General features: G+C 37.3%; 1 protein-coding gene and 3 long non-coding RNA genes across 6 annotated transcripts; all 4 read left to right on the top strand.

Annotated features, from left to right (window-relative positions):
* The first annotated feature begins 5,497 nt into the window (after positions 1–5,497).
* Positions 5,498–143,662, top strand: NXPH1 (neurexophilin 1). 3 transcript variants are annotated; one of them, XM_064411132.1, is made up of 3 exons: positions 5,498–6,013; positions 6,727–6,888; positions 140,125–143,662. In XM_064411132.1, exons 2-3 carry the CDS (start codon positions 6,835–6,837, stop codon positions 140,884–140,886), a joined length of 816 nt encoding a protein of 271 aa, XP_064267202.1. In that variant the 5' UTR covers positions 5,498–6,013; positions 6,727–6,834; the 3' UTR covers positions 140,887–143,662. The 3 variants fall into 3 exon arrangements, with proteins under 3 accessions (XP_064267202.1, XP_064267209.1, XP_064267215.1); XM_064411139.1 differs by having other exon boundaries at positions 5,498–5,760; XM_064411145.1 differs by lacking the exon at positions 5,498–6,013 and adding an exon at positions 6,053–6,195.
* On the top strand, positions 30,331–37,694 carry LOC135295066 (uncharacterized). The gene is made up of 2 exons (XR_010357130.1): positions 30,331–33,276; positions 35,245–37,694. It is a non-coding gene; the product is annotated as an uncharacterized LOC135295066 (long non-coding RNA).
* Positions 132,834–137,387, top strand: LOC135295090 (uncharacterized). Its single transcript, XR_010357152.1, has 3 exons — positions 132,834–132,957; positions 133,917–134,018; positions 136,512–137,387. It is a non-coding gene; the product is annotated as an uncharacterized LOC135295090 (long non-coding RNA).
* Positions 143,663–250,250: 106,588 nt separating the features above from the next.
* On the top strand, positions 250,251–261,822 carry LOC135287295 (uncharacterized). The gene is made up of 4 exons (XR_010351052.1): positions 250,251–250,424; positions 256,119–256,297; positions 256,853–256,954; positions 261,710–261,822. It is a non-coding gene; the product is annotated as an uncharacterized LOC135287295 (long non-coding RNA).
* The last annotated feature ends 26,536 nt before the right edge of the window (positions 261,823–288,358 follow it).

The raw sequence follows: 288,358 nt of genomic DNA on the forward strand, positions 1-288,358 counted from the left end.
AAAAGAGAATAAGGTTCCTTTTGGACACAGCCATTCCAGTAATTTACCACCTGTACTTCCCTTCCTGAGGTCAACAGAGATTTTTACTGCAGCGTGTAAAAGCTGTAGCCCCAGCCTGGCTCTGTGAGCAGGTCAGTGTAGAGCAGCAGACCCAGCTCGCCCTGCCTGGCAGCCTGGCACCAATGTGCCTGCCACAAGCCCCAAGAGGAAGAGGAGTGGGTGGAAAGAGCTGCCCCCAGAGCCTTCAGTGTGATGGCTCCAGCATCAAGAAGAGCCCGACTGGGCGTGCAGCCTGATGTCCTGCCCTGCCTGGCTGCAGCTGCAGCCACTCCATAGAGTGACAAGTAAATTCTGGCTTCAGGACAGCGCTGCTGTTGGGTTTACGCAGTCAATACAGGATGAAGGAATAAAAAAAGAGGCAGAGGGAAAGATACTAAAGAGATATGCCTTCAGTGAACTTAACACTGCATCAGATTTTATTCCTGCTTATAATACAGTGAATGGAAAATAGTTGATTGCTGCTTTACAAGGTGTGGCTTCACAGTGTTGTTTTGGCACATAAAATATAGAGCCAAGATGTCCTACCCTGGCAGGCTTTTGGGGTGAAATTTTGCCATTCTTCCTCATTCTCTGTCAAGTGTCCTTCTGCGCTGAATGCTCAAGGTTTATGCAGCTCTCTGACTCAACCCTTGAAAAGCAAACTGTTCCCAGGAGCCAAGGGCAGCTGCTTTGACCATGCCCTGGGCTGCAAGCATTTCTCCTTCCTTCAGCTCAGCCAGCAGCCCAAGAAGCCTTCAGAGACTTCCCTGCTCTCTCCCTCACCATCACTGAAAGGAAGAAAGCTGGTTTTGCAGACTCTCCCTTTCATCAGTTTCTTCTTCAAGACATTTTAACTCTCATATTTTAGCTCTCTTTTATAAAGCCTTCCCAGCTGACATGATATACATTGTGTTATTTTGCAATTAAAACCCATACTCATAGACATAGAAATTTTAATAAAACTTTTGTTATCAAGTTTTATTATTCCAACAAGTGTTGCTGTCAGCTTATAATCCCTAGAGTAGTAATCATGAAATATTCTAATAATTGGATTTTAATTAAGCAATTCACTTAGTCCTACATTATTTTTGAAATCTAATTATGTCTTCTGGAAACTCACCCAAGTTGTGGTATTTTCTGGACCTAATATACAGAGTTAGTACAGATTTCTTTCTTACTTTAAGTTCTTTTTCTCCACTTCTTACAGCTATTATTGAAACTCTTCTATTTCCTGTATTCCCACTGCAGAAAATTACTTAGATCTAATAGATAAAATAAAAGTGGAATGCAAATAAAAATATCTAATTATGTAATTATAGCTATATATGTAATTATAAATATTATGTTAGAAAAGAAGCTCCCTATGCAATGGAAGTTTGAAAGATTTTTACTTATTAAATTCATGATTTCCCCTCCTCCTTGAATTTAAAGACATTACTAATGAGAAATCCCATAGATAAACTTGGCTGTTTTATTCATATAGATTATAATTTATGTTTTACCTCATCTCAAGTATTTTTTGTGCACACTGAGTGTCACCTGCAATAAGTCTTATGAAGCCTGTAGGGTTACTCATGTTTATATCACAGAAGCACTCTGAGTGGTCCAGACACAGCTGTTTCTACATTACCTTTTAGTCTTTGATGCTGAACATCACATCTCACTCCAGCATGGTGTGAATCCTCATGGTATGCTGTCAGGAGAAATAGTTAAGAACACCATGAATACAAGGCACTTCTCTTGAAGGGATTGGAGTATTCCTGTATTTTTCCATATGGGATACAGAGAAATATCACTTTGTGGTGTGCTTTTGACTGTAAGTAGGCAGAAATCAATGTAATAAAAATAAAAGTATCACAGAGATATTTTTATATTTAGAAATAGCAATAGTACATACAGTCATATTCTGACCTTGAAAAATGGAAATAAAATGTGACAAGGGACTCTGTTTGTAGTATTTATACCAACCATAAAAATGCTCTCTTCAAACATGAAGATTTCCTTGAAACAAAAGAAATCTATTTAAAATGTGAAGAGGGGAAGGGATAAGAAGAGAAGGTCTGATGAGTTAATGGTTGGTAATATGAAGAACATTTCAATAAGATTATTTACATGAGTGATATGAGGCATCTGGCCCACACACTGTATGGTACAAATATAGAAAAGCTGTGGAGGCCATAATCTGTCATTGTAGTGCATATGCAACTCCAGCTGAATGCAGTAGTACTTCAGCTTGCATATAGATAAGATAGTGGAGTTGCACATGCCCTACATATGTACTGTGCAGTTTACAGGCTGGACACTTCATAGCACTCATTAAATAATCTTACTGAAATATTCTTCATATTGCCAAACACTGATTCATCAGACTTTCTCTTCTTGTTCCTTTGCTTCTTCACATTTTAAATAGATTTCATTGTTCTGTGGCCCACCTTTGCCTTCTTTGCTTTGCTTTGCTTTTTTCACAATTGGTTTATTTCCAAAACAAGAGATGTGGCCTTTATGAATAGGATTCCATGGGATTCAGTTCTATTTACTGTTTCATAAATAATTGTCCATGTTTAGACAGGTTAGCTACATTGTGCAGTAAGTTTAGCACAATCATTTGATATTTATCATTACGGCATTGTATTTTCTTCTAGTGCCTCAAGCAATTAAACCATGTGCCCATCTTCCATTGGAACCTGTAACAGTTATTAATCACTTGCCATTGTCTCTGGATTTTCTGCTTGCGACCCTTTCAGTTCTTCAAGCCAGGACGCTATCTTTGCAGAAAGAGGGAAGATATCTAAAGACTAGAATGTAATTCCAAGCTTTAAAAATAGTCCAATTACATTCTAAAGTCTAACTGGTCTTTTTAAAAGTCCGTTACTAAGCCGAAAACTTCTTTAAAACCTCACTAGCTGATACTGCTTTGATGAGGACTTTATTGTTAAAATTGCAAACAGCATCCAAATGGCTGAAATTAAAATTCACTAATTCACTGTAAAAATCTAATATTCCTCCTAAGCTGCTGCACCAATATTACAGGATCAGATGAAAGTCAAATGACTGTATCCAAAAATCTTAAATGTCAGATTTTTATATGCATTTTATAATTTTATTCCCTTTGAAAAAGTATCACATGTTCACAGGTAGAATACTTTGGAGTTTGCATTTTTTTTTCTTTAATAATAAAAATGCTTAATCCAGACTCCTATATACTCCTTACTCCCTCCTTCTGGAATGGCAGTGGAGAGAAGGAGCAATCCAAACAGCATTTCTGAAGGAAATCTCAGTTCTCTTGTAGTTAGAAAGTTTGTCCCAGTGGCCTCTGGCTAAGGAGGTCAGCTGAAGGGCAAAGAAAGAAGCCCTCAGTTAAGACAATGAGACCCTGGAATGGTCTGAACCTGCAGTAAACAGATTAATCCATCCTTAAGAACTTTGCCTCAAGAGTCTTCCCAACAATTCAAATAGATGCCACACAGACCAGGCTGTTTATAGGAGACCTTGCTGGATTCACAGGGTGAGGACATTTCAATGGGATGAAGTAAAGATGAGGCATGCCTGTGATTCCAGTGGAGCCAGGAACTCCTCCACAATGCTCCTCTAGAGTGGGTATAAGGATCTGGATAAGAAAGACTAGGAGGACCTTCTTCTATTTGACCAGCCGAAGGAATGATTGTTCTCCTAGGACTACTGCCACTCTAATATGAAGGCAGTGGTCAGAACTTGGGTAAACTGAATCAAGTTATACATAGAGTTGAATTGCTCCTTCCTGAAGAAATTATGTCTTCTCCAGGAACATGATCTACTGAAACCTGGTAGACTTTGCTTTTTCTGCTCCATACTAACCTGGCAATTTCGTATCTCAAATAGGAGTAACTGTGCTGTGTTAAACAGCAAGTTATTGCAATGGTCAGCAGTGTGCTCCACATAGTCTATGGCAAGTTTGTTCTATGCAAACAGAGCAGTACCTGTCTAGCCATATCCTCTCTCACTCTGTCTCTTTCTCATCTCTCATCTCTCTAGATCATTTACTAGGTGTGGTTCTAGCCCCAGACTCACGGAGAAGTGAGAGTGGGAGAGATAGGAAGGAGGCAGTTGCAAGGGAAAAGTCGGCTGCAATTTTTTGTTATCCTTTTGAAACAAGAAGTCCCTAGGCAGCTTTAGCCTGCACTGCAACGCAGAGGCTGTCTGGAGGGGCAGGATGACAGTATGATTCCTCGCAGGCTGCACACTTCTTTTCAAAGCAGTGACATGAGCATTCTGCATGTCTAGCAGAGTGATGGTGCTGGAAGCATATGGAGGTGTCCATCTTCCAGGTGTTTGGAGCAGAAATGGCTGTGGGGGAGGGCTCTGGTGCAGCTCTTTCAAATAGTACTCATTACCTTCCCCATTCTTTCCCTGCTCCCCTTTTATTATAGTGTTCCAAACTCAGACCCCAAAATTAAAGCAGTATTTTACAGCTTGATACTGAAGCCTCAGATCACAGATATTAGTTACTCCTATGTGCTCTGAGAGAAGGATTTGACAGGACAACTGAAATCTTCCTTTTCTTCCTCATTTCCCTCTCTGTACAGATTACTGGCATGCTTCTTGCTTTGGCTTTGGGAAGTCATAAATCTGAGGTTTGCTATTGAGTTAGGGTATCTGGTAAGGCTGCTCTGTGTTGCTGGTATCCTCCCCTTCACCCTGTCCCAATGTCACATTAGTAATGATACCGTTTAGGGGCTTGAAGAGTGTATGAAAAACATCCACAACATTTTTTTGTAAAGTAGAAGCAAAAACAGGTCGGTGAGACCTTTCCATTTGTATGACAGCTGGCAGAATAAGCCACAGCGCCCGACAGGGGTGAGTTTTCCAGCTTCACTCCGAGGGGCTGTCCAGCTACAGGTTCCTGCTAGCGTGGGAGAAGCAACCCTTCCATCCTGGAGCCTGGCTCCCGCAGCCGTCACCCATCTGGGCTCCGCGATCCTGCCACCTGCGTGCCCGGCTGGCAGGACTTCCCCGGAGGAGCAGCTCTGTCGGTGCACGGGACACCGCAGAGGGAGGTGGAAAAACTGAAATGAAAGGGAAGAAAGAGGAAGAAGGTGCTCTGCCATGCTCCTTTACGGCGGACAGCCGGCTCCCGCGGGCAGGCAGAGAGGGAAAGGGCTGTGCCCAGGCAGCAGAGCGGGCAGCAGGGAGGGCAGGGAGGGCAGCGCCCGCTCCCGGGCAGAGGCAGGCAGCAGGGCAGATAGGACAGGCAGCACGGGCTGGGCAGGACACACGGCAGGCAGCAGGGACAGGGCAGGCAGCAGGGACAGGGCAGGACACACGGCAGGCAGCAGCGCGGGCAGGGTGGGCAGGGCGGGCGGCGTAAGGCAGGGAGGGCTCTAATTCATCACCCCGTTCAGCGGAGAGGATGGGACGCCGCTAAACTCCCCTTCCTCCCTCCTCCCTTCCCCCCTCGCCAAGCAAGCCCCCCCCCTCCTCCCCCCTCCGCTGCTCTTTCTCTTTCCCCAAGCAGTGAGCCTCGGACAGTGCTCGGCTCCAGCGCTTTATTTTAAGATGATCGGCCAAGGTCTTTGCAGATAGATTTTATCTGAAGTTAAATAGCAGGCGCTCGCCGCTCACTCGCCAATAAGTCATTTTTAATAGAGACAAATCGCTCTGGACGCCCCGGAGCGCCGGTGCCGCCGCTCCTGCCCGCGCCCCCCGCCGAAGGCGAGCGGGCAGCCCGGGCAGCTGCCGCCTCCCGTAAGTGTCCTGCTCGGCGGATCCAGAGCGCGGCCGTGTGCGGAGAAGGGGAGGCAAGGGGGGGAGAGCCTGCCAGCCGCCCCGCCGCCCTGACAGTGCCTGCGCTGGATGCACAGCGGCCGCGGGACACCTCGGCGCGGAGCGCGGCGAGGAGATGCGCAGGGGTGGTGGGCTGCGCCGCGGCACTCAGCCCCTCTAGGCTCGCCCATGGAGCGTCCCGCGGAGCCCCGTCCGCCGTCGGATCCCCCACGCCGTACGTATCCCCAGCGCGGCCCCCCCGCGGCGGCGGGGCTGTCCGCGGGCCGCGGGGGCGGAGAAGGGCTGGGGCCGGGATGGGGGTCCTCGCCCGTCGGGGCGCCCCGGGGCGCGGTCCCGGCCCGGGGCAAGGCACGGCGCGCCTTTAGGAGCGGCAGAGGGAGGTGGGCGCTTGCAGGGGTAAGCAGATCCTGCTCGGGCGTCCCGAAGGCAAAGCTCTCTGCCTCGGCTTTAAGCGCCCAGAAGCATCCGGAGCCACGACCCCAGCGTCTGCTGTCGCCTTCTCCCCGCTCCGGCGCCGCTCCGCTCCCTAGCTCGCTGCCGGGGTTCCGCAGCCAACTGGCGGGCGGCTGCCGCCCGGTCCCCGCCGAGGGCACACGGACAGGCAGGGCTGGCAGTGGCACCCCCGGGCCGTCCCAGCCTACACCACGGGGCTCTCCCGCCCAGTGAAGGGACTGAGCGCCGGGGAGCGCTGCCTATGGGCGGTCTGCCGCCACCTCGGACCGTGCGATCACTTTGCTTTGACGATGGATTAACTCGATTTTAATCGTTTTTTGTTTCGCCCACCCCCATTCACACACCCCATCTCCTCCTTCCCTCCCGCCGCCGCCCCCCCGCGCCCCCCCTTTCCCTACACACCTCTCTTCCCCCCTTGTGCTGAGCCTAACCTTGTCTTGTGGTCATGGGATCTATAATTTCGTTTTTGTCTAGGCTGGTGAGAGCTCTGCTTGTTCTGTAAAGTGGATGTCAGGTGGATCTATGTTCTGGAAGGAACAAAGAGGCAGCGAAAGCAGCGCGGGGGAAGTTTGAGCGGCGAGGATGCAGGCTGTGTACTGGTACGCGGTCCTTCTGCTGCAGCCCACTCTCTACCTGGTGAGTGTCCCCGGCCCCTCTCACGGGCCGGGCATGGGGAAGCTCGTCGGGGAGGAGGGCGCCAGCCTGGCGGAGAACGAACAAACTCACGGCGACTACTTGCACCCGCAGCCGGCCCTGCCCCGTCCTCCCGGGACGGGAAATCCCGGCGGGGCGCGAGGAGTGGGGGCGCAGACCTGTAACTTCTCCGCGGGGAAGGGGCGCTCCGATGGGCCAGAGCAGGGTCGGGGGTCTCCTGGCCGCGTCCTGGGCCGGGAGGTGCTGCCTCCCGGACCGGTGCCTGGGTGCCTGCGTGGGCACCAGCGCACCGCCGCGGGGGCGCCCGGCCGGGCTGCGGGATGGAGGCAACTTCCTGCCCTCTGCTCCCTCCTGGGGGTGGGAGCCCCTCGGGAGGGAAGCCCCGCGGTGTGCCACTACGGGCGGCGCGGCACAGGCAGGCACTCGGCGCCGAGCACAGCTGGTATTTTCCGCGAGAGGTGTCATTGACTTTGGTAGCAAATCTCCTTTAAGATTACCGCGGGAGCACGAGTAGACGTCGGCGTTATCTCCTTTCACACACACACACACACACACACGCACACTTTATTCCCGCTACGATTGCAAGGAACAAAAACCAGGCAGACTGTCCCTTTGCAGCCCGCATCCTCTCTCGCTCGTGATGCGTTAAGCAGGCAAACGCTTGGCGGCAGCTCATCCCCGTGGCTACGGGGGAGGGAAAAGGTCTTTTTCCAGGAGCGTTGCCGAGAGAAGCACACCGGCGCCCGTGCTGGGGGTGGTGGCGGCGACGGCCCGGCTCCGGCTCTCGGGCTCTGGCTGCGGCTGCGGCTCCCGGGCTCCGGGCTCCGGGCTCCGTGCTCCGGGCTCCGTGCTCCGTGCTCCGGGCTCCGGGCTCCGGGCTCCGTGCTCCGGGCTGTGTCCGCGCCGCCGCTCCCTGCGCCGTGCCGGCCGCGCCACCCGGGGGCGCTGCGGGGCAGCGCGCGCGGCCCCGCGCGGGGCAGCCAATCGGGCGCGGGCCCGGCGCGGGGGGGCGGGGGGGGGGGGGCAGGCGGGGCCGCGCGCGCTCCCCCCGCGCCCCCTCAGCGCCCGGCCCGGCCTGTCCCGGCACAATCCCGGCCCATCCCGGCCTGTCCCGGCACAATCCCGGCACAATCCCGGCCTGTCCCGGCACAATCCCGGCCCATCCCGGCCTATCCCGGCCCACCCCGGCCCTTCCCGTGCCCGCCCGACGTGTCTCCCTCATCGGGGGTCCTGCCCTCGCCGGGCGGTGCCACGTCTGCCGCGGGCGTCTCTCCTCCCTGCGAATTTTATAGCTGGGGTGGGGGTGGAGGGGTGGGGGGAAATGGGGAGAAAAGTGCGTGGCAAATAATCCATCAAAAAGCCGGAGCGAGATCGATACGTCGTGTTAAATTTTAAATGTGTTTGCTGGCAGTTAAACTGCTCTCGACTCATTACAACAACAGTGCTGGATTTATTCTAATGCGCTGCAGTCTGAACAACAAGCGCATTAATTCTCCTTTAATTGTAAACTGGGAGCATTTGAAAACCATTCAGTGTGCAAATTATGCTGATTCAATTACCGTTTAGTTACAGACTTCATTACCTGAATACTTTTTTTTTTTTTTCCGAGGACTTGGCATTGCAGAGTGAAGGAGACGATTTTCAAGTTTCCCTCGAAACAATGCGAAATATGATACAGAAAAAAAAAAAAAGGGGGGAATAAAAGACAAGCTAGGGGGAGGGAATGCGCCCTTCAGCTGGTCTGTGTCTTCTGCCAAAACACTCGGGGAGGATCCAAAGGATTTCCCTAGCACCAGTCTTCTTTCTAACTCGATTCTTCCACGTTTATGCCAATCTCCCCCTATTCTCCGTATTTCAGGAGCGACTCTGAAAGTTTGCATTAGGCCATCACATGATAACAAACTGCTTATTAGCACCGGAGCATGAAGTTTTGATTAAAGCTTTAATGCGGCGCCACAAAGCAGCAAGGTGCAGCACTTTGTTGTGCCTATTCCTATGTGCACGTCGCTCCGCGTGGACAAAATCAGTTTCAATTAGGAATTAAATTTTCAATGCTCAGACTGTTCGGAAGGGTAAATGAAATGGCAGCACAAACAGCTTCCTATCGAGTTTGTTTAAAAAAAAAAAAACAAACAAAAAACAACCTTTTTGAGAGGGGTTAATAATATAGGTGAGAGGGAAAATAGTCTGTTTTCCCTTCGCCTGAATTAGGAGGTGTTCATGGAGAGTGAACAGCTGCAGTGAGGCTGGACTGCCTTGAAGTCACTCATTTACAGGCACTGTCTGCCTTGTAATTTCTCTTCACTCAGCAAACCACTGCTCTTTTTCTTTCTTTTTTTAATTTTTAAAAAATTTATTCCTCTTTTCCCCTTTCCCTGTTAAACCTCTTTGCAAGAAATCTTAAGGAAAAAAAATAGTGCTTCTACCTTTCTTCCCCTTTTAATGGAGCCGTATGCTATTCAGCCTTATTGCCTGAAATTTATAGAGATCATAGCAGATTTAAATGAGTAGGAATTTTGCTGGGGTAGAGATGGTTCACCATATTATGTTTATTGAAAGAACATTAGTTGTGCATTGCGAGGTGCATTTTCTCCTTTTTTTGAGCTGTGCAGTGTATTGAAAATGTTATATTTGATTTGCAGTGGTAGTGCATTTCCTTTGGCCTAAATGGGTAGCTTAGTACTTATTTGGCAGAATTAGGAGTTAACCTTTAAAGTCTTGCAGTTGTTTTCTTTCTCTACTTTTAGAAAGCTGCAGAAAGTATTCTGCACCTACCCTAGGTCTCATTTACCACGACAGTCCGCATCACTGCTGTTCTTTCAAAAGCATCTTAGTCTGATTCTAATGGGTGATGTTTCCTTAACTAACAGTGCTGTGCTGAGCTCAAAATCGTCAGTGAGGAAGAACGTAAAGAATAAAGAAAAAAACCGAAATAACATCCGGAGATCGCAGACTCATAGAATTCAGTTCTGTTTATAAGGACGCTGGAATTTTGCACCATTCCTTTAAGGGAAACCTTCTCGTTGTACCTCCTGCCTAGTTGCCGGTGAACTTCCAGTCCGACACCACAGGACAATAAAAGACCAGGCTGTTTCTTTTAATTTCTTCCTTATTTTTCCCCCCTGTATGGAAGCAACAAGCTGTAGAAGTGGCTACACAACGCGCGGGCTGTTAGGAAGGACGGCGAGGATCCTGAGTATTATTTCTCAGAGGGACAGGTCAAGCAGGGCCCCGAAGAGGGAGGCAGATCTTTTCCGTGCCGGCAGCTGCGGAGCCGCTCCGTGCGGCGGGGCCCGGCGGGCTGTGACCGGCAGCTCCCGGCGGCGACGGGCGCTCGGCCCGTCCCGTCCCGTCCCGTCCCGTCCCGTCCCGTCCCGTCCCGTCCCGTCCCGTCCCGCCCCGGCCGCGGGGCTCCGGGCGGCAGAGGGCTCGCACAGGCGGGATTCCACCCCCGTCTCGGTCACAGGCTCCGCTCCCGCCCGCTCTGGGGAGACACGGAGTGGGTACAAGCACCTCTTTTGCCGGGATCATCCCGGCTCGAGGAGAGCTCGCTCCTACAGCGGAGCAGCGGGCACGGACCTAAAATCAGTCGGAATTTTGCGTGGCATGCTGCTAGGGCAAGGATCCCTCCCCCACTTCATCCCCCGCCCGGCTTGTCTTCTTCTCCCAGCAAAGTGTTTGTTCACCGGTGGGTTTAATTAGGATACGCACCGGAGCCGGGCAGCAGAGTGCTTCAGCTCTGTGCAGAACTTAAGCAGCAAGAGCAAAGGGAGGGGTGGTTTTGCGCCCCGCGGTGAAGGCTGTTCCGCGGGGGGAGCTTTCCTGCGCGGCGCTTTGCCAGAGGAGTGGAACTGCGAGGCTCACGGGGCACCTTGTTAAACACGGCCATGGCTTTGGCAGAGGGGCTTTGGAAACAGCCTGCTAACCTTCCCCCCGTGCCGGGCTGGGATTTTAAGGTCTGTTTCACACCGTCACTGTAGCTTGGAGGCCTTCTGACAGCCGAGAGGAGCTTCCCTGCAAAATTGTTGTGAATAACAGAGGTTCAAAATTGTCCTCAGCGATGGCACACTTGGTACAGTATTTGCTGAGGGGGTAAACAGGGGGTTAGCGGCTCCAGAGTTTGTGTACATTTAATTTCGCTGCGTGTCGCACTGTTTGCGGTCATTTCACCCCGCTTAATGAAAGCTGTGGTGAACGTGAGGAAATATCACGTGCCAGCGAAGATAAGTTGATTTTTTTTCCTTCTTTCTTTTTAAAGATTGTTGCTGACTGTGTCCTACTTTGTCATGTAAGAAAAAAAAGCCCAACAAACAAACCCACACCTCTATAGGCAGAAAACAAAAGAGACAGGAGGCATTGTCCTATCGTAATCACCACCCACAGTATTTTCTCAGAGGCATTTGGTGGTGAATGCATTCGAGTATTGCTTTTTTTCCCCCAAACAAGCGATTTCTTTCAATTTTCGAATTGACGTCGAAGGCAGGGAGGGCGGGGGAGAGCGCCTGGCGAGCAGGGACAGTTGTGGCTTTTTGTGCGGGGGAGTTTACGTAGCCTTGAGAAGCTCCTGCTCCCTCTTTCTAAACGAGTTTGAGAGACGCTGTAGCGATGGTGTAAGGGGAAAAAAATTACCTTTTCGGAAGGTAAGACACGGGAATAACAACGGGACCCCGACCTCGTGTAGGTGAAAAAAACTTATCTGCGCTCTTGATTTTATTTATTTTTTTTTTTTCAAGCGGAGGATAGTGTATTCTTTTCCAGGTTTCCTTGCTCCCTAACCACCAGAGACCTGTGCTAGTTTTAGAAGGGGTTTCCCGGCACTGAACTTTCTTTTTCCTGATGCTTAGTACACACTACTATAATTTAGCATATAGCTGGAGAAAGCAATCTGGAATAGATTTCACCTACTGGGGAGGTACCTGAATGTAATCCAATATCCCAGCCTTTCTTCGACTAGACAAATCTTCCAAGTCGGTACGGTACCTAGAGGTATCCATTTTAACCTCTTTAATATTTTCCTGCATCTCTAAACCGCCATTTTAATTAACAAAAAACCCATTTCCTAATCGTCTTGGAAAGTGCTGTGAAGCAGGTTAAGAATCCAATTGCTCGGAATAGCCAGCACTTGGAGAAAATGAATGTGTGAGCCGTCCTAGCCTCCCTAGGATTGGCTTCTGGTCTCCCGACTGGATTTGGGTGAAGTTTTAATGTGATTTAGCAGATAGTTTAACACCCAGCTCGCTCTTCTTGTAAGTCAGCATTAAACCACCTCCTGGGTGCTTTGTAAATACAGCTTTAGCATTTTTTTCATGCGGCAGATTGACATGTTGACGATTCTGCTTTAAGGAATGTGACAATAAAGTGGAAAACCAAAGGCTGGCAAGAACTTCATCAAGGATAAAAAGGTTCTGCTGTAAGGATGTCACTCAATTTATTGTGAAAGTCGAATGAATTACGTTTAATGAAAGTGCTCCCCAGATGAATATTACCAGCAATTTCCTGAGTTGGCTCTGTCAGATTGATATGAGGAAATGCCAACCCATATCAAAAAAGATCTCCAATCTCAATTACTATGCAAGCTTTCGAAGAGCTCCTTTTTATTGATATGATATATATTGGCGGGTTCTCAATGCTGTGCAAACTACTCCCTGTTTAACAAGACAGCATATTTCCCAGTTTATTGTTGAACACTACGTTTTTGTGGCTGTTGTATAAACTTCTGCGAGTGCCCTTTTTCGGAGGGGAAACTGCCTCTCATTCCCTTTCCCTTTCTGTGACCCAGAGAGATCAAAGTTGTGTGGCTGGCAGACAGCGGAGGCAACGCTCATTGTAGGAAGTTTGTTCAGCCTGAATGGACAAAGCCGAAGGTCAAGACAAATAGCTCAGCTGAGACAATGGCATTGGATCCCCTAATCTTCAGTGCATTTCTGGGCAACAATCCAGATCACGGTAATATTTGCGACTAGCAATCCCAGTATCCCCACCCTTTCCTCCTCATTCCTCTAGGGACAAATTAGGAATTCAGTGAGCCCTCGAAGGGAGAGAAAATCTCTCTTGTCACCTCATCTACATAAGAATTGACTTTTCGAGAGGCTTTTCTGTTCTATTTTAACTACTGTGACGCCGGTCGTTACTCAAGAATACAGCTTCTTTTCCCATGATCCATTGTGCTGGGCTTGACTATGATTGATTCAGTCAGATTTCTTCTATCGCTTTGCCATACTCTTTCAATTTTTTGGTATCAAAGCAGAGAGACAGTATTGAAGGACAATAGGGAGGATCTCAAAACTGCAGTAGGACGGGAACATGGTTACTTTCACATGTAGGGCTGCAGTCTTTGCATGAAGCATTAATAAGGAAGGAGAAAGAGCTTGTCCTTCGAGCATATCGTGTTTGTCTGGCTTCCTATTTCCCTTTTGTTGCTGGATCCGCGTCTGAAACTTTCTTCAGAGTATGATTAGTCTAAGTGTTATTTATTTATTTATTTATTTATTTAAAGTGTTTTTTCCCCCTCTGTCGGAGATGCTGGGTGTTTCGAGCCGCGGACGGCGAGTGCAGGCACTGCGGGGAGAGCGGGCAAGCTCTGGCAACGGGGCCGAGCGAGGGCTGGCGCTCAGTGTCCCGCTCGGAGCCAGGCCGGGGCTGGCGCTGTCCCCTCGGCCGGGCCGGCAGTGCCGTGCGGCAGCACCCTGGAGAGCGCCCGGGCAGGGCAGCACCGCGGACAGCGCCCGGGCCGGGCAGCACCGCGGGCAGCGCCCGGGCCGGGCAGCACCGCGGGCAGCGCCCGGGAAGGGCAGCACCGCGGACAGCGCCCGGGAAGGGCAGCACCGCGGACAGCGCCCGGGCAGGGCAGCACCGCGGACAGCGCCCGGGAAGGGCAGCACCGCGGACAGCGTCCGGGCAGGGCAGCACCGCCGGCTGCCCGCTCACAGGCGCCCCGTCCTGGCCAAGTCAAGGTTTTGGGTTGCTGCTGCTTAGACCTCATCCTCAGCCACCTCTGGACTTGGGGCTTGGTGCTCTGTGCCAGTTTTCCTGAAGGAAGAAGGAGACGGGTGGACCAGCAGATGGATGTATTTGTTGCTGCTGACTTTCTTTCTCTCGGTGGTGAAATGGTAGCTTTATTTTCTGAGGAAAAGCTGGTCAAAGGGACAATACATGAGTATGCAGTGGAACAGGGGTGGTAGAATGAATCTGGGGATACGAAAGCTGTTCTGAGATGCCATTCAGCTACTATGATGGTGAAACAGAGTTTCACACTCACCAGAGTGTCTCATTCTATCCCAGGACCATAGCATCCTCTCCTCTTGGAGAGACACCAGAGATATCCAAAAGCACTGCAGTAAAAAATGAGGTCTGAGACATGGCTGACACTGAGACATGAGAACAGGGAGTTACTAATTAACAATGACTTTTTAAATCCTATGGGTCAGGGCAAGAGTGTCTCTCAGACACAGTTGGTGTCATTTTTGGAAGTAGTGGCACTCTGAGGCACCTGTGAGGGGCCGCCAGATCTCGCTGCCGTCAATTGATTGCCTGTGTCCTGGCAGACAGTGCTCAGGGTATCTCCCAGCCCTCCACTTGCTTTCACGAGGAGATAATCACAGGCAACTGCCTCCACCCCTGTAAATCCCACTTACTATCAACAGAGCTATCCTCTAGAGCTCTACTGCCTGAAAAGCACTTGTCAATGAAACAGTGACTTTTGGCAAGGCAGGTGTAAGTGAATGACTGATGAAGAGTCCTTCAATAAAGGAATGTGATGGGAATTGACTGGGCTGAGAGGTAAAATAGCCCACAGTCTCCACCAGCCTTCCAAACAAAACTATAAGGCATTTATTCCTGATCCATATTCTCCCATGAATACCAGTAGTGATTGTGATGCTTTTGCTGGATGTGAACATTCTCCAGTCCCTTTTGATTACACCATATCCCTGTGCGTGGTGTCTCACAACTGCATTGTCTGCTGCAGAGATACTGCTTTTATCTTCCAAATGCCACCCTCATTAATGTCAATGTCTCGTCGTCCAGCCAGTGACAAATGTCTCAGGGACGTTCATCTGCCTTGCACACTGCATCATCTCTCCTGCTGCTTTGTCTTTTCCTCCCCAAGGAGAGATTTAGTAATATTTTCTTCCTTGCCCTCTGTATCTGCTCAAAAAAGTTTTATCCACTAGCTGGTCTCTGTCCTGTCCATGCACAAGTTAGTTTTGCCAATGTCCTCTCTATTATCACCTCTCCTGTTAATCCGTTTGATCAATTTCATGACAGGTTGACCAGTGCATGCAAATATGATCTACTTTTTCCAAATCTGAAGGCTCTCGAAGGGGGAGAAATTAGGCCTATCAAATGATTATGATATTAGTGACCTCTTTTCCTCAAATTTCATCTTCTAACCTAGACTTGACACAAAACCTAAAAGAACAAAGAGCCTGGTTGTTTTGTTGTGTGGGTAACCTGGTTATTGTGTGCACAAGACCACTTGTGAATGCTCTTATTTTGCTGGGCTTTTGAAAACTGATAAATCACATATGTCTATGTTATTTCTTTGCATATTTACTTAAAATTTGGTGATAGCTGTGCAGCAGACTTTTTTTAGAAACAGAGCTGACAGCCAAAATAATAGTAGAAAAGAAGTGATCTAATAACCTTAGTTCTTGGAAAGGCATGTAATTAAATTATAACAGATACTATATATATATATATATATATATAATATTAATTATTAATATTACAGTAATATATGAGACATTAGAATTATATTTATTTATTTAGAAAGAAAAGTAGAGAGTCACTTGAATTTAATCAGTACATATCCTCAGCTGAAAATTAAAATGTGCTTACCTGCCTAGCTGGAACATGTTTTGAAATAACAGAAGTAGCATTACCAATGATTGGTGACCAGTGTGTTTTATGATCCTCTTTCCCCTTCCTCTGCCCTATGTCAGCCTTGCATTATGTGTGAGTTAACTTTCAGCTGGCACAATATTTCCTGCACTTGTTTTAGAGGTGCATGTGAGCTACTGGGTAAAAGTAAAAATAGAAACATTCTGGCCATGTATTGAGAGCACTATGGACAAACAAAGGCTCCCCTGCTGCAGATCTTATGCCCTGATCCTGCAGTGTAATACAAGAGAGGATTCCATGTAAATCGATGGTTTGTTTACTTGTGTGAGGAGAACAGATTCTGTTTATGTTGAAGATTAAGTAGACAATTTCTGTTTCCGAGAATTGCTTGTCACTATTCAGATACCACTTCAAATTTAAAGTGTAATTGGCAGCTCTTAAAAAATATTAGCTAATGGAATTTCTGTTATGTGTAGTTCAGACCACCTGTACCATAATATTTATCTGTACAGTCATTTTTATAAGCTATTCTTGATTGAACTTTAGAAAAATAGTCCTTCTGCTAGGCTATTTTGTCAAGAAATGTTGTTGTAGGCCTTCAGGTATATAAAACTGCTTACATAAAATTAATGGACTTATTTTTGTATTTGCATTCACATGCAGAGCATTTGAGGTCTTGCAAAAGAAGAGCTATCTCTTATCTACTTAAAGTAGGAATATTGTTAAAACTGTGTCCTCATGCTTATTGCACTGTCAATAACAGTATTGTAAAATATTGGTGTGCTTAAAATCAGAATGTTAGTTTGTAATTTGACTTTAATTTAGAATAATTTCTGCAGTCACTTACTGCAAATACTCATATAGAGATTTTCCTTAATGTTTATGTGGGGAAGGCTTTGCACCTTGAGAAGATTTTGTGAGAAATATTGATAGGTAATATGTGGCCATAATACTGTAGCTCTGTGGAGGACAATTGCTGAGTGAACAGATCTTTAAGAATCAGGAAGATAAGAAAGACTACAGAAATGTGACATAAAAGATGTGCATAATAAATAGTACATGAAAACCTTCACCATTTAAAAAGATGGGCTCCATCCTGCTACCTTCATCTGCAATGGATATTACTTGACAATGTCCACATTTTTATTCCTGCTTGTTTCTTCCTGCTTCCACAAACCATCACATTTGCTTAGCTGGCTTGCTTGTAGCAGGTGGCAGTGTAGTACATGTTGCAAGCAGAGGGAAGTGCATCGATAGCTTCAGTGGAATCACATCTGGGAGTGGTCACTCAGAGTGGGTAAAAAATGATATTATCTGGTCCTTGACAAGACTGTGCTATGCGTGAATCCTCATCACTATCTTCAGCTTCTGTCTGTGCTGGCTCAGTGGGACCTCTTGCTGTTTGTCTCTTTCCTCAGTGAGCAGCTCTGCTCTCTGTGCTAGCACAAGTCATTGCTGTAAGGTACCATCCCACAGGATTACAAATGTGTTGGAATGTAGCTTGTATTTGGCTCTTAAATATGCTGAATATTTGCTAGCTAGAGCAGACTGTGAGTCTTGGAAAAGTTATTGTATGGATTAGCAGATTGTAATTATATGGTTCAGTCTTCCAGTGTAACACAACTCAAATGAATATGGAAATGCATGACTAAGTACATTAGAGGAGGTGCTGTTTTTGTTCTCCACAATTTATAAGATATTCTGAAATTGCAGTGTTGTAGCAGACACTTCAGAGTGAAGGCCAATAGCTTGCAACTACATTTTAGAAGCAAAAAACAATCTCAACTGAAGTTAGAACACTTGCTCACATATGCTTCAGTGCTTTACTGAACTAGGAGAAAGTGAATGCAGTATGGTTTTGGCATTTCTTTTTTTTTTGGGATATAAAACTTCTTCCATGGAGGAAAAGATAACACATCCATGTCTTCAAAAATATTACAGAGTAATGTTTTTGCCAAGAATCTCCTGAATTTACCTCTAGACCATATAGAATCTATTACAATATTTTTCTATAACAAAGTAGTACACTTGATACTATCTCTTATCCTAAAAAGATTGTCTTTATTATTATTGGATAATAATTAATGATAGAAATCTTACAATTATGAGATAATTATTATTTTTTGAAATAATTGTAATTTTTGAGTCATGATTTGTGACTCATTCTGATTACTGCTCCAGCTTCTGAAGAAATAGTCTACAAAAATACCTTTATCTATGAAATTAAACTAAAGTTAGGATTTTCAAATAGATAGTTCGTGTGTCTTTTTTTTTTCTTGTTGTAAATATGTTTTTGAAGCATTCAGACAGCACCCTTACTACTGTCTAGAACTACAAAGAGACACAAATGGTAGCATATCTCAGAAAGCCATGTGTGGCCATTTTGCAGAACTACATTTGAGGTCTAAAGTTGAAGTCTAACTGCACTATTGATGTACGTGTTTTGCACACTACTGCAGATTCTTTTTTTTTTTCTTTCAGAAGAAAAATGTACTGGAACAATGACCATGTAAAGCAAAAAATGTAGCATTATTTATTCTTCCATGAGAAACTTGCATGTTGATTCAAAACCACTCAGGCTCAGAAGAACTTTGCCATCGATTTCTTTGGCTGTAAAATGGGGTCTTTAGCTTGACAAATATTTCCATTTTTTATAAGGTGGTTGGGAAAGATATTTAATTACATTTTAGCTTGATTTTCTTTGTAAGAACTAGCTATTGATAGCTCACACAGGAAAGAGGTAGTAAGCATTTCTAATGACTGTGAAAGAGCATGTATATATGGGTATGTGGTATTCATAGCCTCTGGTCTGAGCAACTTAGTCTTCTGTGAAGTCAAAAAGAGCTGAGCAGACTCTATACACGTATTTCTACCATTGTTTCTGTCATCCTTTTATTCTTTAGTAAATTTACCCAGAAGAATGTCATCCTGTCTTTGGTCTCCCATGAGACCCTTCCTGCAGATCCGACTCCTTTTGTTCTCTGGCAGAAGGGACTCTCATGGCTGCAGTACTCCTTCACCTAGAGTAATGACTGCATGGTTTGTCCCTAAACTTTGATGTTTTACTTTATCCAAGCAGCACAGTGTTAGTCATCTACGTCTGGCACAAAACCAAACCTGTGCTCTGTGCTGCCAGCTGCTACAGGTGGATGATTTGCTTTAGCTCAACAGGTGGAGCTGTGACTTCGTTAGCCTCTTGATTCAGGCTAAAATTCATCTTCCTGGGCAGGTCCCTGACTCAATTTTGTTCAGGTGTTTTACACTGTCTAAATTTGTACCTACATTTCCATTGCTAGTGGAAAGTTTTTAACCACTTGACCTATAAAACATCTCAGGCAATGAGAGGCATATATGCATCAAGAACAGTAGTTAGTCTGTGGGAATGTGGTGGTTCTAGGGAGATTCTATGGGAGGTTTTTTATACCTCAGTTTTGTGTAATAATGGAGAAGTTAGATGGAGTTAGAATGATATTTCATTTAGTCCTCTTTGAGCAAAGTCCACCTTGCATTATTGATTTTTGTGATCTGTCTTTTTGTTAGGTTCTCAAAGACTAGAGATGTTTGGAACAATTCTGTCCTCAACATGCTTAGAGGAAATTACTACCAGTGGAGTTACACTAATAACATTTATAAAAACAGCAAACTCATTGCTCGTACATGCTAAAATTCTCATTTCATGGACTACTTACAACTCCTATGGGCCTTTTTTGGCCTTGATTTAACTGGAGCTGATCAATTGATGATCAGAATGGATAAGGATCATTCTGTGTTGGGAAAATATAAGACAACAAGGGACTGGCTTGAAATAAGTTGGGATAATAGTTGAGGATCCATCTATAAATGTTCTTGCTTCTCCAAAGATTTCAATTTTCTGTATTCTCATGTTTTTTTTATTAATTTTTCAATGTGTCCCTGTGTAAACGTGTTTTGTCTGATGAATGTTTAGAGAAAGGTTGTTTTCTTATGGATTTGTGCATCCCTTGGTAAGTCAGTGCTTCAAATATGATACTAGATGTTCACTATTCATGTCAGAAGTGTTCCTGATACCGCACTTACAGTGGCAAAGTCAGTTAGGGGAACAAAGACAATACTAACTGAAGATTTCATGTCACATCATCTCCAGCAAAGAAGTAATCATTGTGATTAGATGAAGCAAAGAGCTTCCAAACAAACTCCAGACTAAAATATGCTGGAAAAATTCACTGAGTGCTTATGAATAAAATAAGCAGAAATCAAAATGGGAGAAGCTTTTTAATGAACAGAAGTATAGGGTAAATTAATCAAATAAATTGTTTGCTATTAATAATGTGACCAGCTACAGTAAAATTCCAATAAATATGCCCAGTGGGGATGGAAAATCTACACAACTGAAATTACATTGATGAATTTATCCTAGTTTCCAATGCCTTCTGAGTATGTATTTAGGAAACAAAAGCTGCCATAAAGATAACCTGACAGAAAATGATCTCAACTATTTTTTTTTCAATTGAGATACTTTTCTTTGACAGTGAAAGTAATTTCAAGTTACTTAAGAATGCTAAATGTATCACTGCTTAGGCAGAGAATTCTTAGCAGAAACATCAGCATAAAAGTGACCTCTGCTTTTGCTAGAAGACTCATTGGGAATGGTAGGAAATGCATATTATTACCCCTCATGCCTGAAGAAACAGGAGGTTAGTCTTTAATGGAATACTGTTGGTTCTAAAATATGAATGAGTCACTGTAGTTGCATAGAATAGTACAATAATGAAAAGGCAATCCCAGCACAAATTCCTTCTTAGAAATCAACATAAAATCTCAAAATCCCCGGAATCTGAATAAAGATTCATCCTGTCCCAATAACGTAGCTTTAATGTCTGTTTTTGCAAGAGTCTCTCTCCATCTTTGAGCCAGGACATCTATTTCATTCTTGACTACTTAGAGAATTGTTTACATCTTGCATTGTTGGTGTCTGTGTCAGTGTTATCCACAAACCTGAAACTCTGAGTTCAGTCAGGCTTGGTTCAATGCTGAGCTTCTCACCTAGGGATTTATTTTCCTCATACAATTTTACTGCAATTGAACACAGAAAAAAGCTTTCTCAAATGTCCAAAAAAGTGACTGTGCAGAAAGTTACTCTTACATGTAATAGTTTTTTTTTTCCTCTTGTATCAAAACTTTTAGCTTTAATTCTTTAACTACTTTATATTACTCCATAATTAATTCACATCAACCATGCACTTAAGCTCTGTCTCATGACAGTCTGGATATATTATTTGGATGTTTTTCAGTGTGTATGTCCTCACTGAAGAGTACCTTTTCCATGACTGGTATAAGTCAGAGCTGACCGTCCCAGGCTCAACTATCAGCTGCATTCACACTTTCAAGCATTCTATTAGTCAGTTGTAAGAAACTAACAACATAGAGCAAAGCTTTGGTCCCAAATGAATGACTGCACCCCACATTCAGCTATCACAACAGAATTAGTGCCAGCTGTGATATACTTCTGAGTTATTTAACTTAAATGCCACCACTTCAGCCTAAAATACCATAACTTCTCTAGTATTGATTCTGTTACTCACATAAGCACATGAAAACAAAAAACCAAAACAAACAAAAGCACCAACGAACAAAAAAAACCCAAACCATGAAAACTCCCAAAAAAGCTCCAAACCAAAAAAGAGAATGCTGACCATCACAAAGCAGTTCTAGCTGGGTATGTAACACCCTAGACTTACAAAATATTTGATAGGGTCACAGGACTTTTCTACTATCATTTTCTCTGTCTCTTGTTCATATTTTTCTTATCAGCTCAGTGTTTGAAGCTTCTGTTAGGGATTTAAGAGATTCAGTTTCTTTACTTCTTCAGGAAATGTGAATCCAAGACTTACAAATAGAGGTAATTGCTTTAACCACTGCCTGGTGGAATAATCTGTGAAATTTTCTTGATTCTTCTTGTTCATTTTATTCTGCTTGGTTTAATACAGTCAGAGACTACTTTAATCTGAAACAGGATCTCATTGTAGGTAGATTCTGAGACATTTGTGTAATTAAGTCTCTCTCTCTCTTGCTCTTTTGCCTTATGTATTTGAGTTCACTCATAATGGAAGCACTTCAGATTTTGAGAGCCCTATATCAGAAAAAAAAGGCTTTATTATCTTGTGTAAGAAATTCTTGAACTGGAAAGTTGAAAATATGTTGCTTTGCCAATTCTATTCATTGGACATACTAGTAAAAGCAAAATAAGGTACCTAATTCTAGGAGCATTAATGCTTCAGAAATGTCAGAAAGTGTTTAAGTTAATTCCTTTTCTTTCTCTGGTTGCTTAGTTTGGACAGTTTAGTAGCTTTTATGAATTATGTTTTAGGAAACATTTCCCAACAGAAATATGTGGGCAGAGCTAATTCCACGTTATGAACTTTAACAGGTCCCTTGGACAAGGAGAGTAAGCCTTCCACTGTAGTAATTATAGGCACCTTCTGGATCAAGCCTGAAGGATCTTCCAAGGTTGTTAACAGTAAGCATAAGCAGTCCTGAATTTTATCTGCTTGCTGAACCTCCATTATCTTCACAGCTCATAGGAGTCCAGTTCTCATCTTACATTTTAAGAAACCCTGTCCATCTGTCATAACACAGTAACTAATTAGTAACTAATTGCTTCTAGAAACCTGTTTATGTGCCCAAGATCCTGAAAGTTTTATTTTTTTTTCCTGAAGAGCAGTACCCATGGTTACCTATGGATGCATATTGTTAGCTTGCATCAAGTTACTAATTTGCAGATCACTATCCTCACTCCCCATAGATTATTTTGAAGCTTATAATTTCCTTTGTTTGATTATTTGTTTCTATCATCCATGCATAAAAACGTGTAACAAATTACTGGATTGCAAGCTTTCTGTATCTGCTTTTTCATTCTCAGTGCACCTGCAGGAGCTGTGAGGAAAGGATAGGAGACTTTGGCCCCAGCATCTTATTTTGTTGGTCTAGGATATATAGAGCAAGGATTGAAGGGGTGTTCTTGCTTGGTGCAACTAGCTCTATGGGCTGAAGAAAGCAAACTCTGTTTTCTAGAGCTGATACCTGTAGAGGTCATTCTGTGAAACAGCCCTGAATGTTAAAACACCTAAAGAATACTAATGATTTTTAGGTGTAGAAACTGAGATGATTCTGGTAAGTAGTCAAGGCTTGATATTGAAAACACTCAAAAAACTAGCCTGTCTTTGAATGGGCATTCTAGAAATCATAAAAATGATATGCCTGACAAAAAGACCATGCCCTAACACATTTTAAAGGTTTTTCGTTCTCCAGAAATACAGCATTATTACGTCTCAAAAAAAATTTTATTTTCTTTTTGTTTTTAATTTTATTTTTTTTTTTTTCAGAGCCAGGGATATTTTCCTGTAACCTTGTACTCTAAACCATTTTGTGTTAATCTTTCCACAAAGACTATCTAAATACTCAGGTAGATACCTTGCAGGGAAAAATTTTGCTCCAAGTAATTGGAGTTCAGAAAACTTATAAGCAACTGAAAAAAAGTGTCATATTCCAGGAAGTTTCAGAAAGCCTTAATCACAGCCATTGCTACCAGAACCATCTATAGTTTATAAACATATGTATCCTCCTAGGTGCTCTGTGTGACAGTACTTTGCAGTATGGTGTTATTCTGTGAATAACTGTTGCCCTTTTTTTAATATTGTACTTTGGAGTAGCTTCATGGTTGAACAGAATGGTTAGAAGAATGCACTAGTGGGTAATGTTATAATTTCTTTGTAACACTACCCACTCTATGGTGCTTACAAACAATAATTTTAGTAATAACTTTTTCATCATGAGGTTCTTAGAAAGTGCAGAGGGAATACTGTGGTGTAATGGATAGATTTTGAAACATACATTTTGGAAAAAATTGAAAGTGACAGGCACACATTTGGTATACATATAAAAAAATGCTGTTCTTTAAGTGTTTTAACACACAGATTGTATCCAATTATACATAGCTTTAATTATTTCCTAAAGACTCTGTTCTAAAAGTATAGACATTATAGTGCTGTTCGCCCTGGAGGATGTGATATATTTCATTTTGAATAAGGCTTTTTCAAGCTGTCATCTCTTTATGAGTAGACCTTTTTATCTGTACAGATGAAACTAGCTTGTTATAGTAGCTCAAACATAATTAATGATCTGTTTGTGCAGAACAGTTAAGGGACAAAGAAGCAGTCTCTCATTATTTCTTATTTCTCCATCTTAAAATTAGGAGATTTTTTGACTGGCAAGCAAAAATAGATCACCAGTACTACAAGGTTCGGGTGAAATGTACTGGTAGCAGGATTAAGAAAGTCTTGCTTCATTTCAGACTATATGTGCCCTTGGGGGATCTCAGTTATGCCTTGTGACAAAAAATTTAATGTTTCATTTTGTAGTGGTACATCTTTCACCTTTATGTGGATTTAAAAATGTAAACAAAATTGCTTTCTGTCAGTGGGCTATGTGAAGGTTGCAGGCATATTCACCATAAGAATTCAAAGTGCCATTTGACCCATCATTGGTTCAGTAGATAACAATGCATTCCATTCCCTTCCAGTAATCTAATCTGTAAGCACTTTGTAGCCCAACATTTTATGCCTAGCTGCTAAAAAGTAAGAAATAAACCTTTAAGGACTTCATTGCAGATTTATTTACTGAATGTCTGTGTATTAAATGAGAAGATTTTAGAGTGCTGGGACATCTTGTATCGCAGTCTTGTAACAAGACTGAATATTATAAAAGATAGTAGGAATGACTAGCAAAGGAGTTCAAGGGCTCTCTGATATATTTACTTTAAACTTTTATGTGCTTATCTCACACAATTCTCTCAGATCATCTTTGTGGCAGGCTTGGCATAAACTGCATTCTTCTAAAATTGAAAACAAATAGAAGGTACTGTGCATGCTGTTTAGAGGTGGGGATGGATAAAAACAGAGTTTTAATTAAATAGAATTTTTCCAATTTTGACAGAGCAAGGTCTAGGGTAAGTGTGAAGTTTGTTTGCCACAATGCAGACTGCCCAAGTGTCCACAGACTTCTCTCTGGATATCTGGAACATTTCTTGGCCAGAGCTTCAGCCAGTATTAAGTCCGGATGACTCCCCTGATCTGGCCATATGTGATTATGCATACCTTCTGTTATTGCTTCCTCTCTTGGCTAGCAGACAGTTCTGAAAGTGTGTAAACTGTTAAGCTTTGAAACAGAAACAAACCCTTACATTCTTAATCCTGGTATGAGACTTTCCTACATGCAGTTTATTCTGCATTTTCTCAGTAGAAACAGTAGATTTTCTTTCTCCAGAATGTGAACAATATATTTTTCTTAAATATTTATGTGCTGCATTATTTAGAGTTTCATTAGAAACACCTGATATCAGCCATAGGCAGGATCAGGACACTAGATTAAGTGATTTGGCCATAAGTTTGTTTCTGTATCCTGTGGAACACACTGAGTACGCTACCACGAGATTATCTCAACAGATTTGAGAGGAACCGGTAAAAACTAACCCCTGTTAGACTCTACAAACACTTTACAGCAACAGAATTTATTTGATGGAACACACTTCCCAGACTCCCCCTAGATATCCATGGATCTCAAAAAAGATATAACTTGAAGTATTAAGCAAAGATACTGTGGATTAAATTTTTACAAATATATTCTTAGTTTTCTGTGGTGGGATTTCATATAGGTTCTTTAGTTAGGAACTGAAGGCGTTGTCCCAATGGCTGGTGCTGGGGAACTAAGTACCTTTCATGAAGTAGATCTTTGTAAAAAGTTATTGTATAGAACCTACTTGGGGCTCTTATAACTGCATAGCCAGATGCAGACAACTTCGGTACTTGGCTAGGCTGTCTTTGGAGCTACAGGAGCAGGAAGTATCCCTAGTCCTGAACATATGCAGCTCAGTTAGGAAATCAAAGTATTTAAGCAAAGAAAGAGCACCCTCCTCTTAGGTGAACTGTTAGCATGGGTGGGTAACTGTGCACAAACCTAATTGTCTTAATCTTGGAAATTACTCACATACTGGCAAAGAAAATCTCTGCGTTTGACCCTCCAGATACATTGTTGAATTCTATCCTGTGCCTCAGCATAAATGAACAAGATGAATATTATGACTGAAGCACAGGAGTATAGATTTATCTTCCAGAAATTGCCTTGTTCTCCTGTTGCCTACTTAACCTTTGCTTGCAAAGGTATTTCTAGGCTAAATTTCTAGGCTAAAGGGATATGAGGTCAGTGTTTATTTGTATTATTCACAGCAAAACTCAGCTTGAAGTGAAAGCAAGCCTGGGAGCCTAAAGGAAATGGTTCTTTAGTTTATTGACCAAGAGGGAATGTTTTTCAGAATGGATGTGTTTAAAAGAAGTCTCCTGTTGAGCTCAATGAGATCTAAGAATATGTGCTGACTATAACCAAGATTACTACATGTTTTGGAGAAGTAAAGCTTGAGGGTTTTATGTTGATTTATTTTTCCTTTTACCTTTTTATGCCATCTTTTTTGAGGAAAAGTACTAGCAGGAGAGAGCCCTAGGGGTTATGAAATGTACTCTCAATATTTTATAAAAAGCAGCAAATATGTGAAGAAAAGTGTAATATTTGCCTATAGTATTTGCTAGGTGTAGTCTGATCTAAAGCCCATCAATGAAATAACTGGACATTTTCCCGCACTACTTCTAGACAGGTTTAACAGATTTTTCCACATAGAAAGATTTCAGAGCTTTTTAAAATGTCCCAAACCCCTACAAACAAAGATTTCAACTCTTCCCACCACCCCCCTCCCCCCAAAAAGAAAAACAACTCAAAAAATCCCCAAAAAACAAACCAAGGGACCTCACGACAAAGCTAAATCAGAAGTGCAGAGGAGTGGAAAGTGCTGCCTATCTTGGGCTGCTTTTAGATGCTCATGTCCAAACAGCTGCATCACTTGTCTGGCTGACTAACCATGAGGACAGTGGTGGGGAAGTTGGAGGTGCAGAGCACTTGCCTGCAAGTCACACTAACCACACAGACTCCCAGCAAATGCAGTATTACTCCCAGCAGTAATGCTGGATGCTCAGTCGGACATCACACTGCAGCTACAGTGCCTCTGCGGGAGGCAATTGTCCTATTTGTCATAAACAAGGACATTCATATATAACCAGCAACAATTCACCAGTTCAGAACAATTAATGGTATGATAACTCAACATATTTAATCTTTAATTGAAGTTGCAGACCTTATGAAATAATAAAACTGGGAGGCAGAAATAGTATCAAAAGTATTGATCTGTCAGTAATTGATTAAAAAAAAATCAAAAAAACACCCCATGAATCCTGCTCTCATTATGCCATCTCAGATTGATGTTTTGGGATATTATGTGCTTTTGCAACTAACTCATCTGTAATAAAAGGATGTGAACAGAGAAATATGACTCTGAAAAGGATTTAAAATCACCAAACAAATCCAATACCTCAGAAATCTATTCATAGTTCATTGTCAATGAGAGAAGCCTTGCAGAAGAATGGTAAACAATCTCTTTTCTTAGTATTAGCAGAACCGTGCAACAAGCTTTAGAAGCCAAAATGTTTTGCTGTGTTTGACCTAAGGTGAATAGCTGGGCTGAGCTCTTTGCAAGTTTTTACACATTACTTATGTGCTTTCTGTATTATTTTGAAGATAATAGCAGATAAACCAAAGGATATTTGCACTTGTCCATTGTATTGTTGCAAATATATCCAGGCAGAGTTTTAGTGTTAGTAAATTTTTCACTGTTGAAAAGGGAAATGAAAGAGGAATTACTTGATGTCACTTTTTTTTTCTGATATGGAAACTCTGTTAGTGCCAGTCAAGTGAAAAAACAAAACATATTCTAAACTCTGAATATGTAACACAGGTTGCAGTGGGACTCTTCATGTAGAAAAATATTTGCTTCCATCCTCTGCTGAATAGAGGCATATCACAGAATCACAGAATAGGCTGAGTTGGAAGGGATCCACAAGAATCATCGAGTCCAACTCCTACCCTGCACAGGACCATCCCCAAGATGCATGTGCCCAAGAGCATGGTGTGGATGCCTCTTGAACTCTGTCAGGCTTCCTGCTGTGACCAGTTCCTTGGGGGTTCCAGTACCCAACCATCCTCTGGGTGAAAACCCTTTTTTTAATATCTAACCTAAACATCTCCTGGCACAACTTCAGGCCATTCCCTCACTAGTCCTGTCATTGGTTGCCACAGAGAAGAATTCAGTGCCTGCCTCTCCTTTTCCCCTCACGAGGAAGTTGTAACTGCACTGAGGTCTCCCCTCAGTCTCTTTCTCCAGGCTGAACAGACCCAGTGACCTCTGCCACTCCTCATGTGGTTTTTCCTCAAGGCCTTTTACCATTCTTGTCTCACTCTTTTGGCCACTGTCCAACAGTTTAATCTTCTTTTTTATATTGCGGCGCCTCAAACTGCCCTGAGCATTTGAGGTGAGGCCACCCCAGCTCAGAGTAGAGCAGGACAATCCCCTCCCTTGCCCAGTTGTCGATGCTGTGCCTGATGCCCCCAGGACACGGGTGGCCCTCCTGGCTGCCAGGGCACTGCTGAATCGTGTTCAACTTGCCACTGACCAGGATCCCCAGGTCCCTTTCTGTGGCACTGCTCTCCAGCCTCTCATTCTCCAGTCTGTCCTTATATCCAGGGCTGCCCCATCCCAGGTGCAAAATCTGACACTTTCTGTGTTAAATTTCATACAGTTGGTGATTGCCCTGTTCTGTAATTTGTTGAGGTCTCTCTGCAGGGCCTCCCTGCTTTTGAGGCATCGACACTCCTCTACATTTGTGTTATCTGTGAATTTTGTGTCCCTTCCGGGCCTGTGCCTGAGTCATTTATAAAGATGTTGAAGAGCACAGGGCAGAGGATGAAGCCCTGTGTAACCCCACTACCATTACACATTGGTGAAAGTTAAGTAAGAGGCCTATCTAACTTGCTTTTTGGTCAGAGCTTTGTTTAGCTATTAATTTTCTAATGTAATCTCAGGTCCATATTGAAAAATAACCCAGCTCAGTTCTGGAAAAAGAGGATTGTCCATTACTTGGAAGGAGATAATGAGAAGTGACCTTGGTTACAGCATTCAGAGTCTCATCTGAGATTCTCCCATCTGGTGCAGCTAGAGTTTACTTTATTCCCACAGTTGTACAAGTAGTGTCTGGGGTTCTTGGTTGGGACAGAAAATGAGTCTCTCTGCTCTACATGATTTTGCTGGTGATAGTAACCCAAATGTTGAGAAAAATGTAGCTCAGTTTTGTCTATCAGTTCTTGGAAATGTTGACATCTGACATTTACAGTGGTGACCAGTGCAAGATGCATAAGCATGAATGGCATTACTTTGACTTCCCACCGTTACAACACAGGCTGTGGCTGCTTCAGCTTGGTCCTGCCTCTTCCCACCTCACATGTCAACCAGTGGAACAATTTCTAGCTTTATTTAAGCAGGTACCAGAGCTATCCACTGCCAGTCAGTGCCCATGCTGAAGCAAAATTCAGCCAGGAGTTCAGCTGCACCCTCTTGCTGTGAAGCCTGCCCAGCTCCCTCCACATGGTTCCTCTGATCCTTTCCAAGGGCTTGCAGGAATGCATAGACAAAGTGGTTTGATTTGGTACAGCAGGAGATGTGTGGGGATTGAATCCATTTCATGTCTGCATATTTGTACAAAGTCCCATGTTATTCTGTTTGCTTTAGCATAAATACTCATTCAGAAGACAAAATGAGAGTGACATCTGGAAAAATACATTACATACTTGGTCCAGGAGTAAAGCTTTCCTGTGTTACTAAGAAAGTTCTGTGTGATGATGGCTGTTACACTTCTGCTTCTGTGCTTATCCCAGTCTCAGTTGCTGCTTCACATTCTTTGAATCAGTGTCCTGGGTTATGGCCATTCCTCTGCCATTTGAAGGGATTAAAAAATCAAGATCATAATTTGTGAAAGATTACTGGGTATGCACATATTTGGTTTGGCCTTGCTTCTGTCTTGTTTCAGAACAAGACACCCTTTCTCCTCCTTGCTCTTCCTGGAGAACCATCTGTTACTATCTATGCAGCCATATGTGGGTGCTTTGTGACACCTTAGATTTATCTTCTCTTTCACTGATGTATGAGGGAGGAGAGACCCTTACCACAACTTAAGACGTCCAAGAGAATCCTATCAAATCAAGCGGTTGTTCTCCTGGGCACAGGCGTGTGAGAAAAGGAGTGTGTGTCTGTTAAGGTGTCTCAAGCACAGGGTGAATCTTGAAGTGGCTCAAATGTTGAGTGCTGGAAGCACATGGCAGGTGAATGCAAAGGCTGGTAAGGAAGGCTGTATATCTTAAAGAATGTGTTTTCATGTGCTGTTTTTTTAATCAAGGATTTTCTTAGAAAGTGGACTGCCTTGTATTTTTTTAATCCAGGTTACTATGCAGGATTGCTTGGACAGGTAGTAACAAATTTTGATTCAGAGATCTGCCAGGGAGGACAGAGCATAGGTTCCTGTGAGTAAAGATCAATATTTCTTTGGATCAACATATAAAGAGGACATACATGAACACATATTGATAGATATAAATATATGTATGTGTGACTATTAACCTAGCCTGCTTCCATGGAAGTCCACCCTAGCAGAGGATTCTTAGCATTGCTTGTCTTTGATGGAGCTTTCAGTTTAGGGCTTTGACAGCTGAGGTGCTGCTCCTCATCCAACTCAAATGTTTCAAAACATTACAGGGTGTGCTAAAGACAGGGTCCTATGTGAAAAGGGATGTACTTGCCTTCCAGATTAACCAAGAACACAGAAAAGTACTCAGGGTGCTGTTCCTTGAAGCAGGGATGTCAGAACTCATTCTTTGTAAAGTGAGTAAAGTGTGGTGAATGAAAATCTTTTTGTCTTGAACAGCAACAAAGATTTTGGGAGGATTAAAAATGGTGTGACTTGCTGACATGTAACTAATCTGCTGTCTGTGTGACTTGGGAAGAGAACCTTGGCCTTGGTTCTGTTCTCCCACTATCTCCCTACCTCCTCACGTGAACCCAAGAATATTGCATCCAATGTTGTGTGTCCTGTCCTGTGTGCTGTATTTCTAAATCTTGGTGACCTCTGATGACTTGGAATCTTCTCAGTGGGGGAAGAATTCTCCAGTACATCGCAGCAGTTATAGCCAGGAAAATGATGTAAGCAGGACATAATACCTCTGGAGTGCTCTGGCCTGGCTCCTTGGCAAAACAGGTACTTGTTTGATACACGGCCCTTTTGGGCTGCCAGATACCATGTGCATACATACCCAGTGAAAGGCTGATAGACAGGTCAGTTTTTGGTGTCCTTTTTATTTGGCTATAAAATAATCAAAGACTCAGACTCAGACAGAGTCAGTTAAGTTGCTGTTGGTCTCAGGATGCAATTTTCAAAGATGTGGAGAATCCTGGGAAGACAACTGAAGGCCTGAGGGCACATCAGAATGTAGAGTTTGAGCTCATGCATTGTGGTCAGGAGTGTGGATATTTGCCGCAGGGCAACTATCCATACTAACTATAGGATGGGTATCCCTTGGTGGGAGAAACCTAAGCGAGTAATGAAAATGGCATCATGATGTTCTGAGGCTTAATTTTTGCACAGTCAGGGTGTCACTACAGAACATGAAAGTAATTACATAAAAATAATTCATTTGCATGTGGTCCTATTGACTGGAGAAGTTTAATACCCATTGAAAAGTGCATATTTTAATAATTGTTTTGACAAAACCCACATGAATACACTAACCCTATCTATGAAGTATTTCTTCATAGGGTATTGCCCAGGATTTGACCTTTAGTTCATGGAAGTCCAATTCATTAGGTAGGGATCTTTTGGTTGTTGTTATTTACTGTTTTTCAATAACCATAATTTCTCAATGCCACCACTAAGCAGAACTTGTATTTTACTTTTCTACGTTTTGTAATATTGAAAGAGCCCCATCTCACTCTTTTGAAAGTCAAAAGAAGATTACCACTAGGCAGTAAGCATGACAGATGCATAATTTGCAGTTACATCCTATTTCTATCTGATCCACTATTCTGTCTGCTATTTAAAAAGTGAATGAACAGGGAGATCAAAACTCTAAAGGAGTTAACACACAAGTCTCGAGTAAAGCTTTATCTGCCTGCCAAGCTGCCATGGCTCACAATAAAGTGAATCTTCTTCTATGCAAACAATTAAAAAATTTGAAAGCCTTTGTAGGCCAAGCATCACAGGAATGCAGGTATTGCCAGGCAGAAATCTTAATTTCAATCATATGCAAGACCTACGGTGTTAACATTCATAAGGAGTTTATGAATAGGAATCTAGAGGAAATTACTTACCTCTTATCAATAGTCACTATTTCCTCTGTCTGCATAGAGGCTTGGAGGGGAATAGTTGGTATCTTTATTATTAAAATGTCAAGTTATTTCTTTTGTAAATTTCTAGAGTGCATATGTTGTGTTACAGCACAAAGAGTGCATATTCTCTGTGCACAGGGAACACAATGTCTATTATAGTTTTTAATACTACCATTATGTGGAGTGAGGAACAAAAATAACTGGCATTCTTGGTTTTCTTCACATAGAGGGATTACTCAGCTATCCCTAGTCCTGTGAAGGAGGATCAGAGATTGGAGTACAAGGTTTGCAAAAGAGAGATTTGTAGGAACCCTCTGCTTACATTGCTATAAACCCTGGCAATCCTATAATAGAAAAAAGAAAAGGCGGACTCAATTTCCCCTGCAATGACCACTGAGACAGGTTTGTTGCTAGGCCTGATTTGCCTTTACTAGTAATTTTAGAAGGGTACAACATGTGTAGAGTAACTGATGGCTTATACTGGTGGAAAGGAAAGGAAAGGAAAGGAAAGGAAAGGAAAGGAAAGGAAAGGAAAGGAAAGGAAAGGAAAGGAAAGGAAAGGAAAGGAAAGGAAAGGAAAGGAAAGGAAAGGAAAGGAAAGGAAAGGAAAGGAAAGGAAAGGAAAGGAAAGGAGGTTTTTAGGAGTAAAATGAACCTCATTCTTTTAATTTTTTTTCTTTTCTTTTTTTTTTTTGTGAAATAGACATAACTTTTGGTTGTCTGGACCACCTTTGAGTGGTCACCTTTGAGGTGAGGTAGTGGGTGGTGATTTCCAGAAAAAATATCTTGTGGCTCGGGGAACTCTTTGAGACACAAATGGTTAGATGCTGGAAGGATATTATGGGGAAACACCATTACAGACTTACCTTGTTCTTGTACTCTACACTAAGCACCTTTTGTTCACTGGTGTTGAAAACAGACCTTTGGTCCCACCTGTGTGCTTGTTCTTGTAGCCTTCTGTGGGTGGTGGAGAACTTACCTCACATGGTAATAATTTCCTCTAAGTGGTGGAGGAAGGAAAATGCTTTTCTGTGCCACAGCCCTGAGATGGAGTTCAGAAGCTGAGTCTTCTGATGTCTGTATCCAGCCCTTGAAGCAGAAACAAGTATCTGAACTGCTGCAAGATAACTATAATCAACTCTGCAGACAATTCTCTTTTCTGCAGCTAAAATACTCTCATGCAGGTGGGTAATCTAATGCAATTTGACTATGCTTTCCAACTTAAAGGGAACAGGTGTGTTATCTAAAAAACATCTGCCTCTACTCTTGAGATTAAATATTCTGGTTCAGTTCACAAAAAATAAAATTGGCAAACTCTAAAAAAATTAGCATTTTTCTGTGACAAACTTGAGATTGGCCACCTGAAAAATGAGAAGCTCGTTGGGGCTTAATTTTAATGTACTTTGTTCTTTTGCTGTTAAGACAGCTTAGTTTAATTACAAATAGTTATAAAATATGTATTGCTGAATATTCCCTGAGACAAAGTTATGTACTCTGTTTTCATACCGTTTCTAGTTCTGATATGATATGTTGTTCATCTACCAGATATGTATGGTATTTACAATCTCTGTGGGTTTCTAAAATCTAAATCATATATATTCTTAAAGATACAAAGTTCATTTCAATTTTTAATTTTTTTTTAAATAAAACAGTATCTGTATTTCAAAGCTTTAGTTGAGGTTTCAGCCACTTTTGTCTGTGTAGAAGTTTTGATGGGTAACTGTATGTGTGACTCTACATCTTCATGTTCAGAGGATGACATGTCTTAGAGAAAATGGTACAAAATAGAAAATATACCTGTGTAATGAAAGAATTCAAATTTTCTTTTGCCATACAGTGTGTTACAGGTTTATTTGAAATGTGGTTTTAATTACAGTAAAATAGATGGACCTCATTTTCCACACTTCACACCAATGCTGACATATCCATTTGTTGACCAGAACAATGATTAGAAAAACACTAGAGTATTACATTTTCTGTAAGCATAAATGACTATTTGAAGCCCAGAATGACAAATCAAGGTCAGTGCTTATCTTGCAGATAGAAGACTAAGGAGCAGCTGGTCACCATGATTGAACCTAAAATGAGATTCTTCAGTCTGTGTTTAAACAGTTCAAGTTGTAAGAGGCAGTGAAAATACAGTATTTCCTGTTTTGTACAACAGATACTTATAAGTGTTTAGTGCTTTTGAAATGAAAATCATTTATCTAAGTATCTTTTAACATCTAGGCCTCTCTAGGGATGTCTAACTTCATAGTCTATTTTGGTATTTTAGTACTCCTTCTAAATAAAAAATAGCCCGAGATTCTATTTTTTTTATTTTAAAAAGAAAAAAAAAAAACAAGCTTGCTTTTCACAGTATGGAATTCTAAATGTAGCATATCTCTGAATTTATTTGCATTTCTCTGCATTTATTGATGTGTACTGGAAATGATGTTGAAAATAATACAGAAAAGGATTACAACCACTCTAAAAGTGGACAGAATAGCATATTTGGATGCAATGATTTTTGCAGCATGCACCATTTATTAACATAAGTGTCAGGTGCAGCTATTTGATCAAGTTTTGCTTCCTTCACTTCTAGCTATTAAAGGGAACTTTAAAAACATGAAGAGTGTATGTGTAAAAATGCTCAAGACTGGATTCCAGGATGTGTTGATATCAGGGCAGGTTGAATGATCACAATATTCATGTGTGTGGGAATCCAGAGGTAAAATCAGAACTATGCTAATGTGTGTGGGAAATGGATGCACTAGATTCACTTCAGGCTGAAGAATTTATAAATTTTTTGTGTTGGTTCCTTCCATAAATGTTGCTCCCCTTTCATTGTCCCAGGTGAAGAAACTGAAGTGTCAAAACTTTTCCTCTCTCTCTCTCCATCTGTCTTTCTGTATGCAAGTGAAAAGATATGGCAAGGGAAATATTGATTTTTTAATAACATGTCCAAACTATATTTTCACAAATTAAAGTAAAAACACTTCATGAAAATTATTGAAAATGTGACAAACTTATTTATGCTCCATTGATTTGACTCTGTTAGGGAGAATCACAGATCTTGAGTAGTAAAATGCAGAATTACCTAGACTGTTCAATAATATAAGTACAACTTTATCCTCATTGACAAAAAAATCATGGTTCTGGCATTTCCACAGGATGCTGAAAAGAGATGTGAATTTTGGCACCAAATTCAGCAATTTCTTGTTGTTCATGGTGAGGAGACCAATTCTTGTTGCAGCAATGGAAAGGGACAAGCACAGTGAGGTGTAATTTCAGATGACCAAGTGGTTTTTGAATGAGCTTGTTTATAGTGAGGAAGAGCTCTGGAAGAGAAAAACAAGAGATTTTTGCTTGAATGTGTCTTCAGCTGCACCTTCTAGACACCTACAGAGAATGTGATAGACTATTTTGAAGAGTGTGTTATGGTGGGCACTGAATCAGAGACCTTCCCTTCACATATCTTCGTGCTGACCTGATTGCTGGGAGAACTGGTACAAGGATCTGCCAAGGAGGAGCAGCAAAGGACATAACTATTCAGTAAACAAGGGCAAATGGTCTGAAGCATTCATGGAAATGTATATAATGATTTCCTACTCATATACTCTGTATCAAATCTGCAAAACCTAAGAATTACTCCCCAGCTTCTGTATTTGTGTGTGTGACCTGTGCATTTCCTGATTTTTAATTTTTTTCCCACCAGTTTTATTCTTCCTCTTCCTCTCTTTTCCTATGCTTTCACTTTCCTAGAAGAAAGGGTCACATGAGCTTTGGGGAAACTTCAGTCAGCTTTGGGTAGATCCCCAACAGAGTAGTTGTGAACAGGGAATTGAGTGAATGCAGAGAGCATTCATTGCAGTCTGTGTATAGTCTGTGGGAGGAAGCCCTTGCTTTTCAGCTGTGTCACTAAGATGAGCAGCACAACTTTGAGACAAAAGGGAGTGGTTTCAAAGAACTAATCTCCTGTGGTTTTGGAGATTGCAAGTTCCTTTGATGTCTCTGTCCATGGATGAAAGCCATTGTTTTGTTGTTTAGTTATGGAATGACCTTCTATCCTGGTCTTTTTCCCATTCATTTCCTTTATCTTGACAATGAGGATAAGCAAGGTGCTTTCCTTTGTGTTTCTGGAAGTTCCCCATTCTGTGTAGTGTCCACAGGAGAAGGCTGTGTTGTCTTTAGGCTTTCTTTGTGCTGATGTTGTAACAAAAGCTGTTCCAGTACAACTAAGGATCGGGGCCATATGCTGACTGTCAGACATGATTATTTTTCAGAACTATACTCACAGAAGTGAGTCTTTTGATCATATCCCAAAGGCAAGAGCAAGAGGTTCTCTCTGGTCATATTAATGTCATGCTGGTTTTCATTTATTTTTCAACTATGTTTTTTCCTTACTATGGTGAAAATCCTCATAAATAAATCATGGAGTGTTAAACGACCCAGTATGCACTTGCTTTCAAAAGTATTTGCCTTTTAATTTAAGAATGCTTTAAAACTTATTTTAGATGACTCTGTGCTGGTATAATATCTAGTGTTCAGTGTCCAACTACTGTGGCATTTTTGCTGGTTGCTTGCTTCTGGAGAGGAGATGCCTGAAACAGCTTTCTTGGAATATTAATTTCCATAAAGAAGATTGCTTACTCGTGAATATCTTCTTTTAGGCCATGGTGTAAATCATCAGTAGATCAGAGGGGGAGAACTTGTAATTTAGCTACCTGAAGTGCTGTTGACACAAAGATAGATGGTGTCTAATTCTGTAAGAGCCCCATGACTGAGAAGTTCCACTTCAGAAGTTTCTCTTCTCACAGATACAGAAAGTAAATTCTTTAATCAGGGAAACCATAGTGTCATATTCAACATTAACACACATCCTGTGATATCCCCATGTCTACACCAATGACAATTTTTATTAGAATTATGATTTTATAAATAAGATATACCCAGTCAATATATACCCATGCTTTCTTCATGCTAAATCTGGAATTATGGGAGAACCCTACTAACAATTTTTTTTTCTCTCCTTCATAAAGAAAAGAGAAATATACAGTCTGAAGGTAGTAATGAGTATATAATAATCTTATGCAGCTGCTAAATAAAATAAACTCTTGGTGCCTGTATTTTGAAATGGCTGCCAGCAAGTTAGTTGAAATGAGTTCAAAATCTATATGCAGATGAGGTTGTGTGTTGTGACTGTCTACCTAACATTGGATAAATATAGCTGGATGAAATGTTTTCCATGTAATTTAGATGTGTGTGTCACCAAGAAGGCTTCCAGGAGATGATGAAATTCTGGGGTGGAATATGTGTGTCACAGCAATGTAAGATTGATCACAGGTGTTGATTTTTTTTTCTGCTCAACAAGAAACTATTAGAACAATTCACATCAACAGAAACAGTTCTTCAACATGAATATGGCCCATTAAATATGGAGGAGATTGAAATATTGGTTCTACAAATATCTATAACTACATGCACATTCAGAAGTGCTATCAAAATTAATGACATAGTATATAGAATGTGTATGCTCATGAATTTATGTAAAATCAAACATTGTGGATAACATGAGCCTCTTACAGATTAGAAATCAATAAAACAACAATATTTTACTGTATTAGTATTTTTTTGTTCCAGTTTCACCCATTTTCATTTGGAATGTGACTACTTTTTTCCCTCATGGAATTTTACTATGTTTTATATTATGTTAGGCTAATTTATCTAATTTCTTCTCCAATCTTTTGGAGAAAAAAGATTCTTTTCCAAGACTTTTTCTCCTCATTTAATTTTTTTGGTACTATTTCTCTCTTCAAGGTTTATTATTGCTCTCTTTTTTCATAGGGTTCCTGTTACACATCTATGTATTTTTATTGGTTTCTGTGACTGTTTAACCCTTTCCCATCTATTTCTTTTACTCACTTATGCCATTGTATTCTCTATAGCTTTTGTGCCAGATTTTATTTAAGGTGCATAGGAAATTGCAGAAAAGTAATATATAGTAATCACTGAACACACAATTAAACACATTTTTTATGAGAGTCCATATATTTCAAGAGTACAAGTAACAGATTTCTTATATTACAGTGATAAGAAAAGGAAAACAGATATATATGGTCTGGAATTTTTATTCTGTTTAACAAAGTAATTTTTTTTTTTTTGTAATATACATTGGTTAATCCATAGAAAGTGTAGTAATTTTGTATTAAAGCATCTAATAAATAGGATTAGCTTGAGCCAATTGTTTAGGTTTACAAATAGCATCAACATAAAAGAGAGTGAAAATTTGTCAAGACTGAGAAAGAATTGCTGATGAAAGCTCTTTAATGAGGTTTGAAATATACATTCTTCTGAAATGCTTTTCTCTCTTGCATTTTTTGTAAGGTTGGTTAGGTGTGAACTGCATCATTAGTCTTTAAGAAATGGTCAATTACTGGGAACTGCAAATTAGGTCTACCTGTCAGTGCCTCCAAAGGGAAAGCTTTGCTCATCTGCAATATGGGAAACAAGAGGGGAACTGAATGTCATGGGAATCTCTAAATCAGCTGTGACAACAAGCAAATCTCTCTTCAAAGAAGATCAAGACAATAGCTCTTCCTGCCAGAGTGGAATTAAAAGGAAAAATGGACAAGTTTAGAAGCAGCACTGCAGAATAAGACTTTAATATTACTAACAGATCAAAGGAAATGGACTGATAGAAAATAGATGAACTATACAAACTAGGAAAACAGCCTGCCTCAGAAACCTAAGCCACAGGTTGTATTCCTAAACTTATAATTTTGTCTTTTCACTAGCCACTTGCCCAAACATTCTTCAAAGTTTACTGCCCTTGTCTTTCCTACACTATTTCAGTGTGGCCTATGGAATACAGAGGTTCTTCCTCATGTCTGGTATGTGGAGGCAGGGGTTGGAAGCAGTGGGAAAATCCTACACTCTTCTCTCATTTTGGCAACCTAAAACATTCTTAGAACATTTCTGTATGGAGTAGGAAATATGGGTCTGTCTCCTAGAGGTTTGGCTAAAGCAACTAGGCTTAACCAAATAATACTATGTCTGATTCACTTTGGGAAAAATTTCTTGAGGGTCCAATGATCCTGCAGGCTAAATCTCTGTCAGCCCACAACAAAATCTTAGATGCCTGGTTCATGTGCACAGACCTATGTGTAGACACTTAAATTTAGCTCAGTATTTCCTCATTAAGAAAGATTTCTGTGAGCATTTGTTATGCCACTTAATTTGATCATTGCTTGTATAGAAGGAATGCTTTTCTTGTTTTGTTGCCTTCTGGTGATTTTCTCTAGACTGTAAAGCAAAGTGAACTCTGGGGAACTTTGTTTTGGGTGTGATGTCATACCAGAAAAAGTGATACAATAGTTCATGTCCACCTTGCTATTGAAGCAGGAAAAAATCAAATAAGTTCAGTTTTCCAGCTGAAGTATATTTAATGTAGTATGACTTAATTAGGTCAACTGAGCAATAGTAATTCACACTTGCCGAGGAACTGACAAAAAAGAAAAGCAAGATTTTCAGAAATTCTAATTGTTATTGTAGTTCCAGAATTTTTAAGAATTGGAACCTGGAATATGTTCAGCCTTTAGGCTAGAATAAATTTTCTCTTAGGAATGCTAAATTTCCTTGCTGGAAGTGTGTTGGAGTAGCAGAGATTTGCTTATTTGTTTTGCCATTGAGACCAAGACAGTTTTTTGTGACTGTGCCTAAGGAGAAGCTGTTGCTTAAAAAAGTTTCTAGAATTATCAAATATTCAGCAAACAGCCATGTTCCATACTTGGAAATTATGTTGAGGAATATAATTGAGAGGTTGTCATGTATGACTGAAACAGGATGAGACTTTTGTGGGGCTTCCCAAAACCATGGGAATGTTTCATTTCTCTGCTGGATATGGTTGAGATGGAGTTAATTTTCTTTAAAGCAGTCTCTATGGTGCTGCATTTTGGATTTGTGATAAAAATATTGTTGATAACACACCAGTGTTTTAGCTATTGGTGAGCAGTGTTTGTACAATGTCATATAAATTCATGTTCAGCAATGAACCTGGGCAGTTTTTCCAAAGTACACATTGTTCAGGCTAGCTGGAGATTGGTCTGTTTGTGGGAGATGGTGAGCAATTCCTCTGCATTACTTGATTTTTTGTTTTGTTTTGTTTACTCTATTAAAAAAAGTCTTTTTTGTGACCCGAAGGTTTTTTTGCTTTAGCCCTTCTGATGATATCCTTTATCCTTCTGGGGAGAGATTGAATGACTGGCTGGGTGGAAACTTAGCTGCTGCATGGGGCCATCCCATTACAATTTCTAATTGCTAATAAATAGTGAATGAGATGTGAGCACTATTATCTGAATATTCTTATTTTTAAGTTCTGCTTTTCAGTTTGGGTATTCTGCAACAGATCTCTTCCTCAACCGTGTGCAATGCTGAAGAGAGGGACTAGGAACCTCTACTGCTGGAAAAAGAAGATTCTCAGCTATAAGATTTTCATTTGCCTAAGTGAGGTGTCCAGAAGGATCCCGTTGTAGAATGGTGTAGGAAATGGACACAGCATAAGCCTGGCTGTGTGCTGGAGAAATGCTGAAGTTGTATGCAGCAAACTGTGAGTGAATATGGGGTATAGCTAATGGTGTCTTTTATGAAAAACCTCATACTTGTGCCTTTCCCTTTACTATTTTGATCACTAGAATTTGCAGAGATCACTGTTATAAAAGTAATGGTAATAGCCACTAATTTGCAGTTGTTTCTGGAAGCTGGTTTGATATCTCAGTAGAACTGAAAAGAGAAGGTACGTGAGGACATGGTCTCTTTTTGCTCACAACCTACAGAGTGAGACTAGGCTTGGATTCAACAGGCAAACGAACATAAGTCTATGAAGAACACAAGATGATATGTAAAAAGGTCAATATACTCAATATTATTCTGTGTCCTTAAGACAGAGAGTCTGGGAAGTTCCCTGAACTGTTCATCCACATGTGAATGAAAGTTTTATGTAGGAATATTGAGAAATTGCTTCTTTACAGTGGCTTCTCATTAAGCATTTCTGAAGTGTTTGATTTATTTTAGCTCATCATTGTATAGCACCATTTTTACAGGGATTCTATGGCTTTTAACTTGCTGTAGGGAAGGAAGAGCTAACCATCATTTGTAACAGCAATAGATATAGACTATGAGGCTAGAAAACTAAATGTCATGGCCAAGGTCAAACAGAAAAGAATGGTAGAATTGGGATTTAAACCCACTTCTCTCCCAGGTGTCTTAAAACAGAACTAATCTTCCATTCTTTGTCTTAAAGGTAATTTATTTTGTAAGTCAAATTCTTGGTATATTACTCCTAAGAAGTAGCAGGGTAATAAAGATAATTAAGCAGATGTTCGAATCACTAAATGAATGTCATTTTTTGTTTGAAGGCTATCCCAACATGAACTCAAATTTTAGTCTCTTGTGAAAATGTCTGATATAATGCTGAGTTTTAATAGAGTAGCAGAGAGAAGAATATTTAGCTACCTTCAATGTATTCAGCTATTTGATTAATTGAAGAGCTCAGCAGTCAGCGGACATCTCATTAGCCAATTCACGAAGACATGCTGTGACTATTTTGGATCACATATCCACAATTCAAATTGACGGTAAAAGTCCAATTAAAAAGTAAATGTATTTTCATACATTGTAGCAGTGGTGTTGTCATGTAGCTTGGGTTTTTCCTTTTATTTCATTTCCAATTACTCATGTTAATGATGTGCTCCAGCATGTGAGAAACTAATGTTCTTATTTTGAGCTCTGCTTGGAGAAATTGTCAGGCAACCTTTCCCATACTGTTCTGCTCAGCTGCTGCAAAGTTGTGTGCTTTGACTGCATGTGCAGAGATTATTGTGCCAGATGGTGTGGTTGTTTCTAGGATGTGAAAAACAACAGAGAGACCCCTGAAATATATCCCTTATGTCATAAAACATCACTTTAACTGGCTTTTCAGAGATGAGACTTATAGGTAAATCAAGGTGCAGAGAGCCAAACTGTATCTAACATTGAATATCAAAAGGTCAGCTGATGCATTTCCAAAGGCATTCAATTTATCTTCAGTATTAGACTACTTTTTAGCAGTGTTCTTTACTGACATTTGTTTCCTGCTTTAGTCTATTGTTTAAAAGTCAGAATGTTAATTTATCCATCAAAATCATGGTCTAAGTCTCTACATTTATTTTGTTATTCATTATGCATAGAGATTGTAGATTGTATTTGCTAGTACTTCAAACTAGATAAGATTATACAGCTCTACTAAAGTAATGCAAAGCTTCCACAAATATAGGTTTACTCTGAATTACATCAGGGTGAAAACAAAGAATTAGGAAGTTGTGTCTGGTTTCCTACCTACCCTCTCCCCCATTCTTCAAGAAAAAAAATGAAAGAGAATTTTTTCTAATGGTTTACCTCCATAAACTATCCTTGATTTATATGAAGCAAATTTTAGTGCAAGAACAAGGGAGCGGGCAGGAGAGCGGACTCTTTCAAATGTAATCATCAGTTCTGCTGGTTGGAATTTTATGAGTCTGACAGTCCCCCACACCCCCAGTAAGAACATGTAGAGGAGGTGCAGCATACTTCCATTGTGAGTAAAGTCTGCTAGCTGGTGTAGGTTGGGGAAATTTAGGATTCTACAAGTCTGTTTCTGCATAATTCAAGGGCAGCATTTGACCTCACTGACCTGCAGGTGAGTTCTCAGTCACCATGAGAGGGCTTTGTAAGTCATACATGAGATCCCTTTTCTCCCTGGGTGCTTGTTTCTAACATGCAGCAGCTGAACTTCTGTATACCAGTGAATTCAATTTTGTGAACTGCTCCAACTGGCCACAAACAATGTCTGTGAATATGTATATTCTATGTTGTTTTATTCATATATACACATATATACACGTTTCCTTTTCCCCAAAGCTTTGAACAGCACGTAGACATGCCTGTGTATTTGGCTTTGAAAAGATCCACAACATCTGAATGTCAGGCAGGTCAGCAGTGAATCTGAGTGGGCTAAGTCACAGCCCTTTGTGGCATATAAGTTCCTTACAGTTCAGTGAGAAACTGCTAATATCTGATGTAAACTTCAGATCCCAGAAACTATTTCAGACCTTTATTTAATCTACCCACTCAGTGTGTGAACTTGAGCATTCACTTCAGCCTGTGGATTGTATGGGGAGAGAAAAAGGGGCAGAAAAGATTTGAACAGTGACTGTAAATGTACATTGGCAAGCTTTTCCCAATCTGTTTTGGAATTCAAGATTTTTTTTCCTCTGACTGTTTGTAAGTGTGTATAATTCAAGATCCTTACATTTAGATGTTGGCAACATGGTTGCTACTTCAATAATTTTGATGTTTCATGGTCAGCTCCTTTCATCTTTAGCATACTTCAATTAGTGACAAAGCCAGCACATAAGTGCTTTGAGTAGAAGTGTTTCATTTGTAAATCCCCACACAACGAGGAGATGAACACAGGTACTGTGAACACAGTTTAATGAGAAGCAGCAGACTGATCCATTCATGTTGGCACAGACTTTTGAAATTCATCATTCAGTGCCTAAAACTAGCATTTTGCTAACTAACTTGCTATAGATTAAATGAAAAGGTTATTTTGATTAACATTTGTCATTTGTCATTTTTTCAGGTGAACTGAGAAAACATAATTTTAATTCTACAGATATTTATCTTTATTAACATCTCAAAACTTACCACAGGGTTACTTTATTTTTGTATTCTACATAAAAATACCTTGTTGTTTTGAGAACACTGACTAGTCAGTAATTTGTGTCTACCCAGTATTCATTTAAGAATTATTTATTCATTGTGATTAGTAATCAGATCTGGGTGAGAGAGATAAAAAAAGTAAAAATATTCCTCTGTCTCTGAATTATTTCTTGCTTTTGAGGTAAAGTAAAACGGGTCATCAAGAAATTAGATACATAAAGATGAGAGGTGAGATAATGAGCTCATTTGCATTGCATTCAGGATTTGTTTTGAACTTCAAAACATGAGATCATAAACGAGTCAACATTTAAATACTGCCAGCTATATGAAAGGCTAAATCAAAAATGGGCTTTGTTTTTTTTTATCCTCTAACAATTATCCTCCATTGGATGTTTTCTGTCTTTCATTTGGTGATCTCTGAATGTGAAGTTCTGTCATCTATTCTTTATTTATTTTTTAAAAAACAAACCAACAAACCAAATACCATAAATTCTGAAGTCTACTGTAAATAGCATTTAGTGGAGAGTAGAAGAATAGAAGGTATATTAGAAGTGCAGGTGTTGGGTTATTCAAAGAAGCTCTCCTTTAAAAAATGCTTTGCTGCTGATACAGTTCAGAGCTTTGGGCAAATGAAATTTGTCTACATAACAGATAAACAGAGCTAAGGTAACTGATCTCAAATACAGTTTTCTCATGCTTTAGAAGATATTTTATAGGCCTTTCACAGTAGTGCTTATATCTAGTAATTTGACAGATACACTATTCAGACTTCTGTGAGTGCAGAAGGAAAAGGAAGGGTTTCTTTGCTACATTGAGGCTTTACAATCTGCTACAAGGGTGGTGGAGAATAGACAAGACAGCTGTACTTGCCCTATTGTAAGAATAAGCCAAAGGACAATCTAAGCTTGAGGTTAAGATGGTGGAGTATATGTTTGCATGTATGTTAGGGTGTTGCCAGTAAGACTTCCATCTTTATCCTTCTATTCCTCCCCCATTCAATTTCTTTGTAGGGGATAAGTTGCTTCTCCATATTGTACTGATTAGATTGCTTCTCATATCCTTGGTAAATCTAGACATGGGTTGTATGTCTCTTAATTCTCCTTTTACAATAACTTGAATAAAGTCTTCTTACTCTTCTCAAGCAGAGAAATTCATATTCTGAGCAGAACCAGGCAAGAACCTAAGGTTTCGCCGGGGGTTTCCTTTCCTCTCTTTCCCTGAACAGTTGGAAAAGGCTGTGACAATTTTAGCCTGCTGTGATAAATGATTGCTCAGCTGGCTCATGGTTGTAGTGGAGGAGGGAACTTAAAGACACAAGAGGATAACCTTTCAGGAATGCACAAGTTTGCTCAAATAAATGACACCATATTTTTCCTTAGTTTTTTTCTAGTGTCTAAACTAACCCATGCTCTAGCTACCATGGTACTGTAAAGGCATTTGATTTTCCATTATCTCAGTTATCTGTTCATATTTGGTCCAAGATGTCTTTTGGCCCAATCTTCTGTAAATTAGATGTGCTTGACTAGGACTACTGTCGTATACCCAGCACCTGTAAGAGGAAACACAAGCTTTGCCAGTATAAAAATGGAGACAGAGGCAAAACCCAAAGTGATGTGAGTAAAAAGCAGTTCAGGTGACTTTTTGCAGAAAGCCTCCTGGAATCTTCAGTCAGCCTCACTGATAAAGCTGCTATTCCTGCTTGCGATCTATTTTCCACTGAATATAATCAGCAAAACAAACACAGAATAATCTTGTTAGTTGCAGACTGCTGTGTTGGCACCTGAAGAGCACCTAATGTGCCAGCTGCTGCTTTGTTTTGTTTTGTTTGTTTGTTTGTTTCTTGCTGTATTAATGGATTTTACATCACTTTTATTATCCAGTGAAAATATGAAAAAGACCATTCAGGTTGTGTGGATGCCAAAGTGGTTTTGGCTGCATAGCATCCATTTTTGGAATTGGTGATCATTGCATATTTTCACTTGATTACACCTGTACAAAATATGTGGCCTGTTAAGTGCTCTGAGTGGTGATGAGGGATCCTCTCTGGGTTTTGTTAGGGTACCTGTACACTGTGCACTGCATCACTTTACAGCAGGTACTCTGCTGAATTGCTGCCATCACCCTGAACAATCATTCTATGCCTCTCTTAATCCTATCTTCTTTTCCCCAAGAAAGACTGGTATCAAACATGCATTTTTTTTTTCGTAAGATGAAAGAAAGAGAAAAGTATGAGATTTTTATTTGCATTAGCATTTTGGATAATTTTTTTTGTTTACCTTCGCGTTCTCAGTGGGCTTTCTCATATATATTAACATCTTTCATTCCTGGACAGTGAAAGTAGTGTGATAAAATCAAATATTAGATTATTTTGACCCTTAAGAGACTAATCAGAAAAAGTACTCATAAATGTGAAAGCCAAGATATTAAAGGTTTTGTTAAATTTAGTTGAACAAGCTGGTTTACAGGTCATATACTTTCTCAGGTGAAATTAGTGATAATTTCTGAAGCAGGTAAGGGATGAATTTTATCACTGGGAAGAATTTTTTAATAGTTGTGGAGGAGAAAATCTCAGATAGCTAAGCACTAGCTATGGCCTTTGTGCACAAAATGAATATTGCTTATCAAATAATTCTCATAACTCTCACATATATAATAAGCATAGATTTTTACACAGCTTTTAGCATTTACAGTGTCTGTGGGGGTTTTAAAAATCATAGCACAGTAATTTAGATGGGAAAATTTGATTTATTTTTATTTTGCATATTGTCCAGAGGCCTTCCCTCAAGTAATAATCAATTTCATATTTCTGATAAAAGCTTCATACAGTATTTATGGTCTTTAAAGGTTTTTAGAGTGAGAGTGTTTGTGAAATACTTTGGAAAAATTCTTGTTTAGAAGTGTTGGGATAACAGTTGTCCATTCAACCAATAATAATATCAAAATAACACCATAATATTAATATTGTTTCTTCTAGCCTAAGTAATAAAACTTAACCAAAGCAATTCTAACCTCTCATTCTCCACACTGTTTTTTTTTAATTTTTTTTTTTTTGGTGAAATACATTTCGGAGATAAAATACACAAGTGGTTATGGCATATGATTAAACATGATTAGTGACATAAATATATATGGAGCACAAAACCCGACAAAGCTATGTCAACAAATAATTGGCTTTTGGGTGCATACTCATACGTGGCTTTTTGATATAATAGGACACAGAGCTTTTATAATCATTAGTACCCATGTTTACCACTTGCTTGCTTTCTAGTCTTCATGGTTTGTTGCATATTATAATTTGAAAATATTATGTTACCAGGGTAATGAACAATAAAAAAAATTGCAATTCATCCTAATAAGGCTGAATGGTAACCCACATGCCTTGGACATTTCTAGCCAGGCATAATTTATCCACATCTTTGGCTGTGAAACAGTGTGGATCTTCTTAACTGAGTCCCTGACAGATGGTTTAAGCTTTTTCAGGACTACATTTCCAATCACTTTGCCCATATTGCAAAATTGGCCTTGAAAAAGGGTAAAGGGTTGTTATGCTGCATTAACATCTCTTCTGAATTGCTTGCTGTGAAGGACATGAAAAAGCAGGAAATCATAGAAGCAGTGTTTTAAAAATACACTTTTGAAAGTTACAAATGTTGGATAGGATGATGATCTTAATTTATGTCCCTCACTTCAATTACAATGTGAATGTGACCACATTATATGTGATAATGAAAACACAACCTGTTACCTTGTTCCATAAATGATTCAGATGGCATTCATGACACAAGAAATGTTAAAAGTGTTGTAATTAGAAAGACTTACAGTCTTAAACCTTGCTGATGGATAGCACAATTGACTGCTATTAGATGAACTGGGATTTCTGTGGCACTCTCAAGATTTTTGCTACTATGAGTGGAGAGGCTCAAATATCTGCATTCATTTCTGCATGAAACATGGATTGATCGCACGTACATTGCCAAATTTTCATTTTCTTTTGCAGCTTCAGCTGACTGGCTTTTTCATATAAACTGCTGTTCTTTTCTTCTTGCCACCTTTTAGTTTATGATAAAAATCAATGAAAGCTGAAACCTTCCACAGTCATCTATAAAATGCAATTACTGTATACAACACACAGTAAAGCTCCTGTGGTGTATATGTTGAGACATAATTTATGCCACTTACCTCCAGAGAGGTATTGATCCTACTCTGTGAATATCTTACAAAAGGGCTGTTGAATGCAGGCTCAAGGAAATATGTGGTTATTGGGACTGATCAGTAATTTGATTAATAATGACCTAATTCTTGAACTCTGTTCCTTACTGCACTCTTTTCTGTGATTGAACCTTTTATTCTTGAATATTGTCCCTGCTCATCCCTTCCAGAGGTGGGGATCCCCTCCAGCCTTCCTTGCTGTCCCTCAGAAGCACTGTGGTCTCTCTGATCCACACCAAAGGAGCCAGGGGAGAAAGCTGAAGGGACCTGGCAGATTTGGTTTTTATTTTTAAAAAGGCTTGCAATATTTTCTAACCTTGAAAGTGGTGGTCGTTCAGCACAGCCTTCACCCATTCTGTGATGGGGTCCAGTTCTTAGTTTTCTTCTGTGTATAGCAAGGAAAAACAATTCTGAACAAATAGTACAGAAGGGGTTCTCTGAGATAGTAAGAACTCAAAAATTCATGGATTTGAGACCCACAATCTAGTATATAAATGATAGAATTCTAGAATCATTTAGGTTAGAAAAGACCTTTAATGTTGTCGCATCCAACCATTGCCTTAACACTGCCAAGTCCACCATTAAAACATATTTTAAATGCCACATCTACATCTTTTAAATACCTCCAGGGACTGTGACTTGGCCACTTCCTTGGGCAGCCTGTTTCAGTGCTTGATGACTCTTTCAGTGAAGAAGTTTTTACTAAAATCCTACATAAACCTCCCTGGACCCAACTCAAGGCCATTTCCTCTTGCTCTGTCCCTCGGTACTTGGGAGACCAACCCCCACGTGGCTACACCCTCCTTTCAGGTAGTTGTAGACAGTGAAAAGGTTTCCACTGAGCCTTCTCCTCTCCAGGCTAAACACCTCCAGCTCCCTCAGCTGCTCCTCATCATACTTATGTTCCAGACCCTTCACCAGCTCTGTTGCGCTTCTCTGGACACACTCCAGCACCTCAGTGTCTTTCTTGTCATGCAGGGCCCAAAACCCAGCATGGGTTTCGAGATGCAGCCTCACTGGTGCCAGGTGCAGGGGGATGATCACTGCCTTGGTGCTGCTGGCCACACTAATTCTGCTACAAGCCAGGACACCACTGGCCTTCTTGGCCGCCTAGGCGTCCTGCTGGCTCATGTTCAACTGGCTATAGACGAGGTCCTCAGATGTCTTTTAAACCACTCTGCCCCCAGCCTATAATGCTCCATGGGGTTGTTGTGACCCAAGTACAGGACCCAGAAAGTTTTCTTGTTGAATGTCATACTATTAGTCCTTGACACATCAATCCATCCTGTCCAGACCACTTTGCAGAACCTTCCTGCCTTCCAGCAGATCAACATTCCTGCCCAGCTTGATGTCACCTGCAAACTGTCTGGGGGAAAACTTGATCCACTTGCCCAGATCTTTGATAAAGATATTAAACAGGACTGGTCCCAACACTGAGCCCTGGGTAACGCCACTAGTGACGTGTTGCCATCTGGGTTTCCATTCATCACCACTCTTTGGGCTGAGCCTCTTTATTACACAGTGAACAGTGCACCGATCCAAGTAATGAAACACCAGGAAAACCCTTTAAGAATAGTATAGAAAAGAAAGTGTGTGTGGGGGGGTGTTTATGTAAACCTTTCAGTGTTTTGGTGTTGGGTAATACAATAAATAATAAAATAAAAATCGTGCAAACACAGCACTGAGAAAAAGCACTTCTTCAAGCATAAACCTCTGTTACTCAGTGTCCCAGCCTCTTGTCTGAGGTAAATTCCTCAAATAAAGAGTTGTGGCGTCGCTGACATGACAGTTTCCATTTCAAAGTTCATGTTCCCTGAGATGCTACAAGAATATAAGCAATTTGCTGTATGATATGTAAAAACCATGTGTATTCATAGAATAAGAGTTCAGGAGAGTTTAATTTACTTTGGGCACAGACTTGGGTAGGAGGTACGCTTGACTGTTATATGATTGCAATAAATAGTTCAACCTTGTTCTGACATAAATATCCTGGTCTGGGATTTGACAGAAGTTAATTGTCTATTGTGATTGCATTGTAGCTGTTATTAGAGAGGGGAATGACAAAATAATATTTATTGAAAATGAGAGAAATTGCCTGTTAAGGAATACTAAAAATGTATTTCTGGCTCAGATTGACCTAAACTAAATCAAAGTAAAATTACACATGAAAAGGGGATTTTTTCTTTTAATCTGCATTGTGGTGGGGTTTTCAACAAAGCATAAGCTCATATAATCAGTTCTGGAAGATGTGAAGTAGTGCTTGATTAACAACTGAATCAAAAATAATCTAAAACACAAATACTTCATTACACATACAGAAAAACCCCCAAAACCAACAAAAAAACCCCAAAACTCAGACTAAGAAATCAAAACCAGAAACCAAATTTCATTTTACAATGCTTTTTATTTTACCAATCTTATTATGAAAGCCTGGTCAATATGTTGTGACTGCCCACACGCAAATTCAGGCTAGAAATCATATAGCAATCTGAGAAGTGGATTCTGGAGCATCTGACCAGTTGGTTGAGCTAAATGAAGACCTTAATTAGTATTAATAGGGATTTTGATCAGTTCTGAAAGACATGATGGGATGTGGTGCCAGTAGTAGCTTATCAAGATCCTTCTTTTGCAACTATGCCTTTTAACTCATATGAGCTAAATCAACCCATTGAAAAGGATGTGATGCTGCTGACCAGTTTGATTGCAGACCTGTATTAAGTGTAGCAGTACTTTACATTTAAAATGCAAATGATGCTTTGCAGAGAGTATAGGAGATTTTTAAAAAATCCTCATTACAACCACGGCTAGTAGATTCATATGAACTCACTCTCATGGGTGAAGGCCTAAAAGAGGGGTCAAGGATCTGTGATTTTTCTGAAACCAGAAATTCAGCTAGAATAGCTTGAAGCTGAAATCTCTTGAGAACATTAGATGAACCAGAGTGTGACAAAATACAGCCATTTTGCAACTTTTCCCTTGCTACACACACTGCCCAAGGACTGTAAGAGAGGGCAGAAAGGAGCGTATGTAGTGATAGCCTGTTTGGAAATTTCCTATTTAATGGAAGAATTGTCAGGTGCTTTCTGTAATGAAACCAAGCTTACTGTACTTGCCCATGTAAATTCTAGTTTGCTAAGCAAAAGACTATTATTGCACAGTAAATGCTGAACACACTTTATATACCTGAGCGATTTGCTCTGTAAATTTTCATTCATTTGTATCTGATTTCAGTAGATATCAGCTGTGGCCAAGGTTGCTGTGATTCCCAAGCAAAATTTGGCCTAGCTTGAATTTCCCAGAATGGATCAGACAATACAGATGTTGTGCATCCTCACTTTGATCAACAGCTTATCAGATTCTGCCTAGTCACTATCTTGTCTACAACTGAGATTCAATGTGTTGCTACAGGAATTCAATGTGATCTACAGGGCCATGACAGTGGGAGAGTGAACCTTCATATCTGACCACTGCCTGGTCAATGAGGGGTCTTGAACAGAAAAATACAATTCCTGACTGGGAGATTAAATCTCATGGGAAGTAATACTCTACCTACAGCATATCAAATCTTCACAAAACGGGGGATAGACGTACAGTTGTTTTGGTCTGTCATTGTCCCTCTACTTTCCCTTTGCCTGCTTCTTGACTATTATGTTGCATTCTGGCAAAGGATTTGAATGACGGTGCTGGGACCTGTCCCAGGAGACAGGGCAGCAGCCTCTGCAAGTCAGGTGTCTGACACAATTCCTTCCTGTGCAGAGTAGCTCTGTAGGCAATGGGGAGTTCTTGGGAGGCTTTGAATGAGCTTTGAATCTTGAACTTGTCTCAAAAAAAAATAACCCTATATTTGCATTTGTGAAATGTTACATCAAGATGCAATAGACATAGAATACACTGCCTGCTTCACTGGTTGCAAGTCCTACCATGTTTCCTCATGCGTGTTTTTTGAGTTAGATTTCTGCTACAAAAATATACTAAGGCTAATTCATTTGAAATTTTGGTCTCAGACATGACTTAGCTTAGTGATCTAAGAAGAACCTGGAACCTGCTTTGAACATTTATTTTTAAAATCCCATAGGCTGCACATTTGGTGTAGAATTTAGTCTTTTGCAAGACTTCTTGGGCTTTCATGATCTTTATCTACCAAATCCTTATTCATATCATATTGTGTCCTATCCATTTCCATCTCCTATTTCAAGTGCAGACTCTGGACTTAGAGAGTTTTCTATTGCTTTATAAAAATGTGGGCTGCTTTCCTATGTTACATTGATTTGTCCAGGTTTAGGATAGTCTGGCATAGTCTGTTAGTTCTTATGCATCTGCTGATGGGTGATAACTAAATTTTATTGCTTTCAATTGTGCAACTGTATACAAGAACTCTGTGAAAACTGGATCAGAAAATAAGGTATAAAGTCTCTGCCTTGTTTATGAAGAAAAGGCTCAAACACAAGTGATTTGCACCTCTTACAGCCACGTTGTGGCAACAGCAAATTTCCAGGTGTGTTTTGAATTATATTAGGTCTGTGGTTGTCTTGAATACAAGATGCAGCCAATTTGGTTTGTTTGCAAGTGTGGCAGCTACTGTGAAGCATATTTTCTATTTTCAAGGTGGGCTCAAAGGAGAGCAGCCACCAGGATGTGAAGGGATTCCAGCAGCAGACTGGTCCTGCACCTACCTGAGGCTGCTGTGCTGCTGGGAACAATGCCAGGGCAGAGGCCAGAGGAAGGGCCAGTTGCTGCTGCAAATGCCAGTGCTCAAGAAATATAATCTGGAAGTTAACAGCTGCCAAGTTAGCCCTCAGAGTAGCCAAGCTAGTTGGCTTTTTTTGGAAGAGATGACAGAAAGTGGCCAAAGGGACCAGTAGTGGCAATTCTCCAACTACAGGAGTAAAACAAAGCCAAATGAGTACTGTGATTGTACTGGTGTTTTCAGAATAAGAGGCACTGTCAGCAGAATCTCAATTCAGACATTTTCTTTTGTTGCATCCATGTCCTAGAGGATCTGCAATTAAATAGATCAAATGTATGAGCAAAATGGAATTTTTCCTCACTTTTCTGACTCCATCCTAGTCCAGGGCAATGGTGAAATTAAAAATAGACACTGCAGCCCCTTCTCCAAATGTCATGACCCATGGAAGTAAAATGCTTTCCAAATTAGTAACTCAGCCTTGTGTGTAAGTCAGTGGGGCACTGGCTGGATGGGTCACCCCCTTTAACAGGGGGCCCACTTGGTATTGCACAGCCTGAGGTGGGAGTTTTTCAGAAGCAAATGGTGATGGCTCAGCACCTGCCTGCAGTTCATATAGAGCACTGCTCATTCCTGCTAAGCTCCCTTCAGTCTGCTGCTGTGCCTGGTGCCCAGAGCTGACCTGGCAGCCTTCCACTCTGTGGCTGCAGAGCAACCTCCCTTATCTGTAGCACAGGAGGTCAAAGGCAGAGGTTCTCATGTTTGATCACCCCTGCTGGAATGCCTAAATAATAACACTCCTGAACTGTGTTGTGGTCCCAAGGAGAATATTGATTCTGCCACCTAAACAAGCCATCCTTTCTCAGGATTTGTCAGGTCTCTCTAAAAGCTCATGACACAGTTAAGGGTGAGACCTCATGGTAGGAATGAGGGAAAAAAGAGATGGAATGAGAGAGAGACATTTGAAGCTAAAGAGATGACATGTTTGAAGTAAGGAAGAAAACCTCTGGGAAGCAGACCAGGAGAAAGTTTTTATATTTGCAAAACAAATCTAGTGTGAAAGGAGATTGATTTCTGGGGGAAAGGCAATATGAAAGCTGTTGCTAGAATTGACTTTTATTATAGCACATCTAGAGAGATCCTTTTCACTTTATAGATGCAGGATGGATCATGTGGTAAGTTATAGAGTCACAGGAGAGCTGAAGAGGTCATATTCCTATGGCCATCTTCATCTATCATACAAGATTTGTCAGGCAGTTCCTCTTACAATTGAGCCATCATCTTAACATGCTAAAATGTAGAAGGGGAATGTTTCCTGTTTCTGCTTCTAAATACAGAATTTACTCCATAGTAACCTCAACCATGTACCGAGAATGGCCAAGTAACAGCCATACTTTTCTATATGCAAATATGTAACTTCAAAGTACTTTATTTAAAATTCTGGGTTACAAAGAGAAGAGTTGGAAAGCTCAGATTCCTAACTGGTGCATCCTCTCCCAGCCTAGGAAACAATGGAATATAGCTTATGTTGTGTACCTTAGGAAGCCAAGTGATTCACTACCTAAACGTACTTGCTTCCTTTCATTGACTACAAAGGGAGAGCACTATGAGGAGTTGTTTTAGTTGTTTACTTTGTAGACGTCTGTAGGATGATCAGGTGACTCAGACTCAATGGAGTCATTATAGCTTGATGGGACCTTGGAGCTGACACCCCAAATTATCAGCACTATCTGTTTTTAGGGCATGCCTACAGCTCAGTAAGCAGGAGACTTAACTACTTTGAGACATTTTTCTCATTGTCTGAAAAAGTGGAGTGCAAATTTTTTCCTGTCTGTATGTTTTACTTAGAGGGTAGCTGCACCCTGGGGTTCTTTGTTACAAAACACAGAAGAGAGGCATAAGGTGTTATTATTACAAATGTTTTCACAAAATCTGATAAAACATGTCTGGAACCTATTCTTAAAAAATCCAATGATATGGATTTTGCAGCCTTTACAGGCAATCTGTTCTGATACTTTGCTCTCATCAAGTTAGAAAGTTTTTCTAATGCCTAGTCTAAAGTTTCCACATTCCATTATTTCTTGTTCTAATCCCTGTGGACATGGAGAACAATTGATTCCGATTCCTCAGCAGGGTACTGTTCAAGTCTGTTATGACATTTCCTCTGAAGTGTTTCACTCTCCAAACTGAACAACTCTGGTTTTGTTCAATCTTTACCTGCACATCATTTTTTTCCAGTCCTCTAATCCACCTTGTTTCTTTCCCTGGACCTCTGCAAGTTCACATCTCTTTTAAAGCAGGGTCCCTAGAGATGCATACAGAACATTAGCTGCTTACTGATTCTAGAGTAACTACAAATCTCACACATGATACTGCCCAGATATCCTCTGCAATAGTTTTTGCAGGGAGGTGAGACTGTTTATTTCTGTTCAGCTTGTGATCCCCCACAGGCCACAAGCTGTTTCCTACAGACTCATTTTCCACTTTCTATTTGTACAGTTGATTACTCTGCCTAACTGTAGCACTTTCACTTGTCCTTACAGAATTGCATCCTATTGATTTCAAACCACTTCTTCAAATCACCAACTTCATTTTTAATAGTGAAAAATGAGGTCTCCCACCTCAGAGCCTCTCTGTGTTCAGTATGATAACACAGGAAAGGATCAGAGATTTTCCTCTGCTTGTATTCTTATGGGGTGGCAAGGCACAAAGACCACAACTCTGCTGACATGAGTCTATGCCTTGGAATAAGAAGTAAACATCCTTTGTTATGGTAGAGCCTGAAGGTAAGAAAAGTTTATCCTGCTGTTAGCAAGTGTTTTCCAATGCTTCACATAAAGTTCTTTCTTCCATCACATGTATTAAAATGAAGAGGCAGAAAAATATATTTTTATTCCTCACCAGGAGGACCATTGTTTTAGGTACTGTATTCATGTGAATGATTCCCACTACATTAAAATTGTAACCTAAACTCAAGAAACTAGAAAAAGAGGCAAGGGCTTTAGCAGATAAGGGAAAGGTGGCAAACTGTATATTCATTTTTGGCACTTTCTAGGAAAGGTTTTAGTTGTGCTGGTGAGAGAAATGGAATGCAAAAATGTAGGGGAAGCATACACTGAAGTGAGGCTAAATGAGGACGACTGAGCACACTAAGGGCAATGTAGTGGGAATGACGGAGAAGATAAAAAAAACAAATAAAAGGAAAAGAATCTGGGAGGAGACTGTAGAAAAGAGTCAAAGACAAGCCAATAAATTCCCAACTAAACTGCATAACATTGTCTGCCAAGAGGTCCCCATTTTGTCTCTGTCAAGTAACACTTCTCTAGCTGAACAAACACCAGAATTTTTCTTTAAAGCCACAGAGCAGGAAAGGAGCATGAGAGGAATGGAAAGGAGTGTTTTGTCAAGATTCTCGATGCGGGTACGAGGGTGTGTGTCTCGAGCACAGTTCAGGGAAGTGCTAAGAGAAGAGGTGGCACCTTTGAAGCTATGTTCTCCATTGAGTGACATGTCTGTCATTGTAGGTAAGCCCTTCACAAAAGAAATGTCTCCTGTAGACTGGAAGAGGATGATGACACTACTATATTTTTTACCTGCTCCAAGGACACTGCCTCCAGGAACACTGGCTGTGGTGCTCTTCCATGCTGAGTTCAAAGCATACTCCTTCTGTGCACCTTGAAAACTCTCCACTTCAGAAAATTGCAGTCTATTTTCAGCTGGCTGGTTCACTGTGAATTAAAATGGGGTGTTCAGAAGGGTGAAATCAGAACCATTTATAATCCATGTTCTTTCTTTGTTTTTTCATTTCTTCTTCCTCCCCTCTCTCTTCCCTGACATAATTGGAGCACATTAGCTTCACTGTCTCAGTTCATTAGGTCATTTCTGAAAATCGAAAATCACAGTTTTGTGTTTATTGGTGTCTTTTATTTGTAGGAAATCATTTGCAGTGAAACTACTTCTAAATTTCCTACTGTGTAGAAGATTCCAGAGCTGTTTGCTTATACCTCATCAGCAGAACTGCTGGAAATAATGCTTTGAGTTAGGGAATGATGTTGTCCAAGGACTCTAGCTTTGATAATTAAAAATTCTAGTCCCTCATGATGCTGAAAACCCTCAGTTCTTGTGGACTGCTGAGGGTCCTCTGCTCTTTGCAACCTCATGACCTAATTCTGAAGTTATAGAGTAAGCTTTTCAGAACATGCATAGGGCAAGTTTATCTCTGCTGCAGTATCAAAAACCAGTGCAAGAACAGATGAATGGCATCTATGGGATAGCCAAGGGTAGTTTCTTTTAGCTATATTTAACTGATGATGTCTCTTTAGCCTATTATATTTATAACAGCTAAGATGTGGTCCTTTTCTATTTACAAATGACAAAAATTGAAAAGATTCAGAACGTGAAAATTTAAAAGATGACCTGTACAGAAAACAACTTTCAGTTTATATAAGAGATGTTTTTACTGCATCTTTACGTGGCCTTTACAAAGGAAGGAAAAAAAATCAGGATTATCTCTACAGGAGAGAAACAGTCCAGTGATTTATATTTTAGAAGATTACTGGTATGTGAGAAATCTCTTCATTTTGCCTTTCACAGTCTTTTTGTCTCAGCATCACTTTACCTTTTCTTTCTTTTTAATTTCCCTTCATCTTTTTTCCTGTCAATAATATCCCTTCCCTCATTTTTACAAATTACAATTTAAAATGTCAGCCTGACCTATGGCAATAGTAAGCCAGTTAATTCTATCTTTAATGGTGTCTTTGAGTCCGGAAGAACTTTCCTTTCCCATTTTTCCTGCTTGTTTAAAGATATTCCCAAACAGTCACTCTAAATACCTGTGAGAGGAGGCAAGATGCTATCTGGCAAGCCTTTAGCTAGGGCTTGCAACTGGAGAAACTACTCTGAAGTTTCAATGTGCAGAACACTTTTGCAGAATATTTGCTTCATATTCTAGTCAGCCCTTGGCTTACTTCTAAAACTGACTATAGCCTGAGTAGGAAGTGTGTTTGATTGTTGAATATGACTTTGAAAGTAAACACTTTCATTAGGACTTCTGTAATGGACTTGGGAATCTTGTAATCCAGAGTTTTGTTCCTGGAACGATTAGCTGCCTGTGCTCTAGCCTGAGGGAAACTGCCACAAGGGAAAATAATATGAAAAATGGTTGTAAATGGAGAACTGTGCCACTACCGCTTAAAATTCAATTCCTTGTGTGTGATGTTTTCAGAGAATGTAAAATAATTTCTATATAAAAAAAAGAATAAAAAAAGTGCAAATCATATCAGTGATAATATATTACAACTTCCTAAAGGGAAGACTTTGGAAAAATAATTTACACATTTTGTTTGCTCATTCATTGTAATTTGTTTTCTGTGGAAATATTAAATGATGTCAGCAGTTCAGGCTAGAACTGGTGGTGATACTGTTGCTCCTCTATCACCAGGAGGTGGAGATGTCAGTGAGAAATTCAGTTATTAGTCTGAATAAATCTTTTACTGGGTAGGTGATGGTTGGGAAGATATGTGCAACAGGTGTGAAGATGGGTTGTTTCCTGGGATATCAATAAAGTTCTGGCAAGACCTGAGAGACCCTTCTGGCCAGATTCTGAACTTTTACCTGTGAATTTGACAGTGGGAAGGGAAATGAGTCTTTTACAAGTAAAAATTAAATTAACAGGGAAAAGAAGCCCCTCTAAGCAACAGTTTCATGAAATGCCCACCAAATTACCAACATGTGCAGAATCTCAGAATTGTAGTAGGAAAACACAAGTTAACATAAGGAATTTAAATATACTTAGAAATGTAAGAAGTTTTGCAGAAAAAAATCCTCTACAGAAAGTGATTCTTCCTTTTTCTAACAGGGCAAAACTGCTACACCAGAGAACTGACAATATTTAGGGAAACTATATAAAGCAAGAGCAGGAGAAGGCTGACAGATGCTAAAGAGGATTCGGGTCAGACAAAGACATCTGCCAAAGACATCGGTCATACAAGATAAGGAAAATTACAATTGAACTGGGGGAGGAGCAGATGCTGCTCACAAAGGAGTATCCTGAAAACGAAATGACATATCACAACACAAGGCTAAATAAAAAAGCCAAATATTAAAAAAAATTTATATGTCTTAGTGAAAGGGTAAAAAGTCTAGGAATGAAAGATAGAAATAAAATGTTTAAAAAACTGGATTTGACTATTCATAATGAGTAGATTTAAGTCATGGAATGGTTGAGTAGTGCTACACGTAAATTATTTTATATTCTTCAAATATGTACACTTAATACATGGAAATGCCTACAGATATAAACTGTATGTATTTCACAGATTATGACATTTATTTCATTACCAGTGTCCCGACCAGACTATTTTCTATGAAAAAACCCAAAAGAGGTCAATAAGATATAAGATATCTGCTGGTTAAAGACTTCAAAAGGGGTGACTTTGAGTATCTGGCTCTAAGCTACAATGAATAAATAGTACTCTTTTTGCAACATATGAGGCAGTCCAATTGGAAACAGCTGAAATGCCAGATGTGACATTGATATAATTAAGCCCTCTCTATTAAGTGACTGTGGAGTTGGAAGTGCAGTGTTGGAGCCTACTTTGGACAGCTCACTATAAATCTCCACAGAAATCTGCAAAGAGCAATAGTGTAACACACAAAAAAAGGAAAGATATAGTACCATCACTTTATTAACTCTATACTCCAGCTGAAGCCATATACATATAAATGAGAAGAGGCCAGCAGGTACATGGCAAAAACATAGAAGCATGAAGCAATTTTGATCTGAAGAAAGAGATGAAGTAATGAATTTTAGAAAAGAAAAAAAGACACAATGAAGGTATACAAGACAGTGAATATTAATAAGAAGCTAAATCTGAAGCTTCTATTTACTTTCTGAAGATTTCATCAAAAGGGACTTTGCTTTGAAATGGAAAGCCTCTGCAATTAAAACTGATAAAAGGAAATATATTTAAAGATAATACTTAATTAACCTGTAGCGTTTATGTAGACAATGCAAATATCCTCAGGACATTAAACAGGAAACAACAAACAAAAAAATAATCAGGAACTTAAGCCCTCAGATCTCAGCATGTTTACAAACCTGGAAAAAAAACCATCTGTGAGCAGGTTATTTTAAAAAATGCCGCTTATTAATTTGGTTTTTCACTTTCTCTAGATACTGTCTAGGTTACCAGAGCATCTGTGTGTCATTTGTTTTAGAAAAGATGTAAAAAGATAGATGCAAAAATACCCCTTGCAAAAGTGGTAGTAAGTACTTTGACTTCCCAGATGCTCTCTGAAATCTCAGTTTTCAAATCTTGTAGACGGAATATTTTTAAAACCCTTCTAAAATATTATGGGAGAATTAACATATATATTTTATAATTTTCTTTATTTAGAAAAAGGAAATAATTTTCTGTCCCAAAGTAAGGGACTGTAATAATAGGTAGTAGTATGCTTGTATATGTTTTCATCATTTGTATATGTGGGTGAGGGATGGAACGAAAACAGAAAATCCTATGTGTATTATGTTATTTATTTGGGAAATGGGCCAACATGACAAAGAAAAGAAGTCATGGCCCTGAACTCTCTTCCCTGAATCTGAGCTTTGTGTGAGGTTCTGAGGTTGTGGCTCCTGATTAGGATGGCGTGCTGGGCTGGTGTGGCTGAAGCATACCAATAAGAGGCAGGAAGGAGATGTGATTAGTATCTTATCTGTCTGTCCTTGAATCCCCCATGCTTGTGACCTTGTCTGCATTCATATAGACTGGCTGGGAAAGTGTGTGATTACAGCAGAAGTCCATTAGGAAGTGGACTGATTTCAAGTGCAACACCAGGACGCTCTAACCACTCTGCTGTTGTGCCCCGTGATGAATTCCCTGGTAATCTCTTTTCAGGTTACCTGCTGGCAATGGCCTATTTGCATATTTCTTAAGGACATTTAGGGTTAAGACTGCATTTTTAATAAGTTTTTTTAGAATACATGTTAATTTTCCACATCCACAAACAGATTGCCTTTTTCATTGAGAGATATATATAACAGTACTTTCAGATTTGTTCACACTCTGAAAACTTATTTCAAAGATCACACATAATACACTCCAGAATCAAATCAATGTAGGTCATCATTTAGCTCTGTGAGGGTACTGAGAGGATGAGGAAAGCAGAAGAGCTCAGGTATTGTGAAGTGGCAAGCACTAGGGTCTACTGCCTGGGTATGAACTATCTGGAGGTGGGGAAGCCTTAGCTCTTCCTCAGATAGAACCAGTTTACAAACTGCAACTGACAGGAGATATGTGTGGGGAGGGAGGAGAGGGGAGAAAGTAATCTGCATGTGCTGAAAACTGTCATCCCTGAGATAGAAAAGGGCTTAGAAAGGGAGCTGTGATTCTTAGGCAACACTGTAGAGGAAATAAAGTAGCCAGGATTTTCCCATCCATTGACAAAGAGAGGAAATTCTAAGTTATTTATTAGCAGAGAGACTATTTTTCTTGTGAAAACATTTTTTCAGTGCATTCTCTGCATGTTTTCAATACCTATAATTACATGTCCCTCCTCTAAGCAGCTAATGATTTACTTTCACACAGGGTACTCTAAGAGGGACAACAAAAGATTGGGATGAGGAGCATCAGGGCACTAAGGCTTGGGAGATTATGCAGAGACGATATGGGTACAGCATGGAGAAAGGCTTATTTTGCATTTGCATCCATTTTATGACTACTCCACGTTGCTAAGCTAACATAAAAAGGCCTCATGCAAATGAGTCAAACCTCCCTGGGTAAGTGATTGAATGGATTTTAGTGGACACACGTTCTTGTAGCAATCATGGTAGAGTGGTTTTAAACAGTAGCTGGAATATGAAATTATATTGGAATTGACTGCCTGGTTTGGTATTGGCATGGGAAGTCTGCTTACCAAAGGGATTCCCTGAACCCTTTTGAGCTTACCACGACAATTCCCAACCAGTGATCCTCCAGGATGGCTGATGTCTGCTCCAAAACCATTAGCCTCATGATGTTTCTGTTACTTTGGATGTTTGTGGGAAAAAGCAGCAGAAGTCTGCTGTGTGGAAACGGGACATATTTCCATATTTCCAAAACATCTGTTGACATTATATATGCCGAGAAATCTAATTTCAAAATTGTCATATTTTTCAACATAGGACATCTGTGCTGGTAGGCAGTATCTACAAAATGCAAACAAAGATGGAATTAGATATACAATAAATATGCTCGGACAAATACTTCTTTTCCGTAGAGGAGCAAACATGCAGTGCAACGCTTTTATCAGCTATTCTCTTTTGTCAGGGAATGCTTTCTCCATTCAACAGTCTAGCAAGAGACCAAGATATAGGTTTCATGCCCCAAGCAATTCTGAGACTATGAAAGTTTTCTATCCGTGTAAAAAAGTTTTTTTAATCCAAGTCCTAGCTTCTAAATTCCCTTGGTACCTGACCTTTGCTGAGCAAGTTGAATTCATAATGCCAAAGTTCCCCACACACACAGGGTAAGGCAGGTTTGGTCTGGGAGGCCCAAAAGCTCATGTGTTAAAGTTCCTCAGTTAGCACCAAAAAAGCAGGGAGTTACAAGCTGTGCTCCTGTATAAAGCCAGGAATCAGAGCTTGGAATTGCTGTGTCTTTGTGAGGCAAGACATTGACCTCTCATTTGCAGGATGGTACCTTATAAATTGTACAGTGTTCCTATGCTGTTATGGAGTCATGAGAGCTCTCACTTGCATTATCCTAATAGGTTTTGCATTCTAGTCAGTGCCTTCAACACCACCTTTTTGGATCAAAGGGAAGGATTATCCTTTTTGGATATCCCCCTTCTGCTGAAGCTGGATTCCTGCTTTTGAGGCAAGTGCTTCAAACACTCAGCTGCAATGTTAGAAGTGGGTACCATTCCTATCTGCCAGAGCTTTTCACACAAAGTAGTCTGAGTTAAGTTGGTCAGAGAATGGCTAGAAAATTGGGCTCCTCTGAGGTCTCAGATATCAGTGCATCTTTCTCAATTATTAATGAAAGGCAATTTATCTAGGCAGTCAGCTCAGTAAAGAGAAAGGTTCCAGAGAGTTTCCTCACTATGACATATATAATTATCAGGGAGACAAATCCACGACACTTACATGTGTTAGACTGGGTTTTCCTCAATTGCTTTCCTGATTTGTGTTACTCAAATTTTAACTGTGTTGTATTTTGAGTTTGAAGAAGATCTGTCCATGCTCCATGTTCCAGCTGTCAGGTAGTGTCTTCTAGGAAAGAGACATGACAAGGCAATGTGGATATAGAGTTATGAGAGACCTAGGTAGAACTGAGATTTTTTTTGCACCAATCCTGGTAGAAGAATGAAGGGAACAGGGAATGCCGAGAAGGGACAGAGCATGAGGGAGGTTGCACTACACAGAGATTTTAGAGTTACAGAGAGCTTGGTTTATCAGTCTTGCTGTCACAAACAATTACTGAGTTGATGGAGCCTCTTCCACCAACCAAGAGTATTGCCTGATGCATTCCCACTTGTCCTTCAGTAGCAGCTTGTGTTTCCAGGGCTTTGCTGTCAGAAAAGTAAATAGATAGGTAATGAGCAGGTTTTTTTTCATAGGGGTTGTCCATTGCTAACGGAAATTTCAGTGAATTTCATCACAGGTGGTTTTTTTTTTTGCTTGTTTTTAGTATTTATTCGAATTACTACAGTAATTTCGTAAATTTGTATTGTTATGTGTTGAGTAATAGAGTTCAAAAAGTCACTTGTCTTCTGCCTCTTAAATTGTCATTTCTCTTTCTTTTCACTCAAACTTTCACTAAATCTGAGAGATGACACCTCAGTCTCTAAGGCAATTAAAGCTGCTTTCAAATGTGCATGTTTGAGCCCTAAATGAACACTAAATACAAAACTCATATCTATAATAGACATTCATTTGTCTATTTTACCTGAAAGACTCTGCCAGATCCTTCAAAACAGGGTCTTCATAGATTCATTCACCATCTATGGAATGCACCAAGACCATGGGAATCTGGGGTTCAGACCATTACTTGCTATTTTGTCTCAAACATGCATCCTTCACCTCTTCATAAAATTCCTTTGGTCTGTGGAAGAGCAGCCTAAAAGTAGGCAGATATTCAGACTCAAGGTGGTTATTTCCTCTTGCAGACCTGAAATATTAGCTGTTGAAATATTTCGTCCATGAAACAGCTTTTGTTTTTTTTGTTTTCCCTTTTATTTTTTAAATTGTTTTCACTAGCCTATTTCTCTGTTGTAAATACAATTGCCTTCTGGAAGCAGAAGGAAACAGCTGAAAAAATTTAACAGGATCTTATAGCATGAAGTGTTTTACAACTCCTCAAGAGAGGGAGGCATGGTGACTTAGATGTGGTATGAATAGCTTAGAGAAGTGGTGTTTCTCATTTGAAGTACCTGCACAGCTACAAGTGTTTTGTTAACTTGGGCTATAAAGCAACCTTGTCACTTGTAGTCAGAGAAAGTTTGGCAAAAGTTATATCTACCTTGGCTAGAGAGTATAAATGTCATAGAGCGGGCTTTACGTTTGTTGTGGCTGCTGCATTAAAAACATCTACATTCAAGGTGTGTTCTATTACCTGCAGTTAGGTTCATCCTTGAAAATATATGTTCGCATAGCTCAGTGGTGTGCTGTATGTCAGGTTTATTAATGATGAAAAAAATGCCCTTGATATAGCATTTGTTTCAATTTGTTTAGGTATCAAATCAGTTTGGAACCTCATGCTCAAGATTTGACATGAATATATCTGCAGATATTATAGAAACGATCCTGAACTTATAGTTCCCAGGAGTTGTTTGTAATGCAGCCTATTCTAAAAGAAAATCTGGCTAAGAAACAAAATTTATTTGATATAGCAAAGACTTCCATGAATCTTTCTCTGTGTTATGCTGTTCATTGATAGTGTGAAATGTATTATTGGTTGTTACAAGGTATTCTGGTAGAGTACTGAGCAAGTATTGAAGCTTACAGATGCATTATATTACTGTGCAGTAGATTTATTCTTGGCATAATATCTGCTAATCGTATATTATTTGGAAGAGAAACATTAGTTTATGAGTGTGAAACAAGATATTGCTTTAGAAGAATGTATATAAATCTTTATATGGAAGATATTAGGTATTGGCATAAAAGGATCTTTTTTCATGCATTCTAGAGAAATAATGTTTAACAAGGATTATTAAAGTTGAAAAATCAACCCTTCAGACTGGTAGAAAATACCAGATTGTGCATTTGCTTCTAATGACCTTCAATCTTTATAATATGTTTCAATAAATTGTGGTAGAATATGCTGATACATTTTAGACGGTCTTCATTTTGGAATTTCTTTACTGAGAAAGCAAAATGAGACATGCTCAAAGAAAAATGATAATTCAAATTTTAAAACTCACCACATATAAAAATATCCTGGCTTGACCTTCAGAGTAATTTCACTGGTTACAAAAGCTGTCTGTGGGTTTGGAGACCATGTCAAAATTAATGATACTCAATTTTAAAAGTTTCATTGCTAACCATTTTTTTTTTACACTTTCCATTTATTCTTCAGTAGGGAAAAAGTGAACTGTTCAGTGTAGAAAGATGAAACTTGCTGTCTTAGCTCCACTGGAGATCTACTGGAAGGAACAAGCCAGTTTTGAAGACTGCTGTTGAGGAACTAAGTTTGCTAACACTCTAATCCAAAACTATTACACTAGAACTCTTGGCAAATTGACTATCTTTGCAGGTGTTTTTTCACTTGTTATGACACCTTGAAACTCAGCAATATAATTTTCAGTAATTGATGAATCAAATTTGACCTGAATAAAAGAAAACATTTTTGAAACATAAAAATTATTAATGAGAAAATAATTTCAGATGTATAAATAACTGAAAAAAAATGGAGGTCAGAATTTTTTCTGCACATGAGAAGATTTACTGCCCACCAGAATAATGAAGCAAATGAACTTCAGGTACTGGAGATCTTATAATATGCTTTCTAGAAATAGTGATTTATAGACAAGTAGTAAACAAATTTCATATATGCTACAAGGTGATGTCCTGTTGTGAAATTTTATGGTAAGCTGGAAACTGACTTTTTCAAGTGATGTACTCATGAAGACCACAGCACCTTCATGCAAATATAAACCCTTCATGTAACTAAAATTGTAAAAATTGCTGTCTAGGACTTTTAGGATTTAGCATTAAGCATTTTAAGTTTCAGCATATTATCACTAGAAACTATTTTTGGCTTCACAAGTTATTCTTTAAAGCCTGTTAAAATGAAATCCTCTTTCCCTTCATGTCTAAAAATAAGCATGGGTAAACTCTAATTTTCTGGAGGTTGTGACGGATGGGTGAAGTCCTCAAAAAATCAGGGTTAGTTATAGGAAATCTCAGACTTGATACAATTTTTGGGTACACGAATTGCTATGAATTTTGAATGCCAAAGGCATTCAGGGCTTTAGCTGCATTTCCTTACGTTACATGAATAGTAGTGTTTATTCTTTATAAGGGGAAATTATTGTGCTTTTTCCAGTGGGCTTTGCTCTGACAATAACTATTATAAAGAAGACCCAGGCATTTCCATCCCCTCAGGAGGCAAGCAGTGCCTGGATAATAGCAAAACGTTATGTGGCTTTGCTGCATGTAGTGGTTAGGGAATAGTCAACAGAAATCTCACGCAGAGATGGAAGTGAGGGTTGTGTGTGCTCGTAGGGTCTCTGTTTATCGTGGCTGAGGGAATGAGGGCTTTGGGGCCTGGGGGAAAATGTGGCAAATAAAGATCTGCCAGTTAACCTCCTGACAGTGAGTGAGGATACAGGGAGCAGTTGCTATGCAGGGCTTAATCATAAGCTTCCAAAAGAGTGTAGCAGGCATGCTGAAAGCAGGCTGAAGTTTTTGGAAGGATTCACAGTCTAAAAAATTTTGTTAGAAATTATTATGAAAAGGAAAACAGCTGAAAAGTCTGTCTTCTTCAGTGAGGTACTGAATCTATGGATAATGATGTGGCCATACATGCTGTTTACTGCTCTCTGACAAGATTTTGTAAGTAAAATAATCTGTAATACCACAACACATTGCTTGCATACTAGAGTCAAAATGAAACACCTCTCTTGGCAAAGTCAGGATGGGAAAGTGGCAAGACATTTCAGCAAATCTGATGCAGGTTATGGTAGAATCTACATTGTAATAAACATCATAAAGTCTGCATATATAAACAACCTGAGAAAAATCAAAATTTTAAAAAGGCTTAAATATCTGAATAATCATTTTGACAGAATAAGTATGTGCAAGGTGCCAGTTATTATTGGATTATGTATAAATATATATTTATATATACATATATTTGTAATACATAAAAAATGTGAAGTGCATATATTTGGGTGCATACGGCCCAGTTTAATCAACGTCTTTCATTAAGCATCAAATACTGTGTTAAAGGAAAAAAATGTGATCTTAATGACATCAATGGCTCCAAGGTTTAGCCCCAAACACAAGACCTGTACAGGCACACTGACCTGGAAAAAATGTTTAAAACTTTTCCAAGTTTCTAAAGAGCTACCCCATGGGCAAAACTCCTTGATCACGCTGGCTTCCAGAGTGCGGATGAGATTTCTAGGGAGTGAAATTTTATGTTGATTTCTCTGTATTTGAATAAAAGTAGCAGAAATTATAGGTGATTGAAAGGTAATAAAGCATAGGTCAAAAATAACTTGGACATGATATTACCTTTGTAAAAAGGAGACAACAAGGAGCTTAAGTAATGGTAGGGAGAAAGGAGTCAGCAATTGATGAAGAATATTTGAAGTCACATATGAAAATAATCTGGTAGGGAATAAAAATGAATGTAGCGTACCAGATATGAACCATGTCCTGCTCTGGAATGTTGTTCCCAATGTTGATACTGTTTTTCAGTGTATATTAAAAAAATAAGTGAAAATGGGCTTGATACAGAGGAGACTTAGAGATTTCTTGAAGTTTCAGCATTTTCCAGTTAAGCAAAGAAACTGGGGAAAAAAAGAGGATTGGGTAAGACACGATACGGAAATCTTTCTCATGTTATTATATTTAACAGGATTCAGGTATTGCTGCTTGAGAAATTCTGAATGTTCTAGGAATCCTCTAAAGTACATTTTGGCACTCAAATTGTTCTTTTGGCAGTTGACAAATGAAGAGAAATTTTAAGCTTCTGCTCAGTAGTGACACCTTTTTTGCTGCTGCAGAACATAATGCCAGAAAAAAAATAGTGGATTTCTTGGACTTGTTTTTGATGCGTCCACCTGTTGTTGGCACCAGCTATTTGTGTTGTCCAGGACTCTTTGAAGTTCTGGAGAAGGAACAGCAGGGGATTACGTGCATATCTCATCAGAGAATATAAAGAAGTTGATGTGTTAAGCACTCAGAAACAAACACAATTCCCCAGAAAAAACTGACAATTAACATTTATTTATACCTGAGTGTATGTATGTAAAATTAATATCTGTGCAGAGAAGATGAATAACAATTTTCACAGTGGAATAATTTTGAGCATTAGATTCTCTCTGTGCAGCAGAAAGGATACCTATTCTTTATGTCCAGGATGCATCAAGAGCCCTGGAGATATTAATATGTCTAGTGTTCGTGATGAGACATAATGATACTAAAATGACATGTGAAAGGCTGAGATACTAGGAAATAAATTTAATTAAATTTCCAGAACCAATAACCTGTGTGGCAATGCAAAAAGTAAAAGAAATCCATTTTGCTAAATATTGGTACTGTCAAGATTGCTTGTAAAGTGCTTTTTATAAACATCATGCAGAGTAAGAGGGCACATCAACAGCTCTTTTAGAAAGGTTCATTCCTATTAAGGAATACGCTGAATAGAAAAAATTCTTTGCAGACACTTATTTTGATGTACATGGGCTGTGCAGCTAATTCCCTAAATGGCTGAGCAAGATAACTGTGAGGGAAGGAGGAGGAGTAGTAGAAGTACCTCTTTGATGTTCATGTCTTAATCCAGAATTGGTTTTGATTTGATGCTTGGAGTGGCAAGAGTAAGCCTATGATTTGCAGAAATGTAAAATCTATATTCTTAGTGGACTGTAACAGAAAAAGAAACCAAACTGGTGGATCTGCTCTCCGTTGTACATCAAACTAATTCAATTTACATTTTGTGATGTTTCTGATTCAAACTTGTGAGCATTATGGGAAAACAGGGCTCTAGAAGAGAATTTGTCATTGGACAGAATTTTTGGATTTAGTTCCAGATCAGATACGTAAAAATAAGGGTCTATATATCATCTGGGAGTCTAAATTCATAGTATAACAGCAGAGCTTGATTCAGTGGCTTAAACTTAGTTATCTGGTGCCATTTGAAACTCAGATTTTACTGCTTCAAGCTGCTCCAGAAAGGCTCATATTTCCCATATCTTACATCATATTTACAACACTTGTGTACACAGTAGCTGAAAGGACCAATTTTAGGCAATTGAATTGTATCTGCAGAAACTATAGTTGCTGGACCCTAAGATGCATTGAGCAGATTGATAAGAAGTCTCTGGTCTCCACCACTAGTTTTTACTAGCTCTCCATTGCTTATAGTAGGAGCTTGGACATCTAATTTGTATGTAGACACCTAAAACATGTTTTTTAATTCCACGCTGAATTCTGCCCTACGGGGTTGGAGCAGTGCTTAGGGACTCAGTTCAATTTCCCACAGCAAGCTGCCCCCTGCCACTGGAGACACTGTGAGCATCTGTGATAGCAATGTGGCCTTGGCACAGATGGCACAGGGCCTACAGTGTACCCGTGCTCTTCTGGAGTGGTAGCTGGATGCAAGGCAGGCAATTCTAGGCTGTCCCAATGGCAGTAAATAGTTGTTTCTAGGCAAATAAATATTATCTGCAAAGATCAGAATAAAAGATTAGCAGGAGCCTAAAAAAAGTTCCAGAATGGATTCGGGTCATTAGGATGCGCTAATTCTCCTTTTAAAAATCTTTTGTTAAAAGATTTAACTAACTTTCAGATCTATTTTTAAAGGAAGAAAATTAATGTACTAATATGAATACTGCATAAAGATGCAGTTTTTAAGTTCGTACAAAAAAGGATTCTGAATACAATCACTCTAACAGGATTTAGCTCCTGGCTTATGAGGCCTGTAACCAGAATGGCACAGGTTCAGTCAGTATCAGGGTTATAGCTGGATTTGGATCAGCAGCACCCACCCACTGCAAGGGATTTAGAATCAGAGTTTTTAAAATGGTGGAATCACTGGGAAGCCAGTTGTTTTTATGTGATTTTTCTATTCCCCTGTGCTTAAATTGTGGGAAAGGCATGATTTTACTTCAAAGAGGTCCTAAACAGAAGGACAGCCTTAGAACCCTAGAGTGGATTCAGATTTAGACATTCAAGACTATGCTGCAATACACTGGAATGTGGAAAAATTAAAATTCTGGAGCTGGCCAACATCTAATGTCATTTTATAATACTTGTTAAGTGTATTTTTAACAATAAAAGATAATGCTGAGCTTTTCTAATGGATGTTGCTGATACTGAGCTTGTAGCTTATGTGATTATGAAATCATTATATTCAAAAGTCAAACTTTGTTTTGTGTGTGGTATAAATAGACAAGTTTGAAACTGTGTTTTTGTTACTGCCTTAAATTGTGGTCTCATAATTATTTTGTACACGTGGTAAAATTTGCTACCTTGCCCCAAATCATCCAAGCACCCAGGCATATGCTGAAATAAGCATTAGTATCCTGTTACCTAAAATAAAAAAAAAAAAAATTAAAATTGGGTAGTTTTTAACCTTGCATGTATTAAACCCTACAGTGTTACATTTGCAATGAAGTTTCTACTGATGCCAAGATACAATATTTTAATGTTATCAACCTTAAGGAATGTGCAAAGTACATCCTCTTATCTCTCATTGCTAGGAGAAATGACACTGCTCTAAGATCTCAGAAGGTGATTGCAGGATATCAAGTATGCAAAGACAGGCCAAGTTGAAAAGTCTTCAGAGGTCCCTGCTCTCGGTATGCAACTTCCAGATAAAGTTGAGAGAAATTAAATCCAGTGCTTTTCTGTGGATATAAATCCAAATTTCATCTGATGGCAAGTTTCCCTTATTGAGTGGTTTTAGCAGCTTTCAGACCTTGGTTCAAGGAGAACTGAAATAATCTGTAAATTATGCTGTAGCTATTATGGCTATTTATTCATACGGTAAAAAGGCAACATTATTCTGTCAGTAGACCTCAGCATCCTAGAAGGCACACAGAAGACCTTGAAAAAGGGAATATATTTTCAGGAAGATTATTAATCTCACTCTGCAAAATAATCAATGGGTTAATTAATAGCCTATTTCAAAAAGTACTAATATTCTATACTATTGATTGTTTTCATAATGAAAACAAAGGAAATTCTAAATATCAACAATTTTAGTGCAAATGGCTTCATTAGCATGCAGCAGAGAACATACGCCTACATTGTTGATACCATTTTTCTTGTTTAATCTATGGCAGCTACGCAAACTGGCAGCACTTAACATGATTATGTCAAGATCTCACACAAGTTAGCTCACAGCCAAGGGCTGACATCTAGAGTCAATATGCCAGGGCTAATTATGCTGATGTCAAAAGTTACCTTTCTTTATGCATGTTAAATGTTTCATATAGATTAAAACATGTTTGTGTACTGTGAATTTTACCCAAAATATTGCACCAAAAGGTCAGCAAGCTTTGATGTGATTTAATTACAAAATTGTTGATCATGTGTGCCTTGTAATCTGATATTATGATCAAAGTCAAGTGTGGGATTTGGGAAAAAAGTATGTATTATGACTTTTAATTATGATTTTTGCTGGATGATTATGCCTGGGAGGAGTAATACAGTCTGCATGTTAACCTTTGAAAGGAATGCTTCTACTCTATCCACTGTACTTTGTCTTCAGTAATTCAGGGATGGAAGGTATTATCATACAGTTTTCTGTAAGATTTTGTGTGGTCAATGGCATGCGTGTGTCAAGAGGAACATGCACATGTAAAGAGGAACAGAACCCCCAGAAATCCTCCTCCAGTCTCCAGACTCAGACTTTAAACATTTTTTAATAGGAAAGAAATGCTCAGGGTTTCCAGCTCTCTGCTCAGGTTTCAAAGCATTCCCTTACTACTAATGAAAGGCATATTGATTATTTTCCAGTACTTACAATCCTCTTTTATCTTCTCCTGTTCAAATTTTAACATGGACACAATTGCTTGGTGCTACAGGTGTATGGTTTATCTTCTGGGACAAGCATGGGTGGAAGTACAAGAAAGGATAAACTCCTCCCTCCTTTATCTGGTTTTCTTCAACTTTCCTCAAAATTGTACAACTTTTTTGGCTTACCTTTCCAGAGGGACCCTCTCTGGGCAAGGTAGTCTATAACTTTTGCCTCCTTCTCTATTACCAATATGTTTGCTATATTATGAAAATTATAATCATAAGGAGAATTGGTATGAGAACACATCACATTTCCCAACAGTAATCTTCAACTTTTGCTTCATCATATTTTTATTGTGAAGAGGAAATGCAGTTTCTGTAGGTTTAAATAGTATAAAATTGCTCATTTGTCCCCTTTTTCTTGCTGTCTGCTGCTACTGAATTTGCCATATTAATTTCTTCTGGGGAAATATCTGCCAGAGTTTGGAGACATGTATGTTGCCCATATCTTCTGCTTGTATTTTTTTGTATACATGGTGGAAAGAGATCTATACAACTGCCAGCTGACAAGCATGCCTTAAATGTATGCAAGATAACTGATATTCTGGAATTAGAAATGTCTCTTTTTCCAGTGTAAGATTGATTATCAAACCAGATTAATGAATTCATTTTTTTTCTTTTCATGACTGAGAAATCAACTTTTTATCCTCTTTGGATGGATAAATATGTTGTGGCTCAGTTGAATTCTTTAATCCCTCTTTCCATTACTCTCCCTCCAAGTACATTTCTCCAGTAATGACAGTTCACAGAAAAACTCTCTAGAGGGATATAACATCCTGGCATAAGTATTTCTTTTTGGAAGCAAGTATTCTGAAGAGCTATCCTTGTTGCCTAATGAACCAAACCCCAAACCTTGTATTTCATTATGGTTATGATTCCTTAACCCACTAGAGTCCCTCATCAAAATGTGGTCTCATTAAGTGAAAGAGGCGCTGTGCACCACTCCATTAAAATGTGCTAAGCTAATTTGTTGTCTGACGTGAGATGAAATGAAATATAATTATTTCAGATCTGTTCCTAGTGGACTGTAGCATACATCATAAGCTGGAAAAATATGTAAGACAGTTTGGTATTTCTAGTTCTGAGGGCCCCAATCTGAATGAGTAGGTAAAGAAATGAGTTTAGAGAGGCACTGTCTTCTTTTGTGTGAGGAGTAGGGAACTTTGTGTTGTGGTCTGGATTGAGACTGGACATCTGCAGCTTTGAAAGAAATTTTCAGCAACTTGAATTATGCCTGATGTTTGCACATATATCCAGAAGGTGAGGGAGCAAGGAACCTTTCTCCAAATACATGCCCTGCTTTACAGACTGTGGGCATGAGGGCAGGCTCTAACTTCTTTCCTGTGAGGAAAAGAAGTATTTGCACTGTCCGTTGGGAGATCTACAGAATGATTCTTGTACTTTTGCAAATAGAAATATCAGGTGAGTTGCAACATGCTTTTATATAGTAAACAGTGTATTTGCCCCAAGGAATCTATGATAAAAGTTAAAGATTGGGAAGAGAAAGAAAATACTTGCAACAGAGTGTCAGAGGTGCTTTGGGAATATTTTATGGAGGGAAAATCCAATAAAAATCAGATTTACGAACAGAAATCAAGGCTTTGAGCATGCAATTAAGTACCTAATTTAAAAGCAGAATATCTGTAACTGGGGCATGCAAACTTAACTCATAAGTGGGTGTTCAACTTGCTGTCTATATGTAAGCTATCTAAACATATATTTGAAGTACCTGCATATAAATCTTATTGTTGTAGACCCCTATTTCATGCAAAGCTAGTACGGTTTAGTATTTCTGTAAAGTGCTAAAATTTAAAGTATCCTTAAATAATTCCTTTGAATGGTATTCTGAAAAGACACGTTGTAGATTACTTTTTATGTTTCTGGAGGCACTAACCATCATCATTGAAAAGGCACAAGAAGATGAGATCTCTATACTGAACTGCTTTCCTTCCTCGTCTGGGCAGGTGGTATCCAAGCATCCCACCCAACTGTTAGCATTTTCAACTGAAGGCTTCCACACTTGTGGATCAGTAAGTCAGTTCTGTTGTCCTGTGCTATGTCTCATACTATCAGTATGATAGGGAAGATGACAAAACGGAATATGAAGGGAAAAGATATGGAGAATTAGCATGGTGTGTGGTATTAAGCCATTTCCTTTGGACTGCACCATGCCAGGAGTCAGGAAAACACTCCGACCTCTCTGTAAAGAATCTGTAAAGATGTTGACCTAAGCATCATGTGGGTCACTGAAAACATGAATAATTCTTGAATATTTCAGCCCATTTAATTCCTAAAATGTCATTTTAAACATTATGCATGTGGTTGATACAACTGCATATTGAGTTCTCCTGGGTTTTTTGCTCCCTCTGAGAACCAATTTGACTCTTCCTGTGACTGGGAACAGTATTCCTGTTTGGCTTAAACTCAAAGATTGCAGGAAAAGAGAAAACTAGAGAAAGGTTTGTATAAAGCTACAGGAGGTCTGAGACCAAATCCAAAAGTGACATTGCTTACAATTACATAAACAGTGTTCCTATGCATTTATCCCAGCTATAACCAACAGCTAATAAAATACTATGGAGGCCCAATGTGATTTATGCACAGAGGTTTCTACACAGGAATTTGTGTGAAAAAAAATTATTATTATTTCCTTTTGTATCCAAAGAAAGGAAATAATTGAATTCTCGTGGAGAATATAATTTTCTTTCATTTAGTTTTAAATGGCATTAGCACAGCAATCAGATTTTGAGATGAAAAGATAAATACTTCTGGACCTGGTCTGTAAATGTACAAAACACTAAACAATAAATATAGAACAACTCCCTCACCTTTGTATTTTAAAGGGCATTATCATTTTGCTGTATAGGTGGATATATAACTGTTCTCAAACTGTTTTGCCTCCAAGTGACCTATTCCACTATTTTTAAACTGTGTTAAGTAACCTCCGAATGCTAAAAGCCCCTAAAATTTAAACATTAAAATTATTTATAAGAGACCTGGATGTCACAGTATATTAACGCTGTTAATTGATGATCACTTCTGATGGTGCTGGACCTTCCACTGGTGAAATTTAAAAGATTATTGTAAATAAGTATATGTAACACATATTACAGATTGTGGGGAGGAAACACTCTAGCTCTGTCAGAAGAAAAGGATATGTAATAGCATTAATCCTTAAACTGCTTTTGAAAATACACAGGAAATTCAGTGTCTTGTAATTATAAAAGGCAGCAGTCATGATGTGACAAAGACAACCCCATGTGGTCATCTCCAGCGATTAGAAAAAAGGGAACCAAATAAATAAGGGCAACAATGCAGTTCTCAGCAGGGGAGGGAACATCTGCCCGTGTGCAGGGAGGCAGGGGAGGGGGCAGGTGAGGCAGCACCCATGGACACTGCAGGTGTGTGTGCCTGGGCAGGACAGGGAACAGAGGGCGAGGGTGGGGTACAAGGGAGAGGATGGGAAAGTCTTGGCTCAGGGGTTGCCTTCAGCTGCCTCACACTGCACCTCTGTAACTTTTGGAGTCCGAATGCTGCACTGTAGACTTCATCTGTCTCGATTTGTAGACAGGAGAAAGATTTCCTTTTTAATCAGGGCATGCTGCAGAAAACCCAGAGGAGATTATTGCTTCTGGTTCATGCTTTTTATTTTCTAACAAAGGAGGCTATCTTGTTACTTTCTCATACTAGGTCAGAGCACGTATACAGCATCTCACATGTCAAGTGGCTTTAATTACCTTTCTAAAAGAGAGTGATTAGAAATAAAGCAAGTAGTGTTAAATCTTTGAACAGACTACTACTGAGGTTTTCCTAGAATTTCATTGGATAGATTCTTTTGACTGCAGTGAGAATTTGCCAGAGTTAAAAATGAAAAGACCCTTTGGTTATAGCTTTAATCACTGAATCGAGCTACAGGAGAAATCAATGCCACATTCATTTAAATTTGTCGTATTGGAGCCTGCTGTAGGCCTCATGAAACCACTGCCCTGCCTTTATTACCCGTGCACATTTCAGATGCTGGTTTTTTTCACCGTTTCCTTACAGGTGGATTGCTACTGTTCCAAGTAACTGCAAGATGTGTCAGCAGCTGCTGCTGTTATTGATAAATTGTGCAGCCACTTTGGCTAGGGCACACTGAGGTGCCTTTGAGGTAGAGAAATAAGAGGATTTAAAGGCAAAGCCCTAGATAGAGTGATGTATGAAGTGCTCAACCTGCCTGGGTGTGAATGACTGTGTTAGGTTGATAGCTGCGCTATAATGTGTTCACTGTAATGTCTTACTGAAGGAAACACTACATAGTTTGAAAGGTCTGGGTAAACACTCTATAGCTGCACCCCTCCTCAAACAGACCTTAGGGCAGGGTCTCACCTGCTTCCCTCCCTTTTGGGGGAAAGAATGATTTTTTTTTTAAATTTCTCAGGGGAAAGTTTGCTCCCAATGATGTGCCTGATTTTGTCTGTCCCTCCTCTCTGACTCTGCATTTACTGGGAAGACCTGAGTTTGCTGCCCTTTTTCCTTCTCCTACAGCTAGGGTTAAATTCAAGAAAGTCTCCCTCTCTTATTTATTGCCCTGCATACAGAGAGCTGTATCATCTTACTGGGATCCTTCCTTCAACTTTCAGACTTTGGCATGGGCTTTTACTGCCCTTTCTGTTTTCTGTCACTTGCAAGAGGATGTTTTTTCCTCTGTTTTTATGGGTTTGGATCTGAGGGTAAAAAGTTCAATAAACATTGAAATAAAGACACAGTAACAGCAAGGAAGGACCCACACACAAAGCCCAAGGAGGTGCACTCTTTTGGTTATGTACTTAAAAGGCCCTTACATTTCTGTGCGAAAGGGAATGATTGCTTTTGAAGGTATATTCAGGGATATTCACAGAAATGCTTTGTGAATATCAGTGGATGAAGACTTACATTTAAAGTAGTCAATGATAGAAAAAAAATGACATAGGAACGACTTTTCACATTACATGAGTTACAAAAATGCAGTGCAGTATGAAAACATACTGTCACTGTCTGATTGAGAGGGTGAGCACGGAGGAAGCAGCAAGCACATTGAAAAGGCAAGCATCAGGATTTTAAGTTACAAAAGAAGTGGTGCCATTTTGCTCCAATACCCAACAGGCTGTTTTGCACTTGGTAAAGCAAAATATGTTGCTGGTATTGTCACATTGTTTTTAGCTGACATTTGGAAGTATGCATCTATGATAAACACTTAGGAGAAATAACCTGTATTGAGATGACAGGAAGTATGATTGGATCATGAGCAATCCAGATCCCTCAGCAGAGAAATGATATTCACACCAGACTGAGATGCAACTAGACAGGTTATGAAGAGATTAAGGTTTGCATGACACAAAGCTGGGAGCTGGTCTCACAGCATGGTGCAAGCTTATAAAACAGGCTTTCCTCTGTCCATACAGGAACCTTCAAATCAGTCACCCTGAAGGGAGATGATTGCTGAGAATTTAGGCAGGGTGCCTGGCATGCCTATGAGCTTGTGGCTGACAAGTGGCAAAACAGAGCACTAATGCTATAGCACAAGTGGTAGAGTGAGACCTGGTGGGCTGGAGGTTACAAGGGGTGCCTAAAACACATGAATACTCTGGATATTCTATTCTGCTGGTAGAAGTCGATCTGGCTTGTAGACTAATTAGAGAGAGTTTGCCTTGGAGGCATGACAAAATGTTCTCAGTTCTGCCTGTTTGGCAGACATAACATTGATGTTCTGCTGAGTTGCTGAACAGGTCTTCTCCGTGACCCGTGATGCAAAGTATCAAAATATTTGTTGCCAGCATATCTTTGTCATCCTGAATTTAAACATCATCTAATATCTCCCAGCTTTGGTTCTTCATGTGGCATTGACTGTTTATAGAAGAGATTGAAAAGAATCAGTCTTTCTTTGCAGAAAAAGAAAAGGATTCTGCAGTTTGTACTTTTGTATGCCATTTCTACTTAGCTGAAATTTCAAACTGATGTCATTTTTGCAGAAACAGTTTGGTAGAGACTTGGGATTTTCATTTCAGTTGTTTCTCAACTGGTAGAGATGTTTTCAACAAAAAAAGTCAGAGTTTTCATATTTTTCATATTTTTCATATTTCATAATGGTTTAATTATTTTTACTCAAATCCAAAATATCTGCAAGAGAAAAGATATTGCATTCAGTTGAATTAAACATACTTCAGATAATGAGCAGATTATCAGGTGTTTATAATGTATGTTTATAATCATAGCAATCTTTTCTCTCTGCAACTATAAGGTCAATTTGCTTTTAAAATCTTGGTTCCTTTGTTATATTTTGGTTGTCATACCTCCTTACTCCCATCTCCAGATGTCTCAATAATTTGAAAGAGAGTAGGGATTGCACATCATTCCTACAGGGGACAGAGATGAAAGGATCAAGGCTGAAGGGATAACACATGAAAAGAAGCAGAAGGAATTATTATTGCCAAGTCCAACAAGCTTTCAGAGGAGGGTGTCAGAATGGATTGACTTCAATTAAAAAAATTGCCCTAACTAACAACTGCGCTAAATGTATGAGTAAGAACCTCAGGAATTGGACTATTGTTTGATATTTCCACATTCACTTTGCATGTCAGTCAGCATTAGTGACTGTCAGGGAAGATGACACTGTCTGAAATAGTTCAGTTGTTAGGTATTGGCAATGATTAACCTTGTTTCAAAGGGCTATTTGGGGTGTAGATTACTGTCTATCCTTGCCTTGTTGTCTGCTATGTTCTACTCTATTTCATACTTGTTGCAATCCATTTTGAAGTCTGCTTTGAATATGAATACTTTGTGGTAGTGTCACCTTCCCTAAGAGCTCTTCAGCACACTTTGTCCTCATGCATAACTTATATAATGATGAATGGAAAACATCAGTACTACTGGATGCAGCCTGTGAATGTATTTTTGTAGGTCTAACAGTATGTTTGGACTTCTACTGGAACTGATAGAGCCTGAAATTATTGAAAACACACTCTTCTATTTTATGTTTCTTAACCCAAGCCAATTCTTATTGAACTGCACTACAGGAGCAGGCAAATCAGTAGGTGGCATGGAAAATTTTGCTTTTTGCTAATGTGAATACATAACCATAGGGTCTCTAGTCTAGTGCAATTGTGTCCTGATAAGTGACAATGCAAAAATACTTCTTTTATAGATTCGTTCCCACTCTGCAGGAGCTATAGATTTATTTATAATAATGACATTAAAAGGAGATATTTTCTAAAGACCAAAGACAAAGCTTGAAATAGGACAAGTGATATATATATATCCCTGGCACTGGGGTTTCCCTAGGCTTGAATCAGGTTTGCCAAAGTGTCAGAAAATTACTAAGTTGAACCTTGACTGCCTATAGCTTTGATCCCTTTCTCTCTCCAGTACTGCAGCAATCTTCCTTACATCAGAGACCCCATAGGAACTTGGCTTCCCAACCCATTAAGGCTCAAGAGGTGCACCCAGGGTACCACTCTCTGGCAAAGAGAAGGGATGTAGCTGAAGCCCAGGCCTCAGATGGGTGCTACAACCTGTGCTTTAGCCTGGGGGTGATGAGGACTGTTAGTTATAGCAAGAGCAGACCTTTCACTTCAGGCTTCCAGATCAAAGAGCTGCAAAAGGAATTTAGCTGCACTTTTGTTGTTATATCACAACTTTTCATGGAGCTCACCATGATGAAGCACTTAAGATGCTGTCACGAAAGAGTAGTGTGAGTAAACCCCAAATCAGTGCATTAGCTGTGGAAGCAAGAGGGCTTTGCTGCCAAAGATCATTGCTGTTGAACTTTAAAGAAGCAACAGGCAATCCAGAGCCCTGCCACCTAGCAATTTAACTCTGAATTGTAGTGCATCTGTCAGCAGTTGATTCCTATGACTGGCAGGAATCAAGAAAAAATAAAAACATTGTCCATCATCAAAATACACTGTTCAGTAGACCTTTTTGTGAATCCAGCCATAAGCAACCTTCCTTCCTTCACTGCTGGCTTAATTATGTGGGACAAAAGGTATAACTGGATAATTAGCCAGACCATAACATAAAGTCTTATGTGTGCCTTCCTGTTCTTGTTTTTGTGCCAGGTGGGTCAGTTCACAGATGTGAAATGTCTTTTCAGAAGTCACTTATGATCAGTTTTCTTTCTTTTTGTGGACATCATCACATTCATGCTTTAATTGATACTATTTGAACTATAGATGGGTGTTAATTAGGCAATGATTCAAAACCCAGAGGAATTACATGCCCAAATACCAACCTGTATTGTAGGGGATGTGTCTCTTCTAGGTCGATTTATCACACCATGCTCATATTTCACCAGTGCATTGAAGAATATTTTCTGGCTGATAGATAGGGAAAGAAGAGAATGGCAAACTGGAGTTTTGGAAAATATGTCCAAGGAAATGTTTTTCTGGACAAAGGTGTAGGGGAAAAAAGCATAAATTACGCCCATTATGGTTCAGGTTACATGAGCACTCAGACATGCAAGTAGCCAGCTTTGACAGATAAGAACAGAAATTGTAATTTGTTTTATACAGGAACTTAATTTCAAACACAAGTCCGATTTATTATTTAAGAATCTAGCACCTTGACATGCTGCATCACATCCTTTCTTTTATAGTAGTGCCATGTTTTTTCTACTGACATTGCAACAGCTGCACTGAATTTCTAAGATCTTCAACATAGTTTGAAGAAGAGCTTGCAAAAATACTGAAGGAGATGCATCTGGTTTTCCTCTTTATCTATCTGTCTCTTCCAGTAACACCTTTTATATATTTTTTCTGGAGCAGGTGATGGGACGTCAATGTTGCAACCATCCCTGGTTCAACTTAAAGGACTGTAGGGAAGTAGGGACCCCTAATGGAAGTCTCATGTCCTAGCCATGTTTTATATGTTGCATCCATACAGGTCAGAAAAGCTTTTACCTTTTCAAATTGTGGTTTAAAGATTCCTGTACTATTTTAGACATAGTCAGACACCACTTTTGTTTAGCTCACATAGAAGGTAGAATCCCAGTAAGGCTGCAACTTTGGATGTAATTGGAGGAGACAAAATTTCAACAGATTTCAATAGCTTCTTGGTAGTTTGTGTCTTTACCATTTTTATCTGCTTGTCGAGAACACTGAAAAAAACAGTGTGGAGTTTGGCTTGAGGAAAATATCCTTTATTTTTTTTGAAAGCCCAGACAAAATCTGAGATGCGTGTCCTTCAATAAAGCAGGTATGAGAACTAAGAGGAAGCTTAGTGAGCAAATGGTGTGTAATATGATTTTCTAATTTTCTTGGCATTTCAAAATACTTCAGAATGAGTGGGGATGGACCTAGGTTTCTCAGGATCAAATTATGGAGATACTTTATCAAACAAAAGACTCCAAAACACACAGCTTTCAGTATATTATCTCATTTCTTTCCCTAATAAATCTTTCACTGTTATGAAAGTCATATACGTACATTTATGTTACTTGTTTTCTCACAGCAAATGAACTCTTCTTTCATCTTGCAATGTGCCAAATGGATCTTAGAGATTTTAAAATGCAGTGTGTTTAAATGTGTTTTCATTATACTTATGGTGTGTATATGAGAGGCAGAAAAAAGGTAGAAAAACATAGTGGAAAATAAGTGTGCCTTTAATAGTTATTATTTTTATAGTAAAGGATGTGTTTAGTGGATAGTATATGTGAAGATGAGGCTTTCATTTATCAAAGTCTAAAACTTGGGTAGTTTGCTACACTTGTAGGCAGTGTCTGAGACAAATTCTGCCTGGAGCTCACCAAGTGAACTGGCGTACTTACAGAGTGGAGCTGTTCTGAGAACATGCTGCAAGGTGAGCTTTACATACTTATCACAGCAAATCATGATTCAGAACCTGTGATTGCTGTTTAACTATGATAAGAGAGTAACATGAACAACAACAACAAAAAGTAAAAAAGAAAGAATGTGACTACCTGAAATCATTGTTTCTGGCTCATGGCTTGCATTCTCTGAAGAAAGGGGTGCACAGGAGCTTCCTACTCCAAGGGAAGCCAGGCTGGAAAGAAAAGCTGGACAGAACCCAGGTACCATGTTTTCTGTGTGAGCAGGCAGCTCTAGGGACAGGATAGGGGTGATGAGGTATCCCGCAGTGAGCACTGCAGGACAGCGGGCAGCTGGCCTCTCCAGTGCCTCCCCTGGGGTGGCCCACCCTCCGCGAGAAACTTGGCTGACAAGGCTGAAATTAGGTCAGTCTCTCGTTTTTCCACATATTCCCTGGTTCTACCTGGGAATTCACTTAGTTATTTTAGCTGCAGCTCCAACAGAGAGGGAGGATACCCTCTCATTGCTTGGACATGGGAAGTAAGAAAGGGGCTGGATGCCTCTGCCCTTCATACCACTCTGGGCACTTTTCTTAACCCCACCAGACCTGCTTTATTTCACCAACCCATGTGCCACAGACCTATCTGTTAGTGGGGAGTGACAGCTCTCTCTCGATCTGCAATAGCATTCACTGCTGCTCTGATAAGCAGATTGGATCTCAAATGAACTTGAAACACAAGATGACAGTTTGGGAAATGTAAAATTGAAATATGAATGGGTTATATGCTACTGCATGTGTGGGGGAGGAAAACGTGATAACTGAGCAGTTTAAATAGCAGGGTTCCCCTCTGTTTCTTTTCTTCCTAGTGCTTGTGGTAAATTACGGGCTTAGTACTCAGACTCCAGTGCATATTTTACCACCTTGTTTCATAAGTCTGAATACAGCATTTAGTGGGAGGACAGCCTGTAATTATGTTGTAAGTTATCAAACAAACTGCAGATGTATAAATGTGAGGGTAGGCTTAACTACTTTGTTTTGAAAGGGAACTTTAATATTAAACAAATGTGTACTTATTGGAAATGGCAGTGTTGAAAGCCTGCATTGTGAATCTGACTTAATAAACCTAATCTTTCCCTGAAGCTCTGTATATTATGGAGAAGTAATAAGATATCTTGACTAACTAAAATATTTTCCTTCATCTTTGAAAAAGAACCCTACTTCTAAAAGTAATTAATTGTTTGATTTAAAGCATCCCATGTACATGACCAGATTTTTAATATTACCTGTACAGATATGATGGATCGCAATAATGAGGCAAGTATATGAACAGTGTGTAGTTAGAAGACATAATTTAAATGTTTGTGGGTATTTAGAGAGAGGAAAAGTAATATACATTTGCATCTATTTTTAGAAATCCTTCCTGTAAGAATCAAGATTTGACAAACAGAACTAGATATGAACCTCCAACAAAAATTACATTTGAACCAAGGGCAAATATTTAATATTTATCAAGAGCTGTGCTTTGTATTTCTTCACTTCTAAGTGCTTTCTTTTTTTCTTTTTCCCCCCTTCACCCAGGACAGAACAGGAATATCAAAAGAAATACACAGTTTTTAGAAGAAGTTTAATTCATCTTAAAGATGTGCCCTGAACATTATTGTTCAGCCCACTTCTATAAGTACAGTAGGTTTGGATTATTCATTCACACACGGGTGAATGTGGGTATAATGGGCATTTCTGTTAGGCAACTGGAACTACTCTCAAACCTTTTCAAAATTTTCCTGCTTTTTACTTTGAGATAAGAACAGGCTGCTGGTATTGGTACTGGACGGGATTTGTGCTATGAGGATAAAGGTTTTGTCAGTTGTCCCACAGAGGTGTTAGTTTAAAGTGAGCAGTTCAAAAAATGGATCTCTCCTGATTATCTGAATGATGATAATGGAAAGTCTAGACATTTAAACTTATTTGGTGTGGAGAAATTTGCAGTTATCGTCAGCTGGGACAAACAGGAATCAGCATGAACTATTCTGAGTTGGCTTTGAAAACCATGTCATTGCTGTTCCAGTGGGTTTGTTAGTAATTGGCTATATGTGTCTAAGAAGCAAGGAAGCAGAAGATACTTGTGAAGATAAGTAGTGAAGTAGCAGTGTGCTGTTCTCAGTACTGAGGAACAGAAGAAAGGAATGAGAGAGGAAAGAAGTGGAGCCGGGAAATGGGAGCCTTGTAATTCACATGACTCTCAGTGGGAAGACTGTCTAGAGACCAGGGGTGGTGACAGATGGACATAGGGAGTTCATTCACTGCTTGTACTTGAGGTATTTGCTTTCTGTTGCAGTTTGACCTTTCATCTGAATATGTCAACTCACCTGCTGTGGAACCAGCATCCAGGGCTTGAGTGGTCCATAAGGATATGAATATTTTTTGCTGGATCAGGCACTTTGTACATCATCTAATACCTAAGGCATAAAAATTGTCATTACAGCCATCTGCAATTTTTAGCAAAGGTTAATGCCTTCAAAGGAATTTTCTTTTTGATTAATCCATCCTACAGCAAATAATGTGACTAAAATTTCTTGATGGAATATTTCCAATGCTGTTAAAGAGCCATAATAAACCATGAGAAAGTGCTCTCATATTTTCTTCTTTTTCTATTAGAGAAAAAGATTATTTACAAAGATCCCGGTTAAGTAAAGAATTAATGAATGGCTGTACTAATTGTTTACAAGAGAAAAGAGCTAAGAACTTGCTGCAGGAGGAAAAAACAAGTTATAGGGAGAAGAGTTGCATTGCTTAACACTTTGAAAAGTATCTCTATAAACTGGCCCTTTCTCAAGAGACCAAACAACTGCTCTCAGGAGATCAAGTAACTACTTTATTCATGCTGAATTCAGCAAAAAAAAGTGTTCTAGTAGACATACCTGACTGCTTTCATGGTTAGATCAAGTTTTACGTTCAGTGCCTGCAGCTATGGGACTACACATTAGGTTTTCCAACAACAAAAATTTTTCTATGAACGTCTCAGACCTTCTCAAAAACTTCAAAAATCCCTTTTCCGGTGGGTGAGTGTGATAGGTCAGAGAACATACTTTAAGGCATGGTATAATGGAGAAGAAAGCGTACCTGATTGTGCTGTGTTAAAGACAGACTGTTAACACAAGAGAATGTTAACATGCAAAAATCTCAGCATGTAAGACCCAATCCTGATGTAATTTGTGATTTATATGCACACTATAACTCTTTTAGATCTTAGGTTGAATTTGAGTGGCTAAAATGTTCAGCGACAATAACCACTACATTTCTTTAAATAAATTAATCTCTGATTGCTTTCAATATAACAAAGGAACAAATCACAAAAATATTTTGATTTAAAAACTAGCTCATGTTAATTTTGAGTTTAATTATGCTTATTCAGTTAACTTCTACGTAATTTAATAGCAAAGCTTCAATAGTTAAATTCAGGCACTGTATTGGGTCCTGGAGACCTGGTCCTGATCCTATATGCTTTACTGATCAAAAGTCATAAAAGTCATCTGATCAACAGGCACAGCAAGTCTATATGTATGTAATCTAGTCCAGTTGCAAGATAACAGGATTTGCATTAAAACTCAAAAGAAAGCCAAAGCTAAGGTTCAGTACATCGGATTTGAGGTAGTCTTAGGGTGTGCACCTTGTGTATTATGATAATTTGGGTGGTAGTTTTTAACTTATTAAAGCTTTTGTGGATTTTGTATCAGAACTCTTTGCTTCAGTAAGTTTTTGTAATTGACTCAAAGGTAGATATTATTCTTGTCTAGAGTCCCATGTAAGAGTAGGTAGATCAGTAAACATGCTGCTTTTGAAAATATGTCACTACTTAGAAGATCTGCTTTGCATTGTTATTTGTATTATGACTGAAAGCAGAGACCTCAGTCTGGAAATTAAAAAAATATGCTGAGTTGGAAGAGACTCACAAGGATCATTGAGTCCATCTCCTGGCCCTGCACAGGACCATCCCCAAGAGTCACAGCATGTACCTGAGAGAACTGTTCAAATGCTTCTTGTACTCTGGCAGCCTCGGTGCAGTGACCACTTCCCTGGGGAGCTTGTTCCAGTGCACAACCATCCTCTGGGTGAAAACCCTTTTTCTATTATTCTAAACCTCTCCTGGCACAAGTTCAGTCCACTCTCTTGGATCCTGTCACTGTTCACCACAGAGAAGAGATCCTTCCTCTGCCCCTCCTCTTCCCCTCATGAGGAAGTTGAAGATTGCAATGCGGTCTTCCTTCAATCTTCTCCAGGCTGAACAGACCAAGTGACCTCAGCCACGTCTGATATGGCTTCCCCTCAAGGCCCTTCACCATCTTGGTTGCCTTCCTTTGGGCAGTCTCTAACAGCTTAATGTCTTCTTTATATTGTGGTACCCAAAGCTGCACACACTATTTAAGGTGAGGCCACCCCAGCTCAGAGCAGAGCAGGACAATCCCCTCCCTTGCCTGGTTGGTGATGCTGTGCCTGATGCCCCCCAGGTCACGGGTGGCCCTCCTGGCTGCCAGGGCACTGCTGAATCATATTTTACTTTCTGTCAACCAGGACTCCCAGGTCCCTTTCTGTGGCACTGCTTTCCAGCCTCTCATTCCCCAGTCTGTTTGTACATCCAGCCAGGGTTGCCCCACCCCAGGTTCAGAATCTGCCACTATCCCTTGTTGAACTTCATAATAGCTGGTGATTGTGCTGTTCGATAATTAGTCAAGGTCTCTCTTTGTGGTAAGTGCTGTTCATGATCGTGACATGACACAAATATTTTGTCAAGTTACCTTCTGATCAAATCCCCTGGTTTAATACAAAAACTCTTCAATCAAGAGATGGTATAAAATCACATATACTACAAATTGTCATGACAGAGAACATTTTAATACTTTTTTTTTTTAGCATAGGAAAAATGAAAATGTAGGTTCCTTGAAATGGCCTCTTATTTTAGTGGTATCTGCGCAATAATTTGGAAGAAGTTAAAAGTACGACTGTATCCTTTCCTTCACTATTAACATTCATTTATTGTGCTTTTATGCTTTTATTTTTGAAGATTTGGTGAAATGAGGACCAGGACTAAAGAAAGTAGGACTAGAGAAAGTAGGATTTTTTCTCCCCCAAAGTACAAATTAAGGACCAAAATGTATTACAAATATGAATTAATCAGTGACAATCTAATTGAATCAGGATGTCTCTGGATGCTTGAGACTGGCGACAGCTGCTACGTTAACATATATTTCTATCTGTGTAAATGCTGAGACAAAAGAGGAAATTTACAATCCATGAATCCCTCAATGGAAACAACAGAATTGCATGGATACATTTAACCACTTTCCCAGTAATCATGGAGATAGTTCCCATATGGCCAACTTTCAGTATGAAACTTCTAGTGGTGAAAGTCATCCACACATGCCCTCAGTCTCTATAGGTAATAGGCCAATAACATGCCAATGCAATCACAGCCACCAAGAGAGACAAGTTCCACTACTAACAGCATAACGAAGAAACAAACTTGATGAACACAACAAATGTGTTCCTTGGAAAAACACAAATTCCTTCCTATGAGAAAAGGAAAAACAAAGAAGGCTAAACAAATGAGGATTTTGGTGAAGCATTTGTGCTACAGATTAAGAGGCTCTATTTATTATTAATCTATGCCACAATAACTGTAAGTAGCATGGAAGTGAGCTGTAAGTGTGAAAGTCCAGTGGAATCTGTACTTTCTAGCATTCACCACCATCGTTGATCTTGAAGTGGCAGGGAGAAACAATATTGCAGAAATTATAATTGGAGAATCTGCCTCTGTGGGCCAGGACAGTCTAATTCCACTCAGAGGTCTGCAGGGCACAGCAACCAGTGTATTGAAAACTGCTACTGATGCACCAAATAAGCATTTTTTAAAGTCAAAAGTATGTCAGTCACTCTGATGAGTCGGCAGCCACCCAACAACCAGTAACTAGAAATGTATGGATCAGCATTTGAGAGAAGTTTATGAAATGAAGTTTTATTAGCTCTTCAGAGAAATTCATCATGACACAATATTTTTCTTATTTACTTTTCTTGAGAAACTAAGTATTTTTTATACGATCCAAGAAGAAATGGAACCCGCAATCTTCCATAGCTGAATGACAGTGGTTTTGAAAGTCAAAATGTTCCTCAGATAAAGTACTGCTTGTAACTAGTCTCTAGAAACAGCTTTCTAGTGAGAGAAACACAGTATCTTTCCACAGATATTGTGGAAAGATATTGTGTTTTATTCCACAGTAGTAAAGAGACCTCATTTTGTATTGATGTAAAATTAATTGAATTGATTGTAAATATTGCAAATTTGGTCTCGGTTCTACCTGTCTGAAGCCATGGAAAGGTTTGCTTATCCTTTTAGTTCCTTCAGGTGCCAGAGATTTTATTTGAATTATTTATACCATTTGTATGTACAAAACCCAAAAGGAGCTTCTTAGCAGCATTATGAAAATCCAGTAGAAAAAACCCAAAATTCCCCTGATTTTTTTGCAGTAATGCAATACAAATTTATATATTATAAAGTTCTCAAAAGGAATTCTAGTTAAGGTCTGGTCAAGCAGAGGCAGTAAGTGTTGGAAAATTGTCCAATCTATTGCTTTCTGTATACAGTCTATGATAGAATCATAGAATGGTTTGAACTTCAAAAAAACCTTAAAGGTCATCTTGTTACAGCCCCACTAGCATGGGCTGGGGTGCCACTACTAGATCGTGTTGCTCAGAGCCATATTCAATTTGGTCTTAGGCTCTTTTTTCTCCAAGACTGCAAGAAGTTCTAAATTTTGCAAATAGTTCACAATCAGTAATTACTTGAACTTAGTGAACATATTTTTCTATTTATAAAATGTTCAATATAATGCTGTCCCATGCTTATCTTTCCTTCATATCCTAGAATAATCAATTAAAAATGTAATCTTTACATTCTGGAAAATCCTCTGTAGAGGTTGGATATTGGCTGTGAGATTGTTACATCTGACCTATTAGTCAATTACAATTGATTTGGAAATTGGCATGCTGCACACATTTTTGCTTGTACAACTTCTCTTCATGATGACTTACAGAAGAAAAGCACAAAAAATAAAGACACTAAATTATGTAAAAAATAAAAAGGGAATAAATTTTATGTATGTGTGTCTGCATCCATCCAAATGGTTCTGTAAGAAATGGGGCAAAATTTCAAGTTTTCAGATATCTAAAGAGGGAGAATCATGTACCATGTACTATTACTCAGATTGTGTGTGCCTTGAGGTTTGAATTTTCTGTGGGCATAGAAAGGTCACAGAACTTAATGCTTGATCAAAAACTTGATCAAAAACTAATCCCCTATTTGTTTTTAGTTTTGTCCCTCAACTTCTACATGATTTGGGTGATTTTTACTGACATTTGCTTTTCTGACTCCTTTGGCTTTTTTAAAATTCCAGCTTGCACATAATATTTTGCACATTAACATGTGCTGCAGATCCAGCTCTGTATAGTGCTCTCAAACTAAACAAAGCTCATATGATCCCCAGCACCATTCCTGAAACCTTGTTGTATTAGGTGCTTGTGGTCTGTCAGGCAAGTTGGGTTTTAAAAGAAAAGAAAAGCGCCTCATAAAAACACACACAGTTGATCTTTACAACTATTTTTAGTTTGTGTCAATCTTCTATGGCCTTGGGCAACAGAGGCAAAATGCCAGCCTTGGCAATCTTTTCAGACACTCTAATATGCCAAGTTCTGGCAGCAGCACATTTTTATCAGAATTGTTTTCCAGCCTCAGTAAACTGCTTCAAATGCTGGTGTGCCTGTTATGAATATGACATCCGTGGAGACCACAATGATTGCAATCAAAAAGTAGCAGAGAAAATAGAAAGAGTTAGTGTCAGTTCTGATTCTCACTATCCCTTTCATCATGACAATAAATTAATACAGCTCAGCTTCTGCTCTGGTAAGCCTTTTCCATAGGAACAAGGTATTAGAATCCTAGTGCTTAACATTCACAGTGAAATGTTCTGGTGTTACAAATGTAGTGGAAGTGTAGTATGAAATGCAAAAAAGTATGTCTGTGCAATGTCATGATAAGAATGTACATGCACAGAGGAGTCAAGAAATTTGAAGTGATGATTCTCACAGGAATTTTAACTTAGTCCTCTTCTACCTTGCAGAGAATTTTCTACCACTTTCTTTGGCAGCTATTTCTATGTCTACTTGTAGTGTGGATGTTGTGTTTATCCTGGAAATCATAACTTTGATTTGTTTGACATTTTGATGAGTGTGAATTTCTTAACCTAATGTCACAAAAATATTATTTTAAAGGATGATTTTGTTTTCCTTCTTAAGAGTGAGTGCTTTCCATCCTCTAAAAATGTAAATATGTGAAAAGAAAAAATACTAAATTGTGATGTGTAATATTGTAAAGAAAATTGCATGGTGTTGAAGTTTTTTGACAACTAGTTGACCATGTAATCAGTAGCTTAACAATATCCATGTTTGCATAATGGTAACATATGATCAGAAGTGCTGAACAGACAAAGAAATTGTTTTGATTATGTTATGTGCATTTCAACACTTCTCAGGATGCCAGGATACATTTTCTATGTGTTTAATATCCAGTGCAATACCCAGAGACTCCTTTTTGACTTTAGGGAACTGGATCAGTACCTGAAGCCTTGACCTTATAGTACCTTAAGCATACTTGTAATCCATTTGCATTGGAGCATTGAGTCAGGATTGTTATAAATATCCTGCTCTACAAAGGCCAATAGATGTTCTAGAATGTGTTGTTTTTATGTGTTAATGCATTTGTTTCTTATCTGCTACTTGCAAACTTAGTCAAGTGTGAAATCTTCCCTTTGACTATATACATGCAGCATTTGAAACTTGCCAAATAACTTTTCTGGACTAAGCAGTATGCAGAAAATGACAAGGACATTTTCTTTAAAGTACAAAAGGCAGCTTTTAATGAAAAATAGCCACATTTTACTTTATTCATCATGAAAGGTGGTAAACTGCAGACTGAGCACAAAAATGAAAAATATCAGTTCAGACGATATTTTTGCTTCTGAAAAACAAAAAAGAAGCTCTCGAAATAGGATTTGGCACAAAATTGCCTCTGTGCTTATATTTGCTCTTCAGTTTGCTATAAAAATATGACCTTTTCAATATTTTCTCCTTGGGAGGAGGCTCTTATCTCGAGTTTCCTTTCCAGAGGAGATTAGTGCACTAATACTAAAGCATCCTGTCCCTAAAAGAAACCAACACCAGGACCAAACATGATTTCTTTCTCGACTAGACAGTATGGTACCATGCCAACACCTGGAGTCAGAGAAAAAAAAGTCTATTCTTTGCTCTCCAAGACAATAGTCTCAATGAAGAACACAGAAGCTTACTACAGAGACTACACCAATACACTGCAAGGCATAATTATTTAGTTTCTCAAGTGAGGGTTGGCCACCACATTTTTTGAACTGTATTTCTAGGGATCATTAGAGAAGACATAGTGTTCTCTACTCATAGTTCCAAGTGTCAGTTGTTGTTGGACACTCTAGTTTCTGAGGGGACTTCAACATGCAAGATGGAGAGGCTGCTCAGTGGGATTCTGCTTGAATGAGCTGCCGCTCCTACCCCGAAGGAGGACAACCTGATGCTGTGCAATCATGCAAAGTACATCTGCAGCAATAAAATACAGGGTAAACCCATGCATGTTTTCACCCCTCTACCCTGCACCCCTAACCCCTATCACCCTGTATGAATCCAAAAGGAGACAGTGAAATAACAATACACTGTGATATAACTCCTAAGCTGCTGAAGGGCATGTGCAGGTGAGAGAGGTTGTTGTTTCCATATATTCTGTAGAGGGAGGATAGAAAATCATCTTTGTTAATCTTTGCTGGGAATCTTCTGTACTGTCTCAGGTGTTGCTCAGTAGTAGATGATCTAATTTATGGTAGCATAACACTTGTGACAACAAGTTGAAACTGTTATGTACATTGTATACTTGCTATCTGTTTGGAAATCTAATACTTGAGTAAATTAGTGAAAACAGCTGAAATGTTCTGTGGAAAGGTGTTGTCTCTTGGCTTTGCAGTTAGAACTGGAATCATTTGGCATTTTTCAAATCTGTGTTTAAGATGCAGATATGACTCTTGTAGTCATAATGCTTTGTCGGATACATCAACTTCAAAAATTCTGTTTGACCTTAAAGACAGAATTAGGACTTGATTAATACTCTGTGTATGCTTTTCAGTTCACATTTACAAAACTGGAAATGTAAGAAACTCTTGAAACAGAGTTTTCATAGGAAAATCTTTCAGCAAATAAAAACGGATCATAGAAGGAATAAATGTTTTGACTGTCAGAAGCTTCTCATTTATAAAATACCTTTGAAGTCAACTAATGGTGAACAGAAACAAAAATAAGTGTCAATTATCTCAATGTAAAATACAAGAAAGCAAGCTTTATGGAGAAATTCTCTGTAGCAGACTGGGGACACAGGACAGCTTTCCTCTTTGTCTTGTTTTAACCAAGATCCACACAACCACTTGCTTACATCCTTTCCTCCAGTGGGATGGGCAGAGAAAAAGAATGGTAAACTGAGATAACTCATGGGTTGAGATAAAGACAGTTTAATAGGTAAGGCAAAAGCTGCACAGCAATACGAGGAATTAATTCACCATTTAATCACTTTCTGGACAGGCAGATATTCAGCTGTGTCCAGGAAAGCAGGGCTCCATCATGCATCTTCACGCTCCACAACTTACAGCTCAAGGACCTCCTGTGGCTGAGGATGCAGAATGATACTGGTATGATACATGGACAGAGGTGGGACAAACCAGTAGGCTTAATCTTCCTGATGGATAATAGGAATCATGACCAGTTGAACAAAAATATGACTTCAAAGCTGTTAATTTCCGATACAATGAGATTTAATATAATGAAAATTCTGAAAGTCACATTGTCACTGCTGTTACATATGCTAAAGATAAATATACTAACAACAGTTACAGAGACCTTGCTTAAGCAATCAGTTTTTGGAAAGAAGAAAAGCACAATAATTTTGTATTTAACCAACAGAACACTCAAAAATTAATTGCTTTTATTTCTTTCCCTTGGTTGTCTCTCTAGCATATCAAGCTGACTGTCCTTTTGTATTCTATGTTCATGATAGTACTACAGTAAGGCTGTCCTCCTGCCAACACAGTGCACAGTTAGGAGAAATCTGGAACATGGAAATGTCAGGTGCTGGCTTGGCTATTAAAATTAATTACTCTCTGGTAAAAGTCAGCTGTTGCAGAATGCTTTGTAGACTAAAATCAACACCTTCACTGTGTAATATGCCATATAAATATTAATTAAGGTCCATTTTTATAAAAATTCTCATCTGAGATGATACTGTCAAGTGTTATACTGCAAACCTATCAAGTTTCTGGAAAATAAAATTTCTAACACCTTGGCACTTTGGGTCTTTGCTGATGAGTACCTTTGAAGAATTAGCCTACATGTCCATGAAAAAAGAGCTAAACAAACGAGAAACAAGTAAATATTTGGAAAAAGAGAAAGCACAAAATAGTGTCTAGTTTATTTCATTATTATACTTTTTAATTACTAGAATAATTAAGGGAGTGAAACATTTTCATGTTCTTTTGCAAGTAGAAGGAAAGCTTGGTTTGGAAGATGTTAATTTTTGCATAAATGAGAAAATCCCAGCACTGATATGCTGAAAGCTTTCTTGACACTGACTTGGTGATGTTCAAGTGTGTACAGACATGCACTGATTTTATATATTGTGTTTAATTTCTTCCCTGACTTAGTACCAACAATCTTTTCCACAGTCAAGACTTGGGAATTTGCCATCCTCAGTAAAAAATGCAAAGATCTAATGTTTGCCACACCTGTGATACTCATTTTCCTTGAAGCCCTGCAATATTACATAGAAAATCAGACCATAGCTGTGTGAAAAGGTTGAAAGCCTTATTATGAACCAAGGTATATATATCTTCCCATTGCAGAGCTGACACATCTTCCCCTGCCAGAAAGTGCAATAGTCTCTATCTTACAGAATATTTTGATTGCTCTGAGAGTTGTTACTGCAGGCTGTCTAAGTTTTCTCTGGGGTAGCACTGACTGCTGAAACATCATCAAACCTTTACATGCAATCCATTAGCTTCTTTTGCCAGAACCATCTGCAAGTAAAAAATTGCTAATATTCAAGAGCCTGCAGGAGAACTCAACTTCTGAATTTTTTCTGGGCCCTTATTCCTGAGGAGAAGAGCTGTTCTTCTGATGGAAGAACCCATATTTGAACCTCTTTCTGAAGTTGTGAGACACTTTTGGGCTCCCCAGCACCTGTCTGATCTGGGCATTTGGCAGCAGCTCAGTTCCTGGAGGTTGGGGAATGGCAATCAATTCTAATTATTGGCTGATGCTGTAAATATGCACTTGGTCCTGGAGGATCTGAGCTTATGCCAGAAATTACGAGCGTTTAGTAGCCCCCTGGCTAGTGCAGACACTTGCAGCTACTAATTAGCAATAGCTTTTCACTTCCCTGCTCTGTGGAGAATGGAACTGCTGGTAAATACCAGTCCTCCTAAGGCACTTGTGCTATGTTCAGATTATGCTAGCCCATGGCCAGCATGAAGAAAATTTTGGTCCTTCCCTTTCCCCTAGCCTTGCCTGCTTGTTGTGCAGGTACTTTTTGATTGTGTGATGGCTTACACCAAAACTAACCCTCCAGAAATCAGATATCAATAAACTGATGTTACTCATTTCATGTGTTAGAGCTGATGAAAAGGAGGAAATTGCAGTCTGAGGCCATGGGAAAGAGGATCCTTCTTTTGGACAACGGGGGAACTTTGGATTGGCTTAAACCATCATAAATGGCTCAAATGAGCCTATGAGCCCTTCAGACATTTTGATCACCTCTGAATAATTTCTAAGCTCTCAAGGGGCAAAAGACTCACAGTTCCAGAGCACAGTTGGAGAGGAGAAAGGAACAAATGTGATGAGATGAAAACAAATAATGCAAGTGTAGTTCAGCATGCATGGGTGGTTTAACGTCTCTTTAAGAATCACCTGTAGAATTAGTGTGAACCTGAGACTACTTTCACTTCTGCAAACTAACTCCCAGCATCCTTTTAAACTAAGTTGGTGGATCAGCTACGTGTGTTCCTCACTCTTGCCAGCCACTTTCCAGTGATGCCATATCTCTCATGCTTGAATTCATTCCTCTTCAACCAAATGGTGATTTGTATTAAGGAATTACTACAGGATTTGTTGCTAGTACAAAGAAACCTGATTTTCACTCTATTTGTGTCAAGAGTGCATGCTTACAGCAGTTTGGCAGAGCAAAATGGACTATTCCAACAGCAGGAGATTTTTTTCTAGTGGAATATTCCTACAAACATTGGGATTTTGGCTTGATGTTTTTTCAGTCATTACTGGAAAGAGTTAAAGTGTCTTATCTTTTGCATTTGTCTGCAACGTCTGACTTTGTATAGAACATCTGTCATTTGGTTAGTCTTTATTACCATTCATGTTGAAGCAATGATGAATTGCTGTTTCAATGTCTTCATCAGATTGCACAGATATGTTCTTTGAGCATCTACTCATTTATCCTCAAAGGACTCTCTGGATGGTTTAATTGATCGAATACAGCACAATGGCATGTGTCAATCTACCAGTCAGACGCTCCTTAATATCTCACTCCTTTTAATGTGGCTTCAGAGAATGCTACATAATGAATGAGTAATAACTACCATATCTCCTGACTCTATTGATATATTGATTGAATCACTGTGTACCTATTAGGGACTCTGGATCTTTCACAGAGTTAAGAAAGTAATGTGCTTCTCTTTCCAAAGACGTTTAAAAGATTTTTTAGCATTTACTAAAAAATTCCGGATGATTTATGCAATTTTTGCTGTAGACATGCCTGAGCTTTAATAAATTTCAGTGGATTTGTGCTTATATACTTTTCAGGGTGATTTTGTGTCACATAGTCCTACTGTATGTCATATTTGTTGGATGCAACTTCTTTTACAGGCTTTTGCCTAACCTTTAACACAAGGGGATCACAGTAAATCTTTTTGATAGAAGCTTAGTTTCAGTTTCGAGAAGTAATAGTTAAGTCATAATTTAATCTTTTTTCTGTTTTAAAAATTAGTTTTGGTATGAAAAAAGAAACTTATATTTCAGTATCACATCAGAATGAGGGGCTGGATGTCAATCAGGCTCAGCTAACCGGAGCTATTTGTGTTCTTCTGAAAGTCTGTATATGTAAGAAGAGATTAGTCTTACAACTAGTAGCCAGCAGAGAGTTGAAAGTAACACTAAGCTGAATTTTGTATATATGTTTATGCAGTACTCCTGAAAGCATGAAATATGTGTCTTCAGCACAGCAGTATAAATAGCCTTTTCTCCCCATCTATTTCCCAGGCAGACTTCCCTCTAGTTGGTTTCTGTTACCTTCTTTATAGCTTCCATCACATTTTCCCTTCACCTAACATGCTCTCTGTACTTAGGGCTCTGGATGATAGGGCTTAGTGTCCTTCCCCATGATACAAAGACTTTTGTCTCCAGGGTATTCCCAGATGGTTTGGAATATAGTGAAGTGTAAATCAGCTTCATAGTCTAATGAAACTATTAGACTTTTTGTCTACTCCAATACTTTGCATTTTGACTCCAGAGATGGCTAAATAGTCTGGATTTATAATTTTTTCTAATTTGGTCCAAATTTGTGTCCTTAAAAATCACAGCATATTGCCCATTGCACATTTACAGGGCCATTTCTCCAATCTTTCTACTCCCATGCTCTAGTAGAGATCTCAGTGAAGGTTCTCAATACAGCTGCGCTTCTATCACTGAAGATGGCCTGTAGCATTATTTTGCTTGGCAGCATTTTGAATAGTCCATGGTTTTGCATTTGAATATCTAGAATTTTTGTGCAGATTTATAGAATTTATTTTTACACTATGATACAAAAGCAACTACAAAACCCTAACCAAGACAACCTTGACAAATATTACACTAAAATGTTCTTATTTTAACAGAATGACCTCTAATTCTTCATCCTCAATTTTGAATCAAGAAGTAACTGTGGCTGGAATTTTTAATCTGCAAATAATTGCAGCTACATTTTACAGCACTTAGCCTGATTACAGTTCCCACAGAGCTATGGCAAAATGTGACTTGCATGCAGCTCTGTTTCTATTGCAGTGTCTGAGTTTATCCTGCATTTTTTTCTGATCCAGTTGATTCTGAAGCCTTGCACTGTTCAGGCATATTTTGATGACAGGGTATGTCTTAAAAATATACCAATTTATGGAAGCCAAAATTTTTCACAGTAATGGAAGCATTTCAGTAAGCCTAATTGAAAAGATTTCTATCCTGTAAGGGTTGAACTTCTGATTAAAAACAGTGAGATAGGCGGAGAGAGAGCTGAAACCCAAGAGAGCTGCTATCTCTTAGTGCATTAATGTGGGGAGAGTATGAAAAGGAACTGAAAATGAGTCTTCACCATATTGGTGGCTGATCACTTTACTCCTCAATATATCAACTCTTCTGGATGTTCTGTGCTCATTCATTTTCTTTTTTAACTTCTACATCAGAGGAGTCACCTTCCATATTTTGTAAAATCATGTGTTCCAAAAATGGTGGGGTTGAAATAAGTAAGATACTCTCTCCAATCTTATTCTCTTTCAATCTATCCAAAAATGAAAAAGTTAGATAATAACAATAAGGAAAATGCTCGTGAAATGCACAGACATATTGGCAAGCTGAGAAGGAACTGGGAGGAAAATCAAAAGAAAATTTTGGCCATGGTTCCACATGTTTTAATGCATCTCTGTTTTAATGCATTTTTCCTCTGTTGCTCAGTTTATGTAATTTAAGAGCTTAAGGTTATAAGATGACATGAGAGTCATCTAGCGTCTTCAATTAAGCAAACTTAATTAGATTTACTGAAGCTGATTCTTGTTGCTCTAAATCTCTTTGCTCTCATGCTGCTAAATCAGCAATCTCCAAAAAGAGGGACAGCAGTTACAGTTCATTGTAAGCCCTGGTTTGTGTCTGAAGGAGCAATACTAAGTGTTTAATGGTTAGACTGCCAAAGTACCATGTTAGTAGGTTCTGAATAAAGCTGTGAATTCTGAGTTACCACTGTTTTATTTTAATACCAACAACTTTGATTAGTTGAGTATGGAACTGGAGGTAGTTTGTCAGGAAATACCAGCTGCATATTCTCTCTTGCAGTCTGTCCAGAGAGTAAACAATTCTGTTTGTTTTTCTTAGTATTTTTTGTTGTTGTAGGTAATACTTTTTTCTATACATGTACATGGCTCATATGAATTTTCAGAAGCAAGGATAGCTTTGGTTATTAAAAGATTGGCAAGAACCTCCTTCACACATGATTGTGTTTATTCTTCAGTCAAACTCAGTATTGAGACACCCTTACTTCCTTTGTCTTTCCTAGCTCAAGACAATAGATTGAGATATTTTCCTCTATTCAGCTTGTTTCCATGGGTTGGATAATGAAACTTTAGTCACAATTTTTCCAAAATAATAACCTCTGAACAAAAATATAATGGAGATGGTATATTCCAGGCATAAAAACATGAAGGATATGATTAGTATGAATGTTCCCTAAGAACTTTCCATCTTCATATAACAATCTTTATTTCTTAGTTTACATTCCTAGTCAACACAATGAATCCGCACAGGATTTTTGGTGTTGCTATATCTACTATATTTCTTTTGCACTGACTGTATTTCCTGTTGAAATTATTTAATGCATTGCTTTATCTTGACCTTTTTTTCCAGCTAATGGTGACATACTCTCTTTGAAGAAGTCACAATTAAGATCTACCCTTTGCCAGCAAGTAGCATGTGAATTTTACAAGTCACCTTAATCATCTGTGATGTAGCAAGTGAGAATTCAACTGTGAGGATTTTGCTTAGAATGGTCTCTTGCAGGTGTAATGTGAATCTATGTATTGTTAATGATGATGCAGTCTTGTGACTGACGAGCTCTATAACTCAGGGAATTTCTCTTATCAGACTACTTATATCCATTTTTATCTTCAAAGGACTTGAGTCTTCAGAAAACAAGAGAAAGTTTTGTGGGAGAGAAAAGAGAAAGCCTGGACAGTGATTTCTGGCATTCAGCTGCTAGGACAGTTCCAATGCTTTGTTGTACGTGACAAAAAACTGTGATATTTTATAAGGAGAGCTCTATGAATATATTAATTGCTCTCTAGGGTATTATGTTTGTGCCTTATATTCTCTTCCACCTAAGACTCTTTACAGGTGCTGATTGCAAAGCAAAAAATCTATTGGAATCAGGGTTTGACAGTACCAGATCTTAACATATGCTTAACACAGTTGTACTAGCTTTTAAAGCATGCATATCTTGCAATGGGGAATCTCAGCTGCAGTCCCTTCCTTTCCACACCATGGTATTTGGGTATCAGTGCTTGAACTACCTTTGTTCTATCTGACCTCTTTTATTGGTGATTACTGGCTCTATTAACAGTGCTTTGTGGAATTCTGTGGGATATGTGTAAACAAAAGAGCTACACAAAGGTACACAAATGTGGTATGGTGACACTGCTGATGTGCCGATTTTGGCACAACAGCGTGCCAGTTGGGGGAAGCCAGAGGCTAATATTCAACAGATGGCAAAGTCCTACACCCTGTAATAATGGCTGCAGTTATTTTCATTACTGTCATTTGATGACACACACGATACTGGGGAAAGACTTGAACTGGGCAATCATGGGAATTATACTCTGAAGGACCAGATGCACTTCAAACTCCCAAAATGGTGACGGATATTCAGGCTGAATGCCACTGTTGTCCATGTTCCAGGTATATTTATTGCTGAGGACTGGAAGCCACACTGTTTGCTGTCATATACAAGGCTAGTATTTTCCCTTCTGTAGTAACCAGGAAAAAAACCATAAAATTGGCATTTTTAATGAAGGGAAAATATTCTATATTGCTGATATGTCTGTATATTATCACACGTATAGTGATAGATTATTTTTTCAAATTTTTCAACATGAAGATCAAAGCATGAAAAGCCAGAAAAGGTTTGCTGTGTAAGCCTAAAGAATTAAAAAAACCCCACAAGCTTGTCTGATTAGTCCTGATAAAAATCATACCAATTTATGTGAATGAAAGCATTAGATGATTATAACTTGAAGTTTTACAAGGTTAAAGGCATTTTTCTTCACCCAGCTTAAGAAACCTGTGAACTGTTTGTTTTTATCCTGTGCATAGAGAACTTCCATAATACTTTGAAGGTTTTAAAAATTATTTAGAAATTTTATGATTTTTCTTTCTCAAATTTGAAGAATAAAATTATGGTAATCTATGTTCTAGCACAAAAGGACACTGGCTTTTAGAAAATTAATTAGATCATATTTGAATATTAATAAAACTATTTTACATTTGGGAAAAAAATAGTTCTTTTTGGTTTCTGGGAGATTTAGGAGTGACCTATTCTGACCCAGTTTTAAAAAAGTCCAGCAAAGCAGGTCTTTTTGTGAGCTATTTTTTCCAGCATCTATAGTCATGACACATCCACAGGCTTAATTTAATTTGTATTAACAGTGTCATGCAGTGATTCCTTCATATTTATTTTATTTTTCTAAAAAAAAGGAAAAAAATGAAATCATGTTTCTTTATTTAGCAATTCTGTACAAGCCTTCCCACACTACAACAAAAAAATATTTCACACATACCATCAATGATCTAATACTTAATATTAAGACAGCTCCCACTGTGACATGTTTCTTCCCTCTGCTGGGCTAACAACATAATAGGGATCAGGAAAACAGTTCTGAGCATGGCATTGCTAAAATCTCTGAAAAAAAATTCTAGGTTAAGCCTTCTTTCTGACCCTACCTTGTGTAATTGGTGCAAAGCAGATTGAGAGAACCTGGAGCAAAAAAATCTTATTAAATCAGTCTGCTGCTTTGTCAGCTGATGTTGAGCTACTTATTTGAGGTCCTTGGTGCAAATCCTGATGTATTCATGGCTTCTATAAAATGGAGCATTGAAAAAGCCATAAACAAGGGGGGAAATCCATAAATCAACCTGACTGGGAAATTGAAATTATAACAAGACTTTTACAAATGTCCTAATAAAATGAGAGAGGTTGGTGTTTTGGCTTTTTTTTTTTTTTTTAAACTCTGCATCCTTGAAAGGCTAACATGGTTCTGGAAAGGATTTCCTTATTTTTGCAAGCAGGCTCTGTTTACATACTTGATCTGCAATATCAAGGCCGCGGATACCTTCAGGAAATCACTCCCAGTGTTTGCAGTGCATCTTAGATCAGATTCCTTTAATTTTAAGCCTTCTGCAGAATTAAACTGGACATCATCTGACACCAGCCTTTCAAACTGATTTACAGCCAATCAGGAAAGATGATGTCATAGGCAAAGGAACAGGATTCAGGCTCAAGGGTTTAGGCTTTGTTTCTGTGAGGTTCCTTGTACACTGAAAAAATTCATTTTGTTCTAGATAATGATTTTAAGTGCCTGCATGAATCCAGGCTGAGATGCTGTGCATTGGAAGCACAGACTGGCTTCTCACAGTCCCTGCCCAACACCCTGTCTGCTTCAGGGGTGGACAGAGAAATATTTTGCTAATGGGAAAATTTGTATACCTGTTGCAGAACTGAGGTACAAAGACCCAGCTGGACCAGGTCTGAAGGGGTTTTAGTAAGTGAGCTTTATCTGCTGACTTGAAGCAGATAAAGTTCACTCAAGGTTATGAGGAAGGTTCTTTCTTCCCTTAAAATACTGTGGAAGTCTATGTTCCAAGTTTTAATCTTAATGATCTGGATGCAATTTAGCTACCTTTCCTCACTCTGGGTGGTCCCAATGATAATGCTCTGCAATCCTGCACCCAATGTCAATAAAAAATTGTAAGTCTGTACCAAAAACAATGTACAGTTGAGTTGTGTCTGCCTCTGTCCTCTAGCTGTGCAATACCATAAATGACATTCCTGTAATTTTAATATATTCTGAGGACAAACAAATGATTGCAAACTGCTTGATACTGAGGGACTCTGGTCTGTGTTAAATAAAGAGCCAGTCTGCCAACCAACCTGACACAGTACAATCACAAAAACACCAGCCAGCTATTCAAACAAACACTACTCCCAGCTTATTGGTATAGGTCTGAACCTCAAAAGTGTTGTGGGCAAAGGTTATGTACAAATTTCATCTCAAATATATTTTTTTCCTGGACTTAATGAGTACCTTTGAGCATTGCAGTTGAGAATGCATTCCATCTAGTGACAGCTTTTTTACAAATGAGAGAAAAGGACATTTTAAGCAAACTTCTTGCTCAAATGGTAGGGGCTATTTTTGTGGGTTTTTTTTGTTTTATTTTGTTTGCTTATTGCAAGACTCTGCTAGTCTTGCAAGACTTCAGAAACACAGTTTTATACTGTACAGACCCAAAATAAATTAAAAATGGTCATTAGGTTACTGAGAATCTACCTATTGTTGTTAGTTATTGTTGAATGGTTTTGTGCTGCTTGGAAAGATACATAAGAATTTTAAATTTATATAAACTTTAATATTATTATTATTATCATGGAAAATTTGCTGACTTTTTGTTCTAATTTTTAATAGATTGACACGATTGCAGATTTATTTACTCTAATAGCAGGCACAAAATTAAAAGCAGCAGTAATTGTGCTGATACCAGAAGCAAATGGCTGAAGGTGAAAATCTGCCTCTGTTCTTTTAATTTGTGTTTTTGAATAGGATAAAATAAAATTTATCTTCAGAATGAGTATGTGGGAACCATGCTAAACTCATAGAGAGAATCAGCTTAGAATCTCAGAGGTGATTAAAAGGTCCAAGTCCTGTTTTGATGCTTGCAGGCTTTCCACAATCAACAGGCGTCCAGGAGATTGGAGCACCGTTGTGGAACTGGTTAATTTGATGCAATTTGATTCTGAGCTTATTTCAGAAACTTATCAGCAGAAAGCAAACTAATACAGAAGCAGTGCATGAGAACATCATCTCCCTAAGGCACGATTAAAGTGCAGAAGTCTGGGCTGTCAGATATCTCATGAAGCCAAAGAAAGTCTCGCATGAGCAGTACTGTGGCCCTGCTAGTTTGTGGTGATGTTGCTTGAACTTGTTTATCAAGAAAAATCACATATTATCCTGCTAGTGCCCATAGTTCTGGACAGTGAAAGATCTCCACTGCCTCATCTCTCCAGTCTCCATGTCCATTGTCTTTCATTTTCCAGTTTTTTCTTCCTTTAATTTTCTTCATGTCTGTATCAATGGTGAGAAAAAAGTTATGACTGAACCAGATTCTTCTTCCAGGATGATGGTTAAACACATTCTTAGGGGTTTACTTCCATATAGACTTGGGAAGCAAATGAGATTCCCAGGTCTGTGTATATGCCTCTAGAGCTATAGTGAGTTGCTTTGGTGGAATTTCTGATTCTGTTTTTAGTTTTAGAAGTACCCAGGGATTTTGAATAAGGTTGAGACCATCTTGTTCTAGGAGCTGTGTACATAAATTGTAAGAGACAGTACCTGCCACACAAAGCTTGAAGCTTAAACAGTACAGAGACAAAAGGCAAAAGTCAGTCTCACAATGAAATGAGGAAGGTTATACACCTGAGTAGCCAAATTTGAATTAGCCTCCTAATCCTTGAAATTCAGTCCACTGCTAGACTGTGCCTTGAACACCAGGAATACTCTTAAATGGAATGAATGGATACAGCTTTAGGGACCATCAGCTGCTTGATAGTCCAGGGACTGAAGCAATCACTGAAACCACATATCTCATCACCTGACCCATGACTCACACTCACCATAGTATTTCTCATGTATGGGTTTTTTTTTAGTCCTCTGTCACTAGATTAGTGTACAGTTTTGCTCACTGAGACTAATGATACCTATGGAATAGGGAAAATGAAGAACTACTTCATTTATTTTATTAATATCTTTCTCTTTTTTAGCATCCTCTCCAGGTTAAGCTGGTTTACAATGTGGGACCATAATAGAGCTCTCTTTTAAAGGTAGATAAAATTTTAAAATACCAACTAGAAATGCCATTAGCCTTTTTTATAGTAAGGCTTTTTCCTTTTTCCTTTTTCCTGTGGTGTTGTATTGATGCATTCCATACTTGACATACATAAACAAAATATAAAACATTTTCCCTTGTTCTACTAGAAAGCAGATTTACTACTTTTTAGTTATCTCCCTGTGGTGAGTTCTGCTGAAATTAATGGGAATATTTCCAGTAATGACTAGAGCAAACCCTTTCTAAATAGCTGAAGTAAACAATCTTTAGGCAGGCAAACCTCCCTTGCAGGATGTCAAACTTTGAAATTTCTGTCTCTTTCTTGAGTGCAGGCTGTAAGGTTTCATTGAATTATGAAAAGAAGTCTCTGAATACCTGACTTTAAGCTCTTAAACTGATCCATTTGAAGGAAATGTCTACTCTTGAAAATGTGCCTACCACAGGTGTAGTTAACTTATATGGTCTGCTACTATAAGATAGTCTGGTTACAAATGGATTACTCAGAATTATTATAGTGTAATCACAAATATAATAAATAGAAAAATGCTATTTTAATATATAATTATCAAATTAGATGGTTATGCAGTTATCTCCCACATAGCTCAGCTCTTCTATTAGCTACTTATGAGTAGAATGTAAATTTTGTGTGTACACAGTTTCTATTTCTTTGGAAGTAGAAACTATCTCTTTGCATCTTTGCACAGAATCTGAACCTGCTCAATACTGGTTTAGTTCACACTATTTAGAGAATTTAGAGTTGTCCCACTGGGAAGCAAGCAATTTGCATAAAGTGATAGGAAAGAAATAAGAACAAATTATTTATCTGAATAGATAGATTTTAAATCCATTGTTCAAAAAGCTCTTTTATCATCAGCAAAGTGATGGATTATTTCTTTAAGGGAAAGTGGCAGTAATTAGTTCTAATACCTGAGAGAACTCAATAAATATTTGCTAAATTAAGATTATTTATATTCTGGGAGCATCTAGATGATTCCTATGAGATCAGACCTCCATTGTTCAAGGAACTGTGTAAGAACAGCTGCTATTCTAAACAACATACAGTTCAAGATAGATGTCAGGGAAGACAGGAGGAAAAACAGAATCTCAAAGAAAGAAAATTAATTGCCTGAGGGCAGAAAATGAGCAGCAGAGTTAGGTCTATGATCAGGTAGGTCTCTTCAAAGCCACCCTGGAGCTTTACCTGGGGCAAGTATCTTCCCTTCTTATCTGACCCTTTTGACTTCCAACCCTCCTCTCAGTACAGCAAGCAACCTCTGACACCCACCAGGAAGCCCATACACTTGTGAGAGCAGTCTTCATTTCCTTTGAGATGGTCCCTCTAACCACGCTCAGAAATCACCTGTTATATAAGACAGTGAGTTTGGTTTAGATTTCCTGATATTTCTCACTTATTTTGATCACTCTTTATACCTCCCCCTTCTACTGAATTTGCCATTGTATCTTGCTGCCACCCTGTTTTTCTGCAGACTGTTATCATTGCCCATCTACCCAGCTGTTCTTGATCCTCTAAAAATACATGGGGAATAGTGAGTCAGGTAAGTTTGGTATTTGTTGATGTTTTCCAGAAAATACACTGTAGACAATCCATTAGAAGAATATTTTTTTTTATTGTTGTTGCTGATCTTCTTTAGTTTCTGATCAGAGCAGGACGTGGAATAGCCAGCAAGTTAATACACCTAGGAAGGAGACAAATCCATGTGGACACCCATATATTGGATAATGTACTCAGCAATCTCTTTCTTAAGTATGTTCCAAACTTGAAAGGAATATTACAAATTATTGCTGCAGGCATCTGAACTAATGAAGTTGTTTAGGACAAAAGCAAATGGGTACAGAAAGCCTGCATGGGGAAGCTCTGCATGGAGTCTCTTCATCTTGAGCCAGTGTCACTTAGCTGTAAAACATGGTGAGGGGAGAAGAATTCTGGGGAGAGTGGTTCTGCCATAACATGAATCTTCTGCATTTCCTCCATAATTTCCTCTTAGTTTATACATTGATGTGAAATTTCAAGCTATCTTTACTTCAGTTATTGCAATGACAATAGGCCTTTCCTTTCGCAGAGGCCTCAGTTTTAAAACTTGAGACCTTTCAGTTCAGGTGCCACCTTTGTTTGGCCATCTGAGATCCAAGGTAGGCTGTACTGGTGGGGAATTCTTTCTGGGAACTGCTATTGACCAAGATCTCCTCTAATCTAGCGAGCAATTCAAACACCCTCTCCTTGTGAAAGAAAACAACATTCTTTCCTTTCATCTTGCCTTTAATAACAGGTCTGTAGGGGGTTACTTAAAGCTATGCATCAATTGAGTTTATGCAGAAAATTCCTTCAAGCTATCCTCTTCTGTGCTGCTTCTTCAGGGTGAGTTAAAAAGCTAAGTGATGACAGCATTAACCCCAAGATTAGAGACTTTTGTTTAGAGTATGCTTGTGCACAGTCTCTGTGCAAACCCAAACATTTCTAGGGGATCTGATGAAACCCTACAGCTGGTCTCTTGGGGAGAGGGAGAGACTAGCATAAACTTCTAGGGTTTACTTCAAGTTCAACACACACTGTGGTTTACCTTTAGCTGTCACATGTTCCACACAGGAGTTTGATCTTGTGATCCTTTTTTGAGTTCATAACATAGATACATCATTGGTATATATATATATTCAGACCTTTGTTGGCAGGTCTGTATGCCTTTTTTTTTTTTTTTTTTTTTTACTGTAAGTAGTTTCTACCAGGTAAACTGTATAATTGCAAGCTGGAAGTTGAAGTGTATGCTGCTGTTTGGTGACAAAAACTGATAGAAATCTATTTAGAATTGATTTACAATTGAGGCAGAATCCAGGAGATTATAAAATGATTGGATCAACCGGATCGTGGGGGTAAATGGAGATTGTTGTATTGGTAGTCACCCTGAGACAGATTCCTCCCTCTAAAATTTGATTTTATGCATTTATTTTTATTGGCTTAGGTTATCAGCTAACTTGGATAACTTAGTGTATCTAAAATTGCACTAGATGGCTATGTTTAAACACACAATGTAGATTTGATGCTTTTGTAGTGTTTCAGATGCATTTGACAACCTTCAGCAAGTTCTGAATTGCTGGTTAAAGAGCTCCTGAGTGAACATGCCTTTGTATGGCACACTTATCTCAGAAAAAGGAAAAGAAGAAGTTGTACAAGATATCCTACATTGTATCTTTTGCTTAGTGATAATTTCCTTCCACAAGGTCTTGAACAAATGACTCGGAACTAAAAGCACACAGGCCTTCATGTGCTTAGCAATGTGCTTGGGTACAGCAGGATCATCAGATGTGTAGGTGCCTATTTTTCTTTCTTTCTGAATACACGTCTTTGTTGTCCCTTAGTGAACAGATACTTTTAAAGTTCTGGGGAGCTAGAACCTACCTCTTTAGATGTCTCAATAGCCTGAAAAACTTGTTCCTTCATTCCCAGCCATAAATGCACAGAGAGTTTTGCATTCTCTGCACTGTGCAGAGGGACACCCACATTAGGATAGTAGAGTTTAGTTGCAATCAGTAGTAGATAAATCTCTGAATAGCTTCAGTACACATATGTGATATGCAGCAAATTTAACCTATGTATCAGGACTTCCATATCAGGTTCAGAAGTAGAAAACAGTTGTGCCCTGACAGATCACTGCATAGTAGAGAGCCTTTGGAGCCTTTCCAAACCGGCTGACACTTTCCCAGTTTCTCAATCTCTCTAAAAATGTAGAGCCTGTTACATGTGGTAAGCAAACCAGTGATATTATTTCCTCTTGGGTGTATTTGTTTGACATTAGGTGCAATATTTCTTACAAAAATTGTACTTATTTAATTTGGTCTGCATGTGCATAGGTGTGCGTACATTGTTATGCAAGTGTATTAATGAGATATTTTCTTCTTTCTCTTTGGGGAAGTCATAACTTCAGGTGATCTGATCTTAAGATGTGGAGATATGAATAAAAAATAAGTATAAAAAAAGAATACGGACAACAATTAAGAGATAGTCAGAGGCTTACTGTGAAGCCTGTTGGAAGATCTTTAAACTCAAACTGTGACAGACAAGTGGTTACTCTTCACAATTCAGATAGAATTGTTACTAGGTACAACTGGAGATACTACTAAATCACAAATCTTTGTCAATATAGTGAAATTACAAAGTTAAACATTAAACAAAAGAAGGTGTTGTCATAAAAACACATGTAAAAATTCTACATATATTATACTTTCACTATGTTTTTTTTTTAAAATTCAAGTAGTTGGCAGCAGATGCTGTGAAAATTAGGCAATCTTTCCTAAAATTCCGATTGCACTAATAGTGCAGTGATGATGTTATTGGGTGACATAACAGTACATCTGCATAATTTATACTGTGTTTATGAATTTGGATCAGACCTTTGAATTTAAGATTTAGGTGGAGGGAAAATTTTACTCTCTAAATGAAAACAAAACAAATCTTTGGATGAACAGAGGAATTTTGTTTCAAGCTTTGAATGACTTCTGTCTTAGCATCATTACTATACACTGAATGTTTGAATAAATACTCCCAAAATCACACTTTTATTCAGAAATAGCCAATTTAAATAGAAAATCCTGTTGCCTCTGGGTTGATTTTCTTCAAGAAAGTCATTTAGTCTTTGTACATAAATGGCACTCTTCATTTGCAGGTACAGACTATTTTTGTCTGTGTAATAAAATTTATGTTTTTAGATGTGAATCTAAAACAAAATTTCTGAAAGTATATAGTTTTTGAAGAGGAGATTTAATTGAATGATTTCTTATTTGAATACTGAAGAATTAGAAAAACCTTATTTACAACACAACTGGATTCTGATTTTATTTCTTCATTTTGGCCCGATAAAAACTATTTTTTGAATTTTATGGCATTCTATAAATTGATCTATACGTTCAATATTTGTCTTAAGAAAGAACTAGAAGAAGGTGAGTTTTATTTTATTTCAAAAAATATTTCAATTCTTTCCTCAGCTGTAATATTTAGTTGTACTTTTCCTAACACAGTAGCCAGATATTAAAGTAGACAGAAATAACAAATAAATAAAAGAACTGTTGGGGAGATCTTTCAGTTTTGACACTGTATTCAGGAGACATTTATAAAGATCATTATATAGCTGTAGCTAAATGACACTATCTTCAGCTAATTTTTCTTGATTAAAAAGCAATTAATGATCCATGAAAAGAGAGCGGGGGCAAACTTTGCCTCTTGAATAAAATCTCATAATGATGAAATGTTACATGATAGCCTTGAATTCTGCATGTGATTCTCTTCCAAGGTCAATGACCTATTTATCCTTCTTTTGGCTCAGAGATGCCAATACGCAGCTTTACTCTTATTAGAAATTGTATATTAAAAAGGGACAAGAATAAGATGCATTCTCTAGAAAGATGTGCTAATCTCCAATAAGATATGAGATGATTCTTTTGCTGATGATTTTGAAAAACAATGCGAATCTTCAAATCAAACCTGATAATGAACTCACTGTAACTGGATCTAGCAATTGCCTAGAGCAATAATTACTAGATAAAGAGGAAGGGCATGAAATGGTCATTGAAAGCAAAAGGGAGATCAGAAATGATTGAAGTAGGTAGTTTTTATTAAATTAAAACAAAACAGAAAAAATACTGTGGTATCTTGCATTTGAATATTGCAATTAAGCATCACGATATTTTAATGTAACAGTATCAAGTCTAACAATAATTCAGAAACTTACCTTCAACAAGGTATTGTTAAGGACAGGCCATAAATACCCAATATAACACTCTTGCTCAATGAATAAAAAAACCTCACTACTGAGTTTATACTTATTCTGGGTGTCTATTGAAATTGTACTCATGAAACAATCAACGGCAGTGAAGAAGGTGAACTGTTATATCACTTTGATGAACTAAGTTCAGATTCTCATTTCTTCTTTTTTATCACCTTGACATTACAGATTCTCAGTAATGCTTGCCATATTTTTTCTGCCTCCTCCTTGGTCAGCATTTTGTGTGGTTATCCAATACTGGTATAAGAACAGTATACTGAAATTTTTAACTAGAATATTTTCCCAGAATTCTGACTGTATGATCTGCTACTGAATTTTCTTGAGACCTAATTTTTTTCTACCCTGTGTAATAATCTCTCTACAGACTCATGCCAGATTTTTTTTCCACACATATTTGCCTTTCATAATACTATATACAAAATGCTGAGGAATTTCTAACTCCTTAGTCTAAATTTCAGTCATGTAAAGACAACTGGCCTACCCTAATTATTTTATTAGGCATCTCTTTCTTAGCATTACAAAGACCATGTTGGAGAATGGTATCACATAGACCTTAAAATCTATTTAAATATGTATGCTGATCATACTGCAATTTTTCTTTGCCACTGAAGCATTGAAAACATCTGATACATAGAGATGAGATTTATGGAATGTTATATATGCCTGGAAACACTTGCATTCTCCTATTGTTTGCTGCCTCTAAGGGCAAAATCTATATAAAAGTGTTAAAGCTAGGATTCTATGAATCATAATAAATAGAGAAAGCAGACTGTCTCTTTACATTTTGTCTTCCTTTTTGAAATTAGAAATATGCCTGCTTTCTTCAATTCCCTTAGCTTTTTCACAGACCTCCATATGGAAAAATATAGATAAGGTCTCTAAGATCACAGCTTCTTGTTTTTAACATTTCAGCAGCAACACTGTTGACACCTGGTGCTTGTTATTCCTAAGGGCTCTGATTGCCTCTTGAATCTCTTTAAAATTTGGCTCAGCTGCCTGGAAGGTGGCCATTTGTTGTTGGCCTTTTCATTTTCTTTAGTGGACTTGTCTAAGCACTCCTACCATATTTTTCTATTTCCATTCCTTGTAATAAGATTTTTTTCTGTTTTATATTTTATCAGACTTTCTTATTATTGTTATTCTTTTCTTCATGCATTGATACCCCTGCAAAATTTTTGAACAGTCTCAGGCTCCTTAAACTCAGTCATTGGAAGAAAATTATCTATAAACTATAATACTCTGAAAAGGTCCACTCTTGCCTGAGGAACAAATGTACAACTTACCAATACTCATCATCACACTGTAGTAAGTATCTCCCCCAAAGAACCACTGAAAACTCTGAATTTTGTATTTGAATTTCCCAGAATATAATGTATTTCACCTAACACACCAAAAGCCCCTAGGGAAATGGGGGATAGGAACTGGTATAACTAAACAACAAATTCACACTTGAATGAACCCCTGCAGAGAAACAACAATGGCTATAAAAATCCATTTTCCAGTGGGGGAATGCTTTTCACAAAATATTCCTTCCTTCTCTGAACTTCCAGGCCTAATGCAGTCAAGGTATGAAATAGCTTTGAAAGAAAAACTTGGAAAGCAAAATTTCTTATGCCACTGGATACTAAAAGGTTAGGCTTTGTAGCTACAGTCTTTAGGGAACAGTAATGGTCAGTCTTTTTAAACCAACTTCCTTGTTTTTTCTATATACTCTCATATCTCTGCTAATAATCAGCCAATAATTCCCTCTGACTCTCAGTTTCCCACCTAAAGTCTTATTAAAATTCTCCTACTTCTCACTATCAATTAACTCTTAGATTTTGGAACTGGTTTTTCAATACAGCTTATTGTTTTCAGTCTGTCTTTAACATTGAATTTTGTTACTCATTTTGATCTGAGGGAGGGTTTACATAAGCTACATTTTGTATTTTGTTTTTGCCTTCTAGAAGTCATTTACCGCAATGTTTTCCTTGTAGCAGAGCTAAGTTTCAAGGTAATCAGATTGATCAGGACTGTGTTTAGTCCAGTGTTGTAAATAAATGTGTTACAGTCTCTCAACCAGTGGTTACCATATTTGATCACACTCATGTTCTCACCATGTTTAACAGGAATTTCTCTTTATTTCTTGTTTGCATACAAAATTGCCTAGGAAAGCCTGTATCCATCTTTACATCTCCCTTTTAGGTAGTACAAATCTGACAATAAGGTCCTTCCTTACACTTTTCTCTATACTGAACCCACTTTCTTTAGTCGCATGTACCATTTGCTTTACACAATAGACTTTTTCATGGTGCTCCAGGGGACTTCCCCCAGATGGATTGCCCCCCTGAACCTAGGATTCACGACTGAACACAGTACTCTTTGTGCAGTTAAATGTGTCCTGAAGTCATGAAGGATACATATGTTTTTAGTAAATTTGTTCTGATTCATTCTTTCCTTGAAGTTTTGTATTTTCTTTGTAGATTTGCAGTTTCTTTTTCAGCCTTTTCACATTCTGTAGTTTCTGATTATATTGATTACAGTGGCACCCTGGCCGTGTTACATATTAGGTCAAAGTTGTTCATTTACATTTGGATGTGTTTTGGGAGCTCTGCTTTTGTGCTCTTTGTTTTCCAAATGTCCTCTTTTTGCTGTCAACACATCTGCAATTTAATATAGCAGACTCCAGATTTTTTTCCCTGAATCAATACTTCCCATTTTTGTGCATAATTTGAATTGTCTAAAGACGATGTCTTCTCTATGTGCTCATATATTCTGTTTTCTCTACTATGTAATTTTTTTTCTTATGAATCTCTTATGAGACAGTCATATGAGTTATTGCTACCTCCCTCCAGATTTTTGATGCCAAGAGGCAAAGACTTCTGTCTTAGTCAGTCTAGCTAATAGTAACTCCTCCATCTGTGCCCTTCACTAGTGTTGGTGAGTACTTGTAGCAGAAAATGCTGTACTCTGCAAAGGCACTTCATAAAATCTGTTTAAAGTAATCTAGTTTCAATATCACAAAACACTTACATTATTTCCATTTTTTAAACATCTTTATTTCTGGCACTAAAACAGCAGAAACTGTAAGCTGTCTTACTGCTGTTGAAGATATTCAGTGCATTCATCATCTAATAATCTTTATTTTTCTTCAGTGAAAGTAGATATATTGCTGAAGTCAATACTGAGCTATCTCCTTTTAATCTTAATTGAATGTTTTTCCACTAATGGCTTCAAAGGTAGTTCTGTTGATAATGTATTTTAACTGTTCCCATTTCATGTCTTGTAGTCTTTCTTTCATTGTGAATGCAGATCCTTCTCTATTTCTATGTATCTTATCTCTGAGAAGTCTGGCATGTGTGCACTATTCTGCTTTGCTTGGGCTATAAGAGTTTGGGGAACTTTTGGCCTATATAAGATCAGATGTGCCACATTTCTAATTCCTATTTTTTTCCAGATCTGATGGATTTTATTAATATTGTTTTAATGTTATTTTTTTTAAAGTTTTGGGGATGACTCCTTAAAATTGTTTTTTGCTGTAGATCAGAGAAGCCATTATTGAATTTCTGTTTCCAATACACATTATTTTAAGCTGTAGATGAAATAATTCCTAATCTTTTGTAAAAGTATTGAGCACTTGGAGTATTTAGCTATGAGGAGATCTGATCTGCTATGCATGATGAAGGTTCTTCTGTCAACCGAGCACAAGTTATCAACATTTCTCTTGAAATGTAGACAGCAGATTGGGACAGTATGTTCTTACAGTCGTTAGGACATTGTCAAATATACAAAATAACATTACTACATTTTTCTGTGAAATTTTCATTTTACTAAATATTTCTAAAGATGCCAAGGTGATGGGAACTTTCAGCTGACTGAAATCTCCTCTTTATCCAGTGGTTCCAGGTGTTGTCAATCATGGGGTGGTGTAAGATTCTGAAAATTCCTTGTTCATAAAATATATGGGTTTTTTGAGGCTTTAAAAATCCCTTATGATGCTTTTGCCCAACTTACTGAACTGTCCTATTGGATTTATATTGTCTAATTATCTGTAGGTTTGCTATCAATTACTTACTTTGAAATATGAGTGATAAAAGCCTTTACTGGTGATGTTACCTTGCAGATAATTAAAAGATGTTGGTAAGATATGTGGGGCCACAAAACTTTCTAGCTATATGTCTCAGATCCAGCATAAATATATTTCCTTGGGAAATTTCTTTAAGTGGTTACATTTTTTTCTTATCCTCTTTATCCTTAACTTCTATTGCATTAAAACTCAGGATAAAACCATCAAAGGTAATGAGCATTTATTTTAAGTTAGGGTACATCAGGCAGTTTGACATTTTATACCCATTTTCGTTTTCCTCAACTAAATGAGAGCTATATGCTGGAACTGGTCATGTCTCTTTCTGTCACAGTCCACCTTGTTTTGTGGTTGTCCAGCCTTGGATGCATAATGGAGATATGGGTACTTGTGCATAAAGAAACATGGCTTAAATGAACTGTAAAGCTCTGTGCTTTATTGAGCAGCACTTTTTGAACTTTTTTCCCCTGGGTGAATTATTCAGAAGATCTTTGTAAATGGTGCATAACTTCAAATTGGATCCATAGACTGTAGATCAGGTAATTGATTCTCCTCCCTAATTTCATTTGTTACATGATCACATTATTACTTTTTCTTTTTTGATTAAGTTTTTTTTTAATTCATAGCATTACACAAATAATCTAAACCAAGTTCTAATATCTTAATCTCTTGTTAATTAAAATTTCCTCAGCTCACTTACATTGTCCATCATGCTGTCTTGTAAGGTCATTGCTTGCTAAATCAGAGCATGATTTCAGCTAAAGGTGTCTTTTTGAATTTGGAAAAAGATTGAAGTTGATATTGGCATGAGATATGTTGGAAGTGATATTAGAAAAGTGATCAAAACCAACTGAAGAAAACCAGAAACAGGCAGAGAAATTCTAGAAGATTATGTACTAAGGTGTTTGGGGGTTTTTGTGGTGGTTTTTTTTTTTTCTATAGAAAACAGTTTCCTGTTCAGCTGCATTTTTTATTATTATTTTTCCAACAGGTTTCTGATGTGAAAGTTGCAAAGAGTTGAATTTCTCTTGAGATAAGAAATTACAATTAAATGGAGACTAGTTGATCAGCCATGACACAATGTTGTCAACATGAAATCAAAGGGGGGACAGTACATTTGCATTTGATGCCTTTGTAGAGCGTGATTATGCTAACAGCATGGAGCTCTCTCACTCCCCTAGGAGCACAAAGAAACTCCACAGCTGCAATTCTGAAATGCTTCCTGAAGAGGTGAAGATTACACCTGCTCCATGTTGTCTCCAAACTGTTTCTGTGCTAGAATAGCCTCTGGCTCTGCCCAGTGCGTGCACTGCAGTTCCATGCTTACCTCCTGTGGATGTGTTATGGGATTAATGAACTCTATGACTGATTCAATTTTCATAATTAAATCATTTTCCCATAACTCAGATTGAATAAAAGGATTTGATGCAGAGTTGTGTCATTCATGAGCATAACTGATATAATTTTGTAGCTTGCATTGTTGTTGTTTTGTGTTAAAAAAATGGAAACACAGGAAACATTTGGTATCGAGCTTTCCCAAAGTCCTAAGTCATTTGAGCAATACAAACCCCATGACTTTGTGTGGTCTTGTCTGTATAGAACATACAGATGTCAAAACTGACTGCTTGCATCTCAAAATCACAGCAATTGCTGTGATTTACTGGTGTCTGTGGGAAATTTGGTAGGTGTATAAATTTATATATTTTTCTTGCATGTGTATCTTTTGTTGGATAGGTGCTAAAGTTCTCCAGCTGATCGACAGATATCTTCTGGGCACATTATTGAATTGTGTCTGTCTAAACCAATTTCTACACCTCTATGTAGTATTTGCAATGATAAACCAGGAAAATATCTATCCTTGTGAATAGAGGTCATTCCTATGAGTGTTGCATCAATCTGCTAAAAAGGATAAAAAGAGACAAGATGCAAAGGGAAAAACTCAGTGGCTAAGAACATGTTATATACATAGAGGACTTAAAAGCCAAAGTGGAAACATCAGCCCTCACTGTAACTCTGAGATCCATGCAGAGGAGGTTCAGTTGTTAGAAATAACTCCTTTTAGTGCAGGTGCAGAGATGCTTGGGTGCATGTATTAAGGAAGATTTCAAATAACTTTGAGATCAGAGAATGAAAATAATGCTGAACTGAAAGACTGTGAAATGTGTGATGAGAAAAACATTCACTTTTCGTTCTGTTCTCTATTATCTGTGGAAAAATAATTCTTTCCCATTCTGAAGGAAAATCCTTTCCATGAGAAGTGCCAGAACAGGAGTCAGTGCCTTCACAAGCAGCAGGACTTGGGCTGTACCCAGCAAACAATGGCAGTTAGGGAAGGAAGAAAGGAAATTGCTAATTCCCAAGAAAGACCTCATCCTTCCCTTGAAATGAATCCTATTTGTACTGTTTTAAGGGGCAGAGACAAAATGGAGAGAAAACAGAGTTGAACTTCTCCCTCCTTTATGGAAAAAGTGTGCTGAAACACTAGGTTTTCCCTCTTACCCATAGTTCCCCTTTTCAAATACTTTTTTTGAATTGAGAATGAATTAGTCCTTCAGTTGGGTGTTCCCCTCTGAAAAGGCAGAGAGGACTTTGAGACTATATTAGAGGTGCTTTTTATAATTACTTGCTAGAAACTAACACAAAAGAGAAGTGTGAACATGTTTGCAGGAGCCAGCAAAGTATAATGAGGGGAAAAGCCTTTCTTCTGATTCTTATTTTTATTATCAACACCAATGAGCTCTAAGTCATAAACCAGGACCACATGGGGAGGTTATGATTTAAATGTAAGAGACAACACATGTATTGAGACAGCTGAAGGAGCACAAGCAAACAATGAGGCAATGTTGGTCAGTATGAGAGAAAGCGTCTCAGTACATTATTAGCTTAAACATTTTCTCATGTTTTTTTGTAGGCATCACAGCAAGAGAGTTTTAATGAGGGATTTGAAGGAAGATAATGAGGTTGTGTGGCAGATGCTTGGAAAAAATCACAGAGGAGCTTGTTTAAAAATATCTGACAAATGGGTAATGGAAGCCAACTTTATGGTCTAACTGGAGACAGAGCTCATTGGAGATGATAGGTAGGATGAAAATAAAGAAGAATTTGAAGGTGAAGGCAAATAGCTTATATCTGATTATTTAGAAAATAATAAACAGACATTGGTCAAAAAGGCTGGCACTTTTGTTCCATTACATCCTGTGCGAGGGGATCTGAGTTAAACAGATGAACAGATGTTATGATGGATAGAATTTAAAGTGGATCATGACAGTGTGGAGGAGACTTTTGTGGGTGAACATCAATGGGCACTCATTAAAGGTGCTATGCAGAAATAAAAAAATTAGGCTGAAATATATTGCATTGGACATTGACTTGTTTACAAGTAAATGTGATCTAACTTTCTAAGGAACACGTGATAAGTTTTATATTTAAAATACAAGTACTGTTTGGTGTTGAAAGAAAGTTGTGTCAGTGTGTAGATTGTTCCTCTTTTCTAGTATGGAAAGCTAAATATTTTTTGTCTGAATGAGGGCAATGAGGAAAGTTAAAAAGTAAATACATAGAAAAATACAGCCTGAGTAGTCATAGCATTAGAAACTTCTGCTTGGTTTTCTTGAAGATATACTTAAGCCATCCCTTTACATTTTTTCAAAAGCTTCAGGTCTGGTTACTCTGATTTTTAAAATAATCCTAACAATTTAAAGTTCAGTTTCAAAAGTGATTATATTAAAATGCTTGCAGAAAAAAAGGTTCAGTGAAATTCAGGGGTTTAATACAGATGATCAAAGCAATCAGTACATGTCACAGTTGAGACCAGGTAGTTAATGGGAGATTTGAAAAAAAAAAATGGTGCACACAATGGATTTCTATTTTAGCTTTTATAGAAGAGGAAGGCAAATACATATTCTTTGTGGGAAGCCTAATCCTATAGAAAAATCAACATGAGAAAAGACATGCTGAGCTGTTTTGTGAAGGAATGTTAACATACTTTGCATGGGAAGTCCATAAAGGTAGCTGGAGTAAGAAGCTAACATAATTAATGGACAGAACTTTTAAACATTAAATTAATGATATGCCTTAACATTCACAAGTGAGTGGGTGACAGATGCTGGAAATGGCTGTAAATTTCCTACGAGAGGAAGAAGAAATACTGAGGGAAATCAAGACCGTACCTGAACAGATGATCAGGATATTAGAATGTTTAAAGATTAGCAAAACTTCAGGGGCAGATGGAGTCTGTCCCAGAAATGAGAAACCCAAGAACCTATGCAAGCAGAGGCAAAATCATATTATAACAGAAAATACTGGTAGACTTAAAAGTGGTGAGCAGAAACCGACAGGAAATTAATGATATTTAGGGATCACTTCTGCTCTTGAGGACAGTGACAGCTAAACATTCATTTTCAGAAAGGTATTTGTTTACAGGCATAACTCAGAAAGGGAAATAATTTAATTGTTTTAAGTAGTTGTCTCAGATTAAAAGTGAACTGGGGAGAGGAAGAAAGGCATGTAAATGCTGATGATTTTAAGAAGCTTTGTTTATAGCACAGTCTAAATGACAGGCCAGACTTTTAAAAGCTTTTCTAGCCAGCCAGCATCTTTTTGCATGTATATGTTTCTGGGACTTCCTTTTCAGAGCTGGTGACTCCTTGAAGTGTTCTGGGGGTTCAGTGACACTAAGAAGGCTCTGCACACATCAGATCCGCAGTAGTGTTGGTGCCAGATTTAGTTCAATTTTGGTCAGCAGCAGCTGCAGCAACCACTGAGACCTTAATCTTATTTGGATAGGGGAAGGTGATTATCTTCAGGAGATGAAAGAGTTCTGGAGTTACCAGGTAATAAAAAAAACAAATGAAAGCAAATTACTTCAGCCATTTTGTGAGGATCAATGTACTGCTAATTTTCACTTACTAGAGCGACACAAATGGGGAGCATAAGTGAGTAAAACAGCAAAAAGTAGAATTTGTGTAGGATTTGACATTTTGATACAGGTAAGTAAAGTAATTCACCTTAACTTGGGATAGCTCAGGAAGCGAGTCCAGCAAACTCCTTTCTACATAGAGGGTGAAAAATGTAAGAGAATTGTAGGAGGAACAAGAAAAAGCAAACACCCCAGAGTCACATGCAAATTAACATTAATCAGGAGGATGATCTAAATGAAAGAATTATAAGCATATAACTATTTTTTTACACAATTACTTATGTTATAACTGCAAAAGCCCAAAGGAACATTAAAATTCAATAAATACTGCATTGAATATAAATTATTTTAGCCTGCTATAAAAAATCACAAAATCTGTGATACCAAAATTTCTATTGTCTGTGTAATTTTTAATCTTCTAGTTAGATCTTGATATACAGAAGATGTCCATATAAAAATATATGGTCTAATAATTCTGGAGAGGAAAGCATAAAGATCTGTGTTTATTTTAGCCACAGCACTTATTTCTAAAATGAAAATAAAAACGTGTATGCCACTAGTTATGGCAACAATCAGTCATAAAACTTAGTGATGAACAAAATGTCATTAGTTCCATATTTAATTTGTCATTGACCTGCTCTATTTAAATATAAAGCTGGTTGTTACAATCTAGCAACTCTGGAACGGCTGTGAGTACATCCCCTGAGTTTTTCTTGTCTAGTGGAAATGTCAAGATTATATTTTTTCTCTCTGTTTTTCCAGTACAATACCTCTTACAAGATCCAAAGTTCTTAACAGTGCTGATTGATGACCTAAGACCAAAGTCTATCAAAGTTAATTGTTTTGATCAATCCCTCTCTCCTCAGAAATTTTGGACTCGTGGATTTTCCTTCAGTAAGAAATGATTTCTATTGTTTCCTCTTTACAGAATAACGGAGATAGACTTTTAATCAGACATCACCAGCAAAGAATTTGTTCCTTAGGAGAGAGAAACCCAGTTTTCAGAGTCAAAGAAGATTTTGAGAAATTTTCAGTGGTAGATGAGGAAATATCTTGCTAAAGGCCTCAGAGAATTAATGAAAGTGCAAGCTCAGAGAACTTAATATTATGTTTCATGGTTCTGGAGTCTGAAGGTCTAAACCGGGAGCTTAGAGACTTTACCAAGGAGGATGGATCATATATCACAAAACCCAAAATCTACAGACTCACTGGGAACCATTGGGGAGATTACTTTGTATTGTTGTTCAGTAATGAATAACAGGCTGCAAATGCTGAGGTGGGTTGGAGGTGAGAGTGCAGAAAATCTCCCCTTTTATGAAGAAACACATTCTGCCTAGAGAAAATGATGGCAAAAGTCTGGTACACTATTATCCCTTAGTGTTTCTGTTGTAAATAGTTGCAGTAGCTTCCCAGACTAAGCAAATTCTTTCTGCCATCCCATTGTCATTGCAGGCATCAACTGATCGCAGATGCCAGATCTGCAGCCTTTAAATCTTCCAAGTCAGACCTGCTTAGTTTGCTGACAAAAAGAAATTTCCCAATTCAGTACTGTGGAGTCAATAAAAATGTAGCTGTGGCAGAGCAAGGTGCATTCTCTTCTCCCTGATGTACCATAATCATCAAATTGTAAGCTAAGATACAGTTCCAGAAATAACGTTGCTTCTAATAGTTGATGTATGAAGCGGAAAGAACATAGTTAATTTGCAGAGTTGAATTTGAGCTTTCATGTCCATCAGACAGGAAAATCTGGTTTTGACTGCAGACTGAGAACATTTTAAATGGAAAGCCCTGATGGAAATATATATGGAATGCAAAGTGTTTATACGGTCAATTTTCTATCCAGATAAACCTTCTTATTTCTTCCTGTCAGTTTTACTGGGACTTTGTATTCATTTCCTTGCAGTTTTTCCTTGTATATTTTTCTGACTGTAAATTTTTTCATGGTTTCTTGTTTTTAAAGAGATATTCTGTGTCTTGCTGTATGAGAAACAGCACCTCTTTAATGACTTAATATAGGGGTTACAATCCAAATGATTGTTACTGTATGGGTCTTTCCTCATAGAAACAGTGATTTGGGACAAGATCTAAACATTAAGTTAAGTCTTTCAGATATTTTCACCTTAAGCTGCATCCCTCCAGGACAGGCAGTGTCATTTTTGGATGTAAGAGGCTTATTGCAGTGGAATTTAAAATGTAAATTTGAGTATTCTCTAATAAAAAAAATCCATGCTCTTGCTTTTTTTCCCCTGTGACGACTTTTGGTTGTTGTTTATTCACAAGTGGTCTTCAAACGCCTTGGATTTACATCATGGTAATGATAGGTGTGTTGGCTCTAACTGTGAAACAGCTGACACACAGTACCTGAGTCTTTTGTGATTACTTGCTCAGGTATCAGTGCCATCAGAGGTAGAGAGATACACAGCTAGCTGGCAGTGCAACTTCTGTATGGCCACATTTTTTCCCACTTGGATGCCTGTACCAAGATGTGCCACAGTATCTTTGGCTGGTTCTCCATTCTTAGCAGATGGCAGGAAGGAGCCGTGCATAGATGCCTTGGATACCTTTATACCAGGGTATATTTTTTCAGAAAAGGCTATTCTTGGAGATTAGAGAGGGTTTTTTAGAATGTTGTCCAGCAGCTGCAGATGGACTAAACTGAGAATTTCTTGACAAAGCTCCTTTTATGAAGACTGAAGGTATTTACAGGAAATGGCTTGGTGAATTTGAGTTTCAAGTCTTCTTAAACATATTTATTTGGTTCACAAGGGGCTTCTTTACTGCTAAGAAATGAAAGACGAAAACTTCTGGGTGCAGAGCAGGTGAGGTGGTAGTATGCCCATCTCCATTTACACAGTTGGTTATTTTTTGTTCTTCCAGTACAAATCTACTTAAATGTTGGCCATAAACCTTGGCTGCATTTTAATATTGGCTGTGTACTTGTGATCTTTCTCTACTGATGCTTAAAAAGGGCATTGACTCTTCCTTTTATTTGATTTCTGTCTGGAGCTATAAAATTAATCTCCCAGTGTCATGCTGCAATGAGCTGTGTCAGTGGAAGAGAGATAAGTTTCATTTTTTTTGCCTTAAAACTTCTTCCAAAGTTACAAAGAGTTGAACACATTTACTTTCTCTTTTCAATTTTAACAAAGCCCTTGTCTTTTTTCTGCATTTCTATTTTATCCATGTCATTTTGGTTCTTTTGTTTTATACTTCACATTTTTTCCAGACTCTTTTTTCCCCTGTTCAAGCCTAGTTTATAGTCTCTGACAGGATTCTTTCTATGCTATCTGCCAAAACATCTGTTCCTTTTCTGAATAAAAAGCTTGCTTCTCCAGAAAGTGTCACTCGGGTCCACACCAAGTATAAACCTTCATTCCTCTCTGTGACTTTGCCAGTGATGGACTGGGAAGCTTTGCATTCTTGTCTGTCTTGTCTCATTTTTCATTATGCCAAATTCAGTAGTGTAGTGGGGCAAAAAAATAATTTGTATTTAAATGTACACATTTCCTTTCAAAATATGCTAGTGCTTATATGTACTTTCTGTTTTTAATCTTGCAATTACTTCCTGAATTTTTAACCAAAGCAAATACTTATTAACTTAAAATTGATTCTACTTTAAAAAAAATTCTATTGCCTGTTCTTTTCTGCCAGGGCCACATTTTAATTACTACTCTCACTGAAAATCCAACACAACTATCCTTGATTCTTCTTGGATTCATTTTGGTAATTTTGCAGTTCTGCAGTTAAACCAATATTCAGAAAAATTTTGCCATGAGAAAATTATGTAACTTTCAATAATTTAATAATTCAAATGCAGTTGACTGATTTGCTTCTATTGTAAAGTTCTTAGACACCTTTAGGAAAAATTTAGTATTTCAAAAGAATGTTATTTTTATTTTGTGTTCCCACAGATAATAAAATCAATGTAACATTTTATACATGGTCAAAACTAGAATTGAATAATTTTAATTTTTTTCTCCACTATGGATAAAATATTTATTGTTCTCTATGTTGTGAAGTAAAGGAAAAAAAATTGGTTTTCATATGTATTTGTCGGTGTTATAATTTTCTGAGATCATTGACCTTGGACTATAATAATACTAGGAAGAATAATATAAGTTTGTGGTGAATAATTTTAAGTTCCTGCAACCTTTGAGTTTTAATGTGGTAAATAACATGAGACAACAATGGATAGAAACTTCCCTTTGGACTGCATCTGATTTACTAATTCAGTCCCCTGAAGTTTTAATTAATTTTTACAGAAATTAATGACTACTTTTTTGCTATTATTTTTTGTGTTTGCCAGGAATGTCTTCATTCTTTAGAGGAAAAATGTGTATTTCCATTGTAATATTTGTAGTAGTTACTTAGGGGTTTCCAGTGTCAATCTGGCATGGGGCTGGGGAGACACATTCTGTTTCATTGTTCCCTCTCTCTGCCAGACATAAAGAGAGTTTCTCCAGGTGGCAGAGATTTGATAAATGCTGGGAAGCTGTGTAAAGAGAATTGCTAAGGAAATTGAATTCAACCCTTCTCCATGGCTTGATCCCCCCTAGAACAGGTGGCCTGGCACGTTGGCCACAAGTTCCTGTTGACTGCCTCCATCCAATACCTCAGTACCCTCGTGCTGGGGATTTGTTTGTGGAAGCTGGCAAGCTGCCTTCCTGGAGAAGCTGCAGCAACAGAAAGAGGGCTGGGAATGGTTCAAAAGTCCTGAGTCTTTTCATGGCTCTTGTGTTTTGCTGGTTCTTTGAAATGCTTAAGAAAGTTGGTGTGTGATTTGTTAAATGAAAGTTTGTAAATTCTTAGTCAAAGAAGTATTTTCAACACAACACACCTTCTCAGTCAGCTTTCTGTGAGGACTTGCATGTGTCTCTTGCCAAGATCTTAGAGCAAAGGGAGTTTTTAAATTTTTGGCTTAAACTCCCAAAAATATTTATTTAAAAATAATTTTTTGTTACCTTTGTAGGCCTGTCTTAGTATGATCAAAACAGCAGAAAATGGGAAGTGTTCTCAATCCTGACAAATGTCAATTACTCATTTAATGAGTCGCTATTGACTGGGCTATTCAGTAACTGTGTGGAACAGATCAGAACTTCTGTTTACGATAGTGTAGTCCAGGAGTAACTCCAGTAAAGTGCAGTCAATGATTCCATTTTTATACTAGAAAACCAGCATTCTCTTTTTGTCCCTTGAGGTGCAACCCAAGTGGCCGGAAGCCCATAAAACTGAGAGGTACCTTTAACATGCTCCTCTGTGAAGCCTGAACTCCGTTTTCATGGGAAATTACTCCCTCCAGTGAACAATTACAGTAATTTGTATTTATTTTGGCTGATCTACATTTTTCAATGGATAAAAATGAAGACAGTAGGGCACTGATATTACAAAAAATTCAGTACAGACCTCTGTGCAAGCTATTTCTTGAACCAGTAAGCACAGAGCTGAATGGTGCCCCAGTTAAGGTCTACTAATAGGTGAATTTAATTATCTGCACAACTTCATGTCCACACAGTTTGCTTTGAGGGACCTTGCTAGTGTTTCTGTCTGAGATACTAATCAGTACAATCTCAGGGCAGTACACACTGCATTCCACTTTACAATGGCAATGCCCTCTAAATATTACAGAAAAGTAAACATAATGCAGTACAGAAATCTTTAGTCAGGCTTAAAGCAGAAATGTGGTTCTAATCTTAGTTGCAGATATGACCCTCAATCCTGTTAAAAAACAATATATATTGACAAACACATGTAAGAGGCATGAAACTGTGTGACAAACCGTAACAGTATTAGGCACTGGTATTTACAGGAAAATTATTATCAGTTAAATGTGATTTTAATATGGCAGAAAATGTGCAGGTAGAAGCTTGTGTTCTTCTGGTTTTAAACTTTGCATTAAGACCTGAGTGCATGATAAATCATACTGTCTCTACGTTTCTTCTCTCTTAATTAGCAAATGTTACTCTGATATGTAATTGAATGCAGATTTGAAAATAATAATGGAGAAAATTTAGATTTGGAGATAGTGAATTTAGAATAACCTAATTGTACTCAGAAGAATGATTCAAAGAAAATATTCTTCATGTTATAACTTGGAATCTGAGGAGGGGAAAAGCTTTTGTTCCTGTTTTATTTTTTTTTTTTCTGTATGATCCTTTTTTAGAATGAAATTCAACACAAAGTGAATCTCAGCTGGTTTGGAATTATATTACCATCTGGGGGAAGATTTTGAAGCAAGCCAAAACTAACAGATTTTCACCAGCCCCTTAAGAATTCTAATTGCCAGGAGCTGGGCATTTCTTAGGAGCAAATTGACAGTGCAGTAGTGTGAGTCTGCAAGATTTGTCTTGGCTGCAAAGTCTTCTTGGCTGGAGAGACTTTTTTTGATTCATGTAGAATCACCTAGAGCTCAGCAGATATTTTTAATGTTTCTAGTTAGACAGTTTCTTCTACTTCATCTGGAAACTCTGGCCAAAGCTGCAATTAACATTGTCAAATATGAGTGTACTCTTGATGATGTTGTTGGTTAAAGCCAGTGTTGAACAGAGAGGGTCAAGCTGCATGCCTCGGGGGCTCTGTAGTGTACTTCGGAGTCCCTCGGTAAGGATTAGCAATTAAATTACTAGTTTGAGTCCAGGAAAGGTCAAGAGTGATTAACAATCTTTGTTCCATTGGTTAGTGGGAAACAGATGTAAAATGAAGTGATGATCAAAATTCAATTCCTAGTAGATATTTTACATCATAGACACCAAACTCCTAATGATCCCTTGTTAGCAATCTGATTAGAATGGACAGTAATTGAACAGGCATGCAGAACTGCCATGAAGCTTCTACTGCCATTCCCCATAACCAAAATTACTGCCATTTTTGGTCTCAAGGACAAGCTGAAAGTTTCAGCCTCTCTGTCTGAGATTTTTGTATTCTGTTTGGTTGTCTTTTACCCTGAGTGATACCAAATAATATTTTTGACCTAAAATAAAGCTGAAAATTATTTGAAGAGCTCTGAATGCAGAATAACCTGCATTTTAACTCTGGAAGATTTTATTTGATAATTTTAAATATACATGGTTGATCCTCAGCTGGATTAATCTGACATGGATCTGCTGAAAAATTAGTTAAGCAGTAGTCAGTGAAGCCAGAAAAAGACCTGATTTTGCATTACTGAAAGTACACAATCCTATTTAAGGTGCATAAGTTGTTTTAGAGAAAGTATAGAAAAAATTGTGGATATTATACATACAAGGCCTGCCCTTCTTTTTCTTGCCATCAAATACCTTAGGATGAGGTGACAGGTTGTATGATAGGGACTTGGAATGAGCAAGGGTTTGGGGCTGGGTGTTAGGCTTCAGGCATTTGCCTAGGGTTACTACCATGATATAGCAAAACTTTAAATTCCAAAGCTTTGTATTCTCATACTCCTGTAACTCATGAGTGATAGAATGTCTTTCTTGTAACTATGATATCTTTTAGAGCAAATATGTACATGCTGTTCTCCATGGAAAGGCTGTTCTGAAATAACCAGGAAATCTGTTCTATTAATTCATCTAAGAATATTGCGGGATTACACTAGATAAAAGACCTTCCATATTTTAGCAATAAAATCCATAAGATAAATGGACAAAAAATTTTAATGGATGAATAAAAAAGCTTAAAATATTGTATAACAAGTATCAGTTGGACTTTTTTTGCTGTTCTACAGTCTCTTGTCAGTTATGTATAGAGCAAACTAAGAAAGAAAACACTCTAAAAAGCTAATGACCTGAAAAAGTTCTTCTGGTTTCCTCTAAGTTTATAAAAATTATATAATTAGATTTTTATATAGTAAATTTGAAACAATAGAGAAATGTTCTTGTTATTCACTAGGTAGCTTATGTTCTACCCAGAGCTGGTGTTGATTGGCTGCTGAAAGATAAGGCATTCACATTTTGAAAGACATATTACAAAGTCTTCCAAATTGTGAGTCCCATTTTATTTCTTTTTTGGTGCTGTTTTATAATGACATTGCAACACAATAATCATACAAGACATGAGTATGATTATTTTCACTATCATTTTTTGGCAGAGGAACAAATCAAACATTTCTCATTAACAAGGGCAGATTTTCTTGCTCCTGTAGAAAATTGGGACTACCTAATGGTCTACAAATGATTTTCAGGCTTGATGACACAACTGACTCCAAAACTGACTTTGTTTCCTTGAGCTTGCATCCTTTTTAAAGTGGCATTACGTATAAGTAATCATTGGAATTGGCCTTTTCATTGGTGCATACTGGATATGACATGGGAAAGAGAAGTCCAGAGATTTGTACTAGCTCTTAGCTCTGCAATTGAGTTAGAACATCACTAATATTTCTTCTTTTAGCTTTGCCTTTGTCAAATCTGTTTCAGTGAGAAATCTTTCTAGGTCAGAGATTATATGTGTTTAGCTTCTAGTATACCTTAACCCTGACCACAGGGAGGTCTGTGAGTGTTGCAGTAAGAGTAATAATATATAACAGTAACTAGAGGTTAGGAAAGGATGTCTATTCTGAAAATACATTCAGGAGAAACACAAGCAGGATTGTCATTTGCTCCCTGAAAAATGAAACTGCTAAGCATTTATATTTAAATTAAATGCTTTTATGAGTTTATTGAATATTAGTTAGCAAGGATATTATAATGAAGACATGTTACCTTCTGCCTTAGAGTTGGGGATATTATTGCTTTTTCATATTAATCTTTTGTATCAGCATTTGGCAGGTAACAAATGAAATTTGCTTGCTAATGTTAAATTGTTTTGTACTGCTGCTCTGCCACAAAGATACAGAAGGATGAGACAATGTAAAAAAGTTATTTGCATTTTTGGGCAGACAGATGAATATAACAGTGATCTTGATCTGTCCTTGGTGAAATGTTTATTCTATGAAAGGCAAAGCACTTAATTCCTGTCTGAATCACTCCACTGAAATCTTGTTCATGCAGGAGACTGCACAAGTGGAAATGCAGAGAGAATTGGCTCAAATATTTCAGTGTGGTCAAGGTGTTGATGTTTAGAACTGTCAGATCAAAGCAGAGCAGACTCCATCAGTCAAAAAAGATGAAGGCTTCCTGAAACTTCATGTGAAAACTTGTGTTTGTCTATCCATTTTTTAGACTCCACTTCTTTTCCTAATTTGAGCAGATTTTGGACAAAGAATGCCTGATTGTCCCTGAAACCTGAATTTTTATACTCTAAGAATATGAAAACAGGATCTTGAGTAAGTAATGAAGCCCAAACTTGTAAGGATTCCAGCTTAATTTTCCAGACTCCAATGGTGTCTTTAAATTTAGAAAAAGCCTCTGGCAACCAAGATTTGCAGGTCTCACTGTAGTCTAAGCCTGTTTTGATATACTAATTGAATTTTTTTTACATACCTCAGAAGTACTTGGGATACAAGGTCAGTGTAATATATGTTATGCTTTTATTCTTTATGTAGGATAAGATATGTAATAACATCACTACTTTATTACTCTGCAGTCATTTTGTTACTATGCAACTTAAAATATTTTTGCCATCAACATTTGGAGAAAGCTCATAGATGTGTAGCACTATATTATAATCTGCCTGTAAGACTCCATTTTCTCTAGTCACCCTGTCAAGAAGTGCAGTGATAGATCAAGACACTGGAACTAGCTTTGAGGTGAGCTGGTAAACAGAAAATGCTTTGTATTTGCATTAGAATTGCTGCAATATTTCGCTTTATGAGCTGAGTTAATACTTCTTGCTAATTGGAAGAGTCTGGACCTTTTATGAAGGCTGAAGGCTGAGAAAGTCTCTGAAGGGTTTATGAAACTGGTCCTCAAATCTTGTTTAAAAAATAGAAGTCTTTCTGTTATTTGAAGGTGTTCAGCAAAAGTCAGCAGGCATAAAATAATCCCAAACATGTAAATTTAGTAGACCTTGGGCTGTCTTGTATTTAACTTGCTTCAGTACATCTGAATAAGGATTTAAACTGATGTATCAGAGCTACTCAGGGGAAGACTCATGGCCTTCATAGACCAAGTTGACAGTGCTGCTCATCCTAGAAGCTGGCATGCTGGGGCAATATTCATGTATTCTCTTCCTAAGTTTTTTGTTACAGTGTGAAAAACTTAGCAATGAATAACCTCCTTCAACTTATGTGTCAATGCCCAAAGGACTCTTAACTCATCTCAATTTAAATTAATGACCTTAGTGATAGTATTAGCAATTGGACCATGGCTCTCATGAGCCAGCTATTTGCATATGGAATTTGATTAATCCTGCTGGCTATCAATTTTCATTTTTAATTAGGTGTGATGCTATTGCAGGAGAAAATACAAGACTACTATCAGGCAGCAACAGTGTTGATTTTCTGTTGAGCATTCTACTCTGTTTGGCTGTGGTAAATTCCCTGACAATATCTGTCTGGATCAGCTCAGAAAGGTACCATAGACCTCAAAACAGGTCTGTGCAAGCTCAGTGATAGCACAAAGGAGCACCATATAGATTGAATATTATAGTTTATAGGACGTAGAGAAATTGGTTTATGGTATCGCCTTCCAGTACTCAGTAGCTCTACTCCTCTTAATGGCATAATAATCTGGTAATGCAGTGTCCAGGGTCACATAAAGATCAGCTCTGCAGGCAAGTGTGGCTAAGACTTTTACTGAGGCTGCTTGGTTTCCCTGCATCCTTACTGAGCAAGTGTACACTGATGACAGAGTCCTGCTCAGATTTGGATCAAGACTAAATTTTGCCTGGATCTTGTAAATATGTAACATGTGGTGTCTCCTGATTTCCAACAGGCCAATCCATATTTCTTTGACATCTTTGCACTTTGGGAACATTGCAGCATGTTTGTGTATGTCCTCGCCAGGAAAACAATGCTCAGAACTTGGCTTGCCTAACAGAGCTGGTGCCCACATGCTGCTTACCGCTGAGCATACCCCTGTAAGAATTAGCAGACCTTGACAAAACCATCAAGAAAATCTCAATAAAAATCAATTGAATATACTTGCAATGGAATAGCTGCTTAATGCTTCCCTTCTTTACCAGAACAACTTTAACGAAATACACCTCTCTCCTCAGAAATGAATTTTAATAGCTGTTGATAACCACTGAACAAAAAAAAAAGAATGATCAATACCTATTAAACAATCACAGTTAGGCAGTATGTTTCTGTATCTGGTTAGAATTCAAAGAGAGAAAAACCTTCTTCTCTGAGATCACAAAAAACTTCTGAGAAGTTAGTATGTGTATGCAGCAAGGGCATAAGGTGAAGATGAAGCATAAAATATGCTAGCATAAAAGCTAGTAGGGATATGTCAAACTCTGAATGTTGGAACAGATTCCTCCATGTTTTCAAAATGCCCTTCCTGAAGTATTCAACTGTTTGTAATCAATGAATAACTCATGGTAAAGAACAGGGAATTCTGATGAAAGGAATTTGTATTTTTGCTATAGAATTTCTTGTAATTGTGGGAGCCCCTTCCACCACCCCCTGCCACCGCTCCCAGCATCTCATATAGATATAAAATTCCTTTGTGTGGCAATGTGCACTCTGCCAACATCAGTGGGAGTTAAATCTCCTCAAATGACATCTTTGTTCAAATTCAGATTTCTAGGAAGCAAGCATGAATATCTGTGTGGAAAGTGACTCAGCTGTATCAACATTCTAATGCTTTGCTCTGGAAAAAATATAGTATCAGACACAGGAGCAACAAACTCTTTGGGTGGTTTAATTTTATTTAAATTTTGCATTGACTGGATTATTGGAAACGTCATGTAGGAAATGAGCACTATTAGTAGAGTATGTTAATAGTGCACAGTGGCCTTGTCCATTATATAGTACCAGGATATGTAATGTTATAATATTTTTCACTTTCTTCAGAAGATATGGTTACTCATATGGCAATGGATATTTTCTTCAGTGTGTTACATGAAAAGCAAACCATAGTGCAAATTTTGATTAAAATGTTGCTCTGTGGCCTTTCATATAAAATCTAATTTTATTTAATATTACTTTCTACATGTATGCAGAAAATGGCAAGCTAATATTAATAAAAGAAGGCTTACAGGAATGTGGAACAAGAACAATAGATCCCTGTCAAAATTTATTTACCTAGCTAGACTTTCATTTCAAAGTTAGCAGCACTCTGTGATACTGGCATAATACAGGGGTCTTAAAACTCTGTTAGACATTTTTAACCCATTTTAATTTATTCCATGGTAGTTTAATCCCCTGCTGAACAGGGATGGGGTGAATTTTCAAAAGTCATAATCCACTGAAGTAAAAAATCTGTAATGACAACATAGACAGCAGGCTTCAAGAGTTTAGTTTAAATTATTTCCAAAAATGTTAAATGTAGGGCAAGAGTTAATAGGATATTTCATACAGTTATATTTCAATCCTTTTCCAAATCTTTATACATTCATTTGCATCTCTGCCATCAGAAATACTTGGGCTCGAGTTCTGTTCTTTTAAGGCAAAAACCAGAAGGCTGTAAAATTCTAATGTGAAGATTTTCACAGGGTATTGTAACTCATTTGGTCCTTCAGTTCACAGAGTTTTATATGTGGTAGCATAATATTTTCTAAACTGAAAGAGAAATGACATTTTATAAACTGAGTACCTTCCATTCTGTCTTAACTGGGCACAAAAATGAAATTAAGATACATAATAATACCACACTTCATCCTTCTGCTCCTCTAGGATTTTTATGATTGACTTTATTGGTGAGTGAAAATTTGGCCCACAAATTGATTGGGAAAAGTTCATGCATTTCCTATGTACTTGAAACTTACAGTTTTACGCTCTGCCTTGACTATACCTTTGGATCTGCCTAGTTCTGGAAGTAGCTGCAACTCAGACAACACCTTATCTTCTGTAACCAGGAAGCTCCTCTAGTGCCAGCCATAGATGTTTACAGCTTTGCTTGGCCTCAGCATCCAGGCACCAAACTTCTGCCTGAACCCCATGGGAAAAATGCTGCCTCCTTCCTAGGTTTTGTTGTGTCATGCTGGACCAGATTTTGGGTGGCACCAGATAAAGCTGGCAGGTGACTTGTTCAAAACAACAGGTGAGAATGTTCTGAGAGTCTGAAGTAGAGATGAGGTGGTAGGGTGTTTCACATAGTAGTAGATTCATACAGAAAAAGATGAGTGCTTGCAAGCCATATTTATTGAAAATTAATTAGTTCATAGCCCCACCCACAACTTAAGAAGTCTTTGATCAGCAAAGGCTTGAAAATGAAAAATATTTTCTGGTACAAATAGTATATTCCTCCCTTCATTTTGCATTCCTTGATAAAATCAACATTAAGTCATTGTTGAATGCATGGTGCAGGGCCAGAGAGACTTCCATTTTGGCTTGCTTGCTAACTCTTTCAAACTCTTAAATTAAATAGACAATGGCAATAATTTCCTTTTTTCTTTTTGTCCTCTAAAAGCTGCATGTTTGGAGCGAAAACAATGGGTTTTCTTCTTTGAAAAGCAGCAGTGACAGTGACTGTTTTTGCTACTGCTTTCCAGGAAAAGGGTGGAACAAATTGTAGGGCTGGCTTTTCATCGCTTCCTGTTGTGGTTCTGTGATTCTGGTTCTTGGTTCAAAGGTCCCAGTCTTATCCAGGCAGATAGAGGAGCCTGGATGTTTACTTCTAAGTCTGATTTCCACTCTGAAAGTCTGTGAAAGAATAAAGAAAATCTTTCTATATATCTCACTGTCACACGGGAGAAGGCAGCACTTGCAGAATGAGGCAGAGAAAAAAGAGGAAGAGAAAAATATCCATTAGGACACTGCTACTAGAAGAAATGTCCTTGTAATTACAGTCTAAGTCTGATTGATTTAAAGTACCTATCTGTCTTAGATGACTAAACACTTCTTAAAAGCCTGATTACTAAACAATTCTTTTAGTCACTAGTGAATGAAACAGGATCAAGAAGACTAATTTTTCAGATTCTAAATACTTGTGAAAATCTTTCATGTGATTAAAGCAAGCTCAAAAGATAATAGAATAGTACAAATTTACACTGTTTCTTACAGGAAACCTCCAGATGGGGAATCTCCTCTATCTAAAAGGAGGAGCAATACCAGCAAGTGTGCATGCCTTGTTCTATGAATACCACATCACTTCATTGGCCTCAGCATGCTTACTGATGTACAGGGAGAAGTGCACTTCAGCAGGACTGGAGAATTGCAGAAGGCACTTGCACAGAGCATTCATTGTCCTGCTTCCAGCCTACAGCCTTTGGTTCTCTCCATAGAATTGTCTCCAGGACAAGTTATGCATCATAGGTCAGATTGCTCTTGGTTACTATTGGGTGACTGAGTGAAGAGCATTTATTACATTTGGAAAGCTCAACAATTCGTGGAGGTAGAAGACACAATCCATTCTGTTTCTCTCTTGATTAGAGTAGACCTAGAATTCCAGGTGAATGAATAGATCAGTGAATCCCACCCAAGGTCATAGACTAGACTGGCAAAGAGTATGGTATTTTATTGGGCCTAAACACTTAAGCTGCTTTACCATCTTTGATTTTCCTGAAAATTATTTGAGACTAGCTAGTTTTCAGATTTATTTCTAAGACAACTTACATTGTGTAAAAAGCACTGTAAAATTATAATTTTTATAGTTTTTTCTTTTGCAGAACAGCCATTCCAATATCTTAATATTTTATGATAACAACTGTAAAGAATTATAATGCACCTGAACAATGCTGTGTTGCTACTGTTTTATTAGTACCCTCATCTTTCTGTGGGTACAAATTTTCTAATTAGTCTTTGATTCTTAATCAGATCTCAAAGAGATATCAGGTGATACAGTCACTGTAATTTCAATGATGTTAAATTTCACTGAATTTATATCAGCTGTTGTCAGTTGAATTTATATCAGCTTGTCTTGTCTTTCATAACTGCTGTAGTGTGAATGATGAAAAAAGCTCAGGTAGCTACATTTTTGTTTTAACAAGAGCCATTTGAAGCAAGAATTATAGCTCATAGATTAAAACTAGAAAAATACAGAATTTAAAGCTGAGCTGAGCATGGTTAATAGAAGTATTATGAATTTTGTGACTTCTAAGTATGTTCTATACAAAATATGCAGTAACAGTGTATATAAGTTCATGTAAGTTAAATCACTTAACCTAGTGATAGTAAAAAAACACATTTCCTCTGTTTTCTGTGTAACAACAAATTATAATTTTTTATGCTTAAGTGAATGATCCAAAGTGATTATTTTAGAAAATATTATTAAAATCTTCAGATGATTCTTTTTATATGGTAAATAATCAATTCAGTGCTCTTTTATGACCAAACCCAAATAAAATATTATAAATTAATGGAGAAAAAGGACAGAACAAATAATGGAAGGCCATATTTTCCATCACACAGGACCATGGTTGTGCTGCGTCCTGAACACCACGTACCATGTACCGATCTCCTCATTTTAAAGACAGAACTGGGAGTTAAGAAGGACAAAAAGGAAATTCAAAGGTATAGGTATAGAATAACTTATGTACAAGGATTATTTGCAGGATTCAGGAGGCTGTTAGTCAGGCTGGAAAAGAGATCAATAGCTGATTACTATTATGAATGCAATAATATATAGTTGAGGCATGTACTAGTGAGTTAAATTCTTCATGCAGCAAGGAACCATCAAATTTTCCACTCTGTGGTATTTGTAGAAAAAATACCTAATGTATAGCAACAAAGAGAAGTAATGAGGAGCATGAGAAATTTGGATAGTGACAGAATTTTCCACATGAAGGGTTTTCCAAAGAAGGTGTCAGGAACCAGGCTCAAAATAAACCATAGGAGGAAACAGAGCAGTGGAACTCATTGCTGAAGTATCTTATGAGTGTTAAAAGTTTACAAAGGGTCAAAGTGAACAAATGCACAGAAGATCAGTCTGTTTAGAGTTACTGAAACAGAAAACTCATTTGGTCCTTCAGTTCACAGACTTTAATATGTGATAGCATAATATTGTAAAATTGGAAGGGACATGATGAAACAGAAAACATATACAGAAACAATATCTAGGAGAGGAAACTAGAATTATTGAGCAGCTGGGAAGAAATTAGGGGTCTGTAATATGCTTGCCATGTTCTTGCCCTTCTCCATCTCTTATAGTTGCTATTGGAGACAAGATGATTTTTCTAAATGAGTCTTTGGTTTGATCCTGCATAGCCACTTTTGACTTCTCATTTGACACTGTAGATCATGGGTTACTGTCCTGTTTGTCAGACTCATCTGAGTTTGCAGTTTTTTTGAATGGCCAACACTCATTCTTTTCATGTTGTTCAGCAAAAAGGTTTGTAATTTAAAACCAGAGAGGCCTGTTTCAGTGAAATATCCATGTATGTGGTTTTTTGTTTTTGTCCTTTCTTTCCAAAGTGTCCATTTAAGAGATACAGGTCCTTCAGTGTGTTTCACTCTCTCCCATTATAATCATATCTCCTTTAATTTGCATTCTCAGTTTCTTACCAAAGAAACTCTTGTTTAGTACCAAATATCTGTAGAACATTGACTTTGACTTTTCTGGAAATTATTCACTGAATAAAATATTTCCATGCCATAACTTCGTACAATGTGTAACTTCGTGCAATGTGTAGATACCTGCAGGAAGAAAAATGGATCTAAAAGGAAGAGTAAACTTGGTCTTGTTTTCTCTCTACCCATTGCATAAACAGGATGAATATAAGGAGACAGGACTCAGTGGTCACTTTCTCTGTGGTGTCCTGCCTTGATGATGGCCCAACTTATTGTAATGTCCATCAATACGCTCTTGCCTTTGTTGTATCTGAGATATCTTACTGAGGAAAAAAAAATCTGAATTCTATTATACAGAGCATTCGCAAACACAGCGCTGCCAAATTCTTACAGTGCTATGCCAATAAAAACAGGTTTTTGATTAGTTATTTACCTGAAGAGAGAGAATTTTCTACCTTGAGTATTAGATTGTTTGTTTGCATTTTCATTTGCTCTGAAGTAGTCATATATTCAGAGCAATAAATGCATAATTTCTAAACCAATACTGTAATTATAGGCAATGAATGGTAGTAGAGTTAGAACAAAAGGAAAAGAGTGAGAAATCAAGATGCATTCTGTACCTTTTTGAATTAATATTTTTATAAAATCTCAAATTGATCAGTCTTAAATTATGTGGTTGATTTTACACTGAGAAGGGGACCTAAATCACCACTTGAGGCCTTCATGGTTTCTTGAAATTCCTTTTTAACTTCATTTTCTCTGCTGCAAATGTTAAGGTTTGACTTGGCAAAGCATTCATGGCTCGGTGTCTTGAAAGAGAACTCTAAAATTTCTGAGATAAATAAATTTCCCATCCTTTGGGAAGTCCTAAAAGAACTACATATATTAATTAAAATATGCTTAATGAAGCTAAATATTAAACAAATTCATCACCCTCAAAACATAGGATACAAAATGAATGGAGTATTTTAAGAGATTAAAAATTAATTGCAGATCAATTTCTGTGTCTTTTTAATGATGCTTTCTGATATTGTGCCCAATGAAACCAATGCCTCCTTCTTCAAAGAAGAAGTAGAAGAAATGGAATAACAATTTGTCAGTATCTGTTGGAAAAGAGTTGCCAGACAGTAGTAAAAACTCCTGGTGTTTTTTTGGTATCAGTAGACTTTATTAGGTGGTGGAAATACATACTTTCCAGTAAAAGTACAAGACCAGAACCAAATATCACTCTGCCATACTTAATAGGTTCTTTGCCAGTGACACTTGTAGCACTAGATAAGCACTTCTAAATTTTTTTGCTCCTTACTGTTTTTCTATACAAATATTTCTGCCATCCTCATCATTCAGAATCACTTCTGGCTATGCAGTTGTGGAAGAAATCCCCCTACTCAGCCCTTTTGCAACACTGATTTATTGCACTGCAGTGGTATTTTGGATTAACACTGTTGAGAAGCTAAGCACCTCACAGTTCTTTGTTTACTTTCCCCCTTTCCCCAGTGGGATGGGGAAGAGGAATGGAAGAATAAAAGCAAGAAAACTTGGGAGTCAAGATAAATAAAAGTTTAACTGAAGGATAAATAGAAAAAGAAGAAGAAGAAGAAGAAGAAGAAGAAGAAGAAGAAGAAGAAGAAGAAGAAAGAAAAGAAGAAAACAAACCAGAACAAGTGATAGATACAAAGTCAGCACTCAACACACAACCTACAACCAGATCCTCAAGAAAAGATGGCTACCTCCTCTACATCCCCACTCTTTTAATTGCTAAGATATTATAGAATATCTCTGGTGAATTCAGGTTCTCTGCTCTGTTGTGTCCATTCCCAATCCATTGTACACATCCCTAGTCTATTCACTTAGGAGACTGAGAAAGAAACAGAGAAGGCCTTGGTGCTGTACACTGTTCAGCTAGAGCTAGAACATTAGTGTGTTACCACCATTTGGGTCAAAAGCCTCAACCACAGCACCATATGAGTTGCTATGAAGTAAATGGACTCCATCCTAGACAGAGCCATTAATACTGGGCCAAAAGTTTCAATATTTCATCTAAGAGTGACACTTGGCTATGGAAAAGGAGGTAAAACTGGTTATAGTGAACTAATTGATAAAGTAGAGTATGCAAGTTTCTGAATTATATATAGGTATCCTCAAGGAAGAGGACAGGAAAACCACCATAGAATTTACGCTGCTCCATGTTTTATTATCCACTTTAAATTGGCTCTTTTTCCATGAATCCCTAAAATAGGTCTATGTTTAAGCTTAACAATACTGAGTGCAAACCCTCATGCCTTTGCAAACTCTCATATTATTGCAACATTGTGTTTGGGAAGAAGAGAGATTGAAGAAAACGGAATCAGTTCCTGTGAAAGAACTGCTGCATTTGCAGAAATTCTATTACACAGCAATGCTCTGTGTTATTGGGTGTGTGAATCTCTGAGGATACTTTCTATAGTGTATAGTATACTAGCAGTATATGAAAAAGCAGTTGGATGGAAAATTTTAGTGAAGCACAATGAATTCTAGAGCTTTTTTCATTAATGCTTGTGGGCTGTTATTTTAGTGCTAACATGGACTCTTGAGTAGGAAGGACAGGTTCTGGCCTTTACTCATGAATGCAACCAGTTATCCACACTGAAAATTACAAACAGAGGTCTCAGGGCTAACTGCACAGCCAGAAATCTTTCAGGTATTACAAAATCGATGACAGCAACAATCAGTTGTATCTGTTAGATTGGATATGAAGCAGTATAGAATGCATGTAGCCTAAATCATCCATTTCCATGAAATACGTTTGCTTTCAAAAAACCATGTATAGGAGCAGTCATCAATCATTTCAGAAAATTTTCTCCTTTTCCTGAGTCTTCGGTTTCACATAACTGAAAAAAAAGAGACACATATGTTAAAGGTTTTTAAACTCTTACATATTGTTACATGGAATTGGTAGTCTGATCCTATGAAATGTAAATCATTAGATGAAGAGACGAAAACGAAGGAAAAACAAACTGTAAGGAAAGCAAATGAGAGTGGTAAGCAGTCTGTATCCTACCTACAGATCGCTGGTTTACTAGCTCTGCTAGCTAACTGCTTAGATTCATTGTGGGTTGACAGATTCATTCTAGACAGGCACATTTTTCCTTTTAACCACATTTCTTTTCTTATTTTGCCCTCCTTCCCCATATGCCATAGAAAAAAAAATATATTCTGAGTCTCTTTCTCTCTCCCTGTGACATTTTCATTGCTGCTTCATTAACCAGTGCACCATCAGTGCATTTTATTATTGCCTCTCTCCTGGCCTACTGTGTTATTACTAAGATGCAGCTATGAGCTGGCTATCAAAATGCTAGTCTGTGTTTTAATCCTTCTGTCCATTCAAAAGAGGGGGAAGTTGTCTTTTTGGTAAAATCCTGAATTAAATCCATATTTTATCTATTATCCTTACTGGCCCCACATGAAATGGATTGGGCAGGTATAGTGGAGGATGTGACAGATTTATTTTCCTATTTATTTGTTGTAAAAGGCTGGGGGCACATCTCCTGTGTGATCAGTGTATTAAGACAATTTAGACTGATTTTATCTCTGTGTCTTCAAATGACCTTGGAAAACTACTGAAGTTAATGAAAGTGTGTTTCAATTTCGTGATTGTTAAGAAATGAAAAGGCCATGCTGTGATAGATATCCTCCGTGACATATACCTCCAGTTGTACCAGTAGGGAGGGGACATGATTTAAATACTTTCTGGTTTCCAATAGGTTTCCTAGGTATGGAATGCACTAAATTCATTTTTAAGTGAAGAGAAAGATATAACTGCAAGCATGATGGAAGCACATAAATCAGTGCCAGAACACAGAGGAATAAAACAGGTGTATTTGGAATCTCATATGTAGCCATGAAAAGGCAAATAAGAAACTTGATGGCCTCTTCAAGGCAGTGCAAATGTTAAAAAATTGGACAGTGTGTGGTGCAAATTTTAGGGGGAATGGGACTATATATGTTGTCAGTCCCTTTCCATCCACCCTGCACGAATTCCAGCCCTCCCAGGTACACTCTGTCAGAGCTCTCTGCCAGTGCTCCATGTTAGACAGCTGCAAGCCTGCATCTGTTCTCTGTTTTCCACTCAATTAAAGCAAAGAGAAAAAAATATAAATAAGACAAATTGTTCTGACAGTAAATTTAGCGAAAAACTATGTCTGAAGTATATGATTCTGTAGGAACTTGGTTATTACTGCCTTAAAATTGTTGCTTTTTTTTTTTTGGTAACTATACAAAAGACTTTCTGTCTTACACAGTTCACTATTTAATTTGGGGAGGAAATGGTGAAAAAAGAAGTGATGTGAGAAAGGAGAAATGCTTGTCATATTAGATACAGACAAGGCAAACCATTAGTAGGTCCATAAGGGATTATTAGAAAAGGCTGTGACTCCTCTTGCACTAAATGACGTGGAGTACACTGTATGTATATCTGTCAACTCAAAACTCATTAAAATTTTCATTATTCTGTTATTTATATTGTAGTTGTGACTGAAGATCCCAGTCAAGAACATAGACCCATAGACCAATGAGTATTCGTAAAAGGAGTAGGGAAATTGTATTATTATTATTAGATTCATAATGACATGGACTCCAAGCATGGTCAGGCTGGCACCACCAAGACAGCACCCTGACAGTGGACTCCAGGGGCAGCAAAAGTAAATGAATGTGTCTCTGATGGTAGAAGACACAGCAACCTTGCAGAGTGAGCATTCAAGCAAGAACACTTCACTCTGAGATGCCACATACAGCCTGAAGGATGACAAGACTGTGTAACTCAGTTTTGTAGTAATTTATTACACACTCATCACTTACAGACATTGTAACAGACAAATAATGTGAATGTCTGTGATTAAATCTGAAGGCCAATTAAAAAAACTGGCAAAGGAGAATTGAGTAATAACTACTTGGAAAGTATCGGAAAACAGACAATTCTCTTTTGGTTTACTGAGTAGAGAGGTACAATTTAATGTCTCAAAAAATTTCTCTGTGATTAAAAAATCTGGTTATTTTGGTCCCAGGTGTAAATGGTGGGGTTTGTGTCACATATCTAAATATATTGTTTCTTTCTTCTTCCCTTCTCTTTCAGGTTACCTGTGCAAATTTAACAAATGGAGGAAAAACAGAACTTCTAAAATCAGGAAGCTCCAAATCCACACTAAAGCACATATGGACAGAAAGCAGCAAAGACTTGTCCATCAGCCGACTGCTGTCACAGACTTTTCGTGGAAAGGAAAATGATACAGATTTGGACCTGCGATACGATGCCCCAGAAACTTATTCTGAGCAAGATGTCTGGGACTGGCTGAGGAACTCCACAGATCTGCAAGAGCCTCGGCCCAGAGCAAAGAGACGGCCCATTGTCAAGACTGGGAAATTTAAGAAAATGTTTGGCTGGGGAGATTTTCATTCCAACATCAAGACTGTGAAGCTAAATTTGTTAATAACAGGGAAAATCGTTGACCATGGCAATGGGACGTTTAGTGTTTACTTCAGGCATAACTCCACTGGTCAAGGAAATGTATCTGTGAGCCTAGTGCCCCCTACAAAAATAGTGGAATTTGACTTGGCACAACAGACAGTGATTGATGCCAAAGATTCCAAGTCCTTTAACTGTCGAATCGAGTACGAAAAGGTTGACAAGGCTACCAAGAATACTCTCTGCAACTATGACCCTTCAAAAACCTGTTATCAGGAGCAGACCCAGAGCCATGTGTCATGGCTCTGCTCCAAGCCCTTTAAAGTAATCTGTATTTACATTTCCTTTTATAGTACAGATTATAAACTAGTACAGAAAGTGTGTCCTGATTACAACTACCACAGTGACACACCCTACTTCCCTTCAGGGTGAGGACCAACTTGTGTCTGAGACTGAAGCCTGGGGAATAAAAGAGGTCGAATAACAGGGCTGTAACCTCAAGGAGGAAGGCCACATCTATTGCCTGGAATGTGTCTACCTGCTGCTGCTGATGTCAAATGGCTGCAAATATGTTAGTGGAAAACAATCTAATGTAATTTTTGCCCAGTCAGCTCCATGTATCCATCTAGGTGTAAATCACTATGGATTTGAAATAAAACCATACACATACACAGAGACACACACACTTTTCAGCGCACATTATTGAGATTCCTGTTAAGAAATCTTTCATTGTCTGATACCTAAGGATTCAGCATAACCTATCATCAAGCAAAATGGATTAACTAGACAGTACAAGGTTTCTAAGGCAGACTGTTATGGAAATCTCCTTGAAAGTCCTTTGAGTACATGCCAATCAATAATCCCCACTCATGCATTCTACTGCTTGGAGCAGCTGTACTGGTAAATAATACTGTAGGAATAAATACTTGTTAAAATGGGAAAAAGTGTGTTTAGAGTTCAGTATTCCGTATTATATGAACACAGCAAAGTGTCATGACTTTTCCCAGCACACAGCAGGCACATTCAAGGTGGTGTTGGTGGCTCTTTTTCCATGGAGCAAGCCTATTTCTAGTAAAGATGGGCAAACATTTGAAATTTACATGTGAGCAGACATTTTGGTTTAATGTTTCTCTGACTCTTTAAGCTCTGATTCTTTAAACTTGTTTGAGTTTAGGCCAGCTAAACTACTTAAAAACTGGAATTGATCTCTAAGAAGGAAAATGCCTGGCGGAGAACATGTAAGTTATAAGTGGCTGTCTTATCTTTATTACAAAATATTGTAACAAATTCAATATCCTAGTCTTCATTTGTATGAATGGTTTGTATTGTACATAATTTAACCAGTGTTATTTGAGCTGCTTATTAATATTAACTTGTAATTGTCTCTCTGCTTGTTATTGTTTAAAACAATCAAGGAAATGAGGAATCCATTTTATCAATGTAGCTGTAAACTCCATTAAAAGACAGAACTATGTACAAAGCATTTATTCAGCTAAAGTATTGTTGAAAGCTATACATATACAACATTACAGTCTGTCTGTATTTAGATATTTTATTTCCAGAGGGAAAAAAATGAACTGTACATAAAAATAAAAAATCTTAAAGTTGAGTTTCAATATGTACTGTGTAGATAGTAGTTTAAATAGTTCTGACAAGCGGGTAATACTCCAAGTCTAATATGATTTTCAATATTGTCTCTTCGCATATGTACATATATAGACATCTATTTATGAATTTGTGTGTGTGAGTATTTGTGTGTGCATAATTTCATGTGTGTGTGTATGCAAATACATATATATGTTGAATACATAAAACTTTCTTGAGCCCTATTCCTAGCAAGCAGATCTTATTACTGAAAGTCTTGCTAGTTCAAGCAGAAGCCCCCACTCCGATAAGAAATTACACGTGCAGGGCTTTGTTTAAAATGAGTCATTATAATTTAGAAGTGGGAAAACATAGAGCCACTCTCTGTGTACAAAGGCCTGTCTTTGCCTTAATTCTAGCCTCCTGTGAGGTACTGATCTCTATGGAATGAAGAGATCCCTTTTTATGGTACTAGGGAATTTTCTTCCTGTAAGAAAAAGCTCATAGCTTTTATATATATATATATATATATATTTTGTGGATAGTGGCATACATTACCCCCAACATCCAGAGAACCAGCAACTGTAAGAAGTCCTTGCCTAAAAAGGCTGCCCAAAGAACTCAGTATTTCATATCATATCTTTCAGAATTGTCATTCCTGGAAATGTTTTCTTTCCCCTTCCACCCTTGCCCCCATGTTCTGTGCTCTTGGGTCACAGCTTCAGATGCAAACAAATACGGGTCAGCTTCCAACTATGCGCAGCATTATGAACAGCTTCTCCAAAATCCCAATAAACACTCCACTAGCGTTTCAAGAACAGAAAAGTTCAAAACAACTACCAGTCAAGGACCTCTTTTGCTGAAATGTGCAGAACCTAAATGAGAATGGAACAAAGCAAATAAATAATGGTATTGAAAGTAAATGTTTTCCCTGATGTACCAGTAGGAGACTTTCATATTATTATTGCTTTGGATTTTTTTGAATAGATATGCTTGTGGGAATTTGTTCATTATATATGACATTTCCCAGGACAAAATTATGACCCCAGACCATGTCTAGATTTGGAAAAAGAAATTTTCCAAACCATGTAGTCCATATTCTGATCTCATTCAGGAATATGCTGACACATATATTTTTTTCTTTTAACATGGATCATGATTAAACTGGTAGTGTTTATCCCTTGTGCTCTATGAAATGTAATTGTTATGAATATAAACCATAAATTAATTTGTGTTGTTGCCAATAGTTAGATCTTGGGTCTATTAAATCAGTGGGAATTTTGCTATTGATTTCAATATAAATTTCCATTTAATAGTATGTAGAACTCCAGTGTTAAATATGATTAATAATCTTAACAATCTGTATTACAATTGAGCATTATATGGTTCATTTATATTCCTGGAAAATGGATGTGAAATACTATTGCTGGTACAGTTTCATTATTTTTTATATTTTTTACAACTTCTCATAAATATATGAAACATATACATTCTATTAATATATAAATATTTGTCCACTTTTCAGGTAGCATCCATACAAAAAGAAACTATTCATCACGCAATGTTTGATCCTACTAATTGTGGTTGTTGGTATTTTATCTGCCTCTGTCACAGTCATTCATACTATTAATTAGTCTTAAGCTTTTGAAGATTTTGCTATTCTTCATAAGCATTGTTGAGTTTGAACTTGAAAGAGTTCTTTTGGTGATTGAGTTGTGAAACAGTGATCTAATACCAGAACAGATAATGTATTACTTAGGTGCTAGTTCATTGCATTTCATTCAATCTATTTGGGAAATATTTTGTGTTTACTAACTTTGTTAAAGAATGTTTTTGGTTTTGTCATTTGGAAAAGGATTTTAATGAATATGAATGTGTTAAGTCAGTTAAAAAAATGTATGTATGAGTGTCTGGGTCTTGCACATGAACAATGCCTTAATGGAGTGCTAGGCCAGGCAAATGTTGCCACACTATAACTCGCTAATTCTAGGAGTAATAAAGATGTATATCTCTAAAGGTATATTTTTAGGATTAAAGAAGATTAAGTTACTTATTTTTAAGAAGTGAAGAGACTGTTTCTGTTCACCCTTAAAAAAACCCCCAAAACATTTAAATCAGGCTTTGGCTCTTATTTTCACTTCATAGAGAATCACAGATAGAGATATTTTAATGGAACCAATTATTTCTGGTGGAAAAATACATGGATCATGCACTTGAGCAAGTATCAGTATATTAAAATTGCCTTGCATGAATCAGTGATATTATTTATGTGTCAGTTCCTGTGCTTTTGAAAAAAGGAGTCCAAGATCTAGGAAATGAGTGGTTTGCAAAAAAACCTGCAAAAATCACTGATCAAAGTTCTAAACAGTGGTGGCGACCTGTAAGGCTTTCACTTGTTAATTTTATCAAAATATTTCAGCCTGGGGCAGAAAATACACTATCTTCTCTCCTTATGAAATCACTTGTAAAATTTTATCCCTTTCTCCCTTCTTCCTCTTACACTGATAGTAAGCAATCTAATAAATTCCTCTGTACACAGACATTGTTTTTCAAAGTTTGCCCTTACTTAAAAAGTAATGGTATCAGAAAACATTGAAAATTATTTTTATAACTTACAATAAACTTAGAAATATTCAAACTCCATTTATAGGAGAGCAGAATGAAAGTTTTGTAGTGCTCATCAGAACACGTTAGCACAGAAATTTAAATAATACTATTCAAGTCATTTGGTCAGAGGGCAATTTTGCTATGATTAAATCATGACATCCTCACGAGTCCTGAACGCTGTGTTGTAAATTGCAATTCTAGTAGAATATCATAAACCACTCTGAAAATTATGTGTTAGAGAATTGTGGAAGAAAATGGGTTAAAAAATATCTGCTAAGCTTACAGAAAAACCAGCCTAAAGCGTGGACAACTGATCTGAAAAATTATTCTTCAACAGAAGACAATGAACCTCAGTCTTGGCGTCTTATGGGTCCTTCTATTGTCCTTCCACGGCAGAGGCAGTAAAATTGAATCTGACTGCATCTAGTACAGGAAGAACAGCTTTTCTCTAGTGATTTGTACTTAACTGCATGTCTTAGGACTGCCAGAGACCTCAAATGGCGGCATCAAGGATCTGTTGTGCTAGGACCTGCATAATATACAATGCATATGATACCTATTCGGGAACGGTTTGGATGCCAAAAACTCCTAATTTCCAAGACAGCGTACTGCAGAGTTCTTGTGAACAATGTACTTATAAATTTGAAGCATACTCTTTATGATTTTTTTGTTAAATATACACAGTTCCCAAAAAAGAAGTATTTTTAAAATCTCATACATACATACTTCAATGAAATACGAGCACTTTTGGCCCCTCTGATTAGTTACAGTTGCCTCTTTAATTTATGAATATGAATACTATTTCCAAAAATATTTTGACATTGGAAGAACAGAGTATTTTATAATAAAATAATTTTCAATTATTTTTCTTTTTTTTTTAAATTGTCAGTATCTTACTAAAATTATGATAAAATTGGCAGATTAAATAATTTTCTGGATTAATTTGACAAAATAAATATCTATGGATATGGCTAGTACCTTTTGCTGCTTGAGAGAGGAACACTCATTAAAAATAAACTGTCATATGTAAATATACAATAAATGTTGGGTCTGTGGGAATATTGTATTTGCTTGAGTAGTATATACCTGGCAATATGATCTAATACTTGTAGCATTTCTCCAAAAACATTGATCCATCTTATAGTTAAAAATTACATTTTCTCATTGTTTCCTGTATCCTGTGCTAATTAGTTAATGTTCCCAAACTAGCAAGAGATTACTTTGTTTTGTACAGGAATGTTTTCTCATTGGAAAATATCTATGCAATTTTTTAATTCTGTTTGAGGGACGTAGCTGATGAATCTCTGCCTGTGCTTGGACTGATGTCCTGTGTATGATATATATAATTTTGAATCCTTTATCTTAGTTTGCCTTTGGGATATTGAAGCAATGTAGTTTTTTGTAGGTGCTTTAGATCAGGAACAAGTAATAACTCACTTGAACTTTACTTCTAAGAGAGTTATATTCCCATTGTCAAAGAAAGAATTTGAGAAGAGGGAGAATGTTTGGGATTTCAAATTGTACATCAGTCATGTATCTAGTAGGGATATTGCTATGAGGGAAGGCTTAAGTGGTGTGTGAAATGACTTCTGACTGTTGTCAATAAGAAATTAGAGGCACCAAAAGAGAATTTATAAGTTTGAAGCTGTTCATACACATCAGTGAAGATGTGGCAATTAGCCATTTCAAAAAGTAAATCACTATTTTATGAAAAGGCTACTGAGTTTCTGGAAAAAGCCCAGTGTACTTGCAGATCTGTTCATCACAGAAAATAAATAAAACCAGACTTGGAAAAGGCATAAATAACACGAGATCTTTAGTTCCTCACCTAGGTCACAGAAAATCTGGAATGAGATGCAAAAGCCTACCCAGAAACAGGTAATCTAATGAAAATTTGAGATCACTTATGGAGTGTAAATGAAAAGTCATATTAATTCTTTCAGTATCCAATAGCTATAATTGTTAAATTTATTATGACATATTTATGAAGCATTTGAAAATTTCATTTGTGAAAGTAAAGTATTTTGATTTGTTATAGATTGGAAATAAAGATGGAATTTTCTGCAAGGAAATTTCTACAATTGCAACATACTTCTTCCAGAGGCAAATACTCTGAACTCCTTTCAACTGGCTACATGTGGAATCCAGAACTGTGATTGCTGATAGTGAACAAACCAGCAATAATAGGCAGGGACCATGGTGATCTTGAGCTCACTGTATCTTAATTTTGTTGTGTTTGTCTGTTTCTGGTTTTGTGTTTGTATTTTTGTAAATCCAGAGGCATAAGAAATGCAATTATTTAGCCATAATTCACTTTAACCTTCTAAGTGTGAAGCTCACTCATAAACTCTATGAAAGAAGTGGATAAATAGGTGTGTAGGTGCTTCAGTCTTTATTTTGCTAATGACCTGTAGGTCATGTCCAGTTAATAAGGTGGACAGACACTAACAGCACGGTTTGTGTATCAAATGAATTCCTAAATGAATCTTCCCTAACTTGAGAAAAAGACTGAAACCTTTAGCTGATGAACTTCAGTAAGTTAGCTGTAGCCCTTCAGAAAACAGGATTAATACTCCCAACCTTTGAACTGTATTTTTCTCAAGAGCTCACCCATATTTTCCAGTACCATCCCATTTAATGGAATTATAATATCTCCTCTGCATATCAGAGACTTACCATTTCTTTAATCAAAGCTATTACTTTGATAGCAAGTTTTAATGTTTTAGCAAGTAATCTCCCATTTTTCAGTGAGGTATTTTTCCCTAAAACTTGTACTATTCTTCTACAAATGTTGAGCAAGTTTCTACTTTTTACCCAGCAGGCTATGGTGTTACTGAATTTCCTCTCCCAAAAGAACTGAGGTAAAATAATGCCTTTCATTTATTCATGGGAACCACACAAATTTGCCCAATTTACTTCCTTTTGCTAATTGCACAAGTATTACCTCCAAAGTTGCTTTTAATTAACCACTCCAAAAGAACTGTGTCAGTCTTTTCAGAGCAACTCCCATACCATCAGTCTCTAACACAGTTAAAGACTACAAAATGAATACAGTATTTTACATGGAATTCCAGTGATAAAGGTCTCATCACCTTTCTCTAATGGAATTCCTTCATATTCATAGTTACAGTGGTTTCTCTCAGGTCCCAAACTGCAAAAAATTTACTGCTAATGAGCTCTCCACTATTGTTTCTATTAGAAGCAAGTCTTAATTATACTGCTTTCCAGTGTTCCTTTTCATTTGAGTTTTGAAGTAGCAGTCTTCAGATGTATTCATGGCTACTCTCCTTTGCCACTCCTTTATGCAAGTCTACAATTTTTAATACATTTTTAACCTCACAGATGGACCAATTGTCTATGAACTCCATTAGTACATTACTTAGGCTTCTAGCTAACTGCTGTGATGCCATAAAGATAGGAAATATTTGATTGTTCTTTTCTGATTGATTTCTGGCCAGTCTCCTGTTTGGTGTGTTTTTTCTTACTATGATTTGAAGTCCATTTGTCTGCTTCAGATCAGATGTGGGTAGTGCTCACTGATGTGTTTACACATAGGAAGGGATGAAATACATAATTATGTTTTCTATTAAAATTGATCTAATGAGGCGATTGTGCAAACTCATTTAGAAATACTAAGTAACAAGGGGTAGTTGTAACTAATCCTTGGGTAAAGATTTAGGTATGCCATTAAAAATAAAAAGTAGTTACTTTATTCGTAGGACTGGGAAGTAATGTAAAAAAAGAGTTGTTGCCTGTGTCTAAATATCACTAAAAGCAAAGTGATTAGCTTGGTGGTAGAACAAATCAGTAATAAAATTTCATATCATTCCTAGGAAATACACACCATTTCCAATTAGTTCCCCACTATTTCTTGTATCTTTCTAGGTAGAAGGCTAACATACAATTATAATTGCTAGCCTGTGGGCCTATTCTAGTCCTTTCACTTTGTCTTATTCTCCCTCAGATATTACTAACATTTTAAAAAGGCTTTATACTGGATTCTTTTTGCTACTCTTATATGATTTAGACCATCTGATGGCTAGTTACTTTCTGTAACTGTATTCTCCCCTTTGACCTTTTGAATTTGTAAATTTCTAGAACTTTTACTCTAATCAGTTGGCATACTTTAAATTTACTCTTCACTCTTTTTCTGACAGGTACTGACTTTTTAGTTTCTCAGTTTAAGATCATTTCTATGTGCTGTCTTTGTGGAAGAGACATGCAGCCAACTCAAAAGCTTATTTTTAGGCTAGCTGGGTCCTAATATATGATGGGTTATATCTGTCACAGCATGCAAGCTGTAAATTCAGCATAGAACACATTCAATAATGAAAATTATATATGGATAACTAGGATAATATAAAATGACAGTTAAGTAAGCAAATACAAATTAATAATAAAAGAACACATATAAATATAAGTGTAATTTGCATATATTGTAATTTACATATTTATTTCTCTTTTCAACTATGAGACATATAACACTAAGATTTTTTCTTACATATAGCAAAGATAAGGAAGATTAGTTAGATGAGAAACTGAAAAATGGATGGTAAATCAGATATAAAATTAGAGCCCCATTGACTTTGTCAGGCTTCACTCAACAGATGCTGCTGCTCCATAGCAAACTGCAAATAATATATTTGAGCCAAGTACACACCAGTAAAATGTCTACATTTTAGTAAGGCTGTTATAGGTCTAAAAAGAAATGAAAGGGAGTTGCAAAGCTCTTTACTTCTGAGCTCCTGCCCAGAGAAAGGTTCAAGAATGTTTAGACGACATGGAAAGATGTTTGTCTATGAAATTTTCAGGACCCTCCAGTGTGCTTAATTACTTGTTCTTTCTAGGTAAATTGTCTTCAAACTCATAGTTCTCAACCTCTATGTTCTTGTACCCTTTCTTCAAAGAAAGTTAATCTTGAAATCCTTCAATTTATCTTTCTTACTGCTGCTCTTCCACTCACTCCTAGAACATGTCATGATATTAGAAATGAGAGAAATGGACACATTTACCCTTGTTTCCAGTGCTGCCCTGCTCTTGTGCCCTTCAGGATGGTATACATCAACACTTCCATATTATTTATGGAATAACACAATTGCAAATGAAACAATTATTTCCTTCCAAGTCTTCTTGGACTGGAAAAAAAAAAAAAGTAGGGCATTCTCTTAAAGTGCCCTTTTATGTCTTTGAAGACTGTTACCATACTCAGCCATGAGTCCTAATTTTTCTGGATTTAGCAGTCTTGGTTCTTATAGCATGTTTGACTGCATATGAAAGCAGACTATTCTGGCTTATGTCTTGCCAACAGTGAGAAAAGCAGAATGTGAATAATTCTCTTCTGTTTCTTTTTATGTACTTGTAACAGTGCTCTATGTAATACCAATATAATAGTTATTTATCGTTATTTATCATTGACTATGCTGGTTATGCTGACTACAACCTGCTGAAGCAGTAATGTTGTCTAACTTGTAATTCCACATTTTCTATTTGTGCATTCAAATATTTTTTTCTGCCTGTGGTAGAATTTAAACTACCAAATTTCAGTAAGCTAGGGTATAAATTTATAGCACACTAGCTTCTCCACGCCAGATTCCCCTGTGGATACTTGTAGCCTGCACTAATGTTGTCTCTGTGCAGAATGTGAAGTAGAAGACATCACAGAGAGCTATACTTACTGCTTAGCAGAGTGTCAGCATGAAAAGTTAGTATGCAGCAGAAAGTGTACTGTAAATTCATGCTTTAGTTTGCTGTACTAATCTGTTTGTGTAGACAAGCCCCAAGTGTAGTACTCTGCGCTTGTCTCTATTGAATTTCTTGTTATTGATTTCAGACCAATCCCCCCATTTATCAAGATAACTTTAGTATTCAATAAAGCACTTCTCTCCTCCCTCTTTTTTCTTTCACAGTTACATCAACTCTTCATAGTCTTTGTAGTCTTTAATGATATTGTAAATCATTGCAAGGTGGCACAGGTGGAGTCTGAACATTATGAGAATAACCAAGTTGGCATTTTTACACTTACAGTTTTTAGACTACAGTCACACAAATTTAAGGCAATGATTAACTGGGGACTAAACAGGAGACTGAAAAAATTATTCACCAGAAGAGATACTTTTAATGTGTTGAGAGAATGAGCTACTTTTATAATTTATCTGCTTTTGGAAGGAAGAAAGGTCATAAACTTCAAGTATATTCTTGCATGTAAAGTCAAAGCAGAAAAGTATTTCTCTTGGAACCAGTGACAATTAAAAAGGACCTAATTCCTTCTCATATTGATGAGTGAAATAATTCCTTAAAGAATGCTGTTCATAGTTTCTTTGGGATTTACCCTGACATTTTTTAATATATTAGAAGTACCTGTTACCTCTGGCCTGTTAGTATGTGTGTGTCACAAATAAAAAACTTTGCCTAGATCAGAGGTTCTAGTTTGGGAAAATGACTTTATGTAACTCTAAGACAAGCTCCCACATTTCAACGGACATCACATGTCTAAGAAATGTTAATGGTATCTTCTCATCAAAACAAGGACTTTAGCTCTCTAAATATTATTTTTGTTTTCTCATCATTAAATTTTCATAATTTAGTTTTGATCTGAATTTGATCCTTCTTTATAAGAATCTAACTGCAAATTTGTAAAAAAACCCTGACCTATCTTTACTCTTTACACTGTTTTACTATTAGCCATTAGTTCCCTGTTTACCTCTGGTTCTAATGTGGTTATCAGAACATACAGAGTGTGAAAACAAAGGTCCAGGTCTCTTTGATTACTTGTAGGCAGAGACTTTGCTTGTGCTCTGATCAAAATGGGTGCGAGAAAGGAGCTGTATTAACACACACTTCTGTACTAATAGACCTCCATGATGGGTTTAAATGTGAGAATATCTCTGAGGTGATAAATATGCACAGCTTTCAGGCTGAAGGGAGGTAAGTTCATAGGATAAGTGAGGTCAGCTCACACCTGGCTGTAAAAAAGTGAATGAGCAAATTTCTGGATCCTGGACTGCAATTGAGGAAGAGATTTCATTTAACACCTGTCTAATTTCTGCAGTTTGCTGGTAAAAGTTTTCTGGATTTTCTCCTCCTGGGCAGTTGTCTCCAAACACTCAGTCTTTTCTTTTTCTTTGAATCAGATCTCATAACACCTACAGTATAAATTGAATCAGTCCTCAGTCCTGTATTTCTTTCAAAATAATGAAAAAGGTTTCCCTTTTTAGAATATATTGGTTTCATCCTCACAATTTCTATGAGAACTATCTGGTTACATCACTTGCCCAGAAAGTGGAAGACATGAATTCTAGTTCAAAATTCAGTGTTCCCTACTCTGCCAAATCATCCACTCTACTTGCATTCTCTAAGGCTATGATTTCTCTTTTCTGTTCTATATGCCTGAATAAAACTATCATTCTGAACACCTCCAAGGTTTCAAGAAGAGAACAGTGTAAGGCTTAGGTATTCATTGTTCAGCATTTAAGCCGAATAGAAGCTTTCAAATATCCTGGAGTTTTATTGTTTGAAATTGTAAGAAGTGTAGGCTTTACATTCTCTCCTGATATACAGCAACTTAACAAGGGCAATTTTGGCCTGCATTTTTGGAGAAGGAGATCTAGCTATTCAAGGGGACTGTTTAGTCAGTCAGCTAGGAAAGAATAGCATGAAATTTTGGGTTCAGTATCCTAAGGACAAACTTGATGGGCTTCAAGGTGTATTTCTCCTTCTGTGAATCTAACGTCTACAGCTTAATCAAAAAACAAATGAAAGATCATTTACATTCTAGTGGAGGAAAGTGTCTCACTCTCTCTCTATTTACTTGTTCACTGATTAATCAATATACTCAGAATTTATTTAAAATGTTGTTCAATATTGGAACTAAAATACCAGTTATTCTCAATTGCCTAACAGCCTGATAAGCATAAGTTACCTCATTTCCTACAGAAATTCTGTGAGAAGAGGGTCTTTCCACTCTTCACTTATATTTTTGTTGTTATTAGCCTTGTATAACATCAGCCTTAATGGGAGACAGTGTGGAACCTCTGCTTTCCAAGGACTGTGCTTCTGTGAGGAGACAACTGCAGAGCAGCTTTTCCATGTGGAACTGCCTCAGCCCATGCATCCATGTGGTCTCTCCTCACTAATACAGCTTCCTGCTGTTCAGAGTAACAAGACAGATCTGCCTCCTTTTCATACCTAAAAATGTTTCTGCATGACCTGTGTGAAGGATCTCACACTTCCTTCTGTCCCCTTCACCACTACTTTAGACAATTATGTAAGGGCTTTTTATTGCAAGTATTCCACTTGAAGAAAAGCTATTCTGCTGAGATGTGACAATATTTTTTTCAGCTACAATTACAGGTCATTGTTTTGGAGTTTCTGAAAAGAGCTATTGAAGAGCATCATTATTGCCAATTTCTTCTTTGTAAGTTAGAACTGTCACATGCCTTTAGTGTATTGAGAAAATCATGTTCGGACAATCTGAGTCATGACGAGTAGTTTCGAAGGTCTGTGGACTGAAAATAAATTGCTGCTTTCTAAGAGATTTGGCTGCAAACTCTGTCTGCCAATCATCTGAAGTAAGCTATCTGGACATGATCTGCAAATGGGTACAGTGTGTTTGATTTAAGAGCAGATATATTCTTTTGTGTGTATTTTCAACTATAGAAGGAGATATGCTCCAGCATATCACTGCTCAGACAGGTTACATGACACCATTTTCACAGAGGGCATAGTTACAAGGTCAAATGGACACTGTGAGGGAATCAAGTCTTCTGAGTATTTATATTGAGTTAAGGTTTGGTCTGTCATTTCTGGTGTTTGCTTATACAAAACCACTGACATTATTTGAAGTACTCAGGTTTGGAACAGTCTCAAATGCATAACAGTGTTCATATGATATCCAACTTCGAGCCCTCCAAAGTCTGGGCTTGAAGATTCAGTTTGGAGTCTCTGGGTTTTCTGCCAGAGAAATTCAATGAATACTTTGAATTTATTAATTTTAATGAATACTACTACAATCAAAGGCATCATGCTTATATATAAAGTCATAATTGTCTCATAGACTAACATTGCTGAATCTTCTCAATGAGACAGGATAGCTGAATAAATCTGTCCCTATTTTTGAGAGACAGGATCTAGTCAGTGAATGTTTTAGTGGTGGCTTTTCTTCCTCATCTTTGAAACTAAACACCTCTCCATCCCATTCCCAGGGAACAGAGTGTGATCTCGATACTGCAAAAGGAACTATCCTACAAAAAGTTGTCTACCTTCAAAGGATTGCAAACAGAGGAATGAAACCATTTGGGCTTTTTTCTGGTGTTTTTCATATGGTTATTTATTTATTGCTTACTATGTGCATAATGGGATATATGATCTTACTGTGCAGCCAGAAGCAGACAGTCCCTGTCCCAAAAAACAGTTAAACAGAGATGGGAGTTTAAAGATGTGCATTATGGAGGATAAAAAGGAAGGTTAGGCATAAGAAACAAGGAAAAGGAGATACTGCATGGTGCTTCAAAACTATCTCAGTGTTACTCTAGCCTATTGATAGCATAAAATGTGCGTTTCCTAATTATTCTCTGGACTGGTCTCATCAAACACCTGATAACTGGTAGGCTTGTAAAATGAAAGTCTCAAAGACAAGCATAGTGGTATACAGTAAAGCAACACTCAAGAGAAGAGCTATAGAATTATCGTGAAAAAAAATCTAGCATGACAGCAACATAGGAAAAATAGATAATAAACCCTGCCATGCTATTTCAGTAGTTACAGGTGGGATTACTGTACAGTGCTCCATTACATAGTATACACAGAACCTTGGTTTTAAGTATTTTTCTTTCCCACATCTAGCCTCTGTATCTCTTCACCTGCGATGTACTCCTGACCCAAAAGGAAGACACATATAAGTGTATTTTGTGGTTTATTTTTTTTCAATTTTTTTTGTTTGTTTTTGTTTTGTTTTTGGTTTTTGGGTTTTTTTTTTTTTTTAATAACTTGATTACTAATGGTCTGATATCCTGACTCGAAGCTGAACATCTTTTTGCAGTAAGGGACCTGCAGAATATTGTCTGTGTTTAAAATTCACACAGATTTTCTCTAATGTAGTGTGTGTCAGTGTTTTGAAATCCTTTTCTGAGATGCTTACCTATATCTTTGCACCTGGCTAACCATATGCTGGGCTGCATCCAGAGCACCATGGCCTGGAGGGCAAGGGAGAGATTCTGACCCTCTGCTCTGCTCTGGTGAGACCCCACCTGCAGGGCTGCATCAGCTCTGGGGTTCCTGCACAGGAAGGACATGGACCTGTGGGAGAGAGTTCAGAGGAGGGTCAGAAAGATGATTAGAGTGGTTGCGCACCTTTTCTAAGAGGAAAGGCTGAGAGAACTAGGATTGTTTAGCCTGGAAATAGAAGGCTTCAGGGTGACCCAATTGCAGTCTTCTAACTGCAAGGTTGAAGGGAGCCTACAAGAAAGATGGAAGGAGACTATTTACAAGACCATGGAGTGACAGGACAAGGAGGAACGGCCTCAAGTCAAAAGAATATGTTTAAATTAGATATTAGGAAGAAATTCTTCACTGTGAAGGTAGTGAGGCAATTGGAACAGGTTGGCTAGAACTGCTCATGCCCCATCCTTGGAAGTGTTCTAGGCCAGGTTGGATGGGGCTCTTATCAAACTGGTGAAAGGTCTGTCTGCTTATTCCAGGGAGCTTGAAACTAGATGTTCCTTAGGGTCACTTCCAACCCAAACCATTCTAAGGGTCTATGATGATTCTATGATTATCTGACTCTATGATAGGAATCTCCACCACAACAGCACTACTGGGTGTGTCTTGAGATTTTCTACTCTTGCAATCAAGCTGAGTCAGAGGAGGTTTAGGCTGAATATCAGGAAAAGGTTTTCCACCCAGAGGGTGATTGAACAGGCTCCCCAGAGACATGGTCATAGCACCAAGTCTGTCAAAGTTCAAGAAGGATTTGGACAATACTCTCAGTCACATGGTGTGATCCTTGAGGTGTCCTGCACAGGACAAGGAGTTGATCCTGACAGATCTCTTCCAGCTCAGCGAAATCTATGATTCTATGATTCTAATTCTATTTTAGCCCAAGCTGTGTTGTGATTTTATAATTCTGATGTGGGGCTTCTTAACACCAAAGATTCCCAAGGGCAACCTGAGAGTTAGATATTTGCTCTGTTAAGCACAACAGTACCTCAGGAATTGTCTAAATGGTCAGAGGCTGCCACTCGTACATTAACTTGCCCAGTGCTCTAATCTGGTCAGACTGCCTTATATCAATAAATCCATTTGAAAAGCAAGAATTATTAGCAGGGGCATGGTCACATACAGATCTGTCTAAATGACTCTAGAGTCTCGGCTAGTTTTGGTAATGATTTATGCACCCAAAGAACAAACTTCACTCATTATCTCCTGGAGCACCTTTTATCAAATTCCAACAGTGTGTCACTACCCAGGTGACATATAAAATGGTTTCATTGCACTAAATTTCACAGAATTGCATTTAGCTAACAGGTAGTAAAAATGCTCTACAACATGAAAGAATGTATGGATTTTTATTTTTTTAAATTCAGACCAGATATCTGCTAGGAAACCTGCTCTCTTTATTGATAGGCAGAAACAGCGTGAATTGATAAGCAACTTCTGAACCTCAGAACTGCTGGATATTGTGGTTGACTGGCTACATGAGTTATTCTGGGGTAGTCTGAAACATATCATGTGGACAACACAGTAAACTGCTCACTTATGAGTTTGCTAGGTTTTTTTTTCTTTTTTTCTTCTTTTTTTTTTTTTTTAATCACCAGACCCTGAATTCATTCCACTTACACTAAACTTGCTGTCTATTATCTATTGCAGTCCTTCTCATTATCTGAATTTTTAGTACATTTTGTGGCAGAAACCATTACAAAACCTAAAAATATTTCCATCATTTATGTATTTCCAGACAACTTGAAGTGATTTTCTTCTAATGCAAGTTCACTCTTTCATAGTCCTAAAGAATGTTTGCTATGCTTTTGACAGCATACTAATTTTATTTATACTATAAGAGCTGCTGTGACTGAGCACACTGTCAGTTTTGTAAAAATATTCAGTGCAATTCTCATCTGGGTATGTATTTTTGATATATACAGTCTAAATACTCCATTTCCATTGAAAATCTACTTTGGAAAACATATTTCAGTTCATTTCACACTGTGTTAATTGTGTAACACACTGTAACCATTACCTTTACCAGCCACAGTTGCTCATCTAATGGGAAATGATGACTTTAACAAGGAATTATTAGATCTGTTTGATCTGAGAATGCACATGTGGACAATGGGAGCTGCTGGCTGGAACATGCACCATTTTCTCCCCCTATGAGTACATAATTGAATTACAAGTCTCATTTTATGAAGGAAAAAAAGTATCAGTAAGCCTTATGCTTTGTAACTAGCCCTGCTGACTTATAATTTGTATTTAACATTGCTAAATGTATTTAGAAAATTCAATGTTATCTCAAAGCTAGTTTAAAATACATCAGATGGAATGGGTGAGTAGATAAGAACTCTTTTTGTTCTGTGTTAGAACAATTTTTGTACTGTTTTTCATTAAATACTGCTAAAACTATAAAAGTAATTTTACTAAAACTAAGAGGAAGACAAGCAAGTATTAGAAGGTAATGGTCATCAATCTATGTTATGAGAAAACTGTTTTTTCAACAGTGCTGCTTTTAGAATTTTTCTGTGTTCACTTGGCAAACTGAGAGACTTATATTCATGAGACAGATGTTTCATGGGAACATAAACCCTGAATGTACCATATTTAACTTCACCATTGCCTTCTATTCCTCACTGGTGAATAGTAATTATTCTTCTAGAAATTCAGAAAGAGATGCGAAATGCCAGTATAAAACAACTTGGGAACCTGAAGTCCAGTTTTCATAAGTCCAGTTTTCATAAGTCACAGAGGGGTATTGGAGTTTTGGGATATCCATCCTGTAATGCTATTATCAGAAAAGGTAGCTCTTTCCTAATTGAATTTTCTCCCAGTCACCCATTGTACCAGTCTCTGCAGGGTTCTTAGTCCAAGCAACCATCCCATTTTGAGAAAGTAAATACACTTATTGGAGTGGACCTGGACTGATGTGACTACCTCAGGACCTAAGAAAGGACCTGTGAAACATCCCAGCACAAGTTACAGCTGTGGCTCTAAGTCTCCTTGACAGTCATTTCCTAGGTCTTTCAAAATAATTCAGGCTCCCAAAACAACAGATTGGTGCTTAGATTCATGGTATTGGCACGGCTGCTGTTTTCACAGCTATAACTACAGCCCTACCTCCCAGGTGTCCAATTCAGTTACGTGTATAGTCTCCTGCAACTGGCAGCTTTGCAGGATCCAAAGCACTGCTGCAACTTTCCCTACTGATTAGCTGCTTGGAGCACTAGCTCCAGAAGTGAGGCCTTGAAGATGGACTATTACAGAAGCTGGGATCATCTAGTTGGTGAATGATATATAATTCAGATAAAGTGTCTAGCACTTTCCATCCTGTAAACTTTGTAGCAGAAGGGCCAGATTAAAGTCCTTAACAGCTGGAACATCTGCATAAACAGTCAAGTGACACCAGCTGTGTCTGAAAGAGGCACCATAAATGGGAAGAGAGACTGAGAAGCCTAATTTCATGTGAGATGCACAGTGGGACAAGCTATCAGTCTTGGTGCTATCAAATCCAGCTCCTTAGTCCTTCCACTCTCTTCTCTCACTCTCCACTGTGGTGGATCCTGGATGCCTACACAGCAGCTCAATCAAATCTGGTTACCACTGGAAGTTTAATCAGCCAAAAGACCTTTAAATACTTTTAAAAATGGGGCCCAAAGACTTTTATAAAAAATTGTGCTGATGCAAATGCACATGCCTCCAGCTGGCCATGTAGATGTCTTTTCAGATAAATGTGAGGCTCCCTGTGGCCTGCAGTGCATACTAGGCTTTCAGGCTGGCCCAACTCATAGAAGTGGTGCTCAGTGAATGCAGATCTTGCAGCATCATGAAGTCCTGAGAAGTCAAGTTGCACCTGTGTGGTGGGATCTAGCTGAATTTGGGCTTTGCAGGCCCACAGAAGGGTTGCAGTGCTGAACTGTGAGCTCAGTTCCTTGTGTCTCCTGTTTTTTCATTCCTCACACTCCCCTGGTTTCACAAACCACTATTTGCCAAAACTGGTCTTGAAAGCCCTTATATACGTGTGGTGGTTAAAAAAACAGCTGTGAATTAAACTCCAAATAAGCCACTCCCCTTCTCCTAATCCCCCTGTGGGAGGGACAGAGGGCAGAAACCATGGGTTGAGATAACAATTTACTAAAAACAAATAGCAGTGGATAAGAAACACACAGTAACAGTAACAATATTAGTAACAAAAGTATTCAAAAGCAAAGGTGATTTACACAAAAAAGATGTTGACCATCTTAATTCTGCTTGGCTGCCAAGACACTGACAAGTTGCCAGAGGCTCTACACAGCTGGTGTTCCCCATTTCCATGCCCAACACAGTGAAAAATGATGATGGACAACCCCCCCAAAAGCTGGATCATCAGCACAGCACTGCAGTGTCCACCTCCAGACTGCTCCACTCCACTGGTTTAATTCCTTGTGGTGCCACTGCTTCAGACCTGCCTGCTTGGCTCCACTGGACTTGACTGGGGCTCAGCTCAGGCTCATCTGCCACTTCAGAGCCGAGTCTTGGCTGAGTTTGTTGCTTTTTGGAGATGTGCCATGGATCAGATGCCTGGAGCTGCATTCTCTGAGGGACAGGAAGGGCAGCAGCAGGAGAGGTACAGAGTCCTCAGTGGCTTCCCCAAGGTACCCACCTTCCTAGCGCCTTCCCCAAGGAAGAAATGGAGCAAAACAGCAAACTCCTGTCCTGAGGTTGTTGTTTAATTCCCTCAAAGCCATGCCCTGAGTGATGCAGTGGGTGGTATAGAACAGCAATTCAGCCACATCCACACAGCTCTAGGCTCCACTCCTGTGGGAGCAAACCAAAGACAATATATCTGGTACTTTCCAAAAGGAATGTGAGATACAAGAGCCACAGAATCAGATTCACCAAATCACTGAGGTTGAAAGGGACTTCTCCAAGTCATCTTGCCCAAACCCATTCAAGCAGGGTCACCTAGAGCAGGTACTCCAGAACCAGGCCTTTAAAATGGATGGCTTTTTAATATCTCCAAAGATGTAGAGTGTGCAACCTGTGCTAATGCTCCATTGCCTTCACAGTTCAGATGAAACCTTCAGTGTCCACTGACTCCTGTTGTGCCACAGATCAACACTGAAAATAGCCTGGCTTTGTGTTCTCTACTGTCTCCACTCAGATATTCATGCACTTTGGTGGGGTTACTCTCCTAGTAAGGCTCAATAGAGCTCCATTCATATGAAGGATGCTCCCACCCCTAAATCTTCTCTGTGGCCCTTCAGTGGATGGTCTCCAGCATGTCTTTTTGTTTTGGGAAAACCAGAACTGGGCACAGTAGTTTAGGCATGGCCTCACCAGTGCTGAAAAGAGAGAAAGGATCACATTTCTTGACCTGTATGAGGCAATACCCCTCCTAATGAAGCTCAGGATACTTAGCCTTCTTTTGTTTAAGGTCAGTCACATTCTTACAAAAATGTAAGGAAAGCAACAAAAAATGCTATGTTTTTTACTTCTTGCCTAATCTTCTGAGCCTAAATAATTAAATATAGTCGTGCCTCAATTTATTTTTGAATTTCAAATAAGCTCAGCTAGGTCTTGCACAGTGAAGAACAAGCAGAAATCAAAATCTGTGTTGAACCAGAGACAGTACTACACTGTGGTGTACCTTCATATGTCAGGGTAGTACCATTAACTCGAGTGAGATCAGCCTTGTATGTATAAAGCCTCCAGAATACATGAAATTACTCCATGCTCTCTCAGACCTCTTTACCTAGACCTATGAGTAAATGACGAGCAAAGTATTTTGAAAGTTGGTAAATTATTAATTGAATCTTATTCACACCAATATGTTAGTTTGCAAAAGTATTTGACTAATTTCAGCAGACCTAAAAAGTCTACATCTGTTCAATAGCAAACACTTTGGACTTTCAGTGCCTCAGGTATGTATGCAAAATAAAAGCTAGATAGAAATATTATCTATGTATCTCAACAGTTTGTCTACAAAAATCTCAAGTTAGATATTTAAAATGATGCATTCTGATATCAGTTTTGATTTTCAATAAGACAAGATCTCACACCCACCTCATAATCAGTGTTCTGTTATCAACAATTCATGAAATCCTGTATGAAAAGGAAGTACCTGACATTTCCATATTCACTGAAGGCAGCCATTAGTGGAGTCAAGCTACCTCATTGTTCTCTTCCAAGGATAACTATGCTATCTTTTGAATATAAGGATGAACTAAAGTAATTCTGAATACAGTAAGAGGTTGTATTTTTCTCTGAAATTGGTATTAATTTGATACTTTGATCACACTCTGCACTGGCTTTGAGATTCGCTGCCTCTTAGCATATGTCAACAGAAATGTCACTGCATTTCTGGGCAGAAATTTTTAGCTATGACTTCTCTTCATTACACTGTTATTTATTTATGTGATGTAACACTGTTAAATTGGACTTTGTTTATATTTCATATCATATTGGTTTGAATGACTATGCTCAAACCTCCCAGTAAGCAAAAGCAAAACTGGAGAGATTACATCCTTGATAAGATTACAATCCCTTCTTGTAAGTAATGTTAAAATTGACTCCCTGAATATAATCAAGAATTTGTCTTGTTATCTTTAATTGATCTCCCTAGAAAGACAGTATAGACTGCAAATGAAATTGCAGTACATTACAAATCACAGAAATAATATAAAATCAAAGAGTAAAGCAAAATAGCAATTTGTGCCTATCTTGGCACTCAAAAGTTATAACTTGCCTCTAACTGACAGGAGAGGTCAGCTCCTGTTTATGGGAACAGTAAGTGAAATAAGACATCCAGGGCAAGACAAAGTTGTGCATTAAATATTAAGATGTTGAAAAATGTTTTCCTTTTTTGTTAGTGCCATTAGACTTCATAAACTTAAGAAGAAAATCTGGAACAAAAGTAACATTTCTTAAAATATGTTAGACATTATTAATCACAAGATTGGGAATTAACAATCACAAGATTTGATTCAAGAAACTTAAATCTTATTGCTACCTTTATTTGCGATAAGTTGAATAATTTTCTGCAAGGCAGAAATACCAGATTCCAGCAATTTTAGATGTTTGCAAACTGCTGGACCAATGGTTTGTACTTAGGTGTTTGGAAAGTCCCTCAAGGTCCCTTCTTGAGGGACAGTGCATAGTCCTCTAGTCCTTGCAGTCCTCACCTCTCTGGAAGTGGTCCAAGACACAGAGTCTGTTGTTGATCCCTATGTGTGCTACTGCCCTTTTACAGATTTGTCCAACTCTTGGCTTTCTCAGATCACCATTTCTCATAGATTCAATAGGATATCTAGACTCTGGAGTGTCAGAACCCAGGACATCCCTCTGGATGGCTCAAAGCCCTGGATGGCTCAAAGCCTGGCAGGGGGTCAGAGACCCTAGCATGCAGCCAAAGACCCCTGTGTCTTTGAGTTTGACCCATGGAACAAGTTACCACCTTTGTATGAAGAATTAAAAGTCACAAAAGTTTAAGTAGCATAGTAGTAACAATCACAGGGTGAAGGGAAAATTTTGGAGCATGGTACGTGGGGGTTTGGAGTTCTGTACAGAGGGGTCAGGGGTTCCAAGATGGAGGGATTTGGGCTTGCCCTGTCCTTCTTCTTTCTTCTCCCTGGCATCCATGTTCACGATGATGTTGGCATTCACAAATTGGTTTAGATTAAAAAGTCACTGTCTAACATGGGTGATAGGTATTGGAACATAATTGTAAACATTGTATACGTAGGTTTTAGTATAAAAGATACCACCAGTCCGAGAGGTGGAGAACAGACCTGCCAAGGTCTGTTCTGCAGCCTCGGACCGACCTGCAGAACAGACATTGGCAGGCCAGACAGAAAAATGTTTTAGATAAAAGAAATAATAAACAACCTTGAGAACGACAACCAAAGACTTCTCGACTCCTTCTTTGGCTGCTGTGTTGGGGAAAAGAGACTTTTAACAGACACACCCCTTGGGATCTTCCCAACCAGACCAGAGGAGATACTGAGAACTGGCATCCGGGTGGGCAACCCCAGGGGTGGCCTTCCCACTAGGAGAAAATCCCCATACTGGAGCATACTAGTTCCTTGGAGACTGTCACATACTATGTCTCAACATGTCCTTTTAACCTCTTCAGTCTCCTCTTTTCCAGTTATTATTTCTGTATCTGTACCAATAGATACCTAGAGAAATTATTCACACACACTTACAGAGAAGGGGTGATTCTTTTTTGAAGAAATCTTCTTTGTTGACTAAAACAGGGCAACATGAATAAGTGTATATGAAGAAGATGGTGAAGAGGTTTTCCTCTGAAGCCTGAAAAGAAATGATAACCAGGTTTATGAAATGGCTTCCAACAGTGCTGACACTTTCTGTGAATGCTGTTTATGCTAATTCTCTCCAGTGAAGTCAAGGCTGAAATTTGTATTTATAAGCAGCTCTAGCTTCATGTGAGTGTTGATATTCCTGTGACTATATTGTGGGTTATATGTAGTTACTTCAATTATTTTATTTTTATAATATGCTGTATGTTGCTGTATGTGTAGGTATATAAGAACATACAGAAATATGTGTAATTATACAGTGGAATACTTTTGATTAGTGGTATATTTAAAATGAATGAATGCCCTAACTTATTGCAAGGAAGTCATAATGCTTAAATACTTTGTACTGTATGCTTAATATCATTATTTGTGATCTGTGCTATTTGAGCACATAAACTCCACTAGCCTGGTCCCCTACTGTATTAAGTATTGTTCAAACCACTAAATCAGCTGAATTCTTCTGCCTATATACCAACAGTAATGGTTCTCCATGGATAAAAAGAAGAATGCTGTGTTCAGTGTATCTCCATATAATTCTAAGTGCAATGCAACCATACAAACAATCATATTATGCATTTCTGTTAGATATAGGATTAAAGGATCATTGGAAAAGTCTGTTCATTGTTACCTATGAATTCAACACAAGATACTCATGGCTTCATCCAGTCTTCAAAATCTCCAAGGACAGAGATTACCTAAACTCTCTGGGCAAACTGGTTCTTTCAAGCTCCTTTCATGGTAAATATTTCTTTTCCTTATATTTAGTCTGAACCTCCATTATTGCAACTTATGTCCATGTCATCCTCCCACCATGCACCTCTGTGAAGAGCCATTCTTGATGCCCTCCTTGTAGGTTCTGGCATTCAAACTCCCTGTTAAATGATCTCTTCTCCAGGCTGAACAAACTCAGTTCCTTCTGTGACAGTAAGCTAAACTTTTGTGAATAGACATGACAATCTTGTACAAATCCTCACAGACAACATATTTTTTATATTATTTGACTGAAAAATCAGTTTTTGTTGAGTCTACATTGTCTGATTGCTGTGTAGTTCATAGTCCCATTAAATGCAAAGTGCTGCAAGGTCAAATACTACTGAAATAAATATTTATCTTAATTTTATTTTGAATGAAAAGGAGACTTGAGGGAGACATTTAGAATGGTGAGAATGGAGAGCTATTGTTTCTTGGTTTATTTTTTTAATAGTTTCTCATCTCTTCATTGTTATGAAAACCATGAACCTACAGAGTATCATGACTGACACCAATGATTACCATCCAGAAATAACAAAAGGATCTTTAAAGGAAAGAGATGTAATCCACATCTGAATGGTCGAAAGCCATTACAACTGTGTAAAATCCTACTGTCTCCATGATAGAAAAAGTCTTAGATACAACAAACAGCATTTACCACAGTTTGACCATGAGACTCCTTGAGGAGAATTTTAAGACAAATTTCAGAATTTGGTCAAATTATTTTCCAAATCTTTTTAGATTCTAATTTGAAGTTATTATTCAGCAAATATGATTATTTTTTCTGATTCAATACAAAAAAACCTAAAATAGATTATTCAAACCAATGAATAGTACTTTCAAATGTTATTTGTAACAAATTACTTTATTTAAAAAATCAAAAGTCACTGTGCACAGTATCCAGATGAAAAAAATCTCTCCCTTGGAGAGGTCAGGATCAAACTGAAAATGGGTCACAATGAATGCAATAAACAAGGCAGGGAGAAGAAAAACTTGAAAGGATAGGGACAAAAATGTGTAATAGTTTCATGACTTGTCACACTGACATGCACAGCGCCTGGTCGTTACAAATCATGCAGAAGTTTTGCCTTATTTTATGTCCCTCACAGAAGCTTCACTTCAAGTCAGTATGTAAACAATGTGGTGCAGAGATACATGTTGATCCAGAGGCTCCAGACTGCAGCTGTGAGAAAGATATTTCCTGACATGCACTGTGCAACTACATTTTTATTCCATAAAAGTTTTGACACAGTGAAGCCCTGTGAAGGTTCTGAGTGTTAACATCCAATATAAGTTAGAGAATTTATGTAAGGCTGTGAAAGTATTTTCATTTTTCTCACTTTCCATCTGGATAATTTTAGTCAATATTTTAGTTAAATTGGGCAAATTTATTTTTAACATTATCAGTATCCCACTATCCACTCACAGCTCAATGCTGTTCTTGGATTTGTCTCTATTCTCATATTTAAAATGTTAGAATTTATTGTTTATGGTCTATACAATATATGATACTTTTGTACTCAAGACACATTAAATTAGTTTTGTATCTTTGTTCTGCAATACATTTAAAATTAATATTTCACTTTTGCCTTTATATCTCAATGAAATTTTTGTAGACTGGCCAGTCATGGTCAAAGAAACCTCCAAAGTGAGTGGAAATATTTTTGGTTTCCATGTTAATGTCACCCTTTATCAGAAAGCTGAAAAAGTGCATTTGATCAGAAAAGATGAATTTTCCTACCATCAAACTATGACAATGGACAAAGTAAATGTTGGAAAAAAACTCCAAGTAAGCCCTTCCTGGAAGGAGTCATTATAACAGAGAGGAGAAACACCAACCAAGCTGTGCTGGTTCTGTGCCAGTGCTATCCTGTTGAGTGTGCAGTGTGGATGGATAACAGAAGAAAAAAAAGGACAGGGATGATGCTCCACTGATCCTAAAAGGCATTTGAATGGTGTCTGTGCAAGAGAAATACAGGCTAGGTGCAAAATTTCTGACTGATTTCTGCTTTGACTTAAATATATGGCTGTACCCAAGGTTGCAATGGTGCTCCAGATGGAACTTTAACTGTGTCTTTCCTGAAAAGATCGGGCAGGCATTGGGTCATCTTTGTTAGTCTTTGGGGTATATTTGGATGAATAAAGAGGCTCTTCTGTTTAATTGTATTAGTTCACTTATTTTAGTTAATAGCATTGCAGAGCTGGGCTAACATATCTGAGTCATGTTAATTGACCATGTTGTCATGTCCCTATCCCTGATGTTTTCTCCTGAGGCTAACTGAGCCTGAAATCAGTAGCCTATTTTGTCAGGGGCTTTTTAATTGGGTTAAAGTCTCCTGAGCAACTGAGGTTTTCACATATAGCCCGAATGGAGTACATAAATGAGTGCAAAACTGGATGCATTTCCCTTTAAAAATCCCCCTCTCAGCTAAAGAATTAAACATGAAAAAGGGTCTTCTGATGATTAGTTGCATTTTAGAATAGCTAGTATATGTAATTTGGTTTCAAAAATTAGGCTTCTGAGGAGAAACTCTGATTAAATCCCTAGAAACAATAAATCAGCTATAAAAATAAGCAAAGTAAAACTTTTTTTTCCTCTTTATGGATGTCTTCTTTTTGGGAAGTAGCACAGATATAATATTGGCATAAGACAGAGAAATAGCATTTACAAATATGCAGCTACTCCTTTATGAATACATACTGAAATAAATCAATTGCTCGTTGCACTCTGAAAATGATAACATAAAGAAAAACTATTCCTTTAATTTCAAGCAGAATTATCTTTAGCAAGACTAGATCAATGATTTTGTTCTTATTTTTAAACAATCAAAGCATGTGGTAAATGATTGAAAATAAAGATAATGAAAAGATATCTTAAAGTGATCTCTTTATTTTCTGCGATAGAGCAGCTTAGAGGAATGCATTTTTGGAAAGCATCTAATAGCAGCCATTTTCAGTTAAATATAAATTAAATCATACATCTTCATTAATTTCCCTGTTAATCATTCAAAATTAAACCTGCATTTTTCTTCAAGAACACTAAAATCTGAAATCACCTGTGAATTATTGTACTGTCATTCACATTAATTTTATTAAAATTTGAATATCCTTATGCTCTGATGACAAAGATGATAACTATAGATAAGGTAACTTATGAAAGGTGTAAGAAATGCAAATTGCATTTTTGTTCCTTAAATGACCTTTTATTTCCAGTGTTTATTAGAATGTTAAATATTCTTTTCCTGTATTGGAAATATACAGAATTTTGTGTGAAATTAAGAAAGCAGTTTATTTCAGGTGTCAATCTAGGAGTTTTTTTTTTTTTTTTTTCTGTGCTGTAACAAGGTGAGTACAGTCTAGTGTCAGTCATAACAAATATTTCAGAGAGTCCTTTAGCACAGATTTTACATAATAACATTATTTGTGAAATTATTGGTATGGTCTGGGAAAGTTATTGGTAAACCCATACTAATATTTTCTAGATTGTGAATGATTTAAAAATATAAAGCACACTAAATTTTATGTCAAATTATGTTGTTGTAGTTTGAGACTGGCTAAATGCCAGGCACCCATGGAAGCCGCTCATTCACTCCCCATTGTGACTAGACAGAAGAGAAAATATAATGAAAGGTCCTGTGTTCTGATTTCTTCTTAAATATGTTATCACAGAGGCATTACCAACACCTCCAATTGGCCCAGCCTTGGCCAGCAGCGTGTCCATCTTCAGAGCCATCAGGGATTGGCTCAGCCAGACATGGTGGAAACTTCCAGCAGCTTCTCAAAAAAGCCACCTCTGTGGCCCAATCTGCTACCAAAAACCAGGCCATAAAAAACCAACACAGATGTAATAAAGGTAAATCTAAACAGTCATATTTAAGTTGGTATATTTTTCACGCTTACTATTTATTCACGCTGCAAACATTTAAAAAAAAACCTTGCCTATATTTACATAAAATGCTATTGTCTAGTTAAATAAATTTGTATCGCAGTAATGTGGAATTTTCTGGGGAAAAAGTCTGTGATTTCTGTGCCAAAATTATTACTATTACTTATTGCTAAGTGTCAGATCAGCTGAAAATAGTAAGGGTACCATAAAAAGTCATCTCACCAAAACTAACAGACTCAGTGAAATTCATTTACATAAGTGGAATGGAGGGAAAATTTTCTTCTACTAAGAAATGGGGAACAAAAATCTAGAGTGGACTGGAAACAAGGACAGAGTAGAGACAGAAGAATGAGATCATTAGGTCAAGTCCTTCAATCAGCTAGTCTATTTTTCAGATCCAAGCTAACTCACTGACAAATGCACATTATTACTCTTCAATCACACCTCAAGTCTGCAAGCCTCTTGATGCCTAGAAACTTTGAATTGTTTTGCATGATTTATGCAGTCACATTTCGACTTAAGAACTTTAGTCTGCTCAGCAGCCATTATCTTACAGCAGAAGTAGATGCTAGGGTTAAAGGCAGACCAATGTCATCCTATTTTTCACATAGATTTTAATTTTAATTTCTGAAGTTTAATCTCTTTGTAAAAGAGGTAATATTAAAAATGCTATATGAAAAAAATATGTAGACAGGACCAAATCTGCATAACCAAATTGAATTAATTAGAAAAAGTCTTTATATCCAACACTAGGATTTAATATGACTTTGAGGCTATGTAATCTCTAAGAGATAATAGTTTTGAAAACAGGAGGATTATTTTCTAGTTTGAATGCGTAAAAATGTTATAAATAACTCCTGCAAACCCCCCAAATGCCACTCATCTACATGGTGATATATCTGCACATTCATGGGTAGAATGAGACAAGCAGGTCCGTCTGCAGATCCATTGTCTACTCCCATTAGTCATCTCATTTGGAAAACTGAACCTGAATAATTTTTGTCTGGCAGCTCTTACGCAAAAGATCACAGCAATAATGTGAGATGTTGAAATGCTAAAAAGTCATCCTCTCGGGAGGGTTTTGCCAATTAGGAAAGGACTGAGAAACCTTTGTTACAAGAGGTAACTCAGTGTGATTCAGGATCAGAAATTGGAAAGAAAGGTGGGAGGAGGAACAACAAAGAAAAGAAATGAAAACATATAAGAGAAATTTGAGAAAAAAAAATAGAAATGTTTCAACACTATCCTAGCTGGTTGTATGAACAGAAGTGTGGAAGCTGATCTTGATCTTGATCATTGGGTGGCTGCACTTTGTGCAGCTGTACAGGGTGGGGATTGGGCTGATGCAAATGAAAAGCTGTGAGTGAAGGCATCAAAGAGGAGCCCATAATAAGAGTCTGGCATTGAGTCTCAATTGAATACCCTTTTATACACTAGTACTGGTAGCCTTGTATCCAAATGCTTCAAAATTTTGTGTGGATTATTTGCCAAATATTGTTAAATAGGGAGATATTATTAACCTTTGAAGGAAATCCAACACAGAAAAAAAAAAAGCTGATTGTCATGCCTTAGGGCATAAACAGAGTTAGTGACAAAGGAAGAAACTAACTCCTATGTCTCCTGCTTGACTTGTATAATTTCCTTTTTCTGAACTTAGATACTGTCTTGTATCTTGTGACAGTGATGTACATCTTTCAGAAATCTGCCTTTATCTCTGCTTTAAAATGGAAGATGATAACCTGGTTCAGACAACAAAATTATTGCTATTGAATTTCAGACAGATATTTAATAAACACTTTTTATTGTGTGGAGACATCTCAGTACCACAGCAAAGAATTCTCATGGATATAAATGAATAAAGATTCAGATTAGCTGTCTGTACTGAGATGACTGAATATGCAGTCAATATGCTCTAAGATTTAGCCTCTAACCCAAGGTATAGCAATTTGGAATTAATTTGTGCATTTATAGTTAGAAGAATTTCCCTGACTATGTCATAATCTAGACAGACTATGGCAACACAGACAAGTGATTGGCATCCTGTTACACACCAGCATAAAGGCAAGACCAAAGTAAAAGCCAGGCCCCTCTGAAGACCTTAAGAATATAGACCACGCTGCTTTTCCATTCAGTTTTAAGAATAAAACATCAGCCCTACACTGGCAGCTCTGGAAAACAATAGCTTCCCAAAGTTTTATTGCTTTCAAAACATGATTAGGATCAATGTCAGAACAGGAACTGAGTCCCCAGCCTAGAATAAACCAGCTCCTGTCAGCTAAGTCCAACAATATGAGTTTATTGTACCACTGACATCTATGTGGGTAGGGACACTACGTTCATTTAACTGCAAAACTCATAACTAATTGCAAATTTGATTAATCTCTTAAATACTTGCTTTAAAAAACTGGAGCATTAAGATCATGCCTCCTTCTAACACTTAGTGTTTCTTTCTTATTTTTCCAAACACAGAGAATTATTTCTTCAGGGACTCAGTTGTGATTTACAGACACTGGAAACACCCTGGATTCCATTTGCTGGAAATACCCTGTGATTCCCTTGTTTAATGAGATATTATTCTCTGAATGATAAAATAAAGCTGTGAAATAGAGAATTGCCATTGTATGAAAAAATGGTTTGAAATATCTTTGCAAATGATTGTTGTGTCTGTTTCCCCTATTGTGTTTTTTAGTATTATTATTTTAAAAAAATCATTATTTTCCCCATAAAAATATTGCCAAATATAAAAGCTGGGAGAAGTTTCAACAGGAATATTCCTTTTTATATTTGAAGAGGGTTAGTCTTTCCTATTTTTCACTTGTAAGTTCCCTGCTTAAAGTTCTGTGTTGTCCATTCAAGGAGTAGGAACTATACCAGGAATTCTGGATGAAAAATAATCATGTAGCAGAAAAGATGATACAGTTCAGCTGTTACAGTGGATGACAGAGCTACATGTAAAAGCACTTTTTGAAATGGTTTTGAATAGCAAGAACACTCTGTGAGACCAGGATAGGTTTATATGCAGTTCACAAAACTCTGTCAAGGCTACAGCCATGGCAGTGGATTATGGTACCTAAGCCTATTGCCATTCTTGCTGTAAGCTGCTCTCCTTATCTAGCTGTAAAAGCTGCAGTCCTTCTGTGGTGCTTAGTGTGTTAAGGGAATTATTTCGGGAAGTCGGATCCCAGCGTTTCCTTCGGTGCAGTAGCACTGGGAGCTTACATGTGGCCAATACCCAACTGCAGCTCCTTTCTTGCTGCACATGTGAGCAGCCCCTGCAGTGCTGCATGTGCAGCCCGAGCTCTCCTGGGTATGTGATGTGACACCAAGCTGTGTGTCTGCCAAGTAATGTGACAGCACCATGTTTTTCCTTTGTGTGACAGAAGTGGGAATACGGTTGCATCCAATGGATGTAGAAAGGAAGATTTTAGTCATTATATTGACTCTGTGTCTCCGTGCTTCTTTTGGACATAGATATTTGAACCCTGTGATCCAGCACTACCTTCCTTAAGTAAATCTGGCTGAGCTTCATACACTATCCAGGTAGTCCAGAGGCTTCTTTGCATAACTCTTCTGCAGTCAGGATGCTTGATGGAGACAAAGCAGATAAAGCTCTGAGTTTAGCATCCCCAATCATTGTTTTCTTAGTTTGAAATAAATCTACCCCATCATTTTTTAATATTTAAAATAAAAGTAAATTAGTTAGGCATTTATTCCATCAAGCTAACGATCTGTGCACTCAGCAGTATTCTGATGAGCTCCAGAGTGGCTGAATTACAGATTCAGGGACTGGGGGCTCCCAGATCAGCTTGTAATGCTGTGAACTTACAGTTGTCTAAACATGCCCTGCAACAAGTCACTGCTGTGGTCTGTAAAAAAAAAATTAAACAATTGTTATTTCTTGTGTGACATGTACAACAGATATGCATTATCAGACATGATCAATATCACATTTATTTGCTTTGCATAACTTAATTGATATCTCATGATACAAGTTTTATATATTTTGTCTGAAGGTTCTGCCCTTTGAATATAGGGACTGTTGGAATCATGAGCAATTGGATTTTAGAGAAAAGAGCTTTGTCTTTTCTATTTCAAATGTAGTGAAATAGAATATTTACAGAAAAATAACCAAAATAAGCTACAATGGTGGAAAAAAAAGATTTGCATAAATTTTAGGGATCTAAAACCTGGATATTTAATTCAGAATTAAACAATTGAGACTCCATTCGTAGCAAATATAAACAAAAATAGATAAAATTAATCTGATCCATCATGTTAGGGAGTGAAATAAGTGTCTAGACATGTCTTCCTTTTTCTTTGCTGTCTATAACAGAATCATGGGGTGACTAGCTCAGCCCTATAAACTAACGTTTGGGTCCCCTAGCATGAGAAATTAAAACCCCCTCCTTTGATGAGTCTTCTAGTTTATACCAGAAGAGATAACAGCTTCACAGAGTGACTTGCTCCAGCTAAATTGTAGAACTGAAAAGCCATTTGTTATGATTTTGAGATTTCTTCTTTTTTTTTTTTTTTGATGTTTCTTATCAATACTAAAGTATTATTTTGGAAATAAAGTTCTAGCAGGATAAATTGTTCATATAGATCTGATCTAAATAACTTGGCAGAGGCATATTCTTTTAGAGTGGAAAATCTGATGTCCAATCCCTCTTCTACCAGACTATAATGAATACTCTAACTGTGCAGCATGGTGACAGCTGTGAAGATCTGCATTGTTTTTTAAAGATACAGATTTCAATCTTTCTGAGGAGAAATGTAGAAGGAAAGCAATCTCTGGTCTTTCACAGACACATTACTGGAAGTGAAAAATACATTTGACATGCATCTTTTTCTTATCTATTACCCAAAATTATCAAGAAATACCTCCCTACTTTAAATTGAGCAGAAAAAAAAAGATGTAGCCATTTTTAATATTCATTATTATGTCATAAATTATCTTGTTTTTCCAAAAGAACATGTTTTTTTCTAATTAAATGTTTTCCAGCTACTGAATCTATAGCTGCATTTTTCTTTTCAAGCAAAATAGAACATGTAACAATCCTTGTCATATTCAGGGAACTTAGAAGCTAGCTGGTCAGATCCTGCCATTTGGTCTTTGCTTTATTGTTCTTTAGGTGCCAGTTATGGTCAATCCGTTATGTTTAAATTGTTAGCCATCACTGTCTCCCTCTTTTTCAACTGACAGGACACAGCAGGAGAGGAATTTCAAAATGTCTGGCAAACTCATTACTCCTCATAACTACTGCTGTGCTCAGCTAACTGGAGTTGAGGCAGCATAAGCCTTAAATGGCTGATAGCATACTAAACATCATATTCATTAGCTCTCTCTTTTCCCTTTTTTTTCACTCTTTGTTTTTTTTTATTTTCTATTAAATCTGCTCTCAGAAGAAACTTTCAGTCACTTGAATGAACAGCAAATCAAAACATAAGGTATTTCAAAAGAAAAATTAAGGTAACAGAATTTTCCTACATGAAAGTTCCTCTACATAACATATTGCATACTGTCAAAGTATATTCTTATGCTGCCCTTTTTTTTCCCTTCCAAGTACTGCTTAACACACAGATTAACAAAGCCACCTATGCATCAGGTTCGGGGATAATAGTAAAGAAGAGACACAGCTTCTCCCTTCTGTGATTGCTTTTTGGAGTGATGTACAGCTGATACGCATTTTATGGATAAATCTCAAGATCCAGGATGAGTCAGGATCCATGTCTAGCACATTCACCAACATTTTTTCATTGTAAGGTGTTCATTCTGTTGTTTGATTTTTTTTTTGTTTTCCCCAGGAAGGGGTAACTGTATCAAAAAGACATTAAGAATGTCAAGAATGTCAAGAAGACATTAACATATACAACATTGTATATGTTTTCTAGGGAATGTTTTCTATAGAGTCCAGATGCAGAGACTTTTTGATCACCAGAGACTGAAGCCTAACTCCCTACATGGGATGCAGACAATCTCCATCATCATCAGAAGCTGCCAATGTGATTAAACAAATTGAAGACACTGAGGAATTTTGTGTCACAACCAGCTCTTGAAGACTCCTTGGGGAGTCCTATAAAAATGAGGTTTTCAGTAGCCCCAGAGAGATCTGAACAGACTAATGATGATGATCACACCTTTACCACACAATCCCTCCCAGATTTCCTATTGCCTGCCTCATGCCTTAGATTTTACACATTTGATGTTTTTATGGGCAGTTCTGTGTGCCCGAATTTTGTTCTCTCCAAGCCACTTTGCTTCTCCTGGTAGAGAAGGAACACTGAGGAGACTTGGTATCTCAAGCTTCTCTGCCACTGGGCAGCTAGGCTTTGGTAGTGCAGGTGATAGCACCATGTTAGGGTAAAGAGAGGAAGAAAGAGCCCTTGTCTGAGTTCCTTTTGTTGGCTTGGCTGAGTTGGTAGATTAGCTTAGCTTGAAAGTTGCTTTTGGGAAGTGTGTTTAAGAAGATACTTTGGAAGTAATTTTGGTTTTCCTTTCTCAGCAGGCTTGTTATGAGTTTCTGCAGTGATGCCTGGGTAATACTTTGGCATTTAGGAAATGTCTGGATGTGAAATTTTTAAAATTTTCACATTTAAAAATGCTGATGGAGAAATGTCATGAAGTTTATTACATGTGCAGATATATGTAGATATAGAAAAATTTAGGGAGTAAGAGACTGATATGATGAGGGTGTTTAAGATGTTGACAAAACAGAACAGTTCTGAAGTTTAGAAAAAGACATTGTCAAATTCCTTCATTAAAACCTCTGCAAGTTATTTGTTATCATCCCTGCCTCTAAACAGCTGCTAGACTTTAATAAGTGTTTCATATGTGAGTATCCTTCTAATGTATTTGGCAGTGTATTCTGCCTATTTGCAGTCTCTTGTGCTTATTTTGTTCTTCAATTTGTTTTTACCTGGATCCCTTCTACATTAAACCACACTCATCTTTGCCCCTTTGGTGTCACAGTGCTCACATACAAATATATGCATAAAATGCATATGCAGAGTGTTTGTCTGCCTATTGCAGTTTTACAGCCACTGTCTTGGCTGAAAATTGAATGAACAGGCCTCATTCATTTACCAACAAGTTGAAAAGTAATCAGATTTCTTCTGACAGTTCTGTTTACGGTTAATTTGACCCTTTGTCTCCTCATCCATCTGGTATCATTGCCTCTATTTTCATTTACAGCAAAAAACTGCTGCTTGCTTTGCATGTTTTTGCAAAACCATTATATAAAGTAAATACTAATAGAAACACAAAAATGTTTTTCAATAAAATAATTCAAATTTATTTGTAGGGAGTTTTTGTTAGTAAACTCTTGCTTACATTCTTTCTGACTTAAAGAGACATGGTTCTACAGACAATGTTTAAAGAACATGAATATCATGGTAAGTAGTATGATTGGGCAGTCTTCGCCAGTTTATTGACATATGCAGCCTAAATGGAAGAGGAGGAGGAGCAGAGCAGCCTGTGGATGATTGAGCAGGTATTGTCCTGCAACCCATGGGAAGAATACATCCACTCTGCATGTAGGATTCTACACCTGAATTTAGGTTGTTTCCTAAATGATTTGTGGTCCATGGAGGTCCCATTGTTGGAGCAGGTTTTCACTGAAGGACTGCAGTCCATGGAGAGGCGCACACTGCAGAAGAGAAAAGGATGGAGCAGCAGAAAGGAACTGCTACAGACTGACTGTGACCCCATCATTCCTCATCCTCCTGCACTATTCGGAACTGTCAGAACAGGGAGAAAGTAGATAAGCTGGGAATGAAGGAGTGAAGTTAAGCCTGGGAAGAAGGACAGATAGAAGGAAGGTGTTGTTTTAACCTGCAAGCTCTTGTGAGAGGAGTGAAAAGGGGGGAATGGCTGAGTGGGAATCCTTCACCTTCACCTTGGTGGCCAAGTTCAAGCCACCATAATAGGAAATGAGAGGTTATAAATCTCTTTGCCACTTTGGTCAAAATACAAGCAAATCATAAGTTCATGGTAAAGAAAATAATTCACTTTTAAAGACACCAGTCAGTCTTACAGATAAATTTAATTTTGCCCACCCAACAAAATCACAGTTATTCAACAGACACAACAGGGAAAATTCCATTACTTATAGTGGTTCAAAGAGGCCTTTCAGAATAAGCATTATTGCTGGGCAGTAAATCCAAGTCAGTTATCAGACTTTTTCTCTCTTACTTTTTACTTTCTTTGATGATAAACCCTCATTTTACAACATAATATAATTCTTAGTTTAAGCAATTTTATAAGAATGCCAAAGGATTTAATTTTTAGACAACATTGATTGTCAGGATATGTTTTATAGAAACTCATTACTTTTAACTTATTCATGTTCTTTCTCTGACAGAAACTTTAATTGTTTCTCAGCTATTTAAGATAAAGCTCTTTTGAAACTTGTAGTTAAAAATACCATATGTCTAAACGTAAACCATTTCATAATCCCTTCCTGATTCCATTGTTACGTGAATGCTAAAAAAATTACCTACAATATAATAAGGCTGTCTAATGCTACAACTGGATAACAAAGTAAAAAGCTATTTAATGTAAAAACCCAAAACCCCTAAAATGAGTTACAAACAACACTATCATTTGGGGAATTAATTAGAAATCTGACAATGTAACTTCCGAACCGAACTAAAAGACAAAACATGTCTGCTTTTGGTCTGGCTGGGATGGAGTTCACTTTTCCTTAGCAGCCCTCACAGTCCTGTGCTTTGCATTGGTAGCTTGAAAGATGTTGGTAACACACCAGTGTTTTGGCTACTTCTGGTCAGTGCTGGCACGCCATCACCTCTGTCTTCAACATCCTCCCCCCATCAAAGGGGCTGGAAGAGGACAAGGTCTTGGGAGGGGACTCAATGAGGTCAGCTTACCCAAATTTACTTAACTTTTATTTTCCACCATCTCTTAAGCATATAATTGTCAGACTGAAAATGTAGAAGTACTACTCTTCATCCTCCACCCAGTGCAAATGAAACTGTATTCCTATTTTGGTCCTGTGAGAAATGCTACTGTGACACACTTGGTCAACAAGTATGTTTTGATCATTGATCACAGCCAAGATTTGAATGTGATCACTGGTCATTGCCTTTAACATAGTGCCCTCAGCACTCAGTAAGCGACCTCCTTGCGATTGAGAAAAAAATAAATTAAAGTTTCTTTAGACTTCAATTTCTTTTTAAAAAGAGAACTGGGTACTTGGTGAACTGGAAACCTGCCAATCACATGAAGTGTCCATGTCTGATTCTACTTTATCTGGTCAACCAGAAACTAAACACATAGAGTTTCAAAAGTATGGGTACTTTTCTTTTGAAGACTTTTTAAAGGTTACTAGATTAGATTATTGACTACTGAGAGAAATGCATTGTATTCTGTAAACTTGAAGATTAAAATTCAGCATCCTGTATCATAAGTGTATTTTATATGGGAAGATGGTCAGACATCTGTGGGTGAGACCTAGGCCAGTTTTTTTCTTAGATGTAAAGAAATGATTGGGAAGAATATAGATTTCAGGGTGACTCTGTAACTCGTCAGGAATGCTATGTATCTGTGCTGCTAAAAATCTAGAACTGTTTAAAAGCAGAGGCCTGATATTTTTTCTACATCATATTTTATCCTCAGGGTAATTTCATTCCTTTTACTTGGTTCACATTCACTAGATTAATGCATTGGTGACTGAAGCCTCAAAAGTTAAAGTGAAGCTATACAGATTATTATATTTTGAAGAGCTATAAGATACCTTTAGTACTGAAAACATGTCCTTTGGAATTATATTACAGATTAAGAACATCATAACACATCTTCCAAAGATCAAATGCGATGTCATGTCTTCAACTGATATAGATCTTTGTATGTTCAAGATACTTCAGTCAGACTATTCTGCTTCACCCCAGCTGAGAATTCAGCTGCTGTTTCCTCATGATTACATAAGATTTTCTTATCTGGCCAAAACACTTGTCCAATTCCTATTCAAAAACAATTGTGCTTCACATGAGAAATGAGCTGTGCCTGGATTATTCATCAGACACCTGGTGTTGCATTTTTTTGCTACTAAATCGTCTCTTCACTCAGTGACATTACAAACTCTGTGTATCTCATGTCTCTTTACCTTGCTGCCACAAAGTTTTCATTGTAAAAGGTGATATTGCAACAGCACAATTTTCACTAATCTTAATATTAAAAGTATGCTAATCAGTAAACAGACATCTTGTGATTTCCACAAATCTGTTTTATTGGACAGCACTTAGCAATGATGGAATTCAATATGCTAGCAGCTAGTGGTTCTATGATTGATTCAATGTTTAAACAACAATTTAATTTCCTCAAAATTTTGATGCACTCAATGTGTATTGCATCTTGAGCAAAACAATACCCCAGTCCTCCTCACACTAATGTTTCGTCACTGCTTTTCATGGGAGCAGGATTAGTCTTTTTACTGAGTCACTCCTTTACAAAGGAAAATTCTCTCCTGTGTTTGACAAAGATGCACAGAGCCCTGGAATTTGGTAGCCAGGGAAAATAAGATCCATTGCATTCTCACTCGATAATTTTGAGCCTTAGGTTTGTACAACAGAGTAGAAGTGTTTGGCAATGGAGACTTTGACTTCTGTGCTATATACACCAATGATATCAGAACTTTTTGTTTACATCAGTATTACTTTGAAAAAATATTAGTTTCTGTTCCTCCAAGGCCCATTTGTGGGTGTGTGCTATAAGGTATACCTTATATTAGCAATTATTTCCTTGACTAATCCTCAGAAAGGCTAGAAAATTACTTAAAAATTAGCAACCTTAAATTTGTCCCTCCAATTGCATTCTTTATGACATTTTAGTCTAGTACTATATTTATATCCTCTTTTTGATTTTAAGTTTTTTTGCTATATAGTATTTTAAGTTTAATCAAAAGTCAACTTAGAAAGGCCATTCTGCCTAAGGGATATTTTTCCATTAAGTATTTGACATATTGGTGGCCTTGAGGGATTATTGGTTTTTGAAGAAATATTAGCAGCTGGAAATTTGCATTTTAATACAGTTCTCCTCAACTACTCAAGCAATTTTATTTTTAAGACTTGTGACAGGCTTCAAAGCCTTAGTTCTAAAGCAATCTTGCCAAGTGGTAGCTAACATAATTTTACTACAAATGATTAAATTTCCTAATAGGTTTTCCTTTTCAAAATCTTGTTTGAGGTGTCTGTGAAATCAATACCAAAACTTTGAGATTTGTACTAGAACTAGCATTGCTAATTTGTCTGAACTAGAGAGAACTGGAAAAAAACTCCACTCTAAATTCTCCAACCCAAAGAAAACAAAAAGTGAAAACTAAACCCAAATGTGATGGAAGTAAGTTCTCTCAATCTCCGGAAGATGACAACCTCTGTAAAATTGGTATTCTTGGTCAGTATTTTTAAACATTATGGCTATATAAACAGGCTATCATAAACATTTCTGTTATTTGATGGTATCTGAGGCTTTTAGGTATCTGAGGCTTTTAGGTGAATCAGATGCAGGAAAAAGCAGTTACAGTAAAATCAGAACAGACTGTACACTATGGAAGTGCTGATACACTATGGGCGTGTGATGTCTGTTCCAGATGCTATTTAAGAGAAAATGCCCATTGGCTTAATGTGTTTTGTGTCAACATAACATAGAATTTATGAGACAGTGACAGTTTTGAAAATGGACTAGAGTGAGATAAATTTTCTGACATGTTAGCATTGCTGGTTGAAATTAGGCAGACAGTTTAATCAAATGATCATGTTAATCATACATTAGAGTATGATAGATTGAGATTTTGTTTTGTTTTGTTTGGTTTGTCTTTTTTTGTTTGTTTGTTTGTTTGGTTTTTTTTTTTAAGAATGAAATTGCAGGGCAACCTTTCAAAGATATAGTTTAGTTAAATCTTTACATCGTAGAATATAGGTAAACCAGAATGGGCTGTAGATGTAGAAGGGGGAAAAAAGGCACCAGCTGGGAAGAGAACATTGTCCAACTTCTCCATATATCATCAAGTCAAGTGTAGCAATTACCTTCAATGAACTCCTTCCAGAGGAAAATATGATGTGATTTCCCTTTCAGAAAAAAACCCCATAAACCTGATCAGAAGTCCTGATGACTGTTGGGATCTTTTATATTGACCTTAAGATATCTTAGATTATGTCTGAAATGTATTATTAGAACCCAAAGTATTTTAAACAAAGACAGTAAGATTTCTGCTTACTTTACTGGTTTCTATAGAAAGAAAGACTTTTGTTTATGGTATCCATGTGGCTGACACACCATCTCATTACAACTGAAAGTCTCATTGCAACTAGTAGTCTATCACTGATTGTTCTGTTGTATTTCATAGATGGACATGGAAGAGCTTTACTTAATATCACCACAGAAATTCTACTTGGCATTATGGAAAAAACCCAAAACCCCAGCCAGAATAAGTTTACAAATCAGAGACTCATGAGTTCAGATAAAAAATAATAAGACCATTGTTTTTTAATTAATGCACTTTGAGTGTGTTTGTCTTTTGGTTTCTGAATTATTATTTGTCAGTTGTGGTATGAAATACCTAACATTGTTAGGTAATTTCCAGAACTTATTTAAACAATGTCCCTTTGACCAACAATTCCTTTTCTGCATTCTTTTCCCAAACTGACAAATCAGTTGTGGACCCAAAGGCCGTCAGGAAGTTTGAATTCAACCACCATATCTGACCATGCCCTAAAGCAGCATCTAGTCACATATTCTGACCCAGACCTTCTCAGAATTTTCATTGTTTCTTCATAGAATCATAGAACAGTTTGAGTTGGAAAGGACCTTTTAAAGATCATCTACTCCTACCTTACTGCAATGAGCAAGGACATCTTCAACTAGGTCAGGTTGATCAGAACCCTGTCCAACAAGAATGTTTCCTGAAGGGAGAGGGCATCTACCACCTCTCTGGACAAGATGTTCCAGTGTTTCACAACCCCCATTGAAAAAACTTCTTTCTAATATCTAATCTAAATTTACTGTCCTTGAGTTTGAAGCCATTTTCCCTTGTCCTGTCACTACAGACCCTGCAAAAAAGTTTGTCCCCATATTTCTTATAGGCTTCCTTCAAGTACTGAAAAGCTACAATAAGATCACATCTTAATAAGCCTTGTCTTCTGCTCATTGAACAATCCCTCTTTTCTTAGCCTTTCCTCTTAGGAGAGATGATACATCCCTCTGACCATCTTGTTGGCTTCCTCTGGAATTGCTCCAACAGGTCCATGTCCTTCCTGTGCTGGGGATCCCAGAGCTGGGTGCTGTGTTCCAGGTGGGGTCTCTCTGAGCAGAGTAGGGCAGAGGGGCAAAATCTCCCTTGCCCTGCTGCCCACACTGCTCTGGATACAGCCCAGGACATGTTTGGCTTTCTGGGCTACAAGTGCACATAGCTGGGTCATGCCCAGCCTTTCATCCACCAGCATTCCAAGGTTCTTCTGGGAAAGGTTGCTCTCAGACCCATCATACCCTACTTGTATTGATAATGGGGATTGCCCTGACCTCGCACTTGGCTTTGTTTGTCCTCTTGAGTTCCCATAGGCCACTTCTCAAGCCTGTCCAGGTCCATTTGGATGGCATCCCATCCTTCAGGGCTGTCAACCCCATCAATCCACTAGCCTTCCACCCTAAAGAAGTCTTCCAGAACAGTGTGCAAAGCCTACAGATTAATCTTGTGTTGAGTGCATCCTGTCACAACTCCTGGTTGTTACATCTTCTGCTGGTTGCCACCTTCTATTCTGCATTTATACTGAATGGCTATACTGAGGTAAAGAAACAAACCAGGAAGCAATCCTTAGGTGTGTAAAATTCTTTTAATCATATTGGTCTGATATAATGATATTCCTCAGTAGAATCAAAGGAACATTTACTTTACTGCTTTTCTCAGACAGCGGCTGAAATTGGATTCTTCAGAAGGGTGGATCTAGTTTATTGTAAAAATAATCTAGCTTAACCTGTTTACCAAGTCTTTTCTTTCAGATGTCCTCAAAATTTTTTATGACTAAACAAAAATAGTTTCTGGGTTTTTTTATACAGATGTTTCTATTTCAATATAATTTTTTTGCAACTATTACAAGTCAAACTGTGATAGAGCTGGTTTATCCTTAGGTTTCCATCATGTCTTTTGCATTCCATAGGCTAATTTACAACTGCTAAATGATAGGAATGAAAAATGTTTATTTGACTCAGTTTTAAGTGACTTTTCTCCTCTCACTATTACTTTAATTTCAAATCCAATTACACCATAGTTATTAAGAGCAAGATCGGAAAAGAACTCTCTTAATTATAAAGTCAAAAACTGCTCTGGACACTGTGGAAATGAGAAATTTTAGGATATTTGGAAAAATCTTGTCCAATTAGATAAAAAGAATTGAAATAGGTAGAGGTTAACCCATTTGAAATAATGACCTATAAAATAGTGTTAAAAAAGAAAGATGATTGTCTACTCTACCCTGGGCTCATTAAACATCCTCACTGATGCAACCTGAGTTTGTATGAGTGAGATGCAGTTGTACTTTGAAAGTTATGTATATATCCCTTGCGTATATTTCCTAAAAATGGAAAAATTTCAGTGTATCAGTAACTGAATACACCCCAAACCCCCAAAATTTCTTTTTAAACTGGTAATCATGTAACAAAATGTGGATTTTTGTGGGGCTTGGTAAGACCTGTGTGTTGATTTAAACACCTCAGGCGAATAAGATTCACACATAAGAATATGATTACTGCTAGAGGCTGTAACTTTATTAACTTAATTAACATAATGATAGCTGGGGAGATGAGAAACAGCTATTTCACCCAATATCACTACCTAACAGGAGTGCTCTAGAGTGCTTTTACCTAGACTATATCAATCAAGTTAATAATAAAACAGCAATCTTCATTTACATTCCTTGGCAGCTGACAGTCAAATTCTTTCCCCTTTTTCTACTTGAGTCAGGGATCAAAGTGCAATGTCTCAGTCTGTGCTTAAAATTTTCCTATCTGCTCGGTAAGGTCAACCACTAACTTGGAAAACTTGAAAATATCTGAAATTTTTCCCTTGAATCACCTTGGACCTTGTAGTATGAGGCTTAGGTTTCAAATCAGCAGAAACTCCAAACCTCCATATATTATAAAACATTTGTCACTATAAACCCCTCTGACTCTCCTGAGTTCCTTGAGTGTGTGCCACATGAGAATATTAACACTGCAGAAAACTATCTTTAAGATACAATAGAGGAGAAACTGTGCACAATATATCACTCTCTCAAATTCAGGAATTAAAGACGGGCTATAACTTAGAAATGCAGAAAGAACTAGAGACCAGGAAGATTTGCTTTGTAAAAACTAAAAGTTAATGGCAATATTGAGCCCATATAATGGTTTAGTTTTCACAGTACAGTTGAAGTATCTTTTATCACTAACTCTAGGCTATTTTTTCCTTCTGAGATGGAAAACCTTTGTAATGTACTATGACAAATTTTAGTAGTCTGAAAAAGACAGGAATTAAGTAACAGCGCTTATAAAAATGATACTAGAAGTTGAGAAATTTTCAGTAGAAAATACTGAGGTACTGGGAGGGAGGAACCCACATGATTGTACAGAATTTTAATTTTTCTTAAAGTCAGGAAAGATTTCTCTTAGTCAGCACTTAGTTTCTGTCAAAACTAACAAAACCCCTACAATCCTGTAGTTGCAAACAGGTAGCCATGCACTGATGGAATGAAAAAAACAGACTTTACATCCTTGCCCTGACTGATTTGAAATGAATGTCTTGAACTTGCAATTCTCATCTCTCTCGGGAGCTACTGCTTCTTCTGAACAGATGCTCTCTATTTTTCCCATAAAACCCTTCATAAGTCAGTTTTGGCTTGATGCAGCTTACCACAGGCTAAGAAAATAATTCTCTACACAGTTCTTCAGTGCTCATACCTTTCAGCACAGTATGCTTCCTTAAAAGCTAGCTAATATTTGCAAACTTCTTGAATAGCAAGTCAAAACTCCCAGAGTAATTTGGAATAGTGTTGAATTTAAAACTAAATGTCACAAGCCTAAGAGAATAAACATGTCCTGAAAATATAAATGAGGATTTAGTTTTCCACACCAAGCTGATAAAGTGGCTTTCTCTATGAAAGTTTAAGGTATTCTTTTGCAATTGTCCATATTTTTTCATCATCTTTGCCCTTGTCCACTGTGGCCACGTTCTCATCTAATATGTTTGTGCATATGACGCTCATATGATCCTGCTGAAATGCCTAAACAAGGTCAGTTAAGAAAATCAAACCAACAGTGAAAAGAGAAAAAACCCCCAAACTATTTAAATGTAACTATTTGTCTCCTTTAAATGAAAAGGTTTAAGAGGAAGTCCTTGTACTTGGTTTGTTTGGCAAGGTTTTGGTAGCAGGGGGAGCTGCAGGGCTGGCTTCTGTGAGAAGCTGCCAGAAGCTTCTCTAATCTCCAGTGGAGACAAAGCCATCCAGATCTAAGATGAACCCACTGCTGTCCAGGGCTGAGCCCATCAGTGATGGTGGTAGCACCTCTGGGATAATGTAATAGAGAAGGGGAACAAAGGTGCTGCACAACAGCAACTGCAGACAGATAAGAGAGGACTGAGAACACAAGAGAGAAACAGCTCTGCAGTCATCAAGATCACTGAAGAAGGGGTGGGCTGAGCTGCCTCAGGAGCCACATCAAGGATTTCCCTGAAGCCCTTGGAAAAGACAGTGGGGAGGCAGGCTGTCCCTCTGCAGCCCAGGAAGGTCCACAGTAGAGCAGAAATCAACTTGCAGCCTGTGCAGAATTCCATGTCCGAGCAGGGAGGTGCATCCCAAGAAGCCTGTGGAGCTTGGGCTGTGCAAGGTCCTGGAAGGACCTGTGGAGCCATGTGGTCAGAAGAGATGTGGCTGGAGCTGCGGAGGAGTTGTGACCCTGTGGGGTCTCCCACTGCAGCAGTGAATGAAGAACTGCAGCCTGTGGGAAGAACTCGTGTGGGAGAAGCTGATGTAGAACTGTTTCCCGTGGGAGAAACCTCACACTGGAGCAGAAGAGTGTGAGTAGTCCTACCCTGAGGAGGAAAGAGCAGAAGCAATGATGTGTGATGAGCTGACTGCAGACCCCATTCCCTAACCTCTGTGCCACTGGGGGAAGGAGGTAAAGTTGAGCCCAGGAAGAAGGGAGGAGCAGGTGGAAGATGATTTAAGATTTAGATTTTGCTTTCTTTTGAATTAATTCTGATTTTGAAGAATAAAATTAAATATTTAATTTCCTGAAGTTGAATTGGTTTTGCCCATGATAGTAACTGCTGAGTTACTTACCCTGTGCTTATTTTGATCCATGAGGCTTCCCTTATATTGTCTCTCACCTGCCCAGCTGAGAAGGGGCGTGGTAGAATATCTTTGTGGGCACCTAATATCCAGCCAGGGGCAAGCTGCTACAATCATATATTGGAATAATATAGATAACCTACACAATATGGTTGTGATTTTACTTCAATATTTGCTGTGCAACTTTAAGACCATTTTGCTTTCTAAAATAAGAGTCAGTTTTCAGAGTGATTTTCTTTGCCTTCTGCCGTCTTGTTCTGCATTTAGTATAATTTACTGCACTTGCTCTATGACTGAAATGAATAATTTAATTCACATAAGCTCTCAGATTTGTTCAGCCTTTTATGCCTTGCCATGAGTTGAGGACAATATAGGCTTAGAAATATAAGGTCAAAAGTGCATTTTTCCATAAATAATAAATTCTTTGATCATTTAAATAATAAATTTTCTTACTGTAAGTTTTTATCATGGTTTTTAATGTCATTTTTGTCACTCATCACCTTAGACATTATGTTTTATGTTCGTCAAAAAATACCACTACCTTCAGACTCCATATTGTCTCAATGTAGAAAATGCAGTTACATTTTCAATGGGTGCAAATACCTGTATCTTTAAATTTAATACCATGAAAGCAAACTATACTTAAAAATATTGAAATTCATCCTGCTAAAGAATGTGAATATCCTTAAATTTTGGACACTGCAAAATTATATTCTAGAGAGCTCAAACTTTCATTTCGTTATTTGTGACTTTACTTTCTCAATGCTCTTTTGTTTTGAGAGCTCTGGAACTTGTTGGAAGTTGTAACTGTGATTCATGTAAGACTTTTTTTTTTTAAATTTGTGTAATTTTCCATTCATTCGGAACAAATTTATTCTATAGGTGCATTATAGCGCTATTCTGTAATTAATTTTGCAGTCTGTAAGCTGAAAGATGTGAAGTTTCCCAAAAATTTTAGTAGAGGTATGTGATGTCAGTAAGTCAGTTCTGACAAGCAAAAACTATTAAGCAAGCGACAGTGGCTGATACTTCACTCTATAATCAAGATGTGCAACATAAAATTTGAGCTCTCTTTCTAGGGAGTTTACTAGAACCCTTCTCTGTAAAAGGAAACCCATTAAAAAAAAGATAAATTACTCTGGCTTGATTTTTGGCATGCCAAAGGGCATGTTTTAAAATTACCCAAAGAAGTTAGAAGTGTTTCTGAAAACTTAGCACTCATTTTCTAGTATGACCCTGCTTGAGCAGGAAGGTTGGACCAGATGGCCGCCTTTCAATGGGACCCGTTCTGTGATTCTCCTAAACACTTCAGTTGCTTACAAAATGTCCTAATACCCTTGGTGAGAAGGAAGAAGGAATGGACCAACTTTATGTTCCATAATAATTCAAAATTAACGATCACTAAATGAAATTAGAAGCTGGTTATTTTACAGAGTGTACGTATTAGGAAACCACATTTATGGTGTATGTTAGCTTTAACAAGAAACCCCATAATGTTATTCATTCTTATGGATATATTTCTCTCTGTATTAAAAAAATGAAGTATTTCAGGAAAAAAATACAGGTTGAAAAAAGAAGTATCTTCAGTAGACATTTGTAAGACATTCTGTGAGTAAAAGAAGATGCATAATTTACTGCAGCCTTAGGGAAGCCATAAATTATATTCAGACAAATCACTATTTGTTCTGTTATTGTAGTGAAAAATTCTCCTAGCAACTACCGTGCCTTACTGTATCTGTTAGTTGATATACAGAACATGCTTTCTTAAAGGAATGTATACAAATAGATGACAAAGATCTTTATCTTCTCTGGCAAAGCCCATAGGGTAAAATGCTTAATTTTCAGTTGAAAGAAAAAAGAAATCTTTTAGTTGCTCTAGGCTATTTGGATTAAAGAGTAGAAAATAAAGATGCAACATGTGTCAGGAGAAAGAAAGGGCAAGAAAAGTACTAAGACATCAAAAGAGGAAATAACATAAACCAGCATATTCCTAGAGGATAATTAAAATACAAAATACAAAATAAATTTTAAAAGTGATAATACAGCTATATAATATAAACTATTTGAATCATTAAATAGAAAAATAAGAGGGGAAAATACCCCAGCACCAGCTAGACATACTGTATATTTTGGAAAAAATAAACGAATATGATGAAGATATGATGGTGTGTGTTTGTTATAGGTCACCTGACTTGGAATGGAAAATTCTTACATCAGCCCTTGAAGTGTTAAAATGCAAAAGCTACTATATTCATGAGGGACTTAACAATAACCATTTTGAAACCCATTAGGTAATGAAGACAGTAAAACACAAAAGTAGTTCCAAGAATACTGAGAAGACAGCTTTATGATCCAGAAAGTGGAAAATGCAACCAGAGGAGAAACTGTCCTGGATCTGCTTCTTCAATAGGGAGGAACTAATTGAGAACGTGAGTATAATACAGAGCTACTTGCATTACTCACCATATGTGTCTGATTGTAAGGAAGGAAATCCTTTGGGAAGAAGAAACTGAAGAAATATGGCACAGAAGAGAAAGAATATGAGACAGACTAGAAAATGTCTTTGCAAAACTATTAACTCTGCCTTTCAGTCCTGCAGAAAACAAAGTGTACAGTTCTATAGGAACACACATAGAGTTGTGCTGCACAGCAGTGATGCTTGACACATCACTGATGAACCGATACTAGAGATCACCAATTATCTACTGAGCAGTTTCTCTCTTGAGTTGTTCTTCTTTTGCAGTTTGCAGCAATTGTGTTACTATGGTAAAGTAAGTTGCCAGTGAGTTACCTGGAAGAAAACCAGTCTCAGCAGAATGGAGCACAGTGCAAGCTAATTTATCTAATTTTGTAATATGAGCAGAAAAAAAGCAGAGTAGAGTCTGGAGCATTCAAGATATTTTGGGCAGTGTCTTATCCAAGAAGGTCTCTAGCACTGTTTCCAGTCTTCATTGACTATTTAACTGAGTAGTTTTTATTCTGCCTGGTCTGTTTTCATCTTCAAAAACTCAACAAAGTCAGACTGTACAAAAAATACAAGGGCCAGTTTACAACCTTTCAGTACCAGTTTATAACCTTTCAGTACCAATAACTATCACTGAGTTCATGCTTACCTAACTCACTTTCTGCAAACTGCTCCAGGACATTTAAGCAGAGCTTCTTCCCAGTCAGTATCATTACAAGGCAATCTCCCTTCCCATGTGTGCGCTTCAGCATTTGTCCTTGCTGAATTTCATCAGGCTCCTGTTGACCATTCCTCCAGACTCTGCACCGGGTTGCAGTTCTGCCCTTGAACCTGTTGACTGTCTTCTCCAATTTTGTGTCATCTGCAAGCTCAACACAACATTTCATCTTCCCCCAGTTTTTTTTTTTTTTTTTTTTTTTTTTTTTTTTTTTTTGAGTAAATTCTGTCTCTTTACACAGCTTTGTGTGAGGTGCCTGTCTGAGGTCTCTTTAGCAGGCCATCTTTTTAGAAACCTCAGAGATTTCCTGGTAAAACACAGTTGTGCTGTGTTCAGTTCTTACCCCAAGTCAAGTCAGACACTTCCAGACTGGACTGAACTGAAGAAAGAATGCATATTCATAGGAATTATATACAGTGAACTATTAAGAACACCTATTTACTACAGCTTTGCAATGGAAACCTCATGTAAATTCTATCATAGGTTCTTGCTTTAAATAATCTTGAATAATTTACTGAACATTACAGCTGTACTGCCACCTTATTTAAAAGATGTAAACCCATGATGTTTTAACCCTGTCAAAAATTTGACCTCCTCATTCAGCTGATTTGGCCAGCTAATTTGGAAAAGCAAATCTGGCCAGAAAAAAAAACTGAAAAAAATCAGCCATTTTTCACTTTTTGCCTCAAGCATGTAACTATGAATGATTCATGGCACTTCTTGCTCTGTGACAGATTCATTATTAAAAGTTTATTTAATTATCAATACTGTGCTCTGCTCTATTAAGAAAATCATATTTTATATTGACTATTACTTGTGAATGAAGCTATCAGTGTCATTCAATCCACTTGGAATCCTGAACAGCTGTTTCATTAAGCTGATAATGTTTGCTATTGACATGTTTAATGCAATATATTTTACAAGGGCATATTGGCAGTTTCTCTGTGTGTTAGGAGAACTCTGAGGGGTAAGCTAGGACGTATGATACTGTGTGTCCTGTTTTGTTTGGGGTATATTTGAGGCTCAAAACCTGAGAGATAATGTGCTGCAGTACACTAGTGCCCACTTCAGTAGTACCAGTTCAATTTATTTCATTGTTATTTTCATTGCAAATGTGTGTCAAGAAACATAATGATCTCAGCATGCAAATTATACGAGGACATAGAAAATAAAGGGAGTTGTAATCTGTTGTTAATGTCAGTTGCTTTCAGTTTGCCTAAATACATTAAAAACATGATATTATTGATATTTTGCAAACACTAGCATTAGCATATATTAATGCATGTTTCTTTTTTTTCTTCACTCCATTTCAGATTAATATCCATTACCATTATCAGTGTTTTATCTCTTTTGTGCTGGAAATTGAATTCTGCATTAGAGAAAGTGGATAATGTTTAATAGGAAGATGAGAAATATTCTGAAATAGAAAATGTTGGGCTTTTTTCTATTTAAGATTGTTTTCATGCTCAAATGATATTTTCTGCCTATTTTCACTATTTGCAATAGTATTTATCTTGGAAAATACCAGGGTGAATAATTGGCTTTTTCTAAACAAAAGTTCCATATATAATTCAGATACTTTCTTTAAATGTATATGGTACAATTATAAAATAATGTATTTATATATTTACTTAAAATATATAAAACACGAGGATATCAATGATCTTTTTGCTCACTTCAGTGACTAGGTCTTACTCTGCTTTCAGTTGTCTAAGTACTCTATATTATGAGGAATCAATATTCTCTTTCCATGTCAAAACAAATTCTGTATTTTGCCATGAAGCCATTTTCTACCTCAAAGTTTACACATATAACTGTGATTTAGCAGGTGCTGTCATAAAGCTGATGCCCTTAAGGAGGTAAGAAATTGCAGGAGAGAAAGAACTTGAAATATTTGGAAATGTTTCTGTGTTTCAAGTATTCTGAGGTTTCAAGGGTTTTGTAATGGAGTTTTTTCTGTGTATATCTGTGTTTTCTTCCTATATTTATTTTTATTGTACTGATTTTGAAAAAAACTAAACTACTCTTGGAATATGGACCAAATTATAACAGGAAAATGCAACAATTTATGTTTAGTTATTTAATTAATTTCTTCAAAACATTAGTCAAAGAACTGTCAGAAACATAAGTCTTTATTTTCCATGCAAGAGTAAGCTTTACAATGAATCAAGTGGCTGTCTTTAAAGTATAAAGCAGTGTTTACAAATAACGACCAATTAATGTGGTTAAAAACACATGCACTTTCTGTCCTGATCAGTAAAACCTTACTCAGTAAAAATCAACCAACAGTCTTTATAAGACTCTTTCCTCCCTGAATTTTCATCTTCCTCTCCTGGGATCTGCTGAAGAAGGTGAATATCATTAGAAGATATACTTTTTCATTGGAATCTTCAAAGATCTCCATTTTGAGATACCTGCTTACAGTGGATGAGACAGCTTTTCCCCCGATGACTATTTACTACACTTATGACCAGAGATGATAAGAAAGAATTCCCTTAGAAATGAACTACTTTGTGGAACTGTTGCAGTGTGGGAGATAAATTCAGAAATGTACAGAAAGATTCTTTGGATCTAAATGTGTTTGCAAATCAAAATTATAGATTTAAACCACAATAACAAATAGCATAGAAAATGGAAGAATAAGATTTGGGAATTTTATTCCAGTCCTCTATAAAATAAATTAATACTGTGGCTCATGTCTTGTCATGGAGACAGTGACTCTTTACAGAGCAGTCCAGCATCCTCCAACAAAAACTTTCAATAAATTCTCACGATAACTAGTATTAAAAAGTTTTCAGTTTGATATCTCCCTCCAGACAAACTTCGGTAAATACAAGGGTTTGTGTCCATGTAGTGGAAAGATTCCAAATTATTACATATTTTCACAGAAATTTGAGCTCAAACATTTAAGAACCTTATCATAGAGCACAAATCATCACACCAGGTAGCAATTTTAATGTATGTATTTTCCAGTTTCTCAGTGCTTTAATATTATGTACGAATTTAAAGTAGAAAGCAGTGGACAAACACATTACAAACACCACAAACTCTGTAATTCTAGTTTTCACATGTATTAGGTTCTGTTTTGTCGGGCCAGGGTTTTATGAGCCCTTAAAAGGGAACCTAATACCCGAAGGATAGCTTAGCTATTACCTTTGTAGGCAAATAATGAGCAGGATGGCTTCTGCTGCAGTGTTAGAAACAGAAAGGTTTAATAAAAGGAAAAACAATAAACAGAAAATCCGATCCAGGTACAGAGGTCTGAGCCTGGTAGAAACACTTTCACAAAAGCCTCGTGGTTTCTTTGTTCTCTCTTTTTCTACCTTATGGCCCAGGCGGGACCTTTTGGCTTCCATCCAATTAGGTGACCCCAAGGTTTTAGTGAAGTCTCTGGGGCCCTATAAGGTGGCTTTTCACCTGATGGTTGGGAGAAACTTCTGGGCTTCCTTCCTTTTTTGGGGGACAAAGACTAGTTTGCCCCTCTCTCATTGGGGGCATCCCCCTACACTCCTTCACACATGGTATAACATAAACTGATGTGTATGAAAATCATTGAATGATAGCAACTGATACTGGAACAGTGTATTTTAAAAATATCTTTCTTCATTTCTCCCTCTAATAAAGAAAATTCTGTTAATTTGAACATTCTGAGGATGCCAACTCACCACACGAACCAAACATCCATCAAGCTGATATCACATAGAACCAGACCTTATCAGAGCAACAAGCGACAAACCTGTCCACTGGAGCCAGCACAGTCACCCCCATCACTTCCTCCACCATCCCAAAGGGAACATCAAAATTCACAGGCATCCTTCCAGTGGAATTTCTGTGCCCAATGCTACATTGAAACTATGCAGGTGAAGAAAAGCAATCACTTTGTGTCAAAATGGATCTGCTTGGTCAGCTAAGACTGGGAGAAAATGTTCAACAAAATGGCTATTTTCTGATCTGTTAGTTCTGATGCTCATCAGAGAAGTACAAAAAAGCTGCAAAGGTGAATCTTTCAATTAAAATTATAACTCTGACTTAGGTTTATGTACTTAGTTGTGATACTGCTTTTCAGACATATTACAATCTTTTTTCTTTCCTGTTTCATGATACATTATTTTAACTAGTTAACTAGCTTATCCTTGCAGATTAATAAATAAATTGTTTTTCTTAAATTTCTTGTTTCATAAGTTTTGTGATTTTTTTTTAACTTGCATCTATTTTGTTAAGGATCAGGAAATTTATTTTAACTTATTTTTAATTTAATTTTTATTTTATTTCCAGTTACTTCATCTGACACACTTTCTTCTAAAATTCTTACCTGACATATATGTATCATGTAGAGTTTTTACAGTACTGGAAATTATTTTGTACATCTAATCATTCAAAACTGAGAGAGAGAGGGTGTTAACAAGAACCATCTGTTGGACCCTAACCAGTAGACAACTTGTCAGAATACTCTTGCAATATGAAAAAAGGTGACCAAGTGCCTATTTTGAATTCAGAAATAGTTTTAATTTTGGTCTCCAGGAATTTAAATATTTGACCCAATAATTAAATTTCTAACTGTATTTCCATCATTTGTCTTTTGAATACTTTGAAAAGTTTAATAGAACCCTACTGCGGAAAAGGAAGATATAAAAAAAGAAACAAATTCTTTGTTATATGACTGAGTCAATAGGTTTTTTCCCACACACAATTACTGGCCTTGGGAGCCATTCAAAACACGTGGGTATAAATGAAATATGACAATTCCCTGTGCCAGAAGTTTTAACTCATAGCAGCAGTAGCCTCCACAGGACCCTGAAACTGGTGGGATGGATTGGAAATGGGAGGAGACTCATCTGAGGATTGCCTATTCTCACCTTACTGCCGTACATTGTTTTGGGGTAGTGCATGCTTAAAAGTTCTTCTGGTTGCTAGTTCAGAAGCTTAGAAGATGGAAAAATTATGCTGCTTTTCTCCACAGCACACACTGTTTGCACAGCTCTTTCATTTCTCAATTTTCCCTGCACTGAATCGTAACCCTCCAGGCCCAGTGTCCATCCTACGCAGATTTTTTTATTTCTTAATCCATATTTCTGTGTCCTTCCAGATACTCTTATAATCTTAACCCTTATATTTTTTCAGCCATAGTTCTTTTAAGAAAAATATCACAGACTTCATGGCCTGGATTAGCTGCATGTCCTCTGCCTGGTTCATAGTGCATTAGACTCTGACCTGTGCACAGACTTTATCAAGTTTATCTTAATGCAATGAAAGAATTGTTCTTGAGGTTGAATTGATGTTATCTATTTCTATTGATGCCAAGGTGATTTTTTGCCTTTTGTTTTATATACCTTTTATATAACTTTTATGTATCCTCAGTATTCTCAGCAGGCATACTTGTAATTCCTTCAGTCTGGTAACTTGGCATAGCCATAGTATTCTGTTAGGCCAGGAAACCTAGCACCCTAAAAGCCTCATAAGAGGAGGCTGGAAAACCCTACACTAATTTGAGAAACCAAGGTCCTCTCTAGAACATATCTTGGAAAACAGAGCTTTGGCCCATCCAGAGGGGGATTCCATGAACGGGGAAATACCATGCCATTCGTCCAGGCCTCCAAATGGGGCATCCTTATTAGATGTGCTAATTTGTAAGGTCTTTAACTTGTAAACGTGATTTATCGTGTATGCACATCGTGGCGCATTCCACCTTGGTGAAACAACGCACCAGTAAGGATTCTTATTAAAATACCAAGGCAAAACCCCTGTATCACTTAACTGTGTCTGGCTCTCAGTTTCCTAAGACCAGGAAAAGGCATTACTATCATGTTGAGAAAGGTTTTTTTCCATTGTACCACATTTTTTTATTGATGATTTATATGGAGCATAAATGTAACCAAAAGGAGCGGAAAACCCCCCACTCAATTAATGAAGTTTGTCTTGAAGTAAAGTACATTCCAAACTGACTCGTTTTAAAGATGTTGATGTTTTCAACGTGTGAACTTTTTCTCCTGGATAGATTTTGCACAGTGTAACTCATTATAGTCCATTGAGAGCACTAACTGTATTTCAGAATAACTAGACTGTAAAGAAATATTCTCTAGAATTAGCCTGGGGAAAAAAACTAACCAAACAAAAATCACTGATAAGTCTGCTCAGTATAAAATAAGGACACAAAAATATATATGACCCAAAAAAATTAAATGTTTTTTAACCTTTATGTCAACTTTTATCTGGACAGGCATTTTTCGGTCGGATTTTAAGAAAAATTATAAGACTTTCCTGAAAATATTTAAATTTATCCTCAGGTAATATTTTTTCCACTGGCTTAGCATAAACAAAATATTTATTTTTATCTGCTGCAAATGAACAGTCTACCTCTTTCTCTTCTTCCAAACTAAAATTTTATTCGCAAATAAATAGACCGGTGACACCATAGGAACTGATCCATTCAATTACTCTATGATACAAATATGCTTTACTAGAACAACCTATGGTGTAGTCTGCTGATTCAGCAGAGCATGTAGGGTTAACTAAGTGTTTTGCTTCAGTCCATTTATATTTATTAAACCTTCACTTATTGCAGTGAGCCATTTTTGATTAATGTTGCTATTTGTTTGATGGCTTTGCCGCAAGGTTTTCACAATTCCATGAGATATATTGCTGCTTAAGTTTGTTTGATCGATCAACTCCCAAATCAGATAGTTATGACAATTTACAATTAACTTTGATTTTGGGCTTCTAAATATAGTTGAGCTGTTCTTTGTAATGGGTGCTTAATCTGTAAATTTACTGTCACTTATTTTCTGAATATTGACTTGTTCATGATATTTTGATAGAAATTAGGAGCACAGTACACCACCAGGAAAAAGATACAGTGGCCAGTTAGTTTCATTTTTTGGGAAAATTAATATTCGTGCTTCTGTGCTTTGTACAGAGAAGCATCGCATCTTGCACTTGCAAATACTTATGATGGATTAAATCCTTGTGATGAACCAGTGATATGTGAATTCTAATACATATTTCTGGAGAAAGCAATTAGCAGATGTAATCCAGCAAAAACCAGATAAATTATTTAAGACACCTTTGAATCTGATAATTTTAAGAGAGCTTATCAATAAATTAGCAGAAGAATCTCAATGGCTTTCACTCTTTCAGATCCTCTAACTGTACCCTCAACAATAGAAACTTTATGAATCCTTCTTGCAAAGGTGTTTGAAGTCTAGTTCAGCAGCATTCCAGCTACAAATTGACAGCCTGCAGAGTTAAAAATTCATTAATTTCCAGAGAGAAAAGATCATGTAACCATTAACTTTAAAAAATGAGGAAACTGTTACTACTCCTTGTGGAAGTAAATGAAGATTTTTTAATGGCAATTAAAGATGGGTTAAAATTGATTGAAAAAAAAAAAACCACACCAAAGCAGAGCAAAAACCTAATATGTTAAAACCCAAATTAATCTGTGCCAATTTACTTCAACAGGTCCTAGATAACATACCAGGTAATTGATGCATAAATACTGCTGCTAAGTATAAACTATCAGAGATATCTTAGAAATACTGTGGCAACAAACTGATAGTGACTACCAATGTAATTTAGTTAAAATCTAAGATAACAGACATAATTTCTTCTCTCTTCTCCTTCCCTCCAAAACAAAAATCTTAGCCACCTTTTTTTTAGTTTCTTTCAAAGACAAGATATTAAATAAATGAGCTGATAATTCAATTTGTAATAAAGGAGAACATAAAGGATTTGGGCAGGATCTCAGGAATCTGAAATAGGAAAAAAGAGTAAATTTTTGTACATATTTTCCTAGATGGCTCAATTTTTGCTTGCAATCCGTGGTCTTCTGGGCCTTTCATATCCTTTCTCTCAGCTTACATGACTGATAAGATTGTCCTAACTTGGTTCTTACTGTCTGCTTTAATGGCATCTGGTGTCAGTTCTTCAAGCAACTTTAACTAAGGTATCACCAGAGCAAGATTGATTTCCTGCATAACCAGTTGGATGACTTTTTTTTTTGTTTGGTTAGTTTGTTGATTTTGGGGTAGTTTATTTTTTGTTGTTGTTACCAGTTTGGTGAGTGTTTGCTAGTGTTGGTCAAAGAAAGTATAGCAAATATTGGCATGGTTCTCTTATTTTAAGAGAGTCAGAGACTCTTATATTCTGTGGTGTTCATGATCCTAAAGGGAAGAATGCTTTTGGCTGATAAATCTGTTAGCAGACTAATGAACACATTAGTTAATTGCACGTATTGCCAAAGGTTGAATAATGTATTGATTTCCCTTAGTTGAACTATTTATTTTTTCACTTATGTCTCTTACCTACTCTGTTTCCCAGCTTGTTACATTATTGTCCATGCTGAATCTCACCTAATTCAGAAGTTCCTTGGGATGACAATGAGGTTACTGGTAAGGAAGAAGAATACTCAGTGTGGGTATCTGGTTTGCACTGCACCTTCAGGTGAAATTTTCATCTCCAGTTCTGGCTTATCAAGTCTCTTTAAGCACTGTATGTCTCATTTCTAAGTGATTCCTGTAGTGTGGGTAATATTTCATGGAGCTTGCATAGTTGTGTTGTGCAGCATAGGGAAGTGACATAATATAGCATGAGAACTCCAAAAGTTCTTTGGAGTTGCTCCTGGCCCCTTAGTTGAGGGAAATGCTGTCTGGGTCTATGCTGTAAGACACAAGTCCTCTGAAGTAGGTCCCAAATTTCTGATGTCATGGAAAGACAGAATTAATTCATTAGTGTCTCTCATTTCTTTGTCAGGAACTTCAGATACATTTGCAGATAAGAAAGAAGGATGCTCTAGGGAAAGGCTCATGAAGGAATTAGGCAGAATGACCTGGGAAAGCAACTGACTTGTAAGAAAAGCTGACAGAAAGTCACTAAGAAAGCACTACTTCTTGCCAGAGGAGATTATTCTTTTGAGAGAATTTTGTGAGACCAGTATTTTGTCAAGAAAACTCACACATGACGAGTAATGTGCAGCTGCTGCAGTTTTATTTACAGTTATGACACCCAAAGCCACCAATGTAGTGCATTTTAAAACATTATCCTGAATTAGACATGTGTCTATGAGTATTTGTATGTCTTATAAGCACTTGTAGCCATTATATTGGATAATTAAGTGGCATTCCAATTAGACAACCTTAATGAAGTGTTTCAGAGACAACATGCATTCATCCTCATTTTTTCTGGTGTTTAGGAAGCACAAGCAAAAGTTAGTTGCACAATATTGTGAAGTACAAACTGGCTATCGTAAGTATATTTTGTTGTGAGTTTGTATTTGTGTATAAATACATAAACCTTATCAAGACAAAGAAAGTAATCAATACTCCACTGTTACATTACTTGTCTAAGGTTATGCTGCATGGGATAGATTTAATATTTTGAAACAGACCTAAAAGAAAAAGCTCAGGTAGCTGAAGATTACTATTCAGTTTAGGCTTTGATATTTCTGTTTTACCAGTGAGGAGCGCGTGCATTCTGCTGATCACTCAACAGCTGAGACATTACAACATGCTTACTATTCTTTAATTATTAAGGGTTAATAATAAAATGTTAATTACCAATAAAATGCAAATACAGGCTACTGCCAAGCTGGGGTGACATGACAACATACCAGAGATACAGTTCAGAAAACACAGGTTGTGTTCTTGACATCCTTATTTCTTGGGATGGTTGACAGGGAAACATGTGACAATTGGTTTGAGTGATTTCTCGAGTGAACAGGCTGTTTTTCTTATGGCACCATGAATGGTAAGTGATTTCCTTTGAAACTGCAGAGCAGGTTTTGCAGAGATACATGACCCAAACCATAATAAAACTCAGTGAAGGACATCAGTGAAGGGAATAGGGGCCTTTATTTTCAAAGTTGCACTGGATTACAGATGGCTGGATTAAAACCTTTTTTTTTTGATGCTGTACTTACAGATGATGTGCTTAGTTGCTGTGCAATGCATGAAGTGGAAAGGCAGATTTGTTTTTTAGTATGGGACACTGAAAGTGATTATATCAGCCACAACAGCTGTGAATTGCTTCAAACTCCTAAAGGAGAAGGCAATCCAAACCATACTGTTACTGTATTTTCTGTGAGGAAGAAAGTCAGAGTCAAGATTAAAGAACTATGGCTGATAGTAGAGCATCATTGTTATTAGCATGTTTCATTAGTTTCTTTTTCTACATGTCTATAATATTGTTAAATCAGCTTTCATAAAAGAGTATTTTAAGGTCTAGCAATTTGTCATTGTTTTTTGAGTAATCCTCTAGTTAAATTCTAATTATACAAGATATTACTGTTTATGACTCCTGTTTTTCAGAACGTATTTCTTTACCTTGCTAATTTTATTTTTAGTATGGTCAAGCAATGTAATACTTATTATAATATTAAAAACATTGCACTGAAGCTGTAAATAAGTCATTGCCTCCAAAAAAAAAAAAAAAGAACAGAGATGAAAACAATATGATAAAGCTCGTTGTTGAAATAAATTATGCCTTGGGAAAAAAAGTAATTTGCACAATTAGGTGATACAATAGAGTGTTCCATAATTAGGTGCAATACAAGTGTAACCATCCTTAATATCAGTAGTATGCAAGCCTTTCAGACTTCATTAAAGAGTTCCATTGGAACATGTGAATAATAGGATTAATATAGCCATGGGCGCTGCTGGGTCAGCTGGCAATAGATCAATCCACAACGTAGAGCATATTAAAAGGATTATAGATTAGCAATTAGATGGCTTTTTCATGAGCAAGAAATAGTTCCTCAAGCTTTGCCAAAGGTTAACAGAGATAGGATGTCGATTTTTCCAGTTTATAATCCAGTAAGAGCTATAAGGTAAGGGTAGTTATGGCATTTTCAGGATGGTAAGAATGATATGAGCAAAACATAACAAACCTTTTAGGATCAGTGACTTGGTGTCACAGAGGAAATGTTCTTACATGAAATGTAGAATATGATTATAACATTTCTTACATGTAGAATATTGTTTATAACTAAATCTCTAAGAAAAAATATTTCAAGTGAACTGTCTGAGAGGTAAGAGGCATTTTCAAAGCTCTTTCTATAGCATTCTGTTTGAAAACTTTTGTTGCTTTTCAGAGAATACATAAATAAATTTTCTAATTCAAACTCTAAAAATTAGTGCTGAGCATTACTAAGATTATACACCACTGGGATTATAGTTGGACACTTATTTTTAGTTTGTCAATAATACAGATATATAAGAAATTTTATAGCTTCCTGATGAAATACTGCATGGCAATATTGGTATGTTTTCAACTGCATAAAGAGAATGTAGTATGTAGAATCAATATATATTGATCACACTGAGAGCTGAGTCTCAACATTTCCAAAAACCAGGTCACTTACTTGGATAATTCTGTGTGCTTTTATTTCATATGTTTAACTTTGAAAAGATGGGCTTTTGTATAAAGGGAGACAGAAATATATTTAAAAAGATGAAATGAGCATTCAAATGGGAAATAAATCAAGAATATCTAGAAATAAAAAAAAATGAATAGCAGCCAGTAATTTATTCAACAAACTCAAACATTTATGTCTGTTCATGAAGAAGTTTTACTCCCTTATTATTCAGTTGCCTTGTTATCTTTCTGCAGAAATTTTTGGACACAGACCTGACCGTTAATATTTTGCTGAGTCTATTTCTTACTCTATAAAAAATTCTGGTGAATTTGTTGAGATTAAAGGCAAGTGAATAGCAAAAAAATTGTCTGAATAATGACTTGCTAAACAACAAAGGGTAAGTTTTAAAAAGATTTTTTTAAGAAGCAGAAATATTTGCAAATTATTGCAAAAAAGAGGAAAGGAATTTGCTGAAAGTTATTTTATTTTTAAGAATTAATGGTTGTACAGTTTAAATGACATTTAGACTAATTAAAATGCCTGCTTTATATTAATAAATTAATAAAGCCAATCACAGCTGCAAATCTTTTCATAAATTTTATGATACCACACTGCCTTCACTATGTTGTTAAACAGCCCCATAGAGATATTAGTTGGATGAAGGGTTTAAAACTAACTGTCCCTACTTATTCTGCCCAAACCAGCAACATTTTGGGGCTATAGCTGCATTAGATGCTTTTCAGCATCATTTACTGTTCTTTAAGAACAAAAATTTTCTTGTGGAATCTGTGTCTCTGAGTACCTGAAAAATTATGTTGCAAACTCCGTCTCTAATTCTAAATGTCCCTTTATTGTACCCATTACACATTATTAGTTCTAGCATAAATGCATCCATTTCCTATACAGAAAAAACTTAAGGGATAGAGGATTATATACAATCTATGTAATTTAATATTTTTTTAGTATTAATTTTTAATACTGAGGATATACAGTAATATTTTAATCTCAGTTAACTCCCATTTTTTCTAATTGCTCTTGGCAGTCAGAAAAGCAAAAACCACAATATTTTCTATTTTAAAAGTTTAAAGACTGCATTTTTGACTGAAATCTGTATAATTACTACTTTGACTTTAGCTAAACTATAAGAGAAATTTTATAAAGTAGGGCTTTCTAATTACAATTCTTTTCAATTTAGTTAAATTGTGACAGCTGCTCTGATTTTGACAGACAAGAAACAAAGTGTTTGCATTGCAATGACAGCAACGTCCATGACACTAATTGCAACTTTTGTTGGAAAATGTCATGAATAATGTTTCAAATAGGATCCAAACATAAAGCTGCCTCTTCACTCATTTTACTTTGCAACAGAACTCTGGGATATTAACATTATTTTTGTCTTAGTTAGATAATAATTTTTGCAGCAACTGTAGAGAGTGAAATAGGTAGCAGCCATCAATGATCACTGAAACAGTCCAGTCAATTCACTGACTTCATAAAATGTTTGGCAGCCACTGCTCCTAAGTGACCAGAAGAATAGTGTTACATGCCAAAATATTTTCATACTTAATACAAAAAACGTAAGATGATGTTGCATTTATTTCTAGAACTGAAACATTTGCATTTTTTGTCAAAATCAAAAAGTGACAGCTGTTAAAGGTGGAATTTTCACAAACTCATAGATAATGTAGGAACAGAAAGCACATAGTTTTTTTTTATGTGCTGCATGCTTTTAAATTTGATTTAGTTGAGACTCTTTAGAGTGTTTAAATATTGTGAGAGTCTTATTTTCACTTTTCCCCCCTTGCTTTTCAGCCTAGGTTTGAAATTTTAATCCACCGTTAAATTGGATGCTTTTATAAACCTCACTGTGATTCTTACTATTCCTGAGGTGCCAACATAGCCCATATAAATATGGCCTTCACATAAAATCCTACCTGAAATATGCTTAAGGCTTCCCCAGGGGAAGGGAATGTCAGGGAAACATACCTCCTAATTCCTAATATTACTCCTCTAGGGATAACTGACAGATCCCCTAAGAGTCTGAAGAAATTATATTGTCCTATCTTTATAGCATTTTTCAACATGTCTATACCATACTATCATGTATATAGTATGTAGCTACTATATACTATATACTGTATACTATATGCTTGCAAGGGAAAGAAGTTGGGGAAAAAAGCATTCAGGAGCTATACAACTGGAGTAGTTGGAATATAACTTACAGAGCATTTTCTTTTTAGGCAAGTTAAAGATGGGGAAGGGGAGACAAGGTTAAGTTTCTCAAATTGATACAGAGGTAACTTTCGCATAGGGTCAATAATGAGTGCAGTGTCCTTAGGGGTGCTTTGGCAGGACTTCCTTTTGTATACCCCAGTACTTGAATTTGGCAAACCTGTCTGCATGTGTCAAGAAATACTCTTCAAAGTCATCCTCATGTTTTCTGCCTTAAAATAATTCTGACACTATGACAGGTCACAGGATTAGCCTTTTTCCTGTACTGCATGGCATCTCCCTATGTCCTGACTGAGTCAGGTTTTTTTGATTTATGTCTTCTGAAATGAACTCAGATTGCCATAGCTGCTTATTGCTTATCTATCAATGCATTATATCTTCAGACCTCTGTCTGGTTTCATAATTTTCTTTCTTGTCAGCCCACACAAAATGTCTTTTTAATGTCACCTTCTCACTTTGTATTAAGAGTTCAGACCCATGGAGATGAGTGTGGGAAACTCCCTCTCAGCCCTTTCTGTATCAAAGCAGCTGGCATAAAAATACCTCTTCCTACTCCCTTTTCAACATACAGCTTCTTGCCTGTTGAAACACCATGAACTAATACTGAATAAACCCTTACACTCCAGTACCTTAATCCATATCACAGCAGCTGGCTAGGCTAAAATTTACAATTTTACAGATATGTATAATTATATGAGGAAATCCTCCTCCATAACTAGCATTTTTCCTTTTGTACATAAAGATTTCTCACTGAGGCTGTGTTGTTTCCCATTCACTTGAGAACTTTACGTTATGGGAGTTACAATGACTAGGCAATCTGTCCTTCTCAGAGTCCTTTTCCTTTAATGTTTCCTTTAGGAAAGGCTCCCCTCTGTGGCAGTGTCCTTCAAATCCCTGGCCTCTGTCTAGATCTCTTCACCTCCACAAGGCATTGTAAAGTCTCTACTGCTAGCATCATATTACTCAACAAGTTACTTCTGCTCAAGCTGCAGAAATTCATAGTTATGTTAATAAATAAAAAGCAGTGATCTCCTCTGAAAACTTGCTCTGTAAGTGTGAATAATCCAATTCAATTTCCTTTGGGTTTGGATTTAGCAGCTGTATTATATGATGTTTACTAAGGTGAAAATTCTACAGTTGTAGAATTTCTACAATTGTGAAGCTTGTAATGGCCCTTTGATGAACCAAATCCCAGTGACCAGCAATAGCTGAACATAAAAACAGTCCTAAGTCCTCCACCACTATTCATTGATGCTCTCTTTCTCTTCTGTCAGATATTTTAGAGGCTCTTACCTTCTGTCCAGTGGGGGTGAGATTAACAAATAGATTTGAAAATCATTACTGAGGGCTCCCAAACCTCTGTAGATGTAGGTACACCTGTATGAAACTCTGCTAAGCAGCTCCTTAGGATTTGTGAATTTCCTTGCCATTTGTTAAAACTCTTTTTTTCCTTAACCTAACACAATGTGCACCTATTCTTATAGAGTGCAGTTTCCCTTTCATTTATCAACCTGCTTATACTCTCACTGTTTATGTTATAGAAAATATAAAATTCAATGGTAAACTTGTGGTATTCTGAACATTATTGCTAATGTTTATTCTTCTAAGTTACACACTATTTTTTTATTTATTTGCAAGTGAAAGAGGATATCATAATATCAATCTATCTGAATATTGAAGTCTATTTTTATGGTAGTTTTGGAACTGCATGCAGCCTCCATGTGTCTATAGATAAATCTATTATGTGGAATAACTTTTTTAGTTGAAAATTATATCTGAAAGTAACTGTGCAAAATAGCACAGAGAAACAGCTATTTTTCTTTCTTTCTTTATACTAAAAACACTTTGAGAGTAAGAAGTAGTTTATATGCTTTCATGGAGATTCTTTCATGAAAATTCCAACTCCATGAAAGATGCTAGAGAACATAATTGCATGTAGATTTAATGAATTTTTGTAAAGTTATACCAGTTAAAGAAAAAAAAAATATTTTGAGGACCTGTACAAACATGGTATTATCTTAATTTCTTAATCAAAAGTAATTAGTGGTTTTATCATCAAAAAAGAATCTTGGAAAAAATTTTCCTAGTGTTTCTACCTAAAATATATTTCCAAACATAGCCAACCTGTGAAAAATACTTGATTCTGTATTGTGCTCTTTACTGTTTAACTATTGCAGGAGTGTAAAGGGAGTGATGTGTAACCTATAGCATGTAATTCTATAGTACCATGGTGTAAACTTATGGCAGTCCAGAAACAGAAAGTTTTGCATGAATCATTCTTAGAAATGCATATGGTATTTTTCCTGTGTTAAATGTCTTCCACTCCAAATTCCTGTGGGAAAACTAAGTCAGATTTGCTAATAACTTAGGGCCTTTTACTGGTTTTGAATACTTTTTACCTAAAATGTGCAATGTGCTGTAGAATTTCAGCATCCAGGCAGAAAATGGTACTGTAAGCTCAAAAGGGCTATGTCCATCACAATCTAACTATATCTTTCTTCTCAGAGTGGATAATTTCATAACCTGTTCAGCTATTAAAATGCTAATATTCAGATTCCTGATGATGCTGAGAAATTGTCTCTTAACAGCCATCCTGGGCAGTCTTGTTAAACAAACAAAGTATACAACTTATGGGTTGTATAATACAAATATATACAATATATATACAAATTTCTTGATAGATCCTGTTTCAGAATACTGATATAATTGATTGAACCTGTTTACGTTTTTATCTTTGCTTATAATATATCTCCTCTGGGAATCATTTCAGTTTATTTGTAAGCTTTATTTGTAAGCTTTATTTTTTATTTCAAATAAAACTTTATTTGAAATAAACCCCAACTCTACCCCATATGCAAAAAACCCAAAACAAACAAAGAAACCATAAGAGAAAAATGTCACAGTATCACCAGAGGAAGTCTAAGTCTAGTAGTGGCTGTCCTTGTCTCTAAAGGATCTAACTAAATGTTTCTACTCTTTGTTTTCAGGCTGACTGCAATATACTGTCTGTATGTGTCCTCTGTTCCCTTGGCAAGTTGTATTTATTTCATCATATATTACAATAATCTCCATGAGTGGAAGTAACAAAGGAAAGTAAAGACTCGGAGAGGTAAAAAGCCAAAGAAACAGCAAAGCATTGAATATTGAAAGGAACTGAAAGAGCAGGGTGCACATTATTTCTAGCTGTATAAAATGTATATGGTGATAGTGGATAATCATAGCTCCTACTTACTACTCTTAATATTGGACTAAAAGGGGGATTATTGTATGAATGTTGAGGATATGCCTGGAACAAGACAGAATTTGCCCTAGGGAATTCTCTTTTGCAGTTAGAGACAAAAAAGATGGGTTATTGTGGGAAATTTCCAGCCTGCCTGAGCCACTCTGCAGCTCCTCTGGTGTGCATGAGGCTGGAAGGGTTCTGAGCAGAGTAGGGCTTCAGAACTCTGTGTCTCTGTGTGCGTGTATGTGTGTGTGTGTTAGGTATTTTCTGTTGTCATTACAAAGAAATGTGCTTTTCATCCTTCAGTCTGAACTGCCTTTGCTTCTCACCTGCTTGCTGGCCTTGTTAATAATCAATCACATTTTAGTCACTTAACCTTTGTTTGCTGCTCCCTGCCTCTTTTGCTCTTTTGCATGTTGCAGTGGATGGCACGACTCCAGCTGTTTGTTGATTAACAAATGCGCGCTGTGTGTGCTGCAGCCATTTTCACTCCTTCCCGGAGCCTCTTGCTGCAGCCACTTTAGCTGCTTCTTTGCATATTGATTGAACAGGGCTCGCATTGAGTATTGACTGTCACAGACAATGTTCCTCACTTACCATTACTGCCCTTGTTTCTTTCTCCCTCATCACCATTCCTGTAAATACTGATGTTCATCCAGTTTCTCCTGCCCTTATATTTCTCCACCATCTGCCTCTTTGTTTCATTCTCATACTTGTAAATCAACCACATACAATCATTTCTTTTCTTTTTTGCTATTGCCTTTGAGAACATTTCTCCTAATCACCAGTATGGCCAATCTCAGGAGTTCAGCATTCAGAAATCATGACTCAGCCTCCCTCTTCTCTGATATCAGGTTACTGATCTAATACTGAGAAAACCTTTTTAATTTTCCATTTTTTCCCCCCTCAGAAAATAAATATAACCATCTCGCCTTTTAAAGTGTGTAGGAAACCTAGGTAGTAAAACAAAGGTATTGTTTACAACCCCTGGGAAAATAATATTGTCTTAAGAATAAGAATGATAAAAAAATTAAAGCATCTGCTATCACCAAAAAGCAAGAGCCTGATATCTGAAGACAAAGAACAGCTAAGATAAAAACAGGATGAAAGAGAGAAGGCACACGCTGCCTGAAGTGGCAGGAGCTGAAAACAAACATACCAACTCTATAAACTACTGGTCATTTAATGGAGTGCAACCTTGTGAGCAAGAGAAAAAACAGCTTTAAGGAAAGAAGGGAGCAAAAACCAAATATGCAGCATATCTCTGGCACTCTGGTTATCATATGTTTGCATGTAACATTGTGACATCCAGCTGAAGATCAATGAAGAGAGGGCAACATGAAAGCATGTTGGAAAATGTTAAGACACAGGAGAAGAATGAATCTTTCATCTTCCCCATATTGGGGGGAAGAAAGAATCAACACCATTCTCCTCCTGACAAAGAGAAAGAAATTCTGTCACCAACATCACTTGCTTTGCTTTGAGTGAGCGACTGAACTAAACGACCTCCACTGGTGTCTCTCAATCTCATGTGTCTGCTGCAAACATATTTTTAGTAAAATTGTGAAATTATGCATTTAAACCTGTTTTCTGCTGATATTATTCTTCTTTTGGTTTTGTTGTAGTTGTTTTTTCTTAAATTTTATTTCTATCCTCAAAGGAAGGTTTCATTAGCAATTTTCTGTCAAAATACTTTCTGGCATAGGGTTGCTACATGGAAATATATTGTCAGTGTGAAGATAGGATACTGCTTGAACATTTTTGTTACCAATTTAGGAATATCACAAGTAAAGTTGTCCTTAACTGGAATATCTTCATTTTTAAATGAAATGAAGAAATTTTATTTTGGGACAACAATAACCTCACTCCAATTACAGTCTTGGAGCTTCCTATTTGTTTACTCTTATTTGTTTTCTCTCTGATGATTTAAATTCTCTGTATGGGCTACATTTCCATTAATGTATTCCAGCTTCATCCTTGCCTCATTTCCAGGAATGTGCTGGAAACCCTATAAACTTGGTCTATTATGAAAGATGAAATTTGGCTTTAAAAAAGCCAAAGTTTTAGAAGAAAATTTAATTTGGCATCCAAATCAAAAAGCCTAGTAAGTTTTTGCCACCAGCTCTCAGGATGTAACATAAAAAAAGGTGGGGAAAGTGCTAAAGATAGGGCAGGAAAGAAGAAATCCTGCAGAAGTTCCCCACTCACATATGCCACGGGCAGGGCACAAATTTGGTTGCTGAGTGAAGCACAGGCAGTGAAGGATGGGGTGGCAGGAACTGAAGGCAGAGTTTGCTGAAGACAAGTGAGGTAGAACAAATGTACCAGATTGAGCCCTGGGCTGCACAGCCCCACCCGGGTCAGTGGCCATGCCAGGGGCCAGGCAGGTACTGCTCAGTGCTGTGTTTAGCAAACCTTCCCCTCCAAACGTGGAATTTCTTTTTGTTGTATGGAATTTTTACTCATCACTCATTTTCACATGGATTTCTTCCCCATGCTTTCTTAGGTCATTACAGAATGCAAAGCCATTTTTTTAAACAATTTTAAAAAGATTGAATAAGCTGACGTGTTCCTTTGGATTCTTGTAAAAATATGTCCTATTCAACTTTCATTTCTGAAAAGCTTCTCCTGTACATCGTGGTTGTGAAGATGAAACAATTGACTCAAAGATATCCTATATATAATAATATAAAACAGGGAAAAATGTATATTTGTTTATTTTACTCAAAACTTGAACTTTAAATGACTAAATATGCATGAACACTTGAAATATTACTTCTATATTAAATGTTGCATTTTTCATTTCTAGCTCCTGTTGTTTGCTTAATCTCACCTTGAAATCTTTGGTACTCCTTGAGAGACTTGTACTTAGACACTTTAAGTTGTTTCCCAATTCAGGTCCTTTTTTGACTGAGTGTCTTTGAGGTAACCTTGATGAGTCTTCGACTTCTCTCTTCTTTCAACAGATGCCATAAATTACTCCTTTTTTCTTTCCCAATTTGTCCACTATCTTTTGCTCTTATATTCATTCAAGTCACTCCATCTTGCCCTGTTCCTTACTCAATGACTCAGTTTGAATATTGCTGTTTTGATAATACCTGTATTTTCTCCTGCTTGAGTAGTGTCCTACTCTTGAGAGTACTCTTATCCTCTTATTTGAAACTGAAATTCTTTACCATTAGTTTAGCTCACATACAATGCATTCTTAAGTGGTCATATTTTACAAAGTGGAGTGATATAGAAGACTTAGCAGCAAACCAAGAGAGTATCTGGTGCTCAGATTCACTCTGTTGTGGCTGCCTCTATTCCCAAGGGCCATCAGCTTTAGTGAAGGAGACTCACATATATGAGTGAAGGTTTCTTGATTCTTGGCCTTTGGTGATAATAATGTAGGAATACAATTAAGAAACTTTAATTATAATTATGTATCGACTTGTTCTGTGTGGTATGTGCTAAACTACTGTAATATATACCAGCACTTTCATATTACCATGCACTGCTTTTGGGATCATTCCACAGCGGCACTGAATTTTCATATTTAATTTCATTTTCCTCAAACCTAACTGCTTTTCAGAGACTAACTGCAGCTTTGATAAATGTTCTTTCTAGACTAGTTAATATCTTAGGCTTATAAAAGGTATTTTAATAAAAAAATGTAGCTCCCAGCTAGAGCCCAGATTTCAAAAGATAAGAACATCTACTTTTCCATTTCTTTTTTTTTTTTTAGAATTAGTCACTTTAGTTTAAAGACTTTTTTTCCAGACTGATTAAGAAGAAAGACTGACAAATTGAACTTCAGATTTACTCTTTCACCAGACTGATACAAGAAGCAGGTAATGAGATCAACTCGTTAGTCACAAAGAGGTTTCTTTGAAATGAAACGTCAGACATACTTATTGCTTTAACAGCCACAGAGACTGATACAAACAAAAGCAAGACACTTAGGCCTACATTTTCTTCCATAGCTGCTAAAGTAACTAATGTGTATCCTCACAGCTTCTCACAACTGCCACCAATCTGATACCAATTTGAATTCTTAAAACTGTATTAATAGTAATTTGCCAACAGAGTACTGTATTTTTTGTAAAGCTACTGTGTTGTTGTAGAAATTTCATCTGTCTCCTCTCAAATAAATGAAACCTCAGCTATCATTTTTCCAGAAGACTAATTGCTTTATTTGTGTTAAAATCAAGAATAGCAAAGAAATAAAAAAAGAGCAGGGTTCTGTACCAGCCCCTTCCCCCCTCCCCCCATACAAGCTGATGGGCCAATTGACTTTTCCTGTTAGCAGACAAGTTTTAATCATGTTAACAGAATGTGCTCATTTACAAAAGAATCACAGAATCACAGAATCACAGAATTAATTAGGTTGGAAAAGACCTTTGAGATCATCAAGTCCAACCTATGATCTAACATCACCTTGTCAACTGGACCATGGCATTAAGCACCACATCCAGCCACATCCAGTCTTTTTTTAAACATCTCCTGGGACAGTGACTCCACCACCTTCCTGGGCAGCCCATTCCAATGCCCAATCACTCTTTCTGCGAAGAGTTTTTTTCCTTTTTTTCCTGAACTTCCCCTTTGAAGCTTAAGACCGTGTTCTTTTGTCCTGTCACTGGTTGCATGGGAGAAGAGGTGAACCCTTACCCGGCTCCACCCTCCTCAGGCAGTTGTAGAGAGGGATAAGGTCCCTTTTTTTTTTCTCCAGGCTAAACACCTCCAGCTCCCTCCGCCCCTCCTCACAGGGTTTGTGTTCTGGACTCTTGTTTGTCTAGACACCAGTTTTGCTGCCCTTCTCTGGACACCTTTGAGTACCTCAACCGTCTTCCTAAATTGAGGGGCCCAGAACTGGATACAAATTTGCTCCTTGAGCACTGGCCTGACAGATAAAGAGTATATTCCAATAGAGGAGGAGTTAAGCCAATTGTAAAAACTTTCCCAGGTTCAATAAGACCCGGCAGCCTTGGCATGGGAGGAAAGCTAGTGAGTTATACATAAAACAAATCAGAAGAAAAGTGGAGATGGAGTGGGAAGACCTAGTCTACTGGTGACATGGATGGTTTAAGAAATTTTAAGAGCTCCTCCACTGAGTTTTTTCTGTTATATATCCTTGATAGGAAGAGACAGGTGAATACCAGTAACTAATGGAGAGAAAGAGAAGATGGTTGTACTAACTTCTGTACTATGAACCATCATGAGTAGAAGCAGCATTCCTCTGTCACTTCCCCTTCCCCCTCCTTATCTATACACTAAAGACAATGATCATAATTTGAAGGAAAATTTCAATGAAGCCACAAAAATTTCTATACTCATGATATGAAGGATAAAAATATTAAATTTTGCATGCCAAATATCTAATTTTTAAACCCAGCTTTTCCTGGGTTTGCTTTAACAAAGAATTTATTATCTCCATCCACCAAGAATTCCTTTCTCACCTAAAAGTTCCTTTTTTTTCCCCTTTCCTCTCTGACTTGGCCCTGATTTTTGCCTCTCTCTTACTGAAAAACCTCACTTATTTGCATGCCCTTTGGTACTCACAGTACTCATAGTTCTGTTTTTCAACAGATGAAACCATATCTCTCTTTTTGATTATATCAAACTCCCACTAAAAGAGAGTTAAGTTTATCAAGAATTCATAAAAGTGAGACACTCAACTACAACATATCTGAGGAGATCTCAGACAAGCAGGACATATTTACTAAGTGCAGATTATAAGTACCCTTCTGAAAAATGAATTTTGTTTTTGTAGTTGACAAAAATAGGCTGACCATGAAGAGTTTGGGGAGAAAAGTTCTGATAATGTAAACAGTTTTAAAAGTTTTTGGAATACCATTTTGGGGATGAAAGGTTGTTATTTAGCAGATAATCTTTACAATTATGGATGAATGAGACTACCTCATTTCAGTCCTCCTGCTGCTCTATCGATACACAGTGTATCAGTCCTGCTACAGGAATGAGTGAAGATGCCCATTATGACAAAATCCACATCTGCTTCTATCTTACTGGGACACCCATTCAAAAAAAATTCCCAATGGCAGACATAGAGTTTCTTATTGTCTTCCACTGTGAAATCAAAAGAAGTCAGAGTGCAAGGGAAAATCTGAGTCAGCATCATTATAAAAGTACTAATTTTTTAAACGTTTTTCTTTTTTAAAAATTGAGTCAAGTGTGATTTTATTTCCATTTTGATATGAAATAGTCTCTGCTTGGCCCTTGGGATCAGTTGATTTCTCTTTCTTAAAGTATTTGCAACTTATCTCAAAACATAACAGAACAAAACAACACAAGCCACACCAATATGGAGTGAAAATCCACCAGCTGCTTCTATGAAGATAGCCAACCTGAGCCTCTCCAGTTCTCCCTGTAAAGTTTGTGTTCTAGATTTGCTGGCAGTTGGCTCAGCGCGCTGTTCCTCTGGGAAAATACACCTGAAATGATGCAGCACCCAAGGCACTTGTGTGATGTTCAAAATTGTTATGAGCAGCATAACCTGATAAAATGACACTGATAAAAGTACCATTTAACCATGTTGTGTTATATGTCTATCAAGACGTATAATACACTTCAGGAAAGTGAGTCTTCTTCTTTTCCTCTCCCCTTTCCTCCACTTCATTTTTTGAGAAAGCGGTGTGTTTAGTTTTAGTTTATATTTTAGTCCTCTGTTGGAGTTGGGGTATGTGAGAAGCTTTTCCTCCATTTCAAAAGGGACAGAGATATCATCAGTCTTTTGACTGGCAGCAAACCCAGATTCCCTCTGGTATGCCACAGTGTGTGTGGCACTTGCAGGCAGTGGCACAACTTCCCTCACAGTAAATAATTGCTTCCTTCCCTGCTTGGGGAAGGAAGGAACAGCCCTGGTTTGCATGTGGGAACAGATGAATAGGAGATGTTTTGTATCTTTCCTATTTCTTTTGTCGATGTTTAGGCCCTGGAAAACCATATTCTGCAGTACCACAAATCCCACCAGTAAGGGGTTTGGGTATGTGGGGAAAGGTAGTAAGTAAATGTCCAGTTTCCTTTCTCACCTTGCCTGTTCCTTACTGCTTCTGCAAGGAAAGCCAAGCCTGACCTTTCAGGTGTTTCCCCTTCACTCTACACAGGTCCACATGTTCCCTGTCTCCTCAGAAGTCTGCTAAGGTCTCAGCTGCTGGAAAAGGAGCACTATGCTCCTGGTAGACCCCTTGTTCTTGCAGGAACAAAGCCGAGTTTGCCTACATTTTTAAGAGGAGACTTCAGGGACCTCTGCCTTAGTATATTGTAATTCTTTACAGAACGAAAACATTTTTTCTGCCCTTTCATAATGTTTGCATGATATCAGTATAAAAACGAAGTTTCAGTGAATTGGAACATTTTTTATGTTTACTTAGATATATTTTCCCTTCATGCTTTTAATTAGGAAAAGCAACTAAAATCTGAAATAAAGAGTTCTTTCAGATAAAAACACACACACAAAAAGAACATTCTGTTACACAGTTTTTGGGAAAAAAAGGCAGCAGAAACTGAACCTTTCTAAATTTATTTTTTGATGAGTCAGTATTTTCACACAAAATAACATTTCCCAGACAATTTCCTAAAGGGCTGTAGAGTCTTGGCTAGATTGTGGATACACCTATTCCTCAGTATTGCACTAGCCCTCAGTGTTATCCAAGTTTATATGTAGAATTAGTTGATTAGAAAATATTTTCGGTTCTCATCTAAAATATATACTGTATTTTGAAGTTTTTTTTCTGTATGGTAATGCATCTGCAGATATTAATCAGTACACTTTTCTATTCAACTTAGCAACCATAACTGTGACTATATGTTTAAAACAGAATGATTTAAATAATAACAAAGCCCCCTGCTTGCTCATCTTTAACACTGGAATGTTACTAATGACACAAAACTGGCTTGCTGTGTTGCCCCTTTGTGCTGCAGTCCTGATAGGATGCCGTGATGAGCTTACTCGTTTAAGCCTAAGGGCTTAACATTAGCAGCATATGATAATTTTCTTATCAGAGTCTGCTTTGCAGAGCACTCAGGGAGGAGGGAGTGGACTGTCATATATGGAATGGTGTGGTAATTAAGCAACACTGTTCAAGCATGGAATGTGAAAAAACCCAAGGGTTTCACTGTTAGATTTCTTACATGATTGCAAAACATGCCAGTGCACAGCTTTTTTGCCGTGCAATAAGGGACTTTTTATTTTTGAAAAAAAAAAAAGAAGCAGTTATTAAACTCAGCATGGAGACAATCTGAAACAGGATCTTCATCAATCAGATTAACTACTTTCCAAGATGAAAGTAGACGAGGCACAGTGTGAGCCTGAGAAGATATTTATCAAAACCCATATTAATAACCACTTTCAGCCTTCTCCTGACAGTTTCATCTTAGCTTCCATGTTTAACATTTGAGTATCATATGTTTTTGTCAGGATGAGGCTGCTAAGAGCATCAATTAATTAATTCCTCTGAAGTATGGTTTGGAAAGGTAATAAAGTAACATTCCCTAAGGCCAGAACCAGTAATGGTAAGCAGCATTCTGGTGCTGTGCAATTCGTTACTTCAGAAAGAAATTAAAAGCATAGAATCATTTCCACTTTTAAAAGCAGAAGATATTCAACTTTATTTTAATAAAATTGCTGAAAGGGATCCATTTTTTAAAGTAATATTTTCAAAGCTGATAAAAAACATTGCTGCTTTTTATTTGTTTTATTTTAATAGAAAAAAAGTAGAATGCCTCTGGCAAAATAAAAGGCAGAAGAGATGACTGGAATATGTCTTAACACTGTTATTTATTTGCTATCATTATTATGATTTGCCTTGTTATGTTTGGGTCTAACTGTTCTGTTCTGGAATTTTCACTGTGGGGTGAAGGAAGCCTGCTGACAATACAGAGAAATTAACCCTCTCCTTCTTTCTCCTAAAATTCTCACTGAGAATTTCAAGTATACAATAACTTGTCCATTCTTTCCCTGTGTTAAAACCAGTGACATTCTTGTTTCATTGGCTCTGTAGGAAAAGAGATGTTTTGTATTGTAAGCAGTGGAAGAAAAGCAAGGATAAAGAGCTGTTTGGTGACATAGGAAAACATCAAGAGAGTATTTTTTAAAAAATCAGAAGCAGATAGTTGTTGAACTTAGATACGTTGCTTTAATCTTGTGAAATACATGCACTCTCTTACTTCCACATCCTTTTAGTCCCACCACAAACAAAGTAATGCATCTATGCAAAAGACATATGTATGTGTGCTGTTGACAATAGTAGCTCTTTTCTTGCTGCCTGTGGGAATGTCAGCTTGTATAGTTAGTGTGTCCTAATGACTGCATCATCCAGATCAAAATATTCTGCTTGCTAGTAAATAAATGTCTCCACACATTTTATATTAATGTATTTCAGTCTGATGTTGTCAGAGAATAAGATTTAGGTGTTCATACTTTACATCTTGTGTGTGAATTGTGTAAATGTGTGTCTATGATCCCTTTGCCTATCACTTCTCTTTTATAGCTTTGAGTCTTTTGGCTACTCAGTTTGGAGTGGTTCTGAAGGCATTTGTGTTCACAGGAAGTAACTGCTTCACTCTCCAGGATAGCTGGAGAGAGAATCACTGCAGAATAGACTGAGAATAAGAAACTTGGTGAACTTTCATAGAGACAAACAGGACAGGGATGTTGTCTCTTTCCCCCTCTGGAACAGGTCAGAAAACCATCCCCAAACAGGAAATGCTCTTGACACCCTACAAGAACTAGGTTGATTTATGCTCCTATTCTACATGGTGAGGGTTCATCTGGACACCATCATTCAGGGACAACAGACCAAAAGAGCCCTGAGTAGCCTCCCAAGAGTGGAGGTCAGTAGCCTGTAAGCCAGATCTCCCGACAGTATCATCATTTCCAAAATCAACTTATTTATAAAGAATATGGATGCTTTGGTCATAAATTTTAGGTAGTCAAATATCCATAAACCCCCCTTGTATTATACATGGTGAAGGCATAAATTTGACTTCCTCTAACCTTCAAGAAAATGACACTTTTCCTCCTTGCCGGGAGAAATATCTATCTGCTTAATTGCTCACATTGGAGTGAAAATGGCTCAGCAATCCCTTTTCTCAATGAGAGAAGCAATGTCTTAGATCTTACAGGATATGGAATAAAAATAAACCCAAACCCACCAACAAATCAACCAATCAACCATGACATCTATATTCAGCTGTGGTTTTGCACCTTCATTCCGAAAATGCATGGGACTGGTCATAAATAATATCTGGCGATCCATCCTATAGAGATCCTATGGCACCATCCAGATATTCAAATATTTTGCCAGATCTGCAAAGAATTTGCTGTGTTTTGACTCTAATTAACAGCTGAGCAAAGCATTAGCATTTGCAGCAGAAAATTCATATTAGAAAAATCACCTCCGGCAAGTAGGGATCTGTATCAATTCCTCTTGCCATGTCAAATCTTAGGATCTGCTTGTCCCTAGTCTTCTGAAAGTTATTCCAAAATGGCCTGCCTGGACTCAGATTGCTGATGTTTATCAGCCTTTCTGTTGCCCTGGGGATGGGACTCAAGTAAGCGCAAGAAAGGGGAGACAAAAATTGGAAACAAAGTTAAGTGAATGCAGAATTTTCTCATAGAAAAAGTTTGACTTACACAATAGATAAATTCCATTAGCTGTCTTCTGAGCTGTTGAATGTTTCTATTTGGTTCTCTTTCTTTATTGATGGATATTGTGGAGGATTTCTGCTTGATTGGTGAAAATGAAACAAATCTAAATTTTTTTCACATAAAATAAAATATAACTTTCAAATTTACACGTGGACTATGCTCATATACAAGGTCAGGAGCGAGGGTGGAGACACAAATGTGTTCTCTGGCCTATCAGATGAACTGGTATGAGTCAGATCCAAAGTCCTGTGGAATTCCTCTTTGCTCTTCTCCATGTATAAAATTGCTATTTATGTATTCAGACCTAAATACCTCTGCAGAAATATACAAGTCTGAAGCAGTTTGGTGCAAATTCTTTGCACCATAATCTTTTTTAAAGTGTGGGGTAGTTACAAGTGAATTAGGGAGCATTTTCTACGTAACACATGGGACTTTAGCAGGAGCGTGAGAAGAATGTTTAGCAGCCAGCCAGAATCACCAGCTGAGGTCCCTTGATTTGCATTCAGAGGTTACAGAACATACAGCTAGAGGAGGATTATGGAATTGAAAGGTCTTAGGCACAGGAAGACTGAGTCTATAAGTGCTGTTAAGAAAACTGAGAAAAACTCAGGAAGCTGAGAGTTGAAACAAAACTAGTTTGTCTTATGTTCTAATTTGGCTTCAGAGATTTAGGGGGTTATCTCTGCTAAACCTCATAGATTGTGGTTGAACCCTCTGAGTGTCAGAAGATCTGCTATTACTGTCTTCCCTGCTAGGGTGATTGTTGTTGCTGGATAAAGAAGGTGTACATCAAAGCAGAAGGATTAATGTGATTTAATACCACTATTCAATCTGCAATTCTGCACATGGAATTTATTATTTTGGTGTTTACAACTGTGGAAACTTAACATTTGAAAATGCACAGCACTTTTAGGTAATGTAGTTAATGTTAAAGAAACATCATCAAACTAAGAGTACGTCCACATGCTAAGCTGACCAAATGCTGTGTGACCATGCTGAAAATTAAATTTTGGTAGGTAATATCTGTGAGGCACAAAAATGAATATACTGCTTAAGATCAGTATACAACACTGATGTAAAGAATAGACCCTACATCGTAACTACAGTTAACATTGCAAAGAGACTTGTAAAATAATACCAGCCTACAATTTCTACTACAACATCCTGGGATTCTGAGACCTTTTTAAACAAATATTTCCTTTCATGAAGTTTTGTGCTGTGCTCCACAGGGTCACTGGGACAGGTCAAAAACATGATCAAAAGTATCCTCTCTTTTTCTCCTGCTTTGAAAATATTTCCCTGCTGTTTGCTGACTATCTGTTTTGGTTACTTTGTGTTACTCCCAAAGCATGAAGATGAAACTGAAGACCAACACAATGCTGTTAAACACACAGAGACAACTACAAAAATGAAAAAGGAGAAAATAAAGCACTTCTACAAATATCTTACTGTTATTGAGATGCTGGGGTTGTATATGTATTACATGATCATACATGTGGGTAGCAGCATAGTTTTACCTAGTGGAGCCACAATACACAAGATACTGATGTGTCATCACAGTCAATGACTATGGTCTGACAGCTCCAAATTCCTGACCATGATAATGTAGGCTATAATTCCTTAGAAGACATGAATGGATTTATTGTGTCTAGTTTTTGATCCTGTAGAGGTCCACTGATATTCAGGATCATTAGTGTAGCAGTGTTTGTATACTCTGCTAGTAGATAAATTTAGTTTGTGGTGATTTCAGTTCACATCAAGTTACAGGGTTATTCTGGTATTTAAAACAAATCTGTGAAGCTCCTTTCTGAGCATTATAATTCTGTCTGAAAACCATCTGACTGACAAAGAACATAATTTTGCTGAGTCAAAATGGATGCTTCCTGGTATACAGCTCTTCCCCAATACTGTTTAAAAGCCCAGGTTTTGAATGAGTCACTCAGGGTGATCATAACTTCAATAAATATTTTACTGCCCTATTGCCATATTAAAAAACATACTTTGTATAAGCAAGGGCTTGGTATGTTCAAGTTATAGTCATACACAACTGACCCATTGGTCTCTGTCTGAGTTGACATCCAGAAAAACGTCTTCAGTCTTTCATGTATATTTGCATGGAATTTTTTTCAGTGTTCACGTCCTTGGGTTGACTCTTCAGTGGAAGGGAATTGGTCCGGGATAACAAGACTGTCATTGTTGGTCATACAGTATTTTTTTGGCAGATTTTCTTTCCACCTGGACTTTAAAAATTACATTTTTGCTTTATTTTTGTTTCAGTTTTATTTTTAATTTACTTCTTCCCATAATTTCACTACTCAGGACAGTCTGTTATCCACCTGGCGTCACTGTGGTTCCTGTTGTGGGTTTAGCCAGTACACAGTGAATTTTTTTCACTGTAGCTGTAAGTGGGTAGTGCCTTGGAGCATGTGGGCATATCTGGGTTTGTTATTCCACAGAAAATACATCACTCCTGGGGGCAGAAGGAAGGGAGTCTGCTTCTGGGAAGATGGGCATAGCTTCTGGTGGAACAAAGTGTGGCAGGGTGGGGAACCTTTTAGCCATTGTTCTTTGTCTTGGGGTCAAGCTGCCTTGGGTCAGGTTGAGCGAGCATTTTCCATGTAAATCACCCTCTCTTTTGTAAACTTTCTGTTATTAGCATTGTTGCTGCTACTGTTCATTTTCTTATCTCATTGCTTTTTCCAGTAAGTGGTTCTTATCTCAATTTGGGATCTCTGCCTTTTGTCTCCCACCAGAGGGGGAGAGGGTTTGTGGTTTTCTTTGTAGTGAGAGTACTAAACTGGAGAATACCATTCCCAAACCATGACAATTCCGTATCATGACTCAAATAAAGATGAAACTGATGAGGTCTGTAATTTTGTATTGTGTCATTTTTAATAGCTCGATGTACCTTTTTTACTTCCCAATGGTTTTGAAAGCTCCAATAGAGTTTCTTTATATTTTTGCTTTTAGTTTGCATACTGACCTATGGCAGTTGTGCTTGTTCATAACTACATGCTCAGAATGACATAAATCCCTTTCAAAATGACATATCTTATGGTCTGCACATGCAAATTTCATATATTCAATTATAAAACTACAAAGAATCTCCTTGCTGCCATCTCACACAGGAACTGAAGGTTGTCTCATGTTTTTGGAGAAAATATGTCCTTTTGCTTACATTTACCAGTAAATAATGTATGGCCAGAAAGGAAAAGAATTTTTGAATATGAAGAACTTACAGAAACATTGTCAGTAATGAAACCAAAATTTTACTGCTCTATGCAATCTAAAAGATCCACATTCCCTACAATTCTGTAGAAAACAACTATTTTGTATTACTGAACTTCTGAGAAAAACATACAGATTATTCTTCCTGCCAGAATCAATAACAGGAAATAAAATGGAATGTCCTAGCTGGTCATTTGAAATTGTGTTCCTATCAGTTAAAGCATTGGAATTAGACTGACCTGTATGACTGTATTTTTAGACAAACTATCAGTCTCTGTTAAACAAATTTTAAAAGTAGCGGGAGACCATTTCAGATATGTCCTGGCTGAAAACATTTCACCTGATGGAATTAGCCCATGCTCCTTGGACCCAGAATTATAATGCCATCTGGCAGATATTATTTCAGCACCAAGTTCTTAATGAGATAAGGTCGAGCCAAACATGGATTCAGGGTACAAAAGAATTTAATAATCTTTTATTCATACTAGTGAACATTTGCATATACTTTATGAGAACAGTTATTACAAGAAACTTTTCACCTTCTAGCATTCTTTAAAATATTTTGGCATGTAGGTATTTCTAAAAGATCCATAATGTTTTTATTTCTGGTTTTTTTCCCTATATTTAAATTCTTGTACTCATGCATTTGGATTTGAATTTATGTTAAAATAATTGAATTCTGTCACACATAACTAGACATATTTTATAATCTAAGGCAAGTAATGGTAGAATACTGAAGATCCAAAATTCTCATTTCTAATCAGTGTAGGTTAGAACAGTCAAACATTTGAAAATTTCAACCCTGATGTCCAGTCATCCCCTGTGCTAGTGAATTTGGCATATTGCAGCTCTTTTACACCCTGTCAGACAGGGAACAGTGCTATTAGCAATACGTCTGCTTGCTCTCAACTTCTTAGCCATGATAAAGGCTGAGGGCAGTCTTCAGTTCAATTTCAGATGAAACAAAGAGATTTAAACAAAAAACATTTTGTGCAGCCATATCATGTACACTGTCTAACGTAGCTGTGATTATTTTCATTGCCCACTTAATGGAAAGGTTCTAGTTAATATTCATCTTGTCTTGGTTATGCGTAATGCATCTGGCCATATTGGAATTAATTGTATAAGTCCTATTAGAGTCAATGAAGATATAGCCAACACAGTCAATGGCATCTAGAGAGCAGTTAATCTTGTCCTAAATTTGATCAGATGAATTGTTCTTTAAACTCCATTAACTATATTGATTATCTCCCCAAGAATGTAATGGAATTCAGACAGGCTAAATGGTAGATATCTTGAGTAAGAATTTCATGCTCTCTGCTGTTGCTCTCTGCAATGAAATCTGGTTGACATACTGGTGACTTAACAGCATTTCAATTTAAGAATAATATTCAGGTTACAAAAAACTTCATAGAGGAGTAGAACTTTACATTGCAGCTCTGGCTGTCTAAATAGCAAACAGACTTGGAAAAAAAGAACTTATTTCTTTTTGTTATTTTTGATTTGTGGAGAAGACCCTTTTCTGTCCCAATTCTCATATAGTTCTTCAGGGTAGATGTTTATCCTCAAATCTGGAGGGACTGTGGCCACTGTCTGAATATTTGGTATGTATCTTGTTCAGAACAAATGGCCTAACCATGCAACCAGATCAGCGGGTCACTCACAGCTACTTCACTGTCCTTCACTGCTGACTTGCCTTCTTGTACTGCATCATCTTCATAAATTCTAAACTTACAGAGCCCAACGAAATTTTTGTAACCACCTAATAAGCCCTCCTGACAGACTTGGCCCTGAGAGTTCCCTGAATAATAGCTGCTTGAGCACAGACCAGATCTTGATTTAAAAATTAGTGAAAAATTATCTGTCATTAGTAAATAGTTCTAGTTAAACCTTCCCCCTTATTTCCCATATGAACTTTTCTAGCCTTTATAGTGACCAAAGCAGTATGCTAGAGTAAGAAGGTGTCCATTACCATGTTTCTCTTTCTTTAGTGTATAATTACAGATGGAAAAAGACAAGCAAGGTATTTACTGCTGACTAGATATTTATGGTAGCTGGCAGAGTATAGTGTCCTCTTCCAAGCTGTCTTAGTGGAACTGTTTCATGTCCGATAAATAATTAAATATTTATCGTAGAGGGGCCTTGGGTCTCTGTTTCTTGCTTCTCAAGGGAATGCAGCTACCATTGGATCAGTCTTTAAGTAACTGACCCACTGGATTATTTATATAGAATATCACCATGCTGAAGAAAAGGGTATGACTGATCCTATTTCCATAGCTAGGACACTTAGTTGGGATGTAAAAATGGTTTTTTCTGAGTTGGGCAAAAAAGGACCATAAACTAAGAACCTGTTTATGCAGGTAACTGCACAGCTACTGATCTATGACAACTCTGGGTGAGGTCTCTTTTCTTTTGTTGTGGATAAAAAATCCTAAAAAGTACCTAAAGACGCTTTCCAATGCAAATATCCTGTTGTGTTCATTTTGAAAATTTTAGTTCAGGGGAAATAAAATTTTGTCCCAGAAGAATGGCTGTTGAAAAATGTTCAACCTGTTGCTTTTAAGCTATAGCTCTTGTTAATAACCCCCTCTTTACACAGAGAAAATTCCCATTGTTCTGTTATTTTCTTGGTCTTGTTTCTCCCCACAACGAGTGTAAGGAAGGAGATGAAGGCAGAGTGTTTTGTTATTTTACAGTCACTTCTCTCAGAAATATAAAATGTTTCCTCTAAATTCCTAAATTCTTGTTTCTGAAAATTTTCTATTTCCAATTGCAAACCAATACTCTTCCTTTAAACTAAATTCAAGATAATTACTTCTCAGCTGAATATCACAAGAAAAATTTGTGACCAAAACCATAATGCCAACTTATTTTCTGATAATGATTTCCTGTCACAAATTTTTCAAGGCATATTGATATTTTTCCTTTTGGGGAAAAGCTTTATTCAAAACTCCTGTTGTAAATATTCTTACAGTTAAGTGCTGATGCTGGTACAGGCACTTTATAAAGATATGGTGCCACCCTTTGCCTCAGAACACTTCCAATTTGGAAGTGGATTTACAAACCTACAGGAACCGTGGTATGCTAAAGCATGTGTAATTATGTGCAAATATATATCATGTTTCTATGCCATACTTTACTTTGTATAAATATATGTAGCTTCTTTAATGTCCAGGCATCACTTTGCATTGCCTTAAAAAAAATGTTAGTATTCCCAGTGCTATAGAATCATGGAGATTTAAGGGAATAAATGGTGGTAGCTTTTCAGATTTTTTATAGGGAACTCCTTTGGAGAGGGTAGCTACATTTTATCTCCCTGCCAACTTTTTCCCTATGTTGCCTTACTAAACCCTGCCTGCCAGTGGGGTACCCATGAGGGAAGGGATGCTGTGAACTTCCATTCCCTAGAAACAAAAGAAGCACACATTAAAAAAAAAAACAAAAAACCCACAAAAATTACAGGAGTACCTGCTTTTGTAGACACATTCCTGGCTGTGAAGAAATAGGGCAAAGGGAGGTGCTGTGTCAGCAAGTCAGCACTGACCTCCTGTGACCAGGCCAAGGACCTTTCATGGTCATCATGCTCAGGAAAATGCTACTGAGCAGATCAGGCCAAATGCAGAGTTATGTCTTCTGCACTGAAACCTGGAAAGTTATCTGTCCATTCTAATACCTTATCACACAAAGTACTAAGATCTTTTGGAATTTTCTCTCCCACAAAAATGAGCCTTTTCTAACTTTGCCAATTATGTTGATTTGGAAAGAACAGCATTTAACATCTTAATTTTTGACTGGAGATACTTTTAATGAGGTTTTCAAGGAGAATGATTAATATGCTATGCCTGGTAACCTGCGTTATTTTTCATTAATCTGCTGGTTACATCACAGCATCCGTTCATGGTGTAATTCCCTTTTCTCTCCATTCCTCCAAGATATTTCTGGCACTTAGGTTCTCTGTTGTAACACAGTCCCAGGTAGAGATTTCTGTTATTCCAAAGGTTTGGTTTAATGAGAAAATCTTAAACGAGTTCTTAAATGCTTTGTAAAGAAGGGTAGATATTACACCCCTCAGCATGACTGGTGAATCATAATACAGTTTCTAGACAAATTTCAGATAAACTTCAGTTGTTAATAAATTTAATATTTTATATTGTTACAGTTAATTTTTGCATATTTCAAGTTAGTCTGTTTTGGTACACGGCATTAAAAAAGCAGTGTTTCTACTGTTTATTTTAGCCTTAAATTTTTTGCCTTGGTTTGCCTTCTCTTTACCCCAGTTTCCCCTTTCCATGTCTATTCTGTTTTCATTCTGTATGAGCAGTTCTGAGCAGGCTGATGGACCCCTCTGGAGCAGACAAAATCACACCTGAGTCTTTAAGGTTTATTGGTTTGTGCTCATAATGAGGTGGGGATGGTTGTGACAGCCTGAATAGCTGGGGCAGGCATGCTCAGCTCTCTGCTTTTGGTGAGAACATGTGAGAAGGGAGTATTGATAATAAGGACGTACAAAGAGCTCAGCTTTCAATAGTGGTGGTGAGGTTACGGACAGAATGCATGCAGAGATTGAGTCTAATAGCAGGAAAAACCAATATGGAATGCAAGACATTGAGACCCTTACAACCCATATTTATCATGAGAAGAGTTTTTGTGCTGTGTGACTTTCCACAATTTTATCTGAATTAATAAATTGCAGAGGAAGGACATGAAGAGATTCATTGACATGATGTTCCTCCTGTGCTAGGGGACAAAACAGTGGCTGCAATAACCTCTCTGAAGACTGGGGAAGAGTTTCAGATTAAATCAGAGAATAAAGGAACAACAAAGAAACAGCGGAAGCTTTTGGGAATTAAAATGAAAATACTTGGTAGAAGAGAAAGCAAACAGTGAGTTTTTATTAATATGTGGTGAAATATCCTGTCACAGTATACTGTATAGTTAACCTTTCTGAACCACTGGAGATTTATTCTGGTTGGCTAAATGTGAACCATTTAGTGAAGCTTAGAGATCAAATAACTAACATTACCATTGAACACCATTTATAAACATCAAACTCAAAAAAACTGTAAAGTCTTTTCAAATTTGTGATATTTTTTCCTTTTGTCATTATTCTCAAACTGTATGAATATACTTGTAAGTGTTAACTGAATCTTATCTAGTTGGGTTTTTTTTGTGCATGCGCTTTAAAAATTCTTCTTCTGTTGATTTTGACTTCATTAGTATTTTTGTGGTCTATGCTGTCATAACCTGAGCACAATGTGGGCATTCTCTGTTTTATTTATATACCTCAAAATTGAATACTAGAGATTCACATTAACATATTTCGGCAATAACTAACCAGTCGCATAAAACTATAGGTACATTTTAGTTGTGTAATATTGATTATTTTTGCTTTTCTGTGTTATCCATGACCTGCTAGAACTTCAGACCAATGTGTAGGCCTTTGCCCTTATCTTGTGAAGACAGTGTTTTGAGGTGTAAAGTTGGTTCAAAATACTATAACCCCCTGAGTACTGTGTTTAGTATATATACAAATCCAATCTTTTATATGTGCACTAAACTTCAAAGCCATTATTTAACATTTTGATAGAAGAATCATCTATAACTTTACATCTTTGCAGATTCTGACCTGGCTTTACTGTGGCTGTACAGGGCAGCCACAGCAGAGTGTGAGTACGTGGTCATGGGCTCTCTTAAAGTGTTGTAATATCTTTGTGTAGTTGGCTGGCTTTCTGTTCTCCAGCCAATGAAACAGACATTACACATTCAAGAAGGATTACACATCTGGAGGTCTAGGCAATATACAAGGGATCAGGCTTATTTTCTTACAGCAACTGTAACTGAGAGGATTACTAAAGCACTGAGTTGGTGTCAGAGACTAGGATTTATTCCTTACTACCTCTATCACTTTGGACAATTCACTTAATCTCCCAGTGCTTCAATTCTCTGCTTAGAAATGGGGACAAAAACGCTTCTTACCTTACAGATATTTCAGATGCATACACAGCAAAAAGAAACAATAAGGGGGTGATTCTGTGTTAAGGGGAATAAACTCAGGAGCCCATCTGCTGCTCTGACAGGGAGTCATGAGAGCTGTTCTGCCTTCTGGGAGCTAATGTTGTCCAGAGGGTGCCACAGCTTGTCAAGAGCACAGACTTCTTTCCATCGCTACCCTTTCATGTGGGAATAAATGACATTGCAAGCTGGAACCTGGACAAAATCAAAGAAAATGACAAAGCTCTGGATGTAGAACCAAAGTATTGGTACCCAAGTTACATTTTCTTCATTTTACCAGTTAGATAAAAGGGTGCTGCCAGAAATAGACATATTATGCAAACAAACTTCTGGCTTAGTGGCTGGTGTTGTCTTGAGGGTTTTGGTTTTCACAACAACAGGATATTTTTTGATTATCATAGCCTATCAGGGAGGAATGGGATACCTCTGTCTAGAGGAGGCAAGGGAATCTTTGATGGTGAGGTGTCCAGTTTGATGATGTATGCTTTCAGTGGAAGGACTTAGGGGGCAGGGCTCAAAGATTTATTGTTTCTTCTAAGGTGATATCAATGTAGAAGACCATAATGGGTTACGATGCCTCATTTTCTTGGTTAATCCATAGTCTAGGACAGAAGGAGGAAATGGGTAATAGAGGAGGGAGACAGAAGGTGAGAGCAGGTACGAAAGGATTGTTTTCTGAGATGTGAGAAATCAGAAATTCTGATAGTGAATGACCCAGGAACTGAGGGCTAGAGGTGCCTGTGGGGTTGTTTGATGGTAAGACAGGACGGCATAATTTTCCACAGTCCCTCCAGAACAATGTCCAGAGCAACTCTCAGCTACCGTTCTAACAGTGGGAGAAATAACAGAGACTACTCAGTCTCTTGGCTTTCTGCTGTTCAATCATAGGGAGACCTAGACATTGCCACCTGCAGAAAACTGTAACTTAGTTATCCCTGAACAAAGAAAGGACAGCTTTTACTGTCAGGCTTCCCGGATCTCCAAAGACAGAGATTTCTCAGCTTCTCTGGGCATCCCATATACAGCTTTATCATTGCTGTTATTAGAAAAAAGAGAAAATGTGCTTACCTCAAAACACTTTGAAAGCCATAGCAGTGGGCATTAGTTGACTTGCCCCCTACAGTCTGGATTTGGGACTTTCCAATTGCACATTCAGAGATTTCAGATTTATCAACTGGACATCTTGACTGTCTTGGTGTCAAAGTAGAATAAAGCTCATAAATTGAGTATAAAAGGAAATTTGTCTCACTGTAAATTGTATGAAATCATCTTGTGTCTGATGTTACAATCATTTTTCATGAGGAACAACCTCCCACAATACAGAGAAAATGAAGATGAAAGACTTTCTGGTGGAAACAGTAAGTATGGAATGAAACTCTATGCCTTCACCTCACTGTAGTGTCAGACTATACTATCTCTTGCATAGAAAATGTTCTTATAAATTGTTCAAATAAACATGAAAGTTTACAACAGAAAGCAGCAAACAATTGGAAGTAGAAAACTGTGCTTTCAGTTATCATTACAGTTAAAAGTTGGTTGAACAAGTAGGGTCTATAGCAAATCTTCTTTTCCATATTTTTTAAAACAAACTTTTCGTTTAGGTACACTAATCTCATAATATATCTTTAGTTTTGTGGTGATCTCAACTGAGATCACACCAAGCATTGCTGCCTCTTAAAATTGATTAGATCTTGAAATTTGTGACATACAGCAAATGACAAGAATTGTGAATGTATGGCTTTGAAATTACCATCTTCTGAGTTGCCCTGCTGAGTGAAAAGTCAGACTAGAAAGAACACCACTGAAGTAATACATTCCCTTCTTATCATGTCCTCATTTTGGTTTTCCAATCTCAAAAATCAGGAAAAAAATCAGGGGAAGTTTTAATGTTAAAATAGTTTGCTATTTGGTTAAGTAGTTTGATTTCATCATTAATGGAGATGTTTACTTTTAAATTTATTGGGCTTTATCTGATCTAGTGTTACAAAGAAAGGAGATGGTCTAGTCCACTCAGCCTTGTATTGAAGAAGATGATGGCTTTTTCCATGATCCATAGGGGAAGAGGGCTGTTTTCAGAAGTTTATGTTCTTTCCCACAGCTGTTTGTGCATCTCATATATCAACAAAAAAGCAAAAAGCTTTTCTGAGTTAGTTCAGCCCAAATTTGGGTGACTGACTAATCCTGCAAAGGGCCACACGGAATTTTATTGTTTTATTTTGACTTATTAATGAACAGTGTAAGAAAAGCATGCCCAAACTTTATTTCAAATGCTTCTTGTTTTGTTGTTTACAATTCCCATTTACTAGATATACAAAAAACAGAATGGTTGCAATATGCTCTGGTTTTGAAGGAAATAGGTGTGTAAAAATTACTTTCAGGCATGTTTTCTACTTTATTTATTTAACGAAACCTACAGAAAGTGAAATCTTATTGGCAGAACATGTACACATTGAAGGCTTATCAACAAGAGCTCTAAAGAATATTTACATTTCTTCAATTTCTTTGTATTTCTTAGTACATTTCCATTGCATTTATGAAGCAGTATTTTGTATCACAGACTGTCGTATATGTAGTTTTGTACCAGTGCTTACAGAGCTCAAATCCAATTGAACTGGACATGGTCATTGCATGTGATCTATAAAAACTAGAAATAAAAATTGGCACTCAAGACATATTTTGTTCATTAGAGGCAGGTAATTGAGTATTTTGTGATAAGACAAAGCTCAGAATATTAATATATTATAGAATATATATTTGACATTATGCATAATATATCATGTATACACATATCACATATGCTAATATAATTTTTATAGATTATGGAATACAGAATGTTCAATGTGAAATTTAGGTAACTGAATAAATATACTCAGATGATAACAAAAGCCTGCAGAACAGTAAGAGCCAGAAAGGTCTTGTAAGAACAGTACATTTTTGTCTGTCATCTTTCCTTTTTCTGTGGAAGCTATAAGGCACCTGACAACCACTGTAAGTTTCTGAAGAGAACGATGGAGCTGATGTTCAAGCATGCTTGAAGAAAATGGGAAATGACTTTGTTCCCTTGCATCTTTACACACCTCCTGTGGAGTTGGCTGGAAGAGTGGGGAATGTATACTGTAATACCAAAAGGAATAGCAGGGACAATATTAGCAAAAGCAATAGTAGCAATAATGTGATATTTTCTGAAAGTCCTTTAATTCCAGTGATGTCCCTGAGATGACGTACCTGTTTAGACCACTTTCCTGCGTAGAACAGCACTTTCTGTACCTTCAGCTTTAGGTATCCTCCCAGTTATAAGCATTTCTTTGGAAAGGTGACTGAAAACTGAAGAAACTGACAGCTCAAATTCCACCCCCCCATCAAAAAGCACATATTCAGGTACTAGGACTACTAATAAACAAGTTCAAATTTAAATCAATTGAACAATCTTCTCTATTAAAGAGAAGGGCAGAGAGAGTTTTCTGGATGGTAGGAATACATTGCAAGCTACACCTACAGTTAAACCATGTTTAATTCCTCTACTAGTAAATATGTGGTGTTTGGTACTGTAACTGCAGTTAGTATTTGATACCATAACTTTACTGATTCTACCTCTTTGGTGAAGTAGTAGTCCCTTCCTATTCATTGCAAAGCAAAATTCATAAAACGAAACATTTCTTGATGACAAGTTTTGTTTCACTTGTGGTGATTCCTCAACTTCTCCAAGCTCTTTTTACATGTTTGCTTAATATTTTGATGGATTTATTTAAAGCAAAATTCTTAACAGGATAAAGAAATAATATTCTTGGTCATATTCAATTAATCAGATTGAAACAGGAAAAATATATTAACAAAAGACAATTGGCTTTTCCCACAGCATTTTAAATAGTCATTGTCATTTTTATCAAGAGATAGTTGGGAAGAATTCCTGATAAAGACGTTCATTGATAAAGACATTCAGAATATGGGGAAGTATCAAAACAAACAAACAAACCCCCCCCCCCCACAATCCACTAAAGCACCCAAAACACTTTAACACTTTATTTCAAAAGTGAAAGAAGAAAGATTAGCTCCTGAATATATCTAAATACTCTGATCCACCCAGAGCTATATTTTCCTCATATAAACTTAAGAGGCTGAGCATAAAGATTCATTTAAAATCTTCTAACCCATAGTTTGCATATGCAAATACGCAATGTACACAATGAAAGTATGGTAAACGTTCTTTTGAGCAAGACAGAAGAAACCCAATGAAACATAGGCAAATATGAGTGCCATTAGCCACTGAAGCTCCATAGCTAGTCAAACTAGAGGATTCAAGAGCTGTGGATGTCTTGTAATTATCTTTGTTATCTGGAAGAGTGGACTGTAACATGTACAAGGGAGGGCAACTGCAGACTAATATCCACATATCATTACTGTCCACATAAATTATTTAGCAGTAAAATATGTTCCCAGCAGTTTCTCAGGTCATTTACAGCAAATTAATGGAGCAGATGTAGCAAAGAAAATCATAAACCCAGTTAAGCTGACACTGGCAACAAGAAGACTCTCATTCATTTGATGCACTGAGGTTTAGGACTAAAGGAACACTAAGACAGATTAATAAATATGTGCATTATTATAATAGCAGAAAAAACTTTCTCACTTCTTCCCTCAGCCTTTTTCCCTTTATTTTGATTTTTTCTGCAGTTAATATCTTTCAGAACAATTGGGCTCCAGTTCTCTGTTACAATATGACTTGCTCTCAGACACTGAGCTGATAGGTGACCTAGAAATTCTTGAGTGAAATAGCAGATTCATCTCTGCCACATTCAGAGACTGTATGTGTTGCTAAGCTGGGGGTAAAGGAGAGCTTGTAAAATAAATTTCATAGCAGACTATGACATTATGAGCAGATCCCTGCATGTTTAAGTTGTTTGCAGTTCTCTTAAGATTTTGGCTGACAGGCAGGTGTAAACTGCAGAAGGTGATAAATGGTTTCCTTTCATCGACTCTAACTTGACTGCCCTTTGAGGCCATCAGCAAGCCATGTCTGAAGACAGAACATTATTCAGTCTCAGGAAATGATGATCTGCATTTCTAGTCGCCATCTGGTGGTTCCCTGTACAATGACAAGAAATTTGGAAAAGTACTTCTTAATGGCAATTCTGATGTCATGAGGTTGTTTCTGAGGATTGCAGCGAGTGTAATAAGCATTGGTGTGAGCATTTCACTGGCATCCCAACATGGGAAGTGTGTGTCCTAGACATGAAAGAATAACATCTACTTACAGATCCTAAAATACATTTCTGAATGTATATATAACAAAGATCTTGTTCTCACTAACTGAGAGTTTCTCTCCTTTTAAGCACTTGGTAGCAGTAGAAGAATCAAGCATATTCATTACTGTCTGAGAGAGCGTAGTCTTCTGACAAGCCTGACTTTGGTGATCACATTTAAATGTTTTTCAACATGTTGCTTACCTTTCCCCCCCCTTCATTTTATGGAGATATTTTTCTGTTTTTTTTTTTTTCAGTATTGACATGGCTGCTTAAGATCAGTTCCCTTATTCACTATTTGGATAACAGTGCACAGAGTTTTACAGCCTTTCCTCTTTTGTCAGGAAGTGTCTTGGAAGCAGAAAGGACTTTTTTGGTGGAGATTACCTTCTCTGTTGGTATTGAATAGGATAGCCACATTTCTAGTCCCCAGGGACATGATGAAGCCAAAGGTCCACTGAAAATCCTAGGTTGTCAGGCCTAGATATGCAATTAAAAACCAATGCAAAATCTCCAGCTGAATATTTTACTGGACCTCAAGTCCTTCAGGAAAGATTGAGATCTTGAAGAGGACTGTTCATCAGTAGGCAGTAACTAGAGGACAAAACTGATAAGCCATAGCTAGATTATTGATTTACAGTCACTATAAGTAGAGTAGGCCTTTATCTAGTAAAGACATTGTGGGAAACCTGGAGGGGAGGCAAGGGACTAACTATTGAGATTAGAGATGTGGAATAACAGTAAAACATTTGTGGTGGGATTGTGTGTGATAGCACTCTCCAAACTGGGAGAGTCTGGATTCAAGGCAGAAGCTAAGCAGTGGGAAAATAATGATAAGATTATTACTAATACACAACATTTCACCACTCTCAGTGAGTAGTACTAACCATATGGAAAGAAAAACCACAAAACTGCAACCTGCCAAAGAACACAGTTTATTCAGATTTTGTCAGTTATGATTTTAGGCTGAATAAATGTTTTTTGACACATTGTTCTGCTTCCGATTTGTGTACAAGCTTGCAGATATTGGTACTCTTATGGAGCATGGAAAACTGTGAATGAACACAATATCTGAATGTGGGAGTAAAGGGAGTTCAATGGCATTTTGAGAGAGATTTTGGTTGTTTGTAATTAAACAGTACTGACTCTATTTATTGTCCAAATATTTTTGCACAAATTACTACAAGATTTTATCAGTGTAAGAAGTAGAGCAAATAGGAAAAACCTGCATACACATCATAGAATTGTGTATCTGTTTCTTGACATTCATTGTCATAAGCAGCAATAGTCTTTTGAAAGCAAAAAAATATTTACAATATAACAGAGAAAACCAGTCTGTATATAGGTAGACATCTTGTATAGTGGTACAGTGTCAATATATATCAGGCTTGATGTGATTTCAAAAGAATAAAGGATTATTATTGAATTGTTTTTCTGTTTGCTCCTTTTGCATCCTAGCATAATTTTACTTTTAAATATTTTTCAGTCATAATTTATTGAGAGTCCTAATAATATTTTGCTCTTTCACACTGATTCTAACAAGGTTCTGACCTGAATCCTCATGTGTTCCACATAATTTCCTTCTGGAGATTACCAGGCCAAGCCAAAGAGTAAATGAGTTGTAAGGTCAAGAGTTTCTCACTGTGAGACAACTGCTGAATTCCTGGTAGCTATGATTGCATCTTTCTATTACACGTTAATCACTATTTGACAAATTTCAAACAGAGATTGATAAATTAATGTGACTTATTTTAATTAAGGCAATATGTTGCTTGACTACATGAATATTAAAAATACACAGACCTCAGAAATAGTAAGTATGTCTCAAAAGGATGGTAAAATGATGGAGCTTTAATCATGGGCGACTTCTGCAGATATAAAATATCTTCTTTGATTTAAGAGTGGGTGCAAATCATTACCTCACAGCAACAGGAGAGGAAAAGTAGATTTGAAATTGGTATTTTTATGGGTTTTTTGGGGTTTTTTAAATCTCCAAATAAGACTTTTAAGCCTTTAGAAATAAAAATTTAAAAATTCCAGAGGGGAGTTTAATGACTTTACAAATGTTACTATAAAATATATTTTAAAAGCACTAACTTCTATTCTTTTTACTCATACTATTACATTCCTAACAGTTGAATGTAGTTGATGTAAATGGCTATGTTCTGTTCAAGAATAATTTCTTTTGTGCAGGTGTCTCGGAACAAAACAGATTCAGATCCCTACTGTACACCTTATTTCTGATATTTCTACCAGAAGTATTCTTTGTGCATAAGGAAACACTCAAACCAAAACATTTTAAGGTGCACAGCTTCAGTGAGGGTATGTTAAAACACACTAAGTTCTACAGCAGTGGAAAAGAGAGGGACAAGTCTAATACTTGCAGGCCTCTCTAAAAGATTAGGTATTCATTTAACATTCAGATTTGGCAGTAAAAATAGAACAATGTGACTGTACTTCTGTACCATCAAGAGGAAATTATAATTACTCTTTCACTACACTCACTATAGGAATACCTGCATGTTCAATTACCCATCAAAGCTATGCATTATATTAATATCTTAGGCAACTAAGGCTGAAGTCTTATTTGAATCATTTTAGCCAAATCTCAGGAAAATGTTTGTTGTTTCTATCTTGCAGATGCAGAAGGTTAAATACAACCTCTACTCAAATTTGCATGGCCCTGTGTAAGAATACAAGGGATACAAGGGATGTGTTGTCTGGTTATTCTTTGTTTTCTTAGCAAGATAAACACTACATTTTCTAGACATTAATGTAAAACAACCACCGTAATGAAAACTAATTTTTGCATAATAAATTAAGTTGATTCAAAGCACAAGACAGTGAAAAGATGTAAGTTTATGATATTGTTTAGGCAAATGGCTATAAATATTAATATCTAAGGTAAAATTTTGTTTACATTGCATCAAGTTAAACAAGAGATGTCTTTAATGCTGTCAGACTTCTTGAAAATCGAATGAGCTGCTGAAATAGTTCCTCTGGCAATATACACTATAATATCAATTTTCATTCAAGTCTGCTGTAATTCATGTTTGCTTTAGAGATTATAGACATAGTTGATGTGGGAATGAAACGCCAAGTATAGGTCACATGATGATTTAAGTTACTAAACCTTTTTAGCTCTCTTTCTATCAAATCCTTCAGTAATATATGAACTCAAACATCTATAGATTCTAGTACAACAGTTCAAAATTAATCCTTAAAACAGGTGGGCCTAAGATTGACTTTGATATAAATGTAGAAGCAGAGTTTGTGCATAGATATGAATATAATTTCAGTGATTAGAATTCACAGGACATCCTACTGAAGATTAATCTGGAAATTGAGCATGTAGGGCATAGTTGGAGGAAGTCAGTTATTGAAATAAAATACATTTTCAAAGTAACTAAGATGTGCTGATGACACAAATGATAGGGGAGGGATGTAGAAGAAGAGAAATGTGCTGCCTATTTCGTAAGCAGCTGAGTGATAGCAATGTCCTCTGTTTTAACAGTAAAAATATTATTATAATAAAAAATATAATTTTAGGCTTTGCAACTAGGAACAACAAATTGATATGTCCTGTGGTTCCTGTTATCTAAGATAAATGCTCCATTCACATTTTCACCTTGGACTCAAATAAAATTCAAAATACTTTCATATCTTGAGAAACGCCAGTTGACTCCATTAAATGATGAAATGCAAAGCATTTCCCTTAACTGTAGGTTGATACTACACATATTTTTTCCTAGATTTTAGGAACTACTAGCATATACTATCCCTGTCATTAAAGTTTCCAGCCAAATTGCAATTTTCATGTCTGTCTCATAGAGGATTTTATGTATAGCACTGTACAAAGTGGAATCTTACTGAGGGGGTTTCAGCACTGCAGTGGCTGGGATGACTTGGTATCTCAGTTCGCTACTCTGAGGAACATTTAAACTGCTTATGTAACTTGGATCAGAGCTCTAGGAATTTCCCTGCTGAATGGTCTTACGAGCACAGGTCTCAGTGAAAGAAAAATGAAGAGAGAAAACCAGTATCAGGTATTTACAGAGTGATTTACAAATATCTGATAAATGGTATTAGTGCTCTGGTACAAAGTCACTCTGTTTGCTGTATTTGCTGTCTTAGGTGGCTCAGCAAACAAACTACTGAGAGATTCTGCAATAAACAAAAGATGGATAGTCATTCAGAGGAACCTGGAGAAAAAGATGAGAGGCTGAGAGGAGGATTTTGAGGTTACACAACATTACATTTTTTACTTAGGGAATACTGATGATTATGTGTTCAGTGCTGTAATTTCCTTTAGTAATCAGTTAAGTGGTAAACCTAATTTCTTTGCGCATACCATGAAGGCTGGCTTTCTGCTCCATGATAACAAAAAATGCTTTACGGCTCTACAGAAATGTGTTTATATTTTAAAACATGATTGGTCAAGGCAACAACTTGAGATAAGGAGGAATGAACAGTGGTGAGATAATGGACAAATCCTGTTTTTGAAACAGTACAGGTGGTAACATTGAAATCCTAGAAAATAGGGAGGAGGACTGACCCAAACATATTGACATTAGGCTGAGTTTGTATGACAGGAACGCAATGATGTAATAAAGATGTATTGACACTGTCTGTAGAGGCAGTTGACGCCTCACTGGGCTGAAAGAAGAGCCCAGGGTGAGAAGTGCTCATGACTTGTTTTAGTTTTTTAACAATGCAGACATGATATTTATGAAGGACTGAACCTAGGCACTGCAATTCTCCTCAGCTTCCCCGGCTGTGAGTGCTGCAGCCAGCAATATTGCAGCTGGTATGGAATCCACATTGTTCATCTAAAAATAATATTTCAACCAAGTGAGCATTTGGACAACTGAATGTAGTCTGAGCCCTGATGTTGTTTGGAAGGAGAGTCTATGGTGGTTGTAGTATTAGATACAATCACTTCTCCTTGTATAAGGAATACAATGGAAACATCCTTAAGTTCTTGAGTTACTTTTCCTTTTCCCAGATGATGAAGTGCTGCACTGTGTTGTGTTATCAATGCATAGAGAGACTGAAATTGCATTGGCTTGCTTTTGCGGCTGCATTTCATACTGCTGTCTAAATTGCTTTCTACTATCTCTCCTGTCTAGACTGTCTAGGTTTCTTTCTGTCCAGAAAATTTATGGTTTATGTTATTTTGTCCCCATCTAATTGTATTAGCCTGAATTTTTTTCCCCTTTGTGTCCCGACCACATTTCTAAATCTTGTACACTATTTTTTTTTCTCCTACCGTCTTGTCTTCTTGTCCTTTCCAGTTCATTCTTCCAGTCATAGGCTTATGTCTTTCATGGAGAGAGTTAGCAATATTACTGAGGATCAAAATTTTAATTAATTTATTAATTAGGTTTTTTAGAATTAATGGGGGCATGCATTTTACTGGGAACAGATCATGAAAAAAATCTGGAAGTGAACAATTCTAGAGCTCCTTCAGTACTTTTGAAAATAGATCTGGGGGGAAGATCAAAGCATAAACAATTGAATTTGAGTTACTGAAAAGACACAAAGAGTTGGAACATAGATGATACCTAGAATGTATTTACTTTACACTGAGTAAATGCAAATATTTTACAGACTTTATATTTCAGATTGAAAATAACAAAGTGACAAAGGAAAAATAATGAGTAAAGAATAAAAAATTCACACAGGCATCCAGAAGAAAGGTATAGCCAAGTAAAGAGAAAAAGAATGATGAACAAGTGAGTTAATTCTTGAAACTAGCATAAATGAAGAATGCAGTGAAAATAGCTAAAAGATGAGGAGTTTTTCACTTTGTGAATAAAAATAGAAATACAACTTTCAGTCACATAAATAATGAGAAAAAATGTGAAGGCCTATGCAACACATTACAAATATCAGGGATGTGTATAAGGTTAAAGCAAGTCTGTGAACCAGAGTGGAAACAAATAGTTTAATTATAGTTTTAATGCAGAGATTAACACTTACATGTAAAGTATATATGTATGTACTCACGAAACAACACACTGAATAATGGAAACTGCCAAATTTGGGATGAAAACACATATCTAGAGAGCCTGAAGAGTAAGTCCTGTGAGGAGTGGCTGAAGGAGCTGGGAATGATTAGCCTGGAGAAAAGGAGACTCAGGGGGGCCTCATTCTCTACAACTGCCTGAAAGGAAGTTGTAGCCAGGTAAGGGTCGGTCTCTCATCCCTGCCAACCACCAACAAGACAAGAGGACAAAGCCTCAAGCTGTGACAGGAGAGGTTCAAGTTTGATGTTAGGATGAATTTCTACATGGACTGGGTTGTTAAGTACTGGAAGGGATTGCCCATGGAGATTGTGGGGTCACTGTCCTTGGAAGTGTCCAAGAAACAATTGGATGTGGCACTTAGTGCCGTGGTTGACAAGGTGGTTGACCAATCTAAAGTTGGACTTGATGATCTTAGAGGTCTTTCCAAATCAAAGATTCTGTGATTCTGTGAAAACAACATTTGGGCAACTAATTGCTTAAAATCTAACCACCATTTAAAATATTTTAAAACAATTGGAAAAATAATTTGCAAATCAAATAGTGATTATTCCAGTTAGATTTATTCTAGGGAATTGAATTTAGGACATACAAAGTTACAAATAAAATACTAAACACAGTATCTTCTCTTGAAAAAGCAAGTAGTGGGGAGGTGGTCAGGAAATACCTGCTCACTGTGGTTTATAGGCTCAGTGTTATATATATAGGAAGCAGGTGTAAACAGAAAGTAAACTAAAAATTACAATGCTTATATGAAGGGTAATTTCTAATGAATTAATTACTGCTAAGATGACTGATTATTTTAATGGTATATTTGTTAAATTTCTTTAGCTGTGTTTTAAAAAGTGCTTTTGATTTACTGCCCACAAGCAATTGTGGAATTACATGAGAAATGGGAGTTTGTTGTATGGTGAATAAACAGCTGGATAAGACAAAGGTGATAATTCCTTGATACTAAATATGAAGTATATGGATCAATAATTTCTTGTTTTCTTTGGGTGCTGCTTGATTTTAAAACTTCTGTTCAATATTTTCCTTAATGGGCTTGATGTTTTAGAAAAGTAGAGTTTATACCAATCCAGAATTTACCACCAGTGTGAGGAACCATATGGTTATCATGGGGTGTATCTTCAAGGGAGGGACAGCAATGAGACAGAGCAGTACAAGATCATTTATTTTGCAATGGACAACATAATACTTCTTATAAACAAAAGTAGTTAAGCAATTCAATGTGATGGAAGAACAAACCTAAATGAAAAAACTGATGGTTAAATTTCAGCCATGGAAAAAAGGTGGCAGTTTTGCGATATATTATGCAAAGTATTTTCAAGAGAAATATTCCAGGCACTGCATAGTTCCTTTACAAAGCTATTATTAGGAACATGTTCAAAATACAGAAATACTCTGTTAAGCAATCTGTGTATAAAACAAAGTAAGAAAATCCTCTGAGACTGGAACAGGAGCAAAGGAGGACTCCTTGTATAACTAGGGGAAATAGAAGACTTATCATATATAAAGAGATTAAAGGGAATTGGTTTGTTCAGCCTAGCAAAATAAAAGTTGAGAAGGGTATGATTATTTTTCATAAATACATTCAGGAAATAAATGCAAAGGCATAAATACTGAAGGATAGTATTTACAGAAAATTAAATGGATAAAAATGTAAAAATTTAAACTAGAAATTAGAAATAGTTTCCTAATCAACAAAGAAAGATTTGGAAAGGCTTAGCAATGGAGGAATCTAAATTGCTTCTAAACTTGATGAAGCTGATGAGTTCATGGAAGGTATTTACAATATGACAGGGAATTATCCTGATGTAAAATGCAAAGAATTTTTTTTGCCTAGTTTTTTTTTTTCATTAGTCTTGCTTCACTGAAAATGCTTTCATTCCATGCATTCCATAGTAGTAGTTTTAATGTAAAAGACCCAACAAAACTTGGGTAAAATCATGTAAAGTAATTTCTTCTTTCTCTTTCAAAGCTGTCCTAAAAAATTGTTCCATGTTGTCATCTCTGAATAGTAGATATAAGAAAGAATACACTTATAATTAATTATTCAATTAAAATGTGGATGTGTCTGAATGTCAACATGCATTGTGGTTTTGTGGGGGTTTTCTTAATATCTTTATTTCCTTATTTATTTTTCTGCATTTCTGTTTACTCTCAGTCCTCATGTGCTACAGTCATAATATTAACCATTCTTCACTGGTTATCAGATATACAGGTTAATAAAGCTTCAAAATAGAGGATACTGTTTAGAGTTACAAAAAAGAAAAAAAAAGAGTAGCATGATCTTGTACTTACTTGGAAGGGGGAAATCAAGGATTTGGGAATCTGTTTCAGTGATACCAGGTCACCCTTTTGCACAACTTCTTTTGATAAGGGAAGACAGAGAAAGTCAGACAACCCTAATGAACACTGTAAGGGGTGACTATGAAAAAGTGTCCATTGCAGTCCTGACTTGTATTTAAAACTGCCCAGAGTAATGGTTGTTTATGTATAGTGATCCAAACTTTTATTTGTAGATCTATAAACTGTAAAGGGACAGTAAAATAATACTGTGAGTAAGATAAATGTAACAAAGTTGAGACAATCATGCAATGAACATATTTAGGTATACAAATATTTCAGAGGAGATAGGTTAGGAATGCCCAGGTTGTGGGTACCATTGAGGAACCCTTTTGAGTCCTACACATTGACAGCTCCAAAGCATTTAGACATATAACCATCAGAAGAAACATAAGTAATATGGAAATATCATTCAGAAGTAAATGGACCTTTTATCCAAATTTTGGATATAAGCATCAAAGGTCATCTAAGTTCCACTGCTGAAAATCAAACATTGGATGATTTGTATCTTGTTTGGCAAAGTTTTTTTGTTTTTTAACATTATGTTCTTTTAAATTATATTATTTTAATATGATAGATAAAATAATACGCAAACAAAGGAGTGCATAAATACAAAGTCGGTATTTTTAGATATTGACCTATTATGAATGTTCTCTGAAGAAAAAAAAAAGGGGAAAGGGAGTAAATGTGATAATTCACCTAAGAATAAAATTGTCCCCAACCTAAAGAGGAAGTAACAATAGTGGTGTATTAAAGTACTCAATGAGCACTGAAGTTTGGTCAGGGGATTCATGAGGACTTAACTGAAATCAGATTGGTTCATGTCTTCTGCACTCCTTCGGGGTTGGGGACTTTAATTTTTATCATGGTGTCCTGCCATGCATGCACTTGGAATGTTTAAACAACGTAAGCTGAATATTTATTTTTAAAAATACAAGTTTGACTACAATTTCTTAATTGGGGTGTGTATTTATCATTCAATGCATAAGTGAAAGGATTGTCACAATGTTTGAACTTGATACTTTGGTACAATGCAATTTTGAAGGAGAGACTTCGGTCAGATATGCTGATCAATTCTGTCCCCTATTAGAGCTGAGAGTGCTAAATAAAAAGCTTTTAAACAAATCTTAATAGTGGCAAAACCACTTGCAATACTACGCCAGGCTATATCCTGCCAGTAAAGAAAACGGCCTCTTAGTGGTAAGTGGCCAATACTGCCCATCATATTTGCACTGAGAATCAGTTCAATGTTTGCTCACAGAAGGAGTCTTATTTTCATATACAAATGGGATTTTTGCTAATGGTACCACAGTGACTCTGAGATCTAGAATATCAGTGATAGAAAATATAGGGAAACACAAACAAGCTCACTTAAGCTGCTTTGTTGGGCTTTTGTCTTTTATTCTTCTGAATACACTTTCATCTGAAAAAAACCAGTATAATTTTGCCATTATTTGGAGGAAAATATGTTTCCATGTCCTTTGAAAGTGTAAAACTATTAGGAGAGGAGTATATCTTTGAACATATGGTAATATGGGTCTTGGAAATATGAAAGTATTAACTGTATTTTTCATTACAGCAAACTCTATTGCCTTGAAATGATGTTCAATTTGACAGTTTTGCTTTGTAGGGGTCCATATAAACATTGATTTTGTTCTGGTACACTTAGAATAACATCTGCTGATTTAAATTTTTTCTGTTGCCTTAGCAAAATTCTTTTAGAACTGCTGTCTGAAACTTTCTCAGTTTCATATGATGTCCAAGAAAACCTAAAAATTCTATATATTACAAAGGTGCCACATGGTTCTTCCAGACTTGAGATTCATGATCTCTGAAGTATGTTTTTTAAAAAGAAGAATTTTACGCTTTTGAAATTGACTAGAAGTTGAAAGATATTCTAGTTTAACTTGCAAATATTATATATACTTTTGTTATGATAAGGAAGGGCCAAGGCTGTAGAAAACATGGATATGAATTTTTTTCAAGCTAAGATTAGAATTAGCATGGATTTTCAAGAGTCTAGGTAAGGTTAGGGACAAAAAGTCTTAGAAGGATCAAGTAAACAGCATATGAACTATCAGAAAGCACATTAGAGAAGACAAGTTAGTTATATGCTTTAGACACCCCTAATTAAGGAATCCTGGGTAACTTACCCAGCCTACAGCATCATTGTCCTCATTAGTGTACTGTCGCCATCATCATCATCTCCATCCTACCTAACAACAAAGCCTGTGGGATTTGCCATCACTGTATTGGGCATCCCATTTCTTTCATTCTTAGACTGCTTTGAGACAATGTAAATCTCATCTGCTATTCCCCAAGGAGCCTGTTTAAAAAGCAGAGCACAGGAGGGGTACTCTGTTGTTGGCAGCTCTCATGGCTTACACAGATGGTCTACTGCATTACAGAGCCCACTGTGTCTTTTTAAAAGTTGGTTTCATTCCTACATGCAGAAGATTAAAGCAAGAAAGTGTCAATCACAGATGTGCAGATTGCCAAGTCTGAATGGCTTTTGAGTTCCTGAGTAGCAGCTACTCAGGTACCAAAAATCAAAGAAAAGCTAATTAGCAGAGAATGTATCTACACCATGACCATGCAGATCCCAGAAAAAAAAATCCTGTTGAGTGAAGAGCAGAGACACTCTTGTGCTGGAACTGACATGTCAGCCAGCCTGGGTCCACAACCAGTGATTGAAACTAATAATTGTCTCAGAGGGTCTTTTTCAGTGAGATGTGACAGTGTGGAAACACAGCTTGTCTGTGGAAACTTATTGGTTCTTCTGAATACTGCCTTATGAGTTCAGCACTTTGTGCATGTGCTGCCTACATAGTGTTGACCTGTTGCAAAGCTCTTTTATCCTCTCCAGCCATCCAGTACTCCCAGTGTTCAGAGACTTATCTGTGTTTATTATAATCAATACAGAAAAGCCAATGAAAAAATATAAAAAGAGCTACTGGTTACATTAAAATTGCAGTTTTAAGGATTATTCCCATTTTAAACTACAAAAGGTTAAGACCATATCACAAGGTTTTGAAGTATGTGCCTTGCCCTGAATTACTACTCACTACAGTACTGTGTTTCCAGAGAACTACTTTTAATGATTTTTGGGAAGTCCTCCAGTGGAACAATTTGACAGTGGGAAAACAGTCACGTGTTCAATAAGATTGACATATCTACATCAATTCCACTGGCCTTTTTTTCCAGAAAATAATCAAAATCTTTTTTATGTGATTAGAGCAATCATATTGGTGTATGACACTTTAGCAGTTAATTCTTTTCGAAAGTGGGCCACAATATAATAGAAAGTGATAAGGTGAACTTCAAGAGAATGCTGGGGCTTTACTGAAGCAGCATTTGTTTGAAGTGAACATATTTGTAGGAGAAGAAATTTGCCATTTTTGAAAATTTTATCCCAGTTTCCAGAGCCAACTAGACCAAACTGTTTATAAGACATTCTGCTTGACCTGCTCTGCTACTCAAGGAATAAATAAATGCTCTAAGGGAACAGTGACTGTGGAGCCAGTTCTTTCCCTCCTGTCTTTGTAATTTGTACTTAGCCATGTGTAACCTGCACATTATGGGCAACATGTGATGTCAGCAGAAGCAGCTGCCTGATTAAGTGCTACCCACTGCAGAAAGTGGGCCCTGGGCTACGATTTGTGGGGTAACACTCATCATAGCGGGATAACTACTGTGTTTACTGTAACTTGGAGGGTGTATGTAACATTTTTAAAGGCAAGGAGAGAAGCAACATAAGCCTCATTAGTATCTCCTTGGCAAATTCTGAGAATATATCCATGTACATCTTTGATATATCTCATCCTGTTATCTTCAAAATGCTCCTAGTTTGAGCTCCACCTTCGCTGTGACTTAATAGGGTAAAGATATATGTCAAATGCATAGTGTCATCAGAAAGATGTTTATTTCCCTTGAACTGATACCTAACTTTTCCAGTGTCCTTTGCTCTCCATCCTAGATATAAGAAATGGCTGGAGTGCCGTGTTTAAAGAAAAAAAACCACAGAAACATTATTTGACTTATGAACTGGCATTTTGAGATGCTGTTGCTTTAAATATGTGATAAATTTCTGGTTTTGCTTAGTAGTAATGGCGATTTTCTGAGAATTAAGGCACAAGACGATGAAACTAAGAGTTTGCATGTGGGAATTGAATAGCTTTCTTAACTGTTTTAGCCTAACTCCCTGGAGCAGACAATTAGACCCACTGGGCCAAGCAGTACTCTTGCCTCAGCCTCCCCAGGTGTGCTTTGGTAAATCTCCTGGGGCAGGAAATGGGGTTAAACCAGGCTCTGACGGTTCTTTGTAGTCCTTCAATTTTCTGCTTTGCAAGAGTCCAGTGAGGGGGCAGTATAAAAAGGCAACTAGAGCCTCCTGGTAATGTGCTGCTTTACAGCACAGCCAGCTGGAGGTGATTTCCAATTATTAGGGAGTTGTACTTTCAGGGAATGTGGTTCTATTGCAGGTGAAAAATGCTGACTGGGTCAGGGCTCAGATCTTGGTCTACAGCCATGACACATGCAGACGCACAACTAAGCTGCAAATGTCCTGCTGAAAACTCTCTGTGCTGTTAATGTGGGAAGGTAGGCAGATCAAGATGATCTGGTGACAAGTTAAGGCCTTAGTTTATGCTTGTAAGAACTATGTGGAAATAGGTATTACAATTAATATCTATGTCCCAGTGGGTTCCAACGGCCCATGCCTTGAGCGGGTACAGGAGCATAACAGGATGTTGGTACTACAGGGGATATATTGCCCTTTCATATGCTACCTCAGTATTTCTCACCACTCATGGGCACTGTGTGTTGCTGATTTTTGTTCATTCTACTCAGACTTGGAGATTTAAATGCCTGTCTGAATCTACATAAAAGTAATTTTCCTGAAGTCTGATTTCTGGGTCCATAAGATCACAAAAAGTTTTTTTATCAAAAGAAAACCCCACAAGTCTTGAAATGATGCCAGTTGTGGCAGTTAGAATCCCTGCTGCCATGATGCAGCAGGATGAGTCCCTGCGTCCTGTGGTTCTGCTCGTGCCCTTGCCGAGTGCAAGTTATGCCAGCCAGAATGATCTGACATGGAGGTCCAGAGAAAAAGTCCCAGTTATAGGATGCATGAGGAGCAAATTTTATGTAAATTGTACCCAGAGACTTTACCAATAATCCTTGCTTTCATAGAAAGTGGAGGAAAAAAATGAAAAAAAAAAAAAAAAAAGAGAGAAACATCAGAGCTTCTTGTTGCACTCCTGGGTTCTGCAAGAAAATTCTCATTGATTTCAGTGGGGAACTTTGTGTTTGCATATGGCTTGTGCTAGCCATAAAAGAAATTATGGAGTCCAAGACCCTTTTCTCAGGTGGTTTGATGATTGTCCATAAGGAAAAACTGGTCTTCAGCCTCACAATATTTTCACAGTAAATTCTGGAGATTTTTTATTTGCTGTTTTTAGAAACAAACTTGTTAAAATAACCCTAAGAATTCATCTGCTGTTTGTGTATTCATTCAGCCTTCTATCTGTAAAAGTCTACTTGCCTTGAGAAAATATGTGTAATGGTTTTATGTGGGATATGAAATTTCTCTCATAAATGTGATATGATCTAATAATTAATGAATGTCAGAAGACAAGCTGGAGAGCTTAAAGTCTAACAACTTTTGCCTAAGTTATTCTATCTTCTCATTTTCTATCATCTCAGACTTTCAAACAGGTCTAGGGTTTATAACTAGATAGATATTAAAAGTCCAAATCTCTTTATAATAAGTCCTATTTCTCCTACATGTCTCTGACCATATAATGTAGCATCAAAATGAGGTAAATGTAATGTAATTTATTTCCATTTTAAAGTTCCTTAAAAATGTAAGGATGTTGTACAGTCATATGGGTATTACTCCTGAATCTCGTGTCTATAAATTAAAGCCAATAATAATAGTAATATTTATATACTCATTTAAATATACCTTTATTATACATTTTTTTTTTTGTGGCATGTCTGGGGAAAGTGAATTGTAGGTATTATCAAGAATGCAACAAATTTTCTGGATGATAAAATATAAAGGGGAATTTCATGTTTCATTGAAAAATTATTTTGTTTGAAAGAAATAGGATGTTTTCTTTTGATTAAGTTATTTTAATTTATATTTTTAATTTGATAAAATTATTTCTGTTAAAATTCAGATTTAAAATATACTGTGTTGATGGGGATCAATCAGCAGAATTTTATGGAACATAGGGCTGACATATGATATAAATAATATTGTAATTTTCCAAGACTTCCTGAATATAAAAATTTCAGAAGAATGTTTTTAGACAGGATTTTCAAAATCTTTGCATTCATAAAAGGGAGACAGATACCTGACAAGATTTTAATGTGCATAATGGGGCTGCTACACCTCCTAGAAACTGCACAGAGGGTTGTGAATTTTGACATAACACGGGCTATTTTTTGTGCATATATGCTTCAGAGATACATGTCTTTTGTACCTTTCTAGACTTACCTTTTAACCTCACTTGTATCAGTTTCTTTTCTGCTACTGCAGAACAACTGATCTACATACTGATCCCCTGCAGAACAACTGATACTACAACTGATCCTCTCCTCTCCTCTCCTCTCCTCTCCTCTCCTCTCCTCTCCTCTCCTCTCCTCTCCTCTCCTCTCCTCTCCTCTCCTCTCCTCTCCTCTCCTCTCCTCTCCTCTCCTCTCCTCTCCTCTCCTCTCCTCTCCTCTCCTCTCCTCTCCTCTCCTCTCCTCTCCTCTCCTCTCCTCTCCTCTCCTCTCCTCTCCTCTCCTCTCCTCTCCTCTCCTCTCCTCTCCTCTCCTCTCCTCTCCTCTCCTCTCCTCTCCTCTCCTCTCCTCTCCTCTCCCTTTCCCTATTTTCTCAGAATGTCTATGTATTTGGTTTATTTTCCCTTTTCTTTCCCAACCCTCTTTTTATGTCTTCTTTTCTATATGAAAACATTTGTTGAGGAGACAACATAGAGTAAATTATTGACTTAAGTGAAGGTCAGCAAAATTGCCAATAATAATGTCCCTGGTCAAAAAAAACCCAAAGCAAAACAGCAAACCAGCAATATTCAGGAAGATTTACAATTGGCCAGATATCTTTGTCTTTTCAAGACCGTATATAATGCAGCAGTGAATTGCTAACTCATTTGTTGTAGGGCAATGGAAGATACAAAGTCATTGGAAGAGTACATAAAGAGACTGAAGAAATGACTTCTGAATCCAGTAAATAAATGCAAGTCATTACCAATAAAGCAGAGAAAAAATATGAAACTAATTTTGTAGACTGATTTCAATAATGTGATATCGTTAATGCAATTCTGTTTACTCAGTTTAATTATTTTTCTCCTGAAAAACTTGGACTTCCAAATACATAATGTGCTATTCTCATTGGAAAATGCAGTCACAATAGACCCTTTTGTTTAAATTCAAAGCCAAATAAATATTTTTATATCCTTTTAAGATAGAATATTCCTTGCCATTTTTTAAAATGAAGATAACTACATAGTTGTTACAGTCTTAGTAACAGTGGATTATCAACTATATTGACACAGGAAATTATTGGTTTAACAGACAGATTTCTTAGTGTTCTTTCAGGAGTCAAAGAGAAACAAACAACTGGAGCATGTTTGGTTGTCCTCTTTTTGAGCCATAAATCAGCACTGGAAATGGAAAGAACACTGTAGTTCTTGCATTGAAAGCCACTATTCTGATAAATTGTGACTATTTGATTTATTTTTAAAGTACTGTCTAAAGTTTGGTATGGATATAGTTATTCGAAATAAAGTAAATGTAAACCCAAGATCAAAAAATGCAAAGTTGTGCATACAAGCTATATTTAGAATAATCCTAATGTAATTTTTAGTTGCTGGATTGATTTGATCTCCTTATCATGGGGAGAAATTGGACTCTGAGATATTATCAACAGCTTCTAACTCCAATCTGATTATTGCCATAATCCTGACAGTGATTGATTCTGAGTAATTATCTCAGAAGCAGAATTAGATTAAAAAACAATATTCCAGATTATAGAAGACTCCAGTCCATCCTTATAATTAGTTTCGTCTTAGAATGTATGATGCTATCACATTTGAATAATTTAGAGTGAATTATTTGCAAGCAGCCTGTGTGACTACAATTTAATAGGAAAACAGATAAACATGAAAGCATAATATTTTAAAAAACATTGCTTTGTAAATTAGCAGCCTCATTGCAGTAAAGTTTATTTTGCCAATGTTTTCAGTTTACCACGTAACTTTATCTATTATGCCCCTACCATGGGGGGCAAAAGCCCTGTGCTACAATAATCAGTGATCATGCAATCGTAATGATGATTTATGATTACTGATGGTGTCATTATCATCATAATTATAGGCTAGGAATTAATTTTCACAATTGGCAACTGAATGGTTTTCAACCATAGGCCGTTCCTTTGTGAGAAGAATTATTTGCAGATAATGATCATAAAGAATTGACTCATGAGAATGAGCCCCCCCAAAAAAAACCAATATTTAAATGTCTTGAGCAATAGTCACTTATTATTTTCATTAACTTTGTTTCCAGTGGTGATGGCCTGAATCAAAGGAAGTTTCATTGTTCCAAAAACTTTAACAAGTACATAGAATGGTCTCTTTCCACAATGCAATAGTAACAGGATGTTATCAGAAATAAAGAAATGTGTGTTTAACATATGTCTTCATTTAGTATTTTATCTTATCTGATTAGTTAAATTAGTGGACTCAAAATATTTCACAGTCCAAATTAATTTTTCATATCATGATTCCTGTGACTTCCTCGAAGCCAAATAATGATGTGTTTTGGGCCATCTCATTTCTTCAGCTACCTTGGGATTTGAGAGTTAGCATTTTCTTCTCCAGACCCATGCTGTTGGGCTGGTGTGACAGAGTTTTAACAAAGACACAACAAAAAAAAGTTGTTTCTGAGCTTTTTTTAACCAGATCAGGACAGGCATAGAGTCAGAAGGGAAGGAAGGCATTAAATTCAGTGGTGAAAGAAGGAGAGAAAATAAATATCCTCATCATATAGGGAAAACTCTAATGATTCGTAATATTCCAGGCTACGAATCTGGGTAGACTTCAGTCTTTCCTCCATTTGGCCTCATATAAAGCTCAAGTTCATGTTGTAAAGGAAGGTAATGTAATAAAGAGTGCAATAGATGTTGAAAAATTGTTGATCAAATTCAAGGCAAAAGAAGTTAGAAAGAGATAAGGAGTTGCAAAAAAGGAAATGGAACAAAAAAATTCATATTAAATTGACAAAGCTTCTGTACTTTTAATTTTTTTTGCAGAAGTTTTTATGAAGGTATCTCTTAAAATACCAAAAGTTTATAATACATGTTATTTTAAAGTACTAAATGTACATGCAGTAAACTAATTTTGAATATATGATTGTCAGAAATTGCTAATATAGGAGCCTTGAAAGAAGCTCTCGCTCTAAAAGCAGCGGTAACAGATATTAATATTATGAAAAATTATTAACTTTAGTCTGTTAAAAATCAGCATAGCTCATATCTAAACATGGCACTGAATTGAAAAGTACAAAAGATATGGCCTTTCTGAATAGCAAAAGATTAATGAGCATTCTACTTGGATGGATACTGTCTAAGGACAGTCATACAGTCATGTTTTGCACCATGTTAACAGTGCTTTCTAACACTAGGAAACAAACAACATAATGCCAACAAACAACAGATGATGAAAACAGCATTCTGTTATAAAGCAAGGGAGGAAATAGGCACTTCTCATGTATGTCTGGTTTTCCCACAGGGATTATGTATACTTTGGCCTTTTGTAGAGATGCTGATCTGTTCCAGTTTCTTAAAAATTCTTTGAAATAAAAATGTATTTAGGATAGGCTCATGGAAGCAGTAGATAAGGTTACTGGAACAGCTTTATCGTGAAACACAAGATTTAAATCTCCAGAACATGAGTAGTTGTGCATTTGAACCTTCCCTTCTGTTTTTGTTATACACCAACCCCCCACCTTTTTTTTTCCTAAATATAGTATGGTATTTCAATACTCTTCAGCACTTCAAAATGAATGGGTACAGTTCTGTATAATGAATACATTGAATCATCATTAAAAGTAATCTAAACAAAAAAATATTGCTGTGGGTGATAGACTGAACCAGTGTTAACTTCTTTGACTTTTTTGAAGGACAAAATCCAGGAGGTGACAGTTAGCATTTTTTTAATTACTTCCATCCTGATGATATCTGAAGTTTATAAAGTTGTATTACTCCCTTCACTGCCACAACAATTTTGTCACTTTCTTTTAATCAACAGTATTAACTGTATTGTTAATCTTGATAATAAATATATCAAAATAAATTTTTACATTAACTGTATTGTTTCAATAGAAGAATAAAAGGGATAGAGAATAACAGCTCTTAGAACAGCTGAAATTTAGGTATTTAGCTTTAAAGGATATTTCTAGTTGAAAATTTGCACCTAAATAATTTGTGTGTTCCTTAAAAGTGGTTTCAGTAGTTGATTATGTCAGGCTCCACTTGAACACTGCCTGTGACTAAACAGATTTTGCTGTAGATGATATTTTTATATAAAACTAATTTTTCTATTGAAGACTTCAGCAAAGAAAACACTGCAGAAAATAACAAACAGTAACCAAGCACACAGGTGAATGCTGGCACATAGGTACGTGCAGCTTCATAAGCTACTAAGTGCATAAATCAGCCATGACTGCCATTCCAAGGCATTTGAGGTATTCTGCTGATGGGTATGGATTGAACTGGATTGCTTCTCTGAAGTCTTTGAAAGTTACACTGGGTGAGATGGTGTTTGAGTGATGTTCTCAAGCAATAAGTTCCATACTTCTGTCCTGTGTCTTTGTCCATCGCACAGACTGTTTGAACCTTTGGCCTAGAATTGGCAGTGAGAGATGCACAGACTCATCACTGAGTGATAAAACTCCCACATCTGAGCTGGCATGCTGCTGCAGCCCATTGATGCTAACTCCTGTCCACCAGAAACGTACAAGCAATTCCCTGGAGGAAAAGGAATTTACAGGGAATAATTCTATAGCACACAGATGTTTTGTGGTACAGTGAAGCCCAGTGTTTCTCCTGAGGTGAAGTTTTTATTGTGATTTTCTTAGCTGTGCACGTTGTCACTATCCCATGCCTGCTCCTGCAGGTACAGGCCAGCCCAGGTTCATTGGTTTCTCATGTACAGGGCTCAGCTGCAGCTTCATTTGGCCAAGGAATTACGCCATATCATTCCTTCCAGAAGTGAATGACAGATGAGCAGTTTGGCCACATGTTTTCGGGAGAGAAATACTTTCCACATTCTAGGCTGCTTAAAAAAAAATCCAGTTCCTTTAGTGTTTAATAACCTATACAGATCTCATTTCTTGTTTTTCACAGAATATTCTGAGTTGGAAGGGACCCACAAGGATCACTGAGTACAACTCTTAAGTGAATGGCTCATATGGAGATAGAGCCAACAACCTCCGGGTCATTAGCACCATGCTTTCTAACCTGAGACCTCTGCATAGTCTCATGCATTTAAAGTTATAGCAGGCTCTAAAACTCTTATTTCCTATATTTACCTTTTTTCCTTTCTGTTTTCTTTCTGAAAAAGAAGGGCCTCGAGGGGAATTCTTATGAGGAGGGGCTGAGGTCACTTGGTCTGTTCAGCCTGGAGAGGAGGAGACTCAGGGGAGACCTCATTGTAGTTACAACCTCCTGTGAGGGGAGCAGGTGGGGCAGGCACTGATCTCTTCTCTGTGGTGACAGTGACAGAACCCAAGAAAACAGCGTGAAACTGAGTCAGGTAAGGTTTGGGCTGGATATCAGGAAAAGGTTCTTCACCCAGAGGGTGGCTGGGCTCCGGAACAGCTCCCCAGGGAAGTGGTCACAGCACCAAGCCTGACAGAGTTCAAGAAGGGTTTAGGCAACGCTCTGAGACACACCATGTGACTTTTGAAGATACTCTGTGTACTGCTGAATTTTTTTTTTCAATGATCTTTATGTGTCCCTTCCAACTAAGAATATTCTATGTTTTTATGTTAAGAATGTTTCTTTACATCATTAAAGTAAATAAATAAATCTGCTAACTGATAAGAATCATTTTACTGTCCTGAAGCCCCTTGAGCTGATTCGTATCCCAGTCCTTTTCAATTTTTCTGTTCTCAGATAAAAATGGTAGCTTGGTCAGAACGTTTAATTTTTAGTGAATGTCAAGCTAAATGCCTGCAACAACTACCAAATTGTCTATTTGTTTATGTTTTGATTGTATTGAAACAACACTGAGAAAATCTTTCAGTATTAAGCCAGCATATTTTGATTTCTCCATACAGACATGATTTTCTTACATGAATTAGTTTTTTCCATCTCTTGCTTAGAACAACGTACATACTTTGACCACCAGTGTGACTAACACTATCACCAAAATTGTAAGTAAATCTGTATTCCTTTATAAAATAGTTTTCTTATCTTACCTCATCTTCATTCACTAAGCCTAGTTCATCCCCTTCTAAAGGATTTATTTTCTGCCTACATTGAGGGAATGCTGTTTGAAATATTTCCTTTGGACAACAAAGAAGCTATGAAGTATAAGTATTTAAATCTGGTTAACATTTGTTTCTGTAATGTCATTTCAGCAAATGTAAAATAAATTTCCTCTATTTTCAAAGCCAGTCATATAAGAGGGAGCTGAACAAAAAAGAGCCCTCCACATGCATCACAATTCTCTTCTCGCTGCAGCCATTTCTGATATGCTTAGGTGATACATCCATCCTCATTAGATACTGTTCTTCTTTATGGGCAGGCTATCTTGAACAATCAACTTTACTAGACCTTACACAAGTTAAAAAAATAACCTAGCTTGGTTCCTTTAGATCCTTAATACATTGTTTCCTGTCCCTTCTTCCAATTAATGCCATCTTTTCCAAATCACTGGAGACTTCATGTTTAATTTCCTGTGTGTTTGTATAGGCCAGAATATGTTGAATTAATTTCTTTTGGCATAAAATAGTTCAGTTACAGTACATATATAGATAGTAAGATATGTTCCTGTTTCCTTAATCTTCTTGCCCAAACAAATATATTTTACACAATGAGTACCCTAAAATGTAAATCTTCTATATTAAAAATTGATATAATATTAATAATATCACCTTTACATAATATACAGTTTTCTACAATGACTATCAATATTTGTAAATAATAGCTTCTAAAATTATTTTCTGTATTAGTATATACATATATGTGAAATTCAGCAGCAAAATACAGCAACAAAGGTGAAGAAACTGGAAACTTCAATGAACACTTGATAATTGATTGTGATGAATCACAAAGACAAAACTGATCTATAGTACCTAAACCTACAAAAAAACCCTCCAATTCTCAGGATATCACTTAAGTACATGTGTAGATATAAAAACATTAACATTACATATGCTCAGGTATTTTGCTTTAATTAAGGATTCATTTTAGTGTATTTAAGGTAATTGATTTGCAGTCTCATCACCATTATTACAATTCATTACATTTTCATGCCTGGATATTTGACATAGCTAAACAGAACAGTCAGTAAACAAGCAAACAAATCAATATCTGAATAGGAAAATAAAAAAAAAAAAGTTTCTACTCTTTGGCACATATATTTGGAATTCTTATTTATTTCCAAACTCAGAGCTGCTTGCAATGCCTTTCAGTTATTTTTCTGCCGTCTATAATTTTCTAAGCTTAGCCTAATTCTTCTACACCTGTTTTCTTCTTTGTATGAGAGCTCTTATTAATTCTGATATTTTGTGGAAGTATATTTCTTCTGCTTTTTGTATTTTGGGCATTGGAGTAGAAAATGGCTTTCAGTTTTGATCTCTACTCTGTCTCATCAATTGTAGAGTCAATCTTCCATAGGTTTCTAGTATATTTTGTCATTCCTGGTTCCTATTTCTAATCTGTAGTAACAGAGTCTGTATTTTGTTAGAGCAGAATATCTGCATTTAAAAGTAAGATTGATATAGAAAATTTGTGTGAAGATTTCTCTTCACTCTCACAATCCAGGCTTTTATTGAACACACAAAAAAAAAATAGGAAAAAGGTTGTGTTTCTGTTTATGTACAGTTGCATATCTTATATCAAATTAATCTTTTGCCATACACAAGAATTTTAAACATGGCATGGTTTTACCTACAGTCTTTTCCTCAACTTGCTTTAATGTCTAGTTAGAATTCACATCAGGAAAGATAATGATTTGTCCTTTTTGCGGATGCTCATTTAGCATAAGTGCAAGACTGTCTCAAGTCACTGTGTACATCCATTTTAATTCGGCGCAGTGGTTTTGCATATTGTTACTGGTATGCTGCTCCTCAAGAATGCAGTGCAGACATACCTCTGGTGAGAGTTTTAAAGTTAATTAGCATGGCACTGGCAGCTGTCTAGGCATGGTAGCAGGGAACACCACAGAGGCTAAATTACCATTCTTCTCAGGCAGTTTTTCAGGAGATCAGACTTCACTTCAGCTGAACTCTGTGCTGTTGCAGCTCCTCTCCTTCTGCATGTCTCAGTAAGCCTGTGAAAATCTAGCTCAGACTTCTGTAGTTTGCCATGTAGAGACGCTGAAAATGCTACATACCAACCACTGATTATCAATAGGGCAGATTATTTGTAGTCCCAAACAAGTTTGTTTCTGAAAATTTAGCTAAAGAATTGAACAAAACCACATGCCACCACTAAGTTAGCACTAATATAATTTATGTCTACCCTGGTGAAAACTCTGATGTCTCCGTGAAACTTCTGTGGACCAGATCATTTGAAAGGAACAGGTTATACAAGTAAATGAGGAGTTATGTTAGCTCAACTGGTCAATTTGCAGCAACACCAGAACCAGTTTTATTTCAACAGGAATCAGCAGGTCTCATTTTCTCTCAAACAGATTTTCCCACGCCCTTTCTTGAAGAATGAGTGGAAGCCAGTGAAAAACACTGTCTTGCCAGTAGTAAGAATGATTTGATGCATATCCACAAGGACTTCCACCCTGAGAGAGATGCATCCTCCTGTTTCTGGCCAAACTGAATACTTAGGTTTCCACAGGAAATTAAAAAACCCATAAAATTAAGTTATTTTGTATTATCTTCTAAAACAAATGAGTCTAGGGCTAAGTCTTGTGAAAATTTCTAGTGTATTGCTGAACTTCTGTAAGTAATGATGTTGGCCGTGTTCCAGCCTTTAATGTTTTCTCTTTGGCTTAATAATCTCACAAAAATATCCACTAAATTAATCTGTTTTCTAACTCTTTTTAGAGATCTTGGGCTTGAATATACATGCTCTGGTCTTAGAGTGATAGAATTGTGCAAGTTTCAAACCTTTTAATAATCATTAATTCTGTTATCAAGATACTTTCTATTTTCTTCTATTTTTGTCCCATTAAATCTAATTTCTGATGTAGGTAAATGTTCATTGATTTTATTTCTACAAGCTGGGCTTAAGTAATTGCTTAACATCCTTTCTTTTTTCTTTTCCTGTGTCTGTCTAATTCCATGCTAATCATTCTTCTAAAGGTGACTTTTTCCTCTGTTACCAATCCACAGAAGTGGACAGGATATTCTTAATCATTTATGTGAAAAAATCTTGGCTGAACCATCATTTTAAGTATTTTTTTAATGGAAGATCTCTTTCTTTCTTTTTTGCTCTGATTCAATTGCCTGAAATTTACCTCACTGAAAAATTCAGATATAATATTATGATTTCAAATCAAGAGAAACTGTAATTCAAATCATGGTCAGAATTATTTCAGAAACTGTCCTGTTCTTCATAGAGTATGAAGAAAATCTTATTGCCTCCTACCTGATTTTTGGGTTCTGTGTTAAACTTTTCCAGCACCTTAACATTTGTTTATAGCTTCTTTTAATTTCATATTTGATGGCTCTGCAGAAATAAATATAAAATATATATAACAGAGTAGCCCTGCTACATTTATTTTATAGCAACCAATTACTTTGTCTCTGTGACTATTCTTTCCGTTTTCCACATTTCAGACATTTTGCACTAGGGCTAAGCTTAGCCTCAACATCATGAAGGCCAGAGCTGGCTCCAGGCTCCAACAAACAATTCCTGTTTTGGAGCAAGAGCTGGGGTATTTGACCTCAGTGGGAAGTGCCAGAGAATATAAATTTTTGAAGTAATAACATCACCAGTGTGATTAGTGTGAAGCAGTGCAGTTGAAATGGAACAATTAACACCACTGGTATTTATTACATAATCACCTCCAGGTTACAGCGGTAACTCCTTATGGAAGTGAATGAGACATTCCATACATTCTCAGTCTGGTTTTGTTATTCTACTTGGTAGGTTTTTACATTCTATTCTTATATGGAAGGACACCTTTCCAGTCCTATAGAACTTTAATTTTAAACAGAAAGAAACCCAAAGGAGATGATCCATTATTATTATTAGTTTTTGATATCATAATTCTAGATTAGCTGTATTTTGTACTTTATGATGCTCACAATATGAAAAAAATCTACTTTCTTTTTACACTTTCCTTTCACTTTTTATCATTCATCTAACAGAAGTAATAATAATTTTTCCTTTATAATAGTTTTGACCTGTTTTATTAGTGGATGTTTCCTTTTATCACAGAAATTGCTATTGTAATGAACTCTAACACATCTTTGTTACATTCTCACCAGAATGCCTAATAAATTACTGAGGTTTTTGATAGACATGTCTTTGTGAAATGAGATAAAACAGCAGGGAGCAGAGTTTGTGTTGTCCTTTCACAGATCTCTGTGTTTTACATCTCAGTAAACTCAATATCCAGAAAACTGCTTTCAGAGATACCAGTTTTCCATTCTGTCCTATTACATACTCTGCCTGACACAATTATGCATGTTTCCTAAGGATTCTTTTGATGTGCATGCTCTTCAGTAGGTGACAGATTTCCCATCATAATGTACAGGGAGAAATAGGATCACAGGCTGAAACTGGTGGGAGGTGGATCAAAAACACAGCACTGAAAAATATAGCTGAAAAATATAAACCAAAGATATTTAGGAGCTCAGAGTTCCTGTGTTCTGATTGTAGAACCTCTGGAAATACTATTTCCTTATTATTCCTTTAAGAATGATACCATTAGTGTGTAACAAGGATAGGATAAATACAGAGCTCATATTTTACACTAAAGAGTTTCTTAGATGAGGAGACTGTCTTCATAAGATATTGGCACCTATGGATCCAGTACTGCAAGATTAACGAGCACTACTAGACAAATTCTTCTAAAATATGGTCCTATTTGGTGTTTCTTGTCTACAAATGGGATCAAGATAGTCTTCTGATAAGTGTATTCCTTTGCCATTAGTGATATGTTATTAATTTTTTCTAATGGAGCATTAGAAAAGTTTATTCTGGAAGAAGAAAGTTTATTTTTGATGAAGTCCAAGTACCTTATGGAAAACTTTTAGTGAAGTCTAAATGTGCCATAGGCCAACCTTGAAGTAGGCTGCATGGTCTTTTTTTACAGGATTTTCCTGCTCTTAAGGGATCCAAAATGCAGTGGTGACCTTTTTGCATGGACTGCCTTTGGTGTCTGAGTGCCTACAGAACAGGAACAGGAAACGTGGAAGGACTGGGAAGTCTGGGCAATTTGAAGGAGGAGTGTTTGGGGCTTTCTGGCTCTCTCTGCCTTCTGCTTTGCAGTCAGTGAGAATCAGAGAACTATGATTTGAATTGCTGCCCAGCACCTTGCTCCTCATATTTGGGTCTTGGAAGGTCTGTGAGAGTACCATGAGCTGCTGCTGGATCCCATGACTCCCCAGTGAAAAATTTGTGCCACACAAGGAGGCTGTTTCAATTCCTGAGGAGCCAAACACCATGGACCATTCATCAACCCAGATTTTTGGTTTTTGGAGAAGTAAGGTAGAGTCAGTTCATCTGAATTTAAAAACAAACAAAAAAAGCAAAAAGACAAACTTCTTACTTTGACTAGAAAGCTATCAAGCTAAGTTTCATTCTCAGATGAAGGAAAAGGTTAGAAAAGTGGGAGCCTTGTATAAAATACTGATGTAGTATTCTGATCAAAAATCTGCATGACTCTATCTATTTTATTTTAAATTTGGCACTGTCTCAAGTCATACACTGCTTTACTGAAGCCACTGTCTGTCTTTGGTGAAGCCATTCATCCTGGAAATAACCCTGTAAAGCGCTATGGTATACATATATGTGAACTCCAATATTTTTCTCTACTTCCTTTTGTAGATGCCCTTTGCTGCTTTTGGTTCAATGTAGGGGCAGAATGGCTGAGGAGGTACCACAGGTGCACTGCTACCAGCACGTTACTGTTAGTTTGGACTACATCAGGTAAAATCTGCTATGTCTTTTTGATACTTTGGTGAACTGCAAATTTCCATCTCTTCTACCAAGACATCTGCTGATAAAAGCTGAATAAGCAATGGCATAAAAGCTGTCCATGGAAGTGTTAAAAAAATAAAGCAGGCACATTTCAGAAGGTGTTAGTTACTAGAATTTTACATTCAGGATACTCAAGAACTTAGAAATGTTCTGGTTTGCTTTGTTCTCTGGTAGTGAAATGTTTGATTCATGCTATTGTGTTTTGGGTGGATACTGAAGCCATTTTTCCAGCAAGAATTTCCTCCAGTTTATTGTTGCCATTTCAATTAAATCTAAGCTGAATTGAGTTGTCAGTAAAATTGGCTGTGTTTTTTTGTGTTTTGCTGTTTTTTTTTAATTCATCCCTGGACTGCTAAAAGTTATTGCTTCAAACAATATACTATGACTACTATTGGGTGCTTATAGCTAAGATGTGTAAACAGAATGTACCAAGGTCATCCCTGGCACAACTCACTGGAATTCAGCATTGTCACACCAGGAGTGAATTTGGCTCAATATTTTGGCATTAGCAGGAAAGGTCATTCCTGCAGTTTGCCCTCGCTATAGAAAGAGTGATCAAAAAGTTTTCCATTTTATTTCCCTTTTGATGGTCACATTAAATCTTATTACACTGTTGGTACTTACCTCACTGGAGTGTCTGTGGGTTTTCTTTATAGGCAAAGCTTTCATCCCTGGACATCCATAAATAACTCTATTCACCACACTTTCTCCCACAGCATTTGAGTTATGCTTCCAAGTTGAGACAAGTGTTAGCTTGCTTGCTCTGCAGATGGATTTTTGCTTCATTTCTGTCCACTTCAGAGGTTGCCAATTTAGAAAAGTTTTCTACCCCAGGATCTTCCATTCCAATCAGCTCCATCTGCATGCTTTCTCCTGCACCATGTCTTTGAGAGGGCACTTTTCCAACTTTTCTGATTAAAGTGGATACACTACTGTAGATACAGAGCTGTTGAAAGCAGAGGCTACTGCTGCAAATTCACTTCTTAAATTTGTTGGTTTTTTTTTTTTTTCCTGAAACAGATGCCACAATAAAAAGAGGAAAAGTGCTAAGTGCATATTTTTTAAATGAAAGGGTTAGTATTTATGTACTTGGGAAAGTTATGACTCAGTTGTATATTATTCAGGATTTTATTTGTGTAAGTTACTTTCTGATTAGTTATTGATTATAATCAGAACCTTTGGAGCTAAATGTGCAATATAGCTAATAAGCAGGTCTTCTGCAGATGAAGAGGATCCTTAAATATAATTTTGATGCACTTGACGCTTTCTATTTATTGAACTTTGTCACAAATGGCAAATTGCAGCAGGCCATTGAAACTAAAGCAGTAGCAGCGTATTTGCAGTATTTCTGTAAGCAGAGAAATGACAGAATATTAAAAAAGGTCTTGTTTTTCAGTATCCAAAGTTAAAGCAATAAAAAGGCTTTTCAAAATATCCATTTCTATCTAACTCAGTTAGATACAGGCTGGTTAAATCTCATGCACTGACTAAGATTCTTGTAATGGGTACATATTCTCCCCCATTGGCTGTGGGGTCAGAACAGGGAAGAAAGCTCATGAGGCTGTCCCTGCTGTCAGCCAGGAGGGTTCTGGTCAAGGCATATTTCCCAGCTTCATGAAGATGTTACTCCTACCCTACCAAGCCACCTGGGCTTCAGATAACAGCTTATCAGAAGACTAAAAGCACCAGGTGTTTGTCCAGTACGTGTGCCCACAAGGGAGGTGCTTGGGTATTCCCATGTACACCTGAACATATATTAACTCACTGAATTCTGTGTTTTGTGGGATCTCCACCAGTAAGAAGAAGGAGAATGAACAGGATGAAGTCTGGATCCATGGGTGGTGACTATCTTTCTACTTAATCTGTCTTTCACTCTCTTTCTCTCTCCCCCCTTAGTCTTTATTTTTCTATTTCTTTATCTCTCTCTCTCTCTCTCTCTCTCTCTCTCTCTCTCTCTCCCTCACATCTACTGCTAAACGACATCTGTGCTTTTGACTTTGGCATATGCCCTTGTTTGCACCTTAATTCAGGCAGAAGCATGTCTCTCTAATGATGGGATCTTAACAGTAGGAACAAGGCACAAAGGATTAATGCTGCCTGGTCTATCAGCCTGTGGGAAAACAGAAGGGTGCTGTGGAACTGGCTGCAGAGTGCTCCAGGCAGTAGATCTGGCTGCTTTTTAGATGCCTTTGTCATCTAAAAAGCTTAGAACTTATTTGCTGGCAGCAGACATAGAGGTCAAAAATATGCACTGAATCTGCCAAAGGACTCCTCTGAAGTTAATGGGAGTCTTTCAGTGGGTTTTGGCTTAAGACATTGTGTATCAGTGAGTTAGAAATCTGTTTTCTACCATGAGTTTTGGCCAAGAAAATTATACTAGGCTATAAAAAAATAATATATAAATATTTATAATATAATCTCTCTCATGAGATAACATTGCATTAATATTCACTATAAATAAGCATCCTACTGACAAGATTAGATAAAACTTTGGCAAAAACAAATTTATTGTCTAAAGAAGCCAATGGAAATCAAATCCAAGGTAAATTTTTTCCAGAATTTTCAGTTCCACCAAAAGTTATCAAAGTTGCCTTTTTTGGAAGTATATAATCTTTCTGCTGCTTTTCATTTGCATTTGAATCAATCAAAGCATGGAAAGTGAAACAGTCAAAATTGCAGCATAGTACATAACCCAGACAGTAAGTCTGTAAATAAACATGAATTTATTTCAGGGACAAACTGAGTCTCTTTAAAAATTGCACATTCTTTGATGAACTTTGTCCAAACTTTTTATCTTAGAATTAAAAAAAAATGAAATTCCAAAAGTGGTTAAATATAGCTCAGATTTTGAAATAAAATGTACTATTTGCCTTCTTAATGAAAAAGGGTGTAATACCACAACAAAAACGTATACAACTAATACAAACTCCACCAGTACTCCTTTGCTGAAAGACTTTCATCTGAAGTTTTTTACATCTCGTTTCATCTCTGTTAGTTAATTCAAAATTCATGGCATGTTTTCCCTGCATCTTAGTTGTGAAATTTTTTGATGACAATCATAAATCCCTGACTACTCAATATATTATCTGCGAAATCTTTTGAAATTACCTTTTGAACACACAGGAAGAAATTTATAAGACAAATGGAGAAATTTTTTACTAAAAGCCCACCAGAAACATATAGGCTTCAGCTATCCTGGTCAGTGGAAAGGAGGCTATGGTGTAAACAGGGTAAAATAATGTAAGAAATTGTAAAAAATACCTGTTAAATTAGATTCATATGTTGCACTGCCAGTCTGGAAGGACTGGAGTCTCTCTAGACTGAGGATCCAGCTTTGTATTCATCCTCCTGTCTAGAATTCATAAGACACTGACAAGTCACCCCAGATGATAAGTACCAGACTAGGTGATCATTCCATCTTCTCATTCTGGAAAGTGCCTGCCTCAGACTGCCCATGCAATCAAAATAAATAAGAGTCTTGGGATTTTAACTCTTGTACACTCCATGGTCTTTTCTGTTTTGTATGAGGAGGAGATACCATGGATGCAAAGAAAAATGTTTTCTAAATGCCTCAATTTAATTCTGATCTGTATTTTATATGAGCCAAATGTTAAGTCTAGAAGGGGTGTCATTAACTTATTTGGAGCTGGGTTAGAGCTTTATAGTATCTTTTCACTTTCTGAAAGCTTGAAATCTCATTTAATTACGTCAGAGTTTTTAATTCTAGCAGGGGTAAACCTAGACAATATTAATAATGTATAATAACTAGGGGCATTTATGAAGTGAAATTCATATCCTTCACATCCATGGATTTACTGGTTACAATTCTTACCTGTATCTTGTATGACAAAGCAGAAAGACTTTCCCACAAATACAGTCATTTAAATTGCCAAACACTCTTGAGTTGACTCTACTTGTACCTTTGCACCTTACTGACTTTTTCTCTTACTCCTAGGCTGGTTCTTAGTTTCAGGATGAATGATTTGTAAGCTGACTCTCTGTATCGTAACCACAATGTGTTATCTACTTTATGTACTTTCTTTTTAATTGAAGAATTTTCAATCATACTGACAAAGTATGACTGGATGGTTAAGTGGTGTCTGGGACTGATGTCAGACCAATAGATCCTTCTCAAAGTACAAGGATGTAATTCTCTCACTCTGTGTACGTGTGTGTTTTACATTACACTGGATGGAGATTTGCCTGTATATGGTTAAAATTTTAAAATACTTTGGAGCTATAAAGCTCCAAAGCTATAGACCTGGACAATAATATTTACAGTATATTTATCTTTTTGAATTAACTTTAATTTTTGTTTAAAAGGAATCAAAATAGACAGAATTCTGTCAAACAAAGCAAGCAAACAAACAAACCCCAAACAAAAACAAGCAGAAAAACCCAGATCAACACAAAACCAAACCAAAAGAACCCATGAAACCCAAAAGAAAATTTCCTTATGAGTCTTATGTTTTTGATTAAGAACAAATAAATCTTTGTCATGGAAAACATATCATATAACGTACGTACATCTTTCTGTCATGCATATATGTGCGTTAACAGTAGAGCACTGCCAGGCTGCTAATTGCAAAGTCTCTCTGCACGTTGTGTTTTAAAAATCCACTAACTTTGAAGAATTAGAACAATCTTCAGCAGATTATTAAAATCTGTATCTGTATAACAAATTTGGTTTCTTTCCTGTAATAGGAAAGGTGTGCATTTTTTTCCTCATCGCTTTAAAAGTGACAACTGATTGCTTGAAAGACAGTGGTGAACCATACCTAGGTACCTTGGAAAGGAAGGCCATTGTTATAAAGAGGTAAGGATAATCTCCTAGGAATTGAAGCATCATTTTACAAAAATATAAGGTAAAATGCTCTCCAATGAAATTTTGATGATTGACTTGAATGCTCTGATTTATAGTTGCTTAATATTGTGAGAAAAATTGCAAAATTATTGACAGTGGTACATAAAATCTCAGTGTTTCAAAACAGAGACAATATGACAAGCCTTTGAAGTTATTTTTATAAGTTTCAGTCCCTTGGTCTTGGAATTCAGATGACATTGTTGACAGCATGAAGTACAATTTAGAAAAAAAACCCCAAAACAGCTAAAAAGATAAAATAAACAAAGGGAGAATGAATCTTATCTAAGATCCTGGTACATATTCTCTTTAATTGTATGTGTGTGCGTGTGTGTGTGTGTGTATGTACATACATATATATATAGATATATATACACACACATAACAGGTCCAGAACCGTGACAGGTTACAGAAAAGTGCCGATTATAAATTCTAAAAGCAGAGCTTGTGTCTATAAAAGGAATGAAATTAAATAGAAACCATAGATGTAAGCAATAACAAGGCAAAACAAAAAGAGATTTTGAAAACCAAGTTCCTTAAGACTTTGCAACACAGAAAAAAAATCCTGGCTGCCTGTCAGAGAATCTGTAGCACTTATATACAGATCAAGATTTAAAATGAGCTCTCAAGGAAGATGAGGATGCCACAGAAAAAGAAAATTAATGATTCCACTCAGTGTTCTGTTTAGAGGGGTTTACAAGAGTCTAGATCCTCTGGGTGGGATAGGACAGATGAATTCTTTTGGATTGTGGTGCCACCACTTAAAATTTTAGAAAGAACTTATGGAATGAGTATCAATATCTCCATAACTATATATTTTTTTGTGAGGAAATCAACATGAAAACTGCCAGAATATAAGATGTGGTTTGTAATTTCTCTACTTTGAGCTATTGAAGAAGCAAGGTTGCAAAAACAGTAACAGATTAAAAGGTTTAATGGGAAAATTTATGGAACTGCAGGCTACTAAGTCTGAAGCTTTTAATGAGTAAATTATTTGAAACTACAGTAAATAATAGGTCCAGTGAACACTTCACATAGTGATATCAGATGGCTTTTCTAGAGGGAAAACAAATTGATTAATCTACAAGAGTTCATTGAAAAATCAAAAAACATGATAGAATATTTGCTTTTAGTCATATTCAGGAATCTTAACATGTTTCTTAGCAATGAATCTTAACCAGCCATGAGCATAAGCAGTGCTCCAAGGGATTAACAAAATATAGGAGAGGGGATTTTCATTTGCTTTGGAGAAAGAAGGATATTAGAGGAATCCCAAAGAGAGATGTTCTGTATCAAGTTGCATTAACTACAGTCATAAGTGATCTGAAAAAAAAACAAAAAAAGGTGAATGGCAAATTTGCTAATAATGCAGTTTCTTCAAGTATATAACACCAGTTTCAAATATTAAAATCTTGTGCATGTCTGAGTGCCAATATGGAAGAAAAATTATTTCTTGATTGTAGAACAATCACCCTGAAGGCAAACAGAATAGTGAACATGCATGAATTATGATGGACTTCATCTTCTTTTTTGCTAAACACATCTTAGAGTGCATGAATTTCTCTTCCAAACAGAGAAATAAATATTACAGTTCATAAAAGAAATTTCAGAGGCTGGAACAGAAATCCTTAAATCCAAGAAATCAGTGATGAACTGCTAGCATGAATATTATGCTATTTCAGTCAATCCCTTCTCAAAAGCAGTATAATTGAATTTGATACCTTAAAAGGATGTACAATCTGTATGTTTACAGTTAGTGAATGACCTCTGCATGGGAAGTGATTAAGCAAATTAGAAATCAACTTGAAAAGGAGACATGACAAGGTAAGGTATTTGATAGAATACTTGTCATGAAATACTTCATTAAGTTTCAAATATTTTATCAAAGGATATTGGATGCCAAAAATATAATTGTATTAAAGGAAAACTAGAACCCGTCATGAACTATTACAGGTAGTCATCAAGATGCTCTTACACATGAACATTGGAAAGTGGGTGGGTTTAACAAAGGGATTATCCTTTTAAAACACAATTTCTCTCTTCAAGTGTCACCTTGGGCTAGAAAAGACTATTTTGATGTAAAATGGCTGTTTGTATGCCTTTTTAGAGTATGAAAAGGTATAAATATTTGTACAGTAATCGAACAGTTTAGATGTTTTTGTGAAAATGTCATATAAATTATTCTCTTTTTGATACACAGTACAGCTCTACATATATGATGGCAGAAACTAGGTGAGGTTTTGTGTTTGCAGAGTATTATACCTCACATATTTCTGATTTAGAAACATGTATTGCCATGATGGATTGGATGCCAAATACAACAATAGATCACAGGTGATGAGCATCAAATGCAGGCACAGGGCATCATGCTGGTTCCTCAATCATTTATGATGCAAAATAAAATGAAAGTAATTCAAACTGATAGCTAAGTCTATGTTTAATTTTATTACTAGAAATGACAGTGTGAAACAATTCAGACCGTGGGTCAGGTGTCTGGAAATCCTTTCAGTCTTCTTGCCCTGTTGAGAATGAGATCAAGAGAGCCTTTTTACCCAGGTATTACCAAAATGTTAATGAAAACATGCTAAAATGTCTCCTGGTGCCAGTGAATAACAGTGTTCATAAACAATTAGACTCCCTGGGATATTTCAGTTAGACTGCATAAAATGCCTCATAAACATGGGCAGAATTTATCAAGAAGAAGCAAAGTTACTGTGACTTTAACAGAATATGGTGTAATCTGCTTTCTAATCTTGTCTCATTGAATGGAAATGCATTCAGAGGGTTAATGGAGAGTTATGTAATATAGTAATATAAAATATGAACATCGGTTCTGCTGGTGGCACCAATACAAGCTTTCTTAGCTTTTTCATACTGAAAATGCAAAATGACTATTAAAGTGCAATGGCACAGAACATCTTGTTTAAAAAAAGAAAAAGCCCTTTACAGTATTCTTGTTTATAGATGATATTTATTGCCTTTGTATTCTTGTGGTGTGCTTCTAAGTCAATTGAAATGCAAGTGCTAATGAAACCTGTACCATAACACATTCATTCTTTTTTTACACCAAATGAGTCTACTACAAGATGTAAATGACTTACATATATCTGCTTCTCAGGTTTTATTGTTTTAGGTTAATTTATACACTGTAATATTCTTAATGAAAGTAATGACTCTTCCAGTAGTTTGTATATTCATATATTGCCATTTTATTAAATCACGCTGTGAAAGTTCACACTGGCTGCCTTAAACATTCCTGAAGTTTCATGCTATACTTAATATATAAATGTAATCTTCTAGCAGATTATCAGCATAGTATATTTTGTTATCCTTTGCTCTTCCTAATTTGTTCACACCAGGGTATATCTAATGTACAGTGGTGCTCTTACAGACAGGGCTGCAACATTCTTCAGCATTTTATTAGCACATCTCACTGCAAACACAGATAAAAATCTTCAAAGCAAAGCCAGTTTAACGTATATAATTATTTTTAACATACTGTATTGTTATAGAGGTTTAGTGTAAATTTACTGCTCCAGATGAAAAAAAAATCTTATGTCAGCTTCCATATTGGCTTTTATTTTAAATGCTCAAAATTAATCTTTTCAGGGGAAATTAAGAAATATAAAATCTGGTGACTAGCATCCTTTCGCCTGCCTTACACAACTGTAAAATTCTGACTAAAAAACAACAGTAATCTAAACCATTGAATAATGCATACTTGACCAAAATCTCCTAGAAATATTTTATTATATAAACAGCTTGCATTTGTTTTACTATTAAGCTTGTCCCTTCATCAGTACTGGCAACTCTCACTTCTTAAAACATTGTTCAAACACAAGTTACAAAGCATCAGGCTTCCAAGAAGAAAGAATTGCTAGGAGCAGTATGCAGAACAAAAACTCTGATCATCAGAAAGCTTAAGTGAGCTGCCCAAGGATACAGCAGGCAACAACAACAACAACAACTTCTGGTATCAATAAACCCCTTTCAAGACACTGGACTCCATTTAAGCTCAGGACAATCTATATTAAAAAAAACCTGAGTGTTGAGATATGAACTTACTACCTGTACTACAGTTCTATGACATTACCAAATTATCTGAATATCTTCCATGTGAAGTCATGCATCTTATATAACTAAACACAATATAATGCTCTCTTCCTTAAAACAGCATCAACCTCAGAACTATTCTCTGCTCTTTTCCAATATGTAGGTTCCCTGCTTTTGTTTATATCAAAATAGGCAAAAAATTTGTTTAAAAAATGGATACAAATGTAAAAAATGAATCCTTAATAAAGTCACTGAATGTTAACCTTCTTTTAGTAAGTAAATTTTGGTTTTCACTGTGCATTCTACTCTGGCTTACTCTCCATACAAAACAGGAACTATTCCATGGAAGTAGTGAAAGACAGCATTACTCACAGGCATAAACCCCCTGTGTTGCTGTCTAAGCACTGCAAACTGCCTTCACCTCTTCCATCCCATGCCAGTATGAAATTGAAGAGTGATGGTTTCGACAATCACTTGGATAACGCAAATTGTATTTTGAAGTAATAAACTGCTAAAGTAAAACAGATATTTCTGACTGTAGTGACCAAAATATGCCCTGCCATGGATGTTAGATTTTGTTGTATTGTTTTTTTGGTGAGATCCTTCTCATGGGACAAATCACCTTCATGTAATGCAAGTTCTACAATAAGTGTCCATAGAGTTGGAAAGAAATTTTCACAGATGGCTTAACATTTAGACAAAAAACCATTTTGGTTTTTTTTTTTTTTTTTGGTCATGCCTCTTTTTCTGGTTTTTCCACTGAGGTTGTGAGACTCCCTTACAGGTTTTAGATTAATAGTAAAATCCATAAAGTAAGGTCATAAAAGTTTGGTTCTACCTAAATTCCTGGTGCCAGTCTCCAAAGCAAAATCTATGTGGATCTCTTTACAGGGATTGGAGAAATTAGCATAGTCTATATTATCTTTATATGCACTTAAAATATCTTTTAAATGACAAGCTAAACATTAATTATCTCTTGCTGTGTAGATGAGTGGTTGTAACGTTGCAAATTTGAAATGACACATTTCTAAATTATTTCCTTCTCTTAAAATTCCAAACATAGAGACCTTGCTTTCCCATTTTATCATAGGAGCCTGATACTTACATTATTATGTATCAATGAATCCCAGCATATTTCTGAACATGGAAGTTGAATCAGCTGGATTATCCATGAAAAATAACAAGAAATATGTGCGCAAAAATCCAGTTCCTACTAAAATCCATGGGAATGTTTCTTATGTCTTCAGGGGACTTTGGATTCAGCTGTCACAGGTGAGTGAAGGATATGGTTATACTTTGGAAGAGTCAGAAATATAATTTGATGACAGTCCTGTTAGAAATCTTGCATTGTCTGGTGATTGTGCTTTCTTCTAAGATACAACTTCAAAACATTTTGAAACATGGAGCTGTTAACTTTTTAGAAACAACACCTGCAATATAATTTGGAGCTATCTTTATACAAAATCAGCTTCCTGCATAGCCTAAGACAGTGTCAGGTTTTCAGTGTAACTTCTAGAAACTGTCTATTTTTGTCCCTTCAACAAAAGAACAATCAATGCAGAACAACATTCTCTCTAAATGCTGAAATAATCTGAAAAATATTTATGTGGGAAGTTCTTTCAAAATAATTATTTAGCACATCACACCTTTGCTCAGAATATTCTTCTGGTTTCCACATTAATTTGTTTCATAATATTAGTAGTGGTTTGATGGAACTTGCTGTCTACAACTGTGTTTGAGTGATATATTATGGGCACCTCTTTTAAACTTAGGGTTTCTCTCTGAAGTTCTTCATCAAAAAAGTGTGATTTGGTTCTGGACATTGGAGCTTTGCTGCCTTACACTCAAAGATTACATATCTGTGTCTGAGACATTTGGATGCCTGTCAATGCCTGCAAACCTAAGCTTGAGTTACTAAAGAAGTTTAGGAATCCAAAACGCACTGAAATCCTGTCACAAAAGTACCATCAGAAATCTGTGCTTTAACTATCAAAGATATGCGGAGAACAACCCTAGTGGAAAAAAACCAAAAAAACCCCCTAGCCATGCTTTCCAAAGTGCTGGAATATGTATTAAACCAGAGTGTTTCTGAGATAGAATGAGAAATGTTTTGATGAGAGTTATACTCAAATCAGAACAGATATGTATACTTTCTAAATACTTCTACAGCATTTTTCATCTTCATAAGTACTTTGTTGATGTTAATTAATCCTCACAATGAGGTGGCTGACAAATTAAGGTGGATGAAGAATTCACAACTATTAATTTATCTAGGAAATATAGTTATTTTCCTTAGTGTGAAGTGTTCAAGAACAGACAGGGAATTTTACTCACTTATTTGTACTTCATAACAATTGAGTTAGAATTTTATGCAAATGTAATTCAATCAATGGAGTTATTTAATGTGGCTGGGTTTGATGTAGAAACTTCAAGAATTAACTGTCTGATTTGCATTGCTCTTGAATCAGCAGCACTCCCAGGCTCCCCACACACATCTTGTACATGCCTGGTCCCCAGTAATGAAGAAAGACATAGATATGTACCAGGTTGGTTTGGGGGAGAAACCTGTGATTTTCAACTGAATTGGAGCAGTGGAAAACTTTCAGCTGGGGTTGGATGTGAAGGATTGAGAAACTTTCACCCAGAACACATCATGATGCACATCTCACTTTCAGTCAATATACAATGAACAGCCCCCAGTTTAACAACTCCCACAATTAGCACTCATGGAAATTGCCTGGCACAAGCTGGTATCCAATATCTGTAGCCTCATCATTAAGATGAGATGCCCATGTTAGGTAAACCTGCAGTTCCTGCTACTGCTGCTGGTTATGTGTTGTGAGCTGCAGCTGCAGCCTGTCACATGCTGCATGAGAGCCCCAGCTGACAGCAACCTACGTAATTTATAGCTGCTTGCTCTGCTTTGAGTCAGCCTATTCCTGCTTGTTTGGCACCACCATTTTAAAAGCTAGTGTCAGAAAAAGAAACAAGGAGGCAGTACACTGCTGACAGAACAACAGAAATTTTTTCTAGCACTTTAAACAGCAGGTGAGTTATATATGGAGTAAAGCAGGAAGGGTACATGCCAGCTCATAAATTTGTCACGAGAACTTCTGTGCTCCTTGCTGAAAATTATGTTGTAGGCAATGGAAATATTGCAGTGGAACCTGTAGAAATATTGTAATGTTATGATATTTTGCTAAAGAAAGTATTTTGTCGTTTAAGCAATAGTTCTCCATTCTGCAGTGGAGAAAAGGATACCTCCCTGTAAAAGTGCACCTTCTGTAATAGCCAAGTATAAAATTTCCATTATGAGAAACAAGTGTGCTTGAGAGCAGAAAATGAATGCAGACAGGAAAATGTTGTGGTTTCTCCACAGCAGAGAGGTAAATTAATTGCAAAAGTAAAGTGAAAATACAAGAATACTAGCAAATCTTGGCCATCTTTCTGAGGTGCCCAAGTCAAAGGCCCACTCAATAGAAAGAAACAGACACCTTTAAGAGAAATTTTGCGTAATGCCAGCAAAGATTAAGCCAGCAAAGATTAATGCCATTTATTTCTTTTTGCTTACCCTACAGAGATCTCAGGTTGACTAGGTTCCTTGGTTAGGCGCTTCTCTTGGGTAAGAGGTGAGAGTTTCAGAAAGCCTTCTTCTGTGACAGCTTTGATTTGCCCAGAGCTGCCAGGGAGATTTCCTGATGCTGGAGATTTGTCCTGCCACACCACAACAGAGTGCTGCTGGAGAAAGGAGCTTCTCTGTGCCCTTTTCTCTGTATAGTGCTCACAGTAGTAACAACAATAATAAAAAACTGATATAAGAACAGGCATTAAATATATTTTTTTTTTTTTTACTTTTTGTAAACATATTTTAAAAATTGTCCCTAATATTTGAAATTCAAAATAGGTCCTTTGAAACATTTTCTTTAAATGGAATTCAAAACTTCTAATTAGCTTTTGATTTCTCTGTTATATACTTTAAAGCGATCATAAATATGACATGTTTGGTTTTCTTCAAATGTACCTCTCCAGTGTTAGAACAAAAACAAGTTTCCAGGCTGAAGCCAGATTGACCCTGGCTTTACCCTATGGTTTAAAGAAGGGTTTAAACCTAGTCCAGTTCCAGCCATGGAAAATGGAAAACAATTAAATGTTTCCTAATTGCATTATCTCCCATATTTGAAGTTAATAAAAGCATAATCTATTTGTACCTGCCATCTGCCTTAGGAGACAGCAGAAGATAATGAAAATATTTTACTATCTATTTTCAAATTATAAGCTGTTGTTTCCAAAGAAAGTCAAACCCCATGTATATTATCTCTTTATTGTTCTCCAGGGACTGCAGTCACTATAGTGATTGTAATTACATGGCTTCATTAACTTTCTACATTCTACCTGTTATGGGGGTTTCACATTAAGAAAATTTGCATATACAGGAAATGAATATCGTTTGCAAGAAGCTAATGTCATTAAACATTTAAGAAGTCTCTCTCAAGTAAACAAGGAATTTTCACTAGAATATCCTTTTAGTGTGCATTTAAAACCAATGCAGTCACAATTGTCACCTTAAAGAAAAACATAGAAAAAACACTTAGAGTAAGCAACAGCTACCTTAAGAAAACTGCTTTAAAATTGGAAATAATTCAATTACTGTCACAATCACTAGGTGTAATATCCTCCTGTCAGATTAATACTAACTCTTGGTTAAGAGAGTGTATGTGTGCTTATGATACACTGTAACCAGTGACCTATATTTTAATAGCACAACCCAATGACAACTTTCATTTTCCATCCAGTAATTGCCTAATTTTTTCCATCAATGGATTACACATAAAAAATAACTTTTGATTTTTATTGAAATATTGTATTTTTATAAAAAGCAAAGAAAGACTCAATAAGAACAGAAATTTAACACTTTGCTGTAGTAGTGGTGTCATGGGTTGACCCTGGCCAGATGCCGGGCATCCACCAAAGCTGCTCACACACTCCCTTTTACAGCTATAGAGAGGAAAGAAAATATAAGGAAGGGCTTGTGGGTTGAGATAAGAACCAGGAGAGAGAGATCTCATCAAATACCATCAAGGGAAAAACAGGCTCAACTTAGAGATACAAAGTGAATTTATTACTAACAAAATCCAAGCAAGATAATGAGTAGAAAAATAAGCGCTTAAAAACACCTTCCTGCCCCCCTCCCTCCCTCCTTCCAGCTCTGCCTCCTGCCCCAGTGGCACAAGGAGACAGGAATGGGGGTTATGGTCAGTCCATCACCCGTGGCTGCTCCTGCTGTAAGGGAGAGGAGTCGCTCCCCTGCTGCTCTGTGGGGTCCCTCCCACAGGGGACAGTTCTCTGAGAGCCTCTCCAGCATGGCCCCATCCAGGAGCAGCAGCTCCCTGTGCCTGCTGCAGCGTGAGTCCATCCCAGGGGAGCAGCCCTGCCCAGCTGCTGTGCTGTGGGTCACTCCTCCTCGGGGTGCAGCAGTGCTCCAAGGCCAGGCTGCTCCTCCTGGGAGCAGGGCCCCTCTCCACAGGTCTCCCACAGGGTCACAGCCTCCTCTCAAGCACTCACCCCCAGTGTGGGCTCCTCCTCCACGGGCTCTGGGGATCTCTGCATCCCCCATGGCTCTCCATGGGCTGCAGGGACACAGCTGCCCCACCATGGACTGCACCAGGGGCTGCAGAGGAATTCCAGCTCTGGCACCTGGAGTACCTCCTCCCCTCCTTCTCCAATCATCTTGGTGTCTGCATGTTGTTCTTATCACACATTCTCATCTCCTCTTTGCTGGCTGGAATTAAAATAGCACCATAACCTTTGTTTTGATTTCTTCTAAAATGTCTTACCACAGAGGCATTACCACCATTTCTAATTGACCCAGCTTTGGCCAGTGACACATCTATCTTCAGAGCCATCAGGGATTGGCTCTGCTGGATGTTGTGGAAGCCTCTAGTAGCTTTTCACAGAAAATACCTCTCTGGCCTCTCCACTACCAAAAACCAGACCATGCAAACCAAACCCAAGTAGGAGCACAGATATTTTTTAGTCTGTCACATCGTTTCATGAGTCTGATGCAAGCCCACCAATGCCAAAGGACATGGAGTTATTTTTCTGTTTGCTCAAGCCAGATTTTACTGAGAATACCTAGCTGCTGACTTCAGTAGATACAAAATTTTAGAAAATTTTTTTGGTCTGAAGCCTTTTGCCTTGTCCAAAACTCTTATTGTAGCATTATGCTTTAATATAATGCCCTATGTGTGCCTACCTCGTTTAAAGAATCTGACCTGATTCTTATTTAATCCCATTCTGTGTTGTGTTTCTAACACTCCTCCTGTCTCCTTTTGTCTTGACTGTGATGTTCACACTTCTGGGATTTTTTTAAATACTAGCCCAGCAAATATCAGGGGTGCACAGGCGTTATTGTTTCCTTTAGCAAGCTTAAAGCTCTATGTCATTTTTGGGGACAATTCATTTGATGCAAGTAATTTTCTTATACAATGTATTGGAGAATAAAATGTATAACTGCCTTTTGTAGATTCTACTTTAAGGAATTCAGAGGTTCCAAACTGAAGAATGGACATTCTAGTATCTAATTTATAGGAGCTTAAGGTCTTTACTCGTTCTCATTCTTCACGCTTAGTACCTGTCTGAATTAGACTTCATCTTTAAACTTCTTTCCTTTTCTAATTTTCAGTAAAGCAAAAATACCACAAAACCATTTTTTTTCCCCTCTGGGTTATTATCAGGTTTATATTTGTTCAGCACTTTGAGCTCTTATGTAGAAAAATGCTGTAAAAGCATAAAGCACAATGAGCTAGACTTCATCCTGCTGATATGAAGATGTAAAAGAAGCATGAGGATATCCACCAAATTCCCTATTTTACCAGTTCTGAGTGTAATATCTTCTGCTTACTCTGAATACAAGGATTATTATTAAACTGGTAGCCATCCAGCCATTTTGGCAGGGAGAATAAATAAAGAAGTAGACCAAGATATTAAGTAGGAAGTCTGAGGTTCATCTGTGAATCAACACAGGTGGTTAAAGAAGCTACTCTTCTGGCATGAAGTACTCTTCACACTAACAGCAAACCAAGCCATGAATTTTGTGAAAATTCCCTGACCAGCATTAGCAGGAAATTCAGTGCATAAATTCTCCTGTGGTTATTCCAGTTAAGCTGTCATATTTTGCAGGCAAACGAATGAGAAGTGCTCACACAAGCTCTGTGTATCTGAGAATGATAAAGTTTTTGGGCAGTACAGTTGCTCTGTGCTGCAAATCCCCTCAGTCTGGCTGTGCAGTGCTTGGTTCTGTGGTCCCTCTCTCCTTTTCTCAGGATGCCTTACCATTGCAGGGAGAGATGGGTTTGGGTAAGGGAGGAGTTCTTCTCTCACATCCTGTGGGGTGATGAGCTCAGTGTGAAGAGAGTGAGAGTGAGGTGCTAATGACTGAGGAACTACAGTGTGAAAGGGGTCATGGGTGAGTAACCAGTATTCAAGCCCTTCTTCCAGAGTACAGCAGATAACCCATAAGTAACTTCTGTGAGTTTAGGTTTTCTTGTGTTTTCACCTCAGAATTGTGAGTTATTTCTCATTTGTGAGCTCATGTTCTTGCTATGACCCAAATGCTTCCTTTTCTTTTCTCCATTCAATGCCATCATTTTTCTTTTTCTTTTTTTTTTTTTTTTTTACTGATTGACCTGACTTTCTTCTATACAGAGATATATTTCTTGTTTGCAACAGTTCATATTAATGGCTTCTCTTACACTTATAAAATGTCCTTTCCTTTTGCAATATATTCTTCAAAGTACATAATGTACAGAAGTGACTTTCCATTCCATACTACAAGTACTCAGACACTGTTTGAAATATATTGGTTTCCTGGATTGCAACTATTGATCTGACTTTGTTACTGGAATCTTACAGTGAAAATCCTTCTCTCAGCTACCAAATTTGTTTTCCCTACATCTTGCTTTGCTTTACTTATTTCCTGACTTGCAAACTCTTTTTTTTTTTTTTCATTCTCAGCAGTTATACTTCCTTTCTTTTAACAGCTGTTCTTAAGGAATTTCACTGTTGTATAGTTACTTGTGAGCTAGACTGTTTTACTCTCTTGGTACCTGCTGTCTTTACTTGAAGCCTCTAAACCAGTAATTGGTAACAAGTTTCTCTCAGTGGGTTTTACACACAGCTGCAAGGCAGAAAATAAACAGTCCTTTCAAGTTTACACTCTTAGGGTTACAGCTGTATACTAATGACTTCCCCAGCTTGCAAATGCAATTTTTAAAGGGATATCATCCTTTTGCATTAACAGATTTCTAATAGCTTTACCACAATTTAGGCATTACCTTGTAATGAAAGTGGTGAGAACATGACATCAGAACAATTTCCTTTCTAATTAAAGTATCTTTCCTAATTAGAGTAGTCACTGGTGTATAAGTCCGTAGCTTTTCATCAAAAAACAATTCACGTCCCAAAAGTTTTTTAAGTTTTTCTTTAAAAATTCTGGTAGGAATGCCCAATACATTTTCACTCCTAGTTATTTCAACACTTAAATTAAAAAAAAAAAAATAGAAAAATTGGATATTAAAAAGAAATAGAAAAAATATAGCAAGCATGAATTATGATTGTTCAGAATTTTCTCTTCATGGGTTTTGAGCAGAAATATTCAAGGACATATAACAGGTGGAATACTTTTGCCTTTAATAAAAATATATATGAACATATAGTCAATAAAAATAAAGATAAAAATAAAAATGCTGTCTTTAGCTAAAGTGTCCTGTTCTTTTCCTCTTAAGTCTTTTACAAAAAATCCTCAAAGAAACAATGTTTCTTATAACATCTGAGGAGGGTAAAATAAATATTTATTCAGCTATTCCAATCTTAATAAGCTGGAAGCTGCACAAAAGGATGTATGTTTTGCTGAAAATACAACATATGCATAAACCCTCTGTGTGTGTGTATGTGTGTAAATAGACAAGAGAAATAAAGTTAAATAGAGTTAATGCACCTTTTGTAACTTTGTTCTATTGAGTTGGGTTTTTTTTTCACCTTCTGAAGAAACCTTTTCCAAGGTTTCAGAGATTTTTCTCTCAAGCTATTCCATTATTAACATCTAGTTTGGTTTGGGTTTTTTTACAGAATGAAACAGTAATGCTAGCTTGCTCTTGTTTTTTAAGCTTTACATGAGACTTTCATCTCATAATACTTCAAAAGCTTATTTAACAAGCTCAAAAAGTATCTACACTGTTTTGCACAGGTATGCAAATCAGACTACTAAAGGCTTGGGATGCCGGGGAAATGTGGTTATTCCCATTATAAACACAGTAGCAAGAAGAAAAGATTCATCCTACTAATTTTGAATGGTAGACATTGTGATTGTACAACAGAAGAGGGATAACCTCCTGACTTAAGAGAGAGTAGCACAGTTGCTGATATTCCTGTATTTGTCTACCCCTACCATTGCAGCAAAATGGCAAAGTGCTCAAGGTCACTTGAAATTGAGTTTGGGCTCTGATTTTTTCATGCTCATTCTATAAAACATATCTATATGTCATAACTATAAAACAGCTCTGTGCTGCTTATTAGAGCAATGCTCTGTGCAGGGCATCTTGTAAGTAGTTTGGAAAAAAGCATCAACCCTTTGTCTTCCCATGTCAAGAGCAGGAAGAGGAGACACCTAACAGCAACAAGAAGGATCTGGTGCCAACTGCAGTGCCTGAGTTCCTTGACTGCAGCTGTCCATGGCATGCTGAAGGACAGGAAGGCAAGGCCAAGGTGTGAGAAACCAAATGCTCAAGTGCATCTTCACACAATGGCTGTGTGTTAACATAAACCTGAATTTCCTTTTTAAGAAGGACATGCAAAGTTGGAGGAAATACTATATTAAAACATTGTGGTTTTTAAGTTGAGATTCCTGAGAATAGGCAGCTGGCTATATTAAAGTGCATTCTTCCAGATATTCTCCCTTTAACTTCTATTTGTTAAAAATAGGAAAGTGAGGCTAAAAGTATAAATCCATAATAACTGCAGATGTAAGAGACCAGAATGTATTTTTATAAATTTTCTGTCATTTAGGTAACTACCATCTTGTCTAGTTCTATGTCCAGAATGCCAGAGGCAATGCCGAAATGACAGCCTATATTATTTTCTTTTGAAATGTTTTTTCCATAACTTAAGATGTTCCTGTTAGGTGCAAATAAATATTTAATTTCCTGTCTTCTTCAGGGAACAGTAACCTCTTATTTGACTCATTACATTGAAGATGTAACATGCATGGACCATTTGAGGTAGTAGGATTAAGATTTCCCAAAGTGTGGAAAGAAGAGCATGGTTTTTAGAGATCTCACTCAGTAAAGTATTCTGAAGGGCATTATTTTGTACTTTTTTATTAGTTTCAAGTGAGGAGATGCAGATTTATATTTTTTTAAATAAAGCAGTATTTTGTAAGTAGTATCCTGATGAAATGACTGGCAACAAATAAATGTGTGACATCCCTATTTTGTAAATGCAAATTCTAACATCAGTGTTTGTGGAATAATGCAGTCTATGAAGTTTTTTGAAATTAGAAACATCATAACAGTGGCAAATAGAAAACTGGACAGAACTTCTATAGGTGTTATGGTACCTTTGGCTCCTGAGCAGAGTATTCTCTCTTTTAATATTAATTACAAGATAAGAAGCATTTGACAGTTTACAAAATCAGAACAAAATCAGCCTGACCACATTATGCACTGTTGTACATAAGAATTCTTAAGGCTGTTCAACAAATTATTTCCCCCCCCCACTTTTCATTAGAAGCCTTTGTTGCCATCCAATCTTGATTTTAGAAATTAAAGCTAACAACCAGATTGAAAGAAAACAGAGACTGACAGCATGGGGCACAGTCTCAAAGCCACAACTAACAGCATGAGGCAAAGCAAACCTCAAGCTATTCCAGCTCATAGAGAAGGAGGGGGGGTGGGAAAAGCATTTGCAGGAAAACTCAATTATAACAACCCACAGCTATGGTAAAGCACTTGTGAATGTTGACACTAACCCTTTTTTCTGCTTAATGTTTTAATTAAATACCTATAAACCAACTCTTCTCCTCAGTCAGTGTCAGAGCAGTACTTCTCTATGGATAAATGTTTACAGCAAAAACTCTGCTGAGGGTTTCAGCAAACAAGTCTCAGAGAACTGAGAAGGCTTTCAGCCGAGGCACTTGAGATCAAGAAAGCACCAGTGATTAGAAACTAGCAGTACAATAACAGGACGATTTAATCCACCCAAATGTCAGTCTCTGGTTTACAAGTTGGCAATCCCATCTTCATCTGCAGACAAAAGGGCACTGGTTAGTCATCTGTTTAATTCTCTTGCTGCGGCATGTCACTTGGATGTTGAAGGAAAATCCCTTGATTCAGTCTGCCATTTCTGACAGTCTCCCTCTAGACCATATTAATAAGCTTTTTAGAGAAGTGAATGCAGAATAATCAGCAGGCAGCCTGCACTCAAAATGGAGACAGAATAGACAGCAGAAATGCCTTCTTTCCTTTCTAGTTATGGTGCATAGGTGACCCTTCTCTCACAGAGCAGCAAATAATTTAGACTAAGATTGCCTTTGAAAGCCACAACATAATTAACCACTTCATGCATGTGATGTCTGTCTAGCTTCAAAACCTTATTCTTTGCAATGGAAAAGATTCAGCTGCATTTGAATTAGATTTATGAAACATGTTAACAGTAGCACAAAGAGATAGAAAGGCTGCCTGGCATCCCAGAATACCTGGGGAATTTCAGTCAGAAAACAAACATGTTATTCTTTAATGTAGGCTCACATCTCATTATAAAATCACAAGTAGAATGAGACACAATTCGCCTTTTTTACTGTGTTTCCAGGAGGCAGGTAAGTGTTGTGCTACAGCCAGTCCTGCTAAGATCTGCATGATTTTAATATATTTTGAAAGCAAATAATTTTCTAGATAATGGGGGTCTTGCTGTGGACATTTCCTGTTTTCCTCTATTAATAATTTCTCTATTGCCAGCTGTAAATTGAAATTGTCAATAGCTTTGTTTAACCTATTGTGCTCTGGCTGTTTTAAGGTGAAGCGGAAAAGCAAACTGTTTTAGGGTATCCTTATTTTCTTTTGGGAAGAATTTGCTGGTAAGGCATTATTAAACACTGAGAATGAGAAAACAGGAACCTTGGAGGCGTGAAAACTCTTTATTTCACATGAAGGAAGTAAGCACTATTGAAAATCAAGTTCAAGATATGCACTTACAGACAAGAAAAGTGAAAAGAGGTTAAAAGGAGAAAGAAAGAAATGTAATCCTGTATGATGTGGTAAGATGTAGGTAAGGCTCGGGGAGGAATTTGTCAAGCAGAAAATTGACAAAACCTGCTATTAATTATTGTGCTGATGCTATCAGTGGCATTACCATAATCAAAAAGTGAGGCGTGAACACAATTCATGAGGCGCTAGGTCGCTCGGGGGTTAAATAATTTATTCTCAAAGGAGATTTTAAGAAAAAAACATAATTAGCACTAAGAGAGAGCACAAGAATTATTTTGTATAGCCCATGTAGTCAGTACTATTTCAGTGACAAACTCAGACACTCTCCTATTTGTGTGGAAAGGATTAGAGGAAGATGGAAGGAGAGTTTTTTTTCCAGCTGCAGCTACCAGGAAAGAAGACTGTATCACACTTAAGCAACTTTTTGTTATAGAAAAGTTAGGTTCTCTTTGAAAATTAAGTCCCATATTCCAAAATACCATGGATATAGGAAAAGAAAAATGCTGAATAGATTACTTCTATGAAATACCTTTTTATTTGTCTTCTCTTTCCTTTAAAGAATATAAAACATAGCAGCGAAGACTGAGACAAGTAGGCACCACTGTTTTGGAACACCTCCCTCAGGGTGTTAAAAGTGTTAAAGAAGCAACTGGACCTGGCTCTTAGTGCTATGATTTAGTTGGCATGGATGTGTTTGATCAATGGTTGGACTTGATAATCTTGGAGGTATTTTCCAACCTTAATGATTCTATGATTCTATGATCTTCATTCTCAACAAAAGCATCTTCAAGAGAAAATGTAAAAAGAAATTAAAAACAAGACCAGTTCCTTGGGTTAATGACATAACTCAACTCATCACCTTGTAAATTTAAACTATTAAAGAAGGTGAGACAAATTCAATATTTACAGTAGTTGTATATTAGAAGTCAACATTTACCAAATGCTATAGGCAAAGATGAATAAATAATGCTGAAATTGTTTGCAAATGTCACTTTGAAGTAAAACAACACATTCACTTTGATTCACAACATATATTATTCACACAGTGCAAACATTCATGCAATCAAGACTGTGTTCATGATGGCATTGCAATATCTTAGCCTAATAAAGGTCTGCATTACTATTCACTGTAGAGAAAGTCATATGGGAGTGTTAAAATATCCTGGCTATTCTGAGATAGAAATGGGCATGAATAATTATGTGACTAGTGATGTAAGAAAAGTGGCAAATTGGGTAAGGCATTTAAGAAATCAGAAAATCTAAAGATTTAATTATTTGTTTGTTTATTGTCTATATTTCTGTAGCTAGAATGAAAATCTAACTATATAAACTGCCTGTATTCTTGGTTCCTTTAACACTTTAAGAAAACCCATGAAAATCCTTGCCCAAGGAGGTGTCCAGGAACAATGGCTGATGAAGGTAATGGGTGTTGCCCTGCTGGTAAGCAAAAATCTCTTGTTAATACCCAATTACAAGTATTATTTGGTTGTGAGTAACCTTGCCAGATTAAACTATAAATAAACTTCTCTATTTACAAGGAAATCTCAGAGAAAAACAGATAAGATTCCCAATGAAAAGCAGTATAGGAATAGTAGAAGATGAAGAATTTTGAGATTTTATGTGGGCCTGCTTGTAAACTTTTCAATATCTAAAATACATTATAATGGGTGAATGAGTGAACAAAATATTTTTATAAATCCCATAATATTCTTAACCATGCATGGCATTAATTGATAAATATTGTTAATGAGGAAGCAAATTAAAGGGAGACCACCAAATAATATTAGAAGAGGTCTGTGCAACAAAGATGAACATGTAAATTTGAATAGTGAAGAAAGTGAATTTATTTATGCTTCTAATTTGCTGATAGGAGTTGCAGGAATGATTTGTTTTGGATCAAAGAAAGTTTGTCAGGACCTGTGGCATAACTTTCAAATTAAAAATATTTACCTGTTTTGAAACTAATGGCCAGTAAAGTGTCTGTTATTAGTCAATATCCAAATTCTCTTATAAACTTTGTAGTTGCCCTTTAGAAGTAGCAAGACGTTTATCCCTCTTGCACAAAAAAAATATTTCTAGGACCATTTCTGAGATTGGGAAAAACTAGTCAAATTTTCCTGGTTTGAATCCAAAATGGCCAAAAGTATTTGTGATGTGTTCCATGATGTGGCATCTGGGATATAATATATCTCAGAGGTCCATACTGGGACCAGTACTATTTTGTGTCATCAACAATGACATCATCAACGATGACATGTGTCATCATGATGATGACACATTTAGTGTCAGCATCAATGGCATCAAAAAAGGGCTCAAGCTCACCCTCAGCAAGTTTGCAGAGGACACAGAGCTGAGTGGTGCAGTTGGCAGGCCTGCAGAGTGGGATACCATTACCAACCTGGACAATCTTGAGAGCTGGCATGATGTTCAACCATGGCAAGAGCAAGCTGCTGTGTCTGGGTCAGGACAAACCCTCTTATCAAAACAGTTTGAGGGGTGAATGTGTTTGAGAGCAAATAAGGACTTGGGAGTCCTGGAGGATGAGAGAATGGGCATGACCCAGACGTGTACTCACAGCTCAGAGAGCCAAATGAGTCCTGGTTTGCATCCAGAGCCCTGTGGGCAGTAGGGCGAGAGAGTGGATTCTGTCCCCATGCTCTGCTCTGCTCTTCTCTGGTGAGAGAGAACCCACCTGGAGTACTGCATCCAGCTCTGGGAACCCCAGCCCAGGAAGGACATGGATCTGTTGGAGAAAGTCCAGAGGAGGGCCACAAAGATAATTAGAAGGATAGAGCACCTCTCCTATGATAAAAGGGTGAGAAAATTTACATTATTCAGTCTGGAGAAGAGTATGTTCTGTGGAAACCTTATAGCAGCCTTGCTTTGTTGCCTAAAGGAAGCCTATAAGGAAACTTTCACAAGGGCATGTGGTGATAGGAAAAGGGGTAATAGCTACAAAACCAAAAGAGAGAAGATTTTGTCTGTATGAGGTATTAGCCTCACTTCTATTGGAGAGGCACTGGAACAGGTAACCAAAAGAATTGATGGATGCCCCATCCCTGGAAGTGTTCAAGGCCAGGTTTTATGGGACTTTGAGCAACCTGGTCCAGTGGAAGGTGTCCATAGCAGAGGGGTTGGAATGGGATGATCTTTAAGGTCCCTTCCATCCCAAACCATTTTACAATGCTACAATCTTAGCATGTACAGAAGCAGGCACCACATAGGTTGTGCAACATAATTAATCACATTGGATTTGTGTAAGAAAGGTGAAAGCTAGCATAGATATTAAAAATAGAACTACTAGATAGAAAGCCTTTCAAAAAGTCATAGGCATGTAGACATATCCTGACCAACGTATCCTGTACTTGTTGCAGTAAAGTTCTTTTAGAGCATCAGCTGGGGGCAGTGAGGTGTGGTGCAAGACATCACTGAGGGAGAAGTATCTGGAAATGTGAGGTCAAACACATAGTATTCTTCATGGGCAACTATTGAATTATTTTGAGGGGAACATTACACTTCAATCTTAAGATTCCCTGGGCTGTTACAAAATTAGAGAGGAGCAGGCCTCTCCAGAATTATGGTATGGTTGTATTTTCATGTCTCCTTAGTCAGTTGATTACAGCAGTTCAGAATGATAGAAACCACTGAAAGAGACAACTGCAAAATTAAATTTGTGTTAGAGGCATAGAGCTCTAGTTAAATTAATTTCTTCCCACTTACCAATAATGTAAAAGACAGTACTGAAGGCTTGGAATATTGTATGACTCAAGAGCAATTTTTTACTTCAGGAGACTAAAGCAGCAAAGCATAAAAATTTAGTCTCTTTGCTTCATTTCTGCTTTCTTGGTTGCCTCCAAGTTTAAATAAGAAACCATAAATACTGTTCCTGAAATAAAATCTTCAAACAGAAAGAAGCCTCTAAGTCTTTGTTAAGTCTAATGTCTGCATGTAGTCACATGACTGTTCAGAATTACTCACTGGAGCAGCTGCAAATGCATATGAAATGAAAAACCTCTGTCTTATGTATGAGGAATATAAAACATGCTGCTACTTGCTGAATACTTTGTGTTAATTCTCTACTTTTTCTCATTATGGTAATTAAAATGTTTGAATTGCAGTTGGCAGAGAGCACTTGCTAAACCATGTAGTTATTGGCGTTTCTTGCATAGGATAAAGAAAAACCTCATATGGATAAGTGAGTCTTTTGAACAGGATGGTTAAGGGCTGTCCTGATGGTGACAATCCGTGTCCATCTCCAGCTGGATTCACTGAGGCTCCATGGAGCACTTTTTGCTCAATTCTTACACCCAGCTGGCCCATGGTCCTATCTGATCACTTCAGCACTTGCACCGTCTGTTGCTATTGATCACCCTAAAGCATGTACAAAATATCTGCTGACTATCTTAGTTATGTGTGAAGGATTGTCTGACATGATCAATTTTTTCGTCTGTTGGAGCAGTTTTTACTAATTACAGATGCATTATACATGTACAATTTAGTCAATTCTATGGCCAGAACTGTCTGGGAGGAGTGTCTGGAATGAGCAGGTTCTCCACCCAGTATATTAATCATTTAAATTTAAAATACTGCATAGAGGTTGGACTATGTGCTGCTGAATCTGCCTGTGGGAAGCTCTGGATCTGTCTGAAAATCTCAGCTGAATTATTTTAAATGTTGGTCAAATGCTTTGTGTTGTATCCTGTAAACATTTTGTACCAGAAGAGGAATAAAACTGGAATAACAATAGAATCTTAATATTCTGCTTTAGATACAGTAAAACAAATAAAAAATATTTCAAAAATATTCTTGATGTCTTTTTTTTTTTTTTCCTCTGAGAGTGGTTAAATCAATCTGGTGTTTATTTTCAAACAATTCTCTTCTGTGTAATGATTTGCACACTTCATCAAATAAATGTACAGACTAACAGAGATGCCATAATGTCAGCCATTGGAATTTCATTAGCAAAAGTCATTTGCTATCCTGAATCATTTACTACCCTTACTATCCTATTACATCCATTTTAGATGCAATTCCCTTGAATTGCAAGGCTTCTTGTCCTAGACTGACCCAGCACTTAAGTGAGAGACTACACACCTGAACAAAACAAATTAGATTTGGTCTGTGGTTCCTGAAGCATCAAAGAGAGACGAGTTCTCTTGTGTTTGCTTTTACTTATTTATTTAGTGATGAGACTTAATGAGTCTTCTTCTAAACTTTTGTATCTGCAACTGAATGAAATCAATGCTACTTGCTCAGATTGGGTGCTGCTTAAGACACCTCGCAGGCTGGTCTCCTGCAGCTGATGTATTGCTGATGTTTCTAACTTAATTTTTGTGTCAATTAATGGCAGGAAAGTTTTTTCTGAGGGCATATAATAAAGGAATTTGGTCAGTTTTGTAATTATATTATATATTATATAAAATAATATATAATATTATATATAATAATTATATATTTTACTTTTTTTTCCCTGAGTATTTCAGAAAAAAACTAAGAAAAAACATATTAATCAATTAGTATTATTTGGTTTTATTCAAAACCAAATGATACAATCAAACTATACAACTATAGGGAAAAAAAAAAGATATTACATTAATTCAAATGGAGACAAGTAAAAAAGATATTAATTTTATTAAAAATTATATACATAATCTTAGGAAGACCAAAGATTACTCTTTTGTGTTATATGTCTTGAAATGTCCTCTGCACTTTCTCAAGTAATTTCTTGCTTAGTGTGCCTTAGTAGGTCACACTAAGAATACAGAGTGGTAAAGAACCTTGTAGTAATTTTCTCTCGTCCTTGGATGTCCCTAATTGACTAACTACTTTAACTTCACCTCATAAAGACAGGAAGGATGCTGAAGAAGAGGCAATGGTTTTTGCAAAATCCAAATCAAGAGAAAGATGACTGTGATTAATGTTACCTACTCCCCCTTTCCCATTACACCCCTGCAGCCTGTATTTTCAAGTGATTTATATATCATGGTGGCTCATTGATGCTTAGATTTTAATTGGGGTCCTGTAGTAGAGAAAAGAAAGTGCTAAGGTGCTCAGATTTTTGTGGGAAATACACAACTGCAAAAAGTGGTCTCTCTTGTCCACAACCAGACAGATCCTGACATGGAGACACATTGGTTACTAATGGTATTCAGAACTTAGAATGGTTGTTATGCTACCAAGGGGAATTCCAAACAAATTTTCTCTTCGGAGGGTCACACAGCTGTCCTTGAATTCCCATTTAATTTTAGAGCGACATATGAAGAACTATGTTGAAAGGAACGTAAATTGCACACTTTTCATGCATAGAATTGTCAAATAAATAATAAACAATTCAATAAATAGATGTTAAAAACATATACACAGTTACAATTGGACATTTTTGCCTGGACAGCTTAATATTAAGAAGACTCCACATTATCTTCTAGCTCCACACACTTTTGATGAGAGGAATAAAAACCAAGAAAAATTTTGTAGAAAGAAGTGAATGCTTTCTTTTGAACAAATGCTGCACCTGGAAAAATATACAAAATTTTCAGGCACAATAACTCCATAGATGGGAAAAAAAGTTTCAATATAATGACAAAAGAAATAGGTAAGTTTTTTTTCACTTTGAGATTGATAAACAGTAGTTTACACTTTTCAAAACGAAATACAGTCAGGATGATAAGAAACTTTGTTTTTTCATATCTTATAGAAATAATTGCAATGGCTGTCAGTGTGAGAATCATGAAACCATAGGATCTTTTAGGTTGGAAAAAAATCTCTAAGATCATCAAGTCCAACTGCTAAAATAGCACCATCATCTTCAGTGCTAAACTATATTCTTAATAGGTGCCTGATCTATATTGTGTCAAGTCCCAAATTTGATTCAGAAAAAATGAATGCAGTTGAACACCTATGAGCTTCCTCTTTGAACCAGATGAATAAACTTATGAACTGTTCTGACATGGGGATATTTAGTTGTTTATATGTGTTTACAGGATTTGAAAGTGATATTCAGAAACAATAACAAAACCAGTACAAATGGGAAGGAGTGAAGGCTGATAAAATGTTAATGGGGTGCCACAGGTTGGGAAATGCTTAAGATAACTATTAATATTACAAATTGCTGTTACTAATTTTTTTCTCAAAATAGGGTTTTTATAGCATTGACTGTAGAAATGAAATCTCTCAAGTGGAACCCAAGCATCTTCAATGTTGTGACTCTTCCATATCAGTAATAAAACAAAAAAGAAGGTAAAAATCTTTCTCTGAAGTCTAGTAGGATGGAAATTCTGCTTATCATTGTAACTAAATATTATTCTCTCATACTGTATATTAAAAGGTCATGAAAATGTTGACAAGGCTGCTGCTTTCTTTTCTTACTTGAAACAAGTTATGAAAGCAGGATGCATATGGCTTTTAATATAAAATAAGTTTTCCACTTTATAGCTAACACAATATGGAATGAGTACCCATTTCCTTGATGGCTGAATGAATAACAGATTTTTATTTAGCTTATCTATAGAATAGTATGAGGAACCCAGGGAGGTGTTTAAGCAGATTTCTGTTAATATAAGGGTACATATGCCTAATTCTCTTAACCACATTGTGCTAGAACAGGCTTTATTCCGTGATCCTTCCAATGTGCATAATAGCATTATAATAAATGTATCTGCAGGTAGAAATAACTAAGTCATCTAATTCAAGCAGATGCTCAGAACTGCACAGGGGCTTTTTTATCATCTGAAATGAAAAGATACAGACATTAGAACCTGGCAAATGATAGTATCAGAAGGTGTTATAAATAGCACAGATCTTTATAATTGCTCAGATCTTGGCCAAAGACCTAAATTGAGCTTGACTGATCTATCCTGTTCTTCTTTAGGCATATTTATGAGAATACAGACAATTAAATGATCAAAGGAGAAAAACACTGATGAAGAGATCTTTTCTAGTCAGATATTAAATTTCTAGGATGACCTTTACTTTCAAAACAGTGAAGTTTTATGACATTAGAAAGATGTCATGCCAGCCCAAAAGGATGTGCCATTTTCAAACAGGAGAGAAGTCAAGATTAGTTTCTCAATCAAACAGTCTTTTGGAAAAAAGATCTATGAATTTTCTAAAACGAAGAATAAAAATACACTATAGGTTATATCCTATACCGAACTATCGAAATATATATCCCTAAACATATACTAGTACAGTTAATGGTGATTAGAGACAGAGTTTTATGTTGAAGATATGTTGGATCAACATATGTTTTTTTCCAAGTATGGTGTTTGCATTCATGTTTTTGGGGGTTATACTGCATCTCACTGGGAATTACTATCACCGGTAGCAGGGGTGATTTAGGTACTGTTGGAAAGTTTTCCCAGTCAAAGGGAAGAGAACCTTGTATTCTTTCCTGAACTCTTTAATACCTCAGGGTACCATCAGGACATCATTGCAGTGTTGCATCCATTCAGTACTTTTTTATTGTCTATGGAATTGTTTTGTACTGAGAGGAATTTTTGTTGTATCTAGTGTTCTGGGTGAAGAAGATGAGTATTTCAGTAAAGAATACCAATGAAATTTAAACCTCATTAAATCTAGAGTGAAGTTTTTTTTTAATTTTTTTGGTTTTTTTTGTTCAGCAATTGAAGCATACTGGTTATCCATACAACCTTGCTCCTGCCTGCTTTAATCCACTGAAACATAATATGTGAATGAACAATATGCAACAGAAGAAAAGCATTTTACTTAAACCATTCTTTGTAGAAATTACAGAAGAAAAAAGAGAGCAAAACCAGTCCTTTAAACTTCAGCTGCTGTAGAACACCAAGTTGCAAACACACTAAACTAGCATGTTACCATTCGTCACTAACTTAAAGGAGACAGATTTTTTTATCTATGGGACCATCTTGTCACTTAAACATCTCCTGACCAGAATGTGAAAGGGTAGTGTTAGAAGAAAAGTTAAGTTGTAACGTAACCTTAGAGTACCTGGGAATACTAGGGAAATGTATTTCAGGGAAAAGATGTAGTAGAAAAAGAGGCTTCCTGATGAAATGTGTTTTGACAGATGAACTAATAAATAACTCATATAACTTTTTCTTTTTTTTTTTCTTTTACTCTGGAGATCAAAATGTGCAAACAAAGTTCAATAAAAATCTATAATACAATATTAAACTGTAGACTGTGTGCACCTAAATCCCTTACACTTTGTCACACTAAATGCTCAATTATTTGAAACTGGTATTTAATGCAAGCACTTTTGAAAAGCCAAACAATACTTCTAGAAATAACTTCCCTGATTAGAAGCCCTTTCTGAGAACTTACAATTCTATTTTTAATACTGATATTGATCATTATTACTGGAGAAATAAAGTATCATAAAAATTCAAGAAGGTAGGATCTGGCCAATGTCAACATGAGAAATGTGGCAGCCACTTTGTTTCAAGAGGTATTTATCTTGAGAGAATACCAAAAGGAATAATGTCAAAATATCAGACAGATTATCAGAAATGAAAATAAATATTTTCATATATATGTCAGATTAATGGAAATGAAAATATTGCACTTGACTCACAGGCCATTACCAATGTCTTTGCAAAACTTTTCTGACCATATCATAGAAAACCCCCACAGTGTTTTTAAATTTTCTCCTTAACACAACTTGAGCAAATTTGAAAATAATTTCCCTCATATCCTTCTGAATTTTTTGTAAGTGTGTGGTAAAGAGCCTAGAGAATCAAAAAGTATGGGGCACATAGGTTAAGAGTGATGAATATCATCTTAGTCCAGTGACTGGGAAGCTGGAGCAGGGGAGAGAAGATGTTTATGAAGCCTTGTGTGGTACTATGCAGAACTGGTTTAGAAATAGCTTTGGTATTTCAATTTTATGCTTATAAGTTTCAAGCATAGATTGTCAGGTACAAAATAAAATCCATTACCAAGGAAAAGGCAGTGCTCTAGTGTTATAAAAAGTTATGCATCACACATGTTCTGGTATATAAAAACATTTGAGTAAAACCACTAGAAATTATGAAAAATAAAGACATATCAAATTATATGGTGCTCTTAGAAAGCATGGGGAGTATAAAAAAGGACAGGAAGAACAAGAGGAAAACTGTTTAGGAAGGTTGTATAAGGTCTGTATAAGGGTATATATGTATGTGGTCTATAAATATATAAGGGTATATATGTATAAGGTCTGTA

Source organism: Passer domesticus, chromosome 1 (genome assembly GCF_036417665.1).
Source record: "Passer domesticus isolate bPasDom1 chromosome 1, bPasDom1.hap1, whole genome shotgun sequence".
Classification (NCBI taxonomy): domain Eukaryota; kingdom Metazoa; phylum Chordata; class Aves; order Passeriformes; family Passeridae; genus Passer; species Passer domesticus.

What these genes read in the sequence shown, in the direction of transcription:
- NXPH1 (XM_064411132.1), top strand. Translation starts at nt 6,835, where the DNA reads ATGCAGGCTGTGTACTGGTACGCGGTCCTTCTGCTGCAGCCCACTCTC. An exon ending in TGCAGCCCACTCTCTACCTG is followed by an intron (nt 6,889 to 140,124) that starts GTGAGTGTCCCC and finishes CTTCTCTTTCAG; the next exon opens with GTTACCTGTGCAAATTTAAC.